The 281295-nt window shown below is 43.4% G+C and overlaps 17 protein-coding genes and 3 long non-coding RNA genes across 44 annotated transcripts; 11 read left to right on the top strand and 9 right to left on the bottom strand.

The window, feature by feature from the left end:
- Nucleotides 1–4159: 4159 nt before the first annotated feature.
- dtwd1 (DTW domain containing 1) lies at nt 4160–6545 on the top strand. The gene is made up of 4 exons (XM_023814041.2): nt 4160–4834; nt 5206–5349; nt 5605–5863; nt 6024–6545. The coding sequence occupies exons 1-4, from the start codon at nt 4607–4609 to the stop codon at nt 6251–6253; spliced, it is 861 nt and encodes a 286-aa protein (XP_023669809.2). The 5' UTR covers nt 4160–4606; the 3' UTR covers nt 6254–6545.
- Nucleotides 6546–6999: 454 nt separating this feature from the next.
- Nucleotides 7000–22764, bottom strand: LOC111845011 (NAD(P) transhydrogenase, mitochondrial-like). The gene is made up of 21 exons (XM_023814040.2): nt 22463–22764; nt 21143–21372; nt 19561–19778; nt 19173–19260; nt 18946–19034; nt 18667–18854; nt 18467–18600; nt 18156–18347; nt 17606–17759; nt 17082–17243; nt 16647–16757; nt 16257–16402; nt 15856–16051; nt 13678–13911; nt 11526–11686; nt 10582–10761; nt 10328–10487; nt 8920–9001; nt 8221–8339; nt 7654–7769; nt 7000–7285 (listed from the first exon to the last, which is right to left on the bottom strand). Exons 1-21 carry the CDS (start codon nt 22590–22592, stop codon nt 7139–7141), a joined length of 3237 nt encoding a protein of 1078 aa, XP_023669808.2. The 5' UTR covers nt 22593–22764; the 3' UTR covers nt 7000–7138.
- A 97-nt stretch (nt 22765–22861) lies between these two features.
- Nucleotides 22862–26234, top strand: LOC111845013 (uncharacterized). Its single transcript, XR_011993758.1, has 3 exons — nt 22862–22994; nt 23098–24888; nt 25158–26234. It is a non-coding gene; the product is annotated as an uncharacterized lncRNA (long non-coding RNA).
- Nucleotides 26235–27676: 1442 nt separating this feature from the next.
- Nucleotides 27677–61519, bottom strand: atp8b4 (ATPase phospholipid transporting 8B4). 5 transcript variants are annotated; one of them, XM_023814033.2, is made up of 31 exons: nt 61465–61519; nt 59349–59474; nt 58728–58805; nt 53906–53973; nt 49590–49684; nt 48129–48187; nt 45840–45953; nt 45480–45578; nt 44722–44783; nt 44094–44166; nt 43832–43902; nt 43572–43654; nt 42218–42376; nt 40895–40983; nt 40390–40586; nt 39578–39786; nt 39416–39459; nt 37660–37825; nt 37004–37192; nt 36662–36777; nt 35942–36106; nt 35736–35847; nt 35524–35629; nt 34762–34909; nt 33970–34153; nt 33327–33550; nt 32924–33007; nt 31194–31439; nt 30011–30149; nt 29629–29759; nt 27677–29189 (listed from the first exon to the last, which is right to left on the bottom strand). In XM_023814033.2, the coding sequence occupies exons 5-31, from the start codon at nt 49681–49683 to the stop codon at nt 28920–28922; spliced, it is 3633 nt and encodes a 1210-aa protein (XP_023669801.2). In that variant the 5' UTR covers nt 49684; nt 53906–53973; nt 58728–58805; nt 59349–59474; nt 61465–61519; the 3' UTR covers nt 27677–28919. The 5 variants fall into 5 exon arrangements, with proteins under 5 accessions (XP_023669801.2, XP_023669800.2, XP_023669802.2 ...); XM_023814032.2 differs by lacking the exon at nt 61465–61519 and adding an exon at nt 59950–61445 and having other exon boundaries at nt 59349–59539; XM_023814034.2 differs by lacking the exons at nt 59349–59474; nt 61465–61519 and adding an exon at nt 59045–59312.
- Nucleotides 61520–64162: 2643 nt separating this feature from the next.
- afg2b (AFG2 AAA ATPase homolog B) lies at nt 64163–68164 on the top strand. Its single transcript, XM_023814036.2, has 8 exons — nt 64163–65399; nt 65500–65685; nt 65824–65982; nt 66183–66392; nt 66555–66782; nt 66925–67059; nt 67179–67304; nt 67949–68164. Exons 1-8 carry the CDS (start codon nt 64326–64328, stop codon nt 68087–68089), a joined length of 2259 nt encoding a protein of 752 aa, XP_023669804.2. The 5' UTR covers nt 64163–64325; the 3' UTR covers nt 68090–68164.
- A 577-nt stretch (nt 68165–68741) lies between these two features.
- Nucleotides 68742–70249, top strand: LOC111845074 (normal mucosa of esophagus-specific gene 1 protein-like). Of its 2 annotated transcripts, none has more exons than XM_023814167.2 (5): nt 68742–68879; nt 69102–69156; nt 69251–69339; nt 69586–69646; nt 69884–70249. In XM_023814167.2, the coding sequence occupies exons 2-5, from the start codon at nt 69118–69120 to the stop codon at nt 69950–69952; spliced, it is 258 nt and encodes an 85-aa protein (XP_023669935.1). In that variant the 5' UTR covers nt 68742–68879; nt 69102–69117; the 3' UTR covers nt 69953–70249. The 2 variants fall into 2 exon arrangements, with proteins under 2 accessions (XP_023669935.1, XP_023669934.1); XM_023814166.2 differs by having other exon boundaries at nt 68750–68879; nt 69081–69156.
- A 4863-nt stretch (nt 70250–75112) lies between these two features.
- Nucleotides 75113–84307, bottom strand: slc30a4 (solute carrier family 30 member 4). 3 transcript variants are annotated; one of them, XM_023813878.2, is made up of 9 exons: nt 84155–84307; nt 83698–83788; nt 82819–83356; nt 82018–82164; nt 80889–81042; nt 79533–79710; nt 77266–77371; nt 77047–77181; nt 75113–76593 (listed from the first exon to the last, which is right to left on the bottom strand). In XM_023813878.2, the coding sequence occupies exons 3-9, from the start codon at nt 83213–83215 to the stop codon at nt 76445–76447; spliced, it is 1266 nt and encodes a 421-aa protein (XP_023669646.1). In that variant the 5' UTR covers nt 83216–83356; nt 83698–83788; nt 84155–84307; the 3' UTR covers nt 75113–76444. The 3 variants fall into 3 exon arrangements, with proteins under 3 accessions (XP_023669646.1, XP_023669645.1, XP_023669647.1); XM_023813877.2 differs by having other exon boundaries at nt 83698–83846; nt 84155–84299; XM_023813879.2 differs by lacking the exon at nt 83698–83788 and having other exon boundaries at nt 84155–84300.
- Nucleotides 84308–89106: 4799 nt separating this feature from the next.
- Nucleotides 89107–91741, bottom strand: LOC111844945 (nicotinamide riboside kinase 2-like). Of its 3 annotated transcripts, none has more exons than XM_023813899.2 (8): nt 91489–91741; nt 91146–91236; nt 90650–90698; nt 90319–90499; nt 90169–90240; nt 89694–89800; nt 89511–89610; nt 89107–89329 (listed from the first exon to the last, which is right to left on the bottom strand). In XM_023813899.2, the coding sequence occupies exons 1-7, from the start codon at nt 91512–91514 to the stop codon at nt 89522–89524; spliced, it is 615 nt and encodes a 204-aa protein (XP_023669667.1). In that variant the 5' UTR covers nt 91515–91741; the 3' UTR covers nt 89107–89329; nt 89511–89521. The 3 variants fall into 3 exon arrangements, with proteins under 3 accessions (XP_023669667.1, XP_023669666.1, XP_023669668.1); XM_023813898.2 differs by having other exon boundaries at nt 89516–89610; nt 91489–91739; XM_023813900.2 differs by lacking the exon at nt 90650–90698 and having other exon boundaries at nt 89516–89610; nt 91489–91737.
- Nucleotides 91742–95893: 4152 nt separating this feature from the next.
- Nucleotides 95894–100573, top strand: LOC140593433 (uncharacterized). Its single transcript, XR_011993757.1, has 3 exons — nt 95894–96223; nt 99708–100134; nt 100524–100573. It is a non-coding gene; the product is annotated as an uncharacterized lncRNA (long non-coding RNA).
- Nucleotides 99163–100995, bottom strand: LOC111844951 (uncharacterized). Its single transcript, XR_002838511.2, has 2 exons — nt 100927–100995; nt 99163–100108 (listed from the first exon to the last, which is right to left on the bottom strand). It is a non-coding gene; the product is annotated as an uncharacterized lncRNA (long non-coding RNA).
- Nucleotides 100996–107457: 6462 nt separating this feature from the next.
- On the top strand, nt 107458–144986 carry trpm7 (transient receptor potential cation channel, subfamily M, member 7). 4 transcript variants are annotated; one of them, XM_072717940.1, is made up of 40 exons: nt 107458–107647; nt 115404–115477; nt 117498–117536; nt 117797–117995; nt 118755–118968; nt 120136–120260; nt 120861–121032; nt 121874–122048; nt 122683–122806; nt 126294–126366; nt 127778–127878; nt 128357–128491; nt 128593–128646; nt 128769–128909; nt 129056–129187; nt 129301–129578; nt 129918–130146; nt 131388–131543; nt 132122–132265; nt 133310–133438; nt 133571–133822; nt 134278–134452; nt 134572–134698; nt 134797–134981; nt 135121–135253; nt 135487–136508; nt 137645–137739; nt 139517–139607; nt 139723–139805; nt 139979–140016; nt 140492–140517; nt 141034–141087; nt 141282–141329; nt 141424–141489; nt 141585–141868; nt 142840–142922; nt 143013–143218; nt 143376–143427; nt 143767–143873; nt 143962–144986. In XM_072717940.1, the coding sequence occupies exons 1-40, from the start codon at nt 107645–107647 to the stop codon at nt 144084–144086; spliced, it is 5949 nt and encodes a 1982-aa protein (XP_072574041.1). In that variant the 5' UTR covers nt 107458–107644; the 3' UTR covers nt 144087–144986. The 4 variants fall into 4 exon arrangements, with proteins under 4 accessions (XP_072574041.1, XP_072574043.1, XP_072574040.1 ...); XM_072717939.1 differs by lacking the exon at nt 107458–107647 and adding an exon at nt 114464–114597; XM_072717941.1 differs by lacking the exon at nt 107458–107647 and adding an exon at nt 114468–114597 and having other exon boundaries at nt 135487–136172.
- Nucleotides 144987–151401: 6415 nt separating this feature from the next.
- On the bottom strand, nt 151402–162279 carry usp8 (ubiquitin specific peptidase 8). Of its 4 annotated transcripts, none has more exons than XM_072717934.1 (19): nt 162142–162279; nt 160531–160700; nt 160101–160245; nt 159792–159877; nt 159453–159588; nt 158878–158920; nt 158622–158793; nt 158100–158262; nt 157853–157997; nt 157468–157706; nt 156853–157386; nt 156459–156533; nt 156061–156332; nt 155631–155852; nt 155317–155527; nt 153407–153643; nt 153182–153324; nt 152955–153087; nt 151402–152866 (listed from the first exon to the last, which is right to left on the bottom strand). In XM_072717934.1, the coding sequence occupies exons 2-19, from the start codon at nt 160632–160634 to the stop codon at nt 152708–152710; spliced, it is 3219 nt and encodes a 1072-aa protein (XP_072574035.1). In that variant the 5' UTR covers nt 160635–160700; nt 162142–162279; the 3' UTR covers nt 151402–152707. The 4 variants fall into 4 exon arrangements, with proteins under 4 accessions (XP_072574035.1, XP_023669614.1, XP_072574036.1 ...); XM_023813846.2 differs by lacking the exon at nt 162142–162279 and adding an exon at nt 161511–161902; XM_072717935.1 differs by lacking the exon at nt 162142–162279 and adding an exon at nt 161511–161902 and having other exon boundaries at nt 156459–156530.
- gabpb1 (GA binding protein transcription factor subunit beta 1) lies at nt 160939–171606 on the top strand. Of its 6 annotated transcripts, none has more exons than XM_023813874.2 (9): nt 160939–160990; nt 164636–164743; nt 164980–165147; nt 165856–166050; nt 166255–166402; nt 166740–166853; nt 167922–168101; nt 168557–168672; nt 170149–171606. In XM_023813874.2, the coding sequence occupies exons 2-9, from the start codon at nt 164636–164638 to the stop codon at nt 170299–170301; spliced, it is 1182 nt and encodes a 393-aa protein (XP_023669642.1). In that variant the 5' UTR covers nt 160939–160990; the 3' UTR covers nt 170302–171606. The 6 variants fall into 6 exon arrangements, with proteins under 6 accessions (XP_023669642.1, XP_023669638.2, XP_023669641.1 ...); XM_023813870.2 differs by lacking the exon at nt 160939–160990 and adding an exon at nt 161658–161677; XM_023813873.2 differs by lacking the exon at nt 160939–160990 and adding an exon at nt 162233–162362.
- A 1154-nt stretch (nt 171607–172760) lies between these two features.
- Nucleotides 172761–179281, top strand: hdc (histidine decarboxylase). The gene is made up of 12 exons (XM_023813860.2): nt 172761–172846; nt 173109–173281; nt 174227–174340; nt 175146–175268; nt 175774–175908; nt 176047–176190; nt 176302–176368; nt 176793–176955; nt 177174–177264; nt 177540–177638; nt 177769–177870; nt 178387–179281. The coding sequence occupies exons 1-12, from the start codon at nt 172819–172821 to the stop codon at nt 179128–179130; spliced, it is 1983 nt and encodes a 660-aa protein (XP_023669628.2). The 5' UTR covers nt 172761–172818; the 3' UTR covers nt 179131–179281.
- LOC111844944 (long-chain fatty acid transport protein 2-like) lies at nt 179247–189721 on the bottom strand. Its single transcript, XM_072717930.1, has 10 exons — nt 187294–189721; nt 186936–187145; nt 186185–186343; nt 184973–185097; nt 183814–184008; nt 181792–181882; nt 181495–181693; nt 180770–180867; nt 180023–180153; nt 179247–179898 (listed from the first exon to the last, which is right to left on the bottom strand). Exons 1-10 carry the CDS (start codon nt 187790–187792, stop codon nt 179722–179724), a joined length of 1884 nt encoding a protein of 627 aa, XP_072574031.1. The 5' UTR covers nt 187793–189721; the 3' UTR covers nt 179247–179721.
- Nucleotides 189722–189900: 179 nt separating this feature from the next.
- On the bottom strand, nt 189901–197823 carry LOC140593432 (long-chain fatty acid transport protein 2-like). 2 transcript variants are annotated; one of them, XM_072717932.1, is made up of 10 exons: nt 197636–197823; nt 195267–195476; nt 194574–194732; nt 193398–193522; nt 192601–192795; nt 192341–192431; nt 192044–192242; nt 191256–191353; nt 190621–190751; nt 189901–190508 (listed from the first exon to the last, which is right to left on the bottom strand). In XM_072717932.1, the coding sequence occupies exons 1-10, from the start codon at nt 197736–197738 to the stop codon at nt 190332–190334; spliced, it is 1488 nt and encodes a 495-aa protein (XP_072574033.1). In that variant the 5' UTR covers nt 197739–197823; the 3' UTR covers nt 189901–190331. The 2 variants fall into 2 exon arrangements, with proteins under 2 accessions (XP_072574033.1, XP_072574032.1); XM_072717931.1 differs by lacking the exon at nt 197636–197823 and adding an exon at nt 195625–196484.
- A 3839-nt stretch (nt 197824–201662) lies between these two features.
- LOC111844932 (long-chain fatty acid transport protein 2-like) lies at nt 201663–214403 on the bottom strand. Of its 2 annotated transcripts, none has more exons than XM_023813862.2 (10): nt 213875–214403; nt 208391–208600; nt 207893–208051; nt 205499–205623; nt 204129–204323; nt 203860–203950; nt 203547–203745; nt 203258–203355; nt 202867–202997; nt 201663–202618 (listed from the first exon to the last, which is right to left on the bottom strand). In XM_023813862.2, the coding sequence occupies exons 1-10, from the start codon at nt 213885–213887 to the stop codon at nt 202442–202444; spliced, it is 1398 nt and encodes a 465-aa protein (XP_023669630.2). In that variant the 5' UTR covers nt 213888–214403; the 3' UTR covers nt 201663–202441. The 2 variants fall into 2 exon arrangements, with proteins under 2 accessions (XP_023669630.2, XP_023669629.2); XM_023813861.2 differs by lacking the exon at nt 213875–214403 and adding an exon at nt 209376–210302.
- A 148-nt stretch (nt 214404–214551) lies between these two features.
- On the top strand, nt 214552–220280 carry gatm (glycine amidinotransferase (L-arginine:glycine amidinotransferase)). Its single transcript, XM_023813876.2, has 9 exons — nt 214552–214709; nt 215448–215666; nt 215782–215977; nt 216352–216542; nt 217110–217247; nt 217603–217767; nt 218195–218258; nt 218419–218535; nt 218904–220280. Exons 1-9 carry the CDS (start codon nt 214641–214643, stop codon nt 219017–219019), a joined length of 1275 nt encoding a protein of 424 aa, XP_023669644.1. The 5' UTR covers nt 214552–214640; the 3' UTR covers nt 219020–220280.
- Nucleotides 220281–220502: 222 nt separating this feature from the next.
- On the top strand, nt 220503–271177 carry LOC111844927 (high affinity cAMP-specific and IBMX-insensitive 3',5'-cyclic phosphodiesterase 8A-like). 3 transcript variants are annotated; one of them, XM_072717927.1, is made up of 22 exons: nt 220503–220920; nt 251754–251810; nt 254464–254654; nt 255384–255440; nt 255925–255979; nt 256597–256685; nt 257132–257210; nt 257719–257859; nt 258760–258848; nt 258931–258982; nt 259064–259106; nt 259199–259276; nt 259388–259458; nt 259581–259745; nt 261211–261259; nt 262055–262190; nt 262700–262898; nt 264478–264695; nt 266098–266230; nt 267142–267306; nt 267801–267930; nt 269130–271177. In XM_072717927.1, the coding sequence occupies exons 1-22, from the start codon at nt 220855–220857 to the stop codon at nt 269234–269236; spliced, it is 2370 nt and encodes a 789-aa protein (XP_072574028.1). In that variant the 5' UTR covers nt 220503–220854; the 3' UTR covers nt 269237–271177. The 3 variants fall into 3 exon arrangements, with proteins under 3 accessions (XP_072574028.1, XP_023669617.2, XP_072574029.1); XM_023813849.2 differs by lacking the exon at nt 220503–220920 and adding an exon at nt 228756–230069; XM_072717928.1 differs by lacking the exon at nt 220503–220920 and adding an exon at nt 237112–237130.
- A 2818-nt stretch (nt 271178–273995) lies between these two features.
- On the top strand, nt 273996–279450 carry LOC111844933 (KH homology domain-containing protein 4-like). Its single transcript, XM_023813863.2, has 14 exons — nt 273996–274472; nt 275145–275475; nt 275566–275685; nt 275792–275871; nt 275949–276001; nt 276082–276311; nt 276707–276915; nt 277199–277259; nt 277469–277526; nt 277712–277947; nt 278131–278244; nt 278328–278404; nt 278487–278581; nt 279063–279450. Exons 1-14 carry the CDS (start codon nt 274444–274446, stop codon nt 279185–279187), a joined length of 1818 nt encoding a protein of 605 aa, XP_023669631.1. The 5' UTR covers nt 273996–274443; the 3' UTR covers nt 279188–279450.
- The last annotated feature ends 1845 nt before the right edge of the window (nt 279451–281295 follow it).

The raw sequence follows: 281295 nt of genomic DNA, 5'->3' as shown, positions 1-281295 counted from the left end.
TCCTCATCCTGCCATCTCCCTGCTGCCTGCACACTGTCCTGCTCACTGTCCTCATCCTGCCATCTTCCTGCTGCCTGCTCACTGTCCTCATCCTGCCATCTCCCTGCTGCCTGCTCACTGTCCTCATCCTGCCATCTCCCTGCTGCCTGCACACTGTCCTCATCCTGCCATCTCCCCGCTGTCTGCACACTGTCCTCATCCTGCCATCTCCCCGTTGTCTGCACACTGTCCTCATCCTGCCATCTCCCTGCTGCCTGCTCACTGTCCTGCACACTGTCCTCATCCTGCCATCTCCCTGCTGCCTGCACACTGTCCTCATCCTGCCATCTCCCTGCTGCCTGCACACTGTCCTCATCCTGCCATCTCCCTGCTGCCTGCTCACTGTCCTGCACACTGTCCTCATCCTGCCATCTTCCTGCTGCCTGCTCACTGTCCTCATCCTGCCATCTCCCTGCTGCCTGCACACTGTCCTCATCCTGCCATCTCCCCGCTGCCTGCACACTGTCCTCATCCTGCCATCTCCCTGCTGCCTGCTCACTGTCCTGCACACTGTCCTCATCCTGCCATCTTCCTGCTGCCTGCTCACTGTCCTGCTCACTGTCCTCATCCTGCCATCTTCCTGCTGCCTGCTCACTGTCCTCATCCTGCCATCTCCCTGCTGCCTGCACACTGTCCTCATCCTGCCATCTCCCCGCTGCCTGCACACTGTCCTCATCCTGCCATCTCCCTGCTGCCTGCTCACTGTCCTGCACACTGTCCTCATCCTGCCATCTTCCTGCTGCCTGCACACTGTCCTCATCCTGCCATCTCCCCGCTGCCTGCACACTGTCCTCATCCTGCCATCTCCCTGCTGCCTGCTCACTGTCCTGCACACTGTCCTCATCCTGCCATCTCCCTGCTGCCTGCACACTGTCCTCATCCTGCCATCTCCCTGCTGTCTGCTCACTGTCCTCATCCTGCCATCTCCCTGCTGCCTGCACACTGTCCTCATCCTGCCATCTTCCTGCTGCCTGCACACTGTCCTCATCCTGCCATCTCCCTGCTGCCTGCACACTGTCCTCATCCTGCCATCTTCCTGCTGCCTGCACACTGTCCTCATCCTGCCATCTCCCTGCTGCCTGCACACTGTCCTCATCCTGCCATCTTCCTGCTGCCTGCACACTGTCCTCATCCTTCCATCTCCCTGCTGCCTGCACACTGTCCTCATCCTGCCATCTTCCTGCTGCCTGCTCACTGTCCTCATCCTGCCATCTTCCTGCTGCCTGCACACTGTCCTCATCCTGCCATCTTCCTGCTGCCTGCTCACTGTCCTGCACACTGTCCTCATCCTGCCATCTTCCTGCTGCCTGCTCACTGTCCTGCACACTGTCCTCATCCTGCCATCTTCCTGCTGCCTGCTCACTGTCCTGCACACTGTCCTCATCCTGCCATCTTCCTGCTGCCTGCACACTGTCCTCATCCTGCCATCTTCCTGCTCCCTGCTCACTGTCCTCATCCTGCCATCTTCCTGCTGCCTGCACACTGTCCTCATCCTGCCATCGCCCTGCTGCCTGCACACTGTCCCCATCCTGCCATCTTCCTGCTGCCTGCACACTGTCCTCATCCTGCCATCATCCTGCTGCCTGCTCCTGTGCCTCTCCTGCTGACCACCACTTTCCTTCATACACATTGTTTCCAAAACTGTGTCTATACTTTTAGTATAATGTTCTGTAGCTCTTAACACTAATATTTCCTACTTACTCTTCTTTTACCACCAAAAAAGTGTCTGATGTCTCCATCTTTCCTTTTCCTCATAGTGTGTCTGTGAATAAAATTGAATCTATATTTAACAAAACAGTATCTGGGCTATCAGAAGAAGCTACTAAAAATGTCTATAAATATGAAATTGTGGAATGCAGAATCAATACCACTAAAATTCGAATAGGGCTTATTATTTGCTAGCTAGTTTTTTTACGTTGCCCCTATAGGTTTCACTTATAGTAATGTTTTTTCAGAGCATAACGTTAGACCTTCTTATGCATTAACATTTGCCTAATAACAAACCACACAGGCTAAGTGGCGAATTAATTTCAGAATGGCACAATTTATTCATGATAAAATGAGAATGAAAACATAGGGAGTTAATTTCCTTGGAAAATGACCATGATCGATTTTACTTCACCAGATAAGCCTGGTTTAAATAGAGAACTTAGCTTATCTTGCTAGTTAACGTAACTAAAATTGACTGTACCTCGACAAAGTAGGTCAACTCGACAAAACACCGGCCTCAGAAGGACAATGGTAAGTAATTCAATTTATAAAGACGTCAGCTTGCATTGGTAGATGAAACACTTAAACGAATAAATAAAGGTTGTAAAATAACACATTTTCAACAGGCTAGACTTCTGCTGGCTACTTACATCTACCAACGCACGACAAACAGTACCATGACAGACAAACACAATGAACAGGTCACTCAATGAGAATGAATGACGCAACCGACTGGCTAGCTGCTTCTAGCACCGAGGTGGTTAAAATGGTACGGTCCACATTAGCGGTGTCTGAAATCGTATTACATAAACTTTTCCTACAAGGTGAGGCTATGTTTTTTTTAATTTTTTTTAACAAAAGAAAAATGTTAAGACCCCCCCCCAAACTGCTATTTTTGTCTCTTTGATCGGGGAGTACAGTACCCCCCGGAATTCGAACCATGGTCAAACGCCTGAACACCGTTGATTTTTTCAGATTTGCAATCGCACCTGGAGATTAGAGTTGTGACGTTCGCGAACGAACCGATTCTTTTGAACGGCTCATAAACATGAACGATGGGAGCCGAGTCGCGGCTGGAGGGGAGCCGTTCTTTCTGTCGTTCTTTTTTTCCTATGCGTGTTTCACACAGATGCACACAAATTAGCTCCTCCGCGAGACAGAACAGTTATAGGGGGAGGGGCGCACCCAGCGCAGGGGTGCTACTGCCTAACAGCATGATGATAGTTGTGCACGCATCCTTCACTTCCACATTGTGTGGAAGTGTTTGTAGTAAAAGTTGTTTTGCACAGAAATTCATTGCAGCCGGCTTTGTTTTTGATGTTTATTTGTGAGTAGGTATTGTATGAATAACATAAGTCAACGTAGCTTTACACATACACACACTTTGTACTAAAGGTAAATCCAAAATAGTGATGTCACTGTCTAAGCAGAGGGATGTTGTGCAACCATATGGAATATAGTCCACACATGACAAATGAGGTAATAATCAATATTTCAGAATAATTCAAACTCAGATATTGGTGTGTGATATCTGAGTTTTAATTATTTGACGACAAATCTCACCTCATCATTCCTCCCAGTGATTATTTCCAGGATAAACTGAGATGCCCCCAAGCTGGCTTCTTAAAACTGACTAAATATTTAAAAAGAGCCAAAAGAGCCGTTCTTTTGAACGGCTCTTTGAAAGGAACGGATCGCCAAGATCCGGATCCCCTCAAAGAGCCATAAATCCCATCACTACTGGAGATACACGGCTCGGAGTATGAAATATTGAAACTTTATATCTTTCACACAGTATGGGACATTTCACAGTGGATTTTCTTGTGTTTAGTTTAACAAGTACAGGAACCAGTCAGTTATGAGAGGTAGGACCCACGGCTTGCTTTTATAAAGAAACATATTACGCCACATATTTGTCCTGTCAGTATGAATTGTTTCTATAAACTCCAGTGTCTCACCTCAACTTATTTTGCAATACTATCACAATAGTTCACTATGAACATGTTTGTATTGTAAAACTCTTCGGGCACATTACAACTAAGCTGTAATCTAACCATGACTTTTTCATTTACGGCGTACACAATGTCTGTGGTTTATGGCTTTATTTAATACAGCTGTCGGAAAGACATTTACAGCCACCCCACTAGCGAGCGCATACAATAAACGCAAGAGACAGTAACCAAACAATCTTTGAACAGAAGTGCATCATCGCTATTTATGTGAGATACTAAAATACAGATCAACGTTGTTACGCAACGTGTATCTCAGACTTTTACCCATTTAGCGTGTTCTGTTATTAATTAGCTTGACTCCAGTAAAAGAACATCGGATGTCGAAAACTGTAACGTAGGACACATGATTAGCGCCAGCGTTGGTACGTTGCTAGGCAACAGCCAACCACCTTGTACTTCCGTTTAACGAGAGGAAGCACTTCCGATAGCGCGCGTGGAATTAGCGTTTGATCTGTATAGCCGTTGATTTTCTGTGACTGAAATAATCTAAGTTTGGCTTGTTTTATTTAGCTGTGTTAACCATTGGCATCGTCTTACTGAACGTAAGACAAGTTGTGACCGAGCTGGCTTAGCTGGTGTACGTGATGACTGTGTGGCTACCCGCAAGGACAGAGTAGTACTGTAAATATGTAACTGTATTTAAAATCAGGTTACGCATAAATGTCGCATTCGAACTCCTAAGAGTGAAGGGGGCTGCATATGCCGCTTTATTTTTCGCCAGCAATAAGAAGACAGATATTTTCTACATCCTTCCTACAATATCACAGCTCATTTATCCTCTCACACATTTGGGCACGCCTGCTATTAGCCATAAAACTGAAGCTGGACATCAAGGAAAGATTGGGATGTCCACGAAGCAGAAGGAGAAAAATGAGTGTAGTCACTTAGGTGATGCACCTGAAATGAAGGGAAAGCCCTTCGATGGCTTGAAACTCGCATCTCATGAAGTTTTGGAAAGAGCCCAGATGACGGGCAGGTCGAAGTGCCCCAAGTGTAACGGTTCAAGGATGTTTTATTGTTACACGTGTTTCTCATTAGTAGGCGTGAACCAAGATGAAGTACCCAAAATCAAGGTCAGTATGATGATGTGCCTTACCAATGAAAGAGGAAGAGCAGCGTAGATTTAGGCAGAATCGTCTGCGGTCTACTTTGAAGCTTGCCGTGTACTGGATTATTTTAAGTGAAATATCTTTAATATTTATCATTTATATTGTACCCTGGCATGTTTTCAGATATTCGTGTATCTATCCGTTTAATTATCTGTGGCAATAACGTACTGAACTGTAAAAGAAATGGCGCTTAGTTAAATTGTAAAACATAAATCGCACCCAAAATGAATGAAGTCTCAGGTGCCTGCGATGTACGAACTATTTCAAATATTTTAAATGTCTGATTTAATCATCAGTATTATGAGTTAAAAGGAGCATTTGTTAACCCCTTTCAGCTTCCAGTTAAAATAGACATCATTAAGCATCCTCATGAAACTGACGGAAAGAGCACTGCGGCACACGCCAAACTTATTGCGCCTGATGACGTCACCGTTTACACCTACCCCTGCATCCCGGAGTATGAGAATGAGAGATATAATGTACGTTTTTTCCTTCCCACTACTTACGCAGTAAAATAATGGATATATACATTCATTGTAATAGTTAAGAAACTGAAACGTTGCATTAGTATCTCAAATACTTTTATTCATTGAATCTAGTCTTGTGCTTTAAGTGCCTCTTATTTTAGTGAAGCAATTTAAAATAAATTTTGCTGAGAGGCACTGCATGATGGTCCGGTCCTGGGACTCAGACGGGCAATCTTTGTGCGGCACTCATTCTTGGTGTGTCCCCAGGTTGTCTTGGTCTTCCCTGGTCCGGGTTCAGTGACCATAGAGGAAATGATGGAGGAGCTACAGGTACTTAGGGTCCCTGATAAAGGTGGGGCCGCTTCTGCTGGGGAGCCCTCCCCGAAGAGGGCGAAGAGAGATGATGAGTCTGAAGAGAGAGACGGCACAAAAGTGCAACAGCGAGCCTTTGTGCTCCAAAAGGTCGTCTTCATTGATAGCACATGGAATCAAACAAATAAAATAATCTCAGATGAGCGGCTCCAAGGTAATGACATGTAACTGCGGCAGAATTTCAGATATTCCTGGCTACAGTGTTATATTTCAGTCTTACCAAGTTTGAGTTGTGAGGGCAAATGCACAACAAAATACTGGAGTGTGTTTGTCCAGACTCCTGGGAAACTAAAGTATTTGCTCATATTCCTCAGCCTTGCTGCGAGTTGAACTGAAGACAAGGAAAACCCATTTTTGGCGTCACCAGAAGGGGTCCCCAGACACATACCTGGCAACAATTGAGGCCATCTATTACTTCCTGAAGGATTACCATGTGCTCTGCCTGTCACAGGACTATCAAGGAGACTACGACAACCTCCTGTACTTCTTTGTATATCTGCACAAGCTGATTAACAGTGCTAAGCACGCTGCGGGGAAGCTGTAAACATAGCCTTCGTGTCCCAATGTTTTTCTTATTTGGCAGGCAGACATTGGCTGTAAGATCTACAGAATACTTGTCCTGTTGTAGATATGACTGTATATACTGTCCTGGTTGTTATATTTAATTTTTTTTTTTTTACATTGAGTTTTTACAAATGACACTATTAGATTGTAATTCAACAATGTCTGGTTTTGTTTTGGAGCTGAGAAAGGGCGTGCGATAAGCACTGCACAGAACATGCTTTCCATCGCTCTAGGGAATGCAAATCTGGAAATAAAAAGTAAAAAAAAAACAACCATTCATTTATGAATCTTTCTGTATAAAGTAAATGCCTCTTATTAATCCACAAAGTTGCCCGTCAGTGCAGAGAATAAATTAGTGAAATGTATGATAAATAATAGTGTGTGTGCCCTGCCATGGGTTGGCGCCCCATCCTGGGTTGTTCGCCGCCTTGCCCCTGTAGCCTCCGGGATAGGCTCCGGACCCTCCCCAACCCTGAATAGGTGGAAAATGGATGGATGGTTACAGAGGATGGATGATAAAATAGTGAAGTAGGTCATCAGCAATGCTACCTGCTATGTCCTCGTGCATGTTTAATGACTCAGAGGTATCATGTCTTTTTCCTCATCTATCTCATTTTCTCCGGATCAGAGAGCAGCGCAGTGCTTCGACACTGCTAGGGTTGTGGGTTCGATTCCTGCCCTATAAGGTCCCCATATTTATGTGGCTTACAGAGACAGGCCTACAGCAACAGGAGAGGTTAAGTTTATTACATTTAAAACTTGCATTTTGGAATCAGCTGAACACTGCCATAAATCAGCATGTGATCAGGAAAAGGGAAATAAATATATATATAAATGTATAATTGATTTGGAGTCAGTCCTGCGCCTAGTAGTAGGCCTCTCTGATTTTGGCCTGCAGGCTATCGCAGGTCTTCTTGGCATCTCCAAGCAGCATGCCGGTGTTGGCCTTGTAGAAAATGGGGTTGTCCACCGCAGCATATCCCACGCCAAGTGTGCGCTTCATCACGATCACCTGTGTCAGGAGGATGGTCACCGTTAATTTGGTATACTTAGGCAAGATGCTGTCAGATTGTACCAGCTCTGTGTTGCATATTCCTGAGCGGTACTACACATTTTGTTAAATGCACTTATTAGAAATGTTATTGTGCTGTATTCTGAGCTGTGGATAGCCACAAACATCTGATGGACAGCATGATCGTCTGATAGCAGTTATGATGGGTACCTGTACTAATGACAATAGAGCAAGTATCAGTGCCAGTGGGGTTGCCAGGTTGGCACCAGCTCCCCTGAAATAGGCAGCTGACCAGAGCATTGTAATTAAGTAAACAGTACCCTAGCTGAGGAGCTGAACTCAAGATGAGAAGGGTTGCCAGGCCTTACCTGCTTGGACTTCCAGACTTCCAGCACGGGCATGCCTGCTATGATGGAGTTGGGGTCTTCCTGGGCCGCTGAGTTTACAGTGTCATTTGCACCGATGACCAGTGCGAGATCCGTTTCTGCACCAATAAAGGAGACCTTTAATCTCGACGGAGCTGCAGTAACTTAGGACACCAACAGGCACAATCAAAGAGAAACAGCCATGAGGCAGCGATTTACCGTCGCCCAGCTCGCTGTATGCAACATGAATGAAACCACATGTAAGCTTTACACTGCAGGGCAGTTCACTCTAAACTACCTTAATATTCAGCTGCCTGCTGGCCTCACATGTGTAAGCTGAATTACATGACTTTAATCTGAAAATGTGCCTGGATAATATAAGTATTAGAGTTGTTTTTCTGCTTGTTCGCTCCGCATGAAAAACCCTGTTTATCTCAAACGCTTGCACTAATTTCTGCACGGGCCGTGCAGCTTGTCAGAAATGAGACACTACAGCCATCCCAGACGATCTGTTTTTCTGCCCTTTCTGGGTCCGTGAGAGAGTGCGAAACACAAGCTTATTCTGTCAACCTGGAAAGTCTTCGTTGATCTCATCCATCTCCAACACGACATCGTACGGGACTCCTGCCTCGGCTAGAAGCACATTCAGCTGGCCCGGCATGCGACCAGCTACGGGGTGAATGCCAAACCTGGGTCAAAAAAGGCCGCATTCAGATCCACAACATCACTGATAGCGAGGCCAAGAATACCTTTGACGTCATGTGTAGTCTGGCAGATGTGGTCCAGCCCATAGATACAGCCTTTGTTTGTTATATTCATAGGAGCTTTTCCAAAGCTTTCGTCTCATTTTGATAATTTCCTTACATAAATCTGGACAAATATTCTGCAGCATTGCACCTTGTTTAAATAAAGACACTGCATTATTATTTTAAAAAATAAAAAAAAAGTAATTAATTACTTTGTGTACTGAACAAGCATAATTTTATAACAGAGTATATTTTAAAGCCCTTATTTATAAATTATGATGGCACGAAGTAGTAATTCTTGGTTTGAATCTGTAGTGTAATAGTATAAAAATGTCTGTCAAATAAATATATGTGACTATACACTTTAAACAGCATGGACCTGTAAATATTAATTTCAGTAAAACGGGATGTTTTTGATCACATTTTTTCTTTTAATAGGTCATAGAACCTTTTTCAGATTTTCCCAGTGTTCCCATTTGATTTTACCAGCTCCCCTGGCAAGGAGGCATAGCAACCATCCTACCTGACCGTCTTCCCCTGCTCTCTGAGCATCTTCACCATGTCAGCGATTGGATACTGAGCCTTGGCAGCGCACAAACCCCAGCCTATCAGAATGTCAGGAGGAGCTTGTTACAATTGTGTATAATTATGACTATCCATCCATCCATCCATCCATTTATTTACTTTCCACAACCGCTTAATATTTTGTATTTACATGTGGTCATATAAAGCATTCAATACATTTTAGACTGCATATTATTGCACTGACATGCTGTCACCAGAGCTGCGATTTGGTTGCATTTTGCTCTGATTTTGAGTTGGAACTGGAAATATTTCTTTCATGTCTCCACATTCAGTTGATTTAGATTTTTGGAAAGAAGAAAAATGATTATAGAGTTTATACTGCAATTTTCTGCAAATAATATGAATTTTTGGCCATGTTTAAAGAGTTCTGTTTTGTGGTTCTGGACTTGCACTGATTTTGTGTTTACCTACATCTAGGGCAGAATGCAAGCACTGTCATACTACTGATCAAATATCTACACTCCGAATGCTGTCAAGATACAACAAATAACATGGTCATAAATAAACACATCCAGCCCAATGGGAGAGCCTCTCTTCATGAATTGTTTCTAGACTTTTCCTGTCCCCAATCCTTGATGGCAACATATCCAAAGCCTTACGCAATCTTGCGTGCAAGTTGCTAACCGCTCACTCTGTCAGGGTGACCACTACTGCCAGACACGGGGGGAGCGGCAGGTTAATTCTTAAGGAGATCCCCCTCGGGGCAGCCACCTGCCAGTGAAGCAGCCATATCCTTCGATTTCTCCGTTCCCTGTTTGTAATCAGCTTCTTTAGCCTTACTGCGCTCTTTCCGTGATAAAGCAGAAAACTGGGATTGCCGCTTTAGGTCTTTCCTTCAGCTGCCTCCCTTCGTTAATTGATTCAACACGTTTGAACTGGCCCTGCTCTTTCGCAGTGTTGTTACAAACAAGAGCAAGAAAAGCAAACTTGAGCCACATGTTTTCTGTTGTGCACTTGAACTTTCGCCTGTGAACTTTCCACAAGGGGTTTCTCTGCTGTCTAATTCTTCTCTTTCATTAAAAACAACCAAAAGGAACTGAAGCAGCGCTAATAGAGGAATCCTCGACCAACTGCTGTTAAAGGATGCCACCGCAAACAGCACCCACATTAATCATACAGTTCTACATATTATCATCTGGCAGCCAATGACATCTGCTTTGACTATCTCTGGCCATTTTTACAGATCGCATGTGACGGTTTTACCCATATATTCATCATGCACTTGAGTGAAACGCAAAGAGTTTGTGCTTGAAAATACTCCCGCCTAGTGGTCACAGAGTACTTTGTCATCTCTCCACCACGATCCTGGTTGAACATGACAGAAGCGTTCTGGTTATGTCTCTTACCAGGCGTGATGATGATGCTGTTTGCTTCTTTAATCATCTCAATGGACTGATCCACATTGACCTCCGTATGAGTGCCCACAATCTCCATTGGCTTACCACCGGCCGTGGATGTTGTGCCGTACCCTCCCAGAATCACGTTGGGCAGCGAGCGATTCATGGCCTGTATTGAGATGCGTAGTTAGTGTCGCAGTTCACGTGCTAAGGCTTCCCCCATTCTCAGCAAAGATGCATTATCCTGGAGTGCATGCACTCACCACACACATGATGTACGACAAGATGGCTCCGGAAGAGCCAATGAGCGCCCCAACGATGGTCATGAGGTTATTGTCCAGCAGGAAGCCCTCCGCGCATAGCGCCCAACCCGAATAGCTGTTGAGAACTGTGATGACCACAGGCATGTCGGCACCCCCGATGGCCGCAGTCAGAGTGACACCCTGAGGACAACATGGCACATTGGCTAGGACAGGTTTCCCAGTCCCAAAGGACCACTCCGTACGCTGGATTACAGTCATACTAAGCTCAGTTCATTAGCCTTGACTGCAGTGTTGACTGATCATATACTTCATGTCAAACTAAATCAACACCACCTGAGGAACAGTTATCACTATACTTCACTCTTCCATCCATTTTCTAAACCTGCTTGTCCTTTACAAGGACGCTGGGGTCTGGAGCTGATCACGAAATCTATAGGCACAATCAGGCAAAATTGTCTATATTACAAATGCCTCTTATAATGAATATTTTATGTAATATTATTTTAATCAATCAATCCTTAATAATTTAGAATAATAGGGTAGAATTTGAAAGTTGCAGTGAGTCCTTTAGCAATGCATTTGACAGATTAAAAAAAATCTGGTTCACTCAATTTAGAGTGCAATCAAGGATAATTAAATAGCTCAGTCAGAACAAGATCCAGCAAACAAAGTGGACTGCCAGCTCCAGGATCTCCATCCATGGACATCCACGGACCCAGGTCCTGCTGGCAGAGATGCCCTGGTGCTGGCTTCTATAAGTCACTCATGCCCTGAAGACGCTGAATCTCTGATGACCTAGTCTGTAGAACCTGGGACTTTGTTTATCTCCATTAACGACTGAATACCACAAGGTACACATATCACCTTACTGCATTTTAATGTTCTAGGAAAACATGTTTATGAGAAAGATGTAAAGTATTTCGGAGAACCTCCCACGATCTTACCATGATGGTAGAGAGCCCAGACACACCCACCAGGCAGCCCATGCCCGTCGCGTAGCTGGAGCTCAGCATGTAGGGCACCAGGCCACCCACGGAGGCCGCCATCAGACCAGCGTTCAGCATGTGCCGGCCAGGCAGCAGCAGCGGAGCCGAGTCCAGGATGCCTGGAGGCATAAGCACAAGACAAGGATCTCAAAAAACACGGTAGGAGATGAAAGCAGGGGAGATGTGGTCCTCAAGACTGAAGATCAGCTCCGGAATTTCAATCGGCCGGCATGTGCGCGTTTCCCAGGAAAGGGGAAACTCCGCGAGGCCCGGTATTGATAACAGACAACGGCGTGGAGATTCACCACAAGGTCTGCTTTGCATTACCGATCTTGCTAACATAACCCAAATTTATCATAAAAACCCAAGTCAGTCATTAGACCAAATACCTAGAGGCATTCCAAAGACTGCTCTTCTTAGAAAAATTACTTTGTTATTTCCTCTGGAGTCCCTTAAATTACATGAGCATCGTTTCAAGCCATCTTTCTGAGCTCATAATCTCAAACTTTCCTCTCCAGGTTTTTTTTTATACAACTGACTTTTTCAGCCCAATTGAAGACTGTAGGACTGCCAATAAAATCACAGAAATTTCCCATATTTGACTTCTCACAAATCAATAATATTCAACTCAGGTCTCTCCTAGTGTAAGCAATTAAAACAGAGCAAAACAAATATATGAAGACATGGAGTTGCGGTACTTGAGTACGGTCTCGAGTCCACATATGAATTGACTCGGTCTTGTCATGCACTCAGGTGAATTTTTGCTCAGTGTTGACTCACACTTGAACACTCATGATGATCATCAAATACTGAGGTGCGAATTTCTACCGACTTCTGGAAAGGAAGCATACAGACAGGTACGTAATTCTAGCAAACTCAGTTGGACTAAATGTCCGGCCAAAATTTGTTTTATATAGCACTCTATTGATGGCTATCCTGCTAGTAAGCCAATGTCTCGTAATAATAATTATTGTTGTACCTTATTAACCCCTTTTTCACATTACCCACCTTGGTCTCCAGAGAGACACAGTTGAGAGTGAAGTAGTTATCAGATCACAGGTTCATCCAGTGTTCAGAACACCTGCAGTAGTTATATTTGAAGGTCTTACTCAAGGGCCTAATGGTGATGTGATTGATCTGCCGGGAGCAGGAATCAAACCAGCCATTTTTCTGACAGGGGAGCTGTAAAGCTCAGAGCACTTGTTGTTATCAAAAGTAACATGCCATTGTAGTGTGCAGACTCCCAATGACAGAAATATCACACATAGTTTCTTACATAGTAGATCTGGCACTGAACACTATGTGTGCACTTTATCTATATTATGTGAAATTTTAAGAAACTATGAAACATTAATAAGTTCGAAAGAAACTTTGTATTGTTTTATGCGCCAATTGTTAACCAATTCTAACCACTGTTCAGCAGGATGCAGTCTTGTAACCATGTAATTAATAATTGCTACAGGACGTAGTGGAGGTGTGTTTCTGTTATATTTGTGTTTGACAAATATTTTTTAGTTGAAAACAATTGTTTCTTAGTTAGTAAAGTAAATTATTTAAATATAAAAATGTGAGGTATTTGTTTAGTTTTCAGTTTATAGTCTTTGAATTTAAGATTCATGGCCTAGAACTGAACTTGTGTGCTTTCTCAAATTGGAATCGGACTCGTTCGTGTCTCGGACTCGTTCGTGTCTCGGACTCGTTCCTGTCTCGGACTCGTTCGTGTCTCGGACTCGTTCGTGTCTCGGACTCGTTCCTGTCTCGGACTCGTTCGTGTCTCGGACTCGTTCGTGTCTCGGACTTGCCCCCCACTGGACTCGATCTTCACTTGAACTCAATCCGTTAAAGATATGGGTTTTACTTGCACTTTAAACAGCACTGTAAATATATATACAAAATCATTTGTTTGTATTATCCTGATAATTTGCATACGGTTATCGAAAGCATATAGATATTGTTGGCTTTAAAATTCCCAGAGTGTGTGATTGTCTGTCTGCCCTGTAACAGACCCGCACCCCATCCAAGGTGTCCCTGCCCTGTGCTCCCATCCTCACCGTCGCCCTCTACTGGTTGTGCAGTTATGAAAGCTGGCTAGCAGTGGAGAGAAACGCACCCTGAAGCTTGCCATATGCCACCAGGGAGCCGCTGAAGGTGACGCCCCCGATGTAGGTGCCTAGGTAGGCCACGGTCTTCACCATGTTGGCGGCAGGGTGCGTGTCCAGGTGGGGGTGCTCAATCATGAACTCAGCAATGCAGGTGAGCACAGCTGCTAGTCCCACCAGGCTGTGGAAGGCAGCTACCAGCTGGGGCAGGTCAGAGATCTCAATGCGCTTGGCGACTGTCAGACCTGAAGGCCAGAACAATAAAACAGAGTGACAGAATTATAATTACCTAGCATAGGGACAAGGGAAAAAACAGACAAATGCATTTGAATTTCCATATATTCTATGACAGTGTTTCTAAACCCGGTCCACGAAGACCCCTTGCCAGTCCATGTTTTTGCTCCCTCCCAGCTCCCTACTAAACAATCCACATTTTTGTGAAAAACACATGGACTGTCTGGGAGTCCACAAGCACTGGGTTGGGAAACACTGTTCTATCACACAGAACATTTTTTAATACAGAATGTATTATGGCACGTTAATTCCCAGTTTTAAAAAGCCAGCCCACATGGACATCCCAATAAAAAATAAAAAATTTTAAAGCTTCTTGTAAGCTTTTTGTTATCCAAGACCAAACAGGGCTGTACTGGAAAGAAAAATACGGACAGTCTGGGGTTCCCCAAGGACGGGTTTGGAAAACACTGTTCTATGATACTGAACATTTTTTGATGTGCATACAGTACAATATGGTGCATTAATTCCTGCTTTTAAAAAGCCGGCCGACATAGAAATCCCAATAAAGCCTTCCATTATCCAAAAGCTTAAACTGGGCTCTGCTGGACAATGACTGGATACTAGGTATGTGGGTTCCCACTGTCCTCTTGAGATCCAGTAATTCATTTTTGTCCTCTGTAGAAGACATTATGTTCTTGCTGATATCTTTCATACAATACATGCTGCTCTATTATGTCATGCTGTTCCTTTAAGAAGCTGTAAGGTGACATCACATGTGTGGGGTGTGATTTTGTCAACCTCCTCTTCCCGTCAAATCAAAATTTTAATCAATATTAAAAAACAATTTTTGCCTGGATCTCCAGGAGGACCTCAGGCCCCTCTTTCAGGCCCCTGTTTAAATGGAAAAGACAGGCTAAGCAGTGAGATTAAAAAATTAGTTCCTTTCCATTCCTGCCGACTACGTAAATACAAAAAGTCACCTGACCCTCAACATCCAGCCTCTTAAGATAAGAAACATGGTGTCTGAAGGTATAGAATATTTGTCTCCAACACGCCATCTTTCCTCTCCCACATCTTCACCTTTGTCATTGTTATTTTTATTTATTTACTTTTTTTTTTACCTTAATGTTATAATACATCCCTAAAGTGCCAGGTACAAAACCTTCCTTAAGGACAGTGCTTTGAAGGTTACTATTATGCAGTGCATGGCAAAGAGAAATCTTTTGACTCAATTAGCAATGAACATGTCAGAGAATTACAAACATCAAAGGCCAAAGAACGCCATACGATGTGGACTTAAAGCAAATGCAAACATAATAAAGTGTAAGAGAATGCACTGGGCTTAACCATCTGAAGGCGTCTGTGAGTGCCCACTGATTTCTACCAGCTGCTTGCATTCATCAGAGAATTAAATGCTCATTTGTTACATCAGCTACACTGCAGGCCAACCCAGGTGATTAATGCTAAAATATAGTATTTTCCATCTTTCAGATCATTCTTAGAAACAAGAACAGCAAGAAAATTATGGAATTAACATCAAAGGCTGTGATGTTTATGACCTAAATATACTTAAGGCAGGAGATTAACTGTGCTTTTAAAGCTTTAAGAGTGGTAATGCCTTCTTTCATCCCCTATCTTTATGTTTTTGATGTAATGTAACCCTTATGAATGTAGAAATACCATAAATGCCTGAGAAATTTGCACTGACTGTTTACTACCACGACACTTAATGCTGCATTTGATCAGTCATACTGGTCCTGCTTATATCTAAGGCATCGTTAATGTAATCCAGTGATGTCTTGTGATTTTGAGGTTTTCCGTAAGTGTGCTATGATAAAGTGTCAAGTCTGTCTTTTGATGTTGCCTTGCTTTAAAATTTCAGTTTTTAATAATGACAGCAGTTTGAACACCTGACCGTAGTTGGCGGTAGCGAATTAAGCGGCCGCTGTACCCACCGATCGTTCCCCCAGTGGCCATTGCCAGGGACATCTGAGAGAGCAGCTCGGGGGAGGGTTTGAGGGCCCCCAGGGTGGCTGCGAGGCCCCCAGCCACTCCGATGATGCCGAGGGCATTTCCCAGCCTGGAGGTGCCCTGTGCGGACAGCCCCGCCAGCGCTCCCACGCAGCACAGCCCAGAGCCGAGATATATCATCTGCAGATGGGAAAACACAGCCATCTTGGCGATGAGCATCAAACTGGCGTTAGGGATAATCTCAGCTACTCAGAGGCCAGAGAATGTGTTCAACACAGCCTGTCAACACTCCTCCTGTCTCTCTTGTGCCCGTTACACGCATACAGTATTTACTCCACTGAATTCATGTTTCTGTCGCTCTTTTCCCTATTGATGTATTTCCCACCTGCTCGATGTTGTAGCCGCCCAGGATGCTAGCGCCGTATCCACCTATGAAGGCAGCGCCAGGGATGCCGTACAGGTAGTTATACTCGGGGGGGTCTGTGGGCCTTTTGAACATGTCCAGCATCCTCTGAGTGATGAGGAAGCCGCCTGTAGGCAGACAGTGACACAAGGCAAGATATGTGATGTGGAGGTAAAACACTTTATGTGGAGACATGAGACGGAGATACACGATGGAGTCACATGATATGCGGTCACATGGTGTGGAGTCACATGGCAGCGTAATGAGTGAAAGAACAGAGTGAAAGTGTAGAGTGCTGATAACCCAAGCAAATGGCTGGCAAAAGTGGCAGGCCTCGCAGTAAGGCTGTCAGCCCTGCCTGGGGGCCCTTACCCGCAATGTTTATGGAGGAGACGAAGGCTGCCAACAGGGCCAGGGTCTCCGGGATGCTGGAGGGGGTGAGACCCCCACCCATTAGTGCCAAACCACCCACTGCAGTCAGGCCTGCAGAGAGAAATGTGGCCTTTCACATTGATACGTCTGCACCCAAGTGGGGACTCATTCATTTCTATGGGGAAAACTCTAATCCCAACAATGACAACCTTAACCCCTACCCAGCCCTAACCTTAACCAAACAAAATGCAAGACTTTTGTCTTTTTTCCCTTTTTGACTGCATTCACAGATCTTTGTGGAGATCTCAGAAATGGTCCCCAAAACGTCAAAATAACAAAATTTCATCACATTGTGGAGGACCCCACAATGTAATATAAACCTAATCCACACACACAGACTCACACACACACACACACGCGAGTGCAGTCCCTGACCTGAGATGGCATTGGTAACAGACATCAGCGGGGAGTGCAGGGCAGGGGTGACCCCCCAGACGGTGTGGTAGCCCACGATCCCGGCCAGGCCGAATGTGGTCACCATCTGCGTAAAGGCAGCGTTGGGGGAGACAACGCCGAGTCCAAGCACTGCGGAAAGACCTGGGGAGCAGAGGGGGTGGGGTGGGGGGACGTTCTACCTGAGTCTCCTGTCCAGGACCCTGGGCTTCCTAACAAGGGCCAAAATTGGCCCGGCAGTGTTTCCTGAGAGCTGCATCTAACAATAATATCACGTGTACTTTTTGTACAGCCAAGGTGAACAGCAAAAAAAGGGAAAAACTCAACTGGATGCCTGGTCCTAAAAAACAAGTACCTAGAGACCAAACGATTTTGAAACAGCAGTATCTGGCTTTCCTGTGGATCCCTTTCCAGGCCCCAGTTACTGAGACCACATGGGCATTATTTACCGACTGCGCACACGGGCATGTCAGTGGCATGCAGAGGCCGGACGCAGCACCGCTGACCTGCCGTGTAGATGCAGGCGGACGTCATGGTTCGCCTGAAGGGGGAGATCTCAGCCAGCTTCTCGGCGTTGAGTTCTGCCACCGTTTTCTGTTTGAGCGGAGCTGGAGGAGGGGAAGTCTTTGGCAATGGAGATGGGAAAAGATTTTTGCCGTCCTAGAAAGTGCAACATTAAAATAAAGTCGTTACATTCAAAAGACATTTTAGAACATTATTCCTGTTCATCTAGCACAGGCTATTAGACAATCCCATTATCTATCACTGTTTCACAGTGGGGAGCTTGCTTGGAAAACATAATTAACATATTAAAGTAAAATAAAAATAATTGAAAATTACATTTAATGTACTACTAATTTCTGTTTTCTACATTCCCAGGTGCCTTGCCAGTTGCCGTGTTTTGGTAATAAAAGAAGCACATTTTGCGGTTTGGATGGTTCAGCCCATTCAGAAACAAAGAAAAACAGGGCTCAGGGTGGGCAAACTGACAAGGAATTTTATGTTTGAAAAAGGGACTTAATGTCGCCCCCTGCTGTAAAAACACAGCAGACTTACCTTCATGACCACGGTGCCCCGAACGACATGGTCGACTGTTCCATAATCAAAATCATCCTTGGGCTCAAAGTAAAAGTATTCCTTGTCGGGACTGATGGCCTTCAGTAATTTCAAAATATTATTTGAGTACAGTGAGCTGGCTTGTGTGGCCATCCGGCTTGGCAGATCTGTGTACCCAACGTGTGTCACGCCCTGACAATAGATGGAAAAAAACGGTCACACAGTGCAGATAACTTGCAACCACATCCTCCAGATCTCACTCCTCTTCTTCTTCCTGCCAAGATATGAGAAGATATTTAAGAAATGCTCACCTTGTGAACGTATAGCTCTCCAGGTTTTGTGGTCTCTATGTTGCCCCCAGCCTCAGCAGCTAGATCCACCACCACGGAGCCATCCCTCATGGACTCGACCATTTCGGTCTTGATAAGGATGGGAGCTCTCTTTCCTGCAGGAGGGGAATGTCAGACTTACAGCACTGTTGGGAGTGGTCATGGATGGGCGTGGTGCTCACCTGGAATGAGCGCAGTGGTAATGATGATGTCCACGTCTTTACACTGTTTGGCAAACAGCACCATCTCCGCCTCGATGAACTCCTTGGACATCTCCTTGGCATAGCCGCCGACGCCCTCCCCGGACTCCTTCATATCCACCTCTAGGGGCTCAGCCCCGAATGACTTAAACTGCTCCAGGGCAGCAGGTCTGGGGGCAGGGAAATGAAGCACAGTACATACTCAGAAGAGCGCAACCTTGTCTGCAAGGTAATTAGTGCAAAAAGTCACGCCTTGGTCACCTGGTGTCAAATCCCCTCACGATGGCACCCATCGATTTGGCGGCCCCAGCTGCAGACAGACCTGCAACGCCACCACCGATCACCAGGACCTGCACAGAGGGACCAAGGTGTCAACAGAAAGTGCTCCAGATACAGTGAGGATCCGAATTTGCGTTTGATGTTATAGAGGTTCCTGTGCATGATCCCGCATTACGGTTAGACGTGACACAGGAGTGGAGGGTGCATACCTTGGCTGGTGGTACTTTCCCAGCAGCAGTGATCTGGCCAGTGAAAAATCTTCCAAAATGATTGGCTGCCAGGACAACAGCCTTGTACCTAAACAAAATAAAGCCCAATCAAGGCAGCAATCTTCCATCTATCCATAACAATGTATGCCGTACAGGGTCACACCTGAAACCTATCCCTGGAAGCACAGTGCTCAAGATACCCTGGATGAGATGCAAGTCCAAGGCTGGGCACTCGCTCAAACAATATGGGCAATTTAGAGACATCAGTTCATCAAATCACATGTTTTTGGACTGGAGTGCCTGGGAAAACCTGCACAAATATTCTGGACATGTAACTATGCCAGGCAGTATCTTCTGCTGGTCCTCCCATAAAGATACATTATCTCACCCTGCAATGTTGGCCATGGAGCTCAGTGCATCATAACCTTGAGCTATTGTGACCCTCGGCACCTGGTCCATGGCCAGGACGGTACACTTCTGGCTGGAGAGCTTCTCCATGAGGTCAGGATTTTGTGCTGGGTAGATGAAGCTCACGAGTGTGGACCTGGGCCTGAGCAATTCAGCCTCGTGCCTCCCCATGGCGTCATTAAACACTGGTGCTCGTACCTGCAACCAGAGGCAAAATGAAGACACAAAGATATTTCCATGATAAACCCATGTGGGTCTATTACGGGCCATTAGGACCCTGCATAATTGAAGCAACAGTTTGTTTCACATTGTCTGCAGTAAATTTTACTTGCTCTTGGTGGGTGTTGGACTTTGAAAGGGCTACACTTTGCCATCGATTTAGTTCATAAGTCTTATGGATACAATGTTTCAGCACAGTCAAGGGGTGGAGGGTGTCGAGCTTGGTGACCTCAGGATCATATCTTTGCTTTTTGCAGATGTTTTCCTGTTGAATTCAAAGAGCAGTAACCTTCAGCATACACTGAGGTAGTTTCGTCTCATCTCATCTCATCTCATTTCATCTCGTCTCAATTCAATTCAATTCAATTCACTTTATCCTCAATGGGCAATTAAAAAGGTGTGTGGATTAGCACAGCAGCCATTCACACATGACAATAAATACAGAATAAAAAGGACACATCGCTGTTAGGCAAACCTTAATGCTGTGTGTTCTGATAAAGTTCCATTAAAAACTTCCATTAAAAGTTCCTTTAATATGATGCCAAATCACAGATATTGAGACTTGAGTAGCTGGACAGTCCTGAGGACAACGGTTGTCCTTCTCCTCTGTGTCCTGCAACCTGGACAGCGAAGCCTGTGCCCTGAAGGGAGCCATTCAGACACAGGGAACAGGATGTGTGAGGGATCAAGATGCTGAGTACTGATTGGGCCACGAGAATCCTGGGAGTCAGAGGGTGTACTGCCCCCTCCAGGTTGGGGATGAGTTCCTGCCTCCCTCAAATGGAGAAGTTGATGTATCTCAGGGTCTTGTTTATGAATGAGGGTACAATGGAGCAGGAGATAGACAGGTGGATTGGTGCAGCTTTTGATTTACCAGTCAGTCTGCGTTTGGTCACGAGTTTTGTGTAGTGACCAAAAGAATAAGATCGCAGATACAAGCGGCGGAAATGCCTTTCCTTCTCAGGGTGTCTGGGCTCAGCCTAAGCGATAGGGTGAGGAGCTCAGACATTCAGGAGGGGCTCAAAGTAAAGCCGCTGCTCCTCTGCGTCAAAAGGAGTCAGTTGAGGTGGTTCGGGCATCTATGTAGGATGCCTTCTGGACGGCTCCTTGCGGAGGTGTTCCAGGCATGTCCAACCAGGAGGAGAGCCCGGGGCAGATCCAGGACACGCTGGAGAGATTATATTTCTTCGCTGGCCTGCAATTGCCTTGGTATTCCCCCGGTGGGGCTAGAGGAGGTGCTGGTGAGAGGGATGGATGGATGGATGGATCCACATGGGACTCCTTTTATCTTGAGCAATGTCACACTTTTTAATTATGTCAAACTAGATACACATAATACTCACCTTCAGGACAAGATCTGAATCGAAGCTACTCTGCGTGTCAACTATCGTGGCTCCAGCTTCCCTGTAATGCTCATCCGAGAACTTTGACTCCTCCCCAGCTCCTGTCTCCACCTGTACCCTGAAGCCCTGCTTGACCAGCGCCTGCACACCGGCCGGTGACACGGCCACTCTCCGCTCATTCTTGAAGGTTTCCTTGGGGATGCCCACAAGGACGTCTGAGTATCGAACACCTGGGAAGCAGACACACGTGGTAACGTTCATACTATGGTCCCACTCTGAGGCCTACCTACCAAGAAATACCAGTGTATTTGGGAAGATGACATTGATGATTAGATGGGAGCTACTAATAGGCCCATTCAATAACGAGTCACTTCCTGAGTCTTGACTGCAACAGCAAAAGGTCACAACTCCATTCCACCACAGCAACGAACCCAGATTATGTAAAGAATGACTGAACGGAAGTAGTACTTGACTGTACCATGATGATGGGGGGGGGGGGTGCTGTGTAGACAGCAAACACTGAATTGGAAGAAACCACTCAAAAGCTGGGGGTGGGTTAATAATATAAAGAAGTGCTGAATGTAGAAGAAGATGGTTTAAAAACAAAGTCTTCTACCACTTGCTTTAAAACGCTTCTTGTTTTAAGCTCTACCTCAAAAAAAGTACAGCAAAAGACGACAATACGAACGCAATCCCTGTTTGACAGGCCTTGCTCAGCCTGCTGATATATTCCATGCAGGGTCCAGTTTCACATATCTGTCCTTAATTGGCATGGTGAACTTCCAGCGCCAGCTAGACATTATTAGCAGCTGCTTGGCAGCCTGCCGCTCCCACAGCCCCGGACCGGGCCTCCCCTGCCTGGCCGGCTCGCAAGTTCCCTGTCCTTAACTAACGCGCGGAGGATCCAGCGACACACTGGGAGTCTCACACAGGCGGAAGGGCTGTGACCTTGCCTCAAGGTTCCTATGACAAAACGGTGCTCTGGACCAGAACAAAAAAACACAAAAGGCTGGAATGTGCCTTTCACCTTTACGCGACCTCTCCTGAATATAAACTTAAGTAAACATCAGCAAGCAGCAGCCAGTTTCTCAGTGGATGAGGTGGGGGTCTAATCCCACAGCGTTAAATTAACATCATCCACAACTTATTCTCTGATACGCTTTACACTGATTTAACTTGTTCAAGATCTAGACAACATTTGTTCATAAACTTTTGAAATAAACACAAAGAAGTGGAATGAAAGTAAACAACACTCAGCAGGAAGACTTCATACCGAAAATGAAATAAACAGGGAGTTTGCCAAGGGTATCTGTTCCATACCTTTGGAAGCTTGCTGGTTCCACAGGACAGGGAACGTTCTGAAGTATCTTATTCCAGAGATCTTCTGCAGGGCACCGGGATGCAGCAAGGGCACCGAGCAGCTGGACACGCATCGCAGCAGGGAGGACATGTCTCACGCGTCTGTCCTGCTCTTTACAGGTGCAGGTGTGCTACGGGAGAGGTGCGGTATCTGAGACAGAGCTCGCAATCAGATGTCAACAGGCATATTTTCTCAGGCAGAAAGCTGTCCCGGTTGCCCCGCGCACACTGTCAGCTCACAGGCCCAGGAACTGCAGTGTGACACTATAGCTCTCCAGGATACAGTGCCAACCAGTCATGTGGGACAGTCCAGATTCGCGAGAACTGGAAATGTGACGACTGTGGCAGGGGACACAGAGCCAAGAAACTCTACTCGCCTTCAGCCTGGAATATGCACTTAGATCATATCTACACATAAAGTCTGCTGTAGAAAACATTAACGGGGTTACTAAAGATAGGAATTTTATAGTAGAATGAAAAATATTTCAAAAAGGTGATAAAATATTTGTTTTGCAGTGAAATACATGGAAACTGTGATTTAATGTTAGTTAAAAAAAAATTAGTGGAAATTCATTTATCTCTTTTTTCAATTGCAGTATTTTCTGATGTTTATGACAAACAGAACTTCGAGCAACTTGGAGTAGTAAGAAAAAAGTTCAACAGCTACAGGGGAGTATTTAAAATCTCACTAACCTCGGTCCTGTGAGTCTTCTGTTAATATAAATGACTCCCGTGGTATTTTTTGTCAATACAGATAGACGTAAATGCAGATTTTATGGTCATTGTGACCTTGACGTCAAGGTGCCCCCTTCGGGTTTCGTTAGCTCAGTTTTACCTCTATAAATAGTGGAACCACGTGATTCACATGCCGTCCGCGGCCGAAAACAGACACAAGTTCGGCGTAATTCAAACACCGCTGTAGACCGGCTTTCATACGGTCTTCAAACAAAAACGTTGCACCGTTCATTATTGTATAAAGGTAATACACGCAGGGTTCATTTCACAAATATAAATTACAGTAATTGAGCTTTAAAGAAAAAGCGTGTATCTGAAGCCATTTTTTAAGTATAACTGGTAAAAAAAAATAGATTTATTTATAGTATCTACAAAGCACTTAAAAGTTATCCAACTAACTTTTCGCTTGATTTTGAAGTTTTTTTAGACTATACTTTGAAATTTGGTGCCACCTTCTGGTCACAATAATGAACTATTACTACTTGTGGAAGAGCAATAGAGATGCAAATATATGATTTAAAGTGCTTCACCTGATGTGTAGATGTCTAGCACCCGAAGAAACTGTGTTCTTAAAGGTTTCCTCGTTGCTTGTGACCTACCGCATAGGTGTTATCCGCCAATACAAAGAGACAGGCCTATCTAACCAACAAACTAGCCCAAGACTTATGTGTCCCAGCACTGAGGTAAATTAAACTTTGGTTACAGAGATTCTTGATGATAGTTAGATCAAGGTAAATTGCCTGTATAAATAACAGACTGGAGCTGTGATGATGCTATGCTTGATGAATCTGATGGAGGTTGGCACTTATGTTCTGCAGGGAGCACTGATTGTCAAGCCACATGATCTTAGGTGCTCCTCCATAACGTTACTTTTAGTGAGTTTGAGCCTTTGTCAGTCAAAAGGAGTTTTATTCTATTCGGATGACCCCTTCAGCTGTGGCATTCCATGAGGATGTGATGCATCTCTTGTGAGAGATCAATGGTATTTCTCATAACGATATCCTTTAATGAAACTGATATTTTGATCAATACCCCTCTAATTATCCTGAGTTCATGAAACTCTGTTGGGACTGGGAACACTGGAATCTTCCAGTCTACCAAGTTCCAGAAATGTCCTTAATTCCACTTTCAATGCACCCCTTAAGTCTTCAGGCTACCCTTTCCTAACTTGGCATCACGGTGACTCTGTGCTGGTTGGCATCAGAGTGACTGCTCAGTGCTGGTTGGCATCAGAGTGACTGCTCAGTACTGGTTGGTATCAGAGTGACTGCTCAGTGCTGGTTTGACTCATACCTTGTAACTGACAAGTGGCTTGAGGTGCAGAGGAGTCCAAATCACATCAGGTAACAACCGGTGTTCCCCAAGGCTCTGTCCTTGGTTCTCTCCTCTTCTCTGTTTATGTTTTCTGTCTAGGCCAGATGATCCAGTCAGATGGCTTCTACTACCACTGCTATGCTGATGATATCCAGATCTACTTGATCTTCATTCTTGACGGCACCATAATTTCTGCTAGTCCATGCTAGGTTGACATCGCAGCCTGGATGAGGGACCAACACCTCCACTTAATCTCTCTAAAATGAGCTTCTTGTCATCCCTGCCAGCATTATAATTCATACTGACGTGATTGTTCAAGGACTACCAGGAACCTAGAGGTAATGACACACGACCAGTTATCTTTTGCTGAGCACATAAAAGCATTGTCCCAATCTTACAGGTTTACCCTGTATAACATAAAGAAGATCAGGTCTTTACTTTCTGAATATGCAGTTCAGTTTCTAACCCAGGCACTTGTCACTAATGGCTAGACTATTGCAACTTTCTGCTGGCAGGTCTACCAGTTTGTGCTATCAGTCTACTGTAGATGATCATGATTCAAAACATGGCAGCATGTTTAATATTCATTCAGACTAAACATTTTCAGGTCACACCTCTCCTTGTTTCTCCTCACTGGCTCTCTATTGGCGCTGGCATTAAGTTCAAGTGCTTGGTTCATCAATGGGCTGGCTCTCATCTTCATTAAAAGGCTCCTCGAGACCAATGTCCCATCTCGCCCCCTCTGGTCAGCAAATCAACAACACCTGGACCTCCTTCCAACATGGGAGAAGTGTCACTTCATACAGTTTTCTTGTGTGGTTCCCTGATCGTAAACAATAAACAATTCATAAAGAAATACATGCTGGCCTGGGGTGAAATAATGAGCCTTCTTGGTCTGGTGCAGGATACATCGAAAAGAGGAACCCTGGAATTTTACTGTCAGTCTCTCTGTCTGAATGCTAGGAGTGATTCTACTCCATTGGGCCCTTGAGCAAGGCTCTTAACCTGCGATTGCTTCTTCCTGGGTATGATGTACACCTATATCCAGCCCTGCAAGCAGGTCCTCCAACTTTCAGGGAAAATGTGGGGGATTGGCAATTATGAGGTATCACCCGCCACACGGCTGCACTCGGGTTCTCATCCCTAAGCTGGTTCGTCCTGTGGTGGGTATCAGCGCACGCTCCTTACCTTACCTCACTGTGCAGATCTCTGTTTCTACACCACTGGTGGATTCCTGCAGGCCATCAGTGATGCACATGGCCTCAGCAAGGCTGCTGTGTCCAAATCTGTGCATGTGTTGGTCACATTTCTGTTGCATCATGTTTACAACTACATACAATTTCCAGCAGGAGAGGATGCCTTGCATGACGATTGGTAAATACTCGTAGATTTCACTTGTTCTGTACCTATCTTCATTATCTTACTCGTTATTCACTAAGATCGATTGCTTTCTGGAAACAGCCCTGACTGTTTGTACTGATATCCAGTCGAAACTTACAAGTTTCTGTTATATCTCCAGTGTTGCTTGAACTGCATTACTTCTGTTTAATTGCCCTACTTTTGCTATCAGCCCATTATTTGTTTACTGGAATTGATCATTTTAATTCATTTGGATTTTTTTTTTACTATGCATACCTTGTTGTATCTTGTTATTAGACAATAAATTGGTGGTGTTTCATTTTTACATTTGGTATTTAATTGTTGTTTTTAACAGAGTAGTCAATTTTTATTTGGCTATTCCACAAATTAGTCATAGTCGATTTTAATCAACACAAAAATAATTGTTAGGTGCAGCCCTACACATGTGTTTGCCGGGTTTAATAAAGCAGACTTTTTATTGTTTGCACATGCTGTTTTGTGGCTTTTGTTGTACATGTACTTTCACGCTGAAATTCACATTAAGTTTGATAAATGAGGCCCCAGGTGAGGCTGTGTGCCAAGCACTGTTAATGGAAGTACCAAGACTTTTATTTTAATACAATTTATAAGCTGAATTGTTGAATAGCATTTCTTATGCAGCAGTGTGTTGGCACAGTGGTTAGCTCTGATGTCTCTGGTACTTGGGTTCTAGTCTCTGCTGTGGCTCCATATGTGTGATGTTTGCATGTTCTCCCTGTGTCATTGTGGGGTTTGCTCTAGATATTCTGGTTTCCCCTCACAGTCCAAAAAACATGCTGAGGTTAATTACCAAATAGCGTGTGTGTGTGTATGTGCCCTGCGATGGGTTGGCACCCCATCCTGGCTTAGTCCCTGTCATGCTCCTGTAGCTTCTGGGATGGGCTCCATACTTGGGGGGAAAGTTAGGGTGACTCCATGGGCCCCTGACTGACTGGGGCCCCAAAAATGTTCATACAGTTGGATTGGTCTGCGTTGAGGGTCCAAAATCTCTAGCAGGACCCCTGCTCCAGACCCTCACAACCCTAAACAGGACAAGTGGTTATAGAACATGGATAGATGGTCATTTTTGCCAGTTCCATAGAATCAAGTACAAGATTTTCATGTGTTCAGAAATACTAGTTGGGCAGACGGGCTTTGAGAGGTGAATAGTTGGTGTCTTAAGTACCCAGACCCCATCTGCAATTCTTATTGCTGTATGTCAGACATGAGACAGGAGTCTGCAGTTATTTACTTGTATCACATGCCCAGAATATGAGCTTTAAATCCCACTTCCTCTCTACCCACGTGGGGAGTTCGCATGCGATTTGCAGGCCATGTGGGTTCCCTCCAGGTACCCTGGCTTCCTTCCGCAGTTGCTGCCTGGGAGAGGTGACCCTGAGTATGAGGAGCGGTTAGGAAACGCACGCATTGCCGCGTCTGGAACGGTGGGCAAGAGACGCCGGGCTTAAAAAACAGAGATGTGACTTTATCAGAGGCTGAATGAGTCATCAAATGAGTCAGAATACAAGAGGAATTAAAAAAAAAAAAAAACTAAATCAAAAAAAGGCGAGGAGGAGATCTGTAAATAGTCCCAGGTGAGATGCGACGATGGCAGGAGTTGTGTTTAGCTGCAGAGGAGCAACTGTGGGACCACGGCAGGCAGATTTAGCAGAGCCTTTACCAAGTGTATATGTCTGATGGGAGGTGAACATCTCTGCGGCTTGAGGCAAATAAACACAGGGCTGTGAATTCTGATTATACACACATGTATTCCATTTAAACAGGGAAGGCCTCAGTTCAAATAAATCATTTAAAAAAATAAATAAACGAAATTACATACATTTTTCATCATGTTATAAAAAGTGGCACTTTATGTATAAATATATAAACCCATGCAGGTATGTACAATCAATGGTGGATTTGCAATTAGCTGACATTTTCCATTCACAAGGGACAGTATCAGGGCAACAGAACGGTACACATTCCTTTGTAAAACACTGAGAGAATAAGCCATCATCACATGTGGGATACTCACTGGCGGAGATCTATGCTCTTTAGTAAGGCTCATAGTAAAGAGTAAAAAACGACTTTCCCCATGTGATGCAGTGACACGCAGCATATGACCCCCCCCCCCCCACACACACACAGACACGTGCAGGGAGCAGCTTCTCATCGATGTTCACACAGAGTGACGTTCCAGGACTTTTAGCCTTCGGGAACCAGCTGGAGGTGTGTCCCAAGGCAGCCTGCAGTCCCTTCGAGATCCTTCTTATGTTTTTGCCGATTTGTATCTCTGTGTGCTCAGCGATCGTTCGTTTATCACCGGGGCAGGAAGCAGTAAACCAGACCGATTGGCATGGAGTAAAAATATTATGCCGACAACACTGGCCATCTGCAAAAGCTGACAAAATAGTGTATTTTTGAAGATAAAAATGTTTACAAAGGCAATTTATTATGATATTAGTTGTGCTGAGAGGCCTTCTTTAAGCGGTACCCTCTAACTTTCAGTTGTATTGACTTAACTCTTAACTCTTTCCAGATGTTTAGTGTGTTCCCCTGAAGTACCCAGTCTGACAACTGTAGCTCATTAGCTGAGTTTGGTGAAAATTATTTACAGTACACTCTGCTGTCTGCCAACAGCCATGTCCAGCAAAGATATCACACCAGTGGTCACATGACCAAATAAAACCGAACTGGCCACACACACTTTACGGCCATCTGGCCTCGGGTAGGAGAACCACCAGTATGACACCATTCACTGTATTCAAAATGCATTGTTTTGAAAATGTGGCAATAATCTTCCCAGTATTTTACAGTGCAACACCTGGATCAAATGCTTGCCTTTAAAAATGGATGCTGGGCTATTTGTGCAGCACTTGCAATAGCATAAACACAGTGACCAGAAGGAGTTAAAGTATTGCCCAAATACTCCTCAGAAACTGAGCTGGACTCAGTGTTTCCATCTGGATGCCTCCAGGGTCTGAGTGCTCCCTTACTGGCCCTGGGTGTTCTCGCTTTCCCTGGTTCCTGAGCCACTGCTCCAGGCTACCACTGTGGTGCCTGTAGCTGGATCCCCTCTCTTCCTCAGGAGACTGAAGACGGGAACGGCCACCTTCATGTTCCTCCCCGACGTGATCAGCTCCCCGTAGCCCTCCTGGTGGGAGAAGGCGTAGGCCGACCGGCGCGAGCTGGTCCGCCGCACGCGCTTCAGGTTCTGCTCCTGCGGACGCTGCCTCCTGCTGGCCTGCTGAGTGTGGCGCACCTGGAAGTCAAAGTAAAAATATGCTCAGAAGCCCAGAAAAATATCAGTGTGGCAAGAAATGCCAAAATACCGCGGAAAGTGAACGTGAAGAACAACATGGTCAAAGCTGGCAGTAAATCTCACATGAAGAAACGGGGATTTTTAATGTACTTTGATTGTGTAAATTTCTGTGCAAATAGTTTTTTGTAGAATTCCAAAACAAAAATCTGTGAACTGCAAAAACATACAATAAACATACAGAAAATATTGTTATCTTATCTTTGACATTTTCCATGAAGCATTTTGCAGAATAACATTCATGGAAGCTTTAACATTTGTGGCTCTTCTTAACAGTTAAAGCTGGTCGTTTCCAGGCCACATTTCAATCTCTCATTGCTTGCCGTCCTGCGGTTATGCGCCATGCTTCCTCTTTGCACATAAAAAGCGCGCTGCATAATACCTTGTCAGTCATAGTTGGGTAGAGGTCAGTTCTCAGAAATCGCACAACCAGGACGGGCATGACACACACTGTAGTGGTGAGGAGAATAACCAACCAGACACCTGTCTGGGTCAGGGTGTTCCGTGCGGTGCCTGGGAACCAATCATACCAAAGCTGGGGTCAACTAGCACAACTTGGAACTCAAACACTGAGGACACCAAAAACCCTTTAATACACTGACATCAAACAACACTTAGCTCAAGAGCGCCTGAGATCATTATAAATACAGTACTTTATAGAGAGCATTTTAAGAGCAGCAAGCCCCGATGTAGAAAGTCTATTTTAAGAGAATATATCTTAGCTGAAAGTTGAAATACAAGAAATGCTGAATGCTCAAACTTACCAAGAAAAGGGAAGTGGCTTGGGAATATGGTGAAAATACCATTACTGTGCATAGCGAACAATATACAGAAGTAAATAGTCAGGCTCCCCCATACATAGAAATGATTCACAGCAGTCCAGTAATTAGTGTCGAGTCCAATCTGGAAAAAAAAACGCATCCAGAAAAAGCAGTTTTCAAACCTTCAAGGACAAAACAGGGATTTTCATTTTCATGCTGTTACATTTAAACCCTTAGCTGGCCCCTTTTCTCACTGGCAATTTCTTAATTGTCTAAAAAAACTATTTGCACATCTGAATATTTTAGTGCGGCGATTCAGGTTAAGTACTTTGCTCAAGGGTGCTACACAAAATTCCTGGTGGGACTGAGCTGGCAGCGTGTGATTCATAAGGCAGCCCTCTTAACCTCTCAGCTAACTGCTGCTTCTGTCAAGCAAAACTGCTGGAACTCGGCGGTTAATAGGGAGGGTAAGATTCAATCAAACGATTTGTATCAGCGCAGTGACATAAGAGTTCATGAAGCGATTGTCCCGGATCACAGCCGTAAATCATGGGTGGGTTGTAACCCTTAATAATCAAACCCAGCACAATAATCATGTCTCCCCCTAAATGGGTGGAGAATTCGACCCTCCCAATGTTTAAACCAAAGTTACACTCTGGCCCTGAATACAGTGTGCACTGGATACAATTTGGGATGACTTTGGGGTGAATGGTTTCTAACATCTTTGCATTGGTGAAATCTGATTAATTAATATATAATTATTAGTCAAGGCCCTATGCCTTTATTATTTAAAAATGTGACCAATAATTTTATATTTAAACTGATTCCCTCTCTCTAAACTGTTTATCTATCTCTACCATATTGAATTGCATTGCATTATATTCTTTTGCATCGCATCATATTGAGTTGAATCACATAGTGTTGAATCGAATCGTATCGAATCGCAATACATCGCAATAGGGGTCAATCACATTGCATCGCATTAGTCGCTTCATATTTATGTTAAATGTATCAGATCACTGGCAATGTATTGACTGCATTAGTGTGAGCGGTAGCGTGCATCAGCGATGGAGATGCACACCCCTAGTGGTTAAACAAGGCACATGTAGGTGGAGCTTTTAGATGTAGCATGACGCAAACCCAAGAGCTGCAGTAACATCACCCCAGCCGAGTAGCGTGTGCTCACCTGGACACTCACAACGATCACCAGGGACGTCGCTATGGTGACAGCAAATGACTGCTGGTCTGCGATGTGGGAGCCGTCATCTCTGACGTTGCTGGAGAAGGCCCCGTAGGGAATGAAGAACAGCACGAAGGAGGTGTAGATGCCGTGCAGGGTGCACATGAAGAACTGACGCTTGTTGAACAGCACATTCAGCTGGCCCAGCTCATACAGCTTGGGGTGCCGGAGACTGTTCTGCTCGTTCACGTCCTTTGGGATATTAACCAGTGTATGCATTAGGCCTGGGAGGTTGAACTCTGTTATTTGAATAAAATACAAATACTAAAATATTTACATATCAAATGGCAGAAAAATATACTTTTGAATTTTAGAAGATTCATGCAGACTACTGATCATCTAATACAAATTTACTCATTTTTGTTTTGCTTAATAGCCCTTGTCGCTTGATGTAGAATAAGGGATCTGCCATTAGCAGGAGATTTCTGTAAATTAATCCAGCCAACTAGAATGGGTGAAACTATCCTGCAAGGAAGCTAGTGAAAAAAATATGTGAATCAAAGTTAAATGCGGCGATACAGTAACTCCCAAAAACCGGAAAAGCACAGTCCCGAAAATGGACTTTGCCAGCAATCTTTATGGTGGGGATCCCAGCCCACGCTGTGAATTTTATTGCTAAGATTTCAAAACACCTGAAGAGTGTTACTTTGGAAAATGCTGTCAAAATATTCATATACCATATATCACGTATGGACAGTATGACAGAATGAAAGATAAACACTGGCCAAGCCTAGTTAAATGGAGCCTAAATGAAAGACAGCATTTGATTAAGCTATTTTGATAAGCTATTTTATGCACATGAGTCTGTGTCAGCTATCTAAGCAATCATTTGATATTTTAATTTCATGCCAAAATTGAAACACCTTTTTTCATTGCTGCAGACATTCCTGTCCTTTGAGTAGCTACATTAAAATGTGTTATTATTAGGGCTGAAAAATGTATTGTGTTAGCATTAATTTTTAAGTCATAATGCATTTTTTTTGATCGCGTTAACACATGCAGTATTTTGCTACACAAATCGGAGATTAGCATGCGGATAGCATTTAATAGAAACCTATAATATTCTTTCCTGGTTGTACTCCCCCTTTATGTTCATTCTACATTCATTTGGGGATTCAGTGTATAAATATTTATGATAAGTTTTAAGATTAGGTGCAAATCACACACTGTGAGATGAATTAGTTAATTTTTTAACTCAATTCACAGCACTAGTTATATATTACTGCCTCCTCATCATTTTCCTTACTTAAGACAGTAGATTTTGGGTTTCACCTTTCATGCTTGTTTGCACACTGACTGCGGTGTGATGAAGAGTAGCGTTCGTACAATAATTAATTAATAATAATATTTAATATTTGAATTTCATCGAATGACAAATCAGTTATATTATTACATTTTGAAGGCCCTTTTTAAAGGAGGTTCCCAGCCCCAGGGTATAGACATATTTCACAACAGATCATTCAAATCTGTGTGATACATGCTATCTAATGTATATCGATACATCAACAGAAAGATCTACGCACCTGTCTGGCATCAGTTTTCCCCATAATGCTTAGCAATACCATATCCTTTTACTGGTATCTACACAGCTTCAAGCACTCAATAAAATATTGATCTACAGATGTACAAACAATCTCTCCTCTTTACTGGAACAACAAATAGGTAGTAAGGCATACCTGATCAAACAGTCCCATAGCAAGAACTGGCAGGGATGTGTAGACTATATTAAAGAGTGTGATAAACCACTGGTCATATACGGTCTGTAGCAAAAGAAGGAGAAATATGGGTTTGTAGTAATGGATCCACTTACACAAACAAAAAATTCCATTTAATCTTGCCAAGTTTTTCAAAAGTTAAGGAATTCAGCCATGGTTGTATACATGGTCTGAGCTGAGAGAATAAGACAGATCTGTATTCCACTCAGCTGAACAATACCTAAGCTGAAGGTATAATATGAATCAATATTCAATACCGAAGCTTATATTTTTCCATGAACGATGTCTTTTATTATGTAGCTGCATAAGTTACACTTTGTCTCAATATTAGGGTGCACGGGTGACTGTCAGTCAGGGACCTCACCTGTGCGGAGAAGCCGCAGAAGAAGCCAAACCAGAAGTGCACCAGGGTGAAAGCGAAGTTCTTGTAGAAAAAGTAGCAAAGGAAGCGGCACATGCGCAGGTAGGACCAGCGGCCGTGTACCAGCAGGAGGCGCTGCAGGTAGCGGAACTGGGCGAAGGAGTAGTCTGAAGCCAGCACGGCCTGCATGCCCTCCTGCCCACTGATGCCCACACCGATGTGGGCCGCTGTGGAGGCAAGATACATAATCCTCAACAAGGAATTACCAGCTGCTCCTTAACTACAAAAGCAACACGTTTAGCGTCACTCAGGTCTCTTTAAGACAACAGAAATCGTTTCTATTGGACTGACTGAAGCCATTATCACGCATTTGCAGGTCAGATGCTTTGCGATTAAACTATTTCCAGAACAGACATAACATGATATGACCCTGTCTCCCCAAGCTGCTAAAATGTCAGTGGACAGCAAGCTCATACAAATATCCACACCTAACATGACCGCGCCTGAAATTTAATTTAGAGCGTAAAACAACAACAAGGCTTTTCTGTAAATTGTCATGTTGACGGGATCCAGGCGCCAGATGGATACTGGCTCCAGTGAGATGGGGGATGGGGGTGGGTGGGGGGGGGGCGTGAAGCACACTTACTTTTAATCATGCTAACGTCGTTGGCGCCGTCCCCTATGGCCAACGTGACAGCCCTCTTGTGTCTCTTCACCAAGTCCACCACCTGGGCCTTCTGCAGGGGCGTCACACGGCAACAAATCACGGTCTTGCACAAGCAGGCTGTGTCCAGCAGGAGGCGCTCCAGATCAGCCTCTAGGGCGTGGGCCTGTTGGGTGCCACATAGCGGTAAGCTCCACAAGCCCCGCCCCAATGATGACATCACCAAGCTACAGAAAAATTCAAACCGAGACATTACAACGGCAGTAAATGAGACCTAGCACCGTGCTTGAATTCACTGGGTCCTGTTACTGCGTGGTAATTCAAGCCATCCCCAGGGTGTCTGCTAGGATCACTACAGGGAGGCTGTTTCTCCAACAGGGACTGTGAGTTTAATTAAGAGCCTTGGGAATTAGGGACTCCCAGAACAGCAGATCTGAGTCCTCTCAGCCGATAACCACAAGCAGAAGCAAAGGCAGCATTAACACACACATCACGCAGGCAGAGAAAAAATGTCGCGCACACATTCATTTTCTTTGTTTTCCCAGCTGAAAATATATTCATGTCTTTTTGCCTAATGCCTCCATCTTTATCTACGTTTATGTTTACTTGCATAATAATCCTTTTATCCACTGCCAAGGGTACCATAGCTAGCCTGTGACTATGCAATGCTGTTTTGTTCCTTGGCTACAGTCTTCACCAACAGACTAAACGAGAAAATGTGAAGAAGTTCTTTTTTCACATTTAGAAATACTGTCCACCTGTCAAAGACCTTACCAAGCTATGGCCGTTTATGATTAATGCATACTCTGATGTGATAGTTTCTTCAAAGACGGAGTCATTCCTGTAAAGGTCCATTTTTTCCGCGTCTTTCTCGCCATTAACGATCTCCCGGGTGGGGCCAAGAATCTTCTCCTTGGCTGTCCTTGAAGTGGGAACCCAGAGAGCAGTGCATAGATCAGGTCATATCACAGATATCTACATACGTAACCCTTTGATGCGCTCATAGAGAGATGCTGCTCGCTACCACTAACACAAGCTAAATACTTACCAAGCAGTTTGGCATTTTCTCTAGTCTGAGAGATACATCTCCAGGGCTGCCAACTTTAGTCAGCTGGCTGGCTCAAGATTTTCAATTCGAGACAAGTTTGCACGCTCATTTACATGTATGTAACAGTTTTATTGCCTTGTGAATAGTCTGTAGGGTTTGCAAACTGTCCCAACGCTTTTGATGTAGCTAATTTATTATTAATTATTAATTATAATGGAATAATATAGATTTGCCGTAAGATTTCTTATGTGAGTGTGAAAATCAGAAAGCGTGAGTGTCACGCACATCTCAATTAGCAAAAATAGCTCCTCCATTACAAAATAAAAGATGAAGAGGACAATTACAGTGGGGGAGAATTCCGTGGTTTGCAATTAGTTTTTCTGCAGTCAAGTTACAGTTCAAACACGAACATTAGATGCACCCTTTCCTAATGTGATTATTCCCTTATTATTTGCTTCACAGACGTTTGGCCCTCAGCGCCTGCTTACCTGAGCTGTTGCTGGACCTCCAGGGCCGTGTGCCCGGTGATCACGAACACGTCACTCATCTCGTCCCTTAGCATGTTACAGGAGTATCCGATGTTCATGGCTGTCTCTGCGTGGCAACAGCAGGTTCCAGTTAGATTTAATGGATGATGGGTTCCGCGCATACGCCAGATAAGCTCACGGGACCTCCCATTACCATATAAAGCCACAGTTACCTAGTTTGTCTCCTGTGAGAACCCAGATCTTAATGCTGGCCAGAGTCAAGCAGGCGATGGTCTCGGCTACACCTTCCTGAAGCTTGTCCTCTATGGCTGTAGCGCCTAACAGCTTTGGAAGGAGAGGGCAGAGTCTGGGTTCGAGAAACCAAATGATCTGGGGTGTCATATTCGGCCACAGTGCGAGGCACCGACCAGAAACTCACTGTCATGTCCTGTTCGATCTCCTCGTAGAGCAAGGCCAAGCGTTCCTCGCGGTTCTCCAGCGCAGTGCTGGCCTCGTGCAGCCTCACCATCCACTCTGCAAAGACGTCTTCCTCCAGGTCTTTGTAGGCCAGAGCCAGCGTCCTCAGGCCCTCTCCAGCAAATTCCTTTCACCAAGTAGGAGATACAGAAAGGTCATCATAATGAGGTACATTTACAATGACAGGACACAGAACCAGCACGAGGCTTATCTCACAAAGCCTCCAAATCCCAGTGGACATTAAATAAACTTCTGGGGGAAACGGATGCTTGAATCGGTCACTGTCTATGACAGAGAGTAGAGTGTTTTCATACTTGACAGAGAACGCCTCTTTACTGCTGACGTCATTTAATACGCGGTATGTTCTGGAGTAAATTAAACCAGCTTTCCTGCTGCGGTAGAGGGCAGAAAAAAGCAATCATGATGAATTACCTGCCAACCTAATAATCAGCATTACGTGTAGTACTCCTTAGGCAAGCTGAAGTTCTCAAATGGCACTACAAACGCAATTTCTAAACAAACCCAGCTTCAGAAGAAATTGCTGAATATGGCCGTAGTATACTATACAACAGCATAGTAGCATAGTGTGTGCGTATAAATGTTTGTGTGTGTGTGTGTGTCTATATATATATATATATATCTCAGAGTAGCGGGGGAGCAGCAGAGAGCCGCCGCGACTTACGTTCAGGTGTTCTGAGGTAGTATACATGAGGTCTTCAGTGGACGGAGCCAGTCTGTCGAACAGGATGGTGTCAGCTCCCTTTGAATACAGCTTGATCTGCCCCTTTGGGTTCCTGACTGAGTCACAGAGGAGGGGGGGGGGGCATTATCTTCTAGCTCAATTCTTGCCCAGAGGCAGAGGAGTCTCAAAAGAAACAATTTCAAAGGTCACAAGGAATAAAGCAAAGCGCCCTAAAGCTCAGCAAATGCTTTGAACATCATTTGCCCCCCCCAAAATGATGACATGGAATAAAAAATGCCAGCGTCTCTCTCCTGGGCCAGAAGCGAATTCTGGTTCACTGACCGATGACGCTCATCCTCTTGCGGATGTTGTTGAAGTCCAAGATGGCCAGAAGCTGGTAGGTGGAATGCTTTCCCATTTCGTACAGCGTTATGGTTTCCGGGGTTCTGGCTCGGAAGACGAAGCCGAAATTGCGAGCGGCAGTCACCAGGGCTCCCTCGTCTGGTGACTGCGCCTGGTACACCAGCTCCCCTGAGAGGGAACCACAGGCCACAGCTCACAGATACCATCTACAAACAACATGCACTCTATGGCGATGCGTGGCACAATGAGCTACATGTCTGTGATTGGAATTTCATCAGGTCAAATCCCATGCCAGTTGGGTTTAAATCCCATGTCATGGTTGGCAGAGTGATTTCACTGTTGAGCAAAACCCTAACCCTAACCCTGATTTCTCAAATGTATGTTTTTTTACAGCCTGGGATAACATTTGTCTGCAAAATAAATGTAATGTCTACAAAGGAAGGTTGCTGCTGTTTCTGAAATGCAAAGATATCACAGCATTTCATGGAAACCAGAGCATTTTAATCACAGATCAACATTCTTCTCCTTCATTCCATAAACCTTCCAATCAGGAAGGTTATGTCTCTGATGAGAAGTGACACTCATGGTAAGAAGTATCCCTCACTGCACCTGCGGCCATTTGTTTGACATCTCACCTTCATTCTTCTCCTCGGGCATGACAGTGTGGCACAGAGCCAGCACCCTGAAGAACTCCTCCACTGCCGGGTCACCCAGCTTGACAGCTTCCACCAGACTGTGGTCATGGAATCGGAACTTCTTGTCTCTCAGGGGATTGAAGGAGAAGTCGACACTGGGGGATTTCTACAGTCACCAAAAAGAAACATGCAGGAATATTTCCCCTGCTGCCCAGGCCACCAAATCCTGCCGGGTTAAAAGATCGTATCCAAACACCTGTCAGACTGCCTGAAGCATATTACCTTAGGCTTTAGCAAGGATGGGGTAAAAATAAGCATGTTAATTTTAACAGTAAGAAATGCAGTTTAAGACAAGACTGAACACCTACTGGCACAATGTATAATAAATCAAATATCTTGGCAAAAACAGTTGTAAATATCTTTATTGCACCATACCATATAACCAAGAACATAACATTATATAGATCAGAGGTCACTAACAGGCGGACCGCGGTCCGGACCCAGAAGCTGTCCCATACGGACCCGGACCGACAATAAAAAACATTTAGTTATTATTTAAAACCTGACGGGGCGCTTTTATTTTAACCGGCACAGCGTTTGTAGTCTTTTCGGTAGAGGTTTAGCAGTAGAACCGCCGTTTCCCACGCCAATGAACGTCAAACGCCTTTGACCGCCAAGCAAGACGTATAGTTCGGCGTATGCAGCCTTTGTCTGCGCTAATGTGCCTTTCGTGTTAATAGCAGCAGCGAAGCTAACACCCGCAAACAAAAAGTGTTATGTTCCTAACAGAGTGGCTGCGCTCTCCTGAAATCGTAAAGCTGAAAAGTTTTCAAATACAATATATATTATGTAACACGTTGGATAAATAGACGTAGTTTATCGTTGATTTCATGTTCGTTGAAGTTTCTGCATTTTAACATATGTATAAAGTAATGTTATCTGTTATATAAATATACTCATGTGAAACAAAAAATGTACGTTTTCAGGGTTGCCAAATCTCAAGCATCTGGCATGACACTCACGCTTTCAGACTCATGCTGGAAATCTTACGGCAAATCTATATTATTCCATTATAAAACCTAAAATTAGCTACGTCAAAGGTGTATTTACACGGTTAAATACAAAAGCAGACTATTTACAAGGTAAGAACTGTTACGTGTGTGCAGACATCTCGAATTGAAAATCTCACTCCAGCCAGCTAGCCGAAGTTTTATGTCACGTGACAATAAATAACGTCAAAACGTTTTTGAATTGTACTGAATTAATTTGATTGACAGTCAGGTACTGATTACATACAATGTTGATGCAACTAATAGGCTACTTAAATATATATCACACTATTAAATAGTTAGACATTATGATCTTCCGGACCTTTGCTTCAAGAATTTTTCTCTAACTGGACCTCTATAAATTTTAGTTGAATACTCCTGATATAGATTATATCAATGTCTATTTAAAGCCATGCTGTTATTTCATCATACAAAGTAATAACTATTCTAGCTAGCTGCTGACTAATACAGGAATTGAGAGACCTTATCTTCAAAAAAGAGGCCAGAAATTCTTCGATTTGTGTCTCATGTAATACTCTCATGTAATCCCTTTAGTTGCTGGGCAACATATCTTGAACTGCTCATTATCTGGGCTTTTTCCATTTACTCTATTTTCAGGTTCATCAATTCTCTCTTTTCACAACAGTTCAGCCCAGTTCTAGAAAAAGAGATCTGGCCATTTCAGGATGAAGCACTCAAAGACATACCTCTGTGATTTCCACTTTATGCCCGAATTCATCGTAAACGTCACCTTTACAAAAGAAGAAAAATCATTAGCGCGCTAAGCTAAAGCTCTAGCCAGGTTTTATATTTCTTTTCATTTCCGTTGTTATTTTGTAGACTGTGGGCCAGACATTTGTAGGACGCACCATAGGTTCTTCCGTTGATGGAGCACTTGTTGAAGACCATGATGTTCTGCGTGAGGGTGCCGGTCTTATCTGAGAAGATGTACTCGACCTGGCCCAGCTCCTCGTTCAGCGTGGTGGTGCGCGCCTCCGCCGCCATGTCCCGCCTTCTGTAGTACATCCTCCGGTCCCAGTTGATGAAGTAGCTGTGGCCCAGCCGGATCACCTCCACGCTTTCGGGCCGGACACCCAAATCAGAGCAGCACAGACACAAGTTATGCAAACCCCACCAAGAGACGCACACTATTCACTATTTCAACCTAAACAATGCCAATGCAAATTAATTACATATTTCATACCCCAAGACACACTACATTTCAGTTTGCCATTCAACGAATGCTCAATTAGCAAAGCAAGTTAATAATTTGACAGACATACTGACACACTTTTACAGTAATTGCTTTCCACAGCACTTGTGCTGCAAGCAGAAGTGGACATTTCAGGTCCAGAAAGCAAAAATCCGGACCAAGATTTTGTTTCAACCAACCAGTTGAATATAAAGAGTCACAGTCAGAGTATTCAGCTGGTTGGTTAAAACAAAATCTTGGTCTGGATTTTTTACTTTCTGGACCTGAAACATTCACCTATGCTAGTTAGCTAATATATAATGCACAATACAGCCAGAATATAAACATAGGACACACCAAGCCAGTCACATTTAAGCTTTTATATGTATACCTGAGTATATATTACACTTAGATGAATACGTAACCACACTGTAAATGTGATTAAGACACAGCAGGCTCTCACCCCTGCATCTGGCATGTTTTTCTTACCTGACGTAGAGGGATATTGGAACGACTGTGTTGAGGATGATTATGTAAGACCAAAAGGTCAGAAACCCAGAGAAGATGGCGTCGTTCAGCACTTCGTCCCACAGCAGGTACACCCGGAACTTTCCGCCCACCTTTTCTTCCCAGATGGAGTTCCCAATGGCAAGTATGACACCCATGCACAGAAGGAACCCAAATATCTGACAACAGGCAGTTGGAAGAAGGTTCTCAGAACTGCACATTTTGTGGTCTATCTGTTATTTTTGCATGAATATTTGGGCTGTCACACATCAGTACAAAAAGACTTGTAAGGTTAGTAAGTTGGAATATGTGGCCCTGAGGCCAAACATCTACACAGAACCAGTACATGCAAGTGTGTCCCATTGCTCTCTGGACTGTGAAAACCGACTGCTTGCTTTGTCAGTTGCCGTTAATGAATCCACGCTTACCGTGGCATGTTAATTACCATCAGTAATTATACAGGAGAGCTCCGGGGAGATCGGCTCACCCATAACACCAAAGTGTTCATCAGCCTCTCGATGCTGGTTCTTTTGAACGCTGTCCTCCCACAGTTCTGCATTAGCTTTGTCTGTGGTCCTAACAAAACGAGGAAATTGATAATCAGACACTGACATTCGTACCACTCTGATGGCCCGACTCTGCTCTCACGCCCCCGTCATGGCCGTAAGCATATAGCTCCAATCAACAATTGCCTACAATCTGTCGAGCACACACACAGGATATTTAGCGCTGACCGACCTTAAAAAATTACTTATGCAGACAAATTCATACAAATATGGATTACTAACATTTGTCAAGCACATGTAAATGAATGAATATCCTAATGTAATTACTTTCACTTACTGCTTACCTGTGTACTTGAACATTACATAACATTTATGACAGTAAATGAGACAATCCTCTCTCTCTGTCACACACACACACAGATTTGTAATTATATATTTGTGGGGACTCTGCATTCATTTCTATGGGCAAAACCCCAATCCCAACATGGAGACCTTAACCCCTACCCAGCCCTAACCTTAGCCATAACCATAAGTAACCAAACAAAATACAAGTCTTTTGGCACTGTTACTTTTTTGATTGCAGTCACAGATTTTTATTATACTGAATTTCCTCTTGTGGGGACCAAAGAATTGTGAAAACATTAGGTCCCCACAATGTAATGTACACCAGGACCACAAACACACACACACACAAACACACACATGCAAATTTCTGTGGGGATCTGCTACAGTACAATCCTGTTATAACGGACTTCAAGGGACCTGGCAAAACAGTCCGTTATATCCAGAGTTGCTGTATGCCCAGAACACAACTATAGGACACCATTTACTCATGCCACACCCCAGCAGACACACTTGTGGTATAGATTATTATATAGTACATGTAGTAATCCAACTTCACCTGACTAGATGTGTGACTATTAATAATCCCGACTCCGTATCTGCGCTGTATATCACCGGCACGCCACGCGCCTTGTAGGCGGAGCTGCATGTCCGTTATAGCCGAACAGAACTACAGCTAAAAGCGGCGCTGGGGACTAAATTGTTTGTCCATTATAAGCGAAATTTCGTTATAAGTGAGTCCGCTATAACGGGATTTTACGGTTCTGACAGTTAATGATTCTGAACCCCCCGCTACCTAAAATAATAAAGGACATTTTCGAACAAGACCATTTACATATTATCCCATAAAAGATGAACAGCACATAAGAAGGGCATTTGTTTTGCTGAGCCAAGCACACGTCTCTGTGGGCTCTCCTTCTGGGGATTTGCCGTGAACGTCGCTGTGAAGCGCGGCAGAGTACCTGTGAAGACGACCAGCCCAAAGCACCACTCAGTGTTGCGCATCACACAGCCCCGCAGCAGCAGCTTCTCATTGTCCAGGGGATACTTGTTGTTCTTCCAGGTGAGCGTCCCCACAAATCGGTCCAGCTTGTTGTTGGGTGGCTCACACACAACCTCCCCTGGGGGGGGGGGGGACACAGGGAACAGCATCAAGCTGCTTCAACTGGGCCAAACAAACCGGGAACTCCTCCTTTTACATGCGACGTCTTGTTAATGACACCCAAAAACGACCGAGTCGCATCACAGACGAATCACGTTAGACAATTCTCATGGTGCCATCCGATGTTGGGCGGCATCATCCTTTATAGGCCAGACTTAAGTTTTGACCTACATGGCTCAGGTATACATGAGGAGGCCACGTGAAGTAATTACAAACTCATCTGCTGAAAGGCGTGTACACCACAGGGGTGAGATCTCTCTGACCTTAATGCTGGTCTCAGCATATGGCTGCTTGGGTTCCTTGTCAGGCAAATGGAAGCATGGTTCAGCAGTTATTACCCTTCCGTGCTTAAAATAATGAGAATCACGATAATGTATGTTTAATCGGAGTTTTACTTTGTTAGGTCTAAAATCTATCATTACACTGATAAAAAAAACAAAAACATAATAATTCCCACTAGGCGCTGCCGTTATCTTATAAACAGATTTCTGTCTCAGGGAAGGAGATGCAAATGTCAACTGCATCACTGCATCAGGCAAAGAACAAGGAGCCCTCACACCTGCTAGTCAAGCTGCTAGTCATGTTTTCAAACTTCAAACAAGCATCAGCTCCTTCGGAATGGGTGACGCACACTGTGGGCAGCACTGTGGCCTCACACCTCCTGGGCTGAGGGCTGGGTGCCGGATAGAACACTGGTTTTCTGCAACTGTCTGGTGTACGTGTGAGTGTGGGACCTGTGATATGCTGCTGGTGTGTCTAGGGCACCTAGTTCTTCCTGGTATATTTTCCTGAAACCTGGTGTTCTTAGATTGGCCGGACTTTTGGAAGATGAAAAGACGTATGGAGTGGTGGCTAGCTCCAACATCACAAACTGGTCCAGGATCAGTCATTTTGCTTCACAAACCTGAACACCGAAATGAAACAGGCCTTGCACTTGCTGCCACGATGGACACCATCATTACTTTCCAAATTTCCCTCAAACTAAGATGAAAGGACACAATCAATTTGAGAACTTCATCTCTACAGCCAAAACCAGAAATACAATTAACCAGTGGCTTGGAAAAAAAAGACAAAACACTAATTAAAATCATCTTTGGTTCCAAGTTGAGATGTTGACCTCTGTTGGACAACTGATAAAAAAAAACAATATTTACCATCAAAATCAGCCAGCTTGCTAATATCAGCCCCCAGCTCTGAAGTCACTGACAGAGCCTGTCGCACCTTCAGGTTGGTTTCCCTGGTCAAAGAAATTCACACATTAGTCCAAAAACAGAATGGACGACTTGTCCACGCGTGAAGTTTTATTGCAAGTCGCAAGCTCAGTATTCCTGTTCTTCAGACCGCCTCGGAAAACGGGCTGCATTAAGCGACGCCTGGCCGGCCCAGAAGCCGTGGTGTGGACCCGTCTTCTCACCCGTCCAGCTCAGCTGTCTCTATGTAGCAGAGTCCGTAAGGCTCACTACTGGACAGGAGAAGCAGGTCAGCCTGTTGGGTTCAGATACAAGCATTTTCAGCAGATTGAGACAATCTTCATCAGAGTCATAACAATAAAGACAGTCTTATTTACCCAAACAAGATGTCAAATTCTACGTTATTATGGTCATATTCAGACTCTGGGACATCCTGCGGTCGCTTAACCCCCCCCCCCCAGGATACAGACTGATGTTCCCACTTACAGCCACAAATTGATTATTCTCCAGCTTGATGATGTCTCCCACACGGACGTTCATCCATTTCTCATTCTGTAGTCTGCAAAAGAGCCCAGGCAATGAATGATAAAGTTCTGGTTGACTGATGGCCCAGTACAGCCAATCAAAGCATAACATCCTCAACATTCATGTTTACTGTTACTGATAGTGTGTCATAATCTGTGTGATACTGCACCAATATAAAAGTACCCATTTGACCATCCATCCATTTTCTATATACATTTGTACTATGCAGGGTCACAGGGAGCCAGCGGTTGCCTCTGTTAAATTCAGAGATAGTTCAAGTCCAGAAAGTGAAAATCCAGACCAAGTTTTTGTTTCAACCAACCAGTTGAGTACTCGGTGACTGCGATGCTTTACGCTCAACTGGTTGGTTGAAATAAATTCTTGGTCTGGATTTTTACTTTCTGGACCTAAACCATCCACCTCTGGTTAAATTTTAGTATGATTTGGCAGATAACAAAACACACAGTTCCATTCCACAAGATGGCATGGTCAGATATGCTGCTTTAAATGTGACCCGCGTTCCTAAAAGATGGGCCGTGTTAGAATGAAAGCGGAAACTCGTGACACTGCAAAAGAATCCCACACTTACTTTCCCTTGATGAGTACCTGAGACTGGCGAGTGTTCACTTGCTGATCACTTTTATGACGGAACTGAAACCCAAAAAAGGTCATTGAGAGGTATTGTGTACATGAAAATATGAGAAATATCACTAAGAGTTTCACATTATGTTGTTTTGAACATATTTCTTGAGTTTATGGCATATCCTGTTCCTTTCAACAACTAATTAACATATGATACTGTAAATTAGAGTAATTTAAATTGATATTACTGGGAACGTTGATTATTGCATTGGCTTTTTGCCTTTAACACATTGTAAAGAAAATGAGAAAAACAGCACATGATATTTTGGCCAAAGGAACTACATACGCAGCCATCGTTACATCCGACTTGCCACAGCTATGAGTTCTGCTATGAGCGTGTATAGTGTCTATGAGCTTTTGATGGCGACTTGGGAAGAACGAACGATAGATGAGAAGGAAAGCATCTCCTACTCGCTAAAACCTCAGATTACATCAGAATAGAGCAGGACTATGAATGACAAAATATTATCAATTTTAGAGATACGTGCATCGATATGCAGTCGAGAGGTCTAGCTATGCAACAAGCAGGGCCATAACAACATTCATCACAACAGATTAATTTCACGGCTCATCCAGCCCATAATGAGCATATTAACATTATGAGAACATTATGATCATGCAGGGACAAATGGCGGGCAAAAACATTCGAGACGATAATACGGGGGAGGCAAGGTGACCTGAAACGGGACCTTCGGCAATACTCACGTAGTCGTCCGTGGCGTCCTTCACAGCCGTGATGGTCAGCACTAACACCAAAGGCACAATGGTGGTGAACCAGGACAGCGATGAGATCTGGGGGATGAGCTACAAGCGCACGGGCAGGGAAATCTCATAAGATTATCACCGAATGGTCACCGAAGGACTCGCCGGCAGACATGCATGGAGTGAGTAATGGCCTACTGTGTGCGCACCAATTTACGACGGAATAATACGGCGTTTTGGTCGGTGGACATGTGGCTTCGAAGGCAGCCTGTCAGGCAGCCAAGATTTCTGAGCAGACAGCAGACTCATGCTCGTAGACACATCACACTTACTTATTTATGAATCCACGTAATCTAAACTCACCTGTAATATGAGCAGAAATAAGAAATAGGCATTGGCAACACGCTGGAATTGCTCAAACAAATTGATGGGCAGGAAGGTGAAGATGTTGTACTTTGATGTTTTGATGCGATTGTCCTAAAAAAAAAGAAAAAAAAGATTGCAATTGTTTATAATTTAATATAAGACAATTTGCAGTACATTTTAGCAGCTCTAATCCTGACCTTGTAAGACCTGATATATAGATTAATATGTACATCACATAAGCACTGACCATTTTTAGGAAGATCACTGAGTTTATCTCAGAAAATGGTCTTTATAGAAGGTAGTTCAAGATCTAGCTGTCACACAGCTCGTCTCAAATTATTAAGTTTCAGTCCCCTAAAAATATGGGGCCTTATCTTTGCACAGAGTGGAGGGTCACTAAAAACAAAGAGCCTCATTTTGCTTAGAATTTAAGGCAATCTGAATACATCGTGATTATTAATTTATTTCAAGACAATGAGCAGTACTTCTGCTCCAATGCAGTTGTTTAAAAGAATGAGGCCCTTAGTTCTACATTATTTATGGATAACCTGATCTCTGAGTTGATGATGGGAGAACTTTTTCTGGAGTTACTGAAGATCAGCATATCATGTGAGATGCAGCAGCTACAAGTAATATGATGACCTAGATTACCAAAAAGCAAGGTGAGGCGTTCTTTAGAAGGACAGAGCAGGAAAAACAAATGACCTACTTTGCTGAATCCCTTGTGGTCAGAAACCTCCCAACCTTGTGAATTTCCTGTCATTTACACCAACCTCGATGGGTATTTGGTCTTTACCATGTGGTCTAGGGGTGTTATTGAGGGGGAGGCGCTTGACGGTTACAGTTGTACACCAGAGGGTGGTGGGGGGGTGGGCGGGGGAGTACTGGCAGTCGTTGGTCGCCGGTGATCAAAAGTAAAAAGCACAGTAGTGGCACTGCAAAGAGAGCCACTTTTGATACTTCAGGAGAAAAGGGCAGGTGCCCAGGGGCCAGAGGTGCGAGGCAACAGTGCTAACCACAAGACCGGCAGGCTGCCCCACCCATTACTGGGACAAGCAGTTGAATAAAGACTCCCCAGATCGTGCAGGTGGGGTATCCACTACGTTCACTCGGGTGCAGGACAGCAGAGGTAGAGTCTCAGCCTCTCTGACACACAGACCAAGAAGCCTGCACAGTGGGGGTGTGTGGTTTGCTGTGAGCCTCTCTGCCTCAAGTTTGCTGTGAGCCTCTCTGCCTCAAGGTTGCTGTCATCTAATTCGATTTAGGTCACTTCCATTTAATGATCTGCCAGCACACCTGTCACTATGGAATAACGGTGCAAATATGTTTCCGAGAATTTGCGAGAATTTCTAAGATTTGCGTGGGCAGCGTCTCAATAAAAAGAACTTAACTCTCACAAGCTGTTGTAATCCAAACAATGCATTCTGTACTGTTGACTGTCCTGTGATTCCCCTCTGGGTTTTTTTTAATCCCTTATCGTATGAATTTCCACTGGACACTCCTGGTTAATCAGCAAATGCCAGGAAGGGAACAGAGCCAGGTCAGTCAGAGGGCTGTGATTGTTCAATCCAGATTTTATTAGGTCTAAGTACATACACAATAAGTCAGCCCCTTCCGATGCCCTGTGCAATTCCCCCCGCAATGGCAGTTGCCGAGTTTTGCTATCTCTTACTCAAAACGCCCATGTGGGTCTTGCCCCGTAACACACAAAGGGGAAATTCCCTTTCCCATTTCCCAGCACTGTGTCATGTGACTCTGTCTGCCCTCCTGACTGGAGAAGTGATCATCACTGACTTTTAACTATTTTCACTGAAGGAAGCTTCTTCACTCTATAAACATTACACTGTTAAGGTAATCATTACAAACAAAGTTCTAATCACTGGTAATGACATTAAACAAGGCCTGATGTTAAATATCACACATAAAACATGTCATTAAATATCACATATTATTTTATTTGTGAATAGGAGCAGAGCCTGTGGAAATAATTTAAGCTTAAGCATGGGTATAAATTAAAGGGGGGGGGGGGGGGGGGGTTGTATCCCCCCAATAATTAAAACCAGCCCCCAAATAATCACAAAATGGGTGGAGAGCTCAGTCCCCTCCTGTGTTCAGCCCAAAGTTACGCCCTATAGCTTATGTCATTTTGTTTTCCAAAGATCCTTTTCTATATCAAGCTATTTCCACATTCCTTCCAAGGGCGTCACGCCGGCCCTCACTGCGAGTTTTTGACCGAATCGCCCTGCCCACCCCCGCCTCAGCAGGAACAAATACAGAGGTACTTACAGCGTACAGAAACTTTTCATTGTAGCCGCGGTCATTGGCTTTCACGCGCCGTTCCTCCTCTGAAAAATAAACAACAAAGTGAATTAGCTAAAAATGCTCAAAAATAATGCCATTTAAATACCATATGAAGAAAAAGGCCAGTCTATACAGTGTGAATTTTAATGAGAACAGTTACTTGGCAGATCAACAGCAATATACCATCTGTTCCCCATTACTGGATGTGTAATCTGCCACAAATCTGTACTTATTCTAATGGAACAGAGAAGGTCACATAGAAAAAGGATATGAATACATTTAGGTTTAATACTAATCATATATAAAATGAATGAACGATTGATGGATGTATATACAGAATATAAAGAAGCGGCTCTAATCAGTCCCATCTCCTACATATAAGAGACATTCTTTGTAAATTCAAGTGCAGCATTACTGCCCAGATTTTATGTTGTCTGATGAACAGGGAAAAAAAGACTCCCAAGAGATTTTTATATAATGCAGCTTTTTCATGACGCTAGAATGAATGATTATTTTAATTACTTCTCTTGTCACTGACACTGAATTCAAAATAGCAGGCAGTGAGTTCAGATGACGAGTCCTTTACTACAGTTATTGACTGATAAGGGCAAAGATGTTGTAATTAATACATTTTTGCAATTTATATGATTATAAAGGACATATATTCAGTTCAGCTGACTTGTTTTTGTGCAATATATGACACACAATACAACAGGATTTTCACAAATTAAATTATTCAATCTAAACTCTAACGCTTTCAGGCCTGTGCAACGCAGGACACATTTTGAAATAAGATAAATTTAAAAACAGGTCTCTTTTTTCCATATCTTACAGAAAATCAATGTTGGAATCAAAGTTTCAATTCCACTAATTCATCAAAAAGTTTTCCCTCAGAGAACAGATTCCAGGATAAAAACAATACACTGTTTCAGATCTCTTTAAAGTATCTCAGCAAGAAACAGGAAAAAACACGAACTCTACATTAAACCTGGCTTGTATTGTGGTAAAAGTGTCAAACTGCAAGACAATCCATCAGTCTTGTTCATTTTTTTTTTCACTGCACCCTCGCTGTTTCTCTTTGTTGAAATACTCTTCACAGTCTGAGCCGTGCTCCTAAGGTGCATGATTTAATATTTACTACATGATTTAGTAATTTAATACATGATTTAGTAATATTATACTTCCAAAATATTGCCCTATAGCAGTGTTTCCCAGTCCAGTACTCGGTCCACGTTTTTGCTCCCTCCCAGCTCCTGGTAGAAGGGAGTACAATTGTGGACTGCCTGGCAGGGAGCAAAAACATGGACTGTCTGTGGGTCCCCGAGGACCGGATTGAGAAATGCTGCTCTATAGTATATGTCTCTAGTGGTTTGCCAATCTAAACCCACACCATCCAGCTTACTGCACCATCCAATTAATTATTATTATTTTGTATTTAAGCTTTACCTTGTCTAGGGTCTTTGCCGGGGGGTGTCTGTCCTCCTCTCCAGGGCAATAATACCCTCAGCCATTTCTCTGCCATTTCCTTCAGTGCAGTCATCCTTGTGTAAACAATACGATAAGTCAGTGTAAGCGAGGCCGTCACCCGGCGAGGCCGTCACCCGGCGAGGCCGTCACCCGGCAAGGCAGGGGCGCATCATGGCGAGCCAGCCACTTCAGAGGAGCCACATGCCCTTCAGCTCTCGGGGACGGGCGTCCCTGAAAATGGCTCGCGTTCCGCAGATTTCAGGAACACCCGTGTTCTTCCACGCCTTGAGGTGATTTGTTTCTGCGAGGCGGTCGCTGAGCTGGAAGGTCGCTCTGGTATGCTGAAGGTGTCTGTACTTGCCCCGTTTTTTTACGGGGAACCAGGCCCCCCTCTTTCACTCGCTGTACATACACCTTGACCAAGTCGGATTTTGATTTGCTCAGAAATTGTGCCTGTTCTTTCCCCCAACAAGAGAGCAGAGTAGCAATCGGCTGAAATGGTTTCGAGTGATGCCTTCAGACATCTCTGAAGTTAAACATTTTCCAGCATGAACATAAAACTAGTTCCCTCCCCCTCAATTTCCCTGCATGACATTTAGGTTTCTCTGATGCATAAAGTCAGGGATACCCTCCCCTTTTTACCTGGGGAAGCTCGTGCATGTCCTGTCATGTTTGCAACTGCGTTAAAACTGTAACACAGTTGGGTGGAACTGACACTCAGTGTGACCTTTGACCTGGCATTTAACTGGGCTTAACATCTCTAAAACATTAGTAATTCTACCTACAAGTATGGAAATATCATTAGGAAATATCACCATTTGAATGTTTATCACCATTACTCATTACCTTCATGAAATGTGGGAGCTAGAGATTCATTAATTCCTTCCACAGCAAAGAGAGCTAAAGACTTAGAGAATTACCAAAGTTAATGGATAATATACTTAATGACACTCACTGATGGCTGTAGTAACCTGACTACTGAGTGAGACTGGTGCATAATTTATGTAAACAAACAAACAAACAAAGTAGTAAACGTAACTTATCAGTTCCATTTAAATAACACTGACTTTAGCCTACTATTGATTTTCCAAAGGCCTCCTTAAAGGTCTTCCCCAGTCCTAACCCATTTCAGCCAGAAAGACTGAGAAATCGTGTATTCACGCTTAGTTGGCTTCGTTCTGGTCCACTGTGCCGGGACAGTGGTGGCCAAAGCAAACAAACGAACAAACAAGCCTCCGGCGCTGAAACAATCATTCATTAACCAACAAGTCAGAAGCACTTTTGAACCAAAACTGGGAAGAAATGTAAAGCTTATGTGCTACAAAAAAGAACATGAAAGCCTACAAGCTATGGGTCTCCATGGACACTGACTACCCAGAGATAGGATATATGCGACTGCAAACAATTAGGCCTCTCTCTCCTGACATCCCTCCACACCATGCGTGCGACTCATACACCACAGCAAGCCTGGCAAGGTAAGACTTTCCACACAGTTAATTGGATCATTTGTTAGATCTCTTTCCCCCACAGTCACGTCACATGACTCTCTTCCAGTCCCTGAAAAGTAATGCATGACAAAGTGCCCATTGATCACTGTCAGGCTGAGCTGCTTGCCCTCACGTGATGATGTCATTGCACCCTTTTCAGGGGTTCTGTCATTACCAGCAGAAATATTTTTTATTTATTTTATTTTATTTTATTTAACCTTTAATTAACCAGGTTTGTCCCATTGAGATCACAGATCTCTTTTGCAAGGGAGACCTGGCCAAGGTGGCAGCAACACAGTGACAATGCAGAGTCTTACAAAGTAATACAAGAAAGAAAAGAAAACATAGTTAGTATTTACAAATACATTTTGCCGTGACAATAACTTAACGGGTCAATCGAAAAATTGGCAATGTAGTGGGAACATTGCCAAGCCAACTCAAACCACAGAGAAGTATGACTGCAACAGAACTGTGCTGCAATCGGCGATGAGGTCATGCAACTTACCAAAACCTGATGGTCTCATCATCCTGCTTGCTGCAATTCAAACTGCTACGGCCTAAAATTAGCTTTGTGATAAACCTACCTTTTGTGCATCTATTCAACCCCCCAGAAACTCAAGCCTTCGGCGTGCCAGTGTTTCATACTATATAAGCTATAAGAGGTGGGAAAATCCTTTATGCTGTGGAAGACTTTGTGAATGACAGAGTAAGCAGGGGTTGTTTTAGATAAAGTTTGTCTTCCAACATCTCAAGGTCTGTCCCTAAAACCGAGCTCAACTTGTCTTAATTTCTATTGTGTCTTTCTTACAATAAAAGACATCATTTTGCCTGACAAAGAATACAGAGCAGCGGTCAAATTCTTGGTGAATAATGCATGGTTATTAACCTTAAGGCTCTGTGAAATAGGAGTGCTCTAGCTGCGTGCTTTCATGGCACTACCCATGCCCTGCCAGATCAATAATTGAAGTGTAGTCAGTGTTGGTTGTTAGCCTCCCGTTTACTCATTCACTCTTACTGTTCAAAGGAAGGCAGCTGCAATTAAGTATGGAGAAACACGCTACCCACGGGGCTTGTACACTGCGAATCTGAACTTCTGATATAAATAGTAGCTCCCTGCCAAAACACCAGCTGCAAGATACTTACGCATAATAGGAAAAAACAAACAGACAAATGCAGAGAAACCAAACCAAAGCCACTGGCAAAACAGTCAACATTTACCTGTCATAGCATCTCTGCAACTGAATACTTCACAGCACCAGTGCACCACAAGTGCACACCATTGTTCAGGAAGTCTCCCTGCTGACCCGGCAAATGGAGATTATTAGAATCTCACTAAAAGTCCCGACTAAAGCAAAACAAATGGAGCTGAGGAGAGAATTCCAGACGGACAGTCACTTCGCTCCTTCGGGCCCACCGGAGCCTCCATACACAAGGAGGACTGGACGAGGGAGGCGTCTTCTACATCAGAGATTTCGAAGGCCAGCAGATGAGAGCCAATGAAAGGAGGGAGCGCTTGGATGCATGTCGCTCGGAGCACTGCGAGGCCTGTGACGAAGCGATCCGTGACACGCATACAGAGTCACGGTAGAGTTAAAGAGACACGTTACACCACTCAATTAAAACACACAAAATCTAGGTGCTTTGTATTCTTGCACTCATCTGCATCCGTTTCTGGGAGAGCTGTCAGGTCACATACCAGGGCCTACAGCTTCTCCGGTCAGCCTGTATGACCTGACTTCTACCCAATAAAGGTCACTCAGCGTCTCCCACCTGTCAAACACTGATGCATCACTTTCCCACCTCTCTGTCCTGCTATTCTGAGACTAGAGAGGGGCTTAAAACAACAAGAGCTTCGATCTCCTGTAAAGAATGATACTGTGCAGCTCTCCAAGCGAGAAGATCTCGGCACAGTCTTTGGAAACAGCTATCAAATTCTGACACTGGGTGAGGAGTCTAAATTTAGGGCACCTATTCCAAGATTGTATTTCACAAATATTGATTTAAAAACGTTAATGCTGTTAAGAAGTCTGCTTCCAGGAAATTAAGATAAACATCAGGGTATGAAAAGTGACTTGAGGTTACCACTCCACGTTTTACTGCTGTGCGTAGGACAGCTGTCAGGTGAACGGTCACATTCTTCTCACATGCTTAATCACGTCAGCTCAATTTTAAAAATGCACATCAGACAATTTTGTATTGCTTTTGGAGAGCATATTTCTTCAAAATCAGTTACACAAAGCGCTGCGGAAAAGTAAAAAAAAAATATATATATATAGGGGCGGCATGGTGGTGCAGTGGTTAGCACTGTTACAGGGTTGTTCCCTGCCTCGTGCCCATTGCTTCTGCAATAGGCTCCGGGCCCCCGCGACCCAGTAGGATAAGCGGGTTGGACAATGGATGGATGGATGGATATGTATATATCTATATATGTGTGTATATATATAGCTTTTTAGACACACTATTAATTAAATCTGAAACCCAACATGATCCTTCATAAGGCACGTTCAAATCAAGAAAAGGAGAATTACCTCCTTATCTTTAACTGTCTAAATCGTGAATATCAATATTTACTCAGAATTTTGTAGTTTTAAAGCCAACCGCATCCTTTTCACATGACAGATCATGCAGAGGAAGGGATCGTCGTCCTTCACAGAGTGCGCAGACCACAATGCCATGGAAGACAGCTAGCAGCAGATAAGAACGGGGCCTTTTCTGCACCGCGGCTCCCATGGACCCCGTACGACACTCTCACAGGCTGTTACACACAGCTCAGCAACAAGAAGACAGAGGTAAAGCCATTGATCTCACCAGCGTGTCTGCTCTTCTCACGACACCTCATAGTACCAGGGGACTCCTGGCAACATCCACGGGCCTCTCTGCAAAAATCAGCAAAAGATTACATGGAAAATTTCTTTAACTGCTAACATACAGACTATTAACCATTGTTAGAATCAATCCATCCACATTTCAGGTCCTGTCCCTGGAAGCACAGGGTATAAGGTTGGGGTGAGGATCCGCACGACAGCAGGAGAACATGCAGACTGCACACAGAGAGCAGAAAGGCTACTCAACGGTTACACACCAGAGGTGTGAGATAGCAGTGCTTCTAATGGAGCCTCAGTGACACCCAAGTGCCAAAATTTAAAAAGATAAACTCTTCCTGTAGTAATCACATGAAAAACTAACTAACCGCAGTCTACTTATATGTTAGCCTACCCCTTTAGTCTATCGTGATTTGCATAGTTATCCTGACAGCTGGCTGGCACAGGGGGCAGTGCTGATACTGACATCTCCAGAGTTTGAGCTCTGAATCCCGCTTCGCTCTGTGCGCCTGCAGTCCACATGTTCTCCCCCGTGTCACAGAGGCTTCCTTTCACAACCCAAACACATGCACTTAACCTGATTGATGTCAGTAACTTTCCCATTGACTGTGAGCAAATACCATGGCTTTGTGCCGCATGCTGCCATGGAAAGACTCTAACAAACCCCCCCCCCTCGCTGTGACCAGGATAAGCGATTAGAAGATGGATTATGAAGATAAGAAAGATAATACAAGTTTGAAAAATTTTTTAGCTACCACATATTGCCAAATGTAGTGCTGGTAGTGAAATGGCGAACAACATTTTTTGGGAAATTCAGATCACGGTTATTATAGTTAAACGAAAACTGAGACTACAACTGAAACCAAAAGCGAAAAAATCATTTCTTAACCAAAATATTTTTAAAAATCTAAAAAATAGTAATACATTTTCAAAAAAAAAAAAAAGCTAAATAAAAACTAAAATAAATAATGCAACACTAACTAAAACAAAATAGAAATGCTGGTAAAATCAGCTTTGGTTTCATTTTCACGCCCTCAATTTGCACTGTGGTTGAGTTGCAATTTACGTAACAGCATACTGCCCACAGAAAGCCAAGACCGTTATCCGCCATGTTGGTGCATTTCTCGTCTGACCAAGGTACTCGTGTATGACTGGCTGGTCAAGGCTGCGTATGGTGTTTTCAGCTTGACTAACAGTGTTCACGACAAACAAAAAGGATTCATTAGGATCCCAAAAAATTATAAATAACCGTGATCCAGAGAGAAGAGAAAAAGTATTATCTAGTGAGCGCCGCTGCACATTTTATCCATTCTCCATTCTTCAAAGACACACACGTATGTGCTGTGTGGTTGAATAAGTGAAAATGTACTCCTTTTGTCAAAATAAGAGACTATTGCTAAATTGAAACGAGTTACCAAGCTTTGTTTAATGGTTTGCCATTAGATTTATGTTTAGTAATGATACGTATTTGTCCTTACTCCTGTACATATTGTCAAGGTTAAAACAGGGCTGGCAGAATTGCAAATTACTGATAGAATCTTTCACACATTCAGTGCTGAGTGAAAGGTTATTGGTTTTGGCATTTTGAGTGTACTGGGAGTTTTTGAAATTGGTGTATTGAGCTTTGTTTCAGCATTCTTTGCACAATAACCGTCTGATTGCTTTACTTTACTTTTCTATGAATAATCCCCCTCTCTCTCTAACCACTACCCCCCTAGGGCTTTTCATTGGGGGACACCCAGGTAGACTTCACTTTCTCCAACAGTGCCAAACTCCATCAAGTGTGTGCATGTTGTAATCAGGGACTGGGAGCATCAATAAACCAGGTCCTTCATAGCTATAGAAACATGAGGGCAATAGTGTCATAATAATATGATTATTCATGTAAAGCGAAAATAGAACTATTGAGTCTTAGGCTACAATGCATTTAGTGACATCGGCTCTATCTGTAATAACATTTATTTTATTTTTATTTTAATCACAATATAAGCCCTTATAATTTAGACACACTCTATTGTTAGGTTCTATTTGGCAATAGCTTATTTCAGGTAACTTCATCTCGAATTTGATTTTATAAATATTGCAATATTACTTGATGTGATATTGTGATGTCATAATCGTGCAGCCCTAAATATATATTTATCTATGTAATGAATTCTACCATAAAACACAAACAAGGTGGGTAAACAACATCCTCTGAAATCATTCCATATTCATGAACAGAGAAGTACATAAAAAGGACTCTTAAAACTACATTTTCAAAGCACTTGACATTATAGATGTTTGTACAGCAAGATTATTTAATATTTTCAGCTTACTTAGATGGTGTCTACCCTCCTTCGGCTGCATTTTCCACCATCAATGATGTTGCCACCCGAAACAAAGGTTCTACTAAAGTTCGTGAGCTGTAGTTTAAAGTATGGTTTTGGGAAACACCTGTGTTGTTTAACGATGCATTGTACCATGTAAGTTCGCGATGTCGTTAGCGCCGTAGTTTAAAGTATGGTTTTGGGAAACACCTGTGTCGTTTAACGATGCATTGTACCATGTAAGTTCGCGATGTCGTTAGCGCCGTAGTTTGAACTATGGTTTCGGGAAACTCCTACGTCGTACTTGCATAGTTTCAATAACGCAAGTCGCTAACGTAGTAGTAAGAGTATATTTGCTTAGAAAAAACCCACAACATTATAACATGTGGAAATTAACAGTAACACAATTAAAAGTAATAAGAAATTCTTGCCTGGAGCACATAGGCTCTGGGTTAGGCTTCCCTAACCCCGAGGACCCCCCACCCCCCCTCCCCCACAATCCTGAAGAGGACAGGCGGTTACAGAAAATGGATGGATGGATGGATGGATGGAAATTATTGTGTTCTCCAAAACGTTACTGAAATCTTGTTGGATGCCTAGAAGAACACAGCTTCTGTTCCCAAAGCTCTTCTCAGGGGTGTCTCAGCCGTTCCATTTACAGGTCAAATTTCACCTTAATTACTGATTTGCAAAACAAGGTGGGGCAGTGGTTAAGTCCCAAAATGCATTGGTTTATGGGATGGTTACTGCAGATACCGTGGTGACATTATGAGATCTTTTGAAATGGCCAAGCAGACACTCATGAACTCGCGTTTACAGTAGATTGTGATTAGGGTTACTTTTGACAAAGTTGGCTGCTTAAACAGACCATGTTGTGAGATCATGCCACTGAGCTTCTCATCCAGGACAGCAACCCATCATTCACAGTCAGAATCCAGTTTCTGGCGTGAAAGCAATGTCACACCGAATTTCATTTATCATCATCATTAACTAACTACCACAACACAACAGATGCACAAGCCGGCCCTTAAGCGGGTTTAGCTAAATTTTACTCCATAAACCATAACACTCAGATATACAGACCGTTCTATCGTGGTTGCAGAAATTTATCTGTCTTGTCACTCATTTCTCCACCGTCTTATTGGCCATGCAAACAGAAATTCATTGCATTTATATTTTCTATAGCAGCTATATATCAAATTTTAGGGAGATCTCATGATCATCACTATAAAGAGCAATAAAAAAAAAACATTTCATAGGCATTATCAACTTTGATATGGCCAAAGGCACGTCTGGTTGTAGAAGCTGTGAAGCAGTTTATGACCAGGCTGCGTTTAATCGTTCTTAAATGCTGCCCTCCCTGTGCTCTCAGCACAGCCAAAATCCACCCTGCAGTCTAAAGCACACTCTGCACTTTCCAAACATCCTTAATTAAAACCCAGAGGAGCTCAGAACTCAGCTCCTTCAACAGGGAATTCTGCTGGAAGCTGTTATTTAGCCTCCTCCTCCGACAAAGACTGGCCGACAAACGTTATCATATGACATCTTTCCACGTTCATTTACACCTTATATAATTGTATTGGGGGAAAAAATCAGCCATGCATAACACTGTTTTACACATGGTTCTACTGTGTCCGCAGCAGGACAGATCCCCGATGACTGCTAAAATAAAATCACTTCTGATTGCAATCTACATTATCGGTGCATCAGGCCGTATCTCTGGTGGGTTTTAAAGTCTGCAAATGTATACACGTGATGCCGATTAAAAAGGAAACACTCTAAATGATAATGCAACTAATATGGCGCATGGAAAGCTTTCGTCATCCTTAAAATGTTATTTCAAAAATTTTTGACCAATATGACAAATAATAAAATACTGCAGTATTTTGAATGAATGTGCAGATTAAATAATTATTTTCAATTGTAGTTACTTAATACAAGTACAACAAAAACAAATATCTGAGTGGTTGGAAGATTAATGAATGAATGAACAGATGACGGATGGATGGATGGATGGATGGATGGATGGAGGGATATTAACACAAGTAGAAACAGCTTGCATGTGCCTTGATATGCCTGAGAATAAGGCCGTAATCCACACACACTGCCCACATACTGTATACTGGCAGTCCATTAGTTTCTCTTAGTAATGTCACCATCTTGTCCTTAGAATCTCATGCCACATAATTGAGTCTTAAGGAGCTCCTGATCACCTTGCTCAGTTTAACGTTTCAAAATCACGGGTCTCAGTCCGCTGTCATAACAGTATGGTAACGCTAACCGCCTGGACAGATGACAAGCTGATGCCCACACGAAGCAAACTGAGCTTGCAGAGGCCTTTATGCGTTACATCCAAGTGTGAAGCGATGGCCAGTCATTCATCTGGTTATCCTACACTGGTGTCACGGCGTCAGCGCACTTCATTTACCTATTTTTATTGCAACAAAAACCTGAAAAATAAATGAGTACAAAAAACTTAGTGTGCACTCATTCGTTTACCTGAAAGAATACGCCTGCTTTGCACAGATGTCATTCCGATTGTTCAAACGCAGCCAGTGGTGACAAATGGTTCAATATCTGCAACAGGAAATACAGCGTTTAAAAAACACATACAAATAACATCACTTCGGTTTTAAGTCGACCCAAACACTGATTGCATCATGGAAGTTGGTCTTGGGAAAAAAAATTAAAACTCGCAGGTGTAAATTGTATAGGCAGAACAAAACGAATACTAGTGATTTACGAAACGTTAAGGTACGTCTCGATTGGAAATAAAATACATTCTTAGTCGATAATAACAAGCAATCTACAGTTACCACGGTTGCTGGTCTCCTCTGTGGCGTTTACAGTGTGCAAGTATCTGAGATCATATCACCCATCCAGACCATGCGACTAACAGAATGTCTTTTTCCTTCTTCTTTTTGCTCCCTCTTGTTAAATATAAAAAGTCATGCGAAATTCTCTTTAGCGGTTGCACAATTCACCGCCAGCACAAGATTTATCGTTAATGTAGCGGAGCAGGAGAAATGCGAATGCTGTACTGCAAAGTGGGGAGAAATTCGCCGCAATCGGGCCGCCATCGATGATGATGATGTGAAAACACAGCATTTTGATACTTACAAATTTAGAGGGAAAGGTGGACGTCCGTCCCATCCTACAGCCGCGGGTGCAGCAGACCGCAGTGGAGCGCAACGGCGCCGCTTCCCTGCAAAAGGCGTCCTTGCCCCGGCACTCCCTCACCCATCACTGTGCCGCAATCAGTCGTCGGGTCAGTTTCCACCCACGATGGGCTGTGCTTTACCAGCAGCAACCTTGATATTTGAGGAGTAAACCCGGCACAGCAAAAAAAAGCACAATTTCGATGCAATAAACACGTGCGTTGACGTGCGCGAGGTTCACATCGTACGTTAGCGTCTTTCCGAAACTAAAGCGAAAGTGGTTCGTAAGGCTCCTCCTCGTATTTCATTTCTTGCTGATAGTCTGGATAGTTACTTTTGTCTTTATTGTTTCATTTTGATACTTTAACGGGATAATTGCATTTCTGAGACACTCGCTTTTATGTTTATTCACATCACATCTGTTGCAACATTTGTCCTGGTTAAATATCTTATGTCTCATAAGCAAAGGCGCGATATAATTCGCCATTAATTCAATCAAACGTGCTCAACCTGATAGTTTTATCAACTTAAGGACACAAAGTACCCTATAGTGTCTGAGATACCTCAAAACACCCGGACTGGCGAACCGTGACGCCCAGTCATCCCAGCCAAAGACCGCTTTTGGGTGTACATAGCGAGGAGACGGTTTCTATGGCAACCGCTAGCCGCAGCAACATAGTTTGATGAACCAGACAATATATCAAAGCTGAGAGCCTTAGTTTATTGTCTGCATCTAATGATGTCTGCTGTCACCGTGGCCAAAACGCACCAGTCTTTGCCTGTAATTTGACATGCAGCTTTGGATAGAGATAACTATGAGGCTGTGGTTTCACCTGTAGTGTTTATGGACCATACATATGCACACATGCATAATCTTAGTGTGTTTTCATCAGCGAAACGCAAAGCTCAAGTTCAGGTATCAAAACTGAAGCATAAAGGAAAGCGAATGTAATGAGGTGAGCTGTGTGCTACGCATTTCGCATTCGTCCCATGAGCAATTGCACAACGACAGCAATCTTTAACTTCTATATGAGTTTTAAGATGTCCTGGTTGCCATAGAAACATGGGTTTAGTACATGTATATTATTATGCATTGTTGTTTTTTTTTATTTCAGGAACGTTTCACTTAAAGCGATTGGCAAAAAAATCAATAACTCTAAATGTATTCATTCAAATGGTTACAGACACAAATAAGAACATATGATATAAAGCATTTTCACTCTGTGGATTATCACCTCGACACCGCATTATTTATAATCATTATTTAATGATATCAATTACAATCAATATCGGAAATAGCAGAATAAGTAACCATCTTGTTATGCCTTTTACCAGCAAATGAATTTTCTATCTAAGTGACATTTTTACATTCAGCAATGGCCTAGACGTTTCCTTAAGAATATCTCACTGGCGTCATAGGCCGTTTCCATTCTCTCCGTTCAGATCTCAGTACTGAAAGTGTTGCGGCGTGTGCATAGTTGCATTGTGTGTACTCATGTATATACATCCGATGGTGAGTCTCACTGCAGCTTCTCGATTTCTATGTCTTAAACGATATCTGACGCTATGAAAACGTCAATAATAGTGCAGCTCAGTGTTTAAACGAGATCCTGGATTCATGCGGTCGGTTTTCGCACTTTATTATTAATGGTGGGTCTAAAAATTACAAGCTCAATATCTGCTAAAAAGTGAATAAGAGAGTAGACGAAGCAAATGACAACTGAATTATTATGTACCTTAACAAGTAGACTACAGAAATTATTAAAGAAGTTATTTAAGATGTTAAGCATTTAATAATTATGTGAGTGAGTAAAATGTGGCACTGAAGACAAGGCCAGGGGCAAAAAAGGCAGCACCTTTTGCAGGATAACGGTACCAATTATCCTAAAATTGTTTCCTTAGGTAAATATTTTTGGACCTCTGCTACATTAGACAACTAATTTAGGCATCGAGACTAAAATATGTGACAGCTTGTCACAATTACACTAGTATATAAAAACAATGTACATTCATTAGTAATACATCATTGGTAAAACTCAATCTTTCTGACTTTATGGAAAACCTGTTGTATTACCTACCTCACACTGGTATGGTGTCCGGGTCACAGCTCAGACTGAATTAGCCCCTCTTGGCATCTGAACATTCTGAAGGGGGTGTGGCTAAAACAGAGAACTTGAATGGTTGGAATAGATGCATGTTTTCATACACACGAGTTTACATACCAGCAAGAATAACAATGGAAATCAGTATTCTAAACTATATTGTAGCATCATTGGCAATCTTCAACTTTATCTTTTAATATTAAATAAATGTAACCCAACGTAATCCAACCTAACCTCAAGGATCCATTAAAAAGAAGGAAAACACAAGAATAAGCTGGGGATTCAACTATTGTTTTGTCAAGTACAGAGGCGATCTAGACATAGCAGGACCTTGACGGTATATTATCTTATCACATTTTCTCATGTGTATCAGGGTTATTATAGTTTTCAAATTTGCTTTGGTTTTTTATTATTATTTAGTTTTCCATTTTGTTTTTCAGTTTTACTTCAGTTTGTTTCTTTTAAGAACGTACAAATAGATTTCGTTTTGTTTTCTAGTTTTAGTTTAATTTTTATTTGGTTTCAGTATTAATTTTAGTTGTCAGTACCATGTTTTGATACCACACTGGAATCGACTTACATACTTTCACCCTGCACAAAGAACAGCTAAGAAGAAAGTGTGAAGCATTTCGGTTTCCTGCCCTGACATTCTCTTCCAAACCCCTAAACTCTTTACTGTAACACCACCGTGTTTCTATAGCTATGACCTGGTTTATTGATGCTCCCAGTCCCTCATTACAACATGCACACACTTGATGGGATTTGGCACTTTTGGAGAAAGTGAAGTCTACCTGGGTGTCCCCCAATGAAAAGCCCTAGGGGGGTAGTGGTTAGAGAGAGAGGGGGATTATTTATAGAAAAGTAAAGTAAAGCAATCAGACGGTTATTGTGCAAAGAATGCTGAAACAAAGCTCAATACACCAATTTGAAAAACTCCCAGTACACTCAAAATGCCAAAACCAATAACCTTTCACTCAGCACTGAATGTGTGAAAGATTCTATCAGTAATTTGCAATTCCGCCAGCCCTGTTTTAACCTTGACAATATGTACAGGAGTAAGGACAAATAAGTATGATTAATAAACTAATGGCAAACCCCATGGTTTTGGACCCCATGAAGGCAGATCACACTGGGCCCCCAGCCCAGCCCACCCCACCCCAATTATGTTCCAACACCACCCCCACCCCCCATCAGTCCATCAGTAACAATAAAGACGTATTTTATTTTTTTAACCTACTTAAGTACATATACGTAAAATAAAGAAATGATTCTAAGTATGATTTGCAAACATTTTAATAATATGTACCAAGATTTCTGAGGAATTCCCTTGAGAGTTCCGATGGAAGCGTAAATGCATAGAGGCAAAAGCTGGATTCATTTATTTACTTCTTTATTACCTATTTAGCTTATGATTCTGTCATCAAAGTACATGGTCATAATAGTATCTCATTCTTACCTAACTTTTTCCTAGTATCATGCATTGTGGGTCAGTCATCTCAATAAGTGTATGGTCATACTAATCTTTCTATTTATTTATGAATTTATTCATTTTTTTAATTTACTTGCAATACTATTTATGCAGCACTTTTAGAATAGGCAGTAGCTCTGTTTTTAATGTAAGTCTACACTCTATAGATTCTTCTGTATATTTTTCAGACTTTTGTTTGTACGACTGTGGTATTAATCTGCTGGAAATTGGAATTTCCCTCTGTGATTATTGATATCTATCTATCTATCTATCTATCTATCTATCTATCTATCTATCTATCTATCTATCTAGCTATCTAATCTAATCTAATCTATCTAATCATCTATGTATCTAACACGTCACTACTAGTAGCCGTTAGATGGCGCCAAAGTACCACGGAAATGTAGCCTTATTTTCACAGACTGACAAAGCTGAGAGTCCAGATGTTAATGTATGTACAGCTAATCTAGCCATGCAGCTGACGCTTTGGTAACTTCAACATATTGTACTCTCACCTACTGTACTTGTTTGCTTACAAAATATAAATCATGTCACTTGGCTGATGTTTTCGTATTTTCGAATTTGTAATTTTCTTTGCCTGAAATTGTGTTCGTGTTTAAAATTCACATAGTACAATTACATATTTACCTAACTATTCATATTGTTAAACTTTTTTGGTTGTCATGAAGTAGTTCCGATGATATTCCTAAATCATACTGCGGCCAAAAAGGGGATAGCGGTGTGATGATACTCATCTGAGACCGTAAGTGGATCTCGCCTGTCTTTAGAATGCGTTTTTAAACATGAGGCTCCATTGATTAAACGGGCTCCGATTTCGATTGTCTGTTACAAAAAGTAATGCCATTTTATGAAATTTGATAAGAAGTATATTTTCCACAGTAACCTTCATTACAATCACATCCACTTCTCCTTCCACACGAAGATGTGAATGGGGTTAAAATTAGACATCGCGAGAAGTGAAGGACCAATCGGAAATAAAAAGTTGGCCGCCCATAACTCTATGTTTTCAAGTTATTTTTTTTATATTATATTTCTTTTTCGGTAGAAACGTTATGGTCCTAAATAGTAATATCGCAATAAATGTAACGTAAATGGTGCTTAATTGACTTGCAATGTTGTAGTATAAATATACAATTGTGAAATTTTACAACAAATCAAGGTTAAGCTTACGGTTGGCCAGTTAATCCTGCTAGAAACGCATGGCTGTTTACATTAGTACACATGTAAACGTTGTCAGTAGGGATAGCTTAAAGATGAACGCGCATATCGGTTTGCATTATCTTGATTATAGAATACTAGGTTTGGGGCTAATTCTTTCTTTTCATAATTAATGCAGTGAACCATTTCCATGGAGGACATCAGTTTGAAGGTTCTTCCTTTGGATCCAGGTGACATAGGCACACAAAGATGCAGAATGGGGCCGATGTTGATGGCATATCTAGGGCTGAAGATTGGATCTCCTGTTCTAATTACGACTCCAGGATTCGATTGTTTGTGTACGGCATGGCCAAGAAGTGATCTTGCTGAGGGTTTTTTGCAATTCGACAGTAAATGTGCCACAGCAGACTTCACCTCGCTTTCTTACAGAAACTTCTCTGTTAGCCGAAGCCAAATGACAGCGCTAACTTGCCCGAAACTGAAGAATGTGATAATTAAAACTGTTCTTAAAACGATGGGGTTCAAGAACAGCTTATCTCCCAATTTAATTCACGACCTAGTTAAAGACATCCTCAAAGGCACTTATGTGTCGGAGAAGCACATTGTAAACGTGAGTCATCTGGAAACTCCAATTCAGTTGGTTGTTATTGAGTGTTTAGATCCGAGCTCCAGTGGAGGTGGTCTTATCACTGCTAAAACCAGTATCAGCATACAGGAGATACAGACTCACAATAGATATAAAAGTCAGCAATTCAGGATGTCTAGCATCAGTTTGGGAGGGATGGAGGACGTGTTTGCTTCACTTAAGGAAATTCTTAATTTACCACTTCTCTATCCAAGGACATTGCAGAAGCTGGGCCTTTCCCATCCTAAAAATGTGTTACTTATTGGACCTCCAGGGGTTGGGAAGACCATGCTGGTAAGGAGCGTGGTTCAAGAGGTCGGTGCTTCCTTGGTCACAATAAGTGGGCCTGTGATTCTTGGTTCAAGGCCGGGAGAGAGTGAAGAAAATTTAAGGGGTGTGTTTCTCCAAGCTAAAGAGGCTTCTTCGGAAGGTCCATGTGTTCTCTTCATTGATGAAATTGATTCCTTATGCCCAAAGAGGGCCAGTTCAAGCAATGCGCCTGAGAACAGAATTGTGGCACAGCTGTTGACTCTGATGGATGGCATTGGCAGAGATCATCATTTTGTTGTCATTGGGGCAACTAACCAACCAGATGCTTTAGATCCTGCCTTGAGGAGAGCTGGCAGATTTGACAGAGAGGTGAAAATATTTTTGTTTTGTTTTGTTGCAACATTGTAAATATTGTCATTTTCACGAATGACTTTATGACGCGATAGGGTTTTTTTGTTCATTTCCCTAGGTCATCATTGGTGTGCCTACACTTCATCAGAGAAAATCTATTTTAGAGTTGCTGAGCTCAAAAATGACCCTGTCCAGCAATGTGGATTTGGTCGCGTTAGCAGAGATGACCACAGGTTTCGTTGGAGCCGACTTGAGCACCCTCTGCAGGGAAGCAGCTTTGCATGCCATTCTCCGGGGCTCCCAGGTACCACACAAACTGCCAGGCAAGCCAAGGAGGACACAGACCTCGAGTCTCATTAACAGATGCAAGGGGTTGAGAGGGAGCCATGCTGCTTGTTAATATGACGATACCCTGCTGCTGATCTCTGATCTTCCTCTGCAGGGCGCTGACAGTTATTCAATAGACATGCAGCACTTTCTGGAGGCCCTCAAAAAGGTCCAGCCATCATGCCTGAGAAGCAGCATCGGTCTGACCGAGTTTAAGCCTCTCAGCTGGGACCAAATAGGTGGTCTGGAGGATGTCAAACTAAAAATGAAACAGGTATTGAAGCAGGATGTTCTACATGAAACCCCTTAAGCTAAAACAATATATATATGGTAAAAAAAACGAATTAATCAATAAACAATGTTTAGGTAATAAAAATTAATTTTGAATGATTAGTGTCCGTGCAATGGGTTAAGCTTTGTTTAACATTGTTGCACTGTATTCTTACATATGTGAATGCTCTTGTCTTCTGGAAGAGTATTGAATGGCCGATGAAGTTTCCGGAGGCATTTGTTCGACTTGGTCTGTCACGTCCACGGGGCATTCTGCTGTACGGCCCCCCAGGGTGTGCCAAGACCACACTGGTGAAGGCTGCGGCTAGCTCCACCCACTGCGCGTTCCTGTCTGTCAGCGGCGCTGATCTCTTTTCCCCATTTGTTGGCGATTCTGAAAAGATTCTGGCTCAGGTCTGCTCCTCTTCACAATTTTGACCTCTGACATCGGATGACCTTCTGGGCATCTTCGACCATATTTAATTAAGTAGTAGCTAACTTTCACATTTCTTAGGTTACTGTTAATGTGAACAATGCGTAATATCTCTGTAATGTCTACAATTAATATCTCTACAGCTTTTTCGTCAAGCTAGAGCCTGTGCCCCGTCCATCCTGTTTCTGGATGAAATTGACACCCTCTTTGGTTCCCGAGAGGACAGCAGAGGTCACAGTGTCCAGGCCAGGGTGCTCTCTGTGCTCCTGAATGAGATGGATGGTGTTGGGCTGAAGGCCGCGGAGAGGAGAGGCTCAGAGCGACAGCTGTGTCTGCCAGAGGGCTCCATCGATCTCTGCCCAGAGCAGCAGGTGACTGTGTGACTGAGTGCTGTTAGAGGAATGCTTTCACACTAATATAGCTTCTTGATATTTACCTTCTGTAATGCATGGTCCTGCTCAATGCATTCTTCAAAACTGACGTCCCCTTTGTACAACCTTGCAAACGTTTCAGATGGACTACCATGAAGTTTGCAACAAGGACGTCATAATAGTTGCTGCCTCAAACAGACCCGATGTCTTGGACACTGCCCTGCTCCGACCTGGCAGATTAGATAAGATCATTTTTGTGCCACCCCCTGACCTGGAGGTAGGCAGTTCAAATAATATGTCGCATCTTTTGAAAGTGTATCTGCTCGCTGATTAATACGAGCAGATTGCAGCTTCAAAGGAGGGTGTTCCTGATGTTGATCTTGGTTTATTTCACAGGCACGACGAGCCATTCTGCAGATCTGTACGGAAAAGATGCCGTTAGAGGCGGACGTGTCTCTGGAAGAGTTGGCTCAACAAACCCATTTATTTTCTGGTGCTGACCTGGAGAACCTTTGCAAGGAGGTAAAGAAATCTTTGTTTTTGGCCTCGTAACCCAGAAGAATTACATAGGACTGGAATATGGATCAGTGGGCAGAATTACAAAAAGCATATTTCCTGTGGGGTGCTTCACTTTGTATAGTGTTAAAAAGAAAGGAGTCATTTTTTCAGATGGGTACAACTACTGATCTGAGAAATGATGTACAGATGCCCAAAGAGTTGTGTTTATCCTGCACTGCCAGTCGCAGGCCAGTGTAACCCAAAGGGACCCTGGGGAAGCAGGGTGTCCCTGCGTGATAATCCCATTCACCATGGGCTTAAAAGCCTCACGGAACCTTCCACAGTCACCTTTGCTTTGGATGTTTACAGGCTCCATGTTCCTGTTCCCACCCAGTTTAGAGGTCACTGACCCTGCACCCTTTGACTCACCAGTATTGAATTGCACCTGCACTAAATTATTCATCCTCCATGTTTCTTCCTTACTTGTACCATCAGCACTCTGCTTTCTTCATCTTTATTTGTTTTTTAATATTATATATGAGGAATCAATAAAGTTCAGTTCTAGCTGAAATCGCCTAGTTGATGAGGTTGAAATATTTGCTCATGTAAAGCTGTTAGTCGTTCTTTTAACTCATTTGTCTCATTTTTTGTATTTTTGTTGTTTTTAGGCAGCTTTGATGACCTTGCAATACGAAGGCATGGATGCCCCCAAAATAAAGCATGAATACTTTCACAGATCATTCCAGAACATGAAACCTTCTCTAAATGCCCAGCAACTAGATCATTACAAACATTTGTTCACGAGTTGAGTGTTGTTTACTACCTTTTACATTTGTGATGTATTCAGATGCTTATAATAATAATAATAAAGATTTTATCTCTTATGATTCTGTGTGTCGAAATGTTTGTTGGAGTAAACAAAATGATACATGTATGCATAATTTGGTTGGCTTTGTGTTCATGAAATAATACAGCACTCTTACCGCTGAGACCAAAGGTCGAAGTATATTTTGCATTGATGTAATTTGCATAAAACATTTTGAATATTTTTTTATATTTGGTTAAGTCACGGTAATTGGATCGTTCGTTATAATTACGTAAAATGATAAATATATTCCCTTTTATGTCACCATTTATGGCAACTTTAGGAAATCTTGGACAAAAATCTATAAAATATCTGACAGGTGGTACTGTACAAACCTTGTTTTTGGTGGACTCTTTTTGCAGTTTTAATTGGGAAATGAATGAAGGATTAAAAAATCAATTTTTTAATCAATGTTTGCTACAGCGAACAGTAGCGCCTGGCTTCTGTAAAGTGATTAAACATGGAACTAATAAGCGCAGCGGCTGGTGCGCGTGCAGTGTGCCTTGTCGCCAGAAGAGGGAACTCGAGGTTGATTCTGGACCAGTTCATCATTGACTGACTTAACTAGAAATAGTGGATGTGTCTCTTCCGATAGGTTTCGATATGCGGCGCGAAGCTTGTCTACGTGCCGTCGCTCTCGTATCACCCCGGGTACCCGGTATATCAGCACGCGCGAGGAGGAAGCGGCGCGAACAGGAAGCAGCGAGAGCCACAGCCACCTGACGCAGCCATAGGTGAGGAACGTTGTACAAGTAGTGGCTAGAGGGACCTGAGCTGTTTAAGATTAATAGTTAAAATCAAGAAGTATTTCGTAAAAAATTATATTTAATACAAAGTATTATTATATTTATTTTGAGATGAATTAAATTATAGTAAATCCATCTTGTCAGACATTAACTTTTTAAATAAAATAACTTTTTTTCTCTCCCCTAAAGACATCACTGGAATATTGTAGCACATCACTGGAGCAAAATGTCTGGATTTTTTGCCATGTTGAGAAACAAGAAAGAGGTTAGTTTTCCGCCATAATCGTGTTTTATTAGAGGTTGCGCATGTGTTGAGATGATGCTGAAGTTGATTTATATCGAATGTATTTATTTCCTAGTTGATCCCTCTGATTGGATGTATGGCGTTTGCAGCCGCCGGAGCCACTACCGCGTCAATTTACTTCTTACTTACAAAACCAGATATAATGTAAGAGCTCATTTGATTTAGACCTTTTTTAGACAATTCAACCTTGGATTGTATTCAGTGGTGTTTTATAATTAATTATTTATTCCATAAATTAAAAAATGTTCTTGCCGAGTACATTTATATATTAACCATATCAGTCTGTGCATGATTTTCACGTTTGTAAAATAATTGTAACTTTTAGTAAAATGGCATTCGGTTTTTAAAGTCGAACGGACCTTAAAAATAACTAAATCAAATTTTCTTCAGCATAAACAAGAAACATAACCCAGAGCCCTGGGAGAACCTGGATCCTTCCAAACCTCAGAAGGTAAATGTGGTGACGTAATGGCTGTTTAAACACCTGTTTGCGAAGTGTTTTTTCAGGTTTGTTTTCTTTATGAGTGTGTGCTCAAAATGTCTGTACGTGATGCTATGAGCATGATGATAAGTACTGACCTTGAATGACTTTGCTGTACTAGAGAAGGATACAGAATTGTAGCTTAGGGGTAGGTCCTCCACTAGGGGCTTGGTGTCCTGACTGGTCTCCCTTCCTGTTTTTACGTAGCTGATCACCATCAATCAGCAGTGGAAGCCGGTAGAGGAACTGCAGCTGGTGAAGAGTTTGACAAAGTGAGACTGGGCTTTGGGCCACGGGGCTGCAGCCACCATTTGAACTCCCCATCAGTCCAACGGAATCATCTCTGCACAGACTAAGCTCAGAAAATCAGTGTGCGGAAATGCTTCTGCTGCATTGGTGGGGTCTGAACGTGCTCAGTTCTGCTCAGCAGGACAAGCAGGGAGCTTAGATTAGCAATGTCACAGGGACAAAGGATTTGCCCCTGGGACACATGTGCACCTTCTCCTGTACTTATTTAAGATGACTGTACAAATGATGTGATAATATTGGTGTAAAATAAATTATTCTACCTGACATTTTTGCCTCTTTTTCTGTTGCAACAGATGTGTCACTAAACAATATTCAGGCAATAACAAAACCACTCTTAACGATCTATAAAATGCGTGTCTGCTAGTGTCAGTCTAGAGGCAGCCTCCCTTCATTGTCCTCCTCATTGTGATTAAACTGCATTTTTGGCAAAATCTTAACGGTGGAATAGATCCAGATTCCAGTCATAGTTGTGTCATGCATATAAATTTCACCGTACGTAAGACAGGGAGATGGAACTGAGTCGTAATATCTGCCAAACATCCATCTGTTATGTACAATTATAATTCTCCTTTACTGTGCCGTAGCTTGATTCTCCCAGACAGATTAAAATATCACTCTCCATTGCGCTTTCAATTACTCTAATGCACAAGAGTAATGAACGTGCTTTCTGCTTATGGGATGCAGTCCAAATTCATTATCGTAATGCTCATATTTTTTCCGTTCACTTTTATCAAGGAACTGTTTTTAACTAGAATATAACACGAGAATATGAACCAATTCTTAAACTGATTTGCCTCAGTTAATTACCATTACCATACACAGAAGTACATATAAAATGCAGTGAAGAAACGTTCACTTTCTTGTTTATGGAGTTAAGATTTAGTGTGTTTGATTTGTTACAGAGCTGTAAGAATTACCAATAAGTAATTGCTGTGTCATGCTGATGAAGTTGTCACCTGTTGCCATTATTGTTGGAGCCTGAGGGTTGTTGGTTTGAGGTCCAGGGGAGACACTGTTGCCTTACTGTTGAATCCTAGCCTTAATTGTTCTAGAGAAACATCAGACTGCTTAGGTATAGTAGACTGTGAGTTATTTTGCGTAAAAGCATCAACTGGTACTACGAAAAATCTATAATCATTTAAAATATTATCTTTTTTATTAAACTGATCAAGAAATTTTTACTTTCTGTTTCACAAATCAAAATCTTTCAGTATTGTTTGTGCTGAATTCAAATATCTAAACAGAATTTACCTATCATGCTAGGATTTTGAGAGACACAATTATACCTTATGCTACACGTATATTTACAATATATATGCATATTGCAAGTGACTTATTTACAATTTATAAGTGTACGATTACACTTATAAGCCAACATTCTGGGACTCCACTGGCCTTGATATTATTTTTCCTTATCAGATGGGCAGGATCTTGTCTCTACATGTTAGCTACTGCCTTGTACAGCCTGTAAACTCTGGCAAAACACACTTACAGTACTTTGCACTCTTCATTAAAATCCTAAAAATGTTCAGAAATAAAATGTTTTTTCCTAAATTACTCTTAAACATGCCCATACATTCTTCATAAGCAATTATATACTATCAATATAGCCTTAAAATGATATCACTGAAAAACTATGGGTGAGAGCAAAATTTGAGTGGATTTATTAACTCATAATTAAAAAAATTCATAAAAGACAATCCTTAGTTGTTTTATACTCAGATTTCTGTTAACCAGTGTTACGCAAAATACCAGTGTTTTATATATTTTACAAAAATTATAACAAAATTGTCTGTTTCTCTATCTGGTACACCATAAATTATAAAGGAAACAAGCGCCTTGTAAAGCAGTGTTATTTGGTTTTCAGAAAGGCTAGATCACTTCCTATCCTACACATTAATTATAATTCCACTGACTAATAGTGACTGCAAATTTTTTTGCAAGAAGAAAAACCTGTACGACTTGGGGCAGTGATACAGAAGCAGCACTTGACACACCTTTAGGAAAAATTGTTTTTTTTTTTTCATCCAAACTGATTTTTCAGTCTCATTTCCCATCTCCAGTGCCACCATGGAGTGAAACCTACACTGTGCTGCTGATGCATTCAATCCATAAAAAAAAAAAAACATCCCAGCATTGTGGTCTTCATGACATCACAGTTCATCTTGGATCAGTTCATCCATGCCTGGAGCTCCCTCCACCATGTGAGAAGTGTCACACCAAATTCTCTTGTGTGGTTCCCAGTGGCGAAACGAGCTGGCGAATCACATCTGGCCATCAGACTCCCTGGCGAATCACGTCTGGCCATCAGACTCCCTCTGTATATATGAAACACCCTGGGACCAATCTGTTCCATGAATTTCTCTGCTAGCTTGATGTCTCTTTACATTCCTTCCCCAAACTGTTCTCACAAAGCTGGATGCATAGAATTGTCTAAAATGTCTTGGTACGCATACCAACAGAGCCCAGACCTCAAACTCACTGAACACCTTTGGCATGAGCTAGAACAGAGATTGTGAGCCAGGCCTTCATGTCCAACATCAGTGTCTGACCTCACAAATGCTCTTCTGGATGAATGGGCAAAAATTCCCACAGATCAGACACACCCCAAAATCTTGTGGAAAGCCTTCCCAGAAGAGTGGCAGCTGTTATAGCTGCAAAGGGGGGACCAGCTCCATACTGATGCCTATGGATTTAGAATAATGGTTCTTGTAAGGACAGGTATCCCAATACTTTTGTCCATATAGTGTATTTAACTTCTATTTAAAGGATTAATTTAAATTCCCAGCATGGCAGTTTGTTATGGATTATCCAATTCATATGATCATAGACCTTTTATGTTTTAATATGTCCAGGAAGTCAGTTTTTACCCCCACTTCTGTAGTATAAACAAGACAAGCAGGTATTTTGGAGGTTCAATAGAAACTCTTTAAAGTAAAGTAATAAGTAAAGATGAACATAGGTTGTGTGTTGTTTCTGGTTTATTCACCTGAAATCCTGAAAATGTCAGTGCTGATACACCTTAGAGAATGAAAACAAAGTCTAAACGTATGTGGTTTTGAAAACTGATTCTTTTTTTTAACCAAATATAAACATGGTGAGAGGCACTTTGCTTATGTCCATGGAAACAGCAGTTTTATGTACTGAGCGCTTCTGACACTGAACAGATGAAAATGAAATGTAAACCTTTTTCCACGCTGCCTACGTGACTGGCTAAAGTAGCACAGCACTTTCATAGACACACATTCTGAGTCATGTGACCAGACACAGGCTGGAAGTCGCAACCCGCACACCCACTTCCTCATCAGCAGCAAGGCCACATAAACAGCACATACAGTTACAATGTGTTTAAGTTATTTCTATTCTGATGTTGAAAATGCAGGATTTCCTAGGTCAAAATCTGACAATAACTGCCTGTCAGAGAAAATTGGTTATAGACACACCCTGTAAATAATTTTGTGAACAAGGAGTAACAAACCGCTGTTTTATAATCAACTACTAAACAAGGACTTGAAATCAGATATTTTTAAGTTGCTAATTTTTATATCTTTGTTCCCTAAAGCAAGGAAGTGTCCAATAACTCAATAAAGAGCATTTTTTCCAGAATCACATCATCATAATTCTCACTTAGGGTGCTAATATGTCACCTAGCACAAGAAAGCTATTATTTCATGCAGTTAGGCTAACTGACTGCTTTAAATTGCCTGTCGTGTGTGTACAGTACGTGTGCCCTGTGATGGACGTTCATGGCCCCTCAGTGCCCTGACCAGGTTATGCGGTTGGAAGATGAATAGACAGAAATCTCATTAGTCATTAGTTCTGATCTATGGCCTAGTATAGTATTTTTTTGTAAATTATATCCGAATTTTAAGAATGTGACATTCTGGTGCGTCTAACCTTTAAGCCTGACTGTCACCAGGGGTTTCTCAGGGTTGTGGCCGTCCAGGATCTACTGTGACTCTGAATCTATGCAGCTATTTGCCACAGCTTGTCTCTCTGGCAGCAGTTGACAATGGCAGCTGAATATCATGAACCACACTAGAAAGACCAGAGTGAACAGCTGAAACATGGGTGTATTGATTCTAATGATGTGCACTTGTTTGCATGGTAGCAGTAAAAAAAAAAATATTCCATGTAGTATTTAGTGTGTGAAAGACAGCATAGTGCACAAGGCTGGGGCAATCAGACACACTTTCTGATGAATTAAGAGAAATGACCTGGGGAGAGTATAAACACTGCAAAAGCTCGAGGTGTAAACCATCAGAGCTACTCACTTACAGTTACAGTGCCACACAACTGTCAAGATTACTATGCAAATCATGACTATCTAAATGGGAAAGTTAAAAGCACACGGAGGTAAGTTACATGGTAATTATGATATGAGTCTAATACGGGACTCAAATCTCCAGCCCTGAAGGTGCATGGTAATGATGACACTGAGGCACCATATTACCACCATCCTTTAAAATAAAAGCAAGATTCATTGATGGACTTTTGCCTCACATTTCCGGAAACTAAACAGTCCCGAACCGCCTCATGATATGATTGTCACTTCAGGTTCATCTGCAGTCGAAAGTAACTCATTGTAACTATTGTTTAAGGCAGGAGGGAGGAGCCTGTTCTGGCCTGGTGATCGTAAGGAAGGAAGGCACGAGATGAAAAGCCTGTACGGGTTTGTTTAGAAACCACTGCCAAAAAAATGATGCCTTCTAGCACATCACATGACTTCTCTGAATGCGTGACTACAACCTAAAAGTAAAGAGAATTCTTTATGTGGATGGTCTTAAAATCTGGTGTTTAATTGTGTGTATGCTTAAAATTGAGGATAGAAAACTTGCCATTTAAATAAACTTTTAAACATGAGATCAACATAATTTAACAGCAAATTTACTCAACTTCAATTAGTCTACTGCAAAAAATAAGTCTCTTCAAATACACTTATGGCAGTACAACAAGTTAGTACAGTATGTACACCTTCGTTTACAAGCACTTGGCGCCATCTACTGACAGATTAGTATCCGTGTAATTTTTAACTGGAATTTTGTAAACAGGGAATATGAGTTTTAAGTTTCCAGTTGGGGAAATGAAGGCAGATGTTCAAAGCCCTGTAAAAATGACTAAACAAAATTTGGGAAAAAAAATACCATTTATTTCAAATTACTTATCACAGTCGTCATTTCTATGCTCAGCGGTAAGTTGTATCTATGCAAAAAAAGGCAGAATGACGCAAATGTCAACATGTATATTTCTTAGAATAGGCATAAATTTTAAAGTACTAACATTCAAACTGCATTATGAAACATCTCAAACAGGCCTCATTTCGATTCTTATGGTAGATAATTAAGTAAAACGTTTAAGTTTGCAAAAAGAAAATGATCCAGTCTTCACAATGGTTAGGATGACAAGTTTTCTACATATGTTTTCATTTATTTAACTGCATACTCAGATTTACCAACCTGTTACATACAACACTGCGGAGTATCTCAAAATGTTATACATCACTGCTTGGTGCATCGACATTGCTGTTTGTTTCTAGAGTGCATAAGTGCTTACGGATGTATCGTCCAGGAAGTTTTCATACAGCAGTTTTTTAAAATTTATATTTTGAATGTTGAGTGAGTAAAACTGTATGCTATCTCCTTCAGTGGAGAGCTGTGGTAAATCTGCGTTTTGAGCACCGTGCTGGAAGGCGGAAGCTCATCCACAGCTATTTCTATCCTACACCATAAATTTTATTGCAAATATACCGTTCATGTTATTCAAAAATATTAAACATAAGCAGACACACGTGTCATTCCTCCTGACAACAAGCTGGCCGAACTCAACAGGGATCCGACATGGGGATGGACCTGGGCATCGTCACCGAGAAAAACCCACCCGGACCTGGGCATCGTCACCGAGAAAAACCCACCCGGACCTGGGCATCGTCACCGAGAAAAACCCACCCGGACCTGGGCATCGTCACCGAGAAAAACCCACCCGGACCTGGGCATCGTCACCGAGAAAAACCCACCCAGACCTGGGCATCGTCACCGAGAAACCCATCCATACCAGGGATAGTGAAACGTCTCAGAGCATGGAAACATAGCTGGAAATCAGTCTTTAAAAGAGTCTGACAAGAAATCACCATCCTCATTTAATATTTTCTGGCATGTTCATCAAATACTGCTTTTGACTGTGTCCAAAAAAACAGAGAAACTCTAAGCTGTATGTTTGTGCAGACTTTACAGGCATTCAAGCTGTCGTATGTCAGTGTGTTCAAAAATGCACACATTCGATTTTAAAGACCAGGGAAATCCTGTTAGAATGTGCATTAATTAACATTAAAACAAAGTCCTTTGGCAATCCCATTAGTACAACTACTGCATCTTGTGCGCTTTATAAATCACGTTGAGTTTAACCTGCAGAACAAAGGAACAGGGGGGGCGGGTGGGCAGGTCCGGTAGAGTTCCCATGCGCTCAGGTCAGCTGACAGCTGACGCATGTGACGGGTGACGTCTCCCTGTAACGCTGCAGCTGGATGGTGGACTTGGAGATCCCGTACGTGCTGGCGAGCAGGTGTCGCGCCTTCGCTTGAACTTCCTCCCAGTCGCTACTGCTGGAGGGTACTGTGGACGGGGCCGGGGAGGGAGAAAAGTGAACGCCTTTAGCTGACAGTAGGGGGTGGGGGGAGGTCGCTTCCAGCACATCCGCAGGTGTTTACCCGACGACAAGTACAAGCAAGTGCAAAACCAGCTTCTGAAAACCCTTAAGCTCAAGGCCTTGGCATCGTATCTGGCATCGAGTGGCCTGTGGGTATCAGGGAGGCATTTAATTAGCTCCCGAATGACACCAGAAACACTGGGTGAGGTCTCACGTCATCCAAATAAATACCTCACAAAGCAATTAACAGCTCAAGGTGAGCAAAACATGCATGGCTCCGGAAATTTCCACACCGCGGCCGATGACCCCTAGGGATGCGGCACTTGGCAGCTGAGGTCCAGCCAGTGCCGCCGGCCCATGGCACCTCTGCCCGCCTGTCAGCCGATGCTCCGGAAGCACCAGCTCCGCGCCACACTTACCCAGGGACAAGTGGACCAGCGCGGCCGTCTTGTCCGGCGCCAAAGCCCACACGTTCAGATCCTCCACAGAATGCACCTCCTCCAGTTTCAGCAGGTCTTCTCTGATTCGCGTCACATCCAAATGCCGGGGAACCCCTGAAGTTGTGGTGAAACGTGCAGCGCGTGAGACGCGTCATCATGTAAACACCTGAAGTCAGCATTACGAAACAAACAGCTTACCTTCAAGTACAATGATCCCAGTGTCTCTTACTATTTTTACTGTGGTAAACAGGACAAGCACTGAGAAGATATATGTGCAAATCGGGTCTGCAATCTTGTATTCAGGCTGGAAAACCAAGAAAAATGTTTTTAAAACTGACACTTGTGGCTTAAGTCGGAAAGAATTTTTAATAATAATTTAAATAATCAGAAGCGCATATTTGTTAATCCAAGAACAACATTTTTAACACCAGTAACCCTTTTCTGAGCACAAATCGCTAAACATCAGACTAGATCTATGCGTCATTTTTGAAGTAATGTGCTAATATACAAATGAAATAATGTAATGTGCAATAAAACTATACATTCAGATGAAATTGTTCAACTTAAGAATTGCACAAGTTATACATGTTTTAAAGTCCTATTATGGTTTTTTTTAAACTGTTGTTTTTTTTTTCTTTTTTAACAAAAATAAATGAAAAGTAACACGAAAACCTAAAAATTATGTTGTGTTTCGAAGTCAGTGTGTCCAGAAACAACCCACCAGTCTGACACATCATATTAATAATGAACGTGTGTCCATGACAACACTAAGCTTAGAAAAACATTCTTAGGTAACATTCTTAAAATGAGAATAGCAGCTAAAAATGGCAACGAAAAGTCTGTACCAGGCCATAGCTCTGAACTAATGACTAATGACTGCTTTGGAATTGCATCTAACCATATTCTCCGGGAGTGAGGCAGCACAACAACACAGCGAGCCCCCGCGCCGGTACTTTGGAAATGAAAAGTGTGCTGGTGGCACTGGTGGGGGGGCCAGGGGGAGGGTGATATAGTTTATATAGAGAAGAATTTAGGCACAATGGAATTCAGCTCATGACAAAAGCAGTAATACCTACAGTAACAGACTATTTCCATGCCGGATTCTAGGTGGGGGATTACAACTGCCACAACAGCCTAATCCCCCCTCCCCCCCCACCCCCCAGGGACGCCCCACGGCCTGTATTCTTAACTCCCCTCCAAAAATACCACAGGATACCCTGGACGCATCTGCTACATGTCCACTTACCACTGGCAGGTCACAGGATGCTATAATGTAGCTCATGACAATCAACCACTAGAGGGCACTCTGAGTCCGGGCACATTCTACAGGCTACATAACAACCACCGGAAGCACAATTCCTGGCCTCTCTGAGCACCCAAGCAGCTCCAATGTGACATAAGCTGACTAAAAATACAGCGGAAGCTTCACGTGACAAGGTTCTACCCACAGATCACACCAAACTTCCTGGATAGCTGGGATAAGACCTTATTTTGTCCTCCCTTGTATTTTGAGTTATGGCAATTTCCACTTATACGCTACAATTTCAGCTAACCACTGAGCGGATGATAATCACCGACAGATATAGAAGTTAAAACTCTCATACAAATGTGGCATTTGACTGGGTACTCAAAATTATAAAAAAAAAATTGACAATAATGTTAAAATCTTGGGAAATGACTTTATGTAAGAAGTCTTTTCCATGACATTTGCATTTATGTTAACCGTAAATGTATGTGTATGTATAATTATACACATTTAAAATGTCCATGTCTCTTTGTAATTGTAGCTCTTTCTGGGAGGTATCAACCAAAGCAAAGATTCTAGAATGTATAAAAAAAATTGCAAATATATTAAATACTCATAATGGGAAACTGTAGAATCAGTAGCGACTCGTGATTATTTTTTAACTCAGCTAGACAAGCGGCATCATATTATTCAATTACTTCTTTCATATTGGTTTTTTGACACAGGCAAAATTAACTCTTTATTAAGAATGTGGGCAAACAGGAGATGGTCACGTCTACGAAATTAACCCAGGAGAAAAGCTGAATGGCACAGCTGAACTTTCCACCATCACAGGTGCCGCTTCCACCTAAGAATGACTGTGTTAGTGCTGCTGTGTTGCTGTGACACTGCTGCTTCCCACCTCCGGGTTTTGGGTTTTGAATTCCTACCCTGATGTTCCCGCCTGGTACAGCCTCTGGACCCCCCCCCCCCACAGTACTGCGGCGGAAAACGGAGGGGTGGATGATGCAATGTGCCTATCAGTGTGACTCCGGAGATGGTCATCTTACACCTATGCTTCCTGGGCCTGACCCATAGGCTCTGGATGAAAAGATCCATTACCGATGGAGGTATTTTTTTTACTTCATTTTTTTCCTTGTTTTTTGTTCCCTAGAATAGCTAAATGCCCGTGATGCAGAGCACCAGTGCAATCGCCGGCAGCAGGAGCCGCTCACTGTACCTTGAAGCGCACAACGTATGCTGCCACGAGCACGCCGACACTCTGCACCAGGTCCCCGAGGGCGTGCACGAAAGCCGCCCTGACCGCCAGGCTCCCGTGGCTGTGCGCTGTCTGCCCCGAGGCCTGATGGTGAGCATGGGAGTGAACATGGCCTGACTGGTTCAACAGGAAGCCCATTCTGCTCAAACCAAGAAGAAAAACAAGACCGTAACGCCACAGCAGCCACGCCACACTCGCGTCTCACTGCTCCAGGGTCCAGAGCAGCCAAACACCAATTTGATCAATTAATTTACATAAAACACATTTCAGTAGCACAAGTTATCAGGCTTCTAACAAGGAAAGTAGTGAAATATCAAACCTAGTGCAAATAATTGTAATGTCACAGAATGCAAACATAAGTATTTCTTTTTTTTTTTTTGTTCACTCACTCTTTTGCTCTCCCTAATCAAATGGTGCCCAATAGGGCGGGCCGGTCCTGCTCCGGGCCGTCGAGGAGATACCAGGCAGCATAGTGATCATACAAACATTCAAATTACCTTTACAGTCCCTGACTTACAACTGGGTTCCATCCAGACATACGGGTCATTCATGGAAATGGACGTATGTCATAAAGTCACACTGACTTTTAGGTGTGAAAATGAAATAGAGGGATAGGGCTGGGATGGTCAGTCTGACATACGATACAGAACTTTTCTGCAACAACTTTCGTACGTCATGCAGCGCACACTAGGTAGTAGTGATGGACAAAATGAGATTTTATGAACCATTTGCTGTATTTTTTGACTCCATGGTGCTCTATGTTTAAAAAAATGGCAGGAGACATGCCCAAAGCAAACCAAGAGCGCCATCTAGTGGGATCAAAAAATACAGTAAATGGTTCATGAAGTGTCATTTTGTCAGTCACTACAGGTACCACATCCATGGGCATATGGCTGACTGAAATTTATTTTTACATACATTTTCTTAATATAATAAAAAAAACTTCAGTCATAGGTTGCATCTATTAACCAATACATATCAATTATTAATCAGGAACAATTCAGATTAAACACCAATACAAAGACTACAGCTGACTTGAATGAGCAATCTCAGACTATGAGCCCAAGTCCTTAACCATTATGCCACCTGGTGCCCATAATAGGAACACAATTTGTGCTCAGTGGCTGAACCTAATTTGATAGGCTCAGACACATCGGCACATCAGGCTGTCTCCTGTACAGGCCGATTCTCCAAGAGAAGGAAAAGGGCTTCACAGCTTTAATCAATCCAACCGGGAGCTTTAAAGCTAACATAGCAGGGTGAACATTGAGCCTCGCCCTGAGCAAGTGTGGATACGCTGCAGCACAATCCGCTCACATTAGGTTGACGGCCACACCGACTGCTGCGGTAATGAGCATGACATCCCCATCGATGTCAAAGTCCTGATGGATGGTCCTCTGGACAGCCTCATTCAGGAGCACAGCGGTCAGGATATATATCAGCAGCACGCTGATGGCAGCAGAGACCACCTCTGTAAAATGAAATGAAGAATGCCATTAATGAGTAGGGAGTATACTCCAGTATTCTCAGGCCATCAAACGTGTACATCACATTCTATGACAACAATTAACGTCCCCACAGAGGAAGGCGTACTTAAGAGTCCATTAAAGCAAGTTAAAAGAAGGCTTAAGCGATACAGCAACGTACTGACTGCCAAAAAAAAAAGACAACAAAACTATGTGCCTCTGACAGCTGGGAAAATACAATGACAACCTGTGATTATGGGATATCCCTGCGGAAAGTCCCATGCTACTTCACGCTCTGAACCTCAGACAATGTGTCATTCATTATTCCCCAGAAAGGAGAACAAGATCTGACACAGCACGCTTACAATCACAACCATGCGAGAAGTTCATTCGTGCTCTTCCCTGCAACTCACAAAAACAGTCCTCACTGAGTGAGGGTACTTCCCGAAACATCACCGAATGTCAAACCAGTCGAGTGACTGTCATAAGAACATAAGAACTATACAAACGAGAGGAGGCCATTCGGCCCATCGAGCTCGCTTGGGGAGAACTTAACTAATAGCTCAGAGTTGTTAAAATCTTATCTAGCTCTGATTTAAAGGAACCCAAGGATTCAGCTTGCACTATGTTATCAGGAAGACTATTCCATACTCTGACTACACGCTGTGTAAAGAAGTGCTTCCTTAAATCCAGTTTGAAATGTTCTCCCGCTAATTTCCACCTTTGGCCGCGAGTTCTTGTATTTGAACTAATGCTGAAGTAACTATTCGGTTGAACAGCATCCAAACCTGTTAGAATCTTATAGACCTGGATCATGTCCCCCCTCAGTCTCCTTTGCTTGAGGCTGAACAGATTTAGCTCAGCTAAACTCTCCTCATAAGACATTCCTCTAAGACCAGGAATCATTCTTGTGGCCCTACGCTGCACCTTTTCTAAGGCCGCAATGTCCTTTTTAAGATATGGTGACCTTGGTGTCTTACCAAGACGGTGCAATCCGAAGGTGAACCTTTTGGTTGGGGGTTTTGAAGACAACCAGAGTGCAAGCAGGGACACAACAATACCAACAAGATCCGTCAGCATGTGCAACGCATCGGTCATGATCGCTAGGCTATTGGCGACATAGCCACCTTAAAGACAGAGAGACGATGAAATTAGTTCAAACGTGGCAGAAAATCATCACACACATTTACATTTTGTTTACAAATGTCGTATCTGATAGACGAAACACTACTAACAAAATCTAAACTACGCACAAATATCGCTTACCTCTTACAGAAGCAAAAGCACCAACTATCTTCCTAAAAAGCAGTTTTGCCAGATTCCTCAGACTTAAATATCTGCTACATCAACCACAGATACAGAGTGAAGAGTGAGATTACATCATATCCCAAAAGTACAGATTCTGGAGATCTGACTGTCCAGCCCAACACCAGACGTTATGTGTTTGTTGTCAGGTACATTTTCCTACAGTGGAAGTTATGTGTGCATATTAATAGCAACATTCCTAAAAAATAACATGCCAGCTATTTATTACAGTCTAAGACAGACAGCTACACAAGGATGTTTGCGATTTAATCTATCCCTTGGTCCAATTAACTCAGTGTAATACTGCAACACAAGTATTAACACTGCCCAGTGTTAAAACCTTCACTCTTTTATTTGATATGAATGTGCTTATTATCACTCAGCTTAACAATTTCATTTTCAGAATGCTTCGTTCATATATTCCACAACATAATGCTTTACTTGCAGCATGCCGGAACTTGAACGGCTTCCCTTACCTATGAGCTCGCCTATCATAAAAAGGAAATAGAGCAAGGCGGCACAGCCCAGCTTCTTCATCACCCTGCTCCGCTTCCCCTTCTCTTTCCTCTTTGTGCAGTTCGCGCAGGGGTCCAAGATGACCCCTGGACCGCTGCCGAGGGACGATGAATCCAAGAGCGACTCGTCATCATCCACCACCGTGTTTACCAGTGACCCATTGGTGTGGGGCCCCGCTGGGCAATCCGGCTCCCCAGAAATGACAACTTTCAGTTTTTTAAATGTGGGGGTGTCCTCGTCATCATCCTCAGTCCGGTCATGGGAGAAATCAAAACTAGCCGTGTCGCTAAGATCCCATTCAGTGGGCTCCTTCTTAAAGAAGGTCTTCATCTTTCCCAGAAAATTTGCACCTGCCATGACTTCACACCTCTAGCACACCTGAAAGTATGAGTCAAACACTTTGCTTCCCCTGACAGATGGCTGTCATATATGTTGGGTTTTGAATACTGTAACAAAACGTTGCACTCCCTTTAAAATGGCTTACGAGTTAGTGGAATCCTAGAGGAACAAAAAAAAAGACAGTTATGTATACTTCAGACGTGTCTCTGCCTGTTATTTATACAAATCGGTCATGGCACTATCGATCACAGACTAAATCATTAAGCAAGCAGCCGATTTCTTTCAGCACCACTCAGCAGGAACTAATAAGTGACAATTTATTACGGTAACAAGTCCAGTAATTATTAACTAACTCACAAAAACGCCTGTCAAATCGGTAGGTATGAAAAAAGATCTACATTAAGTGCAAATATCCAAGCCACCTCCTAAACAAACGTTTCAACAACACAATATATTTAAATACAGGCTGCAGATGAATGTTAAAGCGTCAAAGTACTCACATCCACTCTCCGATTACAGGGGGAAAACCAGTTCGTTCGCCATTCCGCAGTTGTCCAGTTACTCTTAACGAGACGAAGGTACCGAGCTGCCCTGTTGACACCAGCAACCCGGTTAGCTGGCTGCCTACAGGCAATGGCGTAAGTGCGGACTGAGGTCGACAGGAAATACAAAAAATTTTAGCGGACACCGATTCGCTCCTTTTTCACTTATTCGATATCAAAGCGGCTCAAAAGTGCAGCGAATGCAAAGCAGCCATCATATAATAAACCAGCCGAAGCAGCACAGCGCCCGAATCCAGCATTGCACGACTTGCACATTGACATTCCTGTTTCAGAAAATGAAAACGAAAGAATAAATATGCCTTATTTGTAAATTATTTAAATAAAACACCAGATTCCGAATCACCAGTCGTTTTAGTAATAGATACTATCTACTATTACTATTATTGTATCTTACCAGCTATACGTTGAGACTAATAAAACATATTTTTACGACTGTACACAATCAGTTACATGATGCTGGTGTGATCACATGACGTCGCTCTCGTAGGCCGATACATTCCAGGGCACGCTGTGGCTGCCCGATCTGCGAACGCATGCGCACACTGGTTTTGCGTGTACGTCACTATTTGATCTGTATACGTCACTACTTACTGCCTAGCCGATAGGCGAGCGCATGCGCGATGCACTGACGTCCGCGAACGCTGTGCAATGCACCGACTTCCGTAAACGCCTGCTTGATTATGTTTTGACATTACAAAACAACGTTACATATTTGACAGATCATCATACAGTAATTGGTAATCATTGCTTTACTCACAACTAAGACAAGCGCAGACAATAATGCATTTGTAGAAAAATGGAATGCAGTGGAATGTCTTATTCTAAGCGAGTGTATGCTACAATTTCTGCTCAAAAAATGTTCAAATGAATCAGATAAATATTCACCTAAAATAAGTTCAACTGCAATATTCCCAATAAACAGACTGAAAACTGTATGTTGATCCTTTTGTGGACTGTGTCTTCAATATTTAAATACTGTCCTAGTGTTTTGTATGCTGTGTATATTTAACTAACAATACATTTCCCATATATTTTGTCTTACACCGAGTGTCCATGCTTAAAAGACTCACTCTGTCAGGACTGCTTCTTAGAATCCTGGTTCATCTCATGTTTTCTCTGCTGTATTCAAGCTGCGGGGAACTGTGGCCCTCCATGAATGTGCTTATTATGTTTTGAGAAGTTATCAAGATCTTCATAGTGTAAGCAAAACAAAATTATCACTGTGTCAACCTGAAATGGTGCGTTATATATAGCTCAGATGTACATAAGGAATTAAACAATAAGAGAAATACTGGAAATGCAAATCTAAGCAATACAAGAACATAATAAAATATTAGGTCAGTGTGCAGATAGCATTAGCAGTGGTAAGTTCAACATTGATCTGTGTTTTGACAAATTGACACTAGGTGGTAGCAGAGACCTAAAAAATTTTTCAAATTCAAGTTCGCATTTTCTAGCACTGTGAAACTGATGAATATCACTTGAAAAGGATTGTTTTATTTTGTGAATGTGTATAACTTGTATAAAGCAGTAATCTATACGATTTGGTGATGCAAGATTTCAGAGGAAATTCTAAAATGTTTCATTATTCCATTTATTAGTGTTGTTTCCACTCTATAAACATAGAACTTCAAACAAAAAAATCAGATTTAATTGTCTGTCAATCAAGGTGTTGCAGTACTGAAATCCTAAAAGTACCCAGGACCATAGCTGTTGGCATAGAAGAGAAATGTCTTTGAACATTTCCTCTGAATATACATTTTTCTTTAAAAAGCTTCACATTTTGCAAAATATTTATCAATATTTTTCCAGTTTTTTTAGAATTCTATATTTATCCTTACATGTCCTAGATAATATGACATTACACATACCACATATTTGTAATGTTGAAGATTAAACAATCCTGGCATTTTTGTTGACAAAATGTAGGTTGAATCTCTTTTTTGAAGAAAAATATTATTGGCCTCCATTACCTCCCTTCTCAGCTTTCTATAAACTGTCTATTTATAATCTTACTACAGACAGGAAATGGTTCCCAGCCAATGCCATTTACTGTACTTCTGGTTTACGTTCTTTTGGATTTAGAAATTACCCTTGTGGGAGGCTGAACTCGAACCTCAGACACAGGCAGACTTGAGTTCAGAGGGCACAGGCAGTATCTGAGAAGCCAGACAGGACTGCAGAAGCAGAGATTTTTGAGGTCAGTGTTGTTCCGCCCCCCCCCCCCCCCGCCCCCACGATTCATGGTTCTCATTTAAATTTGCTTCCCCCGTTTATGGCTTCAGCTGTGAGGGAAAAGCAAGCCACCGACTCCACAGATATTTAGCAGCAAGTGGTGGAAGAAGACGGCTGTCGTTCTGTCTAAGTAAACAATGAATCACCCTGGTGACAAGTAGGGTGACCTCGGCTCTCTTCAGAGCTGAAGGAACTCTCCAATAAAAAACAGTCAGCTCAGAGTATGGCTTCAGTCCCCCGGCCACCGATTCTTGTAACATCATTTTTTTCTCAAACCTTAGAGCTGAAGTGAACCTGAAATATTTCATCAACATATAACCCAAATACATTGAAAACTCGTCATTTTGATCAGTGACATGTAACTGAGCCACTAATTTTCCGGACATGATATAAAATATCTTTACTTCACAACAAAGAGGGGTCACAAATAAGAAGTAAATAGTCAAACACAAAATGTTTTCAAATACTAAGCCAAATGGGCTCACGCTATTACTGATTGTATTTTCTGTCAACAGAAAAGCTGTCATAGTTTCATTGGTTTGATTTTCATGCTGTGGAAGTCATATAAATATGATTTATATATGGGGGACACAAAAAAATACTTTAATTTGATATGTCATTTCACATTAAATGAAAAAGGAGAATTTAATTAAACCACTTTTGCCTGCCCTTGCGGTTGTGTTTTGCATGTATATGGCAGAGCGGAAGGTACTGTTTTGTTGACTTCTGAAGGAAAGTAGTTGGTGGAATTTTGTTTTCTTAAACAGATGTTTTGTCCTCATTTCAAGTCTTACCTCAGTAGCCATAGGACTGCTGGTGGTTTGAGTGGATTAGAGGCTGTTTTCCCCAGCAGGCTGTCTGGATCTCCAGTGGAGACCCTCCAACGCGCCCGCCGTAACCATATGGGGAAAAAAAAGGTCTTGTGTAAAGATTTATTGTGTTGTTTATTTTATATCTGGCTCAACCACAGGAGGCCTGAGCGAGATGTGTGCCCACTGTCTACCACACGTTTGGGGGCCAAAAGTGACGCCTCCGTGCCATTCAGCAGGCTGTGGGCAGTTTCTCCAACGCATTTCACTATGGAAACCCTCAAGAAGAGGTGCAGTACCAGGACTGGTCTCACACACCCACCACAAAGGAAGGCTCTTTCACTTAATACTCAGTAAGTGAATCATTCATAGATGGGGGCATTTGCCCCAAGACTTGTCTGCACCACAACCTGTTTGAAGTTACTGTTGCAGAAATAGTCACCATGCTAAGTGTTAGTTGTAGGAACATGTTGGTTGAAGGAACATGTCTAGATGGGGCAGTGTGTAGCTCAGTGGGTTAGGGAGGTTCTCAGCCTGTATCCAGAAGGTCATGGGCTCAAATACTTGAGCAAGGCCCTTAACCCTACCTGCTCCATGGATGCTGGCTTACTCTGCTTTCTGACCCAATTTTCCTTCCTTGCATGTTGCCTTGGACAAAAAGTATCTTCTAAATATATGAATGAGACACTTTGAGTAATGTCCCTGGTTAGATGTGTGCAGACATGACTCCATGCAGTATATTCAGTCTGTGAGTCTCAAGACAGGGGTGCTGTAAGGGGAGGGGGGGGGGCGGTGAGTCAGGACGATTGCAAGGGCTCCTGAGTGACTGGGGGCTTAAAAAAATTGGAAAATTACTGGATTGGTCTGGACTGGGGGGCCCAATATGATATGCTTTCATGGGGCCCGAAGTCTTCAGCATCTCCAAGAGTAAAAGTAGGTAAGTCGGGCTGGACGTCACAGAACCGGGGAACCCATACAAGATCAGACATTTGAGAGAGAGTGAAAACGCAGGCATGCATAATGGCTAATCTTAAAAACCTGTGTCCTTTCTGCCTCGATTCTGTACATTTTGTACTCTAAGAGAATATATTTATATATCAGACTTGTTAACTGGAAACATATCACGTCGCTGCAGATGGACGATGCTTCAGCAATACTGCGCTCCTTAGCCTTGAGTCACTTAAATCTGACTACAAATTTCTGCATGTTGAAAGTGCAGACTCACCATTAAGATGAACTCACTGTTCACTATATGCAATTTCCTTTATTTTTCGGGGGATCTTTCTTACATTATGACAGCCAGGTTTTATTAATGTCACTAAATATACAATGAAGCATGAAATAAATATCTTCCTGAAATTCATGCAAGTGTGCATGTGACAAAAAGCCCCCAGGGAACTCCCAGCACAGAATTGGGGTGATCGCCCCCTTGCACTGTGGGGTGGGGGGGGGCAGACCTGGCCATCGGCCATTGACCACACAAACAAATAAAGATCTGCTTTAAACAGCTTTGCATGTACTAGTGCTAGGTGGCTGCTAGCACTCCTTTATTGGTTCATAGGCATGTTTGACTATCCACAACAATAGACTATAAAATTAAGGAAATCAAACTCCCATGAATATATAAATGTTACAGCACATTCAAAGGAATAGAAAGTGCCAGATCTTCAAGTGTCACTCACAGAATTTAGAAGAAAACACATCCTTCAATGCCATTACATACAACCTACGCAAGTTTTCCCTTTAGAAATGAGTAACATTTCATCTTTAAAAAGGGCCACCTTTTGTAGGGCAGAGGATGGCGACTACAAGACCGGATGCTCCAATCATACAGTACATACAAACACATGGTGGCAGAACGGGCAACTTGGGGGTGGATGGAGAAATGGAATTTACCTCAAGTCTGAAGCGAATGAGTCAGTATTTAATAAAAGAAAGTCTAAATGAGCAGTTTGCCCTGGAATATTTGGGTGTGGTCTTTCCTACCACTATACCCCCACGCACTTGGTTTTATTGGCCAGATGATTTGTGTTTTCATTTAGGTTGAGGGGGGAAAAAAAAGAGAAAAACAAAAAAAAGCAATGGCTTAATCCTAAGCACATCTGTCAAAACAAGCCGAGTGATGGGTAAGTGCCCACGCGTCACCCAGCCCAATACACACATTTACAAACTAACAGCTGCTAGAGAAATGAAGTCAGAATCTGAAACCTTTGCTCTCATGCTCCCGGAGGGGCTGACACCTAGTGACCGAAACGTTCAGCAGTTCATTAAATGAAATGAATAATAAAAATAAATCCAAAACTGGAGCAGGAGGCAGAGTTTATTGACAAGTCAATCTAGATAAAAAACCATTTCAAAGTGTCAAAGCAATAAATATGGCAGATATAAAACTGAGCCAGTAAATGACATGAGATAAATATTAAAAGTTTCAGCCGACTTAATGATAAGCAGCTGCCACTTAAAGCTTAAGGCAAAGCACCATCTCTCCCGTCCATAGAATATGTTCCCTCAGCAGATCATGTGACCTAAAGAAAAGAAAAAAAGTCACTTAGGTTTGATAGAGCAAATATCTTTGGAAAGGCAGTCAATAAGGATTTTTTTAGCAATAGCCTTATGAGCGTAACCAGTAACTGAACAGAATTACATAGATAATATCCTTTATCTCCCCTCCCCCAGTCTCTCACACACACACACACACACACACACCTCACCCTTGTTCACTGCAGTCGCTTTTCAACAGCGTTTTGTATCTCTCCAAAGACTGCGTTATACAGCTGCTGTTTTGACATGGTCCCATCCAGCTGCACTGTAGGACGAGATTTCAAAATTAGACTACATTTAAAATAGTACACGATCCAAACCAGGTATACCAGGACACCAGGGTCTTACCGACATCAACCCCAGTCTCCTCCATGATGGTCTTGTGTTTCAGATACATGGGCCAAACGTGACCATCAAACAGTCCTGGTGGGTCTGGCACCAGGTATTTCCTTGACCTACAGAAAGATGATAGATTAAGATTCCAACAACGCTGAGCCTGGCTGGCGATCTTAAAAGCGGGTATATCCTTTGTTCACCACATGTTTGACAGGCTTCAGCAATGTTTCCCCAATACAGTCCTTGAGGACCCGCAGACAGTCAACATTCTTGATTCTCAAAATCTTGGGACAGTCTGGCAGGGAGCAAAAATGTGGACCATCTAGCAGGGAGCAAAATCATGGACTGTCTGTGGGTCCCCAAGGTCTAGATTGGAAAACACCAGTCTTTGCAGAAACAGTCACTCTAAAAATGCCAGAAATGTACAGGTTTAAAAATCAGATTAACGTCACTAGAATATTCTGTAGTATGTTATTAATAACCTCACCCCCTCCTTCTCCTGCACTCTTCGTACGGGAGGTAAACGAAGTAGCACTGGTCAAAAACGTCGATCAAAGGTCTGGGCGGAAACACAAAGACCACTCAGGGACTTGAACTCCATGCTAAAGTAGAGCAGGGCAGTGAGCCCACAACCTACCCGTGCGTGTACAGCAGAAATCCCTCCACAATAAGGATGTGGACCTCCACGTCCCACGTCTGCAGGGTCCTCTCCCGTTCTGAAGTGCTGCCGACGCCATGTGACCTCTCGAATTTCGACGGGTTCTCGAGCCAGGCGTGGATGGTGCTCATCATTGCCTCCATGTCCAGAGAGGTGATCACTGGGGGAGGAACAGAAGAATGAGAAAGGAACATGGACAGATTTTCAGCAGGCGTCCTGCATGTGGGACATGCAAATGCATCGAGGTGCCCGTGTCACTCATACACACGGGCGTGCGGGCAAAACCCCCTCTGAAGAGAGGCCAGCTTACCATCATACTGCTTAAAGCCATCTTCACCCACTTCAATCTGATCTTGGGGCTGAAACATACACGGATGAGATACTCCTGTACAATCTAAAAGGCAAACGCCCTGAAGATTGTTCTGTGCAACTAAACAGGCAGGTTTTAGCCTTCCAGCCCAAAATGATAACGCGATCCAGATAAAGAGGAATGAGGTTTAAAATATCCGACTGCATTGGATGCAACACACTGCAATGTGCTACAGCAAAAAAAAAAAAAAAAAAAAAACTTCTGATATAAATTGTAAATGACGTCTAATAACCAAAATGGGCAAAGTACGAACATAGAAATATGGTCGAATGAGTAAAAAGCTATTACGGCATTGTGAATAGGGGAGTTAGATTTTTTTAAAAACTAATATAAAAAAGCTAATATAAATTTGTGTGCTCATTTCATCCGTATTTTATTTATGTGGTTAAATTGTGGTTAAGTTGATCGGGAGAACCAGCAGTTGGTAAGAACTCACCTTGAAAAAGTCGTCTTGATGAACGACACAGCAGTTGGGCAAGTTTTTCATTAACTTGTTAGTAAGGGTAGTTTTACCCCCGTTTGTTACCCTGTGAGGCAAAAAGGGACATACTACGTTAAGTACAGGAAGACATTTTACTTTACACTCATATTGCTTAAATCCGCTCCTGCGCAGTAAATGCCGAGTATGAAATTGCGCAGCATCAGATGGGAAATTCAGAAAAGTGCATAAGTCTGCATATACCGTTAATGCCACACATACACATTAAATCTGCTGTCTCATGCAACGGGCTAGTAATTGTACCCCAAATTTAATTACGAGCCCATTCACTGCGACTCACCCGCCGATGCCGATGACAAACTTCATCTCTGAAATCAGATCGTAAGCGCAAAACTGCTGGAAGCCGCCGATAAACCCGCGGCGGACGAGCGCGACGACGGAGGAAAGAGTGGAAGAGGAGGCGAAAGGAGACCGTCAGCTACTCAGCTTATCCATCGCGTGTGTCGTGCAAAAAGCAGGGTGATGTCTGTCTCCCAGCTGCTGACAAAAGAAGGAAAACTCACTTTTCCCACACACTGTAACTTCGTGCCCGATTGGCTATTTAAACTGTAGCCCCCAGCGGAAACGACATATTTGCATCCAATCAGGGGGGAGACGAATATATTCTGCCCCGCCCAAATATCCACCCAATGAAGTCTTCAGAAGTGCTTTACCGCTGCAGGTCAAGTGGTGTTAATTTTTTTCCACGTCTTTTTAAGTTAAATGTATTTCGACAGTGAGATGGGTGCGTATAGCCGGGCTTATTACCCCGTGTATAATTGTTGTTGTAAATAGTTGGCTTCGGTTTATGGGTTTCCCAATGCTTCCAAGTGTGTGCCCCGATCTGTGCCAGTGACTCGCGTGTTTCAGTGCCCTCTGTAAAAATTTACCATGTGTGTGCCTTACAGTCCAGCGTCAGATGTATTCCAACATAGACCTGTGGTTGTTATTTATGTGCGATTTTCTTAAAGGCAGGTATTAAAGAACAAGTTTCTTGCCTTAAAAAAGTTTTTCTTGTTCTTATCATTGTTATGCTGGGGTCTGCAAGTTATTATACTGGTATCAGAAGTGAGATACCAGAATTGGCCCCACTGGTGCTACTGAAGCTGGTCCTCCTGCATATCACCCTGGAAGTCCATTCCAACCTGGCAGGACTGTGGGTGACACTGGAGAAGCAGTGGCGACCACCATGCTGCAAGGCCAGCGCAGGATGGCATGGTGCTATTATTTGCTGGTGCTATGGGGAGAAGGGGCACCAGGCCCGCTGTTGCCTAGAAGCCCGCACCAGAGCTGCCAGCAAACGAGCTGAGAGCAGTCCAGTGAGGTAGGCATCACCCCGGTCCTCTGCAGTGCATCCTGAAGCTGCCCCTAACAGCCCAACGGTCCCCTGTTGGAGACGATGTCAGCGGACACGAGAGGCGGGAGCTTCCAGAGACTCTTCCAGAACTCGAAGAGCAGCAGCAGTAGAACCAGCAGGACTATGAACAGCCGCGGGAGGATCCGGCTAGACGGGAGTGCGAGCGTGACAGCCAAAACCAGCAGCCAGGTAGCAGAGGCGGCGTTGCTGGGCCGCGAGGAGGCATGTCGTGCCTTGGAGGCCAAACTGGCCCAGGAGCACCTAAAGCTGGGCAAGTAGCAGGTGCAGATTGAGGAGGATGAGGAGCAGCTGCAGGCAGACATGGAAAAGGGACAGTGCACCCTGGACAAGCTGCGGGTGGAGATGGCCTGCAGGAAGCGGCTGCGCAAGGCCACCTGATCCAAGGAACAAGAAGGACAGCAAGCCTCACCAAGCTGTGCAAGGTGAAGGACCAGCGCATGACAGCTTCTCGGTCTCCTCTGGCTAACCAATCACTGGAAATGGCGCACCGGTGACTGCCACCAGACCTCTGGGACTAGTTTCAGAGCTGAGGGGGGGACAGGATATGGTGGTCCTTAAGATGGTCAAACTTTGTGGGGGGGCAGTGTAGTGCCCTCCACATATCGGAGCCTATTAGTATTTCCCAGCATGCTCAAGAGCCGTGTAAATAGCCCCATGTGTAATTGTTGTTGTAAATAGTTGTGCTGTGTCTTTGGTTTATGTAAATGTGTTTGCCTCTGTGTGGCCAGATCTGTGCCAGTTACTCGCGTGTTTCCATGCCCTTTGTAAATTGTTACCATGTGTGTGCCGTACAATCCAGCATCAGACCTCCTTGTGTTCCACCGTTATGTGTAATGGAGTGGTGGTTGTTGTTTGCCTATGGTTCTTTTAAGGGCTGATCTTAAAGAGCACATCATCTTTCAAACAAGTGTGATCTCCCTCTTTTGTGCCACCGCAATACTCGGGTCAGCTGACTAATACTGACTTAAAACGAATAAGCAAGGAACCAATATATCAGTCATTTGAAGCAGGAGTACTGAATATTATATGTAGTAGAGCAAGATTTTTTTAAACCTATTTTTGTTGATCAATCTTCAATAAGCAGAATACATTGTTTTTGAAAAGTACTATAGGAATCAAATTTATTATTATTATTACTGTTGTTTTTGCTGTTCTTGTTAGATCTTTTATGTGGAAATATCATGAAAGTACTTTATTTCTTCATATTATATGTTTAACTTTTGTTTATAGCCAATTTAACTCAGTTTCTTCTTTGTTTTGAAGCATTTCAGTAAAACTGTGATGCTGTCATTTGAGGCTAAAACCAAAATAACAGCCCCATGTTTACAGCCCACAGTTACGGTTTTTCAGTCCAAAAAAAGACAATATGGGACTCACATCCGTATGATATGATCTCCATTACTCAACATTCTTAACCGATGCTAAATAAGGCACCTTAAACTTAGCAACAGACAATAACTACCTTTCTTTAAAACTTTTTTTATCATCCTGCAAGATCTAGGTCAGTGTCATATAAATGTTGGTATATATTAGCAAAATTCACACAATTTGCAGTTTATGAAAAAACACAAACATTAATTAATTTGGTAAAACTAATTTCCTTGTGCATTGTATTCAGAAATAGTCGCAAAAAAGAAGTAATTTAGAAAACATGTTATGGGTGCAAATTTTCCTTCATTTAACACAATCACATTATAAGGTGACATAATTTTATGTATATTTTTGTCCAGTTCACCCAGTTTCTCAAAATGCTCTTATTTGTGACTGTTTTAGTGCTTGCTCCCCCCCCCCCCAAATTATAACATAGTGATTATTATCAATGCAGAGCTGTAATGTGTTTGTGTCAGTGAATACAAAAAGCATGCTATTCTCACATCCTGACAGTAGCCTCACCAGTTGTTCACTGCAGTCACTTAAGTCACTAATGTTAAGTCTGTACAAAGTAATATAAGTGGGATTTTCAGTTGCCAATCATCCATTTTCAGTAACCACATATCCTATCCAGGGTTAGGGTTAGGGTTAGATAGACGGATACCGGGGGGTCCAGATCCTATCTTGGAGTATAAGGCAGGGAACGACCCAGGATGGGACGCCAACCCAATGCAGGGCACAGTCACCCCCAGCATTTACTATTTGACAGTCTAATAACTTCAGTGTGTTTTTGGACTGTGGGGGGAAGCAAGAGCACCCAGAGGAAATCCCATGACAATATGGGGAGAAGACGCAAACTCCACACACAGAGCCATGGTGGAGACTCAGACCCTGGGCCCAGTGGTGTAAGGCAACAGTGCTAACCACTGCACCACCACACCATCCATCAGTTATAATGTAAAATGCAAATCAACCAGTAAAATGGGTCATTAAGAGAGGAAATATTGTACACAGACATGCCCATTCATGAGTACTGCTTGTCCGGCATCACAGAGCTTCATTACACAGGTTGTGGCTACCATCTATGTGAAGGACAGACGTGTGAAAATAACGCTGAGTTCATTTTGAGGTTCTGTTTGCCCCATTCAGTGCGATACTTATAACTGTAAACTGCAATGAATTCTGAGGTCTGGAGCCAGAGGAACACCGTCAAGAATAAAACAATAGAAAGCTTTCTTTGGTAACCCAAACTCGTCTTGGATTAAAATGCACTTCAAGATATTAGCAAAGTCAATGTCCGTGACTGATTAAAAACAATGAATCAATGCCTTTGTTTGCAACAGAGAACGTTACTACCTGCAGACCGAAGTTGCACAATACTGCCCCCTGGAGGAAATGTCAAGGGTAATGCGTATAAGTGTAGATGATCAACGCTGCGCATCGTTGAGTCAGAATATTCACCAAGTACAAAAAGTACAAGGAATTCATTTTGGTAGAAGCGGGGACATGACGTACCAGTTACGCATATAAGCAAGATACGGCATAATGCAAACCTGTGCCATGTTCTAGGTTACCTATGGATGTGTTTATGATTTAAAATAATTTAATAAAATAATAATTTTACGTCACATTATGTGTAAAAAAATAAAATAAATAAACAACAAGAAGATAAAAGAGGACGCTCATCTGCTCAGGGTCTTCGGGAAAAAAAGACCTCCGGCTGCTTAAAAGTAAAATGATCAAAACGAGCTTAATCATTAATTTATTTGACTTTTACACGCAGAAGCATATGTCACTTGACCCACCTACGTTCGTCAGACGTTACTGGGGAGATCTGTGCAACTTATTCTCTGATAATGTAGATAGACGGATAATAACTTAATCCTCAGCCATTTAACGTACGTGACTTTCATCAAGGACACAATCTCAGAGTCCGTATGAAATTTTACCCGGAAACCCAGTATCTCACACTCTTTACATTCACGATGACATTTATCAAGATGGGTTGAGGTCGAAGAACTTTAGTACTTAGGATTAAGTGGATCATTTAAAACATCAAAACACAAAAGAAAAACACAAAATACATTTAAAATTGCAATGTATAATTCACGTACAAAAAGAGAAAGACTGTGTAATGCATTGTAATTGTTCCATATATAATATGGCACTTTAGCACAAACTGAAACGTGGACACACTCCGACACATTTTGACAGGTTTAAATACCATAGGTCACAGCGGATGTTGCGGTAGGAGGACCGAGTGCCATCACGCGGAAGTTGGAAGCAGGTACAGTACGTGTGTTTTACCTTAATTACAGATCTTACTTAAATGGACTGGTATGAGGCGTGCAATCGGATTTTAAAAATCAGCAAAAATAGAAATGTAAACTTCATCCATTGCTTTGTTTTATACAGTAGCCACCTGTCTGGAGAACTCTAGCCAAAGGGAGGTTATAACGAGCTACTGCCAATTGCTGTTGAAGCCACTGAGTACTGTGACTTCCTGATCACCATTATGCAGCTTGTGCCTGTCGCCCTTTAGGAACTCGGTTTAAGGTCCGCTGCTGTACAGCTGGCCCACGTAAGGCAGGCGTCTAGGTACCCCACTGTCAGAAGTCTAGCTACCCCACTATTGACTTTACTATTGCGCGGGAATGTGGCATTTTGCTTGCACCAAGGCAGGAGATGGTATGACATTATATGTAAGCTCTCCGTACACCGACTCTTAAGCGTGAAGTTTTAATGACTTAATTAAATTTGGAATGCTCATAGCCTATATTTTTGGAATCACTACCTTTTTTTTTGCTAGGCTGAGACCTTCGGAAAGCATTTAAGACGTTATTAAGTGTCGTTGGGACCGGAACTACACTCGGGTTGATACGAACTTGTGAAACCGTTAAAAAATATATAGACGTGCTACCAGTTTGCTGACAATTTCTCTGACGAAGCTCAGCAAAAACACCTCGGACAGGCACTGGCACAAAAAGGCACTGCCTGCTTGATATCTAATGTGAGATAAGGGTGTTTGCACAGTGTCCATGTTCTAAAAGCACAAACTGTATTCTCACTGGTCAGTTTAAGAAAAAACTCGGAAACAATAATGGCCACTTGTGCATGTCTTGGGTGGCTGGTGAAAACAAGTTAAACCCCTTCAGTAAACAACCAAGCTCGCCGTAGTTTTCCTTGTGTGTAGAGTGACTTGATTTTTAAAGACGTTTATTACGGAAGTTCTTTAAACTTTCAGCTGTATTGTGTGATTGAAATGGTCTTGGAATTAGATTTCTTATATTTACACATTTAAGCCATTCACTGGGGGGAGCAGATCAGCATTGAGGTGGAAAGGATGTAAAGCTTACAGAGAACATTTACATAAGTTACATAAGAAGTGCCTGGTCTCCGCTTTCAAATGTTCATTGTCTTCGAATAAATGACTGTAAGTCTCAGGATTTTCGGTTGGTCTAGGGTCTCTGGCCTGCCAATCTTTAATACAAGAAGTGAGTCTCATCATTAGTGAAAGCTTTTGTTTTTCTTTTTTTTCCCTGAAGTGTGTATCTGTTCTGACACGTTACCTGTGTAAAATAGGCTGTGATAGTTTCTTGCGCTCCAGCCCATACGAGAGCTTTGGCTGCACTTGCGTTGTTTGTGGTGCCGGATTAAGTTAAAAACCTGGTTTTCTGGGGTGTCTGTAGTGTCTGATATGAGAACCTATTGTGTTTGTCTCTTTTTATCTTAACCTAAATCGCTTTGCTGCTGATGTCTGGTGCGGTTGAAAATGAAAATTTGTGGTCTAGGTTTCCTGTTTGTAAGGAAAGTGTTTGCAGCCTGCCATCAGACTAACGCTTACAGACCAATCGGTACGACATTTGGGGGATTTCCAAACATCCATCCATCCATTATCTCCTGCTTATCCGAGTTCTAGTCGCGGGGGCAGCAGTCTCAGCAGGGAAACCCAGACTTTCCTCTCCCCGGCCACTTCATCCAGCTCCTCCGGGGGAATCCCGAGGCGTTCCCAGGCCAGTCAAGAGACACAGTCCCTCCAGCGTGTCCTGGGTCTTCCCCGGGGCCTCCTCCCAGTGGGACATGCCCTGAACACCTCACCAGGGAGGCGTCCAGGAGGCATCCTAATCAGATGCCCGAGCCACCTCATCTGGCTCCTCTCAATGCGGAGGAGCAGCAGCTCTACTCTGAGTCCCTCCCGAATGACCGAGTTCCTCACCCTATCTCTAAGGGAGAGCCCAGCCACCCTGCGGAGAAAACTCATTTTGGCCGCTTATACTCGCGATCTTGTTCTTTTGGTCACTGCCCATAGGTGAGGGTAGGAACGTAGATCGACTGGTAAATCGAGAGCTTTGCCTTTTGGCTCAGCTCCTTCTTCACCATGACAGACCGATGCAGCGCCCGCATCACTGCGGACGCAGCACCGATCTGCCTGTCGATCTCCCATTCCATCCTTCCCTCACTTGTGAACAAGACCCCGAGATACTTAAACTCCTCCACTTGGGGAGAGCATCTTTCCAAACAGTCCATGTTTTTGCTCCTGCTAGGAGCTGGGAGGGAGCAAAGATGTGGACCGTCTGAGGGTCGCAAAGGACCGGCTTGCGGAACCCCGCTGTAGGGCACAATTGGTCAGTGTTCCAAATGCCCCACAGCACCCCTGCAGGCGTGCCTGTATGTATACAGCTGCACATGCTTAAAAACATCATTTTAGCTGCTTGGATTGATCCAGATAGTAGGTTAAATTAATTCCCCATAATAATGTTAATTAATGAAAATCATTTTGTTACAGGGCAATTGATTTCTCAAGTGTAAATGTTGGTACTTCATCTTTGTAATCTTCGTTTTTGTAGAAGCTATTTTCCACCAATAGTAAAAATCATAAAGAATAATAGTAAAAAAAATGCATTGTTTTGTCCAGTTTCTCTTGCAGTGGCCCCAACTTTTATTTTGGCAAAAAAAAAGACCAATGGAATGTTCACAGGTCAGAAAAACAGATTTAAAGTGTTTGGACAGAAGAGCTTTGTTTTGATGTGCTGGTTGGTGTTTTGGTCATCGCTCCTCCATCAGCTTTATTTTTCTCTGTCTGGCTTCTGACATCTGTACCCACTCAGTGGTTTAAATTCATGCCTGACAGATGACAAAATAGCTGAAAGGATTCCCATGTCCACCCCTATTCCTGCTGCTGGTAGTCCCAAGACGGCAACAACAACAAAACAAAAAAAGCAGAAATTTTACTAAAAATATCTTTAATCGAATCATTCTGTTTAGCTCAGGACCTGCGTCAGCTAATTTTGAGAGTGGGAGTGTGGAGCAGTGTCAGATTCTTACCCGCTGTCACCACGGCGATAGGCCGTCACACATTCGTGGAGATTGGGCCGACTCTACTGACGTATGTGTCCACTATTAGCCCCTCATGCTACGCGCAGATGTTCCTTTCCATTTTCGGTGATCCCGAATCGTGTGTCAGCCCGTCGCTATGGACTCCTTGCAGGGGGCTGACCCCATAGCGGTGATATAACACCCGAAATAGGAATCCCTATCGAAAAATGGCAGTGACAAAGTGCTTGTCAGTGGAATGAGGCCAATCGCAACAGTCACACAGACATACCGGTACTTATTGTAAAAACTGAGTAAATATTTATAACCCCAAAGTCACAAAAGGTATGTGTAGAAACGTTACGTAGGTCATATCTGCTGAATTTGTGTCATGTATCTATAGGTAACTAAACGGGTAACTGGCTCCATGCACGGTGTCCATTTTTTCTGTCTTACAGGTTTCCAGGATTCATTGGTATGTCAGTCACTGGTCTCAGGGTGGGACAGTTGTTGGGTGGCAGACGTCTGGGGGACCCCATCCCCCACTAGTGACACTGGTGGGACCCACTTGTGCGGCACCTGTGCAGCGAGCTCAAGAGGCAGCGGAGTGACGGGGCAGGCAGTTTGAGCATGACGGAGTTTTGGGTGTGCTTCAGCTGCTGCATCGCAGAACAGCCCCAGCCTGTCAGTGTTCCCTCAGGTTACACATTTCTTAAGAATAAAAAAAAAAGGAAACTTCACTCTCTGAAGTCATCGGATGTTGTGTCTTCCGTTTCCGACTTGCAGAAGAGAAGGCGACGAATAGACCGCTCCATGATCGGCGAGCCCACGAACTTCATCCACACCACACACGTGGGGTCTGGGGATATGGGTTTGGATTTTTCAGTAAGTCTAACATCCATCCATCTCTCAACCAACTCAAAGCACATGCTTTCTAGACCATTGGTGACTAGGCAGGCCAGACCTGAAACTTTGTAACCATCTCAGGTTTAACTCGCTTCCCAGTAGCTAAATTATTGGTAACCCTTTGGATAAATTGCAGCTGTGGTTGACATTTTATGCTTCTCAAACACATGGTTTTGAAGTTTGAGCTTCACTGCTGTAAGCGAATTATGTTAACCTGTGTGACAAATTATTATTTAAATGCACATTCAAATATAATGTGTATATATAACAATTTTGATTTGATAAAATATTAGTGACACCTGATAGTTTGCATTAACCATCTGAAGGTAAAATCCTTTTCTCTGACTGTGTTTTTTTTCTTTTCAAAGGTAGATTCCATTCAGAACCAAATGAAATCAAAAGGTGGTTATAATTCCAGGGTAGTGGATGGCGTCCAAGACTGAGCCTGAGTATGTAAGTAATTTCCTGCTTCAAAATCCACAGTAGGAAGAAACGCATAAACAAACCAATTAAAACATGCAAAGACAATATAGCCTTTAAAATAGATAGCAGTTATCTCAACAGAGTGAATTGTTATTCTAGTATTCAGTTATGTAACACACAACAATGTTAACAGCAATGTCAACACAAAAACATGTGTTTCTTCTGATGATTAAAAACCCTAACCCTATTTACCTTAAAAACCCTAACCCTATTTACCTTAAAAACCCTAACCCTATTTACCTTAAAAACCCTAACCCTATTTACCTTAAAAACCCTAACCCTATTTACCTTCTCTTTCAGCTCAGGCTCCCATGGCCGCCACCCACAAGTGGCTCTTCATATGCCAGCGGGGAACAGAAATAGGTCTGATCACGTGTAAATACCCGGATGATTACAGCACAGCCGTACCATCGCCGCAGCCCAACATTTTTCTCGTGGTTGCAGAAACAAGAGAAAAGGCAACCAAAGTGATGAAAGTGAAACAAAACACGAGCACACTGCTGTGTTTAGGAGATCAGGCTTCTCTTGCATGAAACTCTGATTGCTATATGCACCCTAAGCATAATTCTTTATGTATTTATGGATTCCAGAAATGCATTCAACTTGGCTGAATGTACATTTTAATACAAAATTTAGGCTGTTCCAGTGATTTGTGAGTAGATCTGTGAGTCTACATCAAAGATGCTCTGTGGAATAATCAGGGTATGTGGGTATGAGGACCATAATCCTTTACTCTTTTTTATTGTCATGTGAGTTCTAGGGCTGTGATCCTCTCTTGGATAAGCAGCTTAGAATAAGGGTGGATGAAATGATGAGTGTCAGGTATAGATATCCATTTGATATTTTTAATTTTTTTAAATAAAATGTATTTTTCTTCTTATTTGCTTTATTTCTAAATATGTCATTGTGTATATAAAGATTTTCAAGTTAGTTAAGTTAATTTCTCATCACATATTTTTTTTCTGTGTACCTTACTGCGGATCAAATCAGAGAAGTGTGTAAAATCATGAAAATTTGAGATGCAAGCTGCTAGTCTGCTGCCTTTTAGAAAAACCCTTAAACTGCATTACTTGATAAATATACTTAAGGGCAAAAGTATTGGGACATCAGGCCATTACACCTACAGGACCTTTTATGACGTCCCATTCTAAATCCATATCAATAAACAGTTGGTCCCCCCTTTGCAGTTATAACAGCTGCCACTCTTCAGGGAAGACTTTGGAGTGTGTCTGTGGAGATTATTGCGCATTCATCCAGAAGAGCATTTGTGAGGTCAGGCACAGATGTTGGATGTGAAGGCCTGGCTCACAACCTCTGTTCTAGTTCATCTCAAAGGTGTTTGGTGGGGTCGAGGTCAGGGCTCTGTGTGGGCCAGTCAAGTTCTTCCACACCAAACCAATCACCCAATTATGTTTTTCTGGGTCTTGCTTTGTACACTGGGGCACAGTCATGTTGGAACAGAATAGGGCCTTCCCCATACTGTTCCATTTAAGTTGGAGTATAGAATTGCCCAAAATGTCTTGGTGTGCTTAAGCATTAAGAGTTCCCGTCACTGAATTAAGGGACTTAGCCCAACCCCTGAAAAACAACCCCATACCATTATCCCTCCCCCCATCAAAAACTACACTTGGCACAATGCAGTCAGACAGGTAAAATTCTCCTGGCATCCGCCACACCCAGACTTATCCATCACGCTGCCAGAGAGAGAAACGTGATTCGTCACTCCACAGAACATGTTTCCACTGCTCCAGAGTCCAGTGGCAGCGTGCTTTACACTCTATCTGACACTGAGAGGCTTGCAAGCAGCTGCTCGGCCATGAAAGCCCATTCCATGAATCTGCCAGTGCACAGTTGTGCTGTGGTTATTGCCAGAGGAAGTTTGGAACTCTGCAGTTATTTAGTCAACAGAGCGTTGACGACTTTCACGCACTGTGTGCCTTGGCACTTGGCGATCCCACTCTGTTACTTTATGCGGTCTGTCACTTTGCCACTGAATATCTGTTGTTCTTAAACGCTTCCACTTTGCAATAATACCACCTAGAGTTGCCCACGGAATATCTAGCAGGGAAAAAATTTCACATACAGACTTATTGCAAAGGTGACATCCTATGACAGCACCATGCTTGATTTCACTGAGCTCTTCAGAATGACCCATTCTTTCACAAATGTTTGTAAACCTGACTGCATGGCTCGGTGCTTGATTTTATACACCTGTTGCCATGAGTCTGAATGAAACACCTAAATTCAATGACTGAGAGGTGTGTCCCTGTATCTTTGTCCGTATAGTGTATATAACTATATATGGTGGTACAGTATGGTTGAAAGTGGAATGATATACTTTTATAATGACCATCTACTAAATAAGTGGTAAAAGTGTATAGTACAGTACAGATGATTCTATACCAGTGGTACTGTGAGGAATGGGTATTTGAAAATAGTGGTTGGGATCCTCATGTGCTGTCAATCACTGTCATTCACACTATTAAACTATTAAAGTGAGAGTTGGATAAGGGGCAAATGATGTGATTCAATGCTGTTATTTTATAATTCAATTATATTATTTTAAGCACTAGTAAGACAGATCAGCAAGAAAACTACAAAACACAGAAACCTGCCAACATTGGACTTTAACATTTAAAACATGCAACAGTAAGTTGTGCCTGTTTCTTATTTAAACATTTCTCATTAATACCCACTTCGAAATTGTGCATCATCACCGTGATATTTCTTAACAGTGTTTTTGTTAACAGTTTGTTGGGCTGATATTCTGTATGACAATACTACATAATGATATTAGATGTCCTGTGGTTACGTTTTTTTCTATTTCCTTCCCCTACCTTCCATCAGGACTCTGTGCCTGTGATCAGAAGATTGCTGGTTCAAACCCCAGGGTTAGCAGTGTAACTTCACCATTTGGCCCTTGAGCGAGACTCTTAAACCCAATCGCTCTAGGGATCACCTAACCTTGATTTCTCAGAATGTATGTTACTTTGGATAAAAGCATCTGCAAAATAAGTAAAATGTAAAAATGTAGCCAAAAAGGAATGTGAGAAAGAATTAAATGGTAAACCTAGACATGCATGGGTCCTTACTATGAATTAGCTCAGGACAGCAAAATAAAAATGTGTTTCTGCCTGTTTATAAAGGCAGTCTAATTTCTCAATCAGTCAAATATTCTACGTATATTTTTATGACATTGTAGGCCATCATAAACATTAAGCAGCACTCGTACTAAGTATTTCTCTAGCTGACATTAGAACCAGGTAGTATTTTCAGACAGCTAGATGTCTGGCTCCAAAATTCAGCGTCAACACAAGTTTTTGTTAACGGCCTCTCCAGTCTGAGAGAACGTTTCTGCATGAGATCACTGGTGCCGGCTGTATTCAGTGTCAGCACGGCTGTGGTCTCCGGAGTGCACGGGGATAAAGACAGGTACTGTCAGGGCACACAAACACTGCCCTGTTCCTCTCCTGATGAGTGGGAGAGCAGTGGGTGTCTACAGAAAACTGCACAAAAAAATGTCTAGGAAATTTTTAGAAATCTGTAATTCTGAAAGCTCTTAAGCATTTGCCCAATATGTGCGTGATGTTAATAATTTCACGTTCAGGATGTATATATTTTGAATTCCTTAATTTTTTGATTGAATGTTCAGTATTGTTGCTGAATTTTTATATTCAGTAAAAGTGTGCCCTTAGTTGACCTGATATGCAGCGGATAGCCCTTTAAATATAGATTTCTCCCTGGCACGCGATGCCTTTAAATTAGAAACTCTACATGAAAACAGGAACATGCATGCAGCATACACAATGGATGCAAGGTAGTTAGTGACGATACAGATGTAATCTACGTGAAAAATATTCAGATATCCTTTCAGACGTTCTCTCAGCTAATGAATATACAAACAAGGCATTGAATCATGTTTGCTATTATAACTCTATTTGTGCGTAAGAGGGAACTTCTCACGTTTATTTTGGGTACAGTGTAATTGTCCGTGCATATATAGTAACTTCCTCCACAACAGAGGTTGTGAACTACTTAGTATTGCAAAGAAAGGTGGGTGAAATCTGTCATAATAAACGTAGGATAGTCTTCGTCACCTGTGCAGCAAGTGATGAGAACAAACTCATATAGTTCGTGATGTACAGGTGATAAACCAGGTCATGACGTCAAACAGAAAAGGGAGATAGAAAAAACGTCATTGCTAGCTCATGAGCATAAAATATTCACTGAAGTGTTTTCGCTGGTTCAGTATATTATTTGTAGTTTAATTTAATTTAATTGTCACTGATGAAAATATAAAACATCCTATACATTTGTATGTAAAGATAAATAAATTCAAACCTCATAAGATTTTGTCTGTTGTCAGACAAAGTCGCTACAAAACAATATTAATAATCGCTTTTCATATTAATTTCAACCTTTACTGTCGAGATCAACATAGACGACGTGTTTACATGGCAATAAATATATGTGCCGCTAGATGTCGCTGTAGTTTCTATAATGTTGATTTTCCAGCATATTTCATTAGAACGTCATTAGAGATGTCAATAAGAGAATGAAGGAAATGTGGAAAAACGCACCATTAAATATGATTACTTGGGTAAACTACGGAACAGTTATTAAAAATGTCACTAACAGCAATTTGGCCACCATTACCAGAACACAGTTTATAAATGACACATATTCTGTAAAAATATCTTTCCACAGAACATTTAACAGAGACTAAACCTTTACCTTTCTCTTCACAGATTCTGTAGAGCACTGAGGACTGGTGTTAGGTACCAGTGAATTTTAGGTGTCTAATTGATGACAGAATTCATCAACATGGTTTCCCTGGATGGCATGACCTCCAACAGGGAGGAAATGATGGATTTGCGGGTGCCAATCTATCCACGAGCTTGGTAAATATCCATCTGGACCGCTCCTTTGTAAGACACTTGCCAGATCTAGGCTGTGTTAGAAACACACCCCACACAGCTATGCAGGTAACTGAATCCTTTACTGTACTGTACACCCCGGCGTGAGGGATCGCTCTGGCTGATGCTGCGCTTAAGCACATTTATCCAAAATAAATGAACATGCTCTGACTTTCTGACAGCTTTACCCAAAGAAAGAATAACCATCAGTCAACGTCGAAGCTCATGCTCCTAAAACGGAGTCATGGACAAACTGATATACTGAGAACTTTGTGGAAGCTGAGATGTTCAAGAAAAATAGAAAGGTACAGACCACTGGATTTTCTGACTGAGCATCAATGGATTTCCCTTCCATTCAGCACAGGACAGAATTGAATTAATAGATAGAGATAATGTGGCTCATTAACTTCATGTGTCAATATATGTCTAGTATTTGAAACTGATGGAACAAGGTGTTCTCAACAGAAATCTATGCATGTACAACTTCTATGGTGCCTAAACTTGTGGAGTCTAATACAATGGTCTTTAACTGGTAGAGTTTTGGTGTAAGTGCTTTGCTAATGTGCCCTTAAACAGGGCACTTAATTGTGATCTGTGATTCTGCAGCATAAAGGGATAGATATTGTATGTAGTGTTGGTTGCCCAATAAACAACTAAATATAATTTTTAAAGTTGAGCATCTCATTGCCCACATTTGATATCTAATGACACATAACATTAATCTATCTCTGTCTAGTCTGGACCAGTTTTTCTCAACCCGGTCCTCGGGAACCCCCAGACAGTCCACATTTTTGCCCCATACCAGGAGCTGGGAGGGAGCAAAAATGTGGACTGCTTGGCAGGGAGCTTGAAGGAGAAAAAGCAAAAACATGGACTGTTTCTGGGTGCCTGAGGACCAGGTTGAGGAACAATGGTCTACACTGCACTGCAAACCATAGGTTTAAATCATCAATTGTCTCCCTTGGAAAATAATCTAAGCACTCTTTTTACTAGGTGAGTGTATGAGCTGGGTTTCAGGCTGTGAGGCTTGTAGGGACAACCACTGTCTCCACATAAGTACCCTGTAGATCAGTGGTTTTGCTTTGGCTAGAAAAACAAACTCTATCTTCAGAGTGTGCCTCTGGGTGTGATGCTTCTTTGAACATTCTGTGTTTTGCCAACCCAAATGAACTCTTATTAAAATTTTAATTCTTGAAAAATAATACTTATTTTAATGTAAACTCTGAAATGCCATTCGGTTGCATGAAAAGCATGCCTTTTCCCAACCACAAGTTCCCTATCACGGAAAAAATAATGGCATTCTTTAGCTCCTTAAACATACAACGTGCTTTGATTAAATAACCTTAAAGTAGGTCAGCTTTTGCTTTCATTAATGAGCCTATTACTAGGCAGAGGTCTGGCCTCCATGCTTCCATCGTGATTACTCAAAGACATGTTGTGTATTGTCACTCTTTCTGTACAGAATCACGACGAAAACATCAAGTTATTTAAAATTAGCCAAATCATAATGTTGTTTTGAAATTAATCATATAGCTCATTTGGAGGTACCAGAACCTGAAAAGGCAATTGTAATAATAATTGATAATTTTGTAAAAGTTGCTTCTATGTAACCCCAGATTTTTAATATAGTTAATGTACTTTAATGTTGCTGCACGAATAATACATACACACACAGAAACGAGAATAGCAATACAATCTGTTATTTATACCGACGGGACTTTGAAGGACTCGGGCAACTAGCGTTCACTCTGTCCTACGCAGGGCTGCGGGCGCTTCAGTTTATCGCACCCGTAATAATGCGTCTCGCCGGTAATTCGAGTCCAGGGCCGCCCGCCGCACCTATGGCCCCGCCCACCGCGGCATGGCCCCGCCCCGTCACGTGACGCGCTGCGGGCTGACTCAGCTGACTTGTCACGCAGCGTCAGTCCGGAGTCGCACAATTATGAAAAAGCTATCTTCCGCTGGAGCTGGAGCGGAGGCAGATTACCCCGACGTCACCCGGGCTTTCCTTCCAAGGCTAATCGATAACACCGCCGATAGATGGCTAAGAGCTACGGAGCGGCTCTTCCTGAGTTTGCACGGTGAAGAGAATGGTATGCAGCCTCGCCGGACGCTGTTTATTTTTGTGGTAGGGTACCGAGCTGGAGATGTGTGCCCGGCAGTAGCGGTGTCGGTACTGTCGTTGCTGGTGGGAGATATGTGTAGTCTGAAGCATGTCTGTCAGTGCTGTCACGGCTCTCTGGTCAGCGACAGTGCTGTATCGTCTACGGGACGGAATGCGAGTCGCCGTTAAACGCGGGGTGTGCAGCCCCTATCTTCCCCAGCAGCCGTCCCGTCTTTAACATGATCTCTCATAAGCGTTTCTGGTGAGGGGTCGGCGCGAGTGTCCGTGTGCCTTGGTTTGAGCGCGATCGATGTTGGAAAAGCGAAAGGGCTGCGCCTAGCCGACCCGAGCGTGTTCTCGTGTACGGAGCTCCGTGGTGTCATGGAACCTTCCCGCACTGTCACAGCATGTGGCAGCCGCGAGCAACCTCAGCTCGAGCACGCGGGATCCCCACGCGAGCGGCCGCGTAACCCGGACCGTTTCGACCGGTGCGGCTGTAGAACTGGGCCGCCTCGCTCTGTCACATTCGCTCCGGTGCGGCGAGTTTGTCCCGCTTTGAAGGCGTCAAGGTCTGCCAGGTGCAGTTCAGTGTTACTTATTCTGACACTGAATGAGACGAGGCGACGTGCCAGTTTAATGACGGACGCTGCACAAACTGACACAGGCTAGCCAAGCTGTCACGGTCTTCCCTGAGCCACCGCTAAGCTGGTGCACCGATCGTAAACCCGAAACCGGGTTCCCCGGTTCCCCTGCGCTGGCCCCCGTTTTTTTTAGTATCGCCGGCATGTTCTAGAATAGTCTGAAACTGCACGCACAACGCACAAGGCTGAGTAGGTCGGTGTCGAGGGCAAGATGTACCCGTGGAACTGAATCTTGTCACACAGCAGCATTTGGCGTCAGGCTTTCGTCAGCACGGTGCGCTGGATGCTCCTGCAGTCAGCCCTGGCGTGGCTTTCCGTTAAAACGCAGCTCTGATGCTCTCATATGGGAGGGTGCCCTTAAATATGCGGCAGTCTGCCTAATATAAGCATGCGAAAGAGTCTCGTCAGTAATGATCTTAGATTTGTTATAATAATTCCGGAATTAGGGTAGCACCCAGAGTCTAATAGAGACGTACAGTAAAGAATTTGTATGAAAGAGAATATCATCTGCAGTGGAATGAATACTGGTTTTTACTAAAGCATTCTGAATGGATACACATAATCAAATGAGGCTGATGACTTTATTTTGCCATTTGCCCCCCCAGCACTGTCGTGAATGTTCTGCCAAACATAGGATTTGATCTGGTGAACTGAACAACATAAACAGTGTTAAAAATAAAATAATTATTACAATAAATGTCCCCATGACCCTGACCAGTGGTGTGGGTACGTAGATAGATATTTGCAGTCTTGAATACTAAGACACTGTCTTTAAGTCAAACCTGAAAAGAATATGTGCAGTATAATACATAAATCTGAGGAGAATTGTGATTAATAGGATGCTGAAGATGATTTTCAGAAAGTTACTCATATTTGAAACATGCTCCAATTATTTATCTGTGTGGTGGTGGGTTATGGTTTTGGTTTGATTTGCTTAAACATGCCTGCTATTCTGGAGGCAGTATTGTAATTGTATTTTGAGTGCAAAACCTTTACCTACCTCAGGGGTCTAATTGTCATTGTTTATGGTCTTGGGCGATTGACAGAAATGGCCATGCTTGGACTTACAAGCAGCGTCTTCTTAAAGAGTGAGAGTCTGTGGCTGATTTTATCTGTCACCACTGGGCCCTGTGGGCAGGTCAAACTGTGATTTTTCCCACGAATGACTATACATAATAGATAAGGCAGGAGTGTAAAGAACGAGTCAGTCTGTTACAGGTTAACACAGTTCATCACCTCCTTGAGGTTCTGATGCATAAATGCAGTGACTCTGTGTTCTTTTGGCATTTATGTATATATGATGCCTTTTATGTTCTATGATACTATGAAGTTCTTCACTAACATTTATAAGCAGGCACCTGTGATTTAGGTCTTTCAGTTCCCTTTGTTTAACTTCATAGTACTTTTCTTGCGAGGTGTTGTATTACTATAATGTGTTAGGGGTGGGTGGCTGCATGTTTGATTTGAGATTAATACTCTGGCTCATATGATCTCCAATTCACCTCTTTCTTTGTTCACTGCCAACATGTCTACAGTAGTAACTTTAAAATGCTTTGCTAATAGTTTTTAAAGTGCTCCCCTCATGTCCAATCCTGTTTTGCAAAGGCTGCATTTCTCTATCTTCTCTTGTGTCTTTCCTTAACTGATTTAGCCTGAAGTACAACAATTCTGTCCCACTAATAGTTTTGTCTGTAAATGATAATTCATTGAGAATTTTATTTAATGATTGAGTTAAGATTCTGGTGGTAGTTGATGTTCACAGACGTAGCCTCAACGGTCTTGTTCTGCACTAGATTCTCATCGTATTCTTGCCTGTTTTAGATTGGGGTTCACACAGTTTATTGATAAAGAACTTTAAAAATGTTGAGTACAACTTCTCTTCAGCATTGAGAAATAATGGCAGCTGCTTCATTTTCAGAGATCCTTTCTATCTCAAAAATAAGCTCCCTGTGTCAAAGCAGGTGAAAAAGTGTGTAATGCTGTCTGGGGTTGGGCAATTGTAAGGAAGTGCAGTTTTCCCACTTGGTGCCCTTGAGTCTGAAGGTTGTGGATTTGCAGTTCAACAAAGCTGTTTCAGTGATTACTGTGCTGGATTTCCTTCCGCTCTTTTGAGTTTGAATTCTGTTATCAGTTTAATAGTTTACGGTAATCAGATGTAGGAACTGTTAAGCAGTGATCTGGTTAGTTTCTCTGTCGCTAGGCTTTTCCATTATGAGTACATCACTTGTAGTTCATGGTTGATGTATTACAGGATTCACAAACATTTGACTGCTCACAGATGCAGGTGTTGGTTGTGTTAATGTGAGCTTTTAAGATCATGCCATTCGGGAAACATTGAGGGTCCTCTTCTCCTACTTACTGGCACGCTTTCCGGAAGGCACTAAAACCGCACGGTAACTTTTCAGTCACAGATTTCAGCTTATTTGCTCACTTATTCTGCCGCAGTGGACCGAGAAGAGAGGGGGAGAGGACAAAAGACTCACTCGTATGATAGAGACAAAGGATGTGTAATGTTAAAATATAAAAAAAATCCAACATTGCAGCTCCGAGACTGTGTTTCTGTGATAACACTCAAGTTTTCTGATGTGCGTATTTCTGTGTTTAGCTATGTGACTGAAATGCAGTACAGTGACGCTGTGGGTCTGCTGAGCTGGTGCTCAGCCACTAGGGTAAAATTGTGTTGACTTGCTAGCTTTTGTCAGGCTTACAGGTTGGCTTTAGCTCAGTGCACTTTTACACGTTACTGTGTCAGTTGTTACGGTGCTCGTCCATCACCAGTGCACTGGGTACTTGTATCGCACTTCAGTCATTACATTTCCCTGCTGTTTTTTTTCTACTTGATAATTAGCCATCATTAAGCCACTAAGGATTCATATTCCAGATCATGGAGATATCTTTGAAATATATCAGTCTCATTTAACCCATGAATTCATTTTTATTTTAACTAATTCTGCAACATTAAAAAGTTTTTCAGTTATATTTAAGGGCAGTAAATTAGTCTGTCGTAACTCCTTGGAGCATTCAGAAACTTATGTTGTCTTTCTTTGTGTGTGTTTGAGTGCGTAGTGTTTCCCAGATCAAGCACAGTAAATAGGAACACCTTTCGTCACTCGCATTAGAACGTGGACCTGGGTCATTCCATGTCAAATCATTACACTTTCGGACCTCATTGTCACGGATTAAGAAAAAACTTGGCAAGCTGATTTGGTCACATGAGTAACTCATGAAACTGAAATTGGGTGAGTCTGGACTCAATATAGAGGGAGATTTAAGCGATTTAGGGTGGGGGGGCTAAGATTTTGGCTGGCTATATTTACCTTTAATGTAAGCTGCACAGAAGTGGTCCTTATTTTGTTTTAAAGCTATTGTCCAGCTCTATAGATTGAACAAATAATATGCCATCCCCATTTGAATACTATGTAATAACTGATAAAAATATTAAAAATTCTATAACAAAAAAAAACTATATTTCAGAATGTATCAATTTTTTACTAAAGCTCGATCATAATGTCATGAACATCTCTAGTGCTGGGCATAGTTTCTTCAACAAATCCTAGCCACCAATTATCATCATATGCAGCCGCGACATACAGTAACCTTTGATGCTTGCAAAGTCGAGTGATTCCCTAAGTGTGCACTTATACTGGCCCGATTTGCACACCTCACTCACCTCTCACCTAGACTGGACAATAGCTTTAAAACAGTATAAGGACGACTTCTGTGCAGCTTACATTAAGGTAAATATAGCCAGCCAAGTCATAGCCTCCCCCCCCCCCAAAAAAGAAAAGTTAACTTTGTTTGCTTAAATCTCCCTCAATATTGATCCAAGACTCACCCAATTTTCATTCAGTTTCATGAGTTACTCATGTGACCAAATCAGCATGCCAAGTTTTGTTAAAATTCATGATGAGGTCCAAAAGTGTGATGATTTGACATGGAATGACTCACCTGTCATCTTGCAGCGAGGCCCAGGGCTGGTGCTAAGTCGCATTCCGGCACCCTGACTCGTTGAAAGGAATGCAAGATGGTGATGATTTTAGAAGGATTAAGCTAAAATTACACGAATAGAGAAGGAAAGACCATTGTGCGGACTCCGTATCTGGTGGCACCTGAACCTCTCCTCTTCTCGTTCCTTTGGAGGCAAATCATCTGGTTCCGCACTTATCTGGAAAATAATGAACAGGTCTAACTGCCACAAAAAGCTAAAACTGGATACAGAAAGCGAAACGAGCATCTTTCAAGGTCTGGTGAAGTGATTGTAAATAAATGTGTAATCTCTGAGTTTCTGTAGAGAAGGTCATTGATCCTAATAAATATGGCTCCTGTCTTCTCGCCAAATTTATAAGCAGGAATTAGTTTGTTTTTATTAATATTTTTGCTTAGTGCTTGTTGTCTAAAGGTGACACTGCCAGACTGCTTCATTCTCAGAAATTATGGTGTTTCACAGAATCGTGTTGCCTTTTCAGTGACGATACAGGGTGTGCACTGTCAGGTATTTGCATTGTAAGGAAATGCTACTGACTACATTTGGAAAGCCTAAGAGGAAAGCACTCTTGTCTCATTTGTTACTGGGATGTTTGTGTTTGTTTTGTCACTTGTACTACAGGGTTGTACTAAATGGTTGCCATTTGGTTGAGTGTTGGCTGTATCTGAAGTATCAGAGACACGTGAAGAATATCAAGTCTGTACAGTCTGTCTTATTTGACATGCCAGGTTGAAAGCATCGTTATATCAGGTCATACAAAAAGTCTCAGATCTGTCCATGGTGTAATTGTGTTTTGTTTTGGTTTTTTTTGCTCTTGTACCACTTTATGAATGTAAGTTAATTATTACTGCTAGAGTGAATGTTGGTTACCTGGGGTGTTGTGCTGGCAGTGTAGAGGAGGCGATTCTGCCTCACGCAGTGCCGTCAGAAACATGTGGCACAACCGCTTGCCAGGGCCACCCTGACGGAATTGCAGAAAATTTCCTTGCTCTGTCTCTGGCAGTGTGTCTGTGGTAGAAATGTCCATTGACTGGCTTATGACTGGCCCTGTAATTCCCAACCGCCGCCCTCCCCCCCCCCCCGTAGGAGGTGTTGGTCCAGAGTTTATGTACATATACACCATTTGTTAAGTCATGAATTGTTCTTTACGTAATAATTCTTCTTGGCAGCTGCACAGCCGGCTTGATGTCAGAGACCATCATTGCACGTCAGGAGGCTGCAGGGCTGGATGAAAACTGAGACTTTTTCAATTTAATTTATTTATTTTGAGTACATCATTTTTGGAATGTACAATGCTGGCTAGTTCTTCGTTTCTTGTGGCTGATAACTTCTTGTAAATATTTAATCAGATAATTGAACAGCACAAGTAATGGAGGAGATGTGATATGCAAATTGCTAAAAGATAATGTAATAGGTGGTCTCAAGTTGTATGCTGCAGGGTCCTTGGGGGCTGCGTGTAGAGTTGCTTGTGGAGTATTTGTGCAGAAATTGTGAATGAAAGCTTTATGAACACTTAGATAAAAATGTGTTCTTTGTGGGAAAAGCCTGTGCAGAAACCTAGAATTGTGTTAATGAAAGCTTGAGAGAAACATTTCAGAGACAAAGAACATCTACTTGGTGTTTGGCAGAAGCTTGACATGTTTATGCCTGACATTTAGAGGGACCATGGCTACGTTCTCGTCAAGGACAAAATCGCGGTTCTGTGCTTCTGCTGTGTATATGTGGATGTGGCAGGCTTTTTCATGTATGCTGCTGAAGGTAAATGTTTTTGTTAGTTGTGTAGTTTTTATGCTTGAAGTAACTCTATGAGATGGCTTAGTTCTGTCACAAAGACATGAAAATGCTGGGAGGGATCGCCTCCGAAGCCTTCTGCTAGGTGATACTCCTAAAGTCTATCCTGCAGTTTGAGGACGCTGTGAATCTGAGGGTGGAGTCTTCTGTATGTCCTTCATCTGCCCAGCTTGTCTCCTCTTTGCTGTCCACCCTCCCCCCCCCCAAAAAAAACACACTCACACCCCGTCTCTTGGAAACGACTAGCTCTAAACCCCTTCTTTGCGGCCCCACACAGATTAAACAGCCTGAACTTTTTTTTTCTGGAGACTGATTGTTCAGCGTTTAACAGGGGACTTTTTTTTTTTTTAAAGAATTCCACTATCATTTAGACTTCGAGACTTAAGCAGGTACACGCTGAACCTGAGAATTAAATGGATATAGACTGGCAGTCCTGGATGGGATAGGATATGCCTGCAGTACGATATGCCTGGAATGTTCCGCTATTCCTTCTTGTTACAAGATGAAGAACGGGAACGTGAGGTGTGTATTGTAGTTTCAGGCGCCACATTGATGACCTTGGAACATCATTTTAAATAAAAAATAGTGATGTATAACAAGCTATAAAACAAAAGTATGACCGTTGTTTTTTTTAGTTGTGACTGGCCAACAGCAGTTTATGTCTGGCGCAGGTGCATAGTAGTTTTGGAGGGAGTCATTAATGATTATTTTTAGGCATGAGGTTTTGCAGTAGCTTTTCTCATCACTGCTGAGTGCTGGTTGAAGGGTTTAGGTGCTCCGGTGCTGTGGAATGCAGAGCTCTCGTCCAGGATCCTAAGGGGGGTGGTGGTGGTGGTGGTGGTGGTGGGGGGGGGGGTGGTTTGTGAGATCCAGCACGATGAACAAAAAGGTGTTGGGGCTTGAAATTTAATTAAAAATTCTTTGGAGTTAAACCCCTTTGGCTGGATAAGGCATCGTGCTTGGGTGATTCAGGGGACTAGTTTAGCGGTTCTGTGGGGTTGACGCTGCGGACGTGGAGAATTTTCTATGATTGCTTCATTTGTTTATTAAGCTGCCTGCTGATCCTTGAGGGTTTTTCTGGGTAAATCTGAGATTACATGGAGGTTACCTGGACACCACCCCGTCAATGCAGCTAATTCATGAATGCGCTGTACGCAAATTTGATGTTTTTGCTCCTATAAAGTAAGCTAAGGGTCAAACAGGTGCCGTTTCTTGGAGAAAAGATTAGAGGAACTCCATATAACTTTTATATTCTTTTATATTCTTCCAAATTCATTTGGGATTAATGAATGTAATGATTTGTCTCCTCCCCTTTTTTCCACTCCCAGAAATCCTGGGTAGAAAGAACTTTCACCAAGCGGGAATGTGTGTACATACTTCCAGTGTCAAAAGACCCTCACAGGTACGTGCAAAGACAACTGGATGGGGTTGTAACGTCACTCTTTTTGCTTTGGGGTCATAGCACGGGGTCAGCCAACATACAGCGCCCCTGGAGCTGCAGGTTAAGGGCCTTGCTCAAGGGCTCACGGACATATGACTGTTCTGCAGAAGCCTGGGCTTGAACTGACAACCTTCCGGTCATGGGCGCAGAGACTTAGCCCACTGAGCCATTCACTGCCCAATTAAACACGAGCCCGATTCTCCCAGCAAAAGCGACTTCTAAAAGCAACAGATGTCATTCTTCTTGTTTTACTTTATAATGGTTTGCACTTGTTCCTTTTCAGTGACAGTCAGTTTTATAAATATGGGCAGATTTACAGGGCTTGATGCAGACATTCAGGGGCTTACAGTGGCAGTATATTTTATTTGTCGACGTTTGCTGGACCTGGCTGCTCAGGTTTAGCATGATGAGCTTCTAAGTGAAGCTGAAGGTGGTGTGAACCAGGCGTGCTGGTGAGGAGATCCACACAGACGTCAGAGGGGATCAGGGAGCCCAATTCAGATTTGTCTTCCTACGCCTGGCCAAGCCACAACACAAGCTGCTGGATTTTCAGCTCCCCCTACCTCAGAGTGTGTGCATCTGAAAAAGCGAGGGGATCTAGACTATCCCTCTGAGCCGTCTCCTCCACGTCTCAGTGTCCTACTAGTGTATTACCATATGGAGCGTGGTTTCTGGAAACGAGGGTCATGTGTGTGAGGCCAACAGAGGGGCCTTACTTTTTAAGGAATATTATTTTCTTTCCCCCAGTTTTGGGCAATTATTTTTAGAAGCACATGCATAAAAACATCCTGGACAACGCAACTAGGGTATTATGCTTACTCTGCTCAGGATAAAATGAACACAAATGAGGTGTTCTCAAACAGATATATAAAGGTTTTGCAGTTCATACCTTCTAAGGATTTGTGTAACAACAGGAGAGTGGGAGTTATTAACACTGGTAGATTGGATTAGTTAGTGCTGTCAATCAGTGTTTGCTACCAATGGGAGGGAGGTTAAATCTGCCCCGGTCACGCAGCCCACTATAATTCCAGCCACTGTTTCACCCAGTGCTTCCAAAGCAGGTTTGACATTAATGGGAACTTTCCAGTGTAAAATGAAGCTTTCACTCTGTTACTGCTTGAAAGCCATTGTTTTTGGTTACCCTTTGATTAAAAAACAATGTTTTGTTTTTGTCATCTGCAGAAAGTTAGCTTTTATCCTGATTGGATTTTTTATTCTTTTAATTATTTTCAAGAGAAAGAGTTAATTAGTGCAGGGAGAAAAAGGTGTTCAGGGCTGTACTTTTTGAATCTGTTATGTCTCCAGTAAATTACCATTAGAGTTCCTCAGAAAATATGGTTAAATGTTAAACCCATTCATTGGCATAAACATAGAGTGCTAGGCTCTGTGTCTACTCTGCTGTTTTGCATAATAAAAGGTTTCGGTTACAAATGAAGCGGTCCTGAGGCTTGTTTACTGTACCCTCACAGACAGCTGACAGGGGTAAACGGAAAGCTGTTATTTCTGCGGTGTGCCCAACCCGGGCAACCTTGTGCGTGAAGCTGTTTTCAGATTTTTCACTGGCCTTCATAGTCTATGCCATGGTGGGCTAATGAGGAGCAGTTTATTTTACTATATTATCTTTGTCAAGTTGGTTTAGTCGGCTTGCAAGACTCATCAGAAAACAAAAAACTTCTTGGTGTGGTCTGAATCGATGTATATTGAGGGGAAAATTGCTTTATGTGGGAAAAATTTAGTTACTTTCAGTCAGTAATCTTGTCGAATGTTTAATCTCATATTTTATAACTGATATTCAACTTAAGCAGAGTTTCATCACCAGTTGTTACATTTTAACTTGAGATGCTGTTGAATTATTTCAAGGGACGATCTCTGAGACACTTTCATTTATGGATATTTGTAATCGTAGGAAATCATTATAGTTCTATGGCAATACATAACATTTTATGTTTTTTTTTTTTTTTTTTTTTACATTTATTTTTAGGTGCCTTCCAGGATGTCAGATCTGCCAGCAGTTGGTGCGGTGAGTTTTGAGCGGTCATGTTTCTCAGAGGTTCTGGTTTCATTGTCCAATGTCCAGGTCAATATGTTGGTTGTTGGTACATTAAGAAAACTTATGGTTGAGAACTGTTAGATGGTCACCACCTTCTAGCAAACATCTTAATGTGGATCAGGATGTGATGAGCTCTTGTTCTTCCCGCTCTACTGTTTCTAATGATTAACGGCGTCGGCACAGACCTCGAAGGGTTCGTCCTGAATGACCCAGGCCATCTTCTCTGGCAGGTGCTGCTGTGGGCGGCTGGTCCGGCAGCATGCCGGCTTCACTGCCAGCCTGGCCACCAAGTACTCGGACGTGAAGGTGGGAGAGAGCTCCATGCCCGAGCTGGAGCAGTGGTCAGTGGAGAAACACACGGAGGAATCCCCTACTGATGCCTACGGTGTCATCAACTTCCAGGGGGGGGCCCACTCATACAGAGCCAAGGTTTGCATCCGAAAGGGCACCACCCCGTCTCATCCTGCTCGGCTACTGAGTCGTTATGCCAGTGTTACAGTCACGGCGTGAATGCCGGCTGGAAATATTCAGCGTGTGGGAGGACTGAGTAAGAGTATCGGCACACAAGGGCTGTTTGTGAAGCAATCGGTCACATCTGTTTAGACAAAATACAGCACTCCACTGCCCTTATCACATAATTAAACTGAGATGTGTGAAATTACTGGACTGATTTTAGTGTATCAGATCACAGTTAAAAAAAATTCCAACAGCTTTCTGTCTTCTCACATCAGTTTATATTTATCAGTCGTTAATGGTCATATTAGTATTTGGGCCTGATGACTTTGGTTTGCAAAGGGAAAGTGTGGGTGAGTAAGTGCTAGCGGGCTGTCAGGAAGAACGAATTGGTAAACTGGTCTAACCTCAGCCAACCACTGCATGCCGTCCATTTATGCAGACATACCGACACACATGAAGACAGAATGAATGACTGGGGCACGTGCCCAGCCCTTGGTGGGTGTGTACATTGACACTGGCATGATTTTTTTGGGTAACACACATCGCAGTTCAATAGTCTCTTGATTAAATGTGTGTAAACATGCATCGCATCCCAGTGAGGATGCTTTTTCTCGTACTGTAATGATGAGGAGCACAGCAGAGCCGATGTCTTCAGAGCGAGGTGGTCTGAAAGGCCCGTCGTGTCATCTTTGCCCCCTCTACCTCTCCCGCCTTCCCTGCCCCTGGGAACAGTACCTCCGGCTGTCCTACGACTCCAAACCCGAGATGATCCTACGCCTCATGCTGAAAGAGTGGCAGATGGAGCTTCCAAAAATCGTCATCTCCGTCCACGGTGGCCTGCAGAACTTCGAGCTGCACCCGCGTATCAAGCAGGTGGTGGGGAAGGGGCTGATCAAGGCGGCCGTCACCACCGGTGCCTGGATCCTGACCGGGGGCGTAAACACAGGTGAGAACCTGAGCCCTGGATCCTGACCGGGGGCGTAAACACAGGTGGGAACCTGAGCCCTAATCACCTCGCCCCAGAGGGCAGGAGGGCATAATGACAGGAGAGTTTATGTCCCGCACATTATTTATGCTGAAGGGTGTTTATGTCTAATTCCTGCTGTTATTAAGAGGCACGCACGTGTTATTTAGATTTGTCAGAAGGGTCTGTTGCATCATCGTTGTTTTTATGCTATATGAAGTGTTGCTTAACCCTTGTGTAAATATTAAGATTATAAAAATGTATATCCATTTAAAATTATTTTCCTATTGAAATAACATGCATACTGTGTAATGTTTTGTAATGGCTGTCGGGTGAAATATGCCTTTTCTGTTTATTTACATGTATAGCAAAGCACCTACTTCTCAAAATATGCTGACATCAGCGTTTTTTAAAATATTTTTTTTATATATATACCTCTGCAAGGGTCCAAATCTGTTATAGCCCTTTATCCACAAAAAAAGCTAAATTTGGCAAACATGGCAAAAACTACCATTAGATGATGTCCCATTCATGCTTTGGAGTTTAAGGACAGAGAGTGGCAGTGGGGGTAATAAGGGTAAAATAATGTTTTTACTTTTATTTCTGTGATATTCTAAGTAATTCTGACTCAGAGATATAAAATAATGGGGGGAAAAGCATGTTCTTGTTTGAACACAGTGTACAAACACAGCACTTAAAAAGCGCATGTAATTTTTTTTTTTTATTTTACCACGTTTGGGTCACTAGCAGCCTGGTATATTTTTGGTAAATAAAATTTTAAGCTAGCTTACCATAAGTTTGGTAATAAATAAAAAAACAGTACATGGCACTCCCTGGGAACAGCATCGTATGACTCCGGGAGAGCCGTAAACATGATGTCACCGGTCACTAGTGAACCTAGCACAGTATACAAGGGATAATTATGTAAACCAGGTTGTATTGGTGGTGTCTGTGTTTGTGTGACTATCCATGGCACTCAATAGAAAGTGACACGCAGTGAATTGTTACAATGACTCATTCAGCACTTGTTTCTAGCTGAACTGAACAATGAACCACATTTAGCTCGACTTGGCGGTTTACTCAGGGCTGATTTGTGTGTTTATCAAAGTTAGTGGCCTGTTTTAATTTATTTTTACATATTCTCTTCAGGTGTAGCGAAACACGTGGGAGATGCCCTCAAAGAGCACTCATCCAGGTCCGCACGAAAAATTTGCACTATTGGGATAGCTCCATGGGGAGTTATTGAAAACCGGAACGACCTCATCGGGAAAGATGTGAGGAGACGCCCGCCCCTCCCCCCCACTCACATTTTCCTGAATCGGTTTAGTAGTCCTGGTAGAGTCCCGTGATCATGTGGCTCACCCACAGTTTCCTGGTCCATTGGGCTCCGGTTGGAGTAGCATCCTGCTTTAAATGCCACCCCTATTTTTTGCTCGTTTGGAAGCGCACTCGATACAGGCATGTGTGTTTACAGGCCAGTGAGTGCGTACCGGCTCAGAGGGAAGTGAGGAAGCATAAGCACTGATTAAGCTACATGCTTACATGGCAGTTTGTAACTGAACTGAGATCAGCTCTGAGAAGCGCTTCTGTTTTGGTCAAGTTTATCTGAGACATTGCTCCTTGCCTCTCCTTCGAAGGTGGAGGTGTGAGGTGTGATCCAGTATTAGGGGTGGGGGTGCGGGGGTAGGAGGGGTCATGTGAAGCAGAACAAGCAGTGGGGGGGTTGCGTTTCTGTCAGGCCCAAGGGGAGTAAATGTCCAAATGGTCTTTTGTGATTTCTGTTTTCCATTGTGTGTAATTACTATGGTTAGCATGGTTCATGCCCCCTGTGAGCTACACTTACACCCGCCCTGGGGCCTCTGTCCGGCACCCAGGTGGTCGCTGCGTACCAAACGCTGCTGAACCCCCTGAGCAAGCTGAACGTCCTCAACAACCTGCACTCGCATTTCGTCCTGGTGGACGACGGCACGGTGGGCAAATACGGCGCCGAGGTCAAGCTGAGGCGGGAGCTGGAGAAGCACATCAACCTGCAGAAGATACACGCCAGTAAGGCCCAGCCGCTATTGGGGTCTGCCTACCGGACATAATGAAATGATGCCTTATTCGGCATTTTCAGGGACAGCGACATCGCTGTGCTTCTTTTCACATATCCTATGATGTTCTCCTTTGACACACACACACACACATATAATGGTTGAGAGCAAAGCTTGTGGTCCAAGCGTAGGGCCCCCCTGCTCTTCCCTGCTGAGGACAGGATTTGAGCCAGTGACCTTCTGTTCACTGGCACTGAGGCCCAGCGAGTTGCACTGGGGTGGGGGTATTTGGGGGGTGGGTTCTGGGCCTATCGCAGACAGCACAGGGCACAAAAGAGCAACATGCCCTGAACACACTCGCTCACATAATTATGCAGTAATATTTGAGGGACACCAATTAGCTGAAATGCATGAACTCTGAAAATCTGTGTGACATGGGGAACAAATCTGAACCCCCCCACCCCTGCAGGTATGAGCCTATAGTGCTACCAGCTGAGACATATTATAATTTTTTTATGATGATGATGATGTCCTATCTTGTTTTTATGAACCAGCAGGCTCTTGCTGGCCCTGAGTTTGGTTATTTCCCAGCTTGCATAACACATCCACGTAATTTACCCTCTGTGGTGAGCTAGGTGTGCTGAAGTCGTGATTTATAATGATGGCTTTAAACACAGTACGGTCACACTGAGCTGACCTAGTTTTCCCACAATGGATGGTTACGGAGGCCAGACAAAGGTCCGCTGTGGCGATTTCCTCATTACACATCGTCTCCGGGGGGCCTGGCGTACCTTCCATCTGCCTTTCTGTGTGTTCTAACGGCGCCATGCTGTCCTGCCTGTGTCTCCCATCAGGGATCGGTCAGGGCGTGCCGGTGGTGGCCCTGATCTTCGAGGGCGGACCCAACGTCATCTTGACGGTGCTGGAGTACCTGCAGGAGAGCCCGCCTGTGCCCGTGGTGGTGTGCGAGGGCACAGGCCGCGCCGCAGACATCCTGGCCTACGTCCACAAGCAGACAGAGGAAGGCGGGTGAGGCTGGCCGAGCCAAGCAGGCACCTTTATGTTAGTGCGGTCGGTTCTGTGCCTGTTGCGTCTGGTTTGACCCAATGACGATCTGCCAGAGCGGGATTATGGTGATCTGGGGTTAATTCATGGGAAGCACAGGCCTCGGTGCTCGGCCCACCCAAAATCGCAGACGCGCACCTTGCCTCAAGCTTGGCTTCTGAAGCTGGGAACAAACTTGGGCCTGAGTGGAACAAGACCTGGTTTCGAACCCGGAACCATGCTGCAGTACATTTCTCCCCACTTTTGGTCCTGGAGTGCCATTTTGCAAAACAGCTTACAGATTTTCCTTCTCAAACACACTTATTCAGCTCACTAGCTGATTGCCAGGTTTAGTAGGTGTGTTTGAAAACTGAGTCGCAGCCTGGCCCTGCAGGACTAGAATTGGGGAACCCTGTGTTAGTAGCAGAGTCTCCGCTTTGAATAAATACCCCTCAGGTCATATGTCAAATCACATATATTAGCATTTTTTTATATCTAGTAAAAAAATCTGTCTTGTGATTGATATCAAGTAGACTCCATAAAGATGAACTAGGGAAGATATCAGTAATGAATTGTGACAGGAAAGTGATATCTTACCTTTTCTCTTTTGACCAATCAGGCGCCTGCCTGAAGGGGTTGAAACAGAAATTATTGCAACTATAAAGAAGACCTTCAACTTTGGGCAATGTGATGCGATCCACCTCTTCCAGAAGCTAATGGAATGCATGAAGAGCAAAGATCTGGTGAGATGTGTGCCTGGTGTAGCTGTGAAGCATACACAGGAAGTAGATGCCCGGATGGATGTTTAATGGTCGTCTTGAGCTTAGGAACAAATGTCCATCCATCCATCCATCATCTTCCGCTTGTCCGGGGTTCGGGTCGCGGGGGTAGCAGCTTCAGTAGAGGCACCCAGGCCTCCCTCTCCCCAGCTAACCCCACCAGCTCCTCGGGGGGGACACCGAGGCGTTCCCAGGCCAGCCGAGAGATATAATCCCTCCAGCGAGTCCTGGGCCTGCCTCGGGGCCTCCTCCCTGTAGGACAGGCATGGAAAACCTCCCTGGGTACCCGCCCAGGAGGCATCCGCACCAGATGTCCAAACCACCTCAACTGGCTCCTTTCGACGTGAAGAAGCAGCGGTTCTACTCCGAGGCCCTCCCGGATATCCGAACTTCTCACCCTATCCCTAAGGGAGAGCCCAGACACCCTGCGGAGAAACCTCATTTCGGCCGCTTGTATTCGCGATCTCGTTCTTTCGGTCATTACCCATAGCTCATGACCATAGGTGAGGGTAGGGACAAAGATGGACCAATAGATCGAGAGTTTGGCTTTTCGGCTCAGTTCTTTCTTAGCCACGACGGACCGGTTAAGCGCCTGCAGAACTGCAGACGCCGCTCCGATCCGTCTATCCAACTCCCGATCCCGCCTACCCTCACTCGTGAACAAGACCCCGAGATACTTAAACTCCTCCACTTGAGGCAGTACGTCTTCCCCAACCCGAAGAGGGCAAACCACCCGTTTCCGGCTGAGAACCATGGTCTCGGACTTGGAGGTGCTAATCCTCATCCCTGCCGCTTCGCACTCGGCTGCGAACCGCCCCAGTGCCTGCTGGAGATCCCCAGCAGATGAAGCCAACAGGACGACATCGTCTGCAAAAAGCAGCGAGGCAATCCTGAGGTCACCAAACTGGACACCCTCAACGCCTTGGCTGCGCCTAGAAATCCTGTCCATAAATATGATAAACAGGACCGATGACAAAGGGCAGCCCTGGCGGAGCCCAACACGCACCTGGAACACGTCCGACTTATTGCCGGCAATGCGGACCAAGCTTCTGCTCCGTTCGTACAGGGACCGGATCGCCCACAACAGTGGACCCCGGACCCCATACTCTCGAAGCACCCCCCACAGAGCACCTCGGGGAACCCGGTCGTAAGCCTTTTCCAAATCTACAAAACACATGTAGACTGGATAGGCAAACTCCCAGGCCCCCTCCAGTACCCCTGCAAGGGTATAAAGCTGGTCCAGTGTTCCACGACCAGGACGAAAACCGCATTGTTCCTCCTGAATCCGAGATTCGACTATCGATCTCACCCTCCTCTCCAGTACCCTGGAATAGACCTTCCCAGGGAGGCTGAGAAGTGTGATCCCCCTGTAGTTGGAACACACCCTCCGGTCCCCTTTCTTAAATAAGGGGACCACCACCCCAGTCTGCCAATCCAGCGGCACTGTCCCTGACCTCCACGCACTGTTGAGAAGGCGTGTCAGCCACGACAGCCCCACAACATCTAGAGCCTTCAGGTACTCCGGGCGGATCTCGTCCACCCCCGGGGCCCGGCCACCACGGAGTTGTTTAACCGCCGCGGCCACCTCAGCCTCAGTGATGGGCAAGCCCCCCCCAGCACCCTCGGGCTCTGCGCCCTCAGATGTCTCAAAGGCAGTATGCGTAGATGTATCGGAGGCAGGGTTGAGGAGGTCCTCAAAGTATTCCTTCCACCTCCGGATGATGTCCCCAGGTGAGGTCAACAGCCCCCCCCCCCCACTATAAATAGTAGGAACCAGGAGCTGCTTCCCCCTCCTGATACTCCGTATGGTTTGCCAGAACCTTTTTGAGGCCGACCGAAAGTCACTTTCCATGGCCTCACCGAACTCCTCCCACGCCCGGGTTTTTGCTTCTGCGACCGCCCGAGCCGCGTTCCGCCTGGCCCGCCGGTACCCGTCAGCTGCGTCCGGAGACCCCCGGGCTAATAATTCCCGGTAAGCCTCCTTCTTCAGCTTCACGGCCCCCCTCACCTCTGGTGTCCACCATCGGGTACGGGGGTTACCGCCACGACAGGCACCGACCACCCTGCAGCCACAGCTCCGTACGGCCGCTTCCACAATGGAGGTCCGGAACAGTGTCCATTCGGACTCAATGTCCCCTACCTCCCCCGGCATGCAGTCGGAATTCTGCCGGAGGCACGAGTTAAAGCTCCAGCGAACAGGAGCCTCTGCCAGACGTTCCCAGCAGACCCTCACTATACGCTTGGGCCTACCAGGTCTGACCGGCTTCCTCCCCCGCCACCTGAGCCAACTCATCACCAGGTGGTGATCAGTTGACAGCTCTGCCCCTCTCTTTACCCGAGTGTCCAAGACAGAGGGCCGCAGATCAGTTGATACGATTATAAAATCGATCATCGACCTGAAGCCCCGGGCATGTTCGTACCATGTCCACTTATGGACACCCTTATGCTCGAACATGGTGTTCGTTATGGACAAACCATGCATTGCACAGAAGTCCAATAACTGAACACCACTCGGATTCAGATCAGGGAGGCCGTTCCTCCCAATCACCCCCTTCCAGGTCACACTGTCATTGCCCACGTGAGCGTTGAAGTCCCCCAGCAAAACGATGGGATCCCCCCGCGGCACACCAAATAGCATACCGCTAAGGGAATCCAAGAAGGCCGGGTACTCCGAACTGACATTCGGCGCATAAGCGCAGATGACAGTCAGAGACCTATCCCCGACCCGAAGGCGCAGGGAAACAGCCCTCTCGTTCACCGGGGTAAACTCCGATGTTAATGCACCGAGCTGTGGGGCCACCAATAGCCCCACCCCAGCCCGGCGTCGCTCACCCGCCGCAACTCCAGAGTAAAAGAGCGTCCAGCCCCTCTCCAGGAGATTGGTTCCAGAACCCAAGCTATGTGTTGAGGTGAGCCCGACTATATCTAGTCGATACCTCTCAACCTCACGCACAAGCTCAGGCTCCTTCCCCACCAGAGAGGTGACATTCCATGTCCCGAAAGCCAGTTTTGTCAGCCGGGGATCGGACCGCCAGGGCCTCCCTTGGCCGCCACCCGATCCACAATGCACCGAACCCCTGACATTCCCCTTGCGGGTGGTGGGCCCACCTGGGGACAGTCCCGCGTGCCTCTTTCGGGCTGTGCCCGGCCGGGCCCCACGGGCCAAGGCCCGGCCACCAGGCGCTCGCCAACGGGCCCCTCCCCCAGGCCTGGCTCCAGGGTGGGGCCCCGGTGACCCTAGTCCGGGCGAGGGAAACGGGACTTTGATTGATAACTTTTTCATAGGGTTCTTTTGGCCAAAAGAAAGGAACAAATGTATGGGAGTTAATTACAAGCTTAGTCTTGGCCAAAATTTATATTATTAAATAATTAATTAAATTAATTAAAAGTAAGAATGTGTTCACTCTGCATGGAGATTTTTTTAACTGTTCCCTGTTGTTCTGAAACAAAGATAACCGTCTTTCACATCGGATCTGAGGATCACCAGGACATCGACGTCGCCATCCTGACAGCCTTGCTGAAAGGTACTTCCAGTTCCTCTCCAACACCCCCTCACTGACAGATCCAGCTCTTCCCTGGAGGGGGCCTTATGGCCATCTTATGTTGTATTTGGCTGTTTTTTTTAATTTCATATATATATTTTGGGGGATCCCTTCCTCTCTCCCTGCCAAGATGTCATCAGACTGCTCTTCTCACACACTCCTGTCCTGAGCGGGTTTACTAAGACTGGGCTGTAGCGGTGGAAGGGACAAAGAAGCGATTTACAGACATTCATATGTGTTCCCGAAATTAAGAAGCTGAATAAACACACTAAATTACCACAATGCAGGTTTTTGGGTTTGAAAGGAAGCTCTGTTGACTCACCATTCAGGCTTTGATGTAGCTAACGGTCTTGCAGACACATGATGTCATTTTTGGTGTGCGAAAGTATTTATGCCTTAGGGGTTAGCGCTAGATCTAAATCCAGATGACGAGGTTTAGGAATGGGCCACCCGTTGGAGTCTCGTCAGATGGACAGGTCAAATCAGTTTGTCAATCTAAAACCTGTATTGAAAACTGCTGTTTTTTTTCTTTTTTCTTTTTTAAGATCATGCGACTGTTTTTCTCAAGCCACTATTTACTATTTATAGTATATGAGACCGGTGTGTTTTCCACTGAACCCAAAGCCATTAAAATCTGTCGTAATCTTGTTCCATTTCATCATGTCAAAATATGAGTGAATGCTGTTTGATTTTATTAAACAAAACCCTTGTATTTTAGTGACCGTTAGGAGTTTCAGTGTAGATGAGCTGTTTCTGCTTGCTGGGTTACTTTGTCATAATAATGTTTTGCATTGTGTAGTGATGCCTTTGCATAGTAAATTTGCCAGTGATGTCACTTGCTTAGGAATGGAGGTCAGCTATGAGAGCATCTGTCTTCAGGCTTAATGACTGCATGACACGCAAGATGTCAGACCCAAAAATGGGAAATCCAAGCCCGCCTCCCCATCCCTCGTCCCCCCCGCTGCCCCACTCTTACAACCAACGCACTACAAAAGAATAGTGTGATGGCTCTTGGGACTTCTATTGTACTTACACAAAAATGTTCTGAGGGTAGAAGGAAAAATGATTAGATAACCAGAAAGATAACCAATTGGATTATAGAGGAGCGTGGGTCCAAACAACTAAAGGAGGCAGTACCAACCAATCAGATGTCTTGGTCCCGCCTCCTCTAGTTGCTTGGACCCACTTCCTCTACAATCGGATTGGTTATCTCTCGGAATCAATCTTTTTTTTTTTTCCTTCTGCAGTAAGACTCCTTCTGCAGTAAGACTCCCGCAAGCAGCGTGATGAGAAACCCTTCAGTCTTATTTCCTGGGTGTTCTACTGAATTCTAATTGACGTTTTCTTCAGTATGTGACTTCCTGTCTGCGTGCCTGTCTGTGTGTCTGTCCAGGTACCAACACCTCTGCTTTTCACCAGCTTGTCCTCACCCTGGCCTGGGACCGGGTGGACATTGCCAAAAACCATGTGTTTGTATATGGGCAGCAGTTACTGGTAGGTAAACAGAAGCAAAGGGTCCTGGTAACACCCTGGATAAGGCCTCCTGCCAAATAAATGAAAGTGAGAAACATAAATAATTAGTATATTATTGTCAGTGACTCATTTTATGTTTATCATAACCTAACTGGATTTACTGCTCGTCAGTTAAACAGTCTCAATTTACACAGTCAACAATTTGCCTCACACTCCTGTAATCTTTTCAAGGGGTGCTGGAGTATTGTACAGGGTTGTATACTACTGTGAACATTCATTTGTGATCCAGTATTATGCCTTATCCCCGCAAATTTGGAGAAGGGGTTTTGGCTGGTGTTGGAGGACCCGGTAGTTTACCCATCTGAGCACATTTATGTGTGCGCCTACATGTTTGTATCGAGTCGTGACCTGAACGTCTGTGTGTGCTGATTGCCTGTTTTGTGTGTGTGTGTGTGTGTGTGTGTGTGTGTGTGTGTGTGTGTACACACGCTCACCCTAGGTGGGCTCCCTGGAGCAGGCGATGCTGGACGCGCTGGTGATGGACCGGGTCGACTTCGTGAAGCTGCTTATAGAGAATGGGGTCAGTATGCACCGGTTCCTCACCATCAGCCGGCTGGAAGAGCTCTACAACACGGTATGCTTATCCCTCCGCGCTCGCACAGCCTCATCATAGGACGTCCTTCGAGGCCCTTTATTTACCGGCCTTTTTCTCTTTCTTTGCTCTCCTGATTATAGAAACAATCCCCAACCAATGCAACACTCTATCACCTTGTAAGGGATGTGAAGCAGGTAAGAAGGAACAGTGTTGTGCACCTAAACATAGTAATACTTTTTCTGTGCTCTGTAGACTGTGTGTTTCTGAGATGTAAGTTGAGTGATTCCTTGTTGATTAATGGCTTCTCTCGCTTTAGGGTAACCTCCCGCCAAATTACAAAATCACGCTGATTGATGTAGGCCTTGTCATTGAGTACCTGATGGGTGGGACCTACAGATGCAACTACACCAGGAAGAGGTTCAGAATTATTTACAACAACCTCCACGGAAGCACCCGGGTAAACCATTTAAAACTAGCCAGCCGTTTGGGTCTGTGGTACCCAAAAAAGAACAAATCATTCAGACATGTTTGGCGTGTGCCATCGTTGACGTGATCTCAAAGTGCCTGTCCCTTCTAAAACTCTACCCTTTAACATCGTCTCAGCGAGGACGGCATTCATCCAGCAACGCGTCACAGCTGCGAAAGAACCACGAGGCCTTCAGTATCCAGGCAGACAAGAAGGAGAAGACCCGTCACAATCACTTCATCAAAACCGCACAACCCTACAAACCCAAGGTGCTCCAAGGAGCTCGGCCTTTAGGCATTATACACTTGAAATCATCCTTGGGTGATTTAATTGGCTGCTTTGCTTGTTGCCTTAATTGGTTGGAATTCTTGGTCTGAAACAGCCAGAGTCTGCGACAGAACAGTCAAAGAAGAAGACCCGCGAGGAGATTGTGGACATCGATGACCCAGAGATGCGGCGCTTCCCCTATCCCTTCAACGAGCTCCTTGTGTGGGCCGTACTCATGAAGCGGCAGAAGATGTCGCTCTTCTTCTGGCAGCACGGCGAGGAGTCCATGGCGAAGGCTCTGGTGGCCTGCAAGCTATGCCGCTCCTTGAGTTACGAGGCCAAGAAGAGCGACGTGGTGGACGACACTTCCGAGGAGCTCAAGGAATACTCGAAGTGAGTGCAATTGGTCAAAATTTGCTTAAAAACCATGGTGATAAAAATTGTATTTGACGCAAGATGTACAAGAGAGCAGTGACAAGGTTCTGCATTGAGGAGAAACTGGGGAGGGGGCACTAAAATGTCAATTTCTGAAAAGTCAGCAGTTGACTAGCTGTCAGAGGCAGAGGATGGGCAGAAGCTGACTCAGCACATTAAATCGTATCATCTTCTGGGTGCCTTTTTCAGATGCTGCTGTGGGGGGGGGGGGGTATCGAGATGGGGGTGAACATATTGGGGCATTGGTAGCTGAGATCTGTCTGGCTCCTGAAAGCGCTGATTTGGTTCTGGATTCAGTGAATTTGGCACGCTGGCAGTGGACCTGCTGGAGCAGTCCTTCAGGCAGGACGAGACGATGGCCATGAAACTGCTGACCTACGAGCTGAAGAACTGGAGTAACTCGACCTGTCTGAAGCTGGCGGTGTCCTCCAGGTTAAGGCCCTTTGTGGCCCACACCTGTACTCAGATGCTGCTGTCTGATATGTGGATGGGCCGGCTGAACATGCGGAAGAATTCCTGGTACAAGGTGATGTTGCGTTCCGGCTGTCTTTCTTTAATTCCCTTATTTCCTTTGTTTGCTTATACTTTAATGTGTTTATTCATACTCGGCCCTCCATCACTGCATATTCTTGCAAATTATCTACATTTATCCAGGGATTAATTGCTGTATGCCACTGGCTAAGTAATAGAAAAACAAACTAATATCCACACAAATGTCATCATTCAAGGATGAGTGATTACCAGTTCTGACAGTTTCTGTTTTTTTTAGGTAGTAGCTATAGATTTCATAGCGGTTGGTTTTCTTATTCCTGTGTCTTTTTTTTCTGCTGTACTGTGTCAATGCCTTACGTGTTTCTGTTTGCAGCATAAGTAATCTTATTTGTTCTAGACAGGCCAGTTTAATAGCATGTGGCACTTGACTAGCTAGATTAACACCAAGCAATGGCTAGCCAGCAATTTTAAACATGTGACTGGAATACTTGACGCGCAAAACATTTATAAGTACTTATTCATGAACTCACTTAATGACACTGTTGATGATGTAAATGGAATTAAATTGCTCATAGCCAAGAAAAATATCTTGAGGATGCACAAGGAAACTTTGCAGTTGTCAATGAGGCTGTGTTTCTGCAATAATTAGTATAATTGATTGATTTTAGGCAGGGGCAGTTCTAGGGTTTGACTCGTAGGGGAACTCAACCCCCAGGAATTAAAGGAAAATATTGCTTAAATGAATTTAGAGACAAAGGGCGCTTTTCCACTATAGCAGGTACCACACTTTTGGTCCTTCGAGAAGTACCAAAAGTACGATACTTCAAGGTGTTGATTTTCCATTGGTGTAAAAATTTGTAACAGCACTGAATGACATCGCAACACAAGGCGGGGTATTTTGTACTGAATTCGAAAAATAGTTGCAGTATATTATAGGGCTCGAAAATATGGGATATTAATACCTACATCGCATGTTATGCCTATGGAATTCTTACATTACTAAAAAAGTACCCCAGTTGTTTGGCACTTTTGGCACAGGTACTCAATGGAAAACAGAAAGTACCAAAAGTATGGTACTTGGTGCAGTGGAAAAGCACACAAGGAATTGGGTGACGGAAGTCCCCTAAAATAATATGGTTTTAGGGAAAAAAAAGTGCTGGAAGAGAATACATTAAAGCAGGTTTTATATGACTGTATGAAATGTATACACATATAACATATTAGACTTTATGACATCAATTTCATTAATACCATTTGCCCAATTCTGTCCTTCAGGTGATCTTGAGCATTTTGGTTCCACCAGCCATCCTCTTGCTGGAGTACAAAACCAAGGCAGAGATGTCCCACATCCCTCAGTCGCAGGATGCCCACCAGATGACCATGGAGGACAGTGAACACAACTTCCAGAATGTGGCTGACGACATCCAAATGGTCAGCCTTCAACTTCCATCGGTCTATCAGTTGGTTTATTTCTATCTGGTTCGAATTAGTGAAGTGTCACAATGTGTGCGTGTTTTCACAGGTTTCGTGATTATCAGCGAAAGTCCACTGCGTTATTGTAAACCAATTAGCCATTTTTCTTGGTATGGGATAGCAAATAAAAAACGGGGACATAGAGAGCATTGATAAAGAGGTTTATTAGGACAGGATTTTTATCTCCAGGTTGACGGGGAACAGGGGTAGGCATGCAGTTAAATGCACATGCGCTGCTACATGCTGAACAGTGGGGTGTAATGTCACGTATGTCGTTTATACTAGGAACTAGGGCAAGTGAAGTGGACTTTTAGCAAAGGTCTCCTGATTCAACTGGTACCTCTTGAGACTGACAGTGTCTTCAGACAGTATAATAAACACAACAAGCAGTCTTTACATGGCCAGGAGTTCAGCGCCCCTGCCAGCGTCTCCTCTCCTCTCCTCTCCTCTCCTCTCCTCTCTCTATTTTAAAGTTTCACTGGCACCTTTATTAAGCAGCAGCCGCTTACTTGTTTTTGCTCTGAACGACTTTTAAGGACGTTTTCAAGGAAGCCAGATTCAACGACAACGTGGAAGTGAAGAGCGAGCCGGAGGTGCACGTGCGCCCCCGCAGGCTGCCCATCACCAGAAAGTTCTACGCGTTCTACCACGCCCCCATTGTGAAGTTCTGGTTTAACGCGGTACGTGGGAGCCGGTATGCACCAGGGAAGGTGCCCCTGTCCTCCACTCCCGGCCAGCGTGCATCTATGCTCTCGCAGTGAGACGATTTTGCCCGTAGGCACATTTCCAGGCCTCCTTCGCCCCCCCCCACCCCCATTTCATTTGCATTCCCCAGAGAAAAGCTTGGTTCCCATCCCAAGCGTGCGTGGTGCTGACGGGGAAAGCAGATACTATCGCAGAACACATAATCAGAGGGCACGGCACCCGCATTAAAAGCTGACGAATTAGCCCCGGCCCCCGCTCCGGAACCTCCTAAAGCAGTGCCACACTTGGTCACACACGCCGCTGATAATAATTTCGTCCTTGGCAGCTTTTGTGTGTGTGAGTTTCCGTTGCTTAATGGTCAAGCACCAGCACCCATCTGAGGGCTTGTCGCTTTCAAGATGAACTGATTTGGGTAGGTTGAGATTGAGTACCCAGAAGGTGGGCAATAGATTTCTTCATAAGGCTGTCTGGGAAAACATTTCAGTAAATGGAACACTTCTGGAAGTGTGTATTTTATTTTTCATATACTGTCGTAGTTGGCAGATAGAGAGTGTGTGTGTGTGTGTGTGTGTGTGTGTGTGTGTGTGTATGTGTGTGAGAGAGAGCTGCCTCGTGGACTGGCATCCCATGGGCAATCTAAAGTCGCCAATTTACCCTGCTGCATAGGGCATGCAAACTCTGCCACCTATTGAACCACCACTGTTGTTTGCTTTCCTGGGAGGTATATTCTGCTCAAAGAAGAAGAATGATTTACTCTGCCATGCAAGCCGAAATGCCGAACGGCTTCGCAAGGCTGTAGCACGTGACATGGGCGCATTAAAAGAATTCCTACATGGAGCTCATGCGGCTGATGTCGGGGTGAAATAAATAAATAAAATAGATAAAGGGAAAAGCACAGAATGATGTTTAAATTAACATAATTTCACACAGTGTTTAATGCTTCCCTTCCCTGAGACCATAGTCTTTCTTGCCTTTCTCTGGGCCTTCCTGAACGAGCCGTTTCCCGTTTTGCCATTCAGCTGGCGTTCCTGGGCTTCCTGATGCTATACTCTTACGTGGTTCTGGTCCAGATGCCAGCATGGCCCTCGCCACAGGAGTGGATTGTCATCGGCTACATATTCACCTTGGGTGTGGAGAAGATCCGTGAGGTACGTATGGGGCCCTCTCGCGGCCTGCAGCATGCTTAATTTTAGACTTGGAAGAAAGTTTCAAGTATGTGTTATGAAATCTGACATTTGATATATTAAGAAAGAAACGTAAAATCGAATTTTTTTTTGTAGATGTTTATGTCAGAAGCTGGAAAAATAAGTCAAAAGATTAAAGTGTGGTTCAGTGAATATTTTAACATATCCGACACCCTCGCTATCGTCACATTCTTCGTGGGGTTCGGATTGAGGTTTGGATCAGATGAAACCTTCACGACGGGAAGGCTTGTCTATTGCCTGAATATCATTTTTTGGTATGTGAGGCTCCTCGATATCCTGACTGTTAACCAGCAAGCTGGACCCTATGTCATGATGATTGGTAAAATGGTGAGTGAGAGAATCTGTCCTCCGTGCAAACATCTCCACATGTGGTGAATGACTTGACACCATAGACTCTTCCCATTGAACATACTAGCGCAAAATTTCCAACAATACTTACTTGTAGTTACATCTAGTTCAGTAAAATGTTTTTCTTAGCACTACCCTGACTTACATTGTTCAATTCCATTGAAAAAGGATTCTACCTGCATTGTCATACATTGTATCATAGCATTTTAATATAAATGTTTATAGTGCTAAAAAAAGTGCTGTATTGTACCTTTGCAATTAATGAGTAATTAACACGTATCACAGTAAAAGGCTACAGTACATTCATCTTTAAACTAATTAATGGCCTTGTAATGGCACTGTAAACCGCAATACAAGTGTGTGTTTTGTAAATGGCCTTTGTTCACAGTAACCGGTAACTTGAACCCCTCCATCTGTCTGTGATGCCGCTGCAGGTTGCCAATATGTTTTACATAGTTGTCATCATGGCAGTGGTCCTCCTTAGCTATGGCGTTCCTCGAAAGGCCATCTTGTACCCAAATGAAAATGCATCATGGACCCTGGCTAAGGACATCGTCTTCCAGCCTTACTGGATGATGTATGGTGAAGTGTATGCTTATGAAATTGATGGTAAGGGACGCCCAAGTTTGGCTAAATATGAAAACAAATGTCTTTGAGATGTTAGTAGTGTTGGAAATGTAAATGAATAACAATATCAAATTCAGCTATTTCATTTTCATTCCCCTCAGTCTGTGCGAACAACTCTGAGATGCATCATCTGTGTGCGCCAGGGGTGTGGCTGACACAACTCCTGCAAGCTGTCTACCTCTTTGTTCAATATATTCTCATGGTGAACCTTCTCATTGCTTTCTTCAAGTAAGCTTCTCTATTTTAGACAATCTGGTTCGGTCTGTCCGCGCAATCAGTGTTTGACGACTGAGCACCGAGTGTGTGGTTCTGCTCTGCCTTTGCAGCAATGTGTACTTCCAAATGAAATCCATGTCCAACCTGGTGTGGAAGTACCAGCGTTACCATTTTGTCTTGGCGTACCACGAGAGGCCGGTGCTCCCCCCGCCGCTCATCTTACTCAGTCACCTGGCTGCTCTCTTCTCCTGCATCTGCAGGAAGCGCAAGAAGGACAGTAGGACCTATGGACCAAGTATGGACGATGTCCATCTTTGTGGACATGCATGGGGCCCATAAGGCCGTTTGAGTCAATTTTTCAATTCTAACAGGACCTTCTCGTTGTCTAATTTTTATTACTATCCCCCCCCACCCCACCGCTTCCCCTGCCTCAGAACTTTTTCTAACGGAAGAAGATCAAAAGAAGCTGCACGACTTTGAAGAGCAGTGTGTGGAGATGTACTTCCAAGAAAAGGATGACCAGTTTCACTCCAAGAGTGAGGAACGGATCCGGGTGACCTCGGATAGGTGCGTCTTCCTGAAGCTGCCTTTCTGAAAGCAGGACCGTAGAGCATTTCCTTCTGGGAACTGTGCAAAGACTTCATGTATCTGTTGACAGTGCTGTGGTGTTAAAAACACACTGTGTGTGTGGTGTGTGTGTGTGTGTGTGTGTGTAGCAGAGAGACGTTGATTCTTATTCATATTTCTGAGATGTGGATTGTGTCAGTGACACCTTGGATTTATTTTGATGTTCTTTTCAGGGTTGAAACCATGTGCATTCAGCTGAAGGAGGTTGGCAACAGGGTGAACTTTATAAAACGCTCCCTTCACACACTAGACTCTCAGATTGGCCACCTGCAAGACCTGTCTGCCCTGACAGTGGACACGTTGAAGGCTCTGACCGCCCAGAGGGCCTCAGAGGTCAGCAAAGTCCACAATGAGATCAGCCGGGAGCTCAGCGTGTCCAAGAACCTCGGGCCCAACCTGGTGGACGTGGGAACGCAGCCAAAGTCCTTTGCTTGCATGAAGCACAGCATAGGGGCATACCTCGGGTCATCGTTCGTGCAGGGCGGCGGCAAAATTCCTGATTCCCTGTTCAGTTGCGGAGTTCGGGAAATGGCTGAGCGGGGTTCAGGGCCTGACCTCCACCCGAGGAACACGGACTGCCTGGAGGATGGTTCCTCGCAAAGTGTCTTAGGCCAGAGTGGGACGTCTCACCCTGACCTGCAGCCGGGGGGGCACTCCGTCGATGGGGACAGGCTGGCCCTTCCCGAAGAGCCCGGGGGTGTCCCCCCATCCCATAGCCTACCTGACGTCCCCTCCCCAACCGCACGATTTTTTGTCAGCACTCCATCTCAGCCGGATGGCCCTGGCGGCGATTCCCCAGATGAGGGGCTCCTGGACGTCCCACCCGGGAGCCCTACCGTCGAATTTGGGGCGTTTGTTGGTAAGTGTCCGAACAGGAAGTGCTTGTTCCCCAGCATTGTTATCGTTACGACTGCCCCCGATGCTGCTGCTCCTCCTCCTCCTCCTCCCCCTCGGGAGCTGCGTGCTAAGGGGGGGGGGTACGTGAACGAGGCATTCTGCAATGATGAGGCCGCCACCCATGGGGGCCCTGCATCCCGGGGGGAGAGGAGCAGCCCCTTACCGGGCTGTGAACTGGCCCCGGCCGTCCGGCCCAAGAAGAGCCTCCAGGACAGAGGGAGACCAGCTGAGAACACAAAGCATAGCCACTGCGCTAAAGGAATTCTACAGAAGCTCCGGTCCTCGGCCAGAGCGAGAGGTTTGGCTCTGACCTCTCCGAACTGCGTACTTGGCTGCAGGTCACTTACTCCTCTTCGGTGGTGAACAGATCACACTGCGGAATGAGGCCGCCTCCTCCTCTACTCCTCCTGCCTTGCATCACAAACTGTTTGCTCAAGCTGTCTGGCTTTGTGTGGAGGGTGATGGGATTAATCGTGTGTTCCTTTTGTTCCTATTTAATGTCATTTGTTCTTCAACGTTTAAAGTAAATTTTTCACGCAACGCCCTGTAATGTAAGTTATGGGTAAGTTTGTAATGACTATGGATTGAGACATGCAGCCCCATTTAAAAATGGAAAAATTTAACACGCTGATAAAGGGGGCCATAATCTTTTTTATTATTTTATTGTTTTGAATATACCAGTAAGAGGAGCAGTTGTAGCGTGTATGAACGGCCGAAGGTCCAGATCCAGAGTGAATCATTTTTAGTGTTTGTTTCGGGTGGGGGTGTTAAACTCACTTCCTATGTGGGAAGCCTTTGCTCCAGCAGCCTTATATTTGTCTTCATCAGTTTTCCATCTAGTTGAGACGGTTGGAAGAGGAACATAAGCTGTTAATTGTGGGTGGGAGGTGGGGTTACGGCTTGCTGGACTGAGAAGCTGCTGGCTCACAGGTTTGTGTTTGGCACTTCCGCACCTCTTAAGGAGAGCAGGCCGAGAGCTCGAGTAAAGAATAGCAGGTCAGCACCCAGCCAAACTGCGAAAAGCAGAGAGGAGCCATTCTGGTCCCAGATCAGCACCCATTTTAGCCTGTTGATGTAACCATCTGCTCTGTCCCTCCCCATCCTCTTCCGCTTGTCAGGACCGCCATGCTGTGTTTAAAAACATTCTGTGATAGTGGCTGACTTTCACCCTGCTTTGTTTTTTTAGTGAATCTCACATGTACACATGTAATGGGTGGTGGCTTTCACACACGACAGGTGTGGGCGGTTTGGTTCCACTGGCATTGTTCAAAATCCTGATCTGAGGTCTGTCACCATGTTGTATCCTCTGCCCTTTGTTTTTTTTTTTGTGTTCAGTTCCGTTTTGTTTTTAAAAATATTTTCTCCATTTTGATCAGCTGGTGCCCCAGCCCGCTCTCTGGCAGCACAACTGACTTGTCTCTCTTCACGGCCAAGGTCACAAAGATAACGTGGAGCCACAGAGATCATTCTCCAAAGATGTCATTGCTGGGAATAGGCAACTCAGTCCATGCAAGAGGATCAATGAAATGGTCAGCTTTATTTTATAATGATATTTTATTTATATATATATATATATACACACACAGCGGGTAAAATAAGTATTGAACACGTCACCATTTTTCTCAGTAAATATATTTCTAAAGGTGCTGCTGACCTGGTGAAAATTTCATATGTCGTTAACAACCCATGCAACCCATACCTGCAAAGAAATCAAACCTTGGATGTCCATAAATTATGTAATTAAATGGAATGACACAGGGGAAAGTAATGAACGCACTTACTTTAATTTATTTAATACTTCGTACAAAAGCCTTTGTTGGTAATAACAGCTTCAAGACGCCTCCTATATAGAGAAACTAGTTGCATGCGTTGCTCAGGTATGATTTTGGCTCATTCTTCCACACAAACAGTCTTCAAGTGTTGAAGGTTCCGTCGGCCTCTTCTATGAACTCTAATCTTTAGTGCTTTCCATAGATTTTCTATTGGATTCAATTCAGGTGATTGGCTGGGCCGTTCTAGCAGCTTTATTGTCTTTCTCTGAAACCAAGTGAGAGTTTCCTTGGCTGTGTGTTTGGGATCATTGTCCTACTGAAATGTCCACCCTCGTTTCATCTTCATCATCCTGGTAGATGGCAGCAGATTTTTATCAAAAATGTCTCGGTACATTTTTCCATTCACCTTTCCTTCAATTACATGAAGTTTGTCAGTGCTGTATGCTGAAAAACAGCCGCACAGCATGATGTTCCCACCTCCAAACTTCACTGTTGGTGTGGTGTTTTTGGGGTGATGTGCTGTGCCATTTGACCTCCAAACATGGTGTGTATTATGGCATCCAAAGAGTTCAATTTTGGTCTCATCTGACCGGACTATATTTTCCCATTATTTCACAGGCTTGTCTAAATGTTGTGCAGCAAACTTTAAACGAGCTTCAACATGTTTTTTCTTCAGCAATGGTGTCTTGCGTGGTGAGCCATGGCTGTTGTGTGCATTACTTATTGTTTTCTTTGAAACAATTGTACCTGCTAATTCCAGGTCTTTCTGAAGCTCTCCACAAGTGGTCCTTGGCTCTTGGACAACTCTTCTGATAATTCTTTTGAGTCCTCTGTCAGAAATCTTGCGAGGAGCATCTGGCCGTGGCCGGTTTATGGAGAAATGATGTTGTTTCCACTTCCGGATTATGGTCCCAACAGTGCTCACTGGCACATTCAGAAGTTTAGAAATCCTTCTGTAACCAATGCCATCAGTATGTTTTGCAACAAAAAGGATGCAAAGGTCTTGAGAAAGTTCTTTGCTTTTACCCATCATGAGATGTTTCATCAGTTGGAACTGAACCAGCTGATATTAATTTGCACTGAAAAGGGGCAGGATTGCTTTCTGATTACTGATAGATTTCAGCTGGTGTCTTGGCTTTTGGTGCCTTTTGCACCTCCATTTCTTCATGTGTTCAATACTTTTTCCCTGTGTCATTCCATTTTATGACATAACTTAATGTATTGACATCTAAGGTTTGATTTCCTTGCAGCTGTGGGTTGCATGGGTTGTTACCGACATCTGGTGAAAATTTCATGTCAGTAGCACCTATAGAAATGTATTTACTGAGAAAAATGGTGATGTGTTCAGTACTTATTTTACCCGCTGTATGTGTGTGTGTGTGTGTGTGTGTGTGTGTGTGTGTGTGTGTGTGTGTACACACACACACACACACACACACACGTTAATTTGCTACACAGTTTTTGATTTTGAAATCTCTTAAATCATGAAGGAGGAGGTCAGATACATAATTGTATGTATTTTGCCGTCCTTTAGGGTCAACTAGAAGGTCAGATGAGGACCGTGAATTCATATGCTGGATTCACAGAGTTTGATAGGAGTCCTGAATCTCTCCGTCCTGAAATGGGTTTGTGTGACTCATTACTGCCCTCTTCAGTTTGAAGCCCGAGAGTGTGAATAACAGGAATTGCATCAGGGATGTTCCTTATGGGTGTGGCTTTTTTTCTGTCTGCTGCACGCAGGTTCAGCACAGAACAGGAAGGAATACAGTCGAGTTTCCGCTGAAGATATCTTCCACGAGGACTTGAGCGCCTCCTCAGTGTTGGTAAGCTTTAGCTCGCCCATCAGGACCCCAGTAAAGGCAGCGGCTACACGTCCACATCCGGGGACCCGGTGTGACCCCATGCTCACGTTTCCTGTCAGCGTTTTTGAATGAAAGTCACTTTGTCTAAGTTTTTTTTTTCCCTCCCCTTCTTCCCATCCCTCCCGAATATGCAGGAGCAGGTGCAAGGCAAATCTGGCCAAGCCAGCAGTCTGTAAGTACTCTGATGCCGCCTCACCTGACACATGAAACGCATCCTGTCCGAGCGACGGTCAGCGTCACCCCTCAAAATTATGCAAAGCCACCAGCACCTGCCTGTCCCCCGCCGCCGTGCCAGGATGATGGCGAGTGGCCCTTAAGCCACGTGCAGCTATTACAGCATTTAGTGTGATTTTTATCGCCATCCCCCCACCCACACCCATTTTATTTGGAAACAGGAGCTCATCTCTTCCTGCTAGATCCATAGCCGGCTGGTTTTGGCAGGCCAGGCTCCAGAATTAGCAGTTTTTTTTTTTCCATATAATTACAGGATTTGTAGTGTTTGCTGCTGTTGTAGACAGACGGCTCTACAGAAGTTTGAACTTGTCTTTCGATGATGTCTCTGATGTAAAAGAAAAAACCAAAACCAAAAAAGCTTGTTTGTGTACTGGTGTGTTTTAATGCTGAATTTTGACTCTCTTTCCATGCAGAGCTCCTGCAGAGGACCCCCTGAATGGTAAGATGTTATGCGTCTTGTTTGAAATGTGTTCTCTTGTGGCCTGAACAACCAGAACCAAAGAGTGTTTGGTCAGTCGTGGACCCCCGTCTGGCCTGGCTTTCAGTGGCCGCCATTCACTTTTGCTTCCTCTCGGGTGCTAATTTTCATCCAGCCGGAAGCTCCCTTTGAACGGCACAGTTAAAATCCTCATTAGCGTGATGACTTACAGGTAGGCATTCCTCACTGGTGGCTCACTGTCCTCGGATAACCTGTTCTGTTTCTGGAGACTGACCTTTGGGCCGTGCGGTACCCTTAACCTGCGAGGTGGTTTCGAGTGGAGGTCTTCTGGACCTGAGTGGGGAAGCTGGAGTTCCATGCTTGACTGGTTTACAGACCCGGTGAACCTGCACCAGGAATAAATGGCTGACTAGCGGCGCATGGCTCATGTTATCGCTTTCTCGTCAACGTTCAGCAGTTTATGGCAGAAGATGGTATTTTAATAGTGTAACATTTCGCTGTATTATGTAATTACAGCCCCAGCAGGCCTCTATGCGTCAAGACACACACATCTGGCAGGCAGGAAGGACTGTAAGTGAATAAATTCAGCTCTTTTGCACACAGCAACAAATGTAAAGCAGCATGTTATGTAGAAATGTTTTGAAAGTGCAGTGTGCCACCTAGTGGCGACTTCTGCTGCAGTCTTCAGCTGGCCAGCATGAGGGGCGTGAGAAGCTCAGCAGTCCTCAGATGTTTAGCATTTGTTTTGTTTTGCTGTTGTGCAGCCATTGGTTCCCCCTTCAAGCCTATGGACACAAGTTACCAATATTCAGGTGAGGGAGGCAATGAATTATTTCATGACTTTTACTTTTAATTCCTTCTGGTGATACTCTTAAAAATACGCCCCCGTCTCTGTGTGTCCTCCAGCTGTGGAGCGCAACAACCTGATGAGATTGTCTCAGAGCATTCCATTCACCCCTGTGCCCCCAAGAGGTAAGTCCTAGTCCTACCCTTGGTTCACCATTTAGGTCCTCCGTCTCCCCAGTCTCACTGGTCTGTGGTGTAACCCCCCGCCCCCCCACTCCCAGGAGAGCCCATCACAGTATACCGGCTGGAGGAGAGCTCCCCAAACACCATCAACAACAGCATGTCCTCTTGGTCCCAAAGGGGACTGTGTGCAAAGATAGAGTTCCTCAGCAAGGAAGAGATGGGTGGTGGCCTGCGGAGGGCGCTCAAGGTGCTCTGCACTTGGTCTGAGTATGACATCCTCAAACCAGGCCACCTGTACATCGTCAAGTCTTTCCTGCCAGAGGTGGTCAACACCTGGCAGACGGTCTACAAGGAAGACACTGTGCTGCACCTGTGTCTCAGGGTAGGTGACAGTACGCCCTGCACATCGGCATGACGACGGGGTGGGCGGCCTGCGTCTGTCTGTGGTCAAACACTTGTATTCTGTTTAGTGTTTATCGTTCAAATTGGCCTCATTTTCACATTTAAAATACGAGGATCAATACTGCTTGACCCCTCATCTGGAGAAATGGAACAGAATGATGGAGTTTCTGAGATTTACTTTGGAAATATTTCTGATACGTTGTGTTTTGATTCTTTATTGATGCTTCAGTTAGAAATTCGAGAAATTATCGGAGGATTTTCATGCATTTTCTTCTTCATGTGGAAAAATGTTTCCACAATATCAAAAAATCCTCCCTTTCCTTCCTCTGATTGATTTATTCATAAAAGGACCTGCTGTTTTTTCCACATTTTGTCATTTGGAATGTCCTATTTTTAAGTCTTGTCTTCACTGAACTGTCCTATTTCACCTTGCACTTTAAAAAACAAAACTGCAGCAACAGCAAACGTACCTCATCTTCAAGAATGTAGAGGAGCTGTACTTTGTAGTCGGTGAGTGGCAGCCAGAGGTCAGCCAGCTCCTTCCATGTTATGGAAGAGGAAGGAGTTGGGCTTGTAAATACAGCAAACCCACCTGTTAAGGCTGTTTACAGACACATGGTCACGTGACCATTGATGTAACAAGTTGGTCAAATGAACATTTTAAAAACATACAGGTGTGCTCCGGTCAGAGGAAATCAAAGTGGGCTCATGGTAAGAGGCTGTGATTTCTGTGAATTTCATACCCTCTGTATTGGTCGTGGATGTGGAGAGCAAACGGGCTGGATAACAACATTCTGCAGGAATATTGCATCAAGTAAAGATCACCGTTGGGGGCTCAGGTTGTCCGAGGTTAATGCTATTGGGTAACAAAGGCCACACTCTGTAACCTCAGTGATTTGATTGTTTGTTTTTCTTTTCTTTTCTTTGCCTTGCCCCCCTCCCCCAATTTAGGAAATTCAGCAGCAGAGAGCTGCTCAGAAACTGACTTTTGCCTTCAACCAAATGAAGCCGAAGACTATTCCTTATTCTCCCAGGTATTTTGACTTTAATAGCTGGATCCCTCTTCCCCAGAAAACGCTAAAATCTGAAAGCACGTCTATTTTTTTTGCTCCACTTTCCCATAGGTTCCTGGAAGTGTTTCTGTTGTACTGTCATTCTGCTGGTCAGTGGTTTGCCATCGAAGAGTGCATCACTGGGGAATTCAGGAAGTTCAACAACAACAACGGGGACGAGATCGTCCCCACAAATTTGCTGGAAGAAACCATGCTAGCCTTTAGCCACTGGACGTACGAGTACACCAGAGGAGAGCTGCTGGTTCTGGATTTACAAGGTACAATTTGATTTATCTTGATATATCTTTCCCTGTAGGGCAAAAGGTCAAGAGAAAACTGCGATAGAGATCGTTGAGCACTTATGCGTGAATGTCAGATGGGAGGACTTTGTATGTCGGGCAGTTTGAAAATATCACCTTCGACGTGTCTTTCTAGGTGTTGGGGAGATACTGACTGATCCATCTGTGATAAAAAGTGGTGAAAAGGGGTTAGTATCTATGCAGCGTGGGGATCAAAGCAGAGAAATCATGAGTATTCCTCACCTGCAGCTTCCCTCAGAGCCCTGCATGTGATTGCACTTTCGTAACATGTCGACAGACCTTTTACACAGTCACACTAGGGATGCAGTACACCATAAACTCAGCAATAAAGATTATATAACAGAATGTAACCTGAAATGTTTCGAAGGCCGACATCCGCACTGACACCACAACAAACGGGACACCCTCTGTCCACAGATGACAGTCGGACGTCAAACGGTGAGAGCTATAAGGGAATGGTTAACACTCTTGTTAGAATTTAATACATGTATCCCTCCTCCCCCGAGGTCATATGACATGGTGTTTGGACCTGCAAATCTGGGAGATGATGCAATAAGAAATTTCAGAGCAAAACATCACTGTAATTCCTGCTGCAGAAAACTGAAACTTCCTGGTAGGTAATTTTTGTAGTTTTTAGCCATCACTCAGCATTAGAATAAGTCTTAGTCCTTTTTAAAAAAAATCATTTTATGTCTGGTCAGATCTAAAGCGGAACGACTACACGCCTGACAAAGCAGCACTGAGTGCGGACGAGGCGCCGGACGGTTCGGCTCCGCTGGGAAGCGGCACCAAAGAGCAGAAGCACTCCATGCGGCTGATGCTGTGAGGCCGTCTGCGCGGAACGCAAACGCACACGGTCACAGCATCACGCTTCCGCCTGCTTGCTTCAGTACGCAGATGCAGACGGTGCAAAAAGTACACTTAAGTCAGTCAGCCGGACCTCCAAACAGGCAAAGGTATTCATTCCAATAAACACCTGTATGTATACATTTTCTGCCTGTGTTTTGGCAGAAAATAACAAACGAGCAAACGTGATAACTATGAAGATTTTTAAATATGTACCTGGGGGGGCAACTTTGAAGACCTTTTTTTCAAGTTTATATATTGCTATTAGCATATGAAGGGGCTAACAACTGGTACAATCTCATTGTATAGATGGTTATAGTATTTATTATGAATTATGAGACGTTGCCTTGTATAAAACAAAAGCAATTTAAAGTGCTTTGCCAGGTTTCAAAGAGAACCTGTCTACATTTAGACTGCAAGAATTTGTCGGGCAGAATGTACTGCTGATTTTTAAAAATAAATGTAAAAACCAATGTAAAAAAAAATGTAGTAATAACTCTATGGCATTTGTGGTACATACTATTAATAAAGTGGATTTCAAATCTTGTAAAATAAGGGCAGATTGCAATGCAACTTTTACAGTACAATGTATGTAATTTTAATGTGTTGAAGTCTATATGAAACTGTGTCCACCAAAAAAAAAAAGATAAAATGTTAATAGGTGCATTTTTAATGTTACAAAGGTACTATTATCACTTCTGTCATTCAAGTGTTGTACGAACAAATTAATCTAGTGTATCTTATAGATACATTTATTTGGCACGAACATAATGGATTAAAGGTAGAATATTTTATGCAGGGGAAATGTGAACCGTATTATGGGGATAATACTGTATTCCTTTTGTACTGTATATCATTTAATAAAATATAAAATGCTTAATGCCATCGGTCTTTTTGGAGCCACCCTGTGACGGGAAGCAAGTCCTTTGGTCGTGTACAAAAGTGTCTTTGGATGCAGACGCTGTGGGGTCCGTTCTAGACTGTGGTACATGTGACACACTTGTCAGTTGGTTGTTTCATGGACAGGGAATTATTCGGTACAGAATTTTACTGGAATAGACAGAAATATTTGATTGAATAGTGATAGGTAAGTTATCTATAGTATGGTAAGGTTTGCACAGTATGGTAAAGATTAGATTAACATTACTTGTTGATATATTTTAAAGCTAAGGGTATTGGCACAGATGCCCCGTTGCAATTCGATTCCAATTCATAAGCTAATGATTCTATATCAGTCTGATACGAATGAGACATGAAATGCTATATAGTAGCTTTCCATATTGGGAGAGAGATTTAACCTGGGACACAAAATTACAAATGCACTTTGCTTGCTTGCATCCTCGATGACTTACCATGCACTGCCTGGTACATATGAAGTCATCACTGAAGTAAAGTTTGTGTGATGGTAAGTCATCGAGGATGCAAGTTTGTCCAAATTCCGTTGTATGCCCGTGCTACCTTCCTTGCACACTTGCTCACTCCTCCCCTCGTCAGCTTCATGAACTCAGCAGCTTCATGAGCTTTTATGGCACATCATGCGTGGGTGTCACCAAGGGTGGATTTCTTTTCCACAAAGTGTACTTCCACATGCCCCCGACAAAGTGGTAATTTGAACGAAAATTGGCCCTCGATGACTTGTTGTCTAAGGTATTGGGACAGCATTTCCACATCTCCAATTCGGAATAACTTCATGGGCAATGGTAAGGTAGCGATTGAGGGTGGTGCAAATAAGGGTTTTTCGATCTAGCCTATTGCAGTTCTCCTATAGGTGAGAGAGGAAGTAGCGCCACATTTAGGATACGAGGACCAATACAAGTAAAATTAAGTGAAAATGTTTTCAAAGTCATGGGGAAAAGGTATAAATTAACCAGATCGTTCTTGGGATTTTGTGAATCGATATCGAATTGTCAAAACCAGAATCAGGATTAGTCATAAAATCGTTTTTTTCCCCCACTGCTAATATTTTAACATTTAGATGGAGTGGGTACAGACTCGTGTCTGGGGCGTATCCACTCTACGTTAGCCACACACCCCTTCCACCATAGCCTTTACTCACTGAGAGAACCATGTAGCTTTCGTGTTTGATATCGGGTTAAAGTCTATGACTAACCTCTCATTCAACTGCGAGTGTGGACCAGTGTAATCAGCCTAGATGAACTCGGTCCTCTGTAAACTGTTGCTGTTCTCTGGCAGTCTTGACAGTTCCCCTGAAACTCAGCTGACCCGACTTTTGTCTGAGGTGAAGGGCAACGACTGGTTTGCTGTAAATAAGGTGGTTAAGCATAGTTATTGGAGCGTAAATCTTGAATGTGCTGTCTCTGCGCCTGTAAGGTCTGAGTCATTAGATGCTATGGGAGATTGTCACAGGGTCAGATCCATACAAGAAATTTACCAGGATTGCTCAAAATAACGTTAAAGTATGACCAAGAAGTGTATTGAAAATGAATAACATGATTTTACACATTTTATTCCCCTTTGTCCCCTGTCATAATCTAGCCTTTTATAGTCTGTGTTTGTTTATGATAACAGTATAATCAGGGGTGACAGCTCTCATGCATCTGGCATGACACTCACAAATCTTTATTATTCCATTATAAACTTAAAATCAGCTGCATCAAAAGTGTTGGGGTAGTTTGCAAACCCTACAGACTATTTACAGGATAATAAAACTCTTACATAATTGTAAATGTGTGTGCAGACTTGTCTCGAATTGAAAATCTTTCGCCAGCCAGGTGACTAAAGTTGGCCACCCTGATATGATCTTTAAACGGTCACTGTGCACCATTTAAGATGACTGTCATTGATAAGCTGTTTCCCCTCTCAAATCTAGTAATGGAAAGACTCTTGTTGAAAAAGAAAAAAAAGGCTGTAAGCTGACTAAACTAAATTGGGGGGGCTTTATTGAGGAGTCATCAACATTTTTTATAATCTTTACTACCGGAAAGATAGTAGAAGAAAATTGGCGTTGGAGAAGACATTATGATGTTACATAAAGCAAAGCAAATGTATTTGTATAGCACATTTCATACTATTAGGCAATTCAAATTGCTTTACGTAAGAAGGATAAAATACAGTTGGATTGAACAATGTACAACACAGTTGTATTATACAATATAAAGACACTAATGAAGTGGTTTTTGGCTGTATGCAGAAGTTTTAATAAAAAGTTTGCATTCCATTTGGTAGGCATCTTTGGTCTAAATGATACTACTTTTAAATGAAAATGAATTTTTTTTTTTTTTATAATTTTGAAATCAAACAATGTTGAGGTTGTATTATGAACACTAGTGTAATATGTTACAATAATGTTAAAGTAAAATGCATTTGGGACCCGGATCCAGATGAGTGATGGATGGATGGATGGATGGATGGATGGGAAGCATCTAGTGTCATCTAGTGTTAGAATTAGGAATAACAACATGGACATTGGTTTCTTTGTTCCAGTACACATAAACCACTAAATGGCTTAATTGTACAAATTTCTTAAATTATCAAGATAAAAAAACTAAGTAAATATGGTTAATATGCCACTTCAGTGGAAGAGAAGAGGTTTTGGGTAATTTTCAGACAGGATGGAATTGGTATGTTCTGTTTCACTGCCTGAGTGGGTGTGTTGTGGGTCAGTGAAGTCTTGGATTGAAAAGAAGAAGCTACATTCTGGGATCATTCTTTGACTGTTAACATACATGCGGCTAAAAGACAAAGTTAACACGTCCTCTAACAAACAACAACAACAAACAAATTTATTTTTGTATAGCGCATTATCACAACATTACATTGTCTCAAAGCGCTTTACAGCATTCTATTACTACTATTACTGTCTGGGAAATGGAGGTGTGTTGTATGATTCTGATTGATGCAGACAGAATCGTGCATAAATTTGCCCCATGTATGTCATTTGTCCCTACAAATGCACATATAGTTTTTCCTTAAATTAATCATTAATAGTGCATCACAATTTAGAGAGACCCATTCACCTAACTGCATGTCTTTGAAATATTGTATGTGTGTGTCAAGCAATGGACAGACATCCCCTCCGCAGTGCGTCCCCTGTCTTGTGCCCTTTGCATGAGACAGGCTTCTGCATCTATGCAACCTTGTGATGGATGGATGATTTAGTGCTGTAACGTATAATGTTACATTTGATTATGTGGACCTGTTTGCTTATAAAATGTAAATTACAGAGCTGAGGAAAGTATTAAATCCTTACATTGGTCAGATTTACCGGAATTACAAATGATAGATGCACATTGTCTTCCTGTCAGTATTTTTTAGTACAAATTGAGTCTCTCACAGTAAACTTAGAGTCAAAATCTCACAGTCTCTCACAGTCAAAATCTGTTATTTGCCAGCAAATTTTGAAAAGAAAGTCAAAAACTGAGAAATGCTGCTTGCATAAGTATTCAACCCCTACACATTAGTATTTGGTACAGCCGTCTTGTGCTGCAGTCACACTACCAGCTTTTTAAACTGCTCAGGAGTGATTTTTATTCATCCTCTATGGCAGCCTTGTTCCAGGTCCTTCAGGTCGGTTCCATGTCGCTTGTTGACTGCAATTTTCAGGTTCTGTATGGGATTTAGACATGGGCTTCAACCAGATTTTTGCATAGCACAGTAATAGAGCCCTTAAATTTTGCTGCTTACATTAGCCCTGCTAAAATGTGTGAAGATTACATAATGAAAACAATATATGAAATTAACTCTTGGTAGGTTGCTAAGACACCGTTGCTAGGGTAATCACACAGTAAACCTACAGTATATAAGTATATAAGTAAACCTTTTTCCAGTGGTAAACAAAAAAACAACTGGAATCTACTGCCTGTGAAAAACCATGTCAGTGAAGAAATGGTAGGTTGTACATGTTCAGTCTTCTTTTATGTGTAGTTGACTAAGATTTTTACTAGGGTTTGTTAGTGATTTTTTTTGGCCTGCTGAATGATTCCAAGGGAAGCCTGGCCAAAGAGGTTGCCCATCTTTCTGCAGTAAATGGCAGGCTTTCGGCAGGCGTGTGGGTGGCTCTTGGTTGTTAGTTTCCAGGCAAACTGGAGGTTTGCCATGATTTAGATGTTTTTCTGGTGCTCTGTGTATTTGGGACGTTGCAGCCTGCCGGTCAGCTTCACAATGTGACTGCTGTAGGCAGGACATACTGACTAAAGCGGCAGCTGGAGCAGGGCATTGTGGGTAGCTGTGCAGTTTTGCTTTGTGGCTTTCAGCCATACTTCAGAGGAGTTCCAGGTCTTCTGTGCTGGAAGCATGACTACAACAGGCAGTCCCTACTCAGCACCACGGTGCAGTGGGTAACACAGCCATTATGGACATGGACTCATCATTTGAAGGCTGGCCAGTTGAAAGGACAAGTTTTGACAAGCATCAGCAACATGGCTGTCAGCCAATGAATGTTCTCTTCTCCTCTCCAGGGCTTGTAAACACGGCTTTTCAGTCATATTGGTGGCTTTTAACCCAGCTGCTCTGTCCCATGTCCTCTGCCTCCATGGTTTAGGTTTAAAAAATCAGAATGACCACACAGGCCAATAATTCAGTGTTCAACTATCTGCTGTGATAGGATGCAAGTCATTCTTATTCATCTGAGAATTCTTATCAGGAATATAGGGTACAAACCTGTTTGTTATATGGCCAGATATTCTACAGCAGTGTTTCTCAGCCCGGTCCTCTGGCACCCCCGAGGCGGTCCACGTTTTTGCTCCCTCCCAAGTCCCAGTATAAGCAACAACGTGTGGGGGGTCTCCCGAGTGCCGGGTGGAGAAACTGTTCAAAAAGCTTGAGACTTTCTTGAGACTCATGCAGGAGGGTCTGGCTGGAGCTGCACAGCTGGTGGGTCTGATGGAAAATGAGGGTGGCGGCATGTACTCTGTACCCGCCGTCTGACGGCAGCAGTCGGCAAGACGCCCAGGGAACACGGCTCGCCTTCTTGAACACCCTCCAAAAGCCCACCTCCTCATCACGTCAGGGGCCCTCCGTGCCGGCAGTAACCTGGTAGACTGAATAGTCTCACGTGGCTAACATTCCTAGGTCAGGCCATCCATAAGAAAATCAATGGAAAAGAGGACACCTTAATAAATGTACGTTAAGTCTGAGTTGTCTAATCAGGATTTCTTTTCCCCACATGATGAGAGGACTCTCTGAGGCTGATTGACCAGCCTAACATGTTGACCCAAGCCGACTACCTCCTGTGTCCCAAATGTGGGGTGAGACAGGACACCGTGATGCTCACTGCCCGGAGCAGACCCCGCAGAGTTCCTGGTTCTGCATCTCAAACAGTACCTGTTCTTTATTCCCCCTGGCCAAGAGTGCCTCTCTATGCTTTCTATTTCTACACCTCTCGGAATCCTCTTCTCATACATTTGCCCTACCAGCAAGGATATTCTCCAACACACCCAAGTACCTATATACTCCCAAACTTAACTTTACAGTCCAGACCCCAAAATAGAAATAAAAATGTAGTTATTGGCTTTAGCCTTCAGCTCTATGCTTCTCTTCTCATCCACACCGGTCTCCTGAACTGTTTTATAGAAAATGTAATGCCAACTTTGGAATTTTTACTTCTGAGGAGATGAAAATAAGAAGCTCTTCCTTCTTCATCTTCTCTTGTAGTCCATCAGCTGCATATAGCAGATTCTCAATGGTGGAACACGGTTCACATTTTTATTGTTTCTGCTAAGAGAGGATTTCTTTGGTCCTTCTTTAGTGAACTTACACATCTGTGGCCCACAGAACCTCTCTGGTGACTTGGACGTAGGCCAGTGTACAGCCTACAGCTACAACGCCTTGTCTCAACAACTCGTTTGACGACACAGCTGTGAGTGAGGTCCAGGAGCATCTAATTCAGTCCTGCAATACCTACATCCTGCTCTACAGCCACCAGGACCTGCATTGGCCTGTTATTGCAGAACTGTGACTCCACCCCCCACGTAATGATGTTGTGAACTAAAAATAATGTGTTTACATGAATGTGTGGGTCCCACTTGACATAATGGAAGGTTATAGTGGGCTTGGCAAATAAAACACCCCCCATTTCTGTCAGTCACACTTCCTGTCTGGTGCCGTGGGTGTCATACAGTCAAGCTGTGTTGTACATGCCTGAACTTCTTCAAACTAGCACATTTACATCTTCAAATATCTCCCAGTAGACAGAACCACAGCAGAAAACCATTTACATATGGATACATGCTGATGAGCACAGTTAGCCACACACCAGACCCTAACAATACATTACCAATAGCGCCACCGTGTGGACATGCTACAGAAGCAGTTATTCAGACAAATTACACAGCATATTCATTTTCCCCAGTCTAATATTAGTGTATATATTAAAAATTGAAAGTATCTTCACAGCATTTAAAGAAACAGATTACATACATAATAGATAAACAGAACATAACTGTTTTCACACTGAGAAGATAGTTAAAAAATGAAGAAAAAAAAAATACAATTCTATGTTCCTTTAGTCTCCTCATATTTGTGGATTTTACTTGCTCTAATGGTGCATAAACATTTTAAAACCCAAAACCGTATTCAAAACCAAAAATGCTTTTAATTTCTGAGGAATTTTTAAGATTAAATTGCAATGTTTTGTAAGGAGGGAACCCATCGTAAATATTCACCCTGCTCTCACATCAGCCTTACTGGGAAACATGTACATAAAATCTTTCAAAAAAGAAAAAGATTTAAGAAAATTTAAAGTGACATTTAAGAAAACACTTTAAGTGAGGGGGCACAATGTTGTAGTACACTCTTACTTAATGTATTAATGAACCAGAAATTAAGTGTTAGTTACCTACTGTTCCCATGTTTATCATTAACATGCAGGTAAAAATATGTGTTCATGATTTGTACTTAACTAGCAACTGAGTTACTAAGTTACTTGTACCCCTTCGAGTAAAGTGTCACAAAACAATCTTTCATATTCTTCTTAAAGACTGAAAGATACGAAAACTGAGTATTTCTGCTTTTGGTTTAATTAGTAACTCCATTTCCCTATGGTAAAGAACAGCATCTTTAATAACACGAGAAACAAAAAAACTTGTCAGACACTAGCTGAGCCCCTTCTTCGCAAGGGAAAAGCAAACACTCCAAATTAAGACAAAAAATTGTTGTCATACTGCAAAAACATGGTCCCCAGAGTTCCCTCCTCAATAGATTAAACAAAACTCTCACTCTCCATAAAACAATCAGCACTTTGTAATGCTTATCCAGGTTTAATGTGCAACATCTGCAGTAGGTATGTGCAATACATACAACTCTTTATTGTTATCTGATCCAATGTATTCACAGCACAGGGAACCATAAGGTCAGATAAGAGAAAGGCCATCAGAACTGAAAACAAGAAAATTAAGGGATCCCAGCAATAAAAAGAACCAGGGTCTTTGATATTCTGAGTGATGTTAGTTAGTGAAGGCAAACTATGCAGATCAGTCATGCTGACAGCACAAGTCATGCGCACTATCAGTGAGAAGAACATCACCCGGTGACCATCAAAGCTTCTACCGTGCGTGGAGGTGCTATGCAACTTGATGGACCTTTCCACCTCTGCCCCTTCACCTTGCGTAGAGGTCCGCTAATGTTCGCTCTGTCCGGCCCCTTCTACAATGATGTGTAGAAGAAGATGTAGGCAGCAGAAGACTTGACAGAGGATGTTGAGAGCTCAGTCACTTCATGGTCATCAAACTTGAACCAGCGCTGCCTGGTCGTGTTCCTGCAGAAGGCCGTGTAGTGGCCACCATCCAGGCCCCCGTAGTGGTTCTGTTTCACGGGAAAATTTACCATCAAACTCCACTGCATAAGGTGCCAGGACAGACCTGAAAGTCGTTCTGAAGGCGCGCATACTCACAGACATGGCATAGAGGTTGTACTTTTTCAGGCCTTGCTTTGGCCCGATAACATACTGCATCAGGTCCAGATTTTCTAGGGGGAAGTCAACGTATGTCTGCAGCTTCTGTTTCCATCTTCCATCGTAGGAGAAGCTTAAGGAGACAGAAGAAGCTGTTAAATGAATGTTAAACGAGTATGTATAAGGCACCAATGCCGTTTATCAGCAGATCGAGGGCTAAGCCATACCGTTTCAGATGCACCAGAAGGATGGGCGGGACTTTCCAGATCTCCAGCTTTTTTGTGGCATCTCGGTGTGTCTTGCAGTGACTGCAGAACACCTTGTTGTTGTCTGTCAGTTTCTCTTCCTTAGAGAACAACTTCAAGCAGTCCTGTGGAGAGAGGGTTTTTAAAAAGCTCAGTTTCCAGACCTGTAGGCACAGCATCCACCATATCACAGCTTAGCGGCCTTACCTGCAGTGAGCATCTGCTGGAGGAGGCCAAGGGCAGCGACAGGTACATGAATGTCTCAAAGGTACGCGACTTCTGCTGGCACACCAGGCACTGTACAGTGGACTTGAACTGGCCCTGGAATAGTGCCACAATGATGGACTCGTTGAGCTGCTTGTGTTTGTTCCAGGCCAGTTCTGCTGCCCTGTGATCATCCAGGTGATCATTGGCTTCCTCTTTGCACCTCTTGCGTTTGTCAGCCTGTGTAGACGGAAAAACAATCAATGGACATCTGAACAACCGAGAGTCAAACCATGAAAAAAAGTCAACCGTCAGCCCTAAGATCACCTTTCATCAACTTCCAGGACCATCTGGAACTTAAAACCTTTAAAATACACAACCTGATCCTTCAAAATCCTTTCCCATCCTTATAGCCATGCTGCAGTTCTTGTGAGCTCTGAAGTGCAGAACACCTGCTATTATCATTAGCCAAGGGAAAAAAGTGATCTAATTCGTCCAGATGCAATACAGTAAGAACAGTGGCTGTTCTAAACCACGCAGAATGTTTTCTATGGGATGGAGAGTAGGCCTAAGAATGCATGGCAGACACAAGATGGGGTCTGACCCACTTGCTCAGGCACTGAACAGCTGAAACTCTTCCACCTCATTTCCATGGGTACCCAGTGAAAACAACATCAAGCCCAGGCATGGCCAGTTCAGATGAAATCAGGCATGATGCATGTTCTTGGTGGAGGGCGTGAATGCATGCAGGAGACTTCTCTTATGCAAGACAGAACATATGAAAGACACGCACAGCACAGAAAGCAGAATCACACACACTACAGGGTTTACTTACTCTCTAATTGGGCCATAAAAACGAACACCAAAAAAAGGAGAAAATTAAATGCCGTCAAAAACATGTAAGAAAAGCAGGTCAAGGCATTACTTTAATTCGTAAACCAGATGCTGTCAGAATGATAACAATGTATTCCCCGGAGAGCCCCGTCTCTCCCTCCCCCATCTAGGCCCTACTTCTCCCAGACCCCCCCCCCCCCCCCCACAATCATCATCATCATCATCATCATCTAGAACCTCTACAACTGCCCCTCTACAAACTTCCCCCACTTCCCCCAAAAAAATCATCATTAGTAGCCCAACTCTTCTTATCTCAACGTTCCCCAGAGTTCCCCAGATCCGTGTGTATCCTTTTATTTGCCACCACTAAGTGATACTGCGTAAATTTTGGTGATGTTTTTTTCTCAAAATGAAATACATCCGAGATCATGACCTGGGAAGTTTGGAAACCCATTAAATACTTTTGAGTTATCGCACGAAAAATACTAAGTGTCTGAGGCTGCCTGACTGTGTTATCACTAGTCAGCCCTGCTTCAGTTCTGGTGTAATTTGTCTAAAAATTTGGTTAGTTCCACCCTTACAATTTAGGTCTGACAAATGTATTCTGCAGCTGCCTTTTCCTTCTTTTGCTGCCACCTAGTGCTGCGGCTTCGATCAGGTGTAGATTTTCATCCACATTTTCATCCACATAATAAAGTAATAAAATCCATAAAATACTTTTCTGAGCTATGTTTAAAAGGTTAGGGTTTTCTGCGGTCACCCTTCCTTTAGCTGCCACTAAGCAGCACTGTGTCAATTTCAGTATTTTCAAAATTTAATTGCTTCACCCATACAATTTGCCTACAAAGTTTGAACAAGATCCATGAAATACGTTCTGAGTTACTGTGCTAATGAGATAAGTTTCTGGGGCAGCGATGGACAGTTTTCCAAACCATATGAGTTTCACATCTGAGAAATACCTTAACCTGTGTCTGATTATCTACAGCACTGGGGGGGGGGGTGGAGAGCTCATCACCCCCTCCCTGCACAAGTGGAGTTTTGTAAGTCATGATATGTGTTCTTAGGTGTGTGACTCTCACTTTATTGAGGTCCTCATGCAAGCCATCCATAAGGAAAAGCAGCAGCTCCTGGGAGTCCTGCTGGTCGTAGCCGGCAAATTGATCGTTGATCTTGCCGATAGTGACCTTGAAGTCGCGGGGGCTAATGAACTTGTACTGGCCGGACCAGAGGGCCTTCATGATGACGCCAAACTCCTCCACCACCTCGCCCTTGTGCCCCAGGATGTTGGCTCTGCACCACAGAGAAACACAAGGTGTGTTAATCGCTCCGAGGTAGAATGGGTAGTCAAGGATGGAGGATGTATAGAGGAAGCCTGATCTGGCTTCAGCCGCACCTGTTGATGTCTTCATGGTAGTAGTCCTTGTTGAAGTAGTTGGCCATGGTTGTTGTGTTGCACAGGCACTGCAGGACAGAGTTCATGTAGCAGGTGTTGCCCAAGTTGCGCAGGCCTGTTAGAGATGGCCCAAGCCCGCCAAACACAGGGTTGAGATTCATAATCTTGGCTGCTGATGGCCGCGAGATCTCGGCTTTGGCGTAGGCTGTGATGCTGAGTGGCCTGAAGCAAAAAACATGGAAGTGAGTGTCCTTTCCCTTCGTCTTTCAAGCCATACTGATAGGCAAAAATTGGCTCCCGTAATTCTGTTTTTCTCATGTATTTGCATTTCTGAGGCCGTGAGTACTGCAACCACACAACAGCAACATCCCTGAACCACCGGAGCAGACTAGAGGCCATCAGAAAGGACACCGAGCTTACGGGTGCATACTTCGTATCACGGTTGACAGTGGGCGTGGCTGCAGGCTTCTTCTGACCCTCCTTCTGTACGTCCTGTACCAGGTCCGGGGAGGAGTAGGAACGCTTCAGCTTGGACCACTCCCGCTCAGGCTCCTGTGCCACCTGCTTCTGCTTGGGCGTCGGGGGTGTGGCTGGAGGCGTGGCTGGGGGTGTATGTTCCACACCCACCTCAGGTGGGTACAGGTGCACTGTGTTGGTGGGGGAGTGGTAGTACCGGTATGTGCCAGTAACAGTGTCCAGAAACTGGTGGGAATAAACAAATACCTTTAATTGCTGAAAGTGGGAAAATGGTAAGAACATGCGCAGATAGACAGAAAATCAAACATCTGGAGCAAAAACACGGCCAACTGCAACAATTCTTGGCTTTACCCTCATCCAGCCTGCTGGCAGTCCGGGGACAGCCCTTCCCATCTCTGCATTTCTTGTCCTGGGCACTGGGTCCTGCTGGGAAATACCCCCCATTAGGGCAGTTTAATTACTGTTTAGCCTGTGTAAATATGACCAATGTGCTGTTCATCTGCTTTTGTAATTGTAGAGGTTTATAATTGAAACTCTGGAGGATTTGTGAAATTATAACAATTTCCTTGTGTGACATCACTGCTAGCCCCAACTCCTCTCAGACATTTCAGTTAAACACACCCTCCTCCTTACATGTGTCTGATCACGGAGCTTTGCCACAAACCCATCTTCTGCGTTTTGAGTGACACTCTAAGCAGAGGCTGCTGGAACCTGACTGGGCCGGTCATGTAGCAGCAGGACAAACCTTGGGTCCAGGAGCAGTGCCGCTGGAGGCTGCTGTGCCTCCTGGGTCTCGGTCTGGCATCCCGCTGCTTTGGTCCTTTTGCCCAGGCTGCTCTTCTTCCTCCCTGTCCTTGCCACTTTGCTCCTCCTTCTCCACCTCCTTCTCTGCCTGCTGCCTCTCTTTCTCCCTCTCCTCCTCCTCCTCTCGCTGCCGTTCCTCCCTGGCCGCTTGCTCCTGCCGCTCCTTTTCTTCCTTGGCCCGTTGCTGCCTCTGCCTCTCCTCCTCTTCCTCCTCCTTCTCTTGCTCCTCCCTCGCCTGCCGCTCCCGCCTCCGCTGCTCCTGCTCCTGCTTGGCCTTCTCCATTAGGAGAAAGGTTTCAGCGTGAATGCGGCTTCGCTCCTCCTCGCTCAAGGAGCCCCTGGGATCAAAGGTGGGCTTCACTGAACGGTCAGGGATGATGGGGCCATCGACAGTCGGCCTCTGGGATGCAGGAAGCTCGTCGTTTGGCCTGGTACCGTCGGACACCTTGACCAAAGGCTTTTTGGTGCGGTCAAACTGGAGGAAGAGGGACAGAAATAGAACCAGAAAAAAGAAAGAGGGGACACGGTGCTAAGCGTACATGCTAACAGCACGTACCTTTGGAATGACCTTGGTGGGACCTGCTGGATGACTCTCCGCCGCCTGGCTTGAAGGAACATCAGATGGGAGGGATGCAGTTACCACCTTTGGTGTTTCCGGCACATCCTCCATCACCTTCTGCGTTGTTTCATGCGCAGCCGAATTCCCATTTATCTCCACGGGGGGCGCCGGTTCCGGTTCTGGCTCGGGTGGAGTTGGCGGCTTGGGCTCCTCGAGGGATGGGTAGCTGAAGTTCACTGACATCAACAGAGATAACACAAATAAACGATAAAAGCTGGCAAATGTAATAATATAAAGAAAGCATGTATTACACGGCTGTGGGAGCAGATACATGCTCGTGGTTGACGTGAATCGCTGCTTGGAGACAGACATGCACACTTACATCTTGGGATGACGTCACCCCGGGTTTCTGCTCTTGGTGGTTTTACTTTGGCGTTGGACGTGTACATTGGGTAGAAGAGCAGCCAGTTCTCGTATCCCCCCTCCAGCACCAGCGGCTCACTGCGGAGGAAGGTCTTGCTGTCCCACTGGGAAAAGCAGAGGTGGCGGGGGGTCAGCTTCCACACCATTCGGCCTCTCAAGGCAGCCCCCCTCCCCTTCGGGTGACTGGCACAGGGCTACCCACTCACCTTGTAAAGGGCATCCTTCAGGCTCTGCAGGGTGGTGCCCAGCCGGAGATCTGTCACTGAGCTGAACCAGTCCAGCAGGACGACGTAGTCCGCGATGCCCCGGTGGCTCCACTGCTCCTTAGACTTCTCTGGGAGTTTGACTGCGATTTGATCGACTGTGATTCTGGGGAAGAGGACACCGGCACACTTGAGTGTGGTCCTACTGTTGTGCTACATATAACCAGAATTCCACATGTCCATCCTTCTTTTGACTGCCTATACTGGTCTGGGGTGGGGGGATAGAAGGCACACGCACACACACACACACACACACACACTTTACAGACAATATTTAGGAAACCTGTGCTGGGATTAAAACCTCCTGGAGCTGGGAAGCAACAGCGCCAACCTCCGTGCCAGAATGATCACTTTTCAAGTTTTATTAATCTAGCCAACACAGGAATTAACCCAAATAAGTGACAGGATTCAGCACTGGACGGCTCTGAAAGGCATTAGGACCCCTTCCGGAGGTCTTGCCTTTACCCTGGAAGCACGGCCTCCTCCGGAACACTGATGCAGGTTTGTGTCGGCAGCTGGATGTGCGACTCCTCAAAATCCCTGCTGCTCCTGGCATCCATGATGATGACACTCATGGTGTTATCTTTCGTCATTTGGAAGAGCTGCTGGGCACTGATTCCACCCTGGAGGGCACTTCCTATTGGGCGGGGGATGAACAGGTGAGGTCATGTGAGTTCTGTTGGCCAGGGGGATTAAACACTTTATGGAGCAGCATCCTAACCTTTTGGAGTTTCATTCTTCAGATCCTTCTGATCCCCCCTGATCTGAAGCACAAAACAATGACAAAACAAACAGTATTAAACCATATTAAAAACACAACAGCATAAATGACAGGTTACTACTCCTGCTTATTTTGCATACAGCAAATGTACTTTTAAGTACTACATGTGAATCTTATAATATTTTGCTACATTTGTGTCAATAACAATCTGCTACTATATCTACCAGCTACAATATGACACCATACAGTCACCATAGCCACAGTCGGCTCTCCGTGTCCCCAGGTTACACAGATTCAGGCAACCACAGATTGAAAATATTTGGGGAAAAAATTGAGAGTTCCAATTATAAGTAATCTAGAGATTACGTAAAGTATACGGGAGGATGCGTGGTTATATGCAAATACGATGCCATTTTATATAAGGGACTTGAGCGTCCACGTATTTCGGTATCTGTAGGGGTCCTGTACACCATTGCCCACGGATACGAAGGCCTGACTGTACAAACATATTTATCCAAGCTGGTTGTTATTGTAAATATCCACGGGGCATGGCTGGGCAGTACAGAGAGGCTTACATTATCCTTCTTGGCATCTGACGCCTTGTCCAAAGTGCCCTTTCTTCTCTCCTTTTCTGAACTTTCCTCTTTCTTCTTAGCATCATCTTGTTTTTCCTTCTCCTCCAGTTTTTTCCGTACCTCAGCCTCCTCATACCTTTCCACGAGGGACACAGTTATTAAAAAGGTTAAGCAAAGTCATCATAAACACCCCAGCAGCCATTACTATACATTCTTTAAATTCAGACCTCAGACATTATTACCCAAAATAACATTTCATGAAGATGCCAGTTAGCACTCATTTTCAGGATCATGTACCCAAATAACATTGTGCATGGTTGTAATAGTACAAGGTCTAACCTTAGTTTAAGGCTCTCAGAGAGCCTTTCTGCCTCCTCTATGGCTTTTTTGAAGCTATTTGGACCAAGCAACGAAAGGTAATAATCCTTTGGGGGGGGAAAAGAAAATGTATTTATTTAGTTTATTTAACAGAACAGAAGCAATTCCTTTATGCCAATTAGACAGAACTGACTTTATATGAACAGACATTAAAACCACTCTTCAGACAGAAATATTTTAGTTGCATTTGTTTTACAGTCTGTAGGTTACATGGTTAGTTTCCCTACATCAGTCGTAAATATGCCATTGACACGTGTAGTCGGACGTCACCTTCTGCTGCCGGAAGTCAGGCCTCTTTCTGATGAGATCGTAGACGGTGAGATACTTCATGTACATCACATAGGCCTTTTCCTCATCTCTGTCCAGGCGATACTCCTCCGCCGCTTTAAATATTTTACAGGCACTCTGGACATAGCTGGAATACGCGTAAAATAATAGGCATAAAAAACTCTCAGCCGCAATAGAGCCAAAAAAGTCAGAAAAATAGAAATACATCAACCGAACACCCCCTTAACTGTGTTGACGAACACCATGACATTCAATAAAGCCATTCTAAAGCACGCCACAGAACGGATCCTATCTTGTTCGGAAAACCTTTGTACAGAATAATAATTTGTGAATAATGGAGACATGCAAAATTGTACAAGTGAAGCCATAATATAAATACATTACATTAGAACACCTAACTTATCACACATACCTCCGCGTACTCGTTTTTTCTGGCTTAATTTCGGATTTCTTGTTGAGTTCTCCCAACGAGGTCGACAGGTACAACTCCTTCACCCCAGATGTTACAGCCGGCATCTTTGCGGGTTTACTAGTGACCTTGGACAGGTAGTTTCACATGCTCGTTTTTAGGTAAATACTGACCTATATGAAAACAAACATAATAATTACATTTATTTAATTCGGCTTTCGTTGTTGTATATATTAATTCTAGATGCTAGTTTCAACGCCTGGCATATATGCACAATATATTTGGAAAAACGAAGCGAACTCATAAAACTAACAGCCTTACTTCCTCATGTAAATAAGTTATCCGTCACTGACAGTAATATCTGCCAAGTTTCACTTCTACCGTACCCGTGACCGTACCAAGCTCGGCAGTACATTTCCCAAAGCTACAATCTAAATAGGTGAAGTATTAACCGATACACCAGGTAATTGTTGCTTTTAGTATAACACTTTTAATATTCTGCCAATCTTAGAAACTACTAATTTATATTGCATAATTAACGAAAACCTTTACACTAAATCGCTATTTTAACATCTCATTTAATTAATCCAACGACATCGGAGGGTAATGCTTACCAGCAAGTCCACTGGTCAAAAACAGCACTGCGTAGTACTGGTGTCGCTAAACTAACGTAACCGGACAGCCTACAATATGTCGACAGTAAGTACCCAAGGGCCCTACTACAAGAGAAACTGCGCCAAAATATAGCTAGTTTAACCCACCGTTAAGGACAAGACGCTTAGCCCAGAAAACTTTGGGCGATCACTCCCCAGTGAGTACTGATCCAGGAAACACCACACATACTACAGCTACAACCTAGGCTAGCTTATGCAAAAAAACATAACTACAGTAAAACATGCATTAGCAATGCTCCAAAACATAAAGTGCTTCATCATATCGGCTCAGTTAATTCCAAGAATATCTTAAAGGAACGGAATACATACGTTGTGTCACTAGCAGCGAATATATGGTTTGTTTTGGTTCCCCCCGAACATCTGATTCCCGGAAGAGCCCCCAAAATCCTACCGCACGAGACGTGACGTCATATTCAAAACGTGCCAACTTTATCAGCGAACTGTCAGAAAACGCAGAATGTTTGCTACGCTTCCAGGTCACTTTATGTACACGTTAATTTCTAAGTGTTCTGTGACTTTTAAAAACTGTTGGAAAATGTATATATGAGGTTTAATTCTCAATATATATATGTTATCCATATGTTATTTTAACAAATGCATTATTTTGCCAGTTTACTGACAAAAAATATTCAACACCAATACTTTATGAAGATCGGACTCCAACTTTTTTTTATTTTTATTTATTTATTTGGGGGGGGGGGGGAGCAATGGGGTTTTGAATAACTAACCATCTGGCAGAGCGACTGGACCCCTCAGCAATGCGGTTTGCCTACACTCCCATAGAGCGCATGCACAAAATGGTTGCCGTGTATCACTCCGCCTGCATACTTATTTCAACATGGTCTCCTTTGTTACCACGCTACGAAAAAAACATAAAACTATCGCACATTGCCATCCAATGTTAAACTGCACCACCACAGATGAAGTGGCACTAGGTTACCCGTCAAGGCCACGGCGACTCAACTTCGACTGCCGCGCCGAAGTGGTGGAAATAGTGACCCTGTCAGATCTGTATACATCCGCGCAGGATACGGGGACTTTTCTTTGAGTAAAAAAAAATTGAGCGTCGAAGAGACGGCATTAAAGAATTACCCCCCGTGTCCCTAAGAGCCGCCGGCGGTCTGCCATACTGCACGCTTGTTTTACCGAACCCGGAAAAAGGTAAGGCTAGGACAGGGCTGCAGTCAACATGTCAGGCATTAACGAAGCTTTTCCAGGTCAGTGTCGGGGTATTTTATGCGGCTCCACCGGATGTGGAAGTTGATCTCTTTTGCTGGTACAAAAATAATTCCACTTCCCCCGGAACCCCGATCATCCGACCGATTTCCTGTTTATTGCATTAACTTGCCAGGTTTCCGGAGTTACCGGCGTTTAACGGTGTTTAAAACGTTTTTGCGAGATTGCATTTTGTTCCTGGATTTGTTTAAAAAGGGGGGAGGGGGCCTGCATTCATGTTGTTGTTGTGGTAGAAAATGGTGGCCTGTAGTGAACCAGGGGGTGCCGTGAGCCTGTCGCTCTTAAAAGCGGGGAAGTGGTCCCGCCGCCGCGCCTCGGACGCCGTGCCTGCCGGTCGTGGTCCTGAGCGGACCTGGATCGGGGATGGTTAATTTATCACCGTCATTTAATTTACCCAACTTTGGTCATGCCTACTTCTTCGCGCCCCTTTCCCTGCAGACGCGAAATCCCCCCGAATAAATCTGAATTAACTTATAAGCATGATTATCATGAATCCAAGTTAATATTAAAGAACATGCCAAAACGTCTTATGTACATTTAAATATATGAAACTAAAACCACCCGAAGGGTTTTCCGTGGGTAGTGACCGCATTGACTGGGTGTGAGTCCATTTGTTCTGCAGTCACGACTGTAGTGCAGTGAATCATGTTCAATAGATGAATATCTACTTAAACAGCAAAGTTCTATTTTTGTGTCAATTCAGAAAAATCCAGATCACTTACATCGAGTGGTACATTTTATGATGTTTTCTTACATGTTATTGCAGGAAAAATATTTTGTCAAATATGGACGTTCATAAAACTTAATTACCTACAAGCATCCAAATCTAAACTGTAAATAGTATTATTTTCGTTACTCAGAAAAGCTCTCATTTTAAGGAGCCAAAGCTTAATTATTTAGGCATTTATGCAGTGTAAACCATACAACCAGATCTTCGATTTTCTGAAGAACTGTATATTAGTATTTCCATAACCTTTCCCAGACGTCCAGGAAGAATCGGAGTTTGATTCCGCAAGGAAAAAAAATTGGAAGGTTACATTAATGGACAACAGCATTTTTGAAGCATCTTCCAAAAAGTTGGATTATGCAAAACGTTTACTACATCAGTGTGTCGATGTAGTATGGCATTTTATTTTAAAGCATATTTCTTAGCTTTTAATGATACCACTTAACCTTTGGAATTGTATTTTTTAAATGTACAGTTGAAAAAGAACCACTTAGAATTCATAAATACTAAATTATTTCTTTAAGACACCCCAGGACTGTCTTTCTGTGGTCCCATATGTCAGCCTTGGTTAGTATACAGAAGTCCAGTCCAAACCGTGTCCTGTTATAAGCATCAGGGAAGGACCCCAAATCTCCATACAGCTCAATCTAGAAACAGTGATGCCTTAATTCCAGCAAACCATCAACCTGGCATCACCCACCCACCTTCCACATGTGCTTATCCAGAAACGCCACTGACATTTCTGAACCATAGTGTTGCCTTCACCTTGTTTTTTGCAGCTATAATAAAATAAAACACGCAGAGATTGTTAGTCTTCTTACAAGTATTTCAAAGCGCTCTCTTTTCACAGTACATACCTGATTGTATTGTTAATGTTAAAACACATTCACCGTGTTCCGTGTGTGTGGGGCTTGCAGGTCCTCCATGTGTCATTTGGGTTCTTTCTGGGTTCTCCAGTTTCCTCCCACAGTCCAAGACATGCATATGAGTGAATTGGTGTGTTTAAATTCCCCATAGTCTGTGATTGAGCGTGTGCACTGTAATGTGACTGGCACCTTCTCAAAGGTGCTTGCTTAACTTATGTACACTGCTGCCTGGGGTATGCAGCCCCACCCCGGCCCCCCAGCCCCACCCTGTGACCCTGACCTCGGTGAGCAGTTGGAATGTCAGTCCTGGCACACAGTCAGTCACTTAAATGTCAGTCCTGGCACACACAACTGAAAAAAATAACTCCCTTAATTAGGAGCTACATTAAGTCAAGAGTCTTACAGTTAACTTACATTACATTTATTAATTGTATTCATTTGAATTTTTTTATTGAATTTATGTTGAGTGTTTATAGATAAAAATATACATGCATTGTATGCTTTGTGCAATATGGTATCATACTGTTTAACTTGCAGCTATAGGCTGATTCAGTACCTGACAAAGTGTGCCTTGCTGGAAGTGAATATCTCCTTATCAACACTAGATGTCCCTGGTGGATTTGGGGAAAAAGCTTCTAGAAGCTGCCCGATCGGGTCAGGATGACGAGGTCCGTATTTTGATGGCCAATGGAGCCCCCTTCACGACAGACTGGGTGAGTAAACCTGGATGTTGACAGTACCCCTATCCTTTGGAGGGAAAAGGCTTATTTTCGCCAGTGTAGCAGAAGTGCTTTATTAATATATTAATATTTCTATACTAGAGTTGAGTGGTGCTCATGACGCAGCATTGTATTCTATGTAGTGGTGCATAGAGCCTTGTTAGTGATGGCATCCCTGCTTACCGACATGTCTGTGAGCGCGTTCTCATTGTACCACCTCCCCCCTGTAGCTGGGAACCTCCCCCCTGCACCTCTCTGCTCAGTACGGCCATTACTCCACCACAGAGGTCCTGCTGCGGGCAGGCGTCAGCCGGGATGCCAGGACCAAGGTGGACAGGACGCCCCTCCACATGGCGGCGTCAGAGGGCCACGCGCGCATCGTGGAGGTGCTGCTGAAGGTAAGGCAGCCGGAGAAGTGCCAGTCGCCTGGAAGCTACGGCTAATTAGCCTCCCTGCTGTCTCCCCTATGGCTGTGCGTGTGCGTCTCGTTGTGCCCGTTGGAAGGTAACACCTTTACGTAGAACTAACTTTGACTAGCAAGTGCTTTTGATTCGGGTTCCCCATTGTGGTGTGTGGACCCGGTCGGCCATGACGGCTGGCCCTGCAGCCTGAGTCACAAGGGTGGGTAGGTAGGTCAGGTCCAGAAAGTAAAAATCCGGGCCATGATTTTATTTCAACCAACCAGTTGAGTGATCTGTCACTGTAACTCTTTATACTCGACTGGTTAGTTGAAACAAAATCTGGGCCTGGATTTTTCCTTTCTGGACCTGGATTAGCCACCTCTGCTGAGCGCCCTGAACATGAGTCTCTCCACATATAACAAAATGAGAACTTAATACACACCAGGTGAAATTAGCAAGAGAGGAGTGCCTTGTCATGAATTATATGTTTATTGCTGTAAAAATGTTCTGGGGAGCAGGCATTGGGGAGGTCGGGGGGGCAGGGTAGGACAGGGGTTGCTACTTTGATGTTGCAGTGGCTGCCGTCCATTAAAGACAACCGATGATAACCCAGTAACTGGGCCACCATGTGACTTTGTCAAAACATACCCGAGGGGCATCCCCCATTATCTCACGGGCGACCTCTGACCTGTGGCTGGTTTCAAGCATGGCGCTGATGTCAACGCGAAGGACATGCTGAAGATGACAGCCCTCCATTGGGCCTCAGAGCACAGCCATCGCGACGTCGTCGAGCTGCTCATAAAGTACGGCGCCGATGTTCACGCGCAGAGCAAATTTAGCAAGAGCGCCCTGGACATCGCCATCGACAACGGAAACGAGGAGCTGGCTGAGATCCTCCAGGTAGACGTCAATTTTTATTGGCCAATTAGATATTAATAAAACTGCCATTTTGTCCAGTGTCCCTCCTGCTTTGTGCCCTGTACTTCCAGGCACAGACTGAGGGGACACTGCGACCCTACTGGATAAACAGCTGTGGGAGGTGGATGGCTGTTGCTCACGCAGAATGAGAGTAACCTTTTAAAACTTACGTAATTTGTCCCCCAGGTGTCTATGCAGAACCAGATAAACACCAATCCTGAGAGTCCAGACACTGTGACCATACACACCACGACGCCACAGTTTATAATCGGACCTGGAGGGGTGGTTAACCTGACAGGCCTTGTCTCTGCTGGGAATTCCTCCAAATCAGCAGGTATCTCTTTAAGCTTAAAGGGTTAAGGATCCCTAGAGTAGTGTCCCTTGAACAATTAGCAGTAAAATAGAAATCCAAGCTTTGGAAATGTTTCATGCATGTGCATAAAAGGAGTGCCGTGAACTGAAATGAGAGAAAAAATAACTAAAACTAGTGACCAAATGGCATGAATTTGTGGATCAGCCAGTCTGCCATGTGATAAGGTGGCCTTATTCTGTTGAGGTTTTTTAACCAGTTGTTACTGGACTTAAAGTCCACTGTATGTGTGTGCCAAGATTCTCTGTCAGGATACAGGTGACCGTACATGTTCACTAACTGATGTCACATTTTCTCTTAGATGAGGCGGGTCTGTCAACGTTACAGTTTGGCGACTCCTCAACATCAGTTTTAGCTACATTAGCCGCGTTAGCGGAAGCGTCCACCCCTTTATCCAATTCATCCGAAACACAAGGTACTCTATGTTAAGTTGTTTAGAACGTAATTTAGATAACGTATCTTATTTTTGCATTATTTTCTTACCACTGCATTGTGTTTGCATTCATTTATTGATTATTTTTTGGTGGATTGTTCATTGACATTCAGTTTTTGCATTGGCACGTGTAAAGGTATCAGAGACTATATGAGAATATATTTTATTTTCTTGAGGGCTTTATTCAAATAGAGTATGTGCTGTTCTGTAGCGTTTATATCACTGCAAGAATTAAGGGATGTAAACTTTCGAAAATATTAAGTCAGAAACAGGTTGTTATGAATTAATTGGTAAATCTCAGAATCGTACATGTTGTTTATCTACTGAGATGTGATGGGTTTTTCATATGAAGGTGGTCAGTGTTGTCCATTGTCTTGTTTGTTGTTGTTTTTTTTTTTTTTTTTTTTTACTTCCATATGGCTGGTTTTGTGAGTTCTCAATGGAGATTAGGATTAGCGTGAATGAATGCATTTTCCCTGTTTGTGGTTAAGTGAGGTGATGGGGAGCCCCGGGGCAGGGACGTCCACATGATTGCGAGCGTTGCATTATGCGGTCCTTGACCTTTCGTTATCACTATTGATCTAAGCATAGAACAGCCTGTAAAACTCCTTTTGAATGCCATCCAGAGGGCAGGTTTCCATGTGGAGAATAGACTGGATTTGCTTTTACGTTGCTCTATGGCAAATTATACTTGAGAGCTTTTAGTTTCATCAAAGCATGATATCCCTGGCGTATTCGGGGATGTTTTAAAGCCATTGCATGTTTCGGACCTGTGTCTGATCACAGGCTTGCAGCATTATTACTGGTAATTTTACAGTGACTCATTTCAGTGAACATTGTCTGCTGAAATAAAGTAAATAGTATTAGGATTTGAAAAACGTGCAAAATCTTTAAAAAATCTTGGTTTTCATATTCCATCAAGTTCTTCTGTTTTTCTTTGGTAAAAATTTTAGCTAGCATGTATATATTAGTAAGGATTTCTAGGTTCCGTGACTTTAGTTTGTCACGGGAGCCAGTGTACACTTCCTGTGAAGCTCTTTTCTTTTCCAGTCGTCGCGACAGAAGAGGTGGTGACTGCCGACTCTGTGGACGGTGCCATTCAGCAGGTAGTCAGCTCAGGGGGTCAGCAGGTCATCACCATAGTAACAGATGGCATACAGCTTGGCAACCTGCAGACGGCCAGTGGGATTGGCCAGCCCATAATAGTGACAATGCCTGATGGCCAACAAGGTAAATCTTTTAATTAAAAAAGGAATTGAATCATCCCTTTGATTTTTTCCCTTGTGTCAAACAAACACTTTAAAAAAGACTGACATACGATATGCTGAAGTGATAGAATTCAGTTGAATGTCCTTCCAATCAGACGGTAGTTATTAGTCTATGAAAAAATGGCAGTGCAAATAGATTTGTTTTTGTGCACTCTTTACAAACCCACGTAATGAAATGAATTTATATTGATATAATTTAAAAAAAATTATATATATATATATTTTTTATGATGTCAATATATTCATGATATGTTTAGTATTGGATTAATGAATCACTACTAAGTAAACTGATGATGGCATTTGGTACTACTCTTTATTGGAATGTGCTGTGTATTAGTTAACATTTTATGATAGCAAATGGTAGTAGTGGGGCAGTATGAAGATCGAGCTGCAGTTTCTAATGCCAGATGTGTTCAGTTCTCACAGTGCCAGCCACAGACATGGCCGAGGAGACCGTGATCAGCGAAGAGCCATTAATGAAACGGCAGCGCATAGAGATCATAGAGAACCACATAGAGAGCCCCGAAATCGAGGTAAGCTGAAACCGGGCCTGGTTTCTGTTCCGCATCATAGGTGGCGAGCTGTTTATTGACAACTGAGCTGGATCGCTTGTCAGAACCTTCGATGTGTGCAGAAGTAGCTGCTTTTTGCGCGAATAGTGTTCAGCTTCTGAAATGGGTCTTGAGTACATGTGGGAGCCAGAAAGACATGGAAGGCAAATGGCTAACCTGCTGTTGGTGTGCTTAAAACAACATGGCCAGGGTTCAAGTCAGATAGACCTGAACACTGGTGTGTGCTGAGCTTTCTATTTTAACATTTTGGTTTTGTCATTTTAGGTACAATATGAACACCCCAGATAATATAATGGAGGCAGTGGTTGTATAATTGAGGAAGTAAAGGAATGTACTTCAGAATGCAAAGGAGGGGAAAAGTGACGGAGAATGTGTAAAAATGTATCTATTTTTTTACTTTGATATCAGTATTTAAAGAATACATTAACATTGTAAAAAAAAAAAAAAAAAAAAAATCTGTCCTGATGTCAGAGACATTAAATAGCTATTGCAAGATGAGCGGTATATTTTGCAAATAAAATGTCAATAAAACAATTGCTGAATATGTTTTCTCAATTTTTTTTTTCCCCTTCCTTGCTCATTTTCTGTTACCTGAAAGAAGCTGATTACTACGGAGTAGGGGACATTTGAAACATAAGGAATGTTTGTCAGCCAAATCAAAACTGGCTGTAAAATACATTATTTTCAGGAGAGCAGCTGAACAAATGGTACAAGTAATGAGCAAACCTTGTTCGTTCTCAGAGCTATTGAACCTTCCTCCTTTCGATCCTGATTTCATAGTGTGATCTGTTTGAAAACAATTAACTCTGAGGGAGAACACCAACCTAACACCTGCTTAGTGTTTCACAGCAAACAGCAGATGAACGTGTAGAAATACTGTTTGTTAGCGGGATATTTATTCTGAATTTTAATGGTCAGAGAGGGAAGAAGATCAAAACAGTGCTTACAAAATAAACAATAGTGGAAATGTAAATATTTATCCAGTTTTAGCTACTTCGTTGACAAATTGTGCGGCAGAAGCCTTTTTTATCTGCAGTATGGGTTGTCCCAGAGCCATTGTCTGTATTTTTGGATAAAGGATGAATGAAAGTTGCATTGATGAGCATTTTTAATTGCATATATCTGGGCTGGATAATTACTGATTTTTTTGATGGAGCTGTAGTAAGCTTTGCCATTGCATGGAGCAGTGAAGGCAAACACACAGTCTGGAATTTTTAATATAAAAAGCCAGGTTAGTGTAGAGAACCCATTGCCAGCTTTGAAGCACCATGTTTGTGGCGAGTCAGCCAAGGTGCGTGCTTCTTTGAACCCATGAGCAAGGGTGTTGTTTGAAGTATAAGGTTGCCCACAATTGTGTTGTGAGATTTTTTAAGAATGAAAGTCATTTCTGTTAGACTCAAGTTGTTTCCCTCTCGAAAATGAAAATTGTTTTTCCAGGAGAAGGAAACCTTACAAAAACAGTTAGAGGAGGCCAATCGGGAAGCGCAGAAATATCGGCAGCAGCTTCTGAAGAAGGAACAGGAGGCTGAGGCGTACAGGCAGAAGCTGGAAGCCATCACCCGTCACCAGAGCAGCAAGAAGGCTGCATGAGCCGCCCCCACCAGCACCCCCACCCCAGGAGGGACACGCTCAGCCAGCGGGAGAGCTGCCGTCGTTCTTCAGCTCTGTCTACGGAGTGTGCTGGAGGAACCACACTAAAACTGTCTGTTACGTTAGGCAATAGGGACGAGGGCCTCGCCCTGCTTGCCGAGCGATTCGCCAGCTGTGCAACAGACGGTTTCAAGACCCACGTTAGCCGAGGGTGCTTTGATGGGTTCCTGAGCTCTTACCGGCGTCCGTTTGTTTAAAAAAAAAAAAAAAAAAACTGACTGAATTTAACGGATTGCCTCCCTGCTCTTTATAGTGGATGGTTATTTTTAAATATGTTTTGTAACACAGGTGGTGCTGCAGGTCTAGCCTCTGTTCTCCGGATCGACTTGGTTGAAGCTGACTTTGTTCACCTACGCTTTTTCTGAAAACACGCGTGATTTATTTTTTTTTCCTCCCCTCCATTGTTTAATGGGTCAAAGCTGTATAAATTGTGAAACAGTGGGCCGTAATGAGTCTGTAAGCTACCTGACAATGTGCACACTACAAGAAAAGGTTCCCTCAGCTTGAAAAGTAAAAGACAGCAGACCTCCTTTTTTTCAGGATAATCCGGGAAAAGGAATTCTGCTATGAATGCCGTGGCAACTGTTACCAGGGTCACCGTTCTGGCAGTCTCTCTTTTGGAGTGTGGTCTCCACTAACCAGATCCCTAGGTGATTAGATACACAGGATGGTGGAAACGGTTACTCCACTGTTCATTTTTTTAAATAAAATATTTTTTAGCATTTAAAATGAAGGAAACAATTGAAGGATAGATTTACATGTACATATTTTATCCATTAATGTCCATAAAATAAAAGTCTTTAATTCCAGAAGTTTCCCCCTTTCCCAAAACAAATATTTTAAAATGTATACCTTTTATATATTTAGTTATACCTTCTTTAAGACATTATGGGAGAATGGAATTCTTTTATGTTGCCCTGGTAAAAATTCAATCTTGTATTGACGCATACATTTTTATATGTGTTTTATATGTATTTTGTGTTGTGATTTTAGAACTACAGAAACCATCAAACCATTTGTACTAAATCTCATATCCACACTAAGTCTTCTGTTCGGATGCATGGGATTTGTGGTGTTTCTGTAACTGCAGCCATTTATTAAAAAAAAAGAAAAAAAAGATTTAATTTTCAGTGTGAACCGTTATCAGACAGCTTTTTAAATTTCCTGTGCATTTAAAATGAAAAATATAGTGGGAAAATTGCATTACATATACACGTCTCGTCATTTTCCATCTTAAAGGCAAAAGATGCTTGTCGTACCTGAATGCTCATTCAGAGCCGATGACGCCAGACCTGTAGTTTGGTTTTTGTGCTTTTGACAGCTGCCATCAGCTGCTGACGATTCCCCATTTTTGTATACAAACTGCAGTAGGCAGCTTGGTGCATCAAACCAGAGCTCATTGTGCCCTCTATGTCTCTGAGGTAAATGGGACCATATGTGAATTTTCCCATGCTATGCCGGCCCTCTGCAGTGATCACCATGACATTATTTTTTCTTTTAAGTAAATATTGCATATCCCATGTGCCTAAGTACATACTAACCACCAATAATTAACCAATGGGTAATATATTTCAAATATTTGTTGATCACCTAGAATCCAATTTTTATTTGTGTACAGGGCATGCTGTGTGCACCACAAATAGACATGGTGTAAGAATTTTAAATAGGAACCTAGTAAACAAGAAATGTGGGCAAAGTGTTGTCAAGACTCAGTGCGATTTAAAAGCAAAATGATAGACAACATGAGCAGTATTTTTGCTGCATTATAAAACTGGTGAATCATAATTGATTTAGTGATTGATGCCTCCTTGAAGAGCAGCCTGATCTAGTAATGAAGATCTAGCTCCGATATCAGGTACAACCGGGTTCCCAAAATTCACAAAACTATACTTCAACTATTGAACTAAAGGAGCTAATAAAATGGAGGTTGAAGAGATTCTACAACTGGTCAAATCAGTCCAGCACTAATAAATCAAATACAAGTGCATCTTCAGTTATGTACAACCTGTTTTTAAGGACCAGTGACTAATCCAATCCCAAGCATAGTAATATTCAGTATAAATAAGCATACCAAAGCCACATGCTAGGTACTGGATGGATACCAATGGGTAATTGTGATTAAAATCTATAGACCAAAGAAATGGTGGGCAATGGTGGGTTTCTGGATTAATCTTCCTGAAAAATAAGGGAAGGGTAGGATTACATAAACTGACTCATGTCAAACCAAAAATGACGCATGTGCTTTTTCAAATTTACCTCTCATATCTCCAAGACCCTTTCTGTGGGCCATTGATAGGATTGTTCCCCTCCTCTATAATGATAATGACGTCACGGTTTGGGTGTAAGTGGGCCTATAAAAACCTGTGTGCCCTTCACACACAAAAAAAAAACACCAGCCACCCAGGAAAGTCCTTGCTTGTAGTACATCGTGTCTGATTTTAGTGTGGACTCTTGAGAATGCAGGCTGCGGAGTACAATCGCAGAGGTAAGGGATCTGTCATTTATTTTGTCGTTTCTCTTGTCTTGTTGCTACAGTATATGTGTCTCTGATAAATATTTTTTAATGTGAAATGTGGTCAAAATGCCAGACACTGGGACATTTAATGCATAAGGTGGGACTTGAAGGACTCAATCAAAAATTTTGAAGTAAATGTTTGTTATGCTCATCATAGAGGAGTATTTGTGTTATATTATCATGTCCCCAGAATAACTGATAATTATTAACTTAACTGTTTTCTGCACTCAAGGCAAAGAGCTCATTGACTATATCACGGAATACCTGACCCAGATCAGGCTGAGGCGGGTCAGCCCTGATGTCCAGCCGGGTTACATGCGCAGCCTCCTTCCAGAAAATGCTCCCATAGAACCAGAAAACTGGGAGGAAATCTTTCATGACATTGAAAAAATAATAATGCCTGGGGTAAGTGTTTCAATGTATTCCTCTATGATCATGCTCTCAGAAAATTCATTTTGTTGTACAGGTCTAGAGCGGCGATTCCCAGCCCGGTCCTTGGGGACCTCCAGACAGCCCATGTTTTTAAGAACATAAGAACATAAGAACATAAGAACTATACAAACGAGAGGAGGCCATTCGGCCCATCGAGCTCGCTTGGGGAGAACTTAACTAATAGCTCAGAGTTGTTAAAATCTTATCTAGCTCTGATTTAAAGGAACCCAAGGATTCAGCTTGCACTACGTTATCAGGAAGACTATTCCTTACTCTGACTACACGCTGTGTAAAGAAGTGCTTCCTTAAATCCAGTTTGAAATGTTCTCCCGCTAATTTTGCTCCCTCCCAGACAGCCCATGGTTTTGCTCCCTGACAACTCCCAGAAATGTGGACTGTTTGGGAGGGAGCAAAAACGTGGGCTGTCTGGGAGGGAGCAAAAACATGGACTGTTTGGGAGGGAGCAAAAACATGGACTGTTTGGAGGTCCCCAAGAACCAGGCTGGGAAACATTGCTCCGGAGAGCTACAGGGACCATTCTGGATTAAATTAAATTGGTACCAGTGAAAAAAGATCTGGAATGGGAAACTCAATCATGATGGATGGTCAGTTAAAGTTGGTAGAGGCTTCCTAGATAGTTCTGTTTTCTGATGGATTGGAAATGAAAATTATATTATATTATATTATATTATAATTCTGAAATATTTATCTTGTAAAAATTGTACCAGCTTTGTAGGTTCCTTAATCCTGAAGTTGTGATCCTTAAGCATCTGAGTTGGTTGTAATGTTTGGAGTTGGTTGGTTTCTGGAAGGTCTGATGTGGTTGTAGTTGATGCTGGTAGCTAAGCAAGCTGGAACACCTGAGTTGGCTTTAATGGATGGTGATTGTTCAGGCTGCTGTGTCTCACCATGCTCCAGGTAGTACACTGGCAGAGCCCGTACATGCATGCCTACTTCCCCGCTCTCAACTCCTGGCCCTCCCTCCTAGGAGACATGCTGGCAGATGCCATTAACTGCCTTGGATTCACCTGGGTAAGTGGGTGAAGGTTCCAGCGACGAGCTGCTCAAGCTGACGAACAGGCGGCTGTTTGTCTTGCACGCTTAATGTCTTTGTTTCTCCAGACAAGCTAAGATCTTAAATACAATGAAGCATATAGTCAAGAGGGACAGTTTTGAAAGCTGAACACAAGAATGTGACCATATTTGAACACCTAAAATATCATCCATCCATCCATCCAAACCAGTGGCGGAGCCAGGAAATTTTCAATGGGCTGGCCAGGGTGGGACCAGAGGTCATTTTGGGGCAGCACATAAATCAAAATATGAATATAAGGCATCTAGAAAATAAGGGAACATTTATAGTACATAGACACTATAACTCTACATTGTTTATTATTCAGGCAGTGGTGGAATTATCAAATAAACATTTAATTTAAATTCAATTCCTTGCAGTTAAGGTAACAAGCATACACTAAGCACAAGATTCCCAAACGTCTGCATTGCTGCTGTTCTGAGAGCATGTTTAGCTCAGCTGTGCAGTGAGTTTATTCCTTTTCAGTACAGTAAACAATCAGTGATTCAGAGAAACAGGTATGGAGTCAAAGGTTATTCAAAGTCTGATTTAACAAAAAAATAAGCAAACACGATGGGGGTGGCCAATGGGGGGGGGGGGATTCAGTCTAGGAATACCACGGCTGGCTCTTGCCACCCCCCCCAAATCCATGTATGATTCATCCATCCATCCATCCTCCCGTCTGTCCATCTTGTTATTGCTTATCTTGGTCAGAGTGACGGAGCCGAACATACTGGTTACCCAAACTCCACCTCTGCTTTGCAGGCTTCCAGCCCAGCTTGCACTGAGCTGGAGATAAATGTTCTGGACTGGCTCTGCAAGGCGTTGGGGCTGCCCTCCCATTTTCTGCACCACCACGCTGGCAGCAGAGGGGGAGGAATGCTGCAGGTAGGTCCCTCCCGCTCCAGGCAGGAGAACACCATGTTAAACGTGATGTATTGATATTGTTCCACTTGCTCCTTGTGTCCTTCGAGAAAGTTCAGGACCTGACCCACAGACAGTCCACATTTTTGCTCCCTCCCAACTCCCCGCGAACTGTCTGTGGGTCCCCGAGGACCAGACTGGGAAACAGTGATATAAGTAAACATTCACTGGGTGAAATGGTTGCAATGTATATGTAGTATAATATATTTTTTTTATTTCTCTATATGTAACACTAGTGTTTATGGATTTAGAGTTCCTGCAAGCATTGTTACCTTCATGTTTTTGGAATGAGTCTCTAAATGTAAACAGAGCTTATAATTAAAAGGATTTAACTGTCATTTAAGTAGTAAGGTCTTTCCTGGTGTTGAATTAGCCTTTAGGAGAAAATCATGTAATTCTTTTAGGCTGTTTTGTTGTATTTGACATATTTAACATAACAAAAAGCCCCCCCTGTGTCCATTTCTTCCAGAGCACGGTCAGCGAGTGCACCTTGGTCTCTCTGCTTGCAGCCAGGAAGACAAAGATCCTTAAGCTGAAGGAGACAGAGGCGGACACTGACGACTCTGTGCTGAACTCTCGGCTGGTCGCCTATGCGTCTGACCAGGTTAGATGTGGCGGGGAGGGACTGACGGCTGTTAGCGTGACGTATATCATGCCATGGCCTCACTTGGCCTTATGACGTCGGCGGTGATCCTCAGGGTCGACGGCCAGCCTAACACTCTGTTATTGCTCCGCACTCTAGGCTCACTCCTCTGTGGAGAAGGCAGGTCTGATCTCCCTGGTCAAAATCCGCTTCCTGCCCACAGACGAGCAGTTTTCCCTCCGTGGGGAAACGCTGCAGACAGCGATTGAGGAAGACCGGAGGAAAGGTCTAGTACCAGTCTTGGTAGGTTGTAAGCTTCAATCTTACCATTCAGTTATGATGCACACTATGAACTGCCTATGATACGTGTAACTAAACCTGCCCTGTTTCCACCTTCCTGTTGTTTTCTGACAGCTCTGTGCGACTCTGGGCACTACAGGAGTGTGTTCATTTGACTGTTTGTCTGAACTGGGACCAGTGTGTATGTTCATATTTTCTTCTCTTTTGCCATCTATGCACTGCCTAGCCAGCTTTAGGGTATTTTTCTGTTCTCATGTATATATTTTACACCATCTTCCATTGCCAAGGACCAGTTCTAATACTGAAAACAGAAGTATGCAAAACAGTAAAAACCCCCCAAATGTCATTCTTGCCCCACCCCAAATATCAAGGATGCATTGGTTGCATCCTCACCAAACAAAACCAATCCCATGATGCACTGCACCAAGTTCAATCTTGGGAGGCAAGTTAGCAAGACTGGTCTTGCCAAGACTGCAAGTACGATTTTTGCGTTCTTGGTGTTAAGAAACAGCTTCAGTGTCTGTGAAAGCACAGGAGTAGCATTAATGCTGTTATCAGCCTGAGGGTGGAGCCAATATCACGTGACCCGATCTCCTGCTCTTCAGGTGCCAGAGAAGGCCTGTGGCTGCATGTGGACGCTGCATATGCCGGCTCCGCCTTCCTTTGCCCCGAGCTGCGCGGCTTCCTGAATGGCATTGAGTTCGCAGACTCCTTTGTCTTCAACCCCTCCAAATGGATGATGGTCCATTTTGACTGCACTGCCTTCTGGTAAGAGAATCGCTTTATCCAACCATCCTATCCATTCAAGATCCATTTACTTTTAGATATATTTGACAGACAGGATTGTTCAAAGCATCATGCAAGAGAGGCAGGTAAAATATAACAAGCATATTGCTTTCAAGGAGCCAACTTAGGTACAAGTGCTGTTAAGATAAGTGCAAGATAGTTGATACGTGATTAATCTTGACACTCTGCTGGTGCTGCAGGGTCAAGGACAAGTACAAGCTTCAACAGACCTTCACTGTGGACCCAGTCTATCTCAGGCATGAAAACTCTGGAGCTGCCACTGATTTTATGGTATGACACTGGTCCCTTTCTTCTGTGTTACTGCTGTGTTTTCGTGTTACATTCATTCTGGAATCTTTGGATCCTGACACTCAGTTTATTACAATTTGTAATTAAAATTACGACTACAGCTAGAATTTTTATATATCCGTATAGCTAGAATTTTTTATTGTTGCAAGTCTCCCCTCAAAGGTAGTACATCACGGCTCCCTTCAAGGACCCTGGTAATATTTTTTATGTGACTCTGCCTGCCACCACTTAAAGTCCTTTTTGTTTGTTTCTCCCAGCACTGGCAGATTCCTCTCAGTCGCCGGTTCCGTTCACTGAAGCTTTGGTTTGTGATGCGATCATTCGGAGTGAGGAACCTGCAGGAGCACATACGACACGTAAGGCAAAAGCACTTACGGGTGCATTACACTGGAGCCGTCACGCTGCAAGCATGTAATCTGTCTCATTTGGTAACCGTTACACTAATGGTGGTGTTTAAATATGTTCTCCTCCTTCCTGTTGTTTCAGGGCATAGACATGGCGAAGCTGTTTGAGTCCTTTGTCAGCGCTGATCCAAATTTTGAAATTCCAGCTCAGAGACACCTTGGCTTGGTGGTTTTCTGTTTGAAGGTATGTTGTAGCTTTATGTGAGAATGAACATAATGGCAAGATGGGTCTGAGGGAATATGCCAGAAACAATACTTTAGCCTTTGTTGAGAAACAGTAAAGATTATTATTACTCTACACCAGTGGGCACCGACCAGTTGATCACAATCAAAAGGTCGATCACTTTCATGCTGCTGCTGCCACCAACCAGCAAAATATATCAAGATATCAAGGGGGACCACTTCACCCCCCAGTCAAAAAAATTACTGTGGCAACTCAGTAGCTCTTTAAATACATTGCAAAAAAAAAAAACGAGACCACTGCTGTACACAAAGGACAAAGTTTTGTAAGCTCTCAAGAAAGATATGGTACAATAATGAACTGAAGAGGATAATGATTGTCGGATGATCTTTGAGCACCACAGGTGAATGACCTCAGGGATAAAAAAAAAAAAAAGTCACTAAATGGGGGAAAGGTTTACAACCTGCTTGTGAAGGATAGAGATCCAAGGAAAATTAACCCTATCTCATCCAAATGCAGGGAGGAAACTCTCTGACGCAGGAACTTCTGAGAGAACTGACAAAGTCAGGCACAATGTACCTCATTCCTGCCGTCATCTCCTCCAAGCTAGTTATCCGCTTCACTGTCACGTCCCAGTTCACCACCAAAGAGGACATTGTACGGGACTGGGATATCATCCACCACACTGCTACTGCCATCCTAGCCAAGAAGGCTGTGGACCGAATCATCAGTGGCTCTGGGGAGGTTCTGACGGCCCACAGCGACATGGTGGATCGAGTCGAAGCACGGGATGAGGAGCAGGGCACCCTGGAGTGTCAGCCCAGGGGGAACATCGACACTCAGGAGGCCGGGCACATTACCTATATGGCTACTAGACCTCAGAATGCAATGCTGCCTTCTGACACCTACGGCCATCAGAACGGTCTGGATCACAGGAGGACCACCCGCTCCTTAAGTTGCAACGGGGAAATGCTAACTGGCCCAAAAGATTCAGACCTCCTCAGGCTTCTCTCAAAGGATGTCATCACCGCCACACGCAACGTGTCTTGCATCAAGGAGGGTGTCCTCTCGAAGATCCCAGAGTGTGCTGGCATCCTGGAAAAGAGGGTTTCCAGGAGGCTCACAAAGCAGTACAGCGTCCCCGTCTTCTCGCAGTGCGGGATTCGGTGTGGCGTCATACGGCCATGCTGCTCCTTCATGGCTCTGCAGATATTTAACAAACCTTGGTTTGCCTGCAGCAGAGTGAGCTCTGCTTTAACTTAAGATCAGTTTTGGAAAAACCTGCTCAATTTACCGCATCATCCTTACGGTCATTTAGAAAACATACTAGATTAATTAGAGAATGCCGCTGAAGAACTATAAATAATTACTGGCAGGTATTCAGCTTATTAAACCATTATTTCTTTAATCTTCATCAATCATGCCAGTGCATTATTGCCTTTTCCTTCCTTCCATATATTCATCTGTCCATCCATCCATCTGTCCATCTATCTTTCATAATCATTTACCTAATACAGACTGACACTAATATTGCCTTTTCATTTTAGAAAAGTTCTACAAATTGTGTAACATTCAAAACATTTTATTAACAATTTTTTCCAACTATATTCACATTTTTAAGGCAATACTTGTGGAAATATTTCACAAAACACTAATATGATTGCCATCCATAAATTATTTATTCATGACTGATGATTCCTTAATTGGGCAATTCTTACTTTTTGTTCAAATGCATTTTGCAAAAGCTTTCATTCCTGCTGCTTTCTCTCTATACTAAATTTAGTCGTCACAAATTTGAAAGTATTCTCATTATTTGTTGTCATTAAAAGCTCAATTCCCCAGATCGCACATGGTTCACAGCTTCACCGTGCCGTCCCTTATTGACTCGTACACCTCCTGTGCCAGTGGAATATAGCTCTTCTTGCTGTCGTCCAGAAAGTACAAAGGATCCTGAATCACACCTGGGTCAAAGCCTTCTTCCGCCAGCTTTACCTTCATCTGCTTAAATGTTGCAGTGACAGGCAGGTAACTCTGGGGTTCACAATGAGAAAATTGGGAAAAACATAGATTTACATAAATTATGTAAAAAAAAAAAAAAGAATAAACTTTTCAAGGAATTCTGGCCTAAATGTAAATGCTCTGTACTCCATTTCACCTGGATTCTGAGAAATCGAGGTCTTGCATAGCTGGGGAGATAGGATTGTACAACCTCGTAGGTCCTGGCTCCATCAAAATTTTGACCATCTTGCAGCAAAAGTGCAGCCATTCCTACTCTACCCTCATGTCCTGAAAGATACGTATCAAATAACGTAAAAGAAAAGAATCAAATAACGTAAAAGCAGAAGAAAATATATAAAAAAGGAAAAAGCTGCCATACAATTATAAACCTGCAAAGTTTTAAAAGAGATTCATTGGTTTTAGAAACCTTTGACTTACTGAACTTCCATAGCTGTTTAATCAATGCAGGGTCATGTGACCACTGATCCAATCCCAGAAAGCACAGGTCAGAGGGGACACTCTGAACAGGATTCCGATGCTTTACAGGGCATGTGCGCACACTCACAACCACACACTAAGGGCAATTTAGAGAGACTAACCCACCAAACCCACCAAACCCACCAAACCATAAGCCCTTAGACTGGGAAAAAAACAGGGAATTCAGAGAATATGCAAACTTCGTACTGAAGGAGCTAGGGATGTGAACTGAATCCATTTATTATTATTATTATTATTATTATTATTATTATAAAAATCATCACACAATATAAAATGTCACCTTCCAAACTGAGGTGTTTTTTCCCCAAAATGCACAACAACATTACTGTGACTGTCAGATCAATGACATCACCACTGTAGTTCAACTCTGCTTTCAGATGACAGAACCCAAGTTCTGCTTCATTACCTGGTATCTTGATGCCAAACACATTGGCTTCTTTAATGCAATTGACCATGATCAGAATTTCAGCAACTTCAGTGGTGGCAACATTCTCCCCCTTCCATCTAAAACGAGAGTAAATAGTCACACTTCTCCAAAGACTGATAATCACATGGCAATCCATCACAAAAACGCTCAATCAAGTGTCAATCTAGTGTGAATCTGGAATGTGATTTCAATTAAGGTAAAACTAAACCTCTTTACTAAAAACTGGCATAAAAACAAACCAGCCCAGTGAGTCGGCGAAACTGGAAGTCTTATACATCAAGGGAATTGTTAGTGGAAAAAGTACAAGACAGTGGGAAGTTTTATTGTGATAAAAAAATAATAAACTACCGAAAAAAGGAAAAGATTTTTTACACGACTGTGCGGAACTACAATGATCTACAGCATCAGCAGGCAGCTAAGTGACATGAGAGATTCATCATCAAACCATTATGAAAATGGTGCTGCAATTAAAAACAAATCACTATTTTACATTGTTAGTTTTGCTTGGCTTATAAAGGAAGAGTGTTTTGATATTATTTCTGCCTATAATGCGAACCGTAGGTGTAAAACCACATTCATAAATAATATCATTTTAATCCTTATTCCTTATAAGGAGTAAAAAGAAGATTTGCTCAAAAATGTAGTACTAATGACCACTTCTTGGGCCATGATTACTTGGAGTTCAGCAGTTTTGCTCATCTAACCTGAAAGTGTCTCCAATACGATCCTGAAAGTAGACGAATCCCTCGTGATCAATCTTCATGAGGTCTCCGGTGTTGAAATATAAGTCACCTTTCTGAAACACATCCCTCAGCCGCTTCTTCTGCGTTTGCTGCGGGTTTCTAGCATATCCAGCGAACGGAGCGATTTTGGTTATTTTCGCCACTAAAAGCCCGGTTCCTCCTACAGCAAGTGAAAAGGGTTAATGACACCAAACGCCGTGGCTTTTTACTCCTGTATAATTTACAGAGGAGGAGTTTGATGAAGTTTGTGTTTTATACCTTTTGGCACCTGCACACAGAACCCTCTGGAGTCCCTCACTGGTTCTTCCTTCTCTGTGTCATATTTAATCAGAGCGTAACGGCAAAACATCTGCAGAACACAAATGATTAAATTAGATTTTATAAGAGAAAAATTAAAAGACAGTAATTCTTATTAACACATATCTATGTTTCATCATTCAGTCTACAATCTGTACATCATTTTCTGAGCTTCCACGTTTATGGATTATATATTATTTAGAAAAAAAATAGATTTGTCGCTGTTAGAAATGACAGCATTACACTCCCTGGACAGCCCATTTGGTCTGGCTATCTAAACCAAACTCCCCCTGCACTCTCCAATTCGTACAATTTCTAGAAATACTGGATGGATCACCTGGAAATGTAAGAGTTAATTAGCTGGTAGGAATGTATACATATCCATTTACAGTGTTGCATTGACGAACAAGTGACTTGATCTTTTTTGATAATAACCGACACTTTATTTATCCCCAGGGGATAAATATGCCTCCCCCAGCTTACTCTCTATAGGTGAGAGCAAGCTGCTTGTGAAGGGCAGCCCAGGATGCTGGGTGTCAAGGGATTTGCTCAAGGACCCACAGATGCCAAGGCTGGGACTGAGCTAGTAACTTTCTGATCACAGGTACAGAGACTTAGCCCGCTGAGCAACACGCTGCCCAAAATTGCTGAATTCACATTTTGAATGGTTAAACATGGTCAATCTCTTTCTTTTTCAGACTTTCATCAAGTGTATATTTTTAGGTGTAGATTTTCATCCATCTTTTGTAAAGTGATAATAAGATCCATCAAAGGTCAAATAGAGTAAATAATGACAAATAGATCGATCCTGTTCACAAGGATAAGCCTCTAATAATCTCATCCTTTTCTTAGCTGGCACTAAGCACTGTTGCTTCAGTTTTGGTGCAATTTATCACAATAGGTCCAGACCTTCACCCACACAAATTGTGCCTTCTCTTTGCGATGACTATCCAACACTGCTTCAATTTTGGTGCAGTTTGTCTCAAAATTTGGTCAGGTCCAGATCCTAACCCTTACAACATGTATGCATAGATCTGTCAAATACTTTTTGAGTTATCTCAGTAACAGGATCAAATGTCTGAAACTCTTTTGTTTTTTGCTATCGCTATGCAGCGTTGCTTCGGTTCTGGGGGGAGGTATCTTAAAATTTGAACAATTCCAGTTTGTCGCCCCTATAATGTGCCCGCAAAGCTTAAAAAGGATCCATACAATGTTTTCAGAGTTACTGTGTTCACAAGACCAAGTGTTTTCAACAGCTGCTATTTCCTTTGCAGCTACACAGTGCTGCTGCTTCATTTTTGAGGCAATCTATCTGAAAATGAAACCAGGCGTAGATCCTCATCTGTATAATGTAGTTTGTGAAGCAGTACTAAGATCCATCAAACATTATTTGAGTTATCACATTCACAAGGTCAAATGTCATTTGCTTTCATCCTTCCTTTTGTTGCCATTAAGCGGCGTTGTTTCAGTTTTGGGGCAATCTGTGTCAAAATTTAATCAGTTCCAGTCTGGCACCCATATAATGCCTGGGCAAAGCTTGAAAAAGATCCATCAAAAAACTTTTTGAGTTATCATCTTATTAAATGTTAAAACTATCCTTTTTTTTGCTATCACTATGCAGCGCTGCTTCAATTTTGGGGCGTTCACTTTCAAAACTAAACAATTTCCATTCCAGCTCTCCTACAATGCCTCTGTTAAGTTTGAAAAAGATATATCAAACAATTACCGAGTTATCATCAACAGGATTAAGTGTCAAAATTCTTGCCTATTTTGGCTATTACTACGTGGCACTGCTTCAATTTTGAGGTGATCTGTCCCCAAATGTAATCAGATTTCATTCCTAATGAATCACTGCAAAATCGAAAAAAGATACATGAAACGGTTTTTGAGTTATTGTCTTGCATACCAAAGTGAATGTGGTATTGAAACCATGTGTTCCCGAAAGTCCAGGGAATACAATTACATCATGTTCAGCTATCATACCTTATACAGAAAAAACTCCCGTCCACATGCACCAAGTTTCCCGATGTAGTTCAGAAAGCCAACATTGCTCTCAGTTGCGCCGTAACACTCGCAGATTCGTACATCTCCGTACCTCTGAAGAAACTCGGACCAAGTATCTGTCCGTATGCCGTTGCCGATAGCCAGCCTGACCTTGTGATCTCGGTCATTTTCTTTCTGAAAGGTAAAAAATAAACATAAATACTATAATAATGATGTTTCTCTTCCTGAGAGTCACCCCAAGGTTTCTGTGCACACTTTTATCAATCTATTCCACATTTATCAAAACTTCATACATGTTTAATTCCTGTGATAGAATTTTAACAGAATTATCACCAAATGATGAAAATGCATTTTACGTAAAACTAGAATGGGTACTTTACAGAGCATGTGAGCGGAGCGGGAGCGAGCACAGGGCAGCATGTTTGAAAAAGACTTGAGTGTCACCCACTCACAACTTGAAATAAATCATTTCTGCTTGAATGTGGATTTAACTGCTCAGTGATTTTGATGCCATGCTACAGTTTAAATGCAATGCAGATTATTTTTGTGAGCAGTGAGAGTGTACCGCTCCTTGAGCGGAAATTCTCATCGCTACACTCCAATCACATGCTCTGATACTTTATACTGGTTTTACAATCAACAATGATACAGTGACTTTACATATATACACATGGTCTCCAAAACCTGTATGGTCAAATATTCTCATTTATTTAAAAAATAAAGTTACGGTCCCATTACATTACAAATGTACTGTTTGGAGATGAACAAGTTCATGATAACATATCAAGATACTACAACTCAAAATACCAGGCCTCTACTCAACAGAACATGGTCAACTTATCATTGAAAATTCCATCCAAAATTCTGTTCAGCCTCCAAAGGGCCATGTTTTCTGCTCTGTGCTTCAATAAGAAAGACATAACCAGAATTTCATCTATTACAATTCAGCTGGACTAATGATATTGTAAACCTGAGAGGTGCTTTTTAAAAATATGGTTAACAACTACAGTAATCTACAAGAATAGGTTACATTAACCTATTAAGTTCAAGAATAATGTGTTCATACTCAAAGTACAAAACGTGCTTCTCTTCGTTCTGTTGATTTGGCAATGTGCTTTATTCAGAGATTAGCAATTACCTTTGGTTGGTTGCAAAGGTATCGCATTATTTCTCCAATGTATTGTATCACGGTAACATTATACTTTCGGCAGTCATCCCAGAACTGGGAAGCGGAAAACTTGCGTTTCAATACAATGGTCACACCTGAAAGTGGGAAGGAAAATGGGGATGAGTATTTTCATACATTAAACTTCCCATTTACAAGAGAATTTTATCTTTAAGAGGAAAGAATGACTGCAGTAGGGTGTCGTGTGACTGTCACGGGCAGTCGCGGTGGAGAGGTAAAGATGGGGCCAGATCCAAATCCCATAATCCTTTGGGGGACGGCTCAGCATGTTAGGCTGCCGTGGCTGTGATTGGAAGGTTACCAGCTCAAATCCCATCCTTGGCAGAACAGTCACCTCTCCAGTGGGGTGCTTGTAAACTCCACAACATTCTTAATCCATAAACACTGCTGCTACCAGTTTATGCTCAAGTAAAACTAGATACTTCTTTAAACAAAGTGATTTAATTTTGACATTCTAACAGTTCGTCATTCTCCTTCCATAATAAATAATTCTATATTTCCACTGCTGTGAGTATAATCACGTCAGGCTCTAAACCAGCGGTGGCCAATCTTATCAGCAAAGGACCAGAGTGTATGCAGGTTTTTGGGATAACCTTTAGGTCAGCTGTTCAAACCCAGGTGTGAGGACTCTTCAGCCAATCAGCCCTCTAATTATTAACCTAATTAGGGAGTTGCAGCGAAAACCTGCACACAGAGCAGCCCTTTGCGGATAAGACTGCCCACCCCTGCTCTAGACCCTCAATTTTCCAAATTTCCCTCTTTTCTCATGCAGCAGCAACCAATCTAAAACCGTTCTTAAAGGGATACTACCCAATTTACAAACACATACTGAACCAACAACAAAAAAGAAAAAAAAAAAGAATCATAAGGAAAACAATTTACATACAAGAATGTCAATTAAACATAATTCAATAACCAATGAACTGTGTCCTTGGGGCTCCTACAGCCCTTAAACCCTCCAAATTTCTCCGAGGCCCCAGATTAACGTCCTGAGCCTGTGCTTTTACTCTCAACTGTGTGAATATGTCTCAAAGGAGAGCACGTGGGATATTCAAAAAGAAGAATTGGAATGTACTCATTCAAAAACCAATAAAGCATAATTTCAATATCTTGCTGAAATGCTTGCCTACTTTTTTGCTGGGTCGGTCGGGTTTCACACTTTACCTCTTTCAATTGCACCACAAAGTCCCATAAGGAATCCAGAAGCATGGTAGAGAGGAAGATAAACATACATCACATCGCCAGAGGTCACTCCATTTAATTTTTGTAGAAAAGATGCCATCCAGACCCTCTCATGGTTTAACACTGCAGCCTTAGGAAGTCCTTGAAAGACATACAGCGAAGAAACAAGATTTCGTTAAACTGTAATCCGTATTTAGCAGAGGTGGAGATTTCAGGCCCAGAGAGTACAAGTCCAGACCAAGATTTAGTTTCAACCAACTAGCTGAGTATAAAGAGTCACAGTCACAGAGTACTTGGTCTGGATTTGTACTCTCTGGACTTGAAATCTCCACCTCGGGTATTCAGTTTGCTTTATTTGCTTCATTAGAATGTTTCAAGTTGAATAATTCATAAATAATTGTATTTTGGTAATTAAACTGTATTCTCTTCAGAGTTTTAAAAAATGTCCTTTTCTATTCAGGTGCAGTGTGACCTCTGCTGTAGATGGGCACATTCTCAATGTTTCTTCTGAAGTTCGACAGAAAGTCACAGATATCATATGTGTAAAATCATGTTTCTGCCACATGAATGTTCCTGTTCAGTTTTGTTCAGATCTTCATAGTAAATATTCATACAACAGGGCTGTATGAATTATATGTGAGGCCTGTCACAACTGATAAAATATGCTATAAACCAAAACGTTGTTAGGATTTTATTAAAAGGTACAGTCCAAAGTATATCCCACAGTTATTACCTGTTGTGCCTGACGTATAGATGTACATTGAGGGGGATTTCATAGTAATATTTGACCTACAGGTTGGGGATATCGCTTCATCGGAGGATTGACTGATTTTGTCCGAGAGTGTTTCTATTCCTTGGGTGTCGCATTCTTCACCCAGAATGAACACCGAGGCGTTACTCTCCTTCAGCCCCGGCAACACCTCTTCCACGGCGCTTTTCAAATCTAGGAGAACATGACTTTGTAGGTTGATTCTATTACTGCAGTCAATATTAATAATAAATAATAATTAATTATTTTATTATTATATAATTATCATCCAAACGGTCCCTTCACGATTTACAATGTATTTCAGCCAAATGCAGATTCTTACCTGCTGCGGCTATTAATACTCTGGCCCCCGAACAAGAAAAACAATGCAGTAGGGATTTGGATCTAATGTTGCAGTTCAGCAGCGCAGCGACACAGCCCAGTTTCGCCAGGGCCAAGTAAATCCACACGTACAAGGGTTCATTTCCCAGGAAAACTGCGACAGTATCGCCCTCTTTCAAGCGAGCGTGTGTCAGCAAAGCTCTGGCAATTTTATTGCTGACTTTATCCGCGTCCTTATAACTATATATTTCATCACCGAAAACAATGAAGGGTTTGTTCGGGTTCTTCTTCACCTTGTCCAAAAAGCAGTCCAATACGGTATAACAAGGCTTTTTTCGTTTGCATTTCGAAATAAAAATACCAATTTGAACTGTCGCTAAGAAGTATCTTAAATCGTGGAGTAAGTAAGGAAACCAGGAACACAGGAGAAACGGCAGGACTGCGAGTCCGGCAAGAGCAGCGTACAGCGTGAACATGCTGAACACCATTTCATAAACCATATTCGGCCGAAGTCATGGTTTTCTCTAATGACCTTTGTCACACGCACTGGGTGCGCTTAAAATCGCCAATGATTTTATCCCTAGGCGGAGCCTGTGTTTCGTTGCTGCGGTTAGGCTGCCTCGGTTCAGCGCAACTGGAATATTGCGCAACAAGTTGTTGAAGTTGCTCATATGGAACTTCTTGAAATAACAAGAAAGAAAGTATTTTGAAAGATACTTTAAATAAAGAAGCATGTTAATAATAATAAGACACATAAGAATAATACTGTAATGAAAGTGCAGTGTATTTAATCTTAGCATAATTTTTGACTAAAGAGAGAAATCAGAGAACCTATGGAATGTTCCACAAAGCAAGATCGCTGAGTTAATAATAATAATGATAGAGAAGTAATTGATTCCATCCATTTTCTGAAACCACTTAATCCCAACTGGGGTCGTGGGGGGGACTGGAGCCTATCCTGGGAACAATGGCCGCGGGCAGAAACCAACCCTGGGCGGCCGCCAACACAACGTCATTGATTCTTGGGGGGAGGAAATTCTCTTTATGCTTCCCCTATTTTGCTCTCTGAAGAAGAGAGTAAGCTGGCTGTGAAAGGCAGCCATCCAAAGCAGCACCCAGGGGGGTGGGGGTCCTTGCTGAAGGACCTGCATATGTGCCAGGGCCAGCCTGGAACCAGCAGCCTTTTGGTCCCACAGAGGCACAAGTTGTCCCCATTTTCTAACTTAAGACAAAAGTAATGATTGTCTAGTATGAGTTAAGGTAAGGAGTATTCCTATTGGACTATCATGAGAAGAGGAAACACCACAACAATATGGGGAAAGCACACGCATGGAAGGGGCAGAGGCTCAACCTCAACTCCTGTGAGGTGTGAGGCTACAATGCGAATCAGGGGGCTACTGTGCCACCCCACGTTATATTCTCATTTCATAGTACTCTCCCATGTTTTACAGGTATGTCTGGTCCATGAGTAACTATGTTCATGTCCAACCAATGAGAATCCATGGGCGAGTGCACTGATTGGATCAGTCCACTGCTTTAATTTTAGGGTGGATTGAGCCGCTTCTGTCACAAAATTTGATAGATAGGGGAATAGAAGCATTTAAATTATTGCTCAGAAGTAAGAACAATGCTCAATAGCTGAAACAGGTTTGCAGGGTCATGCAGAGACTTTTTGTGGGAGCAGCTGCTTGACTGGGTGGTAAAATCTGCTAACTGTGGGGGGGTCCCTTGGTAAATTTTGATGACCAGGGACTTGGGGTGGGAGGGGTCATCTGTGATCAAAACTGGGCAATCAGGACCTAAAAAGCTTCTTTCTATCAATTGTTCATTCAAAAGGGGTAGGTTTGCTTTCATATAAGTTATTCACTTTTTGTCACACTTTCCTCCTACAATTAGATTGTGGAGAAGGGATGGGAAAAGCCAGCTGAACACAATAGGCTGTAGTTATTTGTGTTTTGGTTTGTTGCGCTGAAGTACCCTTGATAAGAAAGCCATAAATAAGGTATATCCCTCTTATTACGATTTTCTGTCTCCCGCACTTTCTTCCTATAGGTAAAACCCATAGAACGTGGAACCCATCAGAATATTTTAGTAGCTGTGTCTTCAGATTGACAGAATATAAATTTATGAAGGTAAGGAGCGTGCACTTAGTGTGTTGCTGCACCCATCACATGATGAACCACCTCAGGGATGAGAACCCCAGTGACTGGACTGCCAATCCTGCCACCAACCCCCAAGTTAGTCCCTGTAAGCTGGAGGACCTCCTCATAGGGCTGGATACAGATTAACATCATACCCAGGATGAAGCAACTGCAGGTTAAGGACTTCCTCAAGGGCCCAACAGAGTAGAATCACTCCAGGAATTCAGGGGATTTGAACCCACAACCTTGCAGTTGCTGGCACAGAGCCCTAGCCCCATAGCCACCACTCCACCCCATTAAATGGACAAATAGAATATACATATCTATATATATAAAGAAAGTAAGTGGCATTTTAAGACGTAGACAACGAGACATACACAAAGATACACAGAGAAAAGACTGTCCAGATTGGCATGCAAGTTAAATATTCAACAAATGAACAGGTTTCATGACTAGCACTCGGAGTATTCAGATAAAAACGCATTTATTGGCTTTTGCATTTCTAGTTGATTCACTCAGTAATTTTAGGAAATGCCTCCCCACCACAGCACCCCAAGCATCCGGTACACAGCCACCTGCCAATCCGGCCCGCCAAACAACAACCGCTTACAGTGCTACTAATTCTTATCTGTATGACTGCTGCCATTTCTTTTAAAGTCTACACTGTTAATCATAATAAAATATTATATGACTGCACTGCAGCACTTTAACTATTCAGCTTGATACTGTGTATCTATATTGTATATATAATTTTTTATTTTTATTTTCATATTTATTGTAATTTTTTACTTTTAAACTTTGGTGGGAAACACAGTTTCATTGCACATGTGCAGTAATTATCATTGTAATTTAAATAATCATTATTATTTAAAGCTCAATTCCCCAGATCGCACATGGTTCACAGCTTCACCGTGCCGTCCCTTATTGACTCGTACACCTCCTGTGCCAGTGGAATATAGCTCTTCTTGCTGTCGTCCAGAAAGTACAAAGGATCCTGAATCACACCTGGGTCGAAGCCTTCCTCCGCCAACTTTACCTTCATCTGCTTAAATGTCCCAGTGACAGGCAGGTAACTCTGGGGGGAAAAACATAGATAAATAGATAGATTCTGTAAAAAAAAAAAAAAAAGAATAAACTTCAGGGAAGTTCTTCTGATCTAAAAGTAAATGCTCTGTACTCCATTTCACCTGGATTCTGAGAAATCGAGGTCTTGCATAGCTGGGGAGATAGGATTGTACAACCTCGTAGGTCCTGGCTCCATCAAAATTTTGACCATCTTCCAGCAAAAGTGCAGCCATTCCTACTCTACCCTCATGTCCTGAAAGATACGTATCAAATAACGTAAAAGAAAAGAATCAAATAATGTAAAAGCAGAAGAAAAATATAAAAAAGGAAAAAGCTGCCATACAATTATAAACCTGCAAAGTTTTAAAAGAGATTCATTTGTTTTAGAAACCTTTGACTTACTGAACTTCCATAGCTGTTTAATCAATGCAGGGTCATGTGACCACTGATCCAATCCCAGAAAGCACAGGTCAGAGGGGACACTCTGAACAGGATGCCAATGCTTTACAGGGCATGTGCGCACACTCACAATCACACACTAGTTGTTATTATTATTATTATTATTATTATTATTATTATTATTATAAAAATCATCATATAAAATAATCACACAAAATAAAATATTTGCCACCTTCCAAACTGAGGTGTTTTTTTCCCAAAATGCACAACAACATTACCGTGATTGTGAGATCAATGACACAAACAATGTAGCTCAACTCTGCTTTCAGATGACAGAACCCGAGTTCTGCTTCATTACCTGGTACCTTGACACCAAACACATTGGCTTCTTTAATGCAATTGACCATGATCAGAATTTCAGCAACTTCAGTGGTGGCAACATTCTCCCCCTTCCATCTAAAACGAGAGTAAATAGTCACACTTCTCCAAAGACTGATAATCACATGGCAATCCATCACAAAAACGCTCAATCAAGTGTCAATCTAGTGTGAATCTGGAATGTGATTTCAATTAAGGTAAAACTAAACCTCTTTACTGAAAACTGGCACAAAAACAAACCAGCCCAGTGAGTCGGCGAAACTGGAAGTCTTATACATCAAGGGAATTGTTAGTGGGAAAAGTACAAGACAGTGGGAAGTTTTATTGTGATAAAAAAAAAAATAAACTACTGAAAAAAGGAAAAGATTTTTAGAACAAGTCTTCGAACATGAAGCAATATGAAGCACAGAGAGGCAACGTCAGTCACCAAAGTTACACGACTGTGCGGAACTACAATGATCTACAGCATCAGCAGGCAGCTAAGTGACATGAGAGATTCATCATCAAACCATTATGAAAATGGTGCTGCAATTAAAAACAAATCACTATTTTACATTGTTAGTTTTGCTTGGCTTATAAAAGAAGAGTGTTTTAATATTATTTCTGCCTATAATGCGAACCGTAGGTGTAAAACCACATTCATAAATAATAAAATTTTAATCCTTATTCCTTATAAGGAGTAAAAAGAAGATTTGCTCAAAAATGTAGTACTAATGACCACTTCTTGGGCCATGATTACTTGGAGTTCAGCAGTTTTGCTCATCTAACCTGAAAGTGTCTCCAATACGATCCTGAAAGTAGACGAATCCCTCGTGATCAATCTTCATGAGGTCTCCGGTGTTGAAATATAAGTCACCTTTCTGAAACACATCCCTCAGCCGCTTCTTCTGCGTTTGCTGCGGGTTTCTAGCATATCCAGCGAACGGAGTGATTTTGGTTATTTTCGCCACTAAAAGCCCGGTTTCTCCTACAGCAAGTGAAAAGGGTTAATGACACCAAACGCCGTGGCTTTTTACTCCTGTATAATTTACAGAGGAGGAGTTTGATGAAGTTTGTGTTTTATACCTTTTGGCACCTGCACACAGAACCCTCTGGAGTCCCTCACTGGTTCTTCCTTCTCTGTGTCATATTTAATCAGAGCGTTACGGCAAAACATCTGCAGAACACAAATGATTAAATTAGATTTTATAAGAGAAAAATTAAAAGACAGTAATTCTTACAACACATATCTATGTTTCATCATTCAGTCTACAATCTGTACATCATTTTCTGAACCTCCATGTTTGTGGTTTAAATTAGAATTGCCTTATGTTTTGCTTTCATACCTTAAACAGAAAACACTCCCGTCCGCATGCACCAAGTTTTCCGATGTAGTTCAGAAAGGCAATATTGCTCTCTGTCGCACCATAACACTCACAGATTCGTACATCTCCGTACCGCCGCAGAAACTTGGACCAAGTATCTGTCCGTATGCCGTTGCCGATAGCAAGCCTGACCTTGTGATCTCGGTCATTGTCTTTCTAAAAGGTAAATATAATAAGGTAAATAAACATATCATAAATGGTGTCTCTCTTCCTGATAGTCAATGTATATTAGCTACAACTAGTATATATCAATTTTACAAATGAGAATTAAACATGCATTTTACAAATATACAAATGGTTTCCAAAAATCTGTATTATAAAATATTCTCATTTAATTAAAAAATAAAGTTACAATCCCATTACATTACAAATGTACTGTTTGGAGATGAACAAGTTCACGACAACATATAAAGATACTACAACTCAAAATACTAGGCCTCTACTCCACAAAACATGTACAATTTGATATTAAAAATTCCATCCAAAATCCTGTTCAGCCTCCAAAGGGCCATGTTTTCTGCTCTGTGCTTCAATAAGAAAGACATAACCAGAATTTCATCTATTAAAATTCAGCTGGACTAATGGTATTGTAAAACTGAGAGGTGCTTTTTAAAAATATGGTTAACAACTAATCTACAAGAATAGGTTACATTAACCTATTAAGTTCAAGAATAATGTGTTCATACTCAAAGTACAAAACGTGCTTCTCTTCGTTCTGTTGATTTGGCAATGTGCTTTATTCAGAGATTAGCAATTACCTTTGGTTGGTTGCAAAGGTATCGCATTATTTCTCCAATGTATTGCATCACGGTAACATTATACTTTCGGCAGTCATCCCAGAACTGGGAAGCGGAAAACTTGCGTTTCAACACAATGGTCACACCTGAAAGTGGGAAGGAAAATGGGGATGAGTATTTTCATACATTAAACTTCCCATTTACAAGAGAATTTTATCTTTAAGAGGTAAGAATGACTGCAGTAGGGTGTCGTGTGACTGTCACGGGCAGTCGCAGTGGAGAGGTAAAGATGGGGCCAGATCCAAATCCCATAATCCTTTGGGGGACGGCTCAGCATGTTAGGCTGCCGTGGCTGTGATTGGAAGGTTACCAGCTCAAATCCCATCCTTGGCAGAACAGTCACCTCTCCAGTGGGGCTCTTAAGAAAGGCCCTTAACACACCAAATTGGTCCAAGTCGTCAGATAAATGGTGTGACCCCAAGTTTCACTCTCAACTGTGATTGTGTATATACACAAAGATCAGCCATAACATTAAAACCACCTCTCTAATATTGTATAGATCCCCCTCATGCCAAAAAAAAATGGATCTGACATTTCAAGGCATGGACTACACAAGACCTCTAAAGGCATCCTGGGGTATCTGGCACCAAGATATCAGCAGCAGATTCTTTGCAAAGCTGCAAAGTGGTGCCTCCATGGATCAGACTGGTTTGTCCAGCATCCCCATCAGATGCTTGATCGGATTAAGATCTGGGTTCGACGGTTGCCCTTCCTTCCACCACTTTTGCTAGAAACTGACCACTGCATACCAGGAATAACCGACATGATCATCCTGAAGATGCTCTGATCCAGTTGCTTAGCCATTTCAATTTGGCCCTTGTCAAAGTTGGCAAGAACCTTCCAAATGGCCATTTTTCCTGCTTCTAACACATCAACTTCAAGAACTGGCTGTTCATTTGCCTAATATATAATATATAATGTTATTCACTTTACCTGTCAGTGGTTTTAAAGTTGTGGCTGATATGTGTGTTCGTGTATGGCTTAAAGGAAAACAAGGCAGGATGTGTGAAAAAAGCATTCCAATGTGCCTCTGCTAGTCATTTTGCAAAAGTCATAAAAGCATAATTTCAGTACTGTACTTTCCTGCTGAAATGCTTGCCTACTTTTTTGCTGGGTCGGTCAGGTTTCACACTTTACCTCTTTCAATTGCACCACAAAGTCCCATAAGGAATCCAGAGGAATGGTAGAGAGGAAGATAAACATACATCACATCGCCAGAGGTCACTCCATTTAATTTTTGTAGAAAAGACATCAGCCAGACCCTCTCATGGCTTAACATTGCAGCCTTAGGAAGTCCTTGAAACACATAAAACCATACTGAAGAAACAAAATTTGATTTAAACTATAGTAATCCTTAATCTGCTTTATGAAAGAAATGTTTCAAGCTGAAGAATTCTAAAAGAATTCTGTTTTTGTATTTATACCGCAATCTTTTAGAATATTATTAAAAATGTCCTTTTCTATTCAGGTGCAATGTGACCTCTGCTGTAGATGCGCACATTCTCAATGTGCTAAGTTTGACCGAAAATCCCAGATAACATATGTGTAAAAAATATGTTTCTGCCACATGAATGTTCCTGTTCAGCTTTCATATTTATTTAAATTCATAAAGCCGGGCTTTACAATAAAGTAAATTAGACCATTAGATGTAAAGCCTGTCACCTAAAACACTGTAGCGGCTGGAATACTAGGGCTATTCAGTGTTTATTATAGGGCAGTCCTTTTTGTGATAATCCTGTTGCATGTTCATAACAATATGCTATAAACCAAAATGTTGTTAGGATTTTATTAAAAGGTACAGTCCAAAGTATATCCCACAGTTATTATTACCTGTTGTGCCTGACGTATAGATGTACACTGACGGGGATTCCAAAGTAATATTTGACCTACAGGTTGGGGATATCGCTTCATCGGAGGCCTGACTGATTTTGTCCGAGAGTGTTTCTATTCCTTGGGTGTCGCATTCTTCACCCAGAATGAACACCGAGGCGTTACTCTCCTTCAGCCCCGGCAACACCTCTTCCACGGCGCTTTTCAAATCTAGGAGAACATGACTTTGTAGGTTGATTCTATTACTGCAGTCAATATTAATAATAAATAATAATTAATTATTTTATTATTATATAATCATCATCCAAACGGTCCCTTCACGATTTACAATGTATTTCAGCCAAATGCAGATTCTTACCTGCTGCGGCTATTAATACTCTGGCCCCCGAACAAGAAAAACAATGCAGTAGGGATTTGGATCTAATGTTGCAGTTCAGCAGCGCAACAACACAGCCCAGTTTCGCCAGGGCCAAGTAAATCCACACGTACAAGGGTTCATTTCCCAGGAAAACTGCGACAGTATCGCCGTCTTTCAAGCGAGCGTGTGTCAGCAAAGCTCTGGCAATTTTATTGCTGACTTTATCCGCGTCCTTATAACTATATATTTCATCACCGAAAACAATGAAGGGTTTGTTCGGGTTCTTTTTCACCTTGTCCAAAAAGCAGTCCACTACGGTATAACAAGGCTTTTTTCGTTTGCATTTCGAAATAAAAACGCCAACGTGAACTGTTGCTAAGAAGAATCTTAAATCGTGGAGTAAGTAAGGAAACCAGGAACACAGGAGAAACGGCAGGACTGCGAGTCCGGCAAGAGCAGCGTACAGCGTTAACATGCTGAACACCATTAATACATCATATTCGCCTGAAAGCAAGGTTTCCCTTAATGATCTTAGTTACACCCAGTGAGAGCCCATGCAGTACCGTAAGGCGCGCGGGTTGCGGAGACGATCCCCAGTATGGAGTGAGATCACTGCCAAATATACGAGAGCGCAGACGCATAGATAAACCGAGCAAAACAGACACTACGAGCGCGCACTGCGCCTTTGGAACGCAGATAAGAGCGCTCGCTTCTCGCAGCCTCGCGCTTGATTCACCGTTTCGCGCTCGCTTCTCGCAGCCTCGCGCCCGATTCACCGTTTCTCACGCGCTTCTTAGTTTTCTGCTCGCTTCGCAATTTTCTTCTCGTTTTGTAATTAAAACAGGAAATTACGTCAGAGATTCAAGGCGTGGTAGCTCATTTCTGAGACTGTCGATTGAAAGCGCACAAAAGGGTATGGCTGCAGAACGTGCACTCTTAGCTATATGCACGCTCAGCCACAACGGGACGTGCAACCGGGGAATCGGTTCCTAATTGCTAAATTAGTGCTAATAAAGTGTTGTAACGATATGAAAAATTCTTAATCTGGCCTTTGTTGGTTTATTAAAATGTTAAAATACCAGATTAAGTTAATCAAGCTAAATGCTCGCCTGTTATTCTTGAAATTATTAGCATCCTGGCCGTGGTAGCGTAGCGAGAGCGCTGATGTTCCCTTATTTAAAAGGAAAAATTAATTGCGCAACCATCATAACTCGCTAACGTACGCACGCAGTGCGCGTGTCCCCTTATTCTATATAACCACTGTTACATACATATAGATATGTATGACATACATACAGGGGCGCTGCTAAGGATTTTGGGCCCCATGAAAAGAATCTTGACAGGGCCCCCAACACAGCTGAGACTTTTTTCATATTAATTTACATAAAATCATGCGCTTTTATGTTATTTTGACTATCATTCTCATATATTTAAGTCAATCAGACAATTGAACTCCATCCCATGTCCACACCCGTAATTTGTCCTCTGTAATACTGCACTACTTCAGTACTGTATAATGTATATACTGTTAGGGGTTGGGAGACAGCCGGACCAGTTGCTGCTGCTGGTTCATTTGACTCTGTTTGGAACGAGGCATGATTTTCACAAAGTGCGTTTGACTGCATTGAACGTTTAACTAAAACTGTGTATTGTTATTTTTTCCAGCGTTTTCTTGATCTAACATGGGGAGAAAATTGAGTTCCCTTATCATGCACTTTTAACACTAGAACGGCCACCAGCAGTCATTTTAACCGCAACATTTAAACTTAGGGTAATTATCTTTAACACTAGAACGAACAAGGCGTCATTTTGACCGTTTTGAAATTTGCATATTCAATAACTTTGTCTAAATAAATCACAAAGCCTTGCTGCTCCCTGACTTTTCCTAAAACTACATGAATTTTCATTAAAACTAGTTTAAATATTTGTGTAAATAAATATTTAAACCGTAGGCTACGATCATTGACACACGGGCGGTCCACTAACAATTTAGTCCTACTTACAAACCCACCTTTTCTTCTGAAATATTGGGTAACATACTGTCGACCCTTTGCCTCTTTCACTTGTCTTATTTTTTTCTCTTTCCGTTTTTGGCTTCCAGATTTTTGAGGCATTTTCACTTCTGCCGGCGCTATAAGTGAAGTCAAGCTGTTGCCTGGATACAATTTGGGCGGACTGAACCATTTTATGATAATCGAGAGGGGGAGAGGGGCTCACGGACGTTTGTGTTTCCTAAACAAACACATTTTTTGACACCAGGAAACAACAAATAGAATAATTTTAAGTTAATAATTTTTACTATCAGCACCACAATTTTATTGGGGGCTTCTCTGGGCCCCCTCTCAGTCATGGGCCCCGAGAATCGTCATCATTTACCCCCCCCCCCTTTACAGCGCCCCTGCATACATATATGTATTACATACAGTGATCATCCACTATATCGCGGTTCACCTATCGCGCCCCCGCTATAGTATATCGCGGATTTTCCCCCGACGCATCACAGTTCTCTGCGATGTGTGTGTGTGTGTGTGTATGTATATATGTACATTACATATTATTATTGTTACCCATATCCTTAGCCCGACATCAATATATTATATATATTTATATATTGAGTGTGTTTTAATATGTTTACATGTGTTTAAAGCACGTGGGAGTGGTATTTTAAGGCTTAAAGTATATATAAAAAATTATTTACATGGTAATTATATATATATATATATATATATATATATATATATATATATAGTATTTATGTGTGTGTATGTGTGAATAAAGAGTAAAATGGATTTAAAAATAGCACAATTCTGTGTTAAAATCATATCAAAACTGTGATTGTTAATAAATGCTGGATGGGGGAAAAAAAGAACACTGGACACGACATCAGGAATCAAATGTTAATTTTTTTCAGATGAGATAGCCTAAAAAAACTAAATAAAACAAACCAATAAAACATTGTGATATAAAATAAAACCTCTAACTGTGCCTGATTTTTAGCTGTACATTTACTAAAATTCTTTCGGCGGAGAAGCAGCACAGACGCCATGAGATCGGGTGAACGAGGATTTATTAGAAGGGAGACAAAACAGGAACATCGAAGAAACGCAAGACGGACGTCAATGACAGGACTAGGGGAACATACTTTGGCGCGGTCTTACATACATTGGACTAATGAAAACTGGAAACAGCTGATAAACACGGGGATTCCACAGGAGTTTAACGAGGGGGCGTGGCACACGGGAGGAGCGGATGAGCGGGGCATGACATACTGCACTTTTAATCAGATTTTTTAGGTTCTAAGCAATTTTTAAAAGCTTTTTTTATTTCCATTTTGCTTTTTTTGTCTTGGTTTAACTTTTTAAAATCTTGTTTTTATAAAGCACATTAAATAACCGCTGTGTATTATTAGGCCTATAATAAACTTGTCTTGCCTTGCCATAAGAAGACCGAGAAACGTTCTCCTCAAGACCACAAGAACAACTAAAAACTATATACTAGAAACTGACACTCATAAGATAACTCCATGAAAGGCTCTGTAAAACTAGAAATGTGTTTACTGTAAGACAACGTATGCTAACTGGCTAGTAGTTGCCTTAACACTGAAAAAAATCATTTTGCAGCCATACCCTTTTGTGCGCTTTCAATCGACAGTCTCAGAAATCAGCTACCACGCCTTGAATCTCTGACGTAATTTCCTGTTTTAATTACAAAACAAGCAGAAAATTGCGAAGCGCGCACGGATTTCAGAAACGAGCAGAAAACTAAGAAGCGCGCGAGAAACGGTGAATCAAGCGCGAGGCTGCGAGAAGCGAGCGCTCTTATCTGCGTTCCAAAGGCGCAGTGCGCGCTCGTAGTGTCTGTTTTGCTCGGTTTATCTATGCGTCTGCGCTCTCGTATATTTGGCAGTGATGAGCTGCTGTGTGGGTAGAGTTTCGCTGGTTGCCTGTAATAGTATTTGAATAATGGAACCTACCATAAAGTTCTCCTTTTTGGGAACATTTTGAAACTATATCCATAAGGTAAATATTTATAAATAAGTTACTGGAACCAGGTTTTCTACATTGTGTTGTTCTTCGGCGTTCATTTACAGTTATCCTCGTGTTAAAAGATACGGTGAACTTTATTAATCCCACGAAGGCAAATTCACGCGTTATATCAGTAGTTATACACAGGGTCAAACAATACACACACCATAAGAGCATAAGGGACATCAAATGACTCGTAAACCCTGAAGCTTTTAAGAACGCGCGTCCTAAATCATTTAGTCATTTTCAGCTGTCAATCAGAGCCAGCTGTTACCATCCACACCCAAAAGGTGCGTGTAGCCTCTATCCATCATAGTCCAGGACCAGGCAGTAGCTGTTTACAGGGTGTGGTCACATGACCCATCAATAACTGGAGGAGCTGGCATTGAAAAGGAGGGGCTAATTCAGTGATCTGGTCACATGTCCTGGATGACTCAGCCAATAAAGAAATAGGCTGCTAATCTGATCAGAATACACTGTATAGACAAAAGAATTGGGACTCTTAATCATTGAATTCAGGTGTTTCATTCAGACCCATGGCAACCGGTGTATAAAATCAAGCACCGAGCCATGCAGTCAGGTTTACAAACATTTGTGAAAGAATGGGTCATTCTGAAGAGCTCAGTGAAATCAAGCATGGTGCTGTCATAGGATGTCACCTTTGCAATAAGTCAGTTTGTGAAATTTCTTCCCTGCTAGATATTCCACAAGCAACTCTAGGTGGTATTATTGCAAAGTGGAACAGCAGAAGCTCAGCCACAAAGTGACAGACTACATAAAGCAAAAGAGCGGGATCGCTGAGTGTTGAGCCACATGGTGTGTAAAAGTCGCCAATGCTTTGTTGACTCAATAGCTGCAGAGTTCCAAACTCCCTCTGGCATTAACCCCGGCATGAAATCTGTGTCCCGCGGACTTCATGGAATGGGCTTCCGTGGCCGAGCAGCTGCATAAAAGCCTCTCAGTGTCAGATGGAGTGGTGTAAAGCATGCTGCCACTGGACTCTGGAGTACTGGAGATGTGTTAGGTGAAGTGACGAATCACGCTTCTCTGTCTAGCAGTCTCATGGACGAGTCTGAGTTTGGTGGATGCCAGGAGAACGTTACCTGCCTGCCTGCATTGTGCCAACTTGGTGGAGGAGGGATAATGATCTTAGGAGTTTTACTTACAAAAAATGTTCTGAAGGCAGAAGGCAAAATGATTGATTCAGAGACATAACCAATAAGATTTTGGAGGAGGTGGATTCAAACAACAAGAGGGGCGGGCCTAACCAATCAGATGTTTTGGTCTCACCTCCTCTAGTGTCATTCTTTGACAAGTGTATCCACTACTGATTTTTCCTTCTTAATTTATCAAAAATCTTTAAATGAAGTTACTTTGATGACCAATTAAAATAGTCTCTATCTTTGGAGACTATTTGCTGTATTTTCATTTCATAATATTCTCCCATGTTTTGTGATTGATAGTTGTTGAAATATGGAAACATGGATGGAAACATCCATCCAAAGAGAAACTAGAGTTGATTGCACTGATTGGATCAGTCCTCTAGGGTGAGTTGAGCTGTTTCTTTGAGTTGAGCTTGTTTATTTGATAGCTGGACAAAAGAAGCATTTTAATCGTTGCTCAAAAGTAAGAACAATGCTCGACACCCAATACAGGTTTGCAGGGCCACACAGAGAGTGTTGAAAGGCAGGTGTTTGCCCGGGGGGGGGTCCTCCTCGGTAAACTTGCAGTATTGTCGGAGATCAAAAAGGAGCCCTAAAAGGGGGGTACTTTCAACTGTTCAGACAAAAGGGGGCAGTACTCAGGTACCCCCTCCCAGCACATCCCCAGGATGGGAAAAGCAAGATGACCACAATGACCCATAGTTATTTGTGTTTTAGCTTGTACCGCAAAGTACACACGATAAGAAAGAGGTGCACTTTTCCCCTGTTATATGCCTACTCGAAATTATCATTTTGTGCCATCCATGCTCTCTTGCTGTCGGTAAATCCCATGGAATGCAGAATGCATCTGAACAATTCAATTCAAATTTATTTATGTAAAACATTTTCATAATATTAAATTGTCTCAAAGCACTTAAACTTGTTTCAAAATGTTTCTGTAATTACAAAAAAATTACAATTCATTATATAAAGCAAATTATATACTTGGATACAGTTATCGGGTCCCTTTGTACAATTATAGTTTAAGTAAACATTTCAGCTCTTTCCTGAAAGCAATTAAACAGTCTACGTTATCCATCCATCCATTTTCTGCAATCGCTTATCATATTCAGGGTCACAGGGGGTCCAGAGTCTATCCCAGAGGCTACGGGCACAAGGCAGGGAACAACCCAGGATGGGGCACCAACCCATCGCAGGGCACTCTCACACACCATTTACTCACACACACATATGGGCAATTTGGTAACTCCTATTAACCTCAGTGTATTTTTGGACTGTGGGGGAAATCCAGAGTAATCAGAGGAAACACCATGATGACACAAGAAGAACATAGCAACGTATGGAGCCATGGCAGAATCTCGAGCCCGGGTCCCAGAAATATAAGGCATATATCTAATATTTTTTTCTGTTGTCTGTTTCATACCTATTATTGTTGTGGTTACTGGGCTTGTTTGATTTTCCAAGGTTACTTTAAGAGTTTACATCCCTGAGTTGCAGTTCTAGTCAGGATTATAGTGATGTAAACATGATTTAAAAAGTAATTACATTTAAAACCCTCTATCATATTCTGTCCCACTTTGGACGCAATACCCGTTCATAGACAGTGCTACGTTATATTACTGTACAGCTTCAAAGCTTCATGCTCCCTGACAGGATCATCTTATTAATCTCCTCTGTCATTGGTATGTATGTCTTCTGGCTCTCATCCAGAATAAATAAAGGATCTGGGACCACAGCTGGACCGAAGCCCTCTTGCACCAGCTTCAGTTTCATCTGCTTGAATGTTCCGGTCAGCTCTAAGGAGCTCTGAAGTTAAAAACGGTCCATGTTAGAGACAACTATTGGCCTCTTTTAATTTGCAAAATTACAATTCTCACATGCAATGACAAGTGTTGTCCACTAGGCGGACTCCTTGTCATGTACTAAAAGTATATTTGCTACGTTACAATTTTTATGCAAGCAACTAGATTTTACATCCATTCTTCCAATTGCATATGTAGTACAGGAGCAGCATTTTCCAGTGCTCTTAAACAAGGCTATATGTAAACATTTACCTGAATTCTGATAAAGCGAGGCCTGGCGTAAGCTGGTAGGTAGGAAGCAACGTGGTTGAACATTGTACCACCATCAAATTGCTCTTCTTTTTTCAGTGTAACAGCAGCCATGCCAACCCTTCCCTCGTGACCTTTATAGATAGCAAGACAATTGACTAGGTCAGTGATTCCCAATCCAGTCCTCGGGGACGCACAGCGGTCCACGTTTTTACTCCCTCCAAGCTCCCTGCCAGACAGTCCACATTTTTGCTCCCTCCCAGTTCCCGATGAGCGAGAACTTGGACTGTCTGTTGGTCCCTGAGGACTAGATCATCTAACAACAGTTTCAAATTGTTATAATAATTATGAGAAAATGCTGTGTCTGTGTCTTAGGAACAGAACATTATTTTACCTTTGACTTCAACTCCATAAACGTTTGCTTCTTCAATGAAGTCCAACATTGTGAGAACATCAGAAACTTCTGTTGTGGCTACATTCTCCCCTTTCCATCTGTGAATTTATACAGATTACAGCTATTTAGGACGAATAATGACAGTGGGCAGACACTGTGTTGCAGTTTTTCCCCCATTAATTGTCCTAATAAAATTGTGATTTACTTAATTTGATAGTGTCAACTACCCACAGAAGTAATGTGCAAAAATACTGAAGTGTAGTTCTGTCGTTGTGAAATCAGGAAGTACCTATACGTATCTCCAACACGGTCCTGGAAGTAGATAAAGTTGTCATGGTCAGACCTCAGCAGGTCTCCGGTGTTGAAGTAGGCGTCTCCCTTTTGAAAGACATCGCGAAGCACCTTTTTCTCTGTCTGCTGGGCATTCCTCGCATATCCAGAGAAAGGGGCAAATCTGGTAATCCTGGACACTAAAAGTCCAGTTTCTCCTTTAAAGAAAAACAACATACATATTATGTAAACATTTTTAAAACTCCAAAAAAAAAACGTTGAGAAATACATATACAACCATGAGTGTATGTTTACAGTTAAAAATAACTCACCTACTGGGACTTCAACACACAGACCCCTGGAGTCTCTGACTGGCTCGTCTTTCTCTGTGTCATACTTAATCAGTGTATAGGAGTATAGTTTCTAAAGCACACACAAGAAGCCAGATTAAATGAGTGCTATGGAAGTGAATGGCATTTTATGTTCATTGTATTAAGTATTGTATGTGTGTGTCTATCATAGAAATATTTTGTGGAAAGTCTCAATTACGTTTATTATCTTGATTTCTACTTATATTCATATTTGAAGTTCTGAGTCTTACTTTGTGCAGAAAGTTGATCCTTCCGGCGGCACCAATCTTGCCTGTGTAGTTCACAAACCCAATATTCCCTTCTGTGGCGGCATAGAATTCTCTGACCGTAATGTTACCAAACCTGTCGAGGAACTCCTTCCACACATTGGCTCTGACGCCATTTCCAATGGCTAATCTCACTTTATGGTCTCTGTCATTGTCTCTCTGCGTGTGGGGAAAACATCGCATTCAGTAACTACAGAAAAAAGCTACAAAGATTATGTGCCACCATTTTTGCAATATTATAATGAATTTAACAAAAAAAGCTGGTGCACAATAACATCTTTTGGAACCAGGGCGTTTGGGAAACCTTGCGATCCGTCATGCGCTGCCGCACGTTTGGGTTTCCCCCTCCCTGTGCGTAGTGTTTCCATGTAAAGGCCACTGGCTATTCTGAGAGGGGCACACATCTACGGTGCTAAAAGCTACTTTCTTTGGCTGGGGAACGACACGCGTGACCAGCTGTGACCTGATCCCCTGTGATATGTGCAGATACTATTTCAATGGCCAAAGTGAGAGTGTTTAAGTTGCCCCTTACCCTTCCCTGCATGGCCACGTGACACTCATAAAATCTAGGGGAACGTTGAAATACACAATAAATCGGATAGTGAAAAAAGTTACCCCTCCTTCCCCTAAAAATGCCACTCTTTATAATATAATCTCTCTTTAAAAGTTGCGCCAAGTAGAATTCGACAGTCATGGTAAAACGTAATAAATCTATTTTTCTCTGCATAAAAATTTGAATGTGCTAAAGGAAAAAAGATTTAGTACGAAACACGAAAACAACGACGCATTAAATTCCAGGGTCTGTAGTTCAACATTAGGACCGTTTTGGTGGACACCAGTCCTAAAGAATGACAGCTTTGTGGAGGAGCGGCAGGTATCCGCGAACAACCAAATTTGGTGGACGCGAAAGTGAGCAGATGCTCGGAGAAAAGGCGCCGGACAGCTGCCTCGTAAGCGGGGGACGCCCCCCTGCGCAGCTGAAACATCCCCGGGCTAAGCGGGGACAAGACAGCGCAGCGGGCCTGAGGCCGTCAAGGAAAGCAGCTGTCAGAAGTTCCGAGAAAAACACCTGACACATTCAGTTCGCTATCCTCTATCAAATTTCTAACTGGACAGAGATATTTCCCCCTCTTAACTAGTTAATACAGTAGCTAATAAATCATAATTTGATTTCCAGTATGCATACTTCCATATGGCTGTAAATGGACATTTCTTTGTTATTTATAGAGTTTAAAATAGGTGGTATATGCAGTGTATGGTGCAAACATTGTTTTGATTCGTAAAATTGTTCACCGGCTTCCAGGCATTACGCATTAAATGTTAAACAGACGTACCTTTGGTGTGTTGCAGAGATAGCGCAATATCTCTCCGATGTATTGGATTACTGTCACGTTGTATTTTCTGCAATCATCCCAGAACTGGGAGGCTGAAAACTTACGTCGTAATACTATTGTTGTGCCTAAAAATTGCCAAAACATAGAAAGAAAACCTTTATCAGTTTTTACATTGTTACAGTTATTATTTGAAATGCCAGATATCAGCAGTGGAAGTAGAAATCAAATATTCCGATGTGTATTGTTTTCCATAATAATGAACAAACTAAAAAAATTATATAATTGATTTCTTAGGGCTACGTGGTTCCGTGTGTTTCAATTCAACTCCGCAGTCTATTAATAAATAACTATAATACAATCTTTACTGTCAGTAGTGATTAGGATCGAACTTTAACCCACTTAGATAAGTATTCAACAAAAAGGTAAAGGCTTCTGGTTTCTGGCTGACCCAAGCTCTAGTTCTGGAGATAATATGCAAAGACTTCATTCACTTGCATCCTCACGAAAAAATTGCATCTGAAATAAACTTGTTACTGTGCTACAGCAGACCTCTCAAGAGGTTCCATTAAACCTGGAGTTCGTCTCAGGAAGCACAGGGCACAAGGCAGGGGACACTGGCATGGATGACAGCCCATGGCAGTACACACACTATTTAGAGATACCAGTTTACTTAACTGTTTTATGGACCTAGAGGAAATCGATGTTAAGTTAGCGGTCGAGTTGGTGCCCGTGTGACCCTGTCCCAAGTGCCTTTTCCCCGTTTGGCCAGCAGTTTGTGCTGGGCTTCCTGTTTGCTGTTTTCCCTGCTTCTCCAGCCACCTTGTGGCTCTGTGGCTTGATGGTGCAGCTTAGAGGCAGACACCCCTCTGTCATGAGTTTGAGGCTGGCTTTTGTTTAATATATTGGTTTTATTTTTATCCCTTGGTGTCTGCTATTGTTTATCCATGTCTTTGCTTTGTTTCCCTGTTTACGGTTTACTCTGCCCATGCCTTGTTTTATTATGTTCTGTTTTGCTTGTGTTCATAGTCTTTCATATTGCTGTTAGCCCTCAGTGTTTATTAATGTTTCCCAGTCTCTAATGCTTGTTAATTGTAATATACCCCACCTGTTCCTTGTTGCCCTGAGTCCTAGTGATTGGTCAATTTGATTATGGTTCTCATCTGTCCTGTGTCATATCTTGTTAGTTGTGTATATAAGTGCCTGCTTTTGTTCTATTCCTCAGTGGGTCATTGTGGCTGCTTCCCAGTGTTAGCAGTGTCATTGTTAGTTGTTGTCATGATAGTTATCCCATGTCAGTTACTGCAGTTTTTCTGTGTTCCTCTCTGCCTTTAGTATTGCTGTTCCCAGTGTTGCTCCCTGACTTAGTTTCTGTTTTGCCTGTTTTGTTTTGACCCCTCACAGTCCATTTATTTTCTGTTTCTTCCTTTGCGTTCTGTTTTGTTAAATAAACCCCTTTTGTTGAGTTCTGCTACGTGGATCATCGCTCCTTCATCATGCCCCACCATAACAGAGAACATACAAACTCCATATACACTGAGCCAGGGGCAAGAATGAAGCCCACAGCCCTGGAGATATGAGGTCACTGTACTCATTACTGTGCCAAAACAGGGCTGGTGGCAGGTCAAATATGAAGGGAGGGCTACATGATACTCTGCAGGGGCTGTGGGGTGTTCACCCTTAAAAAGAAGCTCACTTCCTTCCTCTTTACAATAATCAAATCTGTGATTGGTTGACATTTGCCAAGCTTTGGGGTGTGCCAGGCTTGTAATTGGCTGAGCGAGGCCCATCCTGGCACCATTACAGAGCTAGACCTGTCATATCAACGAAATCACCTGTCAATCAGCCTTATATGGAAGAAACTGGACATTGGGGGCAGCATGGGGCACTGTGGGCTAAGCCTGTGTGCCTGTAATCAGAAGATAGCCAATTCTAACCCAGCCTCAGCACGTCTGCAGGTCCTTGAGCAAGGCCCTTAACCCCCAGCTCCCTGGGCACCACAACAGGTGGCTGCCCTTCACGGACAGCTTAGTCTACAAAGAGTTGGGGGAGGCATAAAGATAATTTCCCCACGGGGATCAATAAAGTATCAATTATTATTATTATTATTATTATTATTGATTAAATAATTATCCTTTAATAAGACTAATGCTAAAATGAGGAATATAAACAAGAGAGTGAAGATTACAGTCCAGGGTGACTGACATACATTTTGTTAGTCAGAATGAGGTGTAGTGCAGACCACAGTTAGAATTCAGGTAATGTATTTTTTATATAAAAGTATAATGTCTTGGATCCTTAGATATATCTACATGCTAATCCCACTTTTGAGCTTCAACGGCTAAATACAGGTGCTTGCCCAGTATTCCACCTTTTATGACAGAAAGTAAATTTTACCTATTTCTGTGGATCCAAGGAAGCCTATGATAAAGCCAGCAGCGTGATACAGAGGCAGATTGATGTAAACAACGTCCTTCGGAGTGACACCGTTGGTCGTCAGCACCGCCATGGCGATCAGAAGGCGATGCTGATTGACTACAGCTGCTTTCGGGAGGCCTGGAGTGAAGGTGCAGGGAGGCAGTGCTTTAAAGTTAAAGCTTCAGGACTGACTGACGCTGCACTGGAAAGCTGGAGTTTTCTGCATGTCTCACCCATATGCGGCTACAGTTAAAATGCTGCCAGTTCATGCCTAACAAAGCCGATACCCATGCATGCAAAATGTAAACATCACAGAAACACATGGTTTACATAAGGACACTGAATGAGGGTAGTTCTGAAATTTAACATAACTGAACATGATTAAATACCGAAACACACTGAAATTGAACTAACACAAAGTGCCATAAATGGTTCGAAGAATGTATATTGATGTTACAGGAAAGGAGTTGAACGTGCCTGTTGTTCCAGATGTGTAGATGTAAACAGCTGGGCTTTTTAATGTTATGTTCGACCTGGCTGATAGCGGAATGGGCTCATCCGACGCCGCCTCCACCTTGTCCAGCAAGGTCACCATACCCTGGGTGCTCTGCTCCTTTGCCATGACAAACACAGTGACATCCTGCTCCTGCAAGGCGGGGAGCACTTCCCGCACAGCATCTGTGAGGTCTGAAGAGTGGGGCAGGAATACGGAGGAGCGAAGAAGTTATGACTAAAGTTATGACATAAAACTAAGAGTCAGAGGTGGAAAGTACAAATCCAGACCAAGGTTTTGTTCCAACCAAACAGTATACTCTGAATACTCTGTGACTGTGACTCTTTATCCTCAACTGGTTGGTTGAAACATGGTCTGGATTTATACTTTCTGGTCCTGAACTTCCCATTTCCATGTGCAAACAAGGTCTACATGCATGTTCACTTAGAACAGGAGTGGCCAATCTTATCCGCAAAGGGCCGGTGTGTATGTGGGTTTTCGCTGCAACTCCCTAATTAGATTACTAATTAGAGGACTGATTGGCTGAAGAGTCCTCACACCTGGGTTTGAACAGCTGACCTACAGGTTATCCCAAAAACCTGCAAACACACCAGCCCTTTGCGGATAAGATTGCCCACCCCTGACTTAGAACATTGTGATCAGACAGAGACCAATGTACTTAACGGTGTATTTCGTTTAAACCCAGTTCAAGAAGGAGTATGATTCAAGAATGATCTGGAAAAGAAACACTGTACACTGGGCATTCTCATTAAACACACATACATACACATTTCATTTTGATTCAAGAGAAAAGTTTGGTTAGTGTTTCCCCAGGCTGAGCAATGCATTTGATATTCCTCCGTAACGTTGCTGAGGATTAAATAAATAGGTTACATACAGATGTACAGAAATAAACATTTCAAAGCAAATCACCCTAGTTAATTAAATGAAATTATTTTCACTTTTTACCTGCAGCTGCAATTAGGACTTTTGCCCCACAGCAGCCGAAACAGTGCAGGAGAGACTTTGACCTGACGTTGTGATTGAGCAGAGCCACTGAGCAGCCCAGCTTCTCCAGCGCGAGCCAGGTGAAAATAAACGCCGGCTCGTTTCCCATGTAAAGCGCCGCCGTGTCCCCCGCTTGCAACCTGCTGTGCCTTTTCAAAGCCTGGGCGACTTTGTTGGCTTTTGCGTCTGTCTCCCGGTATGAAAACGTTTCATTTTCAAAAATGATGAATGGTTTTTCGGGGTGCTTTGCCACTTGCTCGTAGAATTTGTCTAATACAAAAAATAATCTTTTCCCCATCGTGCGCCTAGCAAACTTGATCAAAGCTCTTATAATTTTTACCATATACAAGCAGTCCATCCAAAAGTAAGGAAAATACACATTTATAACCAGTGGTAATACAACCACGGTGGCAAGAAATGCCGAGAAAATGTACATTGTAATCAAAATCAGATGCACATGAATTTATTGCCGAACTATGTTTATCCACCAGTTGAATGAAGTCAGAAGAGCATTATTCTGAAGTATAGCGAGTACACCTAGCTTCCAAATAAGTGTGGACTTTGCTAAATCGGTAGTTTTTTTTCCAGCGTGAAGGCGGAGCATTGTGATCTTCAGTGATTTGCACTGTCATATTTCGAGTACTCTTGTGCTTACAAAGGCTGTGCCGACTTCCCGCAACCGTATTACATTTCTGTTAGCCAGTCGGCTTATTTAAAAATTGTAGCGGTGCATCAATATTTAGTAAAGTTATAAACAGTGATAGTGGGTATTGTAAACGCTTTGATTTAAAAGTCAGATTATAGGCCAACAGTTAAGTCATTTTAAGTATCTTATACACTTGTAACCCTATTATTTCGACTCTCACCAGTCTCAGAGGCTGTGGGTATAAAACGGGTTACAATGAAGTAAAGAGTATTGATAATGTTTTTGTAGTCTTCCTTGCAGAATAACCACAACGGCAGGACGGCCTTGACTCAGCTTTATTTTTTAGCTCTCTCCCTCAAGTGTTTTCCCCAAAACGGCACCCCCCAGAACACTAGCACATAGGAACCAAAATAATACAATATGGTAAAGCAGTGCATGAATAAAATAATTACTAGATATAACAAATGTGTCATTATAAAATAATATTACTGCAGTCCAATAATAAATAAATAATTACTGCCTAACATAAATTACCCTTCATACTCAAATAAGAATATCTTTGCCCCAATAAAGGTTACACACTGCCCGTCCAAAAAAAAAGTCGCTATTTGAATTTTTTGTTGGGCCGTCTTTAGCTTTGATTATGGCGCATATTTGTCATGGCATTGTTTCCACATGCTTATGCAACATCTCATCCTTTATTTTCATCCAGATTTGCATTCATTTCTCACCAAGATCCTGTACTGACAAGTGAGTTGAACCACTCCATAAAGCCTCCTTCATCACATCCCAGAGACCTTCAATGAGGTTAAGGTCAGAACTCTGTGGTGACCAGGTCACGCTTAAAAATGATTCCTCGTGCTCCCTGAACCACTCTTTCACAATTTGAACCCATTGAATCTTGGCATTCTTGTCCTGGAATATGCCTATGCCAACAGGGAAGAAAATGATGGATGGAGGTGTAACCTGGCAATTCAGTAGATTCAGGTATACTCAGCTGACTTCACTTTATTGCTGTCATATGGCGTAGAACACGGACCAGGGAAGCAGGCGAACAAAGGCAGGAACGGGGTTAAACGAAAGGGTTTAATGGGAAACCACGGCACTACACGAAAATACAACAATATAGCGCACGACACTGCAATGACAGAACTCGGGAAACAAACTCTGACGTGGACTTAAATACACCGTACTAATACAGACAATGAGAAACAGCTGTTAAACACAGGGAATCGACATGAGGTTAACGAGGGGGCGGGGGCGTGGCACAGGAGGATCAGCACGATCGGGGTGTGACAATTGCTGCATAACGTTGCAGGACTGTAATAATGATCTAGTCATTGGCTTTTAAGTATTTGCTGATATAAATTCAAATGGCGACTTTTTTTTTTGGACGGGCAGTGTAGTTATGCACTACCAAAACAGGTAATCTGATTTACTTAAAAATCTTATATTGAATGAATGTGAGCATTACAAGATGTCTTCTAATATCTAAAGAATACAATTTTCAAAACACTACATTGTAATTAACTATACCATGTTGATTAGTGCTATTTTGAAGATGAATAATATAGAAGGCACTTTAAATAAAAAATATAACACAAAAATCAAAGCAGACCTGTAGACATAAATACATTTCGTGGGGTGTAGATTTTTCTGTTCTGGCTGGGGGGGTCAAACCTGGAAATTCACTATGTGGCTGCATGGTCCGAGTTGTTTTGAAGTTGCACTATTGAGGAATGCTGTGGAATGCGGGGGGAGGGGGGATAGATTTGATCACCAGCAGCCTCACTTCAGCTAACCCAGTTAATGTCACACACCCAGTTCATGTAATGTAATCCATCTAGTTCTAACTGTAGAAACCTCTGAATTAGGGTTTTATAGGGTACATTTAACTGGGTATATTCAACAAGAGAAGTACGTGAGGAGAATGTAGTGAAGGCGAGCTTTGTTGTGTTTTCCTTCTGTTTAGTTGTGGAGTTTTGAGTCCATTTTGCGTTGGGGGTCTAATCATGTTTAGAATTTAGGGCAACCTGTTCGGTTAAGCCATGCTTCCCAGTGTCTCTGCTGTGTGTTGTGTTGTGGTACCTTAGATCTTAGACTTGTCATATTTGATGGGGAATGCTGTTAGGTGGTGCCATCTAGAGGGTCCAGTAGAGTTTTCCACGTCTTTCTTGATTATTTTTTGTTAGATTTCGGTTTCTGATTACACATTTCTGGTGGCATTAATTAAATAGGTGAATAGAATAAGATGTCAAAAACAGCTAAGTGGGTTATTCATGGCAAATAGTATGAGGTGTATTGAAGATTATGGACAGGCGGTGATTAGCCACCTATTGAAGGGACAGGCAGTTGGACCTGGCAATATGCAAGCCCAGGATGAGAAGAGTGGAAGAGTTCTCGTGCTCGACCACCTGCAGCTGCTGGTCCTGAATGTACCAGTTGGCACCAAAACTCAATGACAGGCTGAAGGCAATGTCCTGTAAGATGCTGGGAGCTGCTGCCTGACCTTGTGGGAGTGTTGTCCCCATTCTAGGGATTTCTTGGTCAAACCAAAGGCCTTATCTGCAGTTCAAAGAATACTCTGACATTTCACCTACTCAGGTTCTGGACAGCAGGTAAATTTTCTAAATTCACAATGAGAAATGCAAAGATGACAAGTAGCAAAGACCTTAATTACAATGTCAGCATTCTTGTTGATTAATACTACAGAAAACATGAATCCCAATACCATTATGGATGGCAATACACCAATGAACCACTAGGTCCAAGCATACTAAATATGATCTATTTATATTAATATTTTGGGCCCCATGGAAGGGATTTTGGGCCCCATGGAAGCATGCCATGTTGGATCTCCAGACCAGACCAATCCAATCACCCCCCCAACAACCTGTTTACCCACAACAGTGGATTTGCCTCATCAACAGCTTTTTTTCTTCTTCTTCCTGCATTGCCAAATGTAACATTTAATGTGTGGAACTATAGGATATCACGAATATCGCCTATGTCATCCGGTATACAGTGACATTTTGTGGGAGTTTTAGTACTATCAAAAATACTACTTAACGAAATCTGAAAGTTCCTCACCTGTATAACGAGTTTAAATGCTTTTTTTGAATAAATATTTGGGAAAATGTTTTTATATCTAAAGTGCAAAATTCTGGTTTAGTGGGGTTTTTCCCGTCGGCGTATCTGATTGGAACGGTACCATAGTCAAAAGAAATAAAAGCCATAACATATTTCTGCGATAGTTTCTTTTTTTTTTTTTTTTTATTCTGCAGGGGTAACTGGGCACAGTAATACCGTAACCTATTGCCTCAACCTTAAACAGAAACCGGAGATTAGAAGGTTGCAGCAGTATCAAGGTTATTTAAGAAATTATTTAACAATTTTCTTAAAATCATTTTGTCATGACACGGATTCTTGTTTTCCATTATTAAATCCGAGTTCTGCAATCGCGGATTTGCATGCATAAATCCCCTCAGTTATCCAGATTATAACGGTTATTTAACCACTTACATAAAAAGCTTTTCGTCACGTACAGCCCCTGATATCTTAAATGGCAAAGTAGGTTGAGCTGAAAGGTACGGTTTTTATATCACGTTCTGCCACGTCGCTTAGTCGGAGTTCTGCTAGGGGGCTGATATGCGTGACTTAAGGTTTTAAAAGCGGGCGATTCAAAGCCAGTTTTGGGCCACCAGAGGGCCTGGTCTACATCATTTTCGTTAAGATTGTGTTGAAATGCATGCATGTAACCAAGCGCAGGCAAGTACGACATAATTAAATCACCGCGATCACTCATAAAACTCACCTTGCCACCGCATTTTTATTCAGACATGTTTCCGATGGAGAAGAAAATTATAATTTCCCACATTCTCTGATTATTACAATATATTCTTGACGGGATGGCGTTAACGCATGGTTGCCCATTTTTGTTCAAATCCCTGTGTAAAACGTATGTGTAGGTCTATCGATAAGAATGTGGTGAACAAAGTCGTTAATGACAGAAAATCGTTAGACTAAGGACCCGTTAGCTACGCATTTAGTAGAGAATAAACGACTTTTGTTTGGTTAAACTTAGCACGCAGATTTGAAAATATTTAATCGATGGCCGCAGCTGCAGATTCCTGAAAATAACTTAGGCTATATAGCAATCCATTCTAAATGCACGGAATGAAAATTTAGTACGTTAAGGTATTTTTTCAATTAAAAAGCATATTTTATGCGCTGCACATAGGCTACGTTTTCGCACTAAATATCAATTTCTCCTTTTCGCTTTTATATAAACGCCATTTCAGTCAGCCCATCTTGTTGCGCCACTTTTCCCCCCTTTTCTTAGATCCAGGGCGGGGGGACTGATAAGAATGTGCTGCCGCAACGTATCGTCTTTCGTGGTGAATTTTTAAAAGTCACGTTGCTTCATGACTCTTAATAGCGACCAATAGGCTACCAAGTGTCGCTGAGGTATAAATGGGTCCCGCAGCACCCAATCTCAAATACGGTCTCCGAGGTACTAAATCTGAGCATCGCTAGTTGCCAGAATCCCCATTTTCTTTTAAGTATCGGGCTCGACGACAATGCTGCGAGTAAGGTGTCTGAGAGGAGGTAGCAGGGGGGCTGAGGCAGCTCATCTTATTGGAACTATGGTTAGTATAAATTCATAATTATTTTCAATCATAAATAACAAAATAAAATTCATGCATTCTCTAAAGATGGCCTGCTACTCATCGACTTTTGTGTTTAGTATGCAAACATTTTATAGCATTTAAACAGCGACATCACTGTCTTGTCGCATAAATTGTCAACCGATTAAAAATCTGAACATTTTAGAGACATTTTCTGCAGAGATTAACTCTCTTTCGATGGGAAAAAATCGAATCATTCCAAGCAATTTTTTTTTTTTAATTTTTGGTTTTCTGTTTAAATACACAAGTCATTTTCTTCAATAGTTTCTTGTACAACTATGAATGACAGAACAGCTGTCTTTGGCACCTGGCCTGCCTGAACGCCCTCGAAAACCTTGAAAGTTATCTACTGTACGGCTATAGATATCGAATTAATGTAGTACTTGGCTGAAAATCAACAGGGTTTACCGTCAAAGGCTTATGTTACCTCATTGAGACGGCAACAAAGGATTTAAACTCTTTAATATCTGATGAAATAAAAATTAATCGAATTAAACAGTATGTGTGCATCTTGACATTCTCATCGTATAACATTTTATCTGCGAAATCCTGCTTCACCGTACTTTTTTTTCTCAAGATTTATTGCCGATAAAAATAAATTGGGCAGATAAAGGCTCGACTTTCATGTAATAAGCCAATTAATCGGTTTAGGCTGCAGTGATCCGCTCCCTTGACGACGTGGCCCTAAACGCCCTCTAGGTTGGCCGAGCTGTGACTGGGTGGGTGCAGAGAGCATTCCGGAGCACCGCTAGCTCGGCCGCGGCGGTTCAGCCCGCAGCCGCCGACGAGGATACCGTGTCCGATTCCGATCGCCTCGAGTGTCCCGTCTGCGCCTACAACGAATGGGACCCGCTGGAGGAAGTCATCGTTGGAAGAGCCGAGAATGCTCGCGTGCCTCCATTCACTGTGGAGGTCAAGGTACGGTATGGAAATTAGAAAGTGCACTTTCGAAATGTATTATTTTTTACTTTTTTTTGCGAATTTTGTCTTCTAACTATATTTAACATACTACCGTTAACTTGAATTCTTACAGGCTAACACATATGAGAAGTACTGGCCCTTCTACCAAAAATATGGGGGACAGACATTTCCTGAGGAACACTCAAAGAAGGCTGTGGCCGAGATTGAGGAAATGTGCAATATTTTGCGCCTGGAGGGGGTTACCGTGAGGAGACCTGAACCGATCGACTGGTCTTTTCAGTACACAACCCCCGATTTCACATCTACAGGTGGGATTGGTCTGTCTGCTACCTATCCTCCAGGCTTTCTGATGTGCCATTTCTTATTAGTTTGTGTAAGTTATTAGGCTTAGGGCTAAAGTTTTGTCCTCAGCAGTTCCCTTTGTCCTTTGGAAGATATTATCTAACTTTAGCCCCCCTAAAAAATGCCCACCCCCAAATAAATGTGTGCTTATTTGTTTAAGTTATGCATAGTTTGCCATCCTCCCCCTCTAGTAAAGACTCTGCCCCCCTATCCATTAATCTCTAAGTATGCCCCCTGCTTTTTTCTTCTGAAGCTTCTCTCAGGGGTTGACTAAGGCACCATCCTGGAGGTTGGGCTGTGCTTTTTCCAGGAGAACTCAGACCATCTTGTCTTCCTCCAGGCATGTACGCTGCAATGCCCCGTGACATTCTTCTGGTCGTGGGGAATGAGATCATCGAAGCCCCGATGGCATGGAGGGCTCGCTTCTTCGAGTACAGGGCCTACCGCCCCCTCATTAAGGAATATTTTCAAAAAGGTGCTAAGTGGACCACGGCCCCAAAACCAACCATGGCTGATGAACTCTATGACCAGGTAAAAAAATGTCTTTGAAGCAGCTTATCAATCAAGGACAGGCAGGGGCGTGGAAATCCAAACTGCGATATCCTTATCCATACACTTTGCAAACAGAACCCAAATGGAGACATGTGAACAGGCACTGCTTATCAGAAAAAAGTGGCAAGTCAGCACTTTGTGGAATTGAGAAATGCAGGTCGATAACTTACCATAGGACATGTCAGTTCATTAAATCCTGATCTTTATAAGTATCTCACTCTGAAAGACGCAGGAAGATGTTTTGAGCTCAGGGTGTTGAAAGTCGGAACGATCAATAGACTTTACTGAAGTTATTTTGCATCGTTGACAGCAGCTACCAGCAAGATAACAAGCATGAAAACGTAGACTGGTGTTTTTGGTTTTTATGGTGCAGGTATGGGCAGACTGCTCTACAGCATTCTGAAACTGCATTACTATCAACAAACAGAGGGGGCGCTAAAGCACTTCAGCAACCCTATTTTAAGCATTTCTGTTAGTTCTGGCTCACTTGGTGCACCTTTAATTCTTGGTTGTGGTGTAAATATTACCTGTGAATTGTGTCTACAGGATTACCCCATCCGAACTGTGGAGGACAGACACAAACTCGCTGCTCAGGGAAAGTTTGTCACCACAGAACATGAACCCTGTTTCGACGCTGCCGACTTCATCCGTGCCGGGCGGGACATTTTCGTCCAGAGGAGTCAGGTGAGTTTCAAAGCCCAACACCAGCGGCAGTGTGGCAGGATTATTCAGCAGGAGATCAGAAGGGTTTGGGTGTTTTCAAGGGTGGGTCCAAGCAAATGCAGCCCAAAACTAAACAAAGACCTTGAAATACCAAGGCTGGTTTATCATTATGTGGGGCTGTTGTCACTCTGGAGGGCCATACGTAGGTAAAAATGTTACCTAATCCTTCCATGACACAACAGCAGACACTTTGTAGCTAAAATAAAACAGTAGCATGGAGATAGCTGAGTAATTTATTAAATTTATAAAGACAATTTGTAAATGCACAGGAGATATCTCAAGCATCACGCTCAGTGCTTCAAGATTTTTTTTTAAGGTGACAAACTTCATGGGGATAGAGTGGATGCAGAGACATCTGGCTCCCACCTACAAGGTGCATATCATCTCTTTCACGGACCCCAACCCCATGCATATCGATGCCACTTTTAACATCATCGGGCCAGGCCTGGTACTGTCCAACCCGGATAGGCCCTGCCACCAGGTGAGTGTCCTCTTTGTGTACTATACTAACTATGGTCATGGTAGCATTTATGTATCATATTTTTTTGTCAAGTTTATTTGGAAGCTGAGAATTTTTTTTTTATGAAGATTAATTTTAATTTTTAGGCCTGAGCACCAATATGTGGGATTATTGAAATAGACCTACTGTACATTAAACTTAAAATACATTGCTATTAATTTTGTCCTCCCTAAAATAAAGTAGGTAAACAATATACACACATGAACTTTTAGTTACTGACGTAAATTATCCATAGACTTTGTAGAATAATCGTAGAAACTGTGGGTGGTCACAAAAAAGAAATTCTTGCATTGCCCATCATTACATGTCGTATGCTGCCATCTGCTGGAATAATTCTGTAAATCACTGACATCACGCTTCTTCTTCTTCATTAATTGCCCGTTAACAGATAAAAATGTTTGAGAAGGCTGGTTGGAATGTGGTGAAACCTCCGACACCTTTGATTCCTGATGGTATGAGAAAACTAATCTGATACTGAAAGTCTCATTCTGTTTGCGTTTTCTTGTAAGGAGATGTTAAATTTGGCAGTTTTTGTAGTGTGATCAAATAATACTGATGAGTGAATGGAAAGAGATCAGCTTAACCCTGCTCACATGTTACCTGTCATCTTAGATCATCCCCTGTGGATGTCCTCGAAATGGCTGTCAATGAACGTCTTGATGTTGGATGAAAAGCGTGTAATGGTTGATGCCAATGAGACGTCCATTCAGAAGATGTTTGAGCGTCTTGGTGAGTTTATGCAGACATTTGTATTTGTACAGGCAGCAAGGGGATGTTTCAGTCCAGTCTTATGCTTTTGCGCTGCTGTTTAATGGAAATTTTTCAAAACGGAATGCAATGTATTTGGTCTCTGAGGGCATTTGGAGAAGGTACTGACTTAGTGGGCAACGATCTTAAAGACATAAAATATGGGCCAAAAAATAACATCGTTATTTTTCAACAGGTTTCCTTCAGTATTTCTGTAGTCTGTGAACTATACCTGAACACATATTTCATGTAGATCTGCCGGCTCTCCACCACCTTTTAGTGTCAGGAGAGCAGCGTTTAGCTCGGATCCCAGAACTTTCATGTTGATGAGTCTGATTGCATTCTCGCAGGCATCACACCCATCAAGGTGAGCATTCGGCATGCCAACTCCCTGGGAGGAGGCTTCCACTGCTGGACCGCCGATGTGCGCCGCAGAGGCACTCTGCAGTCCTACTTCAGCTACTAGTCCTGCCAGAAAAATGATCAGCTTTCACTGAGCTTTTGCGTGCCTACGTGCCGGAAAACAGCGAGCCACAATTTTTATCTCTGCATGATTTATCAGTGCTGTAAGCATTCGCGCAAAAAAGCTGTCCTTATCTTCCTTAAATCTCAGTTCAGTTCAGTTCATAACAACTAAAAGTGCAAAATGCATCTTATCTGATCAGCTGCTATTAAACACATTAATAATTGACCCCTTGTTCATCAGCCAGACAATTGATAAGTAGGCAGGGTGTTTTGATAAACTAGGAGGAGGAAGGATTCAGACATTTTAACCTACCTCCCACTGAATGTCACGTTTTCAAGACAGTCCCAAAAACTGGTGTTCATCATTTTCTTAAAGTTCTGTAAATGTTTAAAAATGACCAGATGTGTTAGTCTTAATTGTAGGTCATGATATAAAATTGACTTGTATACTCAGGTATTTTATAAAATGTGTATTTATTTTGTTTGTTTTTTCATTTATATTGGGTCATGCATTTCTTTGTCTCCCACCAATGAATATGTAATCATTTTCCTTCAGATCAATAATTATAGGGTCCATTTATATTATTTCAAGTCTACAGCATATACCTATTGCTTGGGTCACATCTACAACACCGAGTCTTTGGCCCGTTTGGACTGCTAAACTGTTTTCATAATATTTGCATGAAAAGAACATTTAATAAAACTATCAATTGACATGAGTTCTCATGGGCATACAATAAAGGATATATGGTATGTATCTTTGCTGAGAATCCATATTGCTGTTCTGAAATTGTAGTCCTACAATTCATATATATATATATATATATATATATATATATATATATATATATATACATAGATGGATGGATGGATGGATGGATAGATAGATGAAATAGGAGCCTAGACGATCTGTTTATGTGGAAAACCGATTGTAAACAATATTTCTTTTGTTTTTGCTGCTAAACTTTGCATGCAAATCTGTCCTTCAAATTTAAATAAAGATGCATTACATTATTGTTGGTCACAATGCTGAGCTTTTGACCGTAAGCTATATTTTTTGCGTTGCTAATTGTCTTTGCAGGTCTGGTGTGATGCAAGCGTATTTTTAATGTGTTACTTCATCACCTCAAGCAGTAGCGCTCCTGCTGTCCGTCAATCAAATGATATCCAAGTCATGAAATTAAATACTTATTATAATAAGCGTCTATCTCGTCGATCACCAATCGTTTGTTTGTCAGCCCAAATAAACGAGATTTGTTGTACAGGTGTTCGTTTCTTTCAGATCTTGCTTCACCTTAAGCTGAGGCATAGGATCTTACAGATCTCGCGTCTGGTTCAAGGCACAGGTTCTGTAAGAAACATGCATGTCTTTTGCTGGTCCCATTCGAGTGATTTTCCTGCTTTATTTTGCAACCCCTGTCCGGTGTCTACAGCACGGAAGGGGAGTGGCTTGTAGATCGAAGTAAACCTTCTCAATTTTGAGTATCGAACGAAGTGTAGGTGTGTGTTAAAGGGGCCCGATATGCAGTAAGTAACAGTATTTTTCATCTGACAAACCACATTTTCAAAAAGTTTTAACTCATTTTGTGCACAGGAGTCGATCGTTAACGTGGACGAAAACTATATTCAAGAGGAACTACATGTGGTTTTAGAAGCCAAAGTCGGTTTGTTTTAATAGTGTAGATTATATTTAAAAAGAAGAAAAATTTGGCATGAAATCTTTTAATCTCCCTTCACTTGTTTTCACAAAAATCCCACTTTATGCCTTAACGGAAAGATACTGAATGGAAACACTTTATCAAGGAGACTATTAGGCACTATAAGAGTGACTTTGAGATGGAAGAACAGAATTTAAATTTTGATTTTGAAGAAGATGGGGTGACGAACGGACCACAACAAAAGGTTTGTTTTAAAATAAAAGTTTTGTTTTAAATTGTGCGCCTTTGTAAGTTGACAGATGGCCAGAAGGTGTTTGCAACTTTAAGAGTAAATAGGCTATCCGTAATATGATTTAAAGAGGTCGTTTTATTTAAAGGGAAAGACCACCTACCTGGTTATCAAGCAACAAAAAAGTTAAGTTCCATTTCCTCTGTGATATCTTCTTGGAATATTTACATTTGCGTAGTATTTACCCTAATATTATTTAATCGGTCTGTATCCTGTCCTGCGTTTTTTTTAACCGGCTGCTTTATGCTAACATATTAAAGATACAGTCCCATATATGAATGGGGGGGGATTTCGACTCACATTTCTGCTAAAAATAAACTGGCATCTAATCTTGCAGACTGGTCACCTTCATTCTCATTTGTCCGAATGTGAGTTCGCATTGACAGTAGGTTTTAGTAATGCACGGTGTTTGTCTTCATTCTGACCTGAACGAAGGCCTTTTACTCCTGAAGTAGACAATCCTGACTATGTGGCCTGTATCCATGAAAAATGAAAACGTGACGGTTTAAAAGGAGATTTTTGTTCAGTCATTATTAGGGGGTGCAACCCAAAAGACGTGGCTATATTTAGTCAATCTTTGTGGTAGCATGCAGAACTCGAAATAGATCAATAATGAAACAAGGTGGTATAAATATATTTTAAACCTACATAAATGCGTCTTGCATTGTCTTTATGCATGTTTGATAATTTAACAGAAGGAGGTAGGCTAATTAAATAAGATGCTAATTCAGGTGGCCACGGCATTAGCGCTCTAATTTCAGCAGAGTGTAAGCTCATTGTAAGCGCTGTAGGTTAATGAACTGCACTGCTTCCCACGGACTTCCTAAACTGGCGTTGTCAAAAATGTTAAATGAAAAACAACTTTGTTACCTTGCTCTCTCTTTGGCATTTTTTTTTCGACAAAATTCTACTTTACCCGTAAATAAGTTTAACTGTAATTAAAATACTCTTAGCTGCTTCTTGTACATTACGAGTAGATGCGTCACAGCAAAGGGAATTACAAGTTATATTTTGGTAGACAAAGTATTTGGTCAACAGAAACTGCATGGGAGACTGTGACCGACTGTCCAGGGCGCGTGGCCAGCGCGCACACGTGTAACCCCAGCGCGCACATCGCCGGCCCACTCGCAAGCGCGTCTCTGAGAGATTCTTGTCCAGTTGCACCGCCCCGGACTCTGTGTTTGCCTTCAGACCCGGTTGGTAAAGGGAGCTTTGAGGTCTTTTAGACCCCTACATCCAAAACCACAGGAAATGTGCAATTTGGCAAATGTCTGAGGGATCTTACGCAATGGAAGCATTTAGGTCTTAAATATTTGATGTCTCATTTTTCTTTTTTATGGTAGTGAGCACGTTTCTGTACTAGGACCAGAATTATTTTATCTTCTGTATTTTTGTTCATGTTGGTGCAGTTTTATGTGGGCCTTGCTCCCTTGATACATGTGCGGAAAAAGTTTAGAGACCACTCTATATTTAAGCAAATCTGCATTTCTAAATCCTGGTTTAATCGTGCTTCTGCTGAGCAGCTGGTTGCTACCAGGTTCAAAATTTCTAAGACAGCAGTACACAAGAATAAGGTGAAGTAGGAGACACTGGGAATGACCAGATACCAGCCAGGTAAAGGGCAGAAGCGACTTTCTAATGCCAGAGATGATTGTTAACTTATCGGACAAATTTTCATGAATCATAGGATGCCCTTCAAATGGAATTGGACACATTAAGTGCAGGTGTAAATGCACTGCTAGGACAGTTCGCATCAGGCTCTTAGAAGCAGGACTGAAGTTCCATAAAACAAGTAAGAAGCACTTTGTTAATGAGAAACAGAGAAGAACCAGGCTGCAGTTTGCAAAAATATATTTGCTTATGAGAGATTAGTGAAGTGAAAAATTGTGGTCTCGTATTTTTTTCCATGGCTGTATATGTGGTCAGTGTTCACTACTAAGTTTTGTCTTTGTAGGACTGGATCAGGGTCGACCACTGTAGGACACGGGCAGGCCCAAATCTTAGCTCAGCTCAGTTGATCGTAAGTTGGATTAAAACGGCTACTGTGATGTCAGTCATCAGTAAATATCATATATGACTTTTAAGCTGAGGGCAGGGTGGTGCAGTGGTTTGCACTGTTGCCTCACACTTCTGGGACCAGGGTTAACGTCTCCGCCATGGTGGCTCCATGTGTGTGGAGTTTGCATGTTCTCCCCGTGTCGTTTCCTCTGGGTACTCTGGTTTCCCCCCACAGTCCAAAAACATACTGTGGTTAATTGGAGTTACCAAATTGCCCATAGGTGTGAATGGTGTGTGACTGTGCCCTGCAATAGGCTGGTGCCCCATCCTGGGTTGTTCCCTGGCTTGCACCTATAGGCTCTGTACTCTCCCCCTTCTCCCCCCCCCCTCCCCCCATGACCCTGAATAGGATAAGTGGTTATGGAAAATGGATGGATTTTAAGCAGCATGATTTTTGCTCATCCCCAACAGAAAACTTTGTGACAGCTTGGTAGAAAAAGTTCAAGGTGATTAGAAGGTGATTAGTAAAATTTTATCGATCATGTAGAAATGCATGCTCGGCTGAGATTTAGACATCACTGCTGGGGTTTCTAGTCAAAGATTTCAAAATATGTAGTGTGATTTACCACAAGCCCTTAACAACTAAAATGCAATATAATGTTTCAATCTAAGAGTCGTTTTTTGGCTTGGATGACATTTATGGATATAACATAAATGATCATTTAAATTATAGCAACATGTCTGTTATTTACATTCTTGGCAAAAGTTTTCATCCCAAAAACCTGCAGGCACACCGGTCCTCCATGGAACAGGAGCCCCACCCTGGTATAGGCTGTCCTTGGGTATACAGCCTGGTATAGGCTGTCCTAGGGTATACAGCCAGGGACACGGCAAAAGAGGGAGTGGGTTTTTAAAGAAACTTTTTAAATTTGGCCAATCGAGCTGCCGGCGTGATTCCCCCCTCCCCCCGATTGGCAAATTTTACCAAAAGCACCCCAGCTTCCTCCCTGATTGGTAAGTTTTACCACTGGCACATTCTGCTTTGATTAGCATATTATTGATGTTCCATCATTTTCCTCTTTTGGCTCCAAAATATAGCTTGGAACCCCACAAATCCCATGATGATCTGCACTTAACAGACCAAAGATAATCCGCTAAGAACTACCCCTCCCCCCCCAAACTGAACTTTACAGCCCCCTTTACTCTGTCTGAACTGTAAACCTTAAGGCCATTAATTTCTGGATCATGAAAACTGACATTTCTATCCTCCCTGCCACATGCCACCAGCACTGTGACCGTGTCATTGTTACAGGTTTGACACAATATGTAAAATAAATAGCCTAATGCAGTGTTTCCCAGTCCAGTCCTCAGGGACCCACAGACAGTCCATGTTTTTGCTCCCTCCCAGCTCCCTGTCAGACAGTCCATGTTTTTGCTCCCTCCCAGCTCCCTGCCAGTCCGTGGGCTGTCTGTGGGACCCCGAGGACTGGGTTGGGAAACACTGGCTTAATGGCATTTTCTTTACGAAATAAGATAATAATCTCAGATATTCCTCATGTCACCTCCATAACAAGATGTCATAAATGAATGACTATCTGTTACTTGATATAGGTGACTTTCCTGACGTCCAGAAGATGGTGACGATGGGCCCTAAGTAGCTGTTCTTCCTGCTGGCCCATCTGCCTCATCTTACGTGATATTGAAGGGATTCCGGTGCCTAGCGATGCAGCCAGCATATGATGTCATAAGCGTCGTCCCACCCCAACACGCAATGACCGGAGGTGTTTGTTGGATGGTTTTAAGGATCCCACACAGATTGGTGGGCCCTGTACTTTGATTACTATGTACATTTAATAATGTGCTGTGTCTTCAGCAATAAGCCATATAGATGCCCATGAATTTCATACAGTGTTTTAATTTCATTGGTAGTAAAAAAAAAAATCGTTTTTGTGTTTTAATTAATACATTCACACACTTTATCATCCTTGTGTCATCTGTCTAAATGGATTAAAGAGCATTCAGTTTAATAATGAATTATGGTTTTTACCATGGTGGTGCAGTGGTTTGCATTGTCGCCGCACACCTCTGGGACCTGGGTTTGAGTCTCTGCCATGGCTCCATGTGTGTGGAGTTTGCATGCTCTCCCCATGTTGTCATGGGGTTTCCTAGAGGGTACTCCAGGTCCCCCCTCCACAGTCCAAAAATCATGCTGAGGTTAATTGGATTTACCAAATTGCCTGTATGTGTGCTTGTGTGAGTGAATGGTTAGTGTATGCCCTGCGATGGGTTCCCTGCCTTACAGCCATAGTCTCTGCGATCAGCCCCAGAAGCCTTGCAACCATGAACAGGACTAGCAGTTACAGAATATGGATGGATTTTAGCATGATAGAGATTTTGAATCTAAGACACCATGTGTTTTGGAGAGCTGAATTTTGGTTGTTTATAGTTAAGCTATATGACTGCAGGTCACAGTAGCACTGACAGACTGTATCAGTGGGATAAATGTTTTGTTAGGTTTGAACATTTTCAGTGATTTCCCTCTAGTGGAGGCTCATCGCCACTGTACAGGCCCCCACCAGTACAGGCTATGGTAACTTTGCTTCACACTGCTTCCATGAGGAATTGGTCCTTGAACAAATAATCCAAAACCGATTAATTTCTGTCACCTTTATTGTTAGTCGGGAGCCGTATTTTCACTTCTCCCTATCACAGGTAGACGGGCACCTTGGGCAAATGAAGTGTTGGAAATAAGCAGTAAGATGTTTGCTCGGCTGCCATTGTCTCCCCCTGAAAGCCTCTCTGACCCAGGCCACTGTGCGCTGAAGTGAGCTGACACGTACCAGAGAACTCATTAGTGAGCTGACACGTACCACAGAACTCATTACTGAGCTGACACGTACCACAGAACTCATTACTGAGCTGACACGTACCACAGAACTCACTAGTGAGCTGACACGTACCACAGAACTCATTAGTGAGCTGACACGTACCACAGAACTCATTAGTGAGCTGACACGTACCACAGAACTCACTAGTGAGCTGACACGTACCACAGAACTCATTAGTGAGTTTTTGGTTGTGTGCTGTGATATCTTTGTACCTTCATCTTCTCGTGAGGGTTTGCCTACCATTTTTGATAAGATTGGTTCAGTCAGATTAGAAACAAAGTGTTCTGGTGGGTTTGACCCCTGGGTTTGACCGCGCTTAAAGAAAAAAAAATCACTAAATTAATTTCATGCAAGACTACAAAATGGATAGTCATTTCTGTCGATTATGGTGTAAGTGAAAAATAAAATATAATCTAATTATGACCTTTTATAGAAAACTAATGATCACGACTAATGACTCTTGCTAGTCAAGCAATAGATCCTGCAGGTTCGGGGTGAGTACAGGGTGTATTTTCATTTCACAACATAATTCATTAGTTAAACTAAAACCATACTGAGTGAAAAATGACAGAGAATACAGTATTCCTTTAAGACACACTGCTGTGAATGAGCCACATCTCTGTCTGTTAGATCATCTCTGCAAGGTCTATTACTGATGCCAGTGCTACTTATTATGGGACACATTTGACATTTCGCACCTAATAGTATGTTTTCCTCGAGGCCAGGTGATCACATAGAGCAAAAGTGATTCACATACATATTGATACCTGCTCCACTGATCACCTTACTTGACTTCATAAAGTATATGATGCCTAGTCTTCTGCAGCACTCTGGAAAAGTGAAATATAGTGGGCAAACTGCTCGTGGGAGTTATGCTTTAAAAAATGTTCCAAGAGCAGAATGAAAAATGATTGGTTCAGAGAGAGAACCAATCAGATTTCAGAGGAGGTGGGTCCAAGCAACTAGAAGAGGTGGAACCAAGACATCTGGTTGGTTAGTCCTACCTCCTCTAGTTGCTTGGATCCACTTCCTCTAGAATCTGATTGATTATCTCTTTGAACCAATCATTTTTCATTCTGCCTCTCAGAAAAAAAATTGTGTAATGATTTGGCCAACCATACAAAGGTTTTGTATTTTAGTCTCATGGGGGCCTTTGGCTCCACCATTTTTCTGAGACACTTAACTAAGTCCTCAAGCACGTTATGTCCAGCTGTATGATTAAATGATGTAAAACTGGTGGACGCTGTCTTTTAAGACCCCCATTCCCTGCAATTGTCATATTATTGGGCCCGCGACCCTTGCGTCATTCTCTCTGTAACAGGCATCGGGAAGCACCACAAATCATGTGTCTTCAAAATGGATGATTCCAGATGCCCTGTGTAAAAGGGGCCCTAACAAATTTGGAACATAACTGGATTGGTTTGGGTTGGGGGCCGAATTAGATTGTAGGAACAGATTCCTTCAACCTGATCATTTTAACACACTCTTCCATTGACGACTGAGTATTTCCTGAAACAGATCTATCAATGACAGTAGCTTCCTTAATGGAATGGTAATGAGCTTTGACAATAAGCACTGTTGACACAGATAATTATTTTGAGAACTTGGGATCATTAAAACTCCTGTGCAGGGGCACCATGGGGGGTGTGGGGGGGGGGGGGGGGTGTGTGGACGATTCCAGATGTCCAACAGTGACAGGTGCCCTAAAAAAATTTGAAACATAACTGGATTGGTCTGGGTTGGGGGTCCAATGTGATATGCATCTATGGGGCCCGCAATGTCTAGCAGTGCCCCTGCTCCTCTGCTTGGTTAAATAAGTACATTTTCATCCTGCCTGTTGTCTGAGTTATGGGTATTTTTGTGTCACTCCAAGAATAGGCAGCATAGAGGTTCAGCAGGCAGTGATGCAACATCACACCTCTTGTGTATGATCCTGACACCATGTATGGTGTGCTTCTTTCCATTCTGCAGGCCTTGCTATGGATTGCATTGCCTTCAGTTTTCATTCAGTGTACAAATGAAGAAAATAGTGACATACAAAAAGGCAACAACTTGGCATTTTCTAACGGAAACAGTTTCAATGATTAAGGCCTGTTAGGTTTTCTATTAATGTTACTTTTGGTCTGTTATTTTCATTACACCACTTCTTTAACTCAAAACAGGGTGTTTATTTTCTTCTTTTGTTTCACAACTCACATTTACTCACATAAGTTTACTATGTTGATATGTATCCTGCTGGAATTTCAGAACAAAAAAAGTGATTGTTACGCAAATCAAAGACCTACAATTCAACTTCTGTATTTTATTTTGATATTGCAGGCCTGGGTGACAGCCAGTTGTTTAAAATATGCGAGAAATGCTTCAATTCATAATATTCCTTTACCTGAGCTATACATCGGACAACTAAAATACCTTAAGATTACTTGGCCTGTAAGCTAAGTTGTCCGGAAATATGACCCTTGGAAGTTATGTCAACACAAGATAGTTACGTAAGCATAGGAATATATGAAATATTAATTTCTTTAATGACATAACATATGATGTAATTTAATACTGAAATAGAATTTTATATGAGCACCACAAACAATCGTTTCTATTTCCGTGATCATCTTAATGCATGCCGTTTTTTAGTCAAAAATTTTTTTTTGATTAAATTATTTTACATAAAAATGGTCGTATACTATGAGGTGTAACCAGGATCTTGAATATAATTTGTTATTTACTGGCACGCAAAGCTCGTATTTAAGCGTCAGTATTAATAAAACCGTAAGGCGAGTTTCAGATTTAACAATATAATTTTCAAATATCCCTCTGAAGGCGGGTCCCGCCCAGCTCGCGGGGTACCTGGCGCTGATTGGTCCAGAGCGGCTCATTTGCATTGACGTCAGTAAAGGCTGTAGGTCAATCCTTGCGGGTGCTTTTATTGGATCTGCCGCTGTCAAGCTTTGCTGAAGAATTGGAAGGGCAAACGCTAGAAAGGCACTGAAAGACTAACAGAAAACAGCACTCTGCGGCTATTTTTCGCTTGTGCATTTATAAATAACAAACAGTAGGATCAATTTTTCTAACTTGAAACTTAAGGTCGCACGGCAGATCTTGTTTTTATACGATTCCATTATTCAGAGGTGGTACCACAGATAATTTGACAGCCTTTACATCATTTTTTTTTTGGGGAGGGGGGAGAAAAAAATCGTGGGCCTCTGATAAAACTGCAGCTCGTTTGAAATGCATTTTCTTCTTGTCACTTTTGTTACATAACTGCTAACGGGAATGTGAATGATGGTTTCACAAAACGGATCCTGCTTGCTCTCTGTGTTATTTTTGAGAGTTGAAATGGCATGCCTGGTTTGACCAAAACGCATTTTCTTGTATGGGGTGAGACTTCAGATCAAAGCGGCTGCCAAGACGAATTCTGCGCTTGGACAATGCTTTAAGCCTGTTGATTATGAATGGCACTGAAGTGGACCGAACTGTAGCAAAATGAGGTTTGTGCCCCCCCTGCCTTGAATTGAGAGGAGCCGATTTGTTGAAAGGGAACATTTTGTTTTTCTGGCAGAGAAAATTTGATGTTTTCTGCGTGGACAGGAGACATCGTCGATAAACGTGGATAAAAATGGATAAAGCGATTGCCTGAACCGAGGGAGACTGAGTTCAAATTCGGGAGTGAAAAGTTAAGAATTGAGTGTGTTGATGATGATGATGATGATGTGGGTACGAGGACGAAGAGGGGAGTGAGTGGAAGAGGAATTGCGTATGGAATTGAATTGTCGAGTTAAAAGTACTCCCGGATTCATGCATTTGCAAGAGAAGGGCGCATTTGTAAAAAATACATATAATTTACTTCATGTAAAAGGCAGAAAGGAAATCTATTTCCTGGTTGGGGGGTGGGGGGGAAGGAAGATATATTATTCAGGGTCACTGCAAGGGAAACGACAGAGAGCGTTTTGCCTTAAGATTATGAGAAAGGAACAAGAAGACAGCGAGATATCCGAGGCAAGAAACACAAACTGAAGGGCAGAAGCGAAGCACTTGAGCAGAAGGAATCGGCAGAATTTGGGTTGAAGTATGGGCTGTGCTTCAAGTATCCATATCTCGGATAGGGTGGTCTATCATAGTGGAAAAGACTCCGAGGATTCCCACTCGCCACAGCAGACCAACGCCAACCAGCAACAAGGAAATCCAAGCCTGGGATTACCCATTAAATCTTCTAGTTACAAGGTGAGCCGTAATACTCTTACCCAGTCCAGAAGTGAGAAATGATGGTGCGCGCCTGTGCGCATGTGTGACAGCTATGTGCCGTGGATGTGCTACGGTCAACCAACCATTGTTATAGTTATGCATAATTAATTAGTTGAGCTTAATGCACATTACTGCGGATATTTTTTTCTAATCTGCCGGTGAAAAAGGTAGCAGAATTGCGAACTGTCATTTTCAAACTAGAGGGAAAATATGACTGACGGAAGCTGCAATGATATAGTTGTTGTGATGATTCTTGCATCATCACACGTTTAATGTTGCATGTAAATGTACACAGTTTGCACTGTTAGGTAGGTTTCTGAATGCACGACCTGGAAGACCTTGCACTCCTTGGACCGTTATGCTTACAGAGAGATACGAATGCATATGTCTTGTAATTGCTGCCTTACAGAGTTTTATGGGTTGACATGTCGAATAAAATGGGAAATCTCTTATGAACTCGTTCCATTGTGAGCGAATACATTCTGCGCAGATTTTAAAAGCAGTATTTGAAATATTTGCACATTTAGCATTGTTGGCAGCAAGGCGCCCCCCCCCCCCCCCATTTTCTTTGCTTTTTGTATCAGTAGGCGGGCCTTCATATTAATATTATGTTAAGTGTAGTCATCCAGGTTTTGGACAGGACACACTACCTGTTGATGTTATTAAAAGGCAGGTTTCTTACGTGCAGCACTGAGGGCCCTGAGTGCAGGCAGCATTCATTGATGTTTCCACTCATCCCACATTCATGTAAGAAGGTGTGTGAGAATCAGAGCTGCAGTAAGCTTTGGGGACAGATTTATTTTCCTGCTAGTTTCCATGTTCAGGCCTCCTGCAGAAACCAAAATGTATTTTTTTTTTAATGCAACAAAAAATCGGACTGGTGAATTTATGGATTATACATACAAGATAAAATTACCACTCAGAAAACAAGAGTAAAAAATACCAGTAACCCAACTGAAAATATTTTCAATAAAATGCTTTTTCAATTTTCAAAATTTTTAAATCCAAATATTAATTTTAATGCCTTTTTTCAAAGACACGTTGTCATTTTAGTGTTTTTGGAGACGATACACAAAAATGGCATATTTCAGTGGGATTTCTCTTCCTGGCCCCCAGCAGATGTGTGGCTTCAAACAGCCCTTTTCCCCCAAATTCTTGTTTTTATGTTTTAATGGTGCCATTTCCTCCCGAAAAAAAAGCATGACGTGGAACATTCCTTGCTTGTGTGAAAATGTTCGTGGAGGAAATCTGTACTGTACCTTCAGACCTGGACCAGTCCTGTCCTACTCACCCCGAATCGAATCTGCAGAGTTAGAATGATTTGTGTTAAGTTGCAGGCTGTTTACAGGCTGCAGTGTCATATTTCATTACCTCAATTTGTGATGTTATGATAAGTATATTTTAAAGTGTGACTGTGAGTTTGGAAACACCACAGAATCGGTTGATTGAAAAGGATTACTTTACCACTGTAGGTAAGTAGAGAAGCTTTTTTATTTTTAAATATTAAACTGTGTACAGCATTAATTTCCCCTGCTGTATGACCTTAGTGTTTTTTCACAGCATGCACAGTGTATGCGTGCACATTCTAGCGAGGGTAACATTCCCACATTTGTGCATGGATGCATTCAACCCAACAAAACCCGCATAACGGCTTTCTATCAACAGATTCTCACGTGTCGTATTCTTCCATGCAATTTCTGTTGAGGTCGAATGGAAGCGAAATGCAGTTTATTATTATTGTGACATTTTTTTTTCCTTACGCATGGCATCTTGGGTGACGGTGACACGGTCAAAATGAACTTCAGAAGAAAAACTTTTCTTTGTGCTATTTCTGTCAAGTTAATTCTTTCTAGCCTCGGCCAATCAGAGTGCTTTTTTAAAAATTTAATTGTATCATCTACAAGAACTTGTAGATGATACAATTAAGCTCCAGAAGCTCCAACCAATGGTGTTGCAAAATGATAAAATGTCAGTATTGATTAATCCATCAAGGGAAGTTTATGTGTTGGAATTTTTAATAAAACCCTTCTTTATTGCATTCCAGTCACATGATGGAGAAATTCTGGGGGAAAAAAGTTTTATGGTTCTATCGCTGGCTATAGCTTTTAGCACGAGGTTTTTGTTACCTCAGCATAAAATGAGGTGTAATTTGGTTTCGGCAGAAGCCGTCTCTGTGATGTAATCAGGGTTAAAGAAATCGCTGTATAAAGAGGCCGCTGTGTTTATCGTTGTACTCACACCTTTATCATGGCGCAGTGACGTGGGTCGTATCCGCTGTGCGTCGCTGGCAGAGTGCATGACACAGAAAGACATGTGAGAAGTGAGTAAAGGCTGCGTTCTGGCCAATCACTGCAGAGTCTGTGTTGCTACTGAAAGCTTGATAAGAAAACAGAATTTAGACTATAATTTTTTCCCCCTTCTCCACATTCTGTACTTTTAGCAGTTAGAAAATGGATGTGGCTCTCCGCTGGCCTTTCCTAATGTTTTGTACAAATAGCTTTCTACACATGGCTTGTCTAGAATGAATGGCCGGGCTGCTGGATTTGGGTGGCTTGTTTTAACAAACGCAGGGTTCTAGGGAGGTGCGCCGGTTGTGGTGAGGCCCAGAATCGACTGTGGAGGAGCAGAGATGTAGCCCCCCCCCCCCCCTCCACACACACACAACCAGCAGTCTCAGTCTTTTGTTTCTGTCTACGGCCTTTTCATCGTCAGGATGTGGCATCAATTTGTTCATGTTGCGAGTTTACTTGCCCTCGGTCGCCCTGCCGCCGCCCACGACTCTGTGATACGCTCGCCGCGATGCCACTGTGTCATCACCCTATCGCTTTTAACGCTTTTCTGGGCGGTGGGGGGCGAAAACATGGTGCTGTCGGTGTCCTGACACAGTAGTTGCCACTGATGCCCCTTGTGTTTGTGAGCTTAACCTTAATTTGCGTTCGCTACATTAGTACGTGGAGTCAGCCCAGGGAAACTTAATTAGTGAGTGCGAGGGACAAGCTGAGAATAGATTTCATTTGCACGTGTGAATTGCGTGGTTTGGGTGCTGTTATGCGTGGCGATACAGAGCCGGCCGTTACGTCGACTTTTATGGCGCCGCTGCTCGTTTTTCCTCCCCATCTCACTGAGTCATGCCGCGATGGGTGCGCTGGTTTTCCAGGTATCGCCGTGGCACGCTTCCGGCTCTCTCTTTAGGAGAATCCTCGGCGATGTCTGCTGAGCCACAGCGGAAAGCCGGCCGGTTCCTGTTTGACGCACGGTCACCGTTTCATTACTGCGTCTAGGAGCATATGGAGTCGGGCTAATTGTGCAGAAATCTCCCTGGAATGGAAGCGGTTTCCGGCTCCCTTTTAGGAAACGATGGCTCTTTTATGTGTTTGCGTGCTAAGATGGAGCAACACTAAGCAACCGGCAACGATACTGTGATTATTTCTAAGGCAGCGTTCGTGTCGTTTCGCCTCTTTGACGTGTCCCTTAGGATTTTTTCTCCTCTTTTTCAAAAGACAGCCCTTCTGGAGTGCGAATATGAACTGTACCGTCATTTGCGCTGAAAATTGGTATAAGCAGATTCTTGTTATAGCTTGCGTTGAAGATTAAGCTTATTATATAGCACCATTAAAGGTCCCCGTAAGTCCATACTGGTCTTCTTAATGGAAGGCCTTTGTCATGGAGGTTGTTGGTTTTCAGTGTCGTTGTGGTTTTTTTTTTTGTTTTTTTTTTTTTGCAAGTTTAATTTCTGGCGGATTAGCGATGATCTATTTTAAAGACCCCTGGCAGAGTATAAAGATGTCACAGGGTTAGAGTTTCAAATGACCCCCCCCCCCCCCGGCCGTAACTCTGACCAGGCCTGCATTAACACCCTGCCAGAGAAGCCTTACCCCAGTGAATCATGTGACACTGGAAAGACTCAATCAGCACTTGCTCTACCTGTTGCATGCAGATCAGCTCACGTCCGTCTCTTTGGATTGGACCAGGCCGCTACTGCTGAGTCTCATTGTTTTTCTCGTCGCTATGTGAGGCGGAATCCCCCTGAAAAATGACTTCCACTTTCCCAGAGGCCTTTAGGCTGGGAAGTGAGAGCTCACAAAAAGAGTGGCACTCGGAGATGAATCCTTCTTGGGGGGGGGGGCGGGGGGGTGACCTTATCAGCGTATGTACCATGTTTTACCTTGTGTTTTGACAGTTGTTCACAGACAGGGTCTTTTTTCTGGAAGGGAGAAATGTGAGATATCTGAGGCCTAAATGATTGTCAATGGCACAGTATGGTCTGGCCTGCTACGTCTGCGATAAGCCCCAAGTACAAGGCCCCACGCTGGTTTTGTTCGCTTTCAGGAGATAATCTGCGACCATGCGGGCTCTAGCGCAGGGTCTGAAGGCAAGGCTTCTACACTGTGGAGAAAAATATCTTCCATGAACCTTCTCTATATTATAACCAGTTTTGATGCCCCTGAAGTCAGACTTAATTTGACCCTCGATAACGTTTGTCAGCCTCAGTGTCAGACAACATTTCAAAAATTGGCAGCTGCTCCATTGATAAAATTTAACAGATGAATCGCTGAAGGTGTTATGCAAGCGTGAGTGTTGCTTAGAAGCTGGATTATTTTGTTTGGAGTTGAGGCCCCCCCACTGTGTTTTAATAAGTGTAATCTGATCATGGTGTAAACGATATGGACATTGTCATTAAGATCTTAAATACAGACATGGCATTTTCATTCGGCCTCCTGTCTTTAGTTGTTAATACATATTACTACTATTACAGATGTATCAAGTACTTGCTGTAAAGAATGTCACATAGACTGATAAGGTGATATTTTCATGTGTAAAATCTTTCCATTTAAATTCCGGTTTGCATATTGAAATACAGTCTAGAAGTGCCTTATATTTTGATTTATTGTTGTACTTAATGATTTATTTGGTTTAGCACTTAGAGATTTTCTCAGAAAATGTAAAGTGCGTTGTAAATAAAATGTATTATTATTATTATTATTAAAATTACCCAAAGGTATGCATATGTGTGAGTGAATGGTGTGTGAGTGAATGGTGTGTGAGTGAATGGTGTGTGAGTGAATGGTGTGTGAGTGTATGGTGTGTGAGTGAATGGTGTGTGAGTGTATGGTGTGTGAGTGAATGGTGTGTGAGTGTGCCCTTTGATGGGTTGGCACCCTGTGATGGGTTGGTGCCCCATCCTGCGTTGTTCCCTGTCTCGTTCCTGTAGCCTCCGGTATAATAAGCTTCAGACCTGCCCACAACCCTGAGTAGGACCAGCGGTTACAGAAGATGGATGGATGGATGGATGGATTTAGTTTATTTAATGTATAGTATGTATATCAGTTATCTTCCCAGGTATAGATCATTGCAGCAGATGTGAGAATAAAATCTGATCAGCAGTCAGTTCCGGTGGCCTGAGCCCAATCCTGGCGAAGCTGCACTTTTCTTACTCTACAGTGGCAACAGCGCAGGCCGTAATGTTCAGGCGGAGTTTCACGCCGGGACTGGCAGTCTGACCACGGCGTGCCTGTTGGCGGTGTGGAAACGTTAGGAGGATGATTCTCCTCAAGAGCTTCTCTGGCGCCGCTCTCAACTGCCTGATGAATTCAGTTCGTGAGGTCTGGCTCTGGAGTCATTCGGAAATTTATTCCCAAGGAGGGCAGAATCTGGGCCGAATGAATGAATCCACTGTATCGTCGAGTGTGGAGATGCAGGAAGGGTCACCTCAACGGTCTGGGCCCTTTCCTCTCGCACGCTCTCCCACTCGCTGCCTGCTTCCGTAACCTTGCTGTCGGCTGGCTGTAACTTTCTCACACATAACGGTGTGTCTGTTCCTGTCCTTGGTGGCATTTTTAACATTCTTTAAGTCAGTCTCATTCCTGTTGCTATTCTTGTTGTCACCAGAACAAAAAAAAAAAGAAAACTATGAGCGTGAGATTTCCTCTCGCACAGACTAATGGGATGATGGCGGACGCCTGTACGTCGAAGGCTGACCTCAACCCCTGTCCTTGTTCGGCATCAGAAGCTATCGGTTGTTTCCTGCCAAGCGTGAACTTCTTCTGTAAACACATTTCAGAGATCCCACAGATGTATTTTATTTTGTGGAGCGTTTTACATCTGTAACACTTCCCAGGGTCTGGAAATAACATCGGCTTGTTAAATTACCATCTGGCAACGTATATATTTCTATGTTTTTCCAGACGAATGCATTCCAGCAGTTTACGTTAGCGTCCCGTATACGACTGTGTCAGTTGGCGCGCGGCTGTCTATACCACATAATAAATTCTGTTCTATTTTGTAATAGTAAATATTCTTTGATGGCAGTTCAAAGTATTTCAAGCTAATTATGCTACCACTTGGTATGCAAACAAGCCACAACCAGAGCAAAAATAATAGAGAGTGGGACTACAGTGCCCCGTAAGGATATGTGTCCGGTACTCAAGCTTCAGTAACTCTGTTACAGTGCTCCTGGAGATGCTGGTCCTGGAGGTGCGTAATTAATCTTTCAAAATGATCATTTAAGAGTCATTCTGCTTCAGACCTTTTTGGTCTTTGCCTTTGGATGTAGGAAAGCTTTTGACATTCAGCCTGATTCGTTTCCGGAATGAGAGCTTTTTTTCTCTCTTTTTACAATGTTGAATATTCCACATAACTTCACTAATGTTATTTTTCCCTGACAGTTTTATTAAATCAACTGTAATTAAAGTCACGTAGCAGATATAACAGCATTACCCAGAGGTGACGTGATCGGTAGCTGACATCTCTGAAGCTGCTATTTCCCAGCTAAAATTTGGTACTGTATTACTGTGATACCGTTCGGTTTAGGGGTCATGACCCTGCTCTTAAAAGCTGCCCCCCCCCCCGTACATTGTTTCACAGCTGGGCGCTGAGCCGGGCGGCCGGCTGGCTTTCCTGTCTCTGATATCGCCAAGTGCCCCTTGTACCCGCCTTATGACGTTTTGTCGAGTCATACTTCACACTTTATCTTTTCTGGCACTGGCCTTGAGAAACGTGATGGACGGAAGGAAAAGAGGCCCAAAGAAAATGTGGCGTAGGTAAGATTCGGCCCCCTCCTGATCCCAGAGCTCTTCTCTTCAGGTATTTTTTTTTTTAAATAATTATGACATCTTCCCCCACTGTTTTTTTTTTTTGCTCTCACTAAAGCAGTGCCTTTTAATTGCTTTGGGATCCCTGGGAAACGTCATACCATGTCAACCTTATTAATTTTTAAAACTAAGTTTCTCTGGCATCCAGAGAAGCTGGATGTAGCTTGTAATTGGCAGGGGGGCAAGTTAAAATGAAATACTGTGTGAAGTATCAGAAAGCCATAACACTGCTGTTGGTTTAGTACTAAAAATTTGACTATATTCTGAAAGCCGCACTTTGTAAAAACAAGAAAAGCGTGCGTGGATTATTACTGAGGCCACGAGTATAACGTAAGTCTTCAATCTGGCGGTAAACGCGGATGATAAAGTGCGTCGGACTGTGTATTATCCCAAATCCAAATATCTTTATGCAACGGCATTCTGCAAAGCCTGGTAAGAACGTGTCGCCTGCTGTCAAATCGGCTTTGTTTCGCAACACTCTTTACCTTTATTCCATTTAATCGACAGATTTTCTGTGTGTGTATCGCTCCTCTTAACAAACAATTTGCCACTTATTTAACTAAACGGTATTGAGCATGTTTTCATGTAAGTGATCAATTATTTTTATTTATCATCAGTCTCGCCTCTCTATATTGTAAGATAGTGTTGAGACCAGAGAAGTATCTGTCTTTGTACTACGCTGAAAGAGTGTAGCTAAATGTGCGACACCATTATGGCCAGGCGAGTATTACATCATATGTGTATCAGTGCCGGTTAACAGTCTCTCTCAGGCTCTTTTCATTCCCACATTTTCATAAACCTGAATGTCTATGTCTGTCTCCGTGACCTAGAACAGACTGGTGACTCTTTCAGGACGTCCCAACCTTGTATCCTATAATACTCTGTCTGGCCAAAAGTGTGTGGACACCAACTTTTTCGACTCAACATCTCATTCTGAACCAATGGGTGTTAATGTGAAGTTGGTCAGTCCAATGCTGCCGTAGTAGCCTGAACTCTTCTGGGAAGATCTCTTCCACTGGGTGTTGGAACTTTGCTGGTGGGATTTGCTGGCATTCAGGTTGGATATTGAAGGTAGTTTATCTGTTTGTGAGCTTGTGTGACTTGGCGCATCATAACTGAACTTGCTTCCAGGAGTTTTGACCTTCACAATCGCATCACTTGCGGTTGACCGGGACAGCTCAAGTGAGACAGAAATGTGGCGAATGGACTTGTTGGAACGATGGCGTTCTATGATGGTGCCAAGTGGAAAGTCACTCACCTCTTCAGTAAAACATCCATTCTACTCCTAATCTGTTACAGGACATGGTTTAACTGCGTGCTTCATTATGTGTCTTTGTCGACAACGGATATGGCTTAATTATGGTAGAAAATGTTAGATTACCTGAATGCAAATAACATTCTGAGGGATAGCCAACATGGATTTAGGAGAGGTAGATCCTGTTTAACGAATTTACTTGAGTTCTTTGAGGAAGCTACAAAAGAAATTACAAAAAGAGGCCTACGATGTGATCTACTTAGATTTCCAGAAGGCCCCCACAAACGACTCTTGCTTAAAGTCAAAGCTGCAGGGATTTTGGGAACTGTAGCAGCTTGGATCGAAAACTGGTTAACAGACAGGAAGCAGCGAGCAGTTAATAGAGGCACAATGTCACAGTGGGCCTGCATTCATAGTGGGGTACCGCAGGGTTCAATTTTAGGACCACTATTGTATTTACATTAATGATATTGACACCAATACATACAGTAAACTGGTTAAATTTGCAGACGACACCAAGGTGGGTGGTGTAGCAGATACTGATCTAGCAGCAGAGAGGCTACAACGGGATCTGGATTTAATTAGCGACTGGGCTGATACCTGAGAGATGAAATTTAACACAGATAAATGTAAGGTAATCCATGCATGGAGCAGAAATATAAAGTACAGATGTTTTATGGGTTCCACTGAAATAAAGGTAGCTGATTACGAGAAAGATCTCAGTGTGTATATTGATGCTTCCATGTCCCACTCTCGCCAGTGTGGGGAAGCAATAAAAAAGGCCAATAGAATGTTGGGTTACATCTTTAGGTGCGTGGAGTTTAAGTCAAGGGAGGTGATGTTACATTTATATAATTCCTTGGTAAGACCCCACCTAGAATATTGTGTCCAGGTTTGGTCACCATACCTTTTAAGAAGGACATTGCTGCCTTAGAAAAGGTGCAACGTAGGGCTACAAGAATGATTCCTGGTCTTAGAGGAATGTCTTATGAGGAGAGGTTAGCTGAGCTGAATCTGTTTTGCCTTGAGCAAAGGAGACTAAGGGGGGACATGATCCAGGTATATAAGATTCTAATGGGTCTGGATGCTGTTCAGCCAAATGGCTATTTCAATATTAGTTTAAATACTAGAACTCGTGGCCATAAGTGGAAATTAGCGGGAGAACATTTTAAAATGAATTTGAGGAAGCACTTCTTTACACAGCGTGTAGTTAGAGTATGGAATAGTCTTCCTACTAGTGTAGTGCAAGCTAAAACCCTGGGTTCCTTTAAATCAGAGCTAGATAAGATTTTAACAACTCTGAGCTATTAGTTAAGTTCTCCCCAAATGAGCTTGATGGGCCGAATGGCCTCCTCTCGTTTTGTAAATTTCTTATGTTATTATGTTTTAGGGATGTCGACACACTTTTGGCAATGTAGTGTATCTGAATCTCTAGACTGAACCGAACAAATAGTTGTAGGATGGAAGGATGGATGGATGGATGAGGCATTTGAAAGTTTTGACTCTTTTTGGATGAGTGTCCAATTGTTTGATGTTTTAGCTAATGGGTGCATCGCACCATGTGAATATACATTATTTTCACCAAAGGATTTTTAACCTTACTTAACCTTACTGAGGATCCCAAACTGTGGTCAAAAGAAAATGTTTTGGCTGCGCTTCCCAACCTAAAAATTCGCACATCAAACGTTGGTTGCCTGATAGCATGTCAGCGTGCCCTGCCAAGGTGAGTGGTTATACTGACAAGCCTTTCTATTCTGTTTTAAATAGTCATCAGAAATAAGGCTGCATTCACAAGCTAGTGTGCCCCCCCCCCAAAGTTAAAAGGCCTAAATCATGAGATGGCATGTGATAGTTCCTTAAGGCTTTTGAAATGCTCGTCTAAAATGGGACACTACTGATGTTTACTTAGCAGTTAGCCTGCACTGTTTTTTTCAGAGCCTTCTGGAATTTATGTGTGTCTTTTTGTAATAATGCTGCATCGAGCTCCAGGTGGTAAATGTTATGGACTCCTTTTTTTTAAACCATTTTAGTTGCAAAGGTGGGGATTGCTTTGTACTGAAGGCGTATATGTTTTAGCTATCCTCTCCGTGCTTCTGGTCTCCATGATAGTGGACATTTGTCAAAGATACAAATCCCATCGTGCTAAAGTCACGAGGCTTCATTTGTGTAAAAGGGGATTTTTAATCCTCTGGAGTAATTGTGTGTTTTGCCCTCACAGTATTTGCATTAGAGGAGAGGTTTATGTTTCCCGTCGTCCCCAGCTGACAGCCAGTTCCTTACATGCTTGGTATGCTGTGATTTTTTTCCCCACAGATATCAGACCAGTGCTGGTTCTGTCTGGATAGTCTTTGTTTTTTTTTTTGTGAATCTTCTCAGCCAGTATTTGCTGAGAAACGGAAAGCTACGGTCTACATTTTGCTGTGATTACTTCCTCCCCATTTCTTCCAATCAGCTCCAGTTTTAGGGGCATCATTTTGACTATATGTCTCCTACAGTGAGACAGGTACTGCTAATGCACCATCTCTACAGGTCGGAGTCTCCTGGATGAAGCTTCCAGTTGCAGTCAGGCCCTCACAGTGACATTCGTCATTTGTTCTTCCCGATGTCGTTTTCTTGTGTTTGGGGACTAACTCACGGTTTCTCCTTGTAAGGAGTAAAGCATCACTTTTTGGTTTTTCCTAGTATTGGTATTTTCATCTTTTCCCCCTGATTTTTCATTCCGTTGCTAAATCTCTGTAATCTATTGTGTCATCTTGCGTATAGTAATGTACTGTACTAAGAACTATTTGATTAAATAACTTAATCCATTGTTTTAGCCAGAACTAAGAGAAACATTTGTTTCGCTTATTGTACTGATTTTATTGCATTAGCCTGGGTCACCTCCCTGCATAATTAACCTACAGTAAATGGTAAATAGGTGTTAATGATAAAATGTTATCATTGCTGCTTTATAGACTGTTCTACTGGTTCAACATTTTGACTGAATTTACATTCTCCAAAACCCAAAATTATGCATGTTTCACAGCTGACATGCAATTAATTACAGCCTTCTAATAAGGCGTGATAGACTGTATTTAATGATTATCTGAAGGAGTGCAGCAATGGATGGTGCTGATGTCTCCTATTGGTGGAAACCTTCACTGATGTCATCCACCACAGGTGTTCTGCCTGCATTAGCGAGCTGTTACTGTCACAGTGGGATTTATAGCAAAGTATTAAGTAGCTCAGTTCAGCAATAAAGTGACCTCAAGGTGAATAGAGTCCAGTGTGTTTTTTCCTGGTTATGAAATACTAGATCTCAGCTATAGACCAGCATATTATATATTTTTTCAGTCAAAATCAAGAATCTTCAGGATGAATGTCCTGTCTAAGATGAGGGGGAAAAAAGGAAACAATGAGATTTTTTTCCCCACATAATAATTACCTACCTGGTCCATCATATACAAGGTTTCCAGTAAGCTGGTTGCCTTGCCTGTCAGTTCCTGTTTGCCCGGGGTCCCTAAACGTGATGAAGCAGGTGTCGGTTGTTCAAATGCTGTGCGACTGTTTTCTGCCCAGTCTGAACACAGTAGAAAACCGCAATGCAAACAAGCGAGGTCAAAATCCACAAGGGCAGGAGCCAAGTAGGTACGACATTGAACGACACATCGAGGCCTGTAGACTTACTGGGTACAAATTTAGTGTCTGGTGCGCATCGTGAAAAGGAGGCAGTGACGGAGGGGGGGAAGCCTATACACAAGCTGGGGAGTAACTGGGCCAGACCGTCGACAGAGTGGGAGCCGAAGAACTGGAGCGAGTGGGTTTTAAAGGCGCAGCTTAATTTCGCTTCCCATCGCCTAGCTACAGTGGCGCTAGTTAGCCACTACCTTCCCCATGGTGCAGTGAGGTTAGGCTCGTCCTGCAGGCCTGAGGGGGCAAACGCAGCAGCCTTCCAAAATAACATCAGTGATGGGACACCCTGCTATGTCTCTCTAGTTACTGTACTTTTAATATTATTCTGATTATTAATATTTATTCCTACTACTAGTCTCAACAGATTGCTTACAGAATGATTTTGTTGCTCATTAAAGTTATGTCAGCACTACTTTAATAGTATATTTTAATATTTACTTGAATAGTTGTCTTAAGCTAAGGCTGATGTAAATGGATGTGTGTGAGTGTTATGAATTGCTAATATTAGATCCAGTTAGATGGTGTCTTATGTCACTCTGACATTTAGCGATAGACACCCGTTAGCATGCTTTATGTTTGTGGGATGCTAGGATTATCTTTAATGGTTTTTGTCAATTTCAGGTTCTCCTGGTTTTTTTTTTTGTTGTTTTTTTTTAACTATTGAGTGTCATGTGACAATGTTTTGAAACTAGCATGTCGATAGACATGCCAAATATTGCCGAATGACAGGCCATCGCATTTGCTGAGTAGGTTGTTGGCTAAGTGTGGGGAAGAAGTTCTGGGGAACATGAAGGAGAGATGTTAATTTCTATATTTTTAAAGGTGCTTAACCTTTAACTTTCAATATTAATGAGAAAATGCAAATATTAGTCATTATCTTTCATTGTTTCAGGCCACCATCTTTGAATACTTTTTCCCCTGTTTTAACGGTCTAAATTCAGAGTGGAATGTGTTCTGTTCTGAATCTTGTCGACTCTTGCCTTTCTGATGAGTCAAAGTCCTGATTTTCACCTCTGTCTTCAAACCCAGGGTGACTGTCTTCTGCTGTGTCAGTGGGCAAGTTCTTAGGATCCATATCAAGCCCAGTTTGCGCACAGCTAATACTGGCAATATGGAAATACCTTGGCAAGGCGGCCTTATGCGTCAGAGTGGCCTGATTGATTCGTCGGATTCCCTTGGCTGGCCTGCACCTAAGCTGCTTCAAATAGTGCATGTCTGTAACTTGGGGAGCCGGGCGTTTTCTGGTGGGGTACTGATTTTTGCAGATGTCTTTGATGCTATGTAACTTTGCAGGATACTTGGCTTTGAGGATTTCAAACACCATAGATACATATTAATGTATTCTCAAATCTCCATCCGTTAACCCTGAACGCCTCAGTCACCCTGGAAATAGGCCGGAAACGACAACTCGACTTTTTTAAATGACACTGACATGCTTCTCCAAGCAGAAGTGGGTTTTCTGGAGACTTGTGTAATGGTGATCACCTGACCTGCTCTGCCTTGAGATTCAGCGGCTCTCGCTCGCTCTCTTATGTCAGACTTAATTCTCCTTAAGCTGGTGGCAGGTCTGTTGTTATTCCTTATTTCTGTGCTGCTAACGGCTACTGCAGGTACCTGCATGCTAAAAGTGCGTCAGGCGATGCATATTGCATAAAGGAATATGCCCGTTTTAATGCTACTTTAAAATAAGAAGCCATATATATGCAGTATTTTTGTGTTACACACAATTTCCTGCTTTCCTGTTTTCTGTACTTATGCTAACATTTCTGTACTTATGCTAAGTTGTAATCATTAAGCTTTACAGTGATGGCTTATTAATAACTAATAATTATTTAAAGTGGTTTCTTAATATAAGGGAAGAAAACGATTATTTTTTTTACCCGTATGTGAGATTATGGATGTTTGCTGTTAACAAAATTTATAAAATGAAGTTTTAAAGTATGGGAAAAAACCAATTTACCAGTCTCTGCTTTTTTTCTAAAGCTGATTTTGTAAGTTAAACTTGTAACACCTTTACCTATGACTGCTGATTGTTGTAGGGCTTCATAATAGTTTTAGATTTAAAAAAATATATCTGCATAAGGTTTGATATTTGATATCAAGCCACAGCTTTCCTTTATTGCACATTACACTGTTTTATGAAAAGGGGGGGGGTGTTAAGCATTTACTAGGGGGTCTGATGGAAATGGCCCACATTAGTTAAACTAATGAGCATACATTTATTTGGGGGGGGCTAAAGAATATTTTTAGGTGACTAATACAGCTGTAGCACTGCCCCTGGTAATGAGTAACCTGCAGTATTAATTGATCGCTGCAGGATGCTCTGTGACCAGCTTTCTGTCATGAAGAATTGATCCGGTGTGTCTCTCCTCTGTAATAAATATTCAAGCCTGATGTTCGCTGCCTTTCTGTACGGCCTGGTTGCTCTCTATCTGCTTCACAGTACGTTTGTGTTCTTTTTTCTTTATCTGCGGCGGCGAGAGATAAAAACTGCAGACTGAGCGAGGGTCAGACTGTTCCTGCGACGCGACGGCGATTTGTGCCGGAGCGCCAATAGCAGGCGGCCACTTGGCCGCCACGTCCCGGCACAGACGTCAGCGTCCACTAGCGACAGTGGGAACCCTGTAGGCTCTGTGCAGACCGGCATGTGCCAGGAGCCGTCAAGGAGGCTGCGGTCTGAGTGTAGAACAGAAAGACCATTTCAAATAAAAATATATCTGTAAAGAAAAAACAATCATCTGTTTTGTTCTGAAATGTCAAGGAGACTGAGAAGCTTTCAGTGTCATCTTTCTGTCGGAGTTGTTCAGTCTTGACCTGAGTAGGAATTTAGTGTCTTTTTAGTGTTTTTTTATTTTTATTTTTGCAGAGTATGGTACGTTTTGTATCCTGATCATGAGTAGACTGAACACCCCATTGAATGCTACTCCATCACATCCTGAGCCGATCCTTTCAGTTTACATTTCAGTTTACATTTCAGTTTATATTTTAAATTCTTAACACGGCATGGATTTTCTGGAAGTTTAATGAAAGTCATAGGGCTTAAGATGACAGTGTTAACAGTCCCACTTGGCCGCTGATTTTATTTTTCTGTTTTATAACTGTGTTTATTTCCCCGTGATGTTCATTTTTTTTTTAATTATTTTGTTGCCAAGATTTGTTGTAGACTAGTTTTTGTAAAACAGACTGAACTCCTAAAAGTTTCAGGCCTTTTGAAGCGTTCCTCGTAATATTAGTGTTCAGAAGTCGCTGTCTGGCGTGCAGCTGAGCTGAAGTGCGTCAGTAGGCCGCGGAGCCGTTTTTCGCAGCATCTCTGATTCTTGCCAGAGCCTTTTAGCCAACAGAGGTGGGATGGCGTAGCTGGAGAAGGTGACTGGTGCTTAGGGGAAGTGAATCTGTGAAAAGGGTACTTGGTGAGACCTTGTGTGGCTTGTCAGCTGTGTGCGACTTTGCCGGGCAGCGTGTAGAGGTCAGGTGTGGTGGCCGTAACCCTGAACGGCGCCATTAATCTCCAGGGTGGGCCGCGGGAGAACGCCTTAGAACCACGACAGAGATGAACGGGAGTTTGAGCAGAAAGGCCTTCTGGGCTCAAGGGACCATCTCAAAAGAGAGGCCGTTTTTAAAATGTGCGAGTGCGTCAGAGGAGCAGATACACCCCTTATTTCCATGGTTTATCTATATCAAATTGGTGTTTTTTCTCGAGTGATTGGGGTTGCGTCTAGGTATAACAGCTACATGCTTGCTGAGATCCAACAGCCATTCCTGAGGTCCACTCGTGCATAATACCTTCTATTAGCTAGCTGGTCATTTATTTTTGTGTATTTTGTGTCCGGTCGGCGGATATAGGCTGCTGATTGGATGTGGCCTACTTTCCCGAAGCACTGACGCGGGTCACCTCTCTGCAGGCCGGCTTGGTGGCCATTCAGGCCGCCGGATCTCTTTCTGAGCCTAAGACTCATTTGTTCAGAGGCTGTCATTCCACTTTCCTGTGTCAGCTTTGCACTGAAGTGGGATTAGTGCATCAGTGTCGGGGATATGTAACCGTTTTTGGACATTTGGAACATTGTCCTGGTGACCCACGCACCTTATCCAGGTTCAAAGGCCACCAAAATTCCTGGTGTAAAGCTTTTCACCGTTTTTCTGCGTATCCCATATTTTGTGGAAAACCCTTTCGCCGGAGCTTCTTTTCTATCGATAAAATGAGATTTGTATCTTTATTCCACTTTGTTGTTTACTACGTATGTTCATGCCAGTTGTGGCACCAGGAGAACGTCAGGTGTTTCTGGCTCAGGTCAGTGCGGGCAGCATTGGCAGTAGATAGTGATGTGTTGTGGTCTCGTCCTCGCCTTAAGGACGACAACATGGCGTGGAGACCATCTGCGGAGCTGTACGCCCCCTAGTGTCCGCTTCCGAGAGCAGCCTAAACACCTTGGCATGGCCAGAATAATCCTGCCATTCTCCTTTTGGTACTGGTTTACTTCTTAGCTTAGAAGTATTTGATTCTCTCATTGAAATATATTTAGTGGTTCCTCAGCTGTAAAAATTAAATCCATAATGATTAACTCCCTCGTTGAGTCTTTTTGTCATTTTACACATATAAGTTTGATTGATAAACTGAATGTCCATCCATCCATCCATCCATTCCCAGCCACCATGAGTAGCAGCCCGGCCACCTGGCCCTCGCTCATGAGCTCCCTCCCCAGGTTTGTCTCCTGGGCGGGGCTCCAATCTCCCCAGTCTGGGTACTTGTCATGAGGGTCTATGTGAATCGCATTTGCCTTGGGAGATGCTTTGGGAGGGCTGGATGGATGGATGGATGGATGGATGGATGTGCAATTCAGTTTATCAAGCAAACTTGTATGGGTCCTTAAAGATGCATGCCAACTAAAACTGACATTGTATGGCATAGAATTTTATATAAGAAGAAAAGAATATTTTCAGGTTAGTTGCAGGTTATAATTATTTGGTGATGTAAAATTACAAGATCAATTATATGGGCATCAGAATTTAATTTCATATTGAGGCTTTTACATCCTTTGCTGACCATAGTACATTTACAAATGTAAATATTATGATCCAAAGTTTGATCCTCATACTGATTTTGCATATATTTTTTATCAGATTAGCAGCCTGGGGCAGCACTGGCTGAGCCTTCCAGGACATGTGACCAGATCACTGAATTAGCCCCTCCTCTTCAATGCCAGCTCCACCAATCACTGACGGGTCATGTGACCACATCCTGTAAAAAGCTACTGCCTGGTCTTGGACTATGATGGACAGGAGCTACACACACCCTTTGGGTGTGGATGGTAACAGCTGATTCTGATTCACAACTGAAAATGACTAAATGAGTGAGGACGCGCGTTCTTAAAAGCCTCAGGTTTTCTGTGCCATTTAGTTTGTAAAGTCTGCTGTCGTCGGGCAGAACCAGTTAGCCGGTTATTGAGGCAGGTCAACCTTTAAATGTCAGCTGCTCATTTCTCCCACTGAACTAAAAGCCAGTGGCTTCCAGGAGAGTCCATTGATGCTAGAAGCTCTGGGGACATGGAGCCGTCGCTACGGATTCATTATGACCCCCAGATGTCCTGCTGCATCATGAGAGTATAAATCTGTGTAAATGTGAATTTTTACAGTTAGGCGTGACTGAGGGTGGTGACTGGTGCGTTAAAATTGTCCTGTGCCCAGCTTGCGTCGTTCAGTCGTTCCTCTCTCCAGATGGCTTATTTAATTTCTTCCACAACCGATCACTACTCTGTAGGTTCTAGTACACAGTGCTGTACACAGTACTGTATACTCTACCGTAGTAATGACTCCTACACCTGGAGTAAACAGGGGACGCGCAACTCTTCTGCAAAGCCTCACTTTTTGGGTAGGAGTAGCTGGTTATGAGAGGGACGTGACCCTATTTTTAAGCGTAGGTCTTTTTTTCACATTGGCCCATGCCAGGTTATGCTGATTTTTGTGGGAGGGGCTACTTTTATTGTGTTCGCAGCATTAAACTTTTAGGCAGTTATTTTTAAGCTTAACCTTACAGAGAAATTCTGAGCTGATGTGCTTTTTCTTTCCTGATTAGGGAAAGTCTGCGTATCTTGAGAATCAGCTGAATGTTAAAACGGAGACCGTATTTGCAGCTGCTACTTCAGCATAAAAGCCAAGCCGGATATCTTTCACCGCCGGGCTGGGCTGCCCTGAGCGGTTCCTAGAAGTAGCTGAAACCCCTATTGTGGCACGTCGTTTAGCCAATATTTTCATTCGGGCCGTCGCATGCCGGTGGGCGTCCGGTTAGTGTGCACGCAGTGCAGCGGAGCCAACAACGCATGCGATGGTGCAGCAGTGGAGGGGGCGGGCACTGGCAGGCTGCTTGGCCGCCTCGCTTGGGTCCTGGTCCTCCTGGAACTTCTGCGAGCGGCTTGGAAGCTGTTTACCCCTTTATATCTCTCCGTGCTGACGTCCGAACGGCGAACAATGTCATCAAATTTCCTGTTTTTCACTTTAGTGGAGAGTCACTCTTCCAGTTTGTATGAAGGGCTTTTGTGGCCAGCAGGTCCACAGGGCTGGATATCCCCAATCGGCAGGATATGGGGTCAGAGGCTACACTGCTAAGTAAATAGAGTAGGTGCGTGCCACTCAGCTGTGCTGTCATCCCCTGCCTGGGAATATTGGGCCCTGCTAAAGGAGTAATCCAATCCTTTGGCAAATGTGGCGTGATAGGAATTGTAGCTGTCTTCACGCCAAGGGATTTAAAAAGAGCCTGTTATTGTTGAGGGCAGCAATCAGAGCGAATGTTTTTGGTTTCCGTCAGGCTGAGTAGCGTTCACGTGCTTTTGTGTGCCGGAGGTGCGGACTTCAACCTTACGTGAGTCCTAAGGATAGTGAGAAGTTTTTTTGTTTTTAGCTGCTTGGATTTAAAGAGGCATTCCATCCCAAAAAATGATGTTGGGCTAACTCTAGTACGCCACCAGACAATGGCCAAGGTATCCAGAGGAAACTGTGTTACGTACACAACCGGCAGAGGAACGGCTCTATGTTTCCTGGAAAACGTCATCATGTGACACTTCTCTTACGATGCGTGTGACTTGCGGAGAGTAGAACGTGTATGTTTGGCAAGTCATCTGTGTTTCTTAGCTCGGCAATCCTTATGTGTCATGGTGTTTACATTTGCCCATAATTCTTGGTGTTAGGAAAACAAAAAAGCTGAACTGTCAAGAAGTAAACCAGCCAAATGTGGAGAGATCTATGCATTACAGAGAATTTTGGGAGCCTTTTCGGTTGGATTTTGAGAACTAGATGTGGCTATTAACTTCAGTTTTTCCATCTCAACACATTGACCCTCACTACTTTTGTGAGTACAGGACGAAAAAGAATCTTGCTTACTCTGTGTTAACTCGCGTATCAGATGTACACATAATCTATTATTTTGCTTGCCTGTAGGGTACCAACAAACTGCTTATGCGAAGGTGCAAAGTGCCACGATAGAACACAATTATAACCTCTCAACACCATTGATTCACTGAGCCTTGACGACAAACAACTGCATTTCAACAACTAACCAAAACAAACAGCTGCTAAATCCATGCATAATACCTTCTGTTAGCTAGCCAGGGAAAACACTTAAAACGTAATTTATCTAATGCAAGAGAAGTCATCTCTTTTTCTCACTGGCATAGGCTACGTCCACACAGCTTTGTTTTTTTTAAATGCAGACATAAGTCTCCTTTTCCACCCTTCGTCCACACTACTCCAGAGTTTCCAGCCCCCAAAAATGGAGACTTTTGACAACGCGCTCAGAGCCGTATACTTCTGAAAATTCCGTTTTAGCATTGCAGTGTGGATGAGTGAAAACAGAGACATCTGAAAATGCAGACTGTAAAAGTGCCATAATTGGTCACTGCTCATCACGTGGCCCATCCCTGATTGGTCTGATTGGTCACCTGGTCACCCTACATGGAAGTATAAAGTATTCCAATATGGCGAATATGGTGGAGCCACTTTGAATGGCGCTGTCCCTGTCGCTGACCTGTATGCAGCTACACAGCATTTTACTCAATGTGACTGCTGCATATTTGTGCAAAAAAGAAACTGTGTTGATGTGCACATGCCCAATGTAGACTCATAGCTGTGTCATATTTTTCAGGTTTTCACTGGTTTCAGTGTGTATGGAAATCCTTCTGTAAACAATGTGAAAACGCCTGTGTGGATGGTGATTGTTTTTGTTTGAAAACTTCATTTTTAAATGAAAACATGACAGTGTCAACATAGCATAGATGTTCAAATTGCCAAATAATTGCAATTTCGACTAGGGCAACTGGGGGGGGGGGGGTCAGTTCCCCCAGTTTCAATGAAACACCCCCCATGGCTTGTACCATAGCTTTTCTCATCCTGATTGGCGCAGATCTCTGTGTTGCAGTTTGTTCTTTATCACCGGAGGGATGGACATATGTAAAAGCTGGGTACATCACGAAGGCCCAGCTGTGTCTGCTAGACAACATTGCCCAGAATTCTGTTGAGTCTGTCGCCATCGGTGAATGGAGGACATCCTTCCCGTGGGATGACGCTCTGTTCAGCCCCTATTCGTCCATCCCTGGACAGGAGACGACTAACCAAGCTGTATCTGGTGTTCAGTGTAATTACGCTTTTGTGAGGTTTTAGGGTTTTGTTTCTTTGAAATTGTTTTACATTATGTAAAAAACATTTTTAAACATTTTTTAAGCTTAAACATATTTGACAGGAAGAGGTGCAAAATATAGATGGATTTTTTTCTGACAGTACAGAAATTTTATTTGATTGACTTAAAAATAGCTGTGGGACAGCTTAAAGGCATTGGGAGGTTGCGTTTGAAGCTGATGGGTGCGTCATTCTGGGAATGTGCTCACCGAAAGCACCGATCAAAAACGAAGGCCGCTTTCGAGTTTCAAAGCAGTCTGAGGCTGCGCAACTCAGGCATCGCTGTCAGATTTCAGCTCTTGTGTATCACCACAACCCCCCGACCGCCCCTGGCTGAGTGATTGCCGGTATACTGTCTGCCCCCTTAGCCTGTCCCGCATGTGCCCCACGAGCAGGTACTGGGTTTGGCATGTGCCTATCCTCGGAATCCTCGCCTCTCATTGATAGAAGCGGTACTTTTTCAAGGGGGTGGGGGGGGGGGCTTCTGTTTTGTAAGCAGTGATTACACGCGTTCAGAGTCTTTCTCACATGCCCAGTTTGTTTACTGAGAGCTGGAATTCTGCAGGGAATGCTATCCAGCGGAGGACTGTGTTTCCATGGTTACTAACCCCTGTGCGGCGTTCCATTAGGAGGAAGGAAGCTAAATTATTAGCAGGCAGAACATTCTTTTCTTCAATTGGAGCAAACTCTGATCTCTTCTGTTACCTTGCTCTTCTGCTAATTGCCAGAGAATTTAAATGTATTTGATATCCCACATGCTGATTTTAGGGATTATGGGAAGGTGGCGTCCGTCTGCAAATGTGTGTACAACTAGGTATAATGTGAGTGAAACCCGGCCACTTCATTTTGCAGTTTCCGTATGAAATAATATGGATGTGGGGATTTAACAGTGATGTTTAAATTAACGGTTGAGATGGTTTAAAGGGGTCAGGCTTAGGAAGCCCTGCTTATGAGTATACATTTTTATGACTGTTTGTCTTGCAGGCCACATTCACAGAGGTGCAGTTCGGACCAATGAGGCTTTACGAAGATCAGCTTCAGGTATCGTCTCGTCTCGTACCTGGGACTTGTGACCCTGAAACTGCTGTTTAAATTCTGTCTTTGTTTATACCTGGACATAATGTCATCGCTGATGTGTGTGTGTGTGTGTGTGTGTGTGTGTGTGTGTGTGTGTGTGTGTGTCTTGAATGCAGGGACCTGGAGAATTTGCCCTAATCATAATCTAAAATCGGAATCCATGATCTGTGATAGGCCTGTTCAGAATCCCAAACCCGTGGGTGTTGTGGAACTTTCACAACATTCGGAAAACAAAAGACAGTCTGACTTGTATTTTGACATGGTGTCTTTGGATTTTAATAGTGTCTTAGCCATGTTAAAGAAGTAAGTGCTCTCTCCTCTGGAATGTGAAGGAAGGCACAGTCCTGGGGTTTGCTGCGTAACACTACAACCTCCTGTTTTTTTTTTTGCTCAACTGACCATTAATACTGTGCTTCCCAGACGTCTTTCAGTGTTGTAAACAATCCCCAATCCTATCAAGCTCTTAATAGGCCCATTGTGTAAGCCACACTTTCCTGCTGCCCAGGCAACCAGGGCCAAAACGAGTTAGGATGGACATACCATAATGAACAGTGGACTTTATGAATGCTGTGCTGAGAGTGTGGGGCCTGGTGTCACCGTCATGGCTAAACCGCTGGCTGCGCTCAGTCGTTCATCGTATTGTGCGTCCTAAACATGCTCCCCCCCAACTCATGGCTTGATGTGAAATGCAAAGTTTTATTTATCAGGGTTGTATTTTGTTTTGGTTCCGTCTCTGTTCATTCAGTTCAGTTCAATTCATTTTTATCTACTGCCTTTCACAAGTGTCTCCCAAAAGCACTTTACATAGCGTGTGTTGTAATACATGACTACACCATTTATACAGAACAATACATGAAACAGGGAAAAGGGGAAGACAGAAAGAAGGAATGAAACAATGAAAGGAAGAAAAACAGATCACATGATGAGAAATGCCAGCCTCTTTGTGGGACTGGCACCTGAAAACAGAAAGGGTACGGCTAGTGTGGTCCACTATGTTCTGGACATGCATGGGCAGTACAGAATGATTCAGTGTAAGGGTTGAACGTACCTTTGCATATGTTTCTCTGCCTTGAAATTCAGCTTTTCTTTTGTTCTTAAGACTACTGTCAGAAACAAAGTTATATGGGGGATATTGGTGGGTGCAGCATAGTGCAGGCCAGAGGGAGACACATCCTCCGTTAACGGAAATACTTTCAGGCAATGTTGCGGGCTACCAAGGGGGCCTCTATGCAGCTTCACCTGAAAGCTGACACTCTGCATATAATTACAGGAGGAAAATGAAACTGGGAGATTTCCCTTTCCTGTTTTTGTCATTTTGGCTCCACGGATGATCCCGATTATGCCCTCCCTCTCTCACGAGGTCGACACATTTTTATACAACTGATCACTAATACATGTCTCATCCTACTTTTTAAATATGAGCTGACAGCCATGTAATTCTAATGTATCAATTTGTGCCTGACTTTTCAAAGATGTTTTTTTTTTCCCCCCTAAACTTGCACTAAACAGAACAGACCTTTCTACATCCAGTCTATTGAACTAAAATCTTTAAAACTTGTCGTAATATTGTTTTCAGTCAGCAAAATTTCAAAAACTTTTTCTTCCCCAGGTATTCAGGACGTAAAATAATTTGTGACGCCTGACCACAGAGACTCGATAATATTCTGAATATGCTGTCAATTGAATAAACAGCTCTGATATGTGAGATACATAATTAATACATTAATAGTATTATTTAAAAATAACAGATTGAATGCATTTCTTGTCCTAAATGTTATAAATTATCTTTGACAGTTATGTATTTAGAGTCATTGCAGCAGAGTAAAATATGGAACATATAGTAATCCCTAATGACGTTCCTGAGAATCTGCAGCTTTCTGACAGAATTTCAGCTTGTACTGTTAGATTGTTAAGAAAAAATATCAGCATAAAATCTGATCATTGTGTGTGTGTGTGTGTAACAAATAAAGTGCACGATTTTGTGTCTGCAGGGCAGCCAACTTGCAAGGTCAGTTTGACCCACACGACGTAGGAATAAATCTACTTGTGTTTGAGTTTTAGCCTGAATATACAAATCGTTTATGATTCTTAGAAAAGCAACCATCATGAAATCGGGCTCGGGAATAAAAAGCAAACGTTACTGCTAAGGTTCCGATGGCGTCTCGCAGCTGTGCTGCAGTCCCCCAGCTCCCCGGACCGGCTCGCCGCGTTACTGCCCGTGTCAGGATGACGTCTGGTTATATTGCAGTGACTCACCAGTCCCGCGCGCTCCGGGCTGGCGCCGTGCGTGTGCGTGAGTGAGTGAGTGAGTGAGGGGTCACGTTAAAGCGCTTGGCAGGACTGCGTGTGGCTGGCTGCCGGCTCGACTTGCCGGATCCACGTCAGCCTTGGTGGCCGTGACCGAGCGGCAGGAACGGGCAGCTGCCATGCCAGGCAGTCAGGGATTCCATTTTCCACCATGATTTCCAGAGGCTGCAGCCATGGGCTGAGCGGGAACAGGGCTGCCCCCCCCCACCCCCCCCAAATCTCCCTTCTGTAGCCTGTATGCGGCGATCACCCTCGCAGATCTCTCTAACCTGTGCCCTTCCCTGACACCCCCCCCCTGCCCCCACTCTAGGTACTGTTAGTTTTTGCCAAAGAGGACAGTCAGAGCAGTGGGTTCTGCTGGGCCTGCGAAAAGGCCGACTTCAGCTGCAGCGTGGCCCGCACCCCCGAGTCTGCGCTGGAATGTCACCTGCAGAAGCACCACGACATCATCATCATCGACCACAGACATTCCAGATACTTTGACGCGGAAGCCTTGTGCCGGTACGTCTTTCCCGGACTGCACGGGAAAAGGCAGGATGATGTGAGAGAGGTCAAAGCGGGTATCGGGTTTGCTGGCGGGAGAAAAAAACTTGTGCCATGTGAGTCATTATCCATAGGGTCCATATCTTTACCTCCCTGTTATAACTGAGTGAACTATTTTTAAATTCGTAGAGAATGTATATTTGGTTTTCCAAATAAAAATAACAGGACCATTCATTTTTAGAAACTTTTTGCTGTTATTCGTTGGAATGATGAATACTTTTTGCTGATGATGTAGTATGACCCTGTAAATGTCCCGGGGAGGTTAAACCGTGAATCAGGTAACAAGCTGAGGGGCCCCCACCACAAGCCAGGGATTTATCTGGCCCCTTTTCAGTCGTGTCTCCAAGCCCCCCCCACACCGCAAGACGCCACCGCTGCTCTGTCTTTAGGCCTCAAAACAAGTCTGCAAACGTGAGCATAATCCTGCCGCTATGCCTGCTGCACTGATTAATTCCCCCCGATCTATAGGTCGGGGGGGCCGGCCCCTCCCTCAGCGACCACTGAGAGAGCTTTATGGAGGAGCTGTGAACAGAGTGCTCTTTCAGGACCACGTCTGTTTACCGTCCCGGGACACTACCCACGAGAAGTGGGCCGTGAATAACCGGCGCGGCGCGGCGCTCACTCAGGGCCTCGCCTCCGTCCACCACTCTGATAAATGGCCTTTTTTTTCTTTCTTTCTTGATTTAGGTCAATTAGAGCTGTGAGCTTTTCGGAAAACACTGTGATTGTTGCCGTTGTGAAAAGGTAGGTGTGCGTCCGCCGGCACCCCTGCACCAACCCCCCCCCCCCCCCATACACCCGCAAGCTGCTGCGTCACACCGATCAGTGTCCAGGGAGAACGTCACCAAGAGCCACATGGCTATTCCTGTCCCACGACTTGCCATAGTTGTGTATCTGTAGTCACACAATTTCAGGGCTGTGGCTTGAATCCCGCAATCCAGACGTAGACAGTTAGGTGAATTGTGTGTGTGTGTGTGTGTGTGTGTGTGTGTGTGTGTCGCTCTTGGTGGCTGCCATCCCCCAGGGCGTCTCCTGTCTTGTGCCCCGTGTTACAGGCTGCCTGTAACCCTCTACTGTATAAACAGTTTTGCAAGAGTGACGATGGATGCGTGGCCGTGTTTTATATAGACACACATATATGGATAAAATATATATTCACTGTCCCTGTGCTGCTTGAGTATTGACATTCACTGTGCTTTGACAGTTGTGTGTTCTGTCGTTCTGTCAGGCCAGAGCGAGAGGAATCCTCGGTGATGCCTCTTATTACCGCGGGCTTCAACCGGGTGAGTGACACCCCTCCTTCGGACATTACGTGGCACAAGCTGCCCCGATTCACTGCCTCGGGGGCCACTGCTGGATGTTTATTTACTGATTTTTAATTTTTTTTTTTTTTAATTCTCGCCGGATGGACGGAGAGTGGCAGTGATGCTGTGATTGGCTTTGTCATTTTGCACGCCAAGGCTGTGCGGACAGACCTTGGACATCACAGTTATTTTTATGAGTTTATAATTAAACGGTGATCCTTTAAATAGTAGCACGGGGACAGAGCTGCGTGGGATGTGTGTCGGCTCGGTGCCGCACTGTCCTGGTGAGCATCACCCACCAGATTCTCCTCTGCCTGGCCGGATCTGGGCAGAGGCAAACTAGGCCAGCCCCTGAAAAGGTCGATCCAGCCCCACCCCTCTGATCACACGCTGGGGCTCGACGTAAGCCGACGGTCCCCAGGACAAAAACGTCACGGCTTTGACCGTAACGTTAAAGGAAAGTGCTTTGAAACCTCACTAATCACGCGTGCCGAGCGGGCAGCCTACCTGAGGGAGACCCAAATTAGATTGTGCACGTCAGGGTGTGCGTCACCCTCCCCTCAGCTGACGGCTTGTCCTTCCCGCCCGGCCCGCAGAGGTACGTGGAGAATCCCAGCGTGGCGGCCTGTTACAACGAGCTCCTGCAGCTGCAACACGGCGAGGTCCGCGCCCAGCTCAAGCTGCGGTGAGTCTCCCTGTGGGCGGCCGGGCGGCCGGGCGGCTCTGCACCCTGCCTGCATCCTCTGTCGCTCAAAACAAACCACCTTTCATGCTCCGTTTCATCCCTTTGTCCGAAAAAAACCCATATTTCCTGGCAACCATTTGAAAACGGTATAAAAACAGAACTATGGATACGTATATAAAGCCGTCCGACATAACAGTGCGTTGTTGTTTGTTGTAGTTGTGTGTGCATGTGTCCGTTCAGGACAATAGCTGCCACTCCCTGTCCTCTCTCCTCTCCCTCTGTCCTGGGGTGAAATAATCACTCATTTAATGGATAAACCCAGCCACCTGTCATCTGTGAGAAGCTTACGGTGTCCCCTTAAGGTGTCTGCTGTCTCGATTTTCGGCTTTTTCCATTGTCTGAAGTTTTTTTTATGTAAACATATTCATATTTACTTTGTCCCCCAGGGCCTGCAATGCTATTTTCACCGCGGTGGAGCAGAGTCAAGAGGCCATAGAAATCACAAGTGAGGATCAAGTGATCCAGGTTGGTTGTCAAAGAATCCACCCCTCCACATCCTTCAGCGTTCCACAGACAGTTTTCCTTCGACTGAAAGAGGTCCGTCCCAGAGAGGTCCGTCCAAAGATGAGACCCACCTACAGCGATCTCATGCATTGTGTGCAGTCGCTGAGGTTTATGTTTGTGTTTATATCAGTTTCTGTTTATTTACTTATTTTTAGCCTACAGTACCGATCCTGTGACCAATGGTATCAGTGATAATATCGCTGCTCCCTTCCAGCTCTTTCTCTTGCTTTTTTTTTTTGTCAGCCGCCATCACAGTGAGGACAAAGTATCTTATTTTTGCGCCTGTTTCCAGTCCCCCATGAAAAGGCCGCTTGTGTTCTCGGCAAACGCCCGTGACTAGCAGCAGTGGGGAAGGCCTGACTTCATCCATTACGCTGCGCCCCGGGAACAACTTTGCTGTGCTGGCTGGCGTTCATTGTTGTTTTTTTTTTTTTTTGTTTGTTTTTTTTTTAAATTACCCCCGCCGCAGTACGTGAACCCCGCCTACGAGTCGATCATGGGATACCAGCACGGAGAGCTCATCGGGAAGGAGCTGCTGGAAGTGCCTAAAAGTGAGAAGAATAAGCCTGACCTGCTCGACTCCATCAACTCCTGCATCCAGATGGGCAAGGTGAAAGGCGCTATATTGTTGTGGTGAAAGGCGCTATATCGTGTTGATGGCATGTAGGCACCACTGCTGCTGTCTTTGACCTCCGGTTATGTTTAAATGTTGATTTCCACTTTCTCACCTGCCGGGGATGGAGCATATCTTATGGAGCAAATCTTATGCTCCAATCATACGTGGCAAACTTGCTCGATCGCTGCCATGGCCTGCAGCCCCTCTTTTTATCGTTTTCCCCCACCTTGGCCACTGGGGCAGCTGACGTACAGATCACGCCGGGCGCAGATCATTCCGGGCGCTCGGGGAGAGCTGCCAGGCCAGCACATCACGTGACGGGCCAAAAATTTGCCCGCCTTGAAAACGGCAGCTGATTGGTCAGCCAGTTTGTCTGAGGGGCGGGGCTGATTTATGGATTACTTCAGAGAACACAAAGGTCATTTGGAGCAGTGGGAAGGTGTTTTTGAAGCTGGCGTACCTCCCAGGGTGGTCTGACTTGAAAGGAGCCGGCCTCGTGCCCCCTTCACCGAAAAGGTCCTGCTCTCTTTGATACGTCCGCAGCGTCTGCCAGCTTCAAAAATCCAGACATTGTACTATTTATATATTTTTTGTTCCTTTGTAATATGATTAACATTTATCATCAATGTGTGTCTGTCCAGCTCGTGAAATCAAAATATATATTTAGTGGAGTACTTTGTTAGAGCAGTTCAGAATGGCTTCTTTATTTATTAATTTTTTTTGGAGGGGGGGGGCATTGGTAGAGTAGGGGATTGGCTGGGGCTTAAACCGGGGTAACTTTCAGGTTATAACCTGATGTACTTAACCACCATGCCCCCTGTTGCTCCCTTTTGGAAGTGCAGAGTGCAGCTATGAGTTAGTCACCCTGTTCCCCTTCCACTGCCATATCCTCAGGAGTGGCAAGGGGTCTACTACACCATGAAGAAGAACGGAGACAGCGTCCCCCAGAGCGTGAAGATCACACCTGTAATTGGACAGGGAGGGTGAGTCACTCGGCTTTCCTTTTGCGGTATAACGAGCTAGAACATTCACGTGTGTAATATTATGTCATTTTTTTTTTTCCAGAAAGATCAGACACTATGTGTCTGTTAACCGGCCGTTAAACGACAATAATAAGGTGAGACCTTATTTGTAAGAATTTAATTTGGTGAGTTTGCTCACTGAGAAGTAAAAAGCTCCCCTCCCCCCTCTAACCTAGACGGACAAGTCATGTGATCGCGTGCAAGCGGAGTCGCAGACAGGTAAGACATCCGCCGAGTGACGGCCGGGTATCCAGCTGAGCCCGCGGCGTCAACGCCGTCCAATGCTGTCATCTCCCTCCCTCTGTCCCCAGACAACCAGTCCTGCAAACACAAGGACCGGAGGAAAGGCTCATTAGACGTGAGGTCAACCACATCTCGTGGGAGTGACGGTGAGCGATACTCAGTGGGGAGAGTCACCCTTCTTCGTTATCTCTGCCGGAGGTGATGACGAAATCGGACTTCTGTAATTTTTGTCATTGTCGCGTCTTTTCACATCACAGGAAGTTCCCAGAGGCGCCACTCTTCCATGGCGAGGATTCACTCGATGACCATCGAAGCCCCAATCACCAAGGTCGGTTTGTTCTGTATCTCATCACTGGAAGCGTGTCGTGTTTGACGCTCGGTTCCTCCGCGTCGCCCTGGAGACGCAGGTTCCCACGGAGCTGATCTCCCGTGTGCCTTCCCCGCATCCAGGTGATCAACATCATCAACGCAGCCCAGGAGAGCAGCCCGGTGCCAGTGGCCGAGGCCCTGGACCGCGTGCTGGAGATCCTGCGCACCACCGAGCTCTACTCCCCCCAGCTGGGGACCAAGGACGAGGACCCCCACACCAGCGACCTGGTCGGGGGGTTGATGACGGTGGGTCTTCCCCAGGTCCCCGCTGGAGTTCTCCTGGGTGCTAGTCAGGCATGATGTCATGTTCTCCCAGGTTGACTCCAAGAACCTTCAGTATAAGCATGAAGGTCCATGCTGCAGGAGGCCAGAGGAGAATCTCCAGAGTCATTTATGGAATCTGTAAAGCCTTGTTGTGTCATAATTTTTGGCAGTTTTTTTCTGCCTCAGTTTTGCATTTTTGGGGAGGGGCAGATGCTCAGTACGACCTGTTCCTGAGGTCCTGTTAGCGTTTATGACTTTCTGTAAGCCCTCAAATACATAGCTGAGAGGCACAAAGAATGGCCTGTTTTCCTTCTCTGTCTTAAACGCTCACTCAAAGGTCTGGCCTCCAAGCAGAGGTCGCTGCCATGTGACCTGAACGTCGTAATTTGTTGATGGATCGCAGTCGGCTGGAGGCAGCCGCCTGCGTGGCGTAGCGGGGAGAGCGAAGTGCTGCCTTCTGCGCGTCAGAAATGGCGTCCCCTGTGACACCCAGGGAGGCTTTGGTGCCGTGGATCGCGCCGCCGGAGCCACGCTAGGGCTCTCCTCTCACGCTACACCACGTGTGTATCCAGGAGAGGGAGAGAGAGCGGGGAAAGGGGGCGGCACGCAGGCCGTGGACGGCCCCGGCAGGGGAGACAGCGGGTGCCAAGTTGGCAGTCTTGGCCGCAGCCCCAGAGGAAACGCTAGATTGTCCTTTGTACTTTGCTGGGCCAGAGAGGAAAGAACTCGCCGCTTCCACACCACAGAAGGCTTTCAGATGAGCCTCTTCCTCTGAATTCCAGTAGCTTGGAAACATCCTGTTCTTAGGTGGACTCGATGAACAAGCGTGGCAGTACGCAGTGGGACAGTGGGATACGGAGCAGGAGTGGGAGTGGGTGCGGGGGGGTATGTGAGAGTGCAGTGTTGGTGTGTGAGCTGTAACGCTTAAAAAAGCTGCTCTGCCCTGTGCCACATCATTAAAGAACAGATCACCAGCCAGTTTGCATTACTGGGGTTTATGGACTTAGAAACGACTGAATGTTTTCCGGGTTGTGGAGAGGAGGCCTAAAAGCCAGAATTATGACGCGGCCGCTGAATGAGACTGCGAGCGGGTGACAGACGAGTTTTTTCACTTCCACTCTCCCTGTGGCTGCCCAAGCGATGCCGACATGAAAATCTGAGAAGTGCGCGGTACATCAGAAGTACCTAACCACATTCCCCACATCCAGGAAGATGGGAGTTTCTTGGATAACGTTATTTCATGTCCGCAAGTGGGTAGAAATGCGTGTTGCAGGGAATGCATCCTATGGCGTAGGTGTCCTGAGTTTGCCAGGGTCTGGGTTGTGTTAACATCGATCACAGTCCGCTCAGGCTGCCGCTCTTTGGGGGCTTAAGGGGGAAAACGGCTTTAATAAGGGAAAGTGAGAAAACCACAACTGACGTCCAAATGGGTTTTTCTCTTCTGCAGGATGGTTTACGGAGGCTGTCAGGGAACGAATACATCTTTGCTGCAAACAGTAAGAGTCTCGATACTCCAACTTCCTTATTTTATAATGACTGTGTGTAAGGTTAGGATCCCACAGTACTCTAATTTAAATGTACAAAGGTCATCACCCTCATTTAAATCTACGTAGCTTTTACACTGTTGAAATGTGGCTTTCTCATCCAGCTCGCTGTTGGTGAAATGAGAAGATAGGGGAGTGAGACCAGTAACGTCTCTTGCATTCCCCAGAATGCCATACTATCAAATTATCGGACCCTTGTGATTCATCTTAATGGTCTCGGGGCCAGGATTAGATAGCCCATTCACACAAGCTGGAAATGATTGATTTGCGTAGCACTTAATGATTTTACATAATGTTTTCATGTGGTATTTTTGATTCTAAACGTCAGTTTTTTTTACTTGCACACTAATATACATACTGTACAGTACTTCACAGCAGGCACCCTAAAGGGGGGGTCACGACTGTGAGATGATTTCCAGAGTATGTTTATTAAAATTTTAAAACTCTATTGTTTAAAACTCTACTAAAAATTCTACTGTTACTGTGACCGCAACCGGTCAATTGCGATAAGCAGACCACCGCCCGCCCCCCGCTCCTGATTGGCCAAATCAACCAAGGGGACCCCCAATGGTCCCTGGTGATGTTATTTTGTGGATCTTTGGCTGAACCCATGCTATACATTATGACATGCATCTGGTTACTCACTCACGTAGTTATTTATCTGAGCTGTGTGCTTATGTCATGCGTGTGCGTGTGCGTGTGCGTGTGCGTGTGTGTGTGTGTGTCTGTACACTCCCGTGTGCACAGAGCCTCACCACCTCCCAAGCCACTTGAGCACCCCGCTGTCGCTCGGCGACATCCCTCCCCGGATCGCTCAGACCATGGAGAACGAGGAGTCCTGGGACTTTGACGTCTTCACTCTGGAAGCAGCGACGATGAAACGGTGAGAATGGCAGCATATGCAGGTCGTCACGTAGCTTGGAAACGTTTTCCCCGGCGCGCTTATGGATGGGGCCTCCGTCTCCTCTTCAGGTCAGTTGTGATGTCAGTTATAAGGAGAGAAGGACACGCATTCGAAGTCTCCATCTGCTTCAGCCATCTATTCATATTTATTTCACACAATGAGCCTGGAGACCAGAAGTGGGGAAAATCAGGTCCAGAGAGAAAAAGTCCGGGTCAAGATTTTGTTTCAACCAACCAGTTGAGCATAAAGAATCACACTCATAGAGTACAACTGGTTAGTTGAAACAAAATTTTGGTCTGGACTTTTGCTTTTTGGACCAGAATTACCCACCTCTGTTGGAGACTAACTCGGGAAACGGAGAGGACATTCTGGATAGGATGGCAGTCAATTATTTTTAGATATTACCTCATCGATCCATAAGGTATCACTGTGTTCTTTAGATCAAACGATGTTGACGTTGGATGTCTGCTTTCTTGTATCTTTTTCAGACCCCTGACCTATTTGGGACTGAAGATCTTTTCAAGATTTGGGGTCTGTGAGTTCCTCGGCTGCCCAGAAGCGACCCTTCGGTCCTGGCTGCAGGTGATCGAAGCGAACTACCACTCCAGCAACTCCTACCACAACTCCAGCCACGCCGCGGACGTCCTGCATGCCACCGCGTACTTCCTGTGCAAGGAGAGGGTCAAGGTGAGTTCACAACTGTCTCTTTCCACTGACATTTTGCATTTTTTTTCTGGACTTTATTTGAACTATCCCAAGAGTATAGTTGACCTGCAGTCATGACTGGATTATGGATGGGGGCAGTCGGGGCCAGGGTACTAGGCTGGAGGGGCCTTCGGAGCTCTAGTGACCGTGAGTCACAAAATTCATAGTGTAAGCTAACCACTATGACCCTCATGTACAACGTGAAATGATTATGCAGCCCCGCAGCATATACAGCTAGAGCTGACCACCAGGGGCCCCAGGGCCCTTTGCCATATACAGCGCAAATGAACCACCAGGGGCCCCAGGGCCCTTTGCCATATACAGCGCAAATGAACCACCAGGGGCCCCAGGGCCCTTTGCCATATACAGCGCAAATGAACCACCAGGGGCCCCAGGGCCCTTTGCCATATACAGCGCAAATGAACCACCAGGGGCCCCAGGGCCCTTTGCCATATACAGCGCAAATGAACCACCAGGGGCCCCAGGGCCCTTTGCCATATACAGCGCAAATGAACCACCAGGGGCCCCAGGGCCCTTTGCCATATACAGCGCAAATGAACCACCAGGGGCCCCAGGGCCCCTTGCCATATACAGCGCAAATGAACCACCAGGGGCCCCAGGGCCCCTTGCCATATACAGCGCAAATGAACCACCAGGGGCCCCAGGGCCCTTTGCCATATACAGCGCAAATGAACCACCAGGGGCCCCAGGGCCCTTTGCCATATACAGCGCAAATGAACCACCAGGGGCCCCAGGGCCCTTTGCCATATACAGTGCAAATGAACCACCAGGGACCCCAGGGCCCTTTGCCATATACAGCGCAAATGAACCACCAGGGGCCCCAGGGCCCTTTGCCATATACAGCACAAATGAACCAACAGGGCCCCTGGGGCTCTTTCCACACACAATGCCCCCCCCCCCCCCATATCCAGACCTTTTATGTGTTATGCTCACTGTCCCTGTATGTCCCCATCGAACCCATTACTGTGGGGCACCCAAAAGACGGACCCCAGGGGCCTCACAGGACCATGATCCGACTCTTCCAGGGTTTTTGATGGCAGCAGAAATTAACTACTTAAAATCCTGCATAATATCATACAAAGTCAAGTGTGTGTAGTTCAGATTCAGAATGAGTCAACATTCTTTTTACATTGTCATAATTCAACACTTACGTGTGCAGTGCAAGGGTATCAGAAGTCTGTGAGGTGAAGAGATTCATTTCCCAGACTCCTATCAAACGGCAATAAAATATATTTAGGTAAAGGATGACAGAGGCCCCTGGGCTTCTGGACCTTGAGCTGGAGAGCAGAGAACATCTCGCAGTCATGTCTGCTGTCTGGTCATGTGGTCTCCTACTGCTGACTACTGAGAAGTGAAATAGAGTAGAGGTACCCAGAGAAAGGCGATGATTGAGAGAAAAAGAGGAACTCGGCCTGGGAAGGCCACACAACGCAAACAAAGAGACGCGCGCACACACACGACCGAAAGCCGGCTCGACAGCTTGTGGTAATCGATGTGTGAGGTGTGATAGTTGGCATACGCCCCACGCCCTCTTTTACAGCAAAGCCTGGACCCCATCGACGAGGTGGCGGCCCTGATCGCCGCCACAGTACACGACGTGGACCACCCGGGCCGCACCAACTCCTTCCTGTGCAACGCGGGCAGTGAGCTGGCCGTCCTGTACAACGACACGGCCGTGCTGGAGAGCCATCACGCCGCCCTGGCCTTCCAGATCACCACCCGCGACGACAAGTGCAACATCTTCAAGAACATGGAGAGGTCGGTGCGCCGTTGGGGTGTGGCAGGCCGCGGACAGACCTTCGTTCAGCGTTGTGGTTTTTTTTGCTCTGAAACGTTGGTGTGAGGCTTTGGCGGTAAGCGATCGCGAAAGGGGAAGTTAGAAAAGCCACTTAGTGACGCGTCCAGCTGGCATCGTCTCACGTGCTGTTTGTGCTGTGATGTGGAGAATCAGGGTTGTAAGAAGGACTGTGTCAGTTCTGTACGGAAAGCTGGTTTACCTTTAATTCATGTCTGAGGGATATCAAATTCAGTTCTAACTAATTAGAATGCAAGTTCTTGATATCAGAAATTCAGTTGCAACTAGTTATAATACCGATTCTTGTTACAATTAACTAGTTGCAGTTGAGTTCCTGATATCAGGAACTGGCATTTTGTCTAGTTCAAATTCCAGCTGCCATTGAAATGAATGAGAAAAATGTTTTGAACCTCACTAGTTCTGATGTCAGGAACTGGCTTTTTACCTAGTTAAAGCTGTATTTCCGTTATGAATAATATGCATTTTATCTAGTTAAAGTCAAATTTCTGACACCAGAAATACACATTATAACTAGTTACAGTTGAATTTCTGATATCAAGAACTTTACATTCAAGCTAGTTAGAATTGAATTTCTGATATCCTCTAGGAATTAATTAAAACTAAAACGGCTTGCCATAGCTCTGAGGTATTTGAGGTAGTTGTCAGTAATTATAGGTATTGAAGAATTTATTTAAAAGTGTTTTGCATGAATGGATGCATATGTGTTACATTTGGGAGTGATAAAAAGTGCAAAATATGTACAGTACTGTTGTTGCCAAGCAACAAAATATAGAAGAGCAATAAATAACTACACAGGGAAGGACAGTAAAACATTCCGAATAAAAGGCGGTTTTAAGAACATAAGAAATTTACAAATGAGAGGAGGTCATTCGGCCCATCAAGCTCGTTTGAGGAGAACTTAACTAATAGCACATAGTTGTTAAAATCGTATCTAGATCTGATTTAAAGGAACCCAGGGTTTTAGCTTGTGCTACACTAGCAGGAAGACTATTCCATACTCTAACTACACGCTGTGTAAAGAAGTGCTTCCTCAAATTCATTTTAAAATATTCTCCCGCTAATTTCCACTTTTACTGGATAACGTTTAATAATTATTTGGCACATATAATGCTTGCATGCTAAACATGTACAAAATAAGGCTGCTGTTCCATTGTAGAGAAGTGTCCAGTATTTATTACTTTTCTATGTATCACAGTTTTAATTTCATTCCAAGTTACCCGTGATTCCCTTAGAATTGTTTAAATCTCAGCAGGGAATCCTGACACCCTAATGCATGCTGCTCAACAGTCTTTGGGAGACGTGGTTCCGCTTCGACTCACTTGTGTCCTAACCCCTTTAACGCAGGAATGAATATCGCACGCTCCGACAAGCCATCATCGACATGGTCCTGGCCACAGAGATGACCAAGCACTTTGAGCACGTCAACAAATTTGTGAACAGCATCAACAAGCCGTTGGCTGCTCTGGAGGAGAGCGGGGTGAGTTCAAAAGGATCGGGGGGGAGGTGAGGGGGAGTGTTCCATAGAGATTTCCACAACATTTCTCAGTTAGCAGTCATGATTGTCCAATAGGAATGCTCCTTACAATTTGAATTGGAAATTCTAATTGGACAATCATCAGCAAGTTAACCCAGCTAACTGAGAAATCCTGTTTCATGGAACACCCCCCTGCTCGCTAATTCCAAATAAATCAGGGTCTCCGGGTGGCAGTGAGTGATTCCTGGTACTCTGGTAGCTCTCCGGTGATTTAAATGTGGCCAGTGCAGCCCATGTGCTTAGATTCCCTGTAAGGCTTGTGGTTTATGGGGATCCTGCAGAAAACGAGAAATTCGTGTTTCGGTGCATCAGTGGATTGCAGCTAAATGTTAACGATTGACGGCGCCTCAGAGCGGCTCCCCCTGGAAGACAGGAGAGGTAGACGTTGCTCCTCTGGCCGCCTGTTTGTGGTGAGAATTTTACAAGCTGGTACCAGCTTCGTCAGCCCAGTGTGGAATTCACTCAAAGGACTTTTTAAAGGAACCTGGAGCTTAATAAAGGTATCTGTGGATGTCTCTTGGGCAGTGTTTCCCAATCTGATCCTTGGGGACCCACAGACAGTCCACATTTTTACTCCCTCCCAGCTCACAGTAAAATGTGAACTGTCTGGGAGGGAGCAAAAACGTGCACTGTCTGTGGGTTCCAGAGGACTGGATTAGGAAACACTGCTCTAGGAGACAGTTACTCTAAAAAGAGTTACTCTGAAACGGACTTCAAGAAAGTTCTAATAAGTCATACATTTTTTTGCTTTTTCAGTCCTATCGGCCCGCATTTTGTCATCAGCGTAACGTTTTTAATTTTGCTTTAATGGATGTATAATCTTGAATTCTCTGCTCTCGGCTGTTGGCTTACAGGGGAACGGAGATGAGGATTCAGTGAAAGGCATCTTGACGTCCCCGGAGAACCGGATCCTGGTGAAGCGCATGCTGATTAAGTGTGCAGACATCTCGAACCCGTGCCGACCCCTGGAGCTGTGTATCGAGTGGGCGGGGCGCATCTCAGAGGAGTATTTTGCGCAGGTAATGCAACTGCAGGCCTGCAGTGTTGACAGCAGGGGTGGGGGGCAGATTAGACATGCCACTGTTGAAGAAATCCATAATGGGGTGTGTATGTAAATAAAAACGAAATACCTGTGACCCGGGAATCCTGCTATAATGAAATAAGCCACTGTTGTTCTGCTGCGGATCAGCTCAAACTGGCAAACTGCGTCCCAGCTAGCCCAGGAGTCGCTGACGGTCATTGGCAGACTGTCCTCCAATCAGATCTGGTCTCTGCCACTCACTGGCACATGATTTGCAGAGCGAATGCGGAAGCAGATTGGCAGGACCGCTAATGGTGGCCGTGGAGAAGAGAGAAAACTGAGAAGCGTGCAACCTTAGCCTCCTAAAAAAATAAAAACAGATACAAATAATTTGTATATATGTATAAACAATAATAAAGGGGCGTGGTGGAGTTGGAGGACTGAGGTGTTTGCAGGCTCCCTGATATGCCGCTCTGCTCTCTTACCGCCCAGACTGACGAGGAGAAGAGACAGGGTCTCCCAGTAGTGATGCCCGTGTTTGACAGAAATACCTGCAGCATCCCAAAGTCCCAGATCTCCTTCATCGATTACTTCATCACCGACATGTTCGACGCCTGGGACGGTGAGTAACGTTCACTGTGGTAACGAGGATGCTAACCTATAATGATTTGAGCTACTTAACGAGTCATGCAACGCCTGTGTGATGAGTTATAATGCTGTCGCATGCACTGATAACACTGTCACATGCACTGAATAACGCTGTCACATGCACTGAATAAAGCTGTCGCATGCACTGAATAAAGCTGTCACATGCACTGCATAACGCTGTCACATGCACTGAATAAAGCTGTGACATGCACTGAATAACGCTGTCACATGCACTGAATAACGCTGTCACATGCACTGAATAACGCTGTCACATGCACTGAATAACGCTGTCGCATGCACTGAATAAAGCTGTCACATGCACTGACAGCGCGCTGTCACATGCACTGATAACGCTGTCGCATGCACTGAATAAAGCTGTCACATGCACTGCATAACGCTGTGACATGCACTGAATAAAGCTGTGACATGCACTGAATAACGCTGTCACATGCACTGAATAACGCTGTCACATGCACTGAATAACGCTGTCGCGTGCACTGAATAACGCTGTCACGTGCACTGAATAACGCTGTCACATGCACTGAATAACGCTGTCACGTGCACTGAATAACGCTGTCGCATGCACTGAATAAAGCTGTCACGTGCACTGAATAACGCTGTCGCATGCACTGAATAAAGCTGTCGCATGCACTGAATAAAGCTGTCGCATGCACTGACAGCGCGCTGTCACATGCACTGATAACGCTGTCGCATGCACTGAATAAAGCTGTGACATGCACTGAATAACGCTGTCACATGCACTGAATAACGCTGTCACATGCACTGAATAACGCTGTCGCATGCACTGATAACACTGTCACATGCACTGCATAACGCTGTCACGTGCACTGCATAACGCTGTCACGTGCACTGCATAACGCTGTCACATGCACTGGATAACGCTGTCACAGGTACATATAATAGTATATAATAATGTGGCTCATTGCCTTCATTCATAAATGAAAAAAATGCTAAATGTCAGTTTGAGGTTAGCGAAAATAAAGATTTAAAATTATTTAAATGATTATTATTGGATGGGAAATAAGTCCATAACCCAGGGGCCCCTGGACCATGGGGATCAGCACCTTGGAATGCAGTTGCACAGATGCTGATTTCAAGCTGACGCTGTTTTGCTGACTTTGAATTGCTTTGGTCCTGCTGTTGCTGCCTCAGCTTTCGCAGACCTGCCCAACCTGATGCAGCACCTGGACAACAACTTTAAGTACTGGAAGGGCCTGGACGAGCGCAAGCTACACAGCCTACGTCCCCCTCCCGAGTAGACGAGGGGCCTCCGGCAGCCGGCCGCGCTCCCCCCACACCGCGGGGCCTTCCCCATACCTGCCTTCGGCGGAGCCTCGACCGCATCGCGGCGGCCTGTGTGCCCCCTGCTCCGCGAGGACTCCGTGCCCCGCTTTTGTTACAGCTCCCCACCCCCTCCCAGCATACCTTTGCACTCACCCCTCAACAGAGAGAGAGAGGGAGAGAGAGAGAATGGACAGAGAGACTGCCGTCGCTTGGCAGACTGCATAGAAGACGGAACAGATTCATTTAAAACAACGAAAGGAAAGTTAACGGGATAAGAGCTGGAACGATTGGGAGCTGTGGGGGGGCATGGAGGGTCACATGACCCACAGGGGGACAGCACTTGGGGAAACAGACTTGTGCCAGAAAACTTTGCTAGAACTTTGCACCTGGGCAGAGACTAAAATGGTTAAAAAAAATTTAATGTAAAACAAAAAAAAAAAACAGACTGGATTTTACGCAGTGGTCTCGTCCCACTTGGTCGCAACTGAAGCACTGCCCAGAAGGGGGCGACGGTAAGGAAACCTCAGATGGCCACAGAGAATACCTGACGCCTTAGGCTGGGGGGGCCACACAAATGACAGGGTCATATTCTCACTACAGAACTGTTTTGCACCTTCACTTTTTTCTTTGGTGTACAAGCCTGCCAGTTCTACGCTTTGGGAGGGTTTGTAGCAGTGGGAAGTGATCCTGAGCGTGGGGGGAGGGGCTATAATTATACGAGTACGTAGGATGTGGAATTCGTTAGGTTTGTTCATTCTGAAAGACACAGCAAACCTTCCTGAGCTGATCCCCGGCGTCCGCATATAGAAGTTATGGTGTATTTATTTTGACTTAGGTGTTCAGTATTTTCCATAAATTTCTATGTGATAAACAAATAAAATAGGTAAATTAATGAGTTTAAGAGCAAGAAATAAAAGCCAAAGCTTATTAACTGGACCGTTACGATACGAGTCATATCCATAAAAGCGTAGTTTTGTTTTACTTCTTAAAATGAGAACGACACCATTTATATTGCACTGTAAGACTACAATACACATGTCTGAGCATGTCAGAGGAGCCGGTCAGAGGTTTGGGAGAATTCTGTACCGTCACCACCGCCTCCGTCTCTGAGCATGTGCCCTGCGCGCCTCACCTGCGCCCTCCAAGCAGTGTCACTCCGCAGCAGTGCTGGGGCCCACAAGCTCTCCAGCAGCAGAAGAAAATCTGGGAAAAGTTCCGGACTTGAAAGATTTTTTTTTCCCTCCTGGAGATTTTTGTATCTGGTTTATCCTACTGAAAAGACTGCCTTATTTTATACAATATTTATACATCCCACTGTGTGAATGAAGCAAGAGCGTGTGGACTTTTTAATAATTTAGGCAAAAGTAATAATCGAACAAATTGAAATATTTTTGTAGACTACATCTTTTACACTGGATTGACAAAGGTGATTATGAGTGACGGTCTCGATCTCTGCGGCGACGTTTCTCTGCAGTTTGACAGGCATTTCAGTCACAAAAGAGACAGGAAAAAAAAAATATCGGGGGTGAAACAAAGAGGTGTGTCTATCACTGTCTGATGCCAGTCTGTGCTCCGTGTCTTTTGATTTCATCATTTTACATCGGCTTTCGGCGTCAGTGCCCAGAAAGACCTTTCATCCACAGTTAAGAGACAGAAACGTGTGTAAGAATATCTGTTAATGAAATGATGTCCTATTTTTAATTTAAATGTTATATAAATATGCCAATATGCATACATAAGCCTACATAAGTCAATATGATATATTGACATAGAGTTTTTTTTTTCTTTAGACAGAAGTGTACACTACATCGGGATTTGTATGTTCAGTCTGATTCACTTGTACTTCTGGTCTGAGAGCACCAAAAAAAAATTTAAAGAGAGAAATATATGAAGGCAAATAAAATAATGACAATTAATACTTTGCATTATGTTTGTGTAAAAATCACTTCCTGGTACTATATGCGACTTTCACATTTAAGGCGTCTGGTACTTTTTTTTTTTTTTTTACATGTCTATGTCATGTTTGCATCAATGAGGAATCCATTAGTCCTAAATAGAAGATTAATACAGAGAGAGTTTTAACCTTGGTAACCATGAGTGTACTGCTGTTGCACCTGGTATCACACCAGCTTCGTTTGCCGTGGGTTGGCTCTGTGCTGAATTTGAAGTTGATACAGACCCCAGGAACAGATAAATGTTGCCGACAGCTGGAATGTCTTCTCGCAGGTTTGTGAGACCGTCTTGCACTCCAGGATCTCTGATGAGGGGGGGGGGGATCCCAGCCTCCCAGTATCCAGGGCGTTGTGGGCAGCTTGTCCCCGTCAGGTGATGGATGGATGGAAGCCAGTAGTGGAGAAGTCGGCTCTTTGAGCGAATAATGGTGAAGAACCAGGATTAAATCCATCAGTCCTACCTTCTGTTCTGAAGGGGACAAGAAGCATGATGAGAGAAAAATCACAAGGATTGTTACTGAACGCCAGCCAGCCAGTACAACTGGATTTGCTTGATGTGATGACCTTTGACCTCCCGTACGAATCCTCCAACTTAGCCATACCAAAATATTCCTCCTAAAGATATGAAATTCCACAGGAGTTTGCCTGACACTGACTGGGATTGCTTTCCTCTGCCCCCATGCAGGCTGGTGTGGTGTATTTGCGCAATAAGCCATGAGATTCTGCCACCAGAGAACAGCCTGTACTGCAAACAGCAGGCCAGGGGCCGGTCAGGGTTTTGCTGAGCTTGACGTTTTGCGATTTTTTCTAGTTTGCGGAGCCTGCGGCTCGATTTGTCCTCAAAAAAAAAAAAGTGAAAACACAATTTATCATTTGCTATGAAAATTATTTTAATTTGTTTGCGAACTTTGTGGGGAGGCGTGGGGGCTGCCATTAAAAGAAGCATTCATTAGAGTCTTTCTCCTATGCCTGTACTTATGCACCTGTAATTAAGGTGTTTTTCAATTCCAGCTTGAAAGTCTAGCACTAGAAGGAAGCAAGATTTCATATTTAGTTTTAAAAACAAGAGAAGAAACTGATGAAATAGAAACTGGGTCTTTACTAAATGCCACAAATAGATTTCAGACGGTAAGTATATTTTTCCATACAAGTTTCAACCAGGTATTTGGTACAAGGTCATGAAGTGTAAATTCTCAATTAGATAAAATTAGATTAAAAAAATATATATGAACATAAAGTTTGGTTTATAATTTCTGTAATTGTTTAACAATATTCCAGTGACCAGAGCCAACAAAGTTTGCAAAAATGTCCCATTGTCCTGTAAATGACTACAGCAATGTTTGTTGTATCCTTCCTGCTGGCTGGCAGCTGGCCCACAGTGGCTGGGATCATGTGATCTGGTCAGTGAGCTTGGTTGTATCTTTCCACCCCAAAGCTTTGTTCATGGGCGTACAGGAGCAGAGTATCGAACAAAGACTGTCAGCACTGCCGTGATAACAATTACATTCCCTTAGCAGTCAGAAATGCTTTTTGTGCCATGAAAAAAAATATCAAGACGCTGACTTTTCCTACGAAGGATGCTGAATAGAACCATAACATACAGTATGGCAATGGGATGGAAAAATGAGGATATCATTAGGGCACGGGAGAGACTTGGGTTTGACAAATTGGTGGATAGGAATGAAAATGAATGAAACGCATATTGCTTTTACAGTAAAACAAAAAGGCATCAGGTTGTGACATGCAGTCTGGGCTTGAGGCATGAATCTGAAGTCCCTTCTGTATTTTTAGTAATTATGCTCTGGTGACAATGACTTCATCATGCAGCTTTACCCCCATTGCCATCTTAATATAACATATTCATTAACATAAACATAATTTAAAAGATAATTACAGGTAATCACATGAATACAACTGCAGTTGCCTTTTAATATAAAATTATGAGTCATGGAATATGGGCTCACAGACCTGTCTAATAGGAGTGAATTAATCAAACATAATTACAGATACACAGAGTGGAGCCTAGGGTGTACTACTGCATAAGTGAGCACCCCCTACTGGTGGGCCAGGCTGCTGACAAGGCGCTGTGCTACAGTGCTGCAATCTGCATCCATGTCAGGGAGGGCTCATCAGAGCCACGTCATATCGAACCTGGGGTGTTAAGGACCCTAATTAGCCAAATCTTGTTTCGCTATAGCTGTACAAGGACCATTTAAGATGGTTCTTTATCTTTATTTTTGCTGATGTTTGAATCTGAGAAAATATGGTTTCTTTAATCGAATTGATCCGCAATCCGTTACATATTTAACGTCTAATCGAATATATCTAATTACTCATTCCGTTGATTGATGTAACATATACACAAATGATTACGCCAAAAAACTGAAAAATGCGATGCTGTCTAAACAACCACATTACCCCAACTTGGGGCTTGTATCATGAATTTCTTGCTTAGCCGGATAACGTATCATATTTAAGGTGCCCCAGTTTAAAATGACTATCTTCGTTTACTGCAAAAAGTCCGGACTACTTTAATCCGACAAGTTGTCCGGCTAAGCAGGAAATCTATCTTCGTGAAACAAACCCTGGATGATAATATTGTAGGACAGATTTATGTCGTTTTACACGTTGGCCACTAGATGTCATGATTTTAAATGCAGTTTTGCATTTTCTTTTCAAATGCTATTTGAATACAAATAATTGCCTTTATTATAAATTATGCTGTGTTTGAGTCGTGTGCGTGGGGCTCTTTGTTCTCCCAGAAGGGCAGCAGTGTGCAGGCGATAGAGGACCCGGAAGCTGCGGCTTTTCTATCCGCAAGAGTTTTGTCAGCGCCAAATGCAAGGAGCTGCTCGCTGTGGGCACGTGTTTTTGGAGTCTTATATTTCATCTAAAAAAGTGTCCATTCACGCTTTTGAACAGATAGACACTTCATTCTTTGGTAATTTGGTTACTGTATTTTAAATAATTGATTGGACGACGCTAAAAACATAGTTAATAACTTTACTGCTTAAAAAAACGCTACTGAAAGCGCAGCCACTAGGGGCGCAGTCTGAAGCACGTCATTGCTCGTGCACGCCTTACGTAAGTCGTGACGCGCTTCCGGTCTTTGTGTCGCCTGCTGGCGGCGAAGGAGTGCCACCGTTTGGAGAGCTCCTGTCCCCGGTGCGTCTCTGCTTCAGTACGCCCGGCAAACGAAGACCGTGACTGAAGCGCAATCGCACGATAAAATGGCTTCTGGCATGGCGGGACAGACATCGTGAGTATCTGCAGTTGTGACGCCCTTTGAACTTAAACCCGATGGCTGGTTGGCCTCCCGAGCGGCTCGGGCTGCAGATAGGCCCGGGGTTTTAGCGAAGCACACGCCAGTATCTGCTAACTTTAATTTCCTCTCAGGTTAAAAAAGTTGCTACTTTTTAGTTTCGTTTAATGGGATTCGAGTGTGTTGCGTCACCGAGGTCTATATTATAACTAGCCAGCGACCGTAGATACTCGTCTGCTTTCGGTGGTTTTCTGATTTATTTGTTTGTGACTGCCTACTTGTTATGTAATACGCCTCTCTGCTTCGGGCTGACCGAGGTACTCAGTACTGTGCTGGAAGTGGTGGTTTTCGGTAGTTAATACTGCATATTCGTCTGCTCTCCTGCCCGCTTCCGTATTGCGTTTGGGAGCTAGGCAACGATGCTTGCATGTTGAAAAACTTGTCTGTTTGGTTGCGTGGAGGGGAAAGAAAGCAGTCATTGTACAGTTATGGTGTTCTGCTGATACTACCCTCCTATAGAAAGTACCTGTAGAACCAAGAACAGGCCGGGATGCTTATAGAAATGCGTCGAGGCCTACTTGCTCTACGGACAGGGCCAGATCCTGCTATGGGACAAATAGGCTCAAGTTTGGGTAAGAATATTTCAAGTAGTCGTGCTTGTTCTCACAGGTGTCTTAATAGTCGATGGGACCAGCCTGGCCCCGCTGCTGATATGCTGAAGGGCCTCTTTGGAAACATTTCCACTTCCCTCACGACGCAAGTAGCCTCTCTGCCAAGTTACACCGGTGGGTGTTTGGCATCCAGTGCCACAAATGGCTTAACGCTGGCTGGTGGCATGGGGTCCACAGCGCCACCCGTCACGTCTCAGCCGACCCCTACATCTCCGGAGGAGGAGAAGCCTTCGGGAGGCGTAGAGATGGCCGCTGCCATGGCCGCCAAAATTAACGCTATGTTGATGGCCAAAGGGAAGCTGAAGACCCCCCCGCCGCTGCACTGTAAGGTACTGCACCAGTGTGTCCCTTCAGGCTGCCTTTCCAGCCCCGTGATATGTGATCAGTCCTTAACACACCCCATGTTCTCCCTGCCCCAGGTTGCCCCCCGTATAACAGTAGCCAGTACTGCCAGCGAGTCGGTCGTCACCGAAGTGGACATTAACGACGTTCCCATAAACTGCCGCAACTTGCTAACTAAAGGGAAAACTCAGGAAGAGGTGAAGTCCAACTCCCTTGAGCTTTTATCTTTATGTTTTTGTTTGGTGGTGTGGAAGAATAATTAGCTTAGCATTAGTGTAAATTGGTGTGATGCGCCTTTTTCAGATTCGCCAGTATAGTGGAGCAGTGGTATCTACAAAGGGGCACTACATGACCAGTGCCGAAAAGGCCCAGTGTAAGAGCGGGTATGTGTCGTCCTGAATACGCCTCACATTTGCGTGTTAATCGGTAATGGTTAATGAGCCGTGTTCCTTTCTTTCAGAGACCGTCCATTGTATCTACACGTTCAGGGAAAGAGTCAAGAGGAAGTTAGCAGTAAGATGTTTGCATTTTCGGGGGGAGGAATCGTCGCGTTTAAAAAAAGTGTTAACTCATTCTGTTCATATGTTCCACAGAGGCGGTGAAGCATATCAAAGAGATAATTTCAGAGGACATCTTGCGGTCTTCGGCAGGGCAGAGCAGACCCGTGATGCCCACACTGCCTGTTTACACGCAGCCACCCAAGCCCCTGCCTCCAGCTCAGCCACCTGTCCCACCCCCAGTTCGACCTCCTGTTCAGCCGCACCTCATACCATCACCCCCCCAAAACCAGAAGTCTCCAGCCTCATACAATTGTCATTCAGGGGTATGTAGATGTTGCTGCTCATCCGCATGCCATTGTATTGACTCGCCCCTTTTCGTGTTTGTGTTTTTGTTCTACCAATGGTAGTTAATCTAGCAATGGTGGTCTTACCAGACATCTTATGTTGGAAGTGTTGTCATTAGAGCTTGTAATTATATTAAGCAGTGTTCCACATGCTATGTGACCGTGGAGGTTAAAGAAGGTGAGAGCAGTAAAGAGCAAGTGCTCCTCGCTGATACAAACCTCCTATAGCAACTGCAGGCAGAACAACTCGACCTCCAGTGGATGGTTTGGGTCTGCTGCTCCTGCTGACACCAACCTTGCATTTCTCCCACTTCTGTATTTTGTGGTATTTCAAGCTTTGCCCTCAACTCTCGGCTCGACCGGCTGTCTTGCAGAATTTCGTGCACACAAAGGTGTTCGTCGGCCTCGACCAAGCCCTGCCCTCATTCAACGTGAACGAGAAGGTGGAGGGTCCTAGCGGGAGTTACCTGCAGCATATCCAGGCTGAGACGGGGGCTCGTGTGTTTCTCCGGGGAAAGGGGTCCGGCTACATAGAGCAGGCTTCGCGGCGGGAATCGTTTGAGCCGCTTTATCTCTATATCAGGTATCGATCTTCCCAGCTAGTTCAGATATGGGAGTCTGTAGAGCAGGGGTCTCCAACTCCGGTCCTGGAGAGCTACTATCCTACCTGGCTTCTGATGAGCCACACCTGTTCCTGGTATGTTCCTGAGAGCAGGTGTGACTCATCAGAAGCCAGGTAAGATAGAAAACCTACTGGATAGTAGCTCTCCAGGACCGGAGTTGGAGACCCCTGCTGTAGAGGTATTCGTATTGTCGGGGCCTGTATGCTTCTTTGTAATTAGTGATGTTTGTGTTTTTTCTTGTAGCCACCCAAACCCTGCAGGATTAGAAGCAGCGAGGGAGCTCTGTGAGAGCCTGGTGCAGACTGTAAGTCTATGGTTTGTTTGAAGCATCCACTTGCCCTTGGAGGTTTAAGATGGTGGAGGTATCGCGTACCCTATAGCCTTTACTGATACCCACCCAGAACATTTAGTCATGTGAACAGCCTGACCTGGAGCTCAGCGTACTGCACATACTGACATCCTGATGTATCTGAGAACGCCCGGTGGTGCTCAACCCCAGCTTGTCTCCCTCAGGTGCGGGCCGAGCATTCGCGCATGGTGTCCGTTTACACAGCAACTGGGTCCACCCAAGGTACGTGATCTTTGGATCGCTTTATAATCGCAAACGTGCGATGTTTAATCCAGGGAATATCATTTTTTTTCTCCATTCACTTGTTTTAAGTTGTTGCAAGTTTGATTAGTCAGTGGTCAAGAGTGTGTGTGTGTGATTCTGTGTCTGTCAGTAGCATTAACCGTATCTCTATACTTTTATTTCAGCATACCCATCTCACGGATACCCGGATAATAACAATTATGGTAGCCATGTATCCTGGTATAACTACCCAGCAAACAGTTACACGGGAGGCTATGCTGCGTACCCAGGATCCAGTGGTTACTGGAGTAGTGCGAATGGTGCTCCCGGTCATTCTAACTTTTCGACAACCCCTCAATCTTCTCAGGCAATGGTTCAGTATCCGGTGTGTCCTAGGAAACCGCCTTCTTATTTAGCCCCGGTAAGTTCTCCCAGCGGGGCGTCATCTGCCGCTGCCACGGCCCCCCTTGGCGTTTGAGATTGAGCAACCCCCCCCACTACTACCAATGATTTGTCTCTGCCTGTATGCCAGTCCACCCTCTGTTGGAGGGCGGGTAGTTTTTGATGTTCAGCTGTTTCAGTCTCTCTCTGTCCCCTTGTGAAGGACACTGGGACAAGTTACAGCAGTGGCACGGACGGCTGCTCGTCCAGCCCGCCACGGGCCGCCAGTCCAAAGCGGCGGTTTCTGGAAGGCTCCGAGGAGGAGTGCGGATCTCAGGTGAGCGACTGCGCGCCTTTCCTCCATCATCAAGGCGTCCTTGATTCCCAGGCTGACGGGATCCCTTCTCGTCCGCCCTGCAGCACGGCAGCATCTCTGCGGCAGTCCTGAAGAAGGAGCAGCCCGCTGCCGACACGGAAGGCGGAGAAGCCACCCAGAGGTTTGTAGGCGTGCAGCGTTTCCGTTCGCAGCAACTCCTGAATCTCCTGAATCTGACGGTCTTGCTGTGTCGCCGCTAACAGGATGCTGATGCCACCGCCTGCAGTCCCTGCCGGTCTGGCCCCACGCAAGAGGCCGCGGGAGGGAGAGAGTCAGCCCTGTGCCCCTGACCCCAAGGGTATGCATATGGATATGCATTTTTTTTCCCCCATTGTTGACCACTGTTGTGTTAATTGTAATGCTGAGGGTGAGTGGAACTTTGACTCGAAATCACTTCCCCTCTCAAGTACTTAAGAGACCTTTTAAAGCCCCCCCCCACCCCCCAGCAGCTCTATGAGCCTTCGAAGGCTGGAAATGATACTAACTTGTCGTTCTTTTACATGTTCTGTCTTCCCCTTCTCTCCACATGTTCTCCCGGACCTGGATGTGTGGTGCCGTCTCATTTCCTATGAATGACCCACCCCCCTCCCTGGCTGTGGATTGATCACATGCTGTGGATAACATGGCCCTTCCCAATGGCCCCCTTTACCCCTCCTCCTTTTTTCTCCCTCTACCTTTCCCACTGCCACATTCTGTATTTCGCCCTCCCTCTACCTCTTGCTGGGCTCCTCCTCTGCTCTCTCCTCTCTGCTCTCTCCCTCTCTTTTGTGCCCCAACAGACAAGGTGGAGCCTGACTCTCTGAAGAAGGCACGGCCCCTCGAAGGTGCACCGGGGTTGGTCCCGTATGGCGGGGACTCCTCAGATGAGGAAGATGATCGGACACGCAGCAGTAAGAAGTCCTAATTTATTCCGGACAGCGGCATGGCAGTGAACTACGGTGCACAGCTAGAATTCTTGATTTTTAGTATTTAGTGCCTGCATCCTCCCCCTCCAAAGGATGTCCTCCTGTAATCACCCTTCGAGTACAGAGCTTTTCAGACATACTCCCTCAGATTTGAATCAGTATGACATACGGCTATTGTAACTTCTGTGAAATTTTCTTACATTTCAAAATGTTGTAATCCTGTTCCCATGGAATAATATAATAAAATATTTTATTAATCTTTGTTCTGTCCTCTGTTGCGATTGGGATGTTTGTCCCCTACACAGTTTCTTGCACAATGAAATTTGCAGTTCTGAGTAGATTTTAGAATGTTTGAGCTTGGACTTGTTCAGATATATAAATTAGCTAATTTTGGCCGTAAAACACTGAAATGTGATCACTCTACTGTGGCCATTTATGTTGATTTTGATTCTGGAGTTTGAATTTGCACTGGTTCTCTCAGTCCTTGTAGGAGTCAGTATTTTAAAGTTCTCTATATGCATGCAATTTCCAGAAGAGGCTATATCAGTGGATCATACAAAATCGTTTTGACCCTCTTAGTGTGCTGACTTCCTATCTAGGGTGTACAATGCCTTGTCTTTTGTGTTGCGTCTGGCAGGCTTCAGACCCACTGTATCTAGGTGGTATGAATCTTTAACATCTTGATGTCTGATTTCGGGCGTCTCAAACATGCATCCAACAATAATTGCATTTAACTGACATTCCGATCTATTTCTGCAGCAGTGTTTCAAATGCAATACCTGTGTCTTAACTGTACAATTCAAGTGGATGTTTGACTTCATTGGACCTGGCCAATATTTTCGAGACGGGACTTCCCATTGTCAGCATCTGTGTTTATTGGGGGTTGTTAAGACCGGGGGAGTGTAGCTGTTACAGCAGCATGGCTGTGTAATCATAGTGCTTCAGCATAATGTGAGGATGTCTGCTTTCTCTTGGCAGAAGGGTGATGTGCCCAGAATATCATACTCACTGGCTCTCATCAGACATCTTGCCAAATGAGCTGCCTAAGTGACAATGGTCCCTTATCATTTGTACTGAAAAGGGATTGCCATGGCAACCATTATAGTGCTATCCCATGGTGTTTCTATACAAAGATTCCTTATTTGTCACCAGTTTTGCTTGCAATTAGAAGCATATGATTTTACAGAGCTTGGAAGATGCTGTGGTGTTATGTGTAGACAGAATTTTAGAGAGAGACTGCAAAGAAATACAACCATCAAACCTAAGCCATTTACGTATCTGATTTGGACGGCATGGTGATGCCTCGTGGCCTTGCTTTGGTTATTCCATTTTCTGTTCCTCCATATCACCATCTGCTCCTTGCAGTCCTCAGTCTCCATTGCCCAGCAGCAAAAATGGGTATTTTAAGCACCGCTGTACACTTTGGGTAATATGACAGCTGTATTGCTTCATTGCCTGGCCTCCAAGAAATGCAAAGTTGTGTTTAAGCAATTGCGTGCATATTGGTTAATTGGATATGTTGAAAGCAATCTGGTGACCAAATTTTTACTGGAGGGCTATAAATGTTGCTCTTAATATGTGGGAAGCTGGGGGAAATGCATGTGATTTTCTATCAAGTGTTCCTGGTAGGAGTGTCAGTTCAGTATTAGACTGAGGCTAACGGATTCCTGAGTGGTTCTTGTTGCCCTGTTAGCAGAGAGATCATTAAGAAGCATGCCAGATGATGTACTCTTGGTGAACCTGCTTGACATCCAGCACCGTCATCAACGCTTGGGTGTCTGTGCTCTGAAGAGGAGCACAGAGACTCTAATCCTACTTTTCAACACAGATAAATCAGTCCCAGATATGTATGTTATTACATTTCAGTACATTTTGTGTAAGCACCCTGCAAGGTGAGGTCTGAAAATGGAAAGATGAGAATACTGCACAGTGAATTTAATCTACGGGCCATTCATATGTACCCCTTCGTAAAAGAAAATGGGGAAAAACAGTGAGAAGCCATACTACGGTAACCAGTTAAAAAATGTAATAACTTTTTACTACTACTAATATTATGAGCTCCTTACTTACAGGTAAGAAAATTCACCGTTGCCCAGACCCCAGCGTT

The sequence above is a fragment of the Paramormyrops kingsleyae genome, chromosome 11, assembly GCF_048594095.1.
Source record: "Paramormyrops kingsleyae isolate MSU_618 chromosome 11, PKINGS_0.4, whole genome shotgun sequence".
NCBI lineage: Eukaryota > Metazoa > Chordata > Actinopteri > Osteoglossiformes > Mormyridae > Paramormyrops > Paramormyrops kingsleyae.
This window is presented reverse-complemented; position numbering and strand designations above follow the sequence as displayed.

Bases quoted from the DNA above. Each gene is read 5' to 3' on its own strand.
- dtwd1 (XM_023814041.2), top strand. From the start codon at position 4,607: ATGTCCACGAAGCAGAAGGAGAAAAATGAGTGTAGTCACTTAGGTGAT. The intron at 5,350-5,604 runs GTACGTTTTTTC...GTGTGTCCCCAG, and splicing joins ATGAGAATGAGAGATATAAT to GTTGTCTTGGTCTTCCCTGG. The intron at 5,864-6,023 runs GTAATGACATGT...CATATTCCTCAG, and splicing joins CTCAGATGAGCGGCTCCAAG to CCTTGCTGCGAGTTGAACTG.
- LOC111845011 (XM_023814040.2), bottom strand. From the start codon at position 22,592: ATGTCCTCCCTGCTGCGATGCGTGTCCAGCTGCTCGGTGCCCTTGCTG. The intron at 18,855-18,945 runs GTGACCAAGGCG...CCCTGCCCCCAG, and splicing joins GTGAGGGGATTTGACACCAG to ACCTGCTGCCCTGGAGCAGT. The intron at 11,687-13,677 runs GTGCGTTTCTCT...TTATGCCTCCAG, and splicing joins GGCATATGGCAAGCTTCAGG to GCATCCTGGACTCGGCTCCG.
- atp8b4 (XM_023814033.2), bottom strand. From the start codon at position 49,683: ATGACTGCACTGAAGGAAATGGCAGAGAAATGGCTGAGGGTATTATTG. The intron at 44,784-45,479 runs GTGAGTATTGCC...TTTGGGTTTCAG, and splicing joins AGGACGCCACGGACGACTAC to TTCCGTCATAAAAGTGATCA. The intron at 36,778-37,003 runs GTCAGTGAACCA...TCTGTGACTCAG, and splicing joins CAAGAGGATGAGCGTCATCG to TCAGGAACCCAAAGGGGCAG.
- afg2b (XM_023814036.2), top strand. From the start codon at position 64,326: ATGGAGGACATCAGTTTGAAGGTTCTTCCTTTGGATCCAGGTGACATA. The intron at 65,400-65,499 runs GTGAAAATATTT...TCATTTCCCTAG, and splicing joins CTGGCAGATTTGACAGAGAG to GTCATCATTGGTGTGCCTAC. The intron at 65,983-66,182 runs GTATTGAAGCAG...GTCTTCTGGAAG, and splicing joins TCAAACTAAAAATGAAACAG to AGTATTGAATGGCCGATGAA.
- LOC111845074 (XM_023814167.2), top strand. From the start codon at position 69,118: ATGTCTGGATTTTTTGCCATGTTGAGAAACAAGAAAGAG. The intron at 69,340-69,585 runs GTAAGAGCTCAT...AATTTTCTTCAG, and splicing joins CTTACAAAACCAGATATAAT to CATAAACAAGAAACATAACC. The intron at 69,647-69,883 runs GTAAATGTGGTG...GTTTTTACGTAG, and splicing joins ATCCTTCCAAACCTCAGAAG to CTGATCACCATCAATCAGCA.
- slc30a4 (XM_023813878.2), bottom strand. From the start codon at position 83,215: ATGGCAGGTGCAAATTTTCTGGGAAAGATGAAGACCTTCTTTAAGAAG. The intron at 81,043-82,017 runs GTAAGACACCAA...TTCATTTTACAG, and splicing joins CTTCGGATTGCACCGTCTTG to AGGTGGTCTCTGCTGCCATC. The intron at 79,711-80,888 runs GTGAGCGGATTG...TGGTTTGAGCAG, and splicing joins GGTGTGGCCGTCAACCTAAT to AATGGGCTTCCTGTTGAACC.
- LOC111844945 (XM_023813899.2), bottom strand. From the start codon at position 91,514: ATGAAGTTTGTCATCGGCATCGGCGG. The intron at 90,500-90,649 runs GTAAGCTGGCCT...TTCCTCCCCCAG, and splicing joins TGGCTTTAAGCAGTATGATG to TGATCACCTCTCTGGACATG. The intron at 89,801-90,168 runs GTGAGGTTATTA...ATCTTTCTGTAG, and splicing joins GAGTGCAGGAGAAGGAGGGG to GTCAAGGAAATACCTGGTGC.
- trpm7 (XM_072717939.1), top strand. From the start codon at position 114,541: ATGCCTGGAATGTTCCGCTATTCCTTCTTGTTACAAGATGAAGAACGG. The intron at 114,598-115,403 runs GTGTGTATTGTA...TTCCACTCCCAG, and splicing joins ATGAAGAACGGGAACGTGAG to AAATCCTGGGTAGAAAGAAC. The intron at 115,478-117,497 runs GTACGTGCAAAG...ATTTATTTTTAG, and splicing joins GTGTCAAAAGACCCTCACAG to GTGCCTTCCAGGATGTCAGA.
- usp8 (XM_072717934.1), bottom strand. From the start codon at position 160,634: ATGCCGGCTGTAACATCTGGGGTGAAGGAGTTGTACCTGTCGACCTCG. The intron at 157,387-157,467 runs GTACGTGCTGTT...CTCTTCCTCCAG, and splicing joins CCACCAAGGTCATTCCAAAG to TTTGACCGCACCAAAAAGCC. The intron at 152,867-152,954 runs GTGAGTATGCGC...CCCGTGAAACAG, and splicing joins ACAACCTCTATGCCATGTCT to AACCACTACGGGGGCCTGGA.
- gabpb1 (XM_023813874.2), top strand. From the start codon at position 164,636: ATGTCCCTGGTGGATTTGGGGAAAAAGCTTCTAGAAGCTGCCCGATCG. The intron at 165,148-165,855 runs GTAAGGCAGCCG...GCTGGTTTCAAG, and splicing joins TCGTGGAGGTGCTGCTGAAG to CATGGCGCTGATGTCAACGC. The intron at 168,673-170,148 runs GTAAGCTGAAAC...TTGTTTTTCCAG, and splicing joins TAGAGAGCCCCGAAATCGAG to GAGAAGGAAACCTTACAAAA.
- hdc (XM_023813860.2), top strand. From the start codon at position 172,819: ATGCAGGCTGCGGAGTACAATCGCAGAG. The intron at 176,191-176,301 runs GTAGGTTGTAAG...GTTTTCTGACAG, and splicing joins AAGGTCTAGTACCAGTCTTG to CTCTGTGCGACTCTGGGCAC. The intron at 177,871-178,386 runs GTATGTTGTAGC...ATCCAAATGCAG, and splicing joins TGGTGGTTTTCTGTTTGAAG to GGAGGAAACTCTCTGACGCA.
- LOC111844944 (XM_072717930.1), bottom strand. From the start codon at position 187,792: ATGGTTTATGAAATGGTGTTCAGCATGTTCACGCTGTACGCTGCTCTT. The intron at 187,146-187,293 runs GTAAGAATCTGC...ATGTTCTCCTAG, and splicing joins AGTATTAATAGCCGCAGCAG to ATTTGAAAAGCGCCGTGGAA. The intron at 180,154-180,769 runs GTAATGAAGCAG...CGTATCTTTCAG, and splicing joins GTTTGGCATCAAGATACCAG to GACATGAGGGTAGAGTAGGA.
- LOC140593432 (XM_072717931.1), bottom strand. From the start codon at position 196,111: ATGGTGTTCAGCATGTTAACGCTGTACGCTGCTCTTGCCGGACTCGCA. The intron at 195,477-195,624 runs GTAAGAATCTGC...ATGTTCTCCTAG, and splicing joins AGTATTAATAGCCGCAGCAG to ATTTGAAAAGCGCCGTGGAA. The intron at 191,354-192,043 runs GTTAGATGAGCA...CTCTCGTTTTAG, and splicing joins CGTATTGGAGACACTTTCAG to ATGGAAGGGGGAGAATGTTG.
- LOC111844932 (XM_023813861.2), bottom strand. From the start codon at position 209,850: ATGTACATTTTCTCGGCATTTCTTGCCACCGTGGTTGTATTACCACTG. The intron at 205,624-207,892 runs GTAAAATTTACT...GGCAATTTTTAG, and splicing joins CCTTGGATCCACAGAAATAG to GCACAACAATAGTATTACGA. The intron at 202,998-203,257 runs GTAAAATAATGT...CTATCTATAAAG, and splicing joins TTATGGAGTTGAAGTCAAAG to GTCACGAGGGAAGGGTTGGC.
- gatm (XM_023813876.2), top strand. From the start codon at position 214,641: ATGCTGCGAGTAAGGTGTCTGAGAGGAGGTAGCAGGGGGGCTGAGGCA. The intron at 215,667-215,781 runs GTACGGTATGGA...GAATTCTTACAG, and splicing joins CATTCACTGTGGAGGTCAAG to GCTAACACATATGAGAAGTA. The intron at 217,768-218,194 runs GTGAGTGTCCTC...GCCCGTTAACAG, and splicing joins CGGATAGGCCCTGCCACCAG to ATAAAAATGTTTGAGAAGGC.
- LOC111844927 (XM_023813849.2), top strand. From the start codon at position 229,917: ATGGGCTGTGCTTCAAGTATCCATATCTCGGATAGGGTGGTCTATCAT. The intron at 255,980-256,596 runs GTGAGTGACACC...CCCGGCCCGCAG, and splicing joins TTACCGCGGGCTTCAACCGG to AGGTACGTGGAGAATCCCAG. The intron at 258,983-259,063 runs GTGAGACCTTAT...CCTCTAACCTAG, and splicing joins CGTTAAACGACAATAATAAG to ACGGACAAGTCATGTGATCG.
- LOC111844933 (XM_023813863.2), top strand. From the start codon at position 274,444: ATGGCTTCTGGCATGGCGGGACAGACATC. The intron at 276,312-276,706 runs GTATGTAGATGT...GCTGTCTTGCAG, and splicing joins CATACAATTGTCATTCAGGG to AATTTCGTGCACACAAAGGT. The intron at 277,948-278,130 runs GTAAGTTCTCCC...CCCCTTGTGAAG, and splicing joins CGCCTTCTTATTTAGCCCCG to GACACTGGGACAAGTTACAG.